We start from the raw sequence: 245,245 nt of genomic DNA on the forward strand, positions 1-245,245 counted from the left end.
AATGCATTCCTAACGTGTGCAACCATCACCACTATCTACATCCAAATTTTTTTTTATCACTCCAGCCCTTGAAACAGTCTCCAATCCTCTACCCCAGCCCCTGGGAGTCTCGCTTCTACTGTCTGTCTCTAGGAATTTGGCTATTCCCTGTGGCTCCTATAAGTGCAATCAAGCAATATTTGTCCTCCTCTGCCTTACTGAAATGTGGCTTTTAAATAATCACATGTCTATGAGCAGAACATCAAATTAACCACCAAGGCTGGTGTCCCTGGATCTGGATCCCACAGCCCAAAGCCCCACTGAACAGACAGACCCCACTGACCTGAGCCTGGGGGTCCCCTCCCCACCTGCCCTGGATGGGGCTGGGGCCTGGGGCCTGTTTCCCACAAATGAGACAGTTCCTGGGCCACCCCAGTCTCCCTGCCGAGAAGCCCCCCACCTGCTGGGGTCCCAGCCCACATTCCTGCCTTTTTGGTTAATTGGACTTGATTGGGTTCCAGGGAGTTCTGGAAGTCCCCCTCAGTGATGGCAGAGACCCCTGATGTGCTTGGGAGGATTAGCTCAGCGACCCACTGACCCCAGGCAATTAGGAGCATTGGCTGGGACTCTGAGCTCTCCCTAGGAGGACCCCATAATCATCCTGGGGTGCCCCTACTGCAGATCCACATGGGATTTGGCTGTGCCTGGTGTGTCCTGGCATCCAGCTGGTTCCCAGCACCAGGGACCCGGGCCAGCACTCCTCTCTTCTCGTCCTCTGTGGTTCTTTTTCCTCCTCTCTGTGCTGATGTGGAAAGTTCTGGTTCACATTAGTGTGAAAATTAGTTTCAGTTTTCCTTTGGCTGCTAACCTTACCTAATTATCTCTCTAATAATGACCTTAACTCCAAATACAGTCACATTCTGAGGGACTGTGTTATAACCTCCACATATGAATTTTGGGGAGACACGGTTCAGCCCATAATCTTCCCCACTTACAGAGGAGATGATGGAGGCTGAGAGAGGGGAAGTCATTTACCCAGGTCGCACAGCAAAAGGGAGTAGGAGAAATGTCGAACACTTACCAGGTGCCAGGCTCAATCTCAAGGCTGTGTTTGCCTCACTTGTTCATTTTGCCAATGTCTGTTGTGCCAGATGCAAACTGAAGTGAAATACACTTGATGGGACTGGGCATGGTGGCTCATGCCTGTAATCCCAGCACTTTAGGAAGCAGAGGCAGGCGGATCACTTGAGGTCAGGAGTTCGAGACCAGCCTGGCCAACATGGTGAAACTCCATCTCTACTAAAAAATACAAAAATTAGCCGGGTGTGGTGGCATACATCTGTAGTCCCAGCTACTCGGGAGGCTGAGGCAGGAGAATTGCTCGAACCCGGGAGGTGGAGGTTGCAGTGAGCTGAGATCACACCATCATACCACTGCACTCTCCAGCTGGGTGACAGAGTGAGACTCCATCTCAAAAAAAAAAAAAAAAAAAAAAAAAAAAAAAACTGGGTCTCACTCTGTCACCCAGACTGGAGCGCAGTGGTGCAAACATGGCTCACTGCAGCCTCGACTTCCTGGGCTCAAGCGATCCCCTCACCTTAGCTTCCCAAAGTGCTGGGATTACAGGTGAGAGCCACCACACCCAGTCTCATCCTTCCTTTCTATATTGCCCGTGGTTGCTTTTGTGCACCAAGGTCGATCCAAAAAAAAATTGAGTCAGTGAGACACAGACCATCTTGCTTTACTTCCTTGTAGTCACACCTCTGGGGATTCTAAGTCTGGCCATCCTAGCCCCATGGCCAGGGATGTCAGGAGATGATGGTGGTCATTGAGAGCAGTAGCTTCCCTTGCCAGCCATGGGAGGACACAGGCTGTGTCCAGGACACATCCCCTGGAGGCGTGGTTGTGGAGACCATGAGCCAAATTCATTCATTATCTAAAATCAAACTCAATTCTCATGAAGTAAGGACATCAGCCTTACAGGGTCGGGCGTGTGCCGCCCATTTCCACCTGTGGGTTGAATCCACCATTCCTGCTGACTCTCAGCGGCGCCCAGCTTAGATGGTAGATTCTAGGGTCTCCGCTGTTGGAGGTCAAGACTGTGATGTAATAAAGTATTTTTTTCAATGTGTGTCCTGTGGCAGTGCCCAATTCAGAAAGAGCAGGATTTTAGTTCCAAATGAGTCAAGTTTTATATGTTAAGACATCGCTTGTTAATCTTGCACATAACATCTATCATATTCATATGCTGCCTAGTCTTGGGTTTTTTTTTTTTTTTTTTTTGAATCAGAATCTCACTCTGTCACCCAGGCTGGAGTGGCAGTGGTGTGATCTTGGCTCACTACAATCTCTGCTTCTTGTGATCAAGTGATTCTCCTGCCTCAGCCTCCAGAGTAGCTGGCACTACAGGCACGCATCACCACTCCCAGCTAATTTTTGTATTTTTATTAGACAGAGGGTTTCACCATGTTGGTCAGGCTGTTCTCAAACTCCAAACCTCAAATGATCTGCCCGCCTTGGCCTCTCAAAGTGCTGGGATTACAGGCATGAGCCACCATGCCTGGCCCAAAGACATCCTCTTTTATCTGCTCATGTGGATTTAATGATATCCCCTTGGGGTATAATAAAAACTTCTTTGGTCTTTGTCCACAGTTCCTGGCACATAATTCCTAAATCCCTAGAATGGATATTCATTCATAGGATGAATGAAGGTGTTAAGACAGCACTATGGGCCGGGCACGGTGGCTCACCAACACTTTAGGAGGCTGAGGTAGGCAGGTCAGTTGAGGCCAGGAGTTGGAGAGCAGCCTGGCCAATATGGTGAAACCCCATCTCTACTAAAAATACAAAAATTAGTTGGGTGCAGTGGTGCACACCTGTAGTCCCAGCTACTTGGGAGGCTGAGGCAGGAGAATTGCTCGAACCCAGGAGGCAGCGGAGGCTGTGGTGAGCCGAGATCACGTCACTGCACTCCAGCCTGGGCGACAGAGCAAGATTCTGTCTCAAAATTAAAAAAAAAAAAAAAAGCATTATGGAAGCGTTGGCCGAACTGAAGCGACTGCCTGGGGTCCCTCAATATTAAAGGGCTCCAGACAAGTCTGCTGTATTTGCCCCAGTTTGCAGAAATTTTAAAAGCTGGAAGGCAGACACTACAACATGAAACCCAACCTGGACTCACTGGGGACAACCAGGCAGATTCGTCGCACTCCAGCCCAGAAGACAGAGCAAGCCCTATCTAAAACCAAACAAAGACAAACCAGGCAGCAAAATGTGACCTGGGGATCAGTAAGTTCCCAAAGCCCACACCGCGTGGGGTGGAAGCTGGAGAGCTGGTTGGAGGAAAATGTTCTGGGCCAAAGTCCCAGTGGAGCACAGATGGGGTTTATGGCAAGAGCCTGAGCATCTCCCGGCGACAGCTACTGAGACCTGGAACTGAAATATGTCCACTCTAGCCGAGGTGCGGGATGCTGGGACCCAGCGGTGGAGGTCCTGGAGGGCGGGACCCAGGGTTCCCTGGTGGAGGTGTGGGAGGACGAGACCCAGCAGTCTCTCAAGCTGCCAGCAAGACGGGGACCCAGTGACCTCCCGAAGCTGCCAGCAAGGCAGGGACCCAGCAGTTTCTCGAGGCTGCCTGGGACCCAGTTACCAGATTACGAAGGTATCTCAGGCCCCGGAGCCAGAGCCAGTCAGGGGTTAAAGTGGAAGCTCCCTACTTCAGCCCCAGAAGCTGGGGCCAGGGGAAGGATGATGTGGATTGTTTTTGTTTTACCCCTTCTGTTGAATGTTTACAAATGCAAACTTGAGTTCTAATAAAGAATTGCATTTCCCTAAAAAAAAAATAAATAAAGTATGTCCACTCGAGGGCCAATTCTTCACTTGCTGTCCCAAAACCACGCCTGTGACTGAAGGACATGAAATAATCTTGAAAGTGGGATACTGGGCATGTCGTGGAGGCCTGGAATTTCAGGACCAGTCATCCAGAAGAACTTGAGAAAACACAGGTCTTCCAACTGGCCCCTTCATAGAAAACGGAGGCTTCAACTGCAAAACAGGTTTACTGTTTTATCAAACAAGATTATCACATAAAAAATAGCTACAGTGCTACGGTAGTATATAAAGTGCTCAAGTATCCTGAATGTAAGCATGAGTCATGACAAGTCCCTCCCTGAACGAGAGACAGAGGGCGGGACTTCTCCCTGGCTGCTTGAAGAAAAATCTTCGCTTGGGCTGATGAACATGGCCTGAGTGGGGGCTGACGAGGCACCTGGGTTGTCTTCCTCAGACAGGGGCGTGTTCTTGGGTGCTCCCCCAAATTCTCTGCAGGCACTGTCTTGATTGAAATACCACCGGCTGGGGGGCGCCATGCCCTGGGTCTCTTCCCAGACTTCCTGGTTTGCCAAGACTGCCTCTTTGCTTGCCTCTGCGGAGAGTTCCAGCACCTGGGCAAAGCTCCTGTTGAGGATGGGAGAAAGAATAACGGCTTTCACCCTCTGAGGCGACGCGCATGCGTGTGGTGAACGAAGGGCTGCCACGCGGGGAGGCGGATTTTCACATGCCCCATGTGCTCAGTGGGAAAGGGCCAGCAAACAAGATCTTCTGAAAAGACTCAATCAGGGAAACCCCCCAAGAACAGCACCAGGCATGAAAGGAAAGATTCATCCAAGAAATGTTCATGGAGCTCAGTGCTGTGCTGCTGCTGTGGTGGGAGTATCTGTCCCCTCCCAAACTCCCATTAAAAATTAATCCCCTGGCCAGGTAAAGTGGGATTAAAGTGCTGTAATCCCAGAACTTTGGGAGGCCGAGGCAGACAGATGGCTTGAGGCCAGGAGTTCGAGACCAGCCTGGGCAACATGGCAAAACCACGTTTGTACAAAAAATTTTTTTAAAAAACTGGGCGTGATGGCTCACATCTGTAATCCCAGCACTTTGGGAGGCCGAGGCGGGCAGATCGCCTGAGGTCAGGAGTTCAAGACCAGCCTGGCCAACATGGTGAAAGCCCATCTCTACTAAAAATACAAAAATTAGCCGGGCGTGGTGGAACACACCTGTAATCCCAGCTACTGGGGAGGCTGAGGCAGGAGAATCGCTTGAACCCAGGAGACAGGGGCTGTAGTGAGCCGAGGATCGCGCCACTGGCACTCCAACCTGGGCAACAAACTGAGACTCCGTCTCAAAAAAAAAAAATTAGCCGGGTGCAGTGGTGCACGCCTGTAGTCCCAGCTACTTGGGAGACTGGGGTGGTCGATGATCGCTTGAGCCTCGGAGGCAGAGGTTGCAGTGAACCGAGATCGCACCACTGCACTCCAGCCTAAGCAATGAAAATGAAACCCTGTCTCAATAATAATAATCCCCAATGTGGCAGCAGAGAGAGGTGGGGCCTTTAAGAGGTGACTGGGTTCATGAGGGTTCCGCTGTTCATGGATGAATGAGTCATCCTGGGAGGGGGACTGTGGCTTTATAACCCTTTGATGTCTCCTGAATTGATCCATGGCCACCCACAGGAGAAAGAAATGCCACAGTGGGTGGCTAGCTGTTTTGCCTAAGTCCTTTTCCAATATTTTAAGCACCTCAGGAAAAAGACTTAGCATTGTAAAAAAGAGAAAAGATACTCTACTGAAGAGGTGGAGAAAAGCGCATGGTTAGAAATCTCCTGGGGGAGGTTAAAAAAAAAAAAGTGGGGGGAGGTCTTGATGGGTTTTGGGGGTCTGGACGCACAAGGATATGTGCTCTGTGCAAACCACTGCACAGTCCTTTAAGATCTGGGCCATTTCTATCAATCAGAAGTTCAAAAAACATCCTCCTGGGACCTTACCCTGGAAGGCATTGAAAACACCAATAGGGCTGATGTGAAGGCGCCTGTGCTGCTGGGTTACTCTGAGGATGTGAATGGTAGGTGACACCCCTTCTCTTCCAGCTGCTTGAGAACTTCCATGGATATATATATATATATATATATATATATTTTTTTTTTTGTCCTGAGACAGGGTCTCACTCTACTGCTCAGGTTGTAGTGCAGTGGCATGACCGCAGCTCATTACAGCCTTGACCTCCCCAGGCTCAGATGATTCTCCCACCTCTGCTTCCTGAGTAGCTGGGACCACAGGCATGCACCACTGTGCCTGGCTAATTTTTGTATTTTTTAAACAGAGAGGCCTGGCGTGGTGGCTCACGCTTGTAATCCCAGCACTCTGGGGGGCCGAGGTGGGCAGATCACTTGAAGTCAGGAGTTCAAGACCAGCCTGACCAACAAGGTGAAACCCTGTCTCTACTAAAAATACAAAATTAGCCAGGCGTGGTGGTGTGCACCTGTAATCCCAGTTAGTTCGGAGGCTGAGGCAGGAGAACTGCTTGAACCCGGGAGGTGGAGGTTGCAGTGAGCCAAAATCATGACATTGCACTTCAGCCTGGGCAACTCTGTCTCAAAATAAATAAATAATAAATAGAAACAAGGTTTCACCATGTTGCCCAGGCTGGTCTTGAACTCTTGGCCTAAAGTGATTCTCCCACCTCGGCCTCCCAAAGTGCTGGGATGACAGGCGTGAGCCACTGCGCCCCGCCCTTCCACGGATTTTTCTGAGCTCTTTTGTTCTCTCTTCCCCCTGCTCTGCTTGAGTCTTATGCTCTGTGAATCTAGGACATGTCTTACAGCATATTTGATCCTCACTTCACCTAGAATCCCCAGTAGCTCAAAAATGACTGAGAAGTGGGCTAGAAAAGGGCAATTAGCTGGGCGTGGTGGCGCACACCTGCAGTCCCAGCTACTGAAGAGGCTGAGGTGGGAGGATCACTTGAGCCCAGGAATTTGAGGCTGCAGTGAGCTGAGATCTGCCACTGCACTCCAGCCTGGGCGACAGAGTGAGAACCTGTCTCAAAAAAAAAAAAAAAAAAAAGGAAAGGCAAGGCAGGTGCTCTTGGTTGGAGATTTTGTTATCCACAATACGGATGACAATGACACCTGCTGGCCATTCTCATATCGTGCAGCGTCTGGGAAAAGAGCAGCTCGCTCAGGGGACTGAACCTCCTTTGAACTCCAAGAGGAACTTGGCACCACCCCAACAGTGCAGCTACCAACAGCCCTGAGCAAACAGGGTGCCACCTCTTTCTTAAAGCATTTTCCGAGGTACCTTCGGAGCTCAAGGTCCTTTTTTGCCGTCACGTCCTTGAGTTCGCTCAGTAAGTCCAGCACCTGCACATTTTCTTCCGAATCACCAACATCAAGTTCTCCCAGGAGGCGCTGAGTGGTCACCAGTTCATGCTGCAGGGCGTCTGGAGGGGAAGAGGGATGGTGGGCGATAGATGGCAAGGTGCCCCACGCAAGGCACACATAAGTGGAGCGGCCGACAGACTTCTGTCATGATGCTCGGCTATCGCGCTGGAACCGTGGAGAGCGCACAGGGAAGAAGTGGAAGCCAAGGAAGACATTCGTGCTTTCTCCAACCCGTGCTCTGAGATTGTGGGACAGGCACATCCATATATCCAGGAGGGCATTGGACCAGAACTGAAATGTCACTCTGGTGTCCTCAACAGAAACCAATGCAAATGTGAAAAGGGCTGTGCTGTGCCAGGGAGAATGCCTGAGGCCTCCCAGCCAGACCATGAGCAACTGAAAAACAGTCCTTGTTCCCTGTACCGCTGAGCAAAGGGATGCCTGCAACTGCGGGACCTGTGTCACCTGCACTAGGACAACACGCCTCTCTACCCTGACACACGTCACATCAAGGCCAATCGTACATGAGAGTCACATTTTGGGAGCCTTTTAAGCGCCATATCAGCCAGCCTCTTCTCCCTCCGGCTGTGGACCGAATTATGCCCTCCCCAATACGTACGTTTCACTCCAATCCTCCACTCCTAGTGAACGTGAGCTTACCTGGAAACAGGGTCTTTGTGGATGGGGTGGAGTTAAGATGGGTGGGGCCTAAACCAGTGACTTGTGCCTTCATTGGATGTGGGAAATTTCTTTTCTTTTTTTTTTTTTTTTTGAGACAGAGTGTTGCTCTGTCGCCCAGGCTGGAGTGCAGTGGCACGATCTTGGTTCACTGCAACGTCTGCCTCCCGGGTTCAAGCAATTCTCCTGCCTCAGAATCCTGAGTAGCTGGGATTACTGGCACCTGCCACCACACCTGGCTAATTTTTTTTGTATTTTTAGTAGAGACAGGGTTTCACCATCTTGGCCAGGATGATACTGAACTCCTGACCTCGTGATGCACCTGCTTCAGCCTCCCAAAGTGCTGGGATAACAAGCATGAGCCACCGTGCTGAGCCTGATGCAGGAAATTTCAATAACGAGACAGCCAGGGAGGAGGCCACGTGAGGACGGACAGAGCATGGAGGGACATGGCCACGAGCCAAGGAACACCAAGGGCCACCAGCAGCCACCAGCAGGTGGGGGAGACACAGGATGAGCTCACCTGACAGCCCCTGGAGGGAGCCAATCCCATCAACGCCTTGATTTCAGACTTCTGGCTGAAATCAAGACTCCCAGAACTGGGAAGGAATATCTTTCCGTTGTTTCAAACCACCCATTCTGTGGCCGCTCGGTATGGCAGCCCCGGAAAACTCAACACGATCCCTAGGCCGCTCCCAGCAACTACCTAAGGAACTGAGCAGAGACTGAGTGTTTTCTAAGAGTTACAGATGTGGAGGTGACCGCAGTCATAAAATCAGAAACCCGGCCGGGCAGGGGGCTCACGCCTATTCAGGAACCCAGTGCTTTGGGAGGCCAAGGTGGGAGACCACTTGAACCTAGCAGTTCTAGATCAGCCTGGGCAACATAGCCAGACCTCATCTCTACAAAAAAATAAACAATAATTAGCCAGGTGCGCCAGGCACAATGGCTCATGCCTGTAATCCCAGCACTTTAGGAGGCCAAGGCGGGCGGATCACCTGGGGTCGGGAGTTTAAGACCAGCCTGACCAACATGGAGAAACCCCGTCTCTACTAAAAATACAAAATTAGCTGGGCATAGTGGCGCATGCCTGTAATCCCAGCTACTCAGGAAGCTGAGGTGGGAGGATCTGAGCAGAGGCTGAGAAGTTCAAGGCTGCAGTGAGCTGTAATTGCACTACTGCACTCCAGCCTGGGCGACTACGCTAGAAGATTCCACCTCCAAAAACAAAAAGAACAATGACAGGGCACGGTGACTCATGCCTATAATCCCAGCACTTTGGGAGGCCAAGCTGGGAGGACTGCTTGAACTCAAGAGTTCAAGTCCAGCCCTGGCAACATAGTGAAACCCCGTCTCTACAGGAAAAAAAAAAAAAAAAAAAAAAAATATATATATATATATATATATATATTAGCCAGGTGTGGTGGTGCACACGTGTACTCCTAGCTACTCAGGAGGCTGAGGTGGGAGGATCACTTAAACCCAGGAAGCAGAGGTTGCAGTGAGCTGAGATTGTGTCACTGCACTCCAACCTGGGCAACAGAGCGAGATGCTGTCTCAAAAAAAAAAAAAAAAAAGAACCAAATTCCAGGGCAGCCAAAAACTTGCTATTTGGGAAGATACCTGTTCTGAAGAGAATTTAAGATGCAGCGTGGCAGTTTTTTCACACTTGCCAAAGTCTTCAAAAGTTAGGGATTAGGTGGGAACCCTATGCCTGAAAAGGGACCTCACTGCTCTGCTGAGGGGGAAAGCCAGGGTGGGGCTGCTGGTCTTGTCACCGCCCCCCACAACCACTAAGGCATATTTGTTGGGCCCAGGACTCAGGAGACTACAGGCCATCCCTACAAAACGCCTTAGGCAGGACAGGTCTCTGTGAATCCCAATGCCTGAGGTTCAAATCCCAGTGTGGTTACTTACTCAGGGCGAGACCCGGGAGGAACCACAGCCTGGCCAGTCCTCCCCATCCTCTGCCTTACTTGGGGAAGAGGGCACTTGTGGCGATGACAAGGGGCCCATGGGAAGCACCCACACACACTCCTCGCCCCGCCTGCTGCACACACGCTGGGACGCCCCGTTTCCTACCTAAGAGCTGCTGCCCGTCTCCCTCCAGGTGGATGGACCTCACGGGAAGCTCGTGCCTAGTAGTGTCCAGGGCCGTGGCGAATGTCCTGTATTGCTCCTTGAAGCGTGTGGCCACTGCCTCAAAGGGGCTGAGCATCTCGATCTGTAAGCAGAAGGGATAATCGGGGGAGACCCTGGAGTCCCCTCTCTGGAAGCTTAACGGCTTGTGCAGGGTTAAGATACAGCGCTGTTCTTCACCATCCCCCAGGGGATCAGAGTTCAGGAAGTTTCCGAGGGTGTGGTGAGCTCTCCCCAAGAGAGCCAAGTGGATGGCAAGGCGGCCCAGGCCCCTTACTGAGAACGTGTGTCTGCCAGGGGTTCTAGGCTTGGGCCCTCAGCTGAGCCCACCTGCTTTAGAGCACTGCGCCTAAACGCCTGCCTTCCATAAGGCCATCTCCGGCATGGCCCACTCCTACCCCAGACATGCTGTCTGGGTCTTCATGGGGGTTTGAAATGATATACGATTGACCCTTGAGCAACACGGGAGTTTGGGGCATCAACCCCTGTGTAGTCAAAAATCTGTATTTAACTTTTGACTTCCCTCAAATTTACTGATAGCTACTGCTGACTGAAACCTTACTGATAGCAAACATTCAATAAACATGTAAATAGATTAGCATCTATACAAACACACACATACACACATACACACACACACACACACACACACATATATTTTTAGATGGAGTCTTGCTCTGTCTCCCAGGCTGGAGTGCAGTGGCGCAATCTCGGCTCACTGCAACCTCCGCCTCCCGGATTCCAGCAATTCTTGTGCCTCAGTCTCCCAAGTAGCTGGGTTACAGGCACGCATCACCATGCCCAGCTAATTTTTTGTACTTTTAGTAGAGACGGGGTTTCACCATGTTGGCCAGGCTGGTCTCAAACTCCTGACCTCAAGTAATCCGCCCACCTCAGCCTCCCAAAGTGCTGGGATCACAGGCGTGAGCCACTGCACATATATATTTTTTATAGAAAGATCTTACTGTGTTGCCCAGGCTGGAGTGCTGTAGAGTGATCACAGTTCACTGCAGCCTCCACCTCCCAGGGTCAAGCAAACCTCTTGCCTCAGCTTCCCAAGTAGCTGGGACTATAGGCATATGCCACCACACTTGGCTAATTTTTAATTTTTATAGAAATTGGCCAGATGCGGTGGCTCACACCTATAATCCCAGCACTTTCAGAGGCTAAGGAGGGCAGATCACTTGAGGTCAGGAGTTCGAGACCAGCCTGGCCAACATGGCAAAACCCTGTCTGTACTAAAAATACAAAATTTAGCCGGGCGTAGTGATGCATGCCTGTAGTCCCAGCTACTCAGGAAGCTCAGGTATGAGAGTCGCCTGAACCTGGGAGGCAGACGTTGCAGTGAGCTGAGAGAGCGCCACTGCACTACAGCCTGGGTGACACAGCAAGACTCCCATCTCAAAAAAAAAAAAAAATTTTCTTTGTAGAGATTGGGTGTCACTATGTTGCCCATGCTGGGACAAGTATGTATGCATTCATGACATGCCTAACTTTTTCTTAATTTTTTCAGTATTTCTAGGCTATAAGGTTCATCTATGAGTTTCTTCAAATTGTCACAAATCTCTAGAACTTTTTCCAATATACTTACTGAAAAAAATCTGCAGGTAAGTGGAACCTCACACTTCAAATTCGTGTTGTTTGAGGGTCAACTGGGTTTGTCTCTTTTTCTTCCATTTTGAGCTCCCTAAGGTCAGAGACCTTGTACTCAAGCCCAGGGTCTAGCTGCAGGGGTGCTCACATGAAAATTTTGGATGTTAGGGGTTGAGCTGTATCCCCCCAAATTCATACCTGACGATCCAACTCCCAGTACCTTGGAATGTGCTCTTATTTGAAAACAGGGACTTTATCAGGGTCATCAAGTTAACATGACGTGACAGGGGGGTTGTGGGGGGGATGCTAATCCAACACGACTGGTGTCTTGTGGGGAAAGGGGGACACAGACACACACAGTGGGGAGGACATGTGAACACAGAGAAGACAACCATTCACAGGCCAAAGACAGGGCCAGGAGAGATTCTCCCTCACGGCCCTCAGACAGAGCCAACCACCAACACCTCAGTCTTGGACTTTCAGCTTCCTGAACCATAAGAGAATGAATTCCAGTTGTTTTGCCCACCCAGGTTGTGGGACTCTGTCCCACAGGAACCACAGGAAACTCACCCACTGGGTGGGGGGTCCGCCCCTGCCGACCAGCCCTTTCTGGGTTCCAGGGGTTCGTTCCTGTCCTTCTCCCACGTGGACACTGCTGACCACACAGCACTAGGAGTGATGTGCCTCCCACCAGTACCCTGACCCTGCAGGGAGTCCCAGAGCATGTCATCCTGTTGCTGCTCACAATCATCAGGCACTCAGGAAGTCTCTGCACAAGTGCATAGAAGGTGCATGCCTCCCTTATTCGTTCACACTTTACTTTGTAACCTCATCCTCTAAAAGTGCCATCATAGACCAACACCAGGACCAGAGCAAGTGTGGCATTAAAAGCCCAACACAGAGTTAGAAGCCAGTGAGCAATGATACCCTAGCACGAATGCTACCCGAAACAGTGGAGATGGGACAGATTCATAGGGAACACTCACTGGTCACAGAGTGTCACTTACAACTGACCTGGGCATCCAGGACATCTGCCAGCTCCTGCTTCCTCTGAGAGAGGAGAAGCCTGCGCTTCAGCTCGTAAGCCTTTTTCTGTAGCTTCTCCTTCTCCTTACACATTATTAATAAATTCTTTTCTGCCCTTCTTTCAAACTCAGCAAGATTGTTCTCCATCTGTTAAATGTAAAAGAAAAGTTCAAGCAGGTGGGGACTCCCTCCCCATGGTGAATGGAGGCCACCCTTCCATCCATGGCAGACGTGAACAAGGAACTGTTTTCACCTTTACGGATAGTAGCGTCAGCAGTAGTGTCTGAGACTCCATCATTTCCATTGCTTCAGATAAATCCTTAAGAAAAGAAAAAGACCCTCTCAATTCCTGATGAAGTGGTATAAATCCAGCTCTTTTCCCAGCAGGGGCAGAACTCTGGCTTGTGTGGATTTTCTGTATTCAGTTTGATATTTGGTAGTTCTCTACTGTAGTGGGTCTATTGCTTGTATTTTCTTTTATTTGGTTTTCTCCGGCACTCTGAGATGAAAGAGGGAGGTCCACAACCTTTCTTCCCCTGGCACCTGGCAGGTGGAGAGACAGCTGCACCTGGGTAGTCAAGGACAAGCTGAGAATACCCACCAATTTGGTGCTGCACCAGGACCAGAATGCAGTCTCCCCACCTGCTGGTCCCCCACCCACCAGTCTTGTCCTCACCCCAGTGAGACCACAGCCTAGCCGTCCTCCCACCAAGGGACAGGGCCTGGCATTGTGCCTTTCCCAGTACAGCGTGGGCACAGAGAAGTTCCCTGTCTCATTTTTTACATGGCTCCATATTGGTATCCACTACTGAATGTGTACTCGGGGAAATGTAAACTCTACAAATGATCTAAGAACATTTGTGGTCTTGATTTTTGTCCTAAAGGGCATGGGTGTCTTATATGTTCTTGGATCCGTGGGCACTCGGCATCTGGTTCAGAGTGGACTCTAAATCAGATCTATGCAACCCATCTGTGGCTGCCCTCTTGTTTCAGACACTTACTGGGCTCTTTTTCCGAGGGGCAGAAAACGATGTTGACTCAGGTTTCTTTGATATGGTTTTTGCTAACTGTGGCGTCTTTTTGACGATGCTTTTGTCTAAGATAAAGCACAGCATTTTTAATGGTGAATAGCATATTTAGACTGGTCCCTGGTTGCCATTTTTTTTCTAATGATGGGTTAATTGGGATGTAACCCCATCATAAATTGAGGAGTATATGGACTTATAACAGTCCAGCTTAAAGTTGTTCAGCTTTGCAAGGGGCAAAAGGCAAGTTTAATACCCTTTACCAAGGTATTAAGTATATTTTTGATGTACAATATTTTCAACTTACAATGGGTTTGGTGGATGTGACCCCACTGTGGGCCAACTGTACTTTGGAAGCCCACTGAGACCTACTGCAACCCCCAGTGACTGACAGAAGGGGTGAAACAAATGATTTACCATTAATAGCAGAGAGATCCAGGTCAGGTGGAGCTGTGCCATGCCCTTCCAGCAACGTGGACTGCAGGTCACCCTTTCCGACCCCACTGCTATCTGCTGTTAAGAAAAGAATCCCCAAAAGTCAGCACAGTCAAGAGACACTCTCCATTCAAGCCAGGAAACGCAGGCTGTGTTTCTGAACAATACCACTTGCTTCTAAAAGCCCAATTTCGTCCAAGGTGGAAAGGCTTAAAAAAAAAAAAACCTGTGGAAATTCCCAGCCATCACCTTGACTCTATTTTTAAAGTATCACTAGAAGAGAGAGACATTCTGTATAACCAAAGAGACGCAAATAGGCCTTTCTGCTAGTTCACAAGATGCTAAGGGTGGGATACGATGCCATAATCCCATTCTGCCCTCTACTCTCTTTCCATCTTTTTTGTTTTTGAGATGGAGTTTCACTCTTGTCACCCAGGCTGGAGTGCGATGGAGCAATCTCGGCTCACTGCAACCTCCACCTCCCGGGTTCAAGGGATTCTCCTGCCTCAGCCTCCCGAGTAGCTGGGATTACAGGCACCCGCCACCATGCTCAGCTAATTTCTGTATTTTAGTAGAGATGGGGTTTCACCATGTTGGCCAGGCTGGTCTCAAACTCCTGACTTCAGGTGATCCATCCACCTCGGCCTCCCAAAGTGTTGGGATTACAGGCATGAGTCACCGCACTCAGCCAAGTAATCTTTCCATCTTTTTTCTGCAGCTTCTGGACTGTTCACCCTCCCTGGGAGTACCCTTCATCTTTTAACATATATTCTAAACTGTAAAATTAAGCCTTACACTGTCTAAGATGGGCACTAGCATATAGCATGCTACCACTACACAAGAGCCCAGGAGTGCTACAAACGCCAACAGATGGCACATATGATATGTTGTGTTAGGAACTAAGCATGAGACTATTTAATGAACAACTATGCAGCTGAGGAAATGAATGACCTGGAAATGAAAAGAGGAAGGTCACCGCAATGTGTAGGGTACAATATAACAACGATTTGTGTTGAAATTCTTAAAAAAATCTGGAAAGATCAGCAAAAATCTATTGAGAGCACATGCCCTCAGGGCACAGACTGGGAGCCTGGGGTGAGGAGGTGGAAATTTTTTTTTTTTTTTTTTTTTTTTTGAGACAGGGTCTTGCTCTGTCACCCAGGCTGGAGTGCAGTGGCACAATCTAGGCTTACCGCAACCTCTGCCTCCCAGGCTCAAGCAATCCTCCCACTTCAGCCTCCTGGGTAACTGAGAATACAGGTGAGTGCCACCATGCCCAGACAATTTTTTATTTTTTTATTTTTAGTAGAGACAGGGTTTCACCATGTTGCCAGGTAGGTCTGGAACTCCTGGGCTCAAGGGATCTACCCGCCTCGTCCTTCCAAAGTGCTGGGATTACAGGCGTGAGCCACCACACCCAGCTAGAGGTGGTAACTTTTTATTGCTACTGCTTTTGCCCTGGAATATTTTATCATCAGCATGTATAGCATTTGCACTAAGAAAATTAATTTTCTACAAAGCCATACAATGGAACTCAAACAAGCAGTCCTTTGAAATCATTATGGTGTGGTTTAAATTAAGGTTTCTTAGCCATGGCACTGCGAGCACATGGGGCTGGATCCTTCCTTGCAGTGGTGGGGGTGTCCCGTGCATTCAGGATGTTAAGCGGCCTCCCTGGCCTCCACCCACCAGATGAACCCCTTCCCCCAGACATGACAACCAAACACATCTCCAGACACTGCCAAAGAGTCCCCTGGGGGTCGGAATCACCCTTGAGTAAGAACTGGTTTTAAGGTGTGGCAGGCCCAGTCTGATCCCCTGGCCACACCAGCATTCCCAGCTTCATGCATGGCCTTCAACCCAATTAGATGGGGAAAGACTAGCAGGCTGGCTCTAGTGTGCTTGCTTCTCAGCCACGCCTGAGAAGGGCATAGCGCGAATTCTCATAAACATCTACACCAGGAGTGGCAAATTGTAGCTCATAGGCCAAATCCAGCCCACTTCCTTTGCTTGTAAACAGTTTTATTGGCACACAGCTATACCTGTTCCTCTATGTCTGGTCTGGGGTTGTTTTTAATGTTACAAACAGCAGAGCTGAGTCTTTTTGTTGATGTTGTTGAGACGGTGTCTCGCTCGGTTGCCCAGGCTGGAATGCAATGGCACAATCTCGGCTCACTGCAACCTCCGCCTCCCAGGTTCAAGCGATTCACCTGCCTCAGCCCCGCACCCGCACCCCAAGTAGCTGGGATTATAGGCGTGTGCCACCATGGCCAGCTAATTTTTGTATTTTTAGTAGAAATGGGGTTTCACTATGTTGGCCAGGTTGGTCTCGAACTCCCAACCTCAGGATGAGTCCTAATAGCCTCTCTAAGAGTCTTGCTCTCAGAGCACCAGTGGGAAAACAGTCACGTAGACAAGAAACTGATGTCACAAAGCAGTACCATGATGGCAATGTGCCTTTTCTGTGGGGCCACACAGGGAAGAAGTGATCTCCCCTTTTCTCCGCATCCCCGCTCACCTCCCCACATCCACCCAGTCTGTCCTTATGCTCCAACTCTCTCTGCTCACTGCTTCTGACCTTTCCCAGAAAGGAAAGAGGGAACTTTAACTTAGCACCCATGCAGACAAAATTTACTGCCGCGCTCATCACTGCCCGAGGACCAGGGCTGTCTCGCACCTTTGCTTTTCTGGAGCAGGCTGGATTTCCTTCCACCTTCAGACATCTTTCCTCGGGCCTGTGACCCATCTCCTGCAGGAGCCTGTTATGGGAACACAAGACACTCAGAGGACAAGACATCCTCCTTTCATAACAACGGGCCCTGATGCGGTCTGCACTGTTTCGTAACTGCTCTTACTTTGAGGCAGGGGAGACATTTAAAGAGGTTTGAAATTTTACCTCATATATACAGGACAAACAAATTTTGTCAAAATGTAGATGCTCACTTGCAGAGAACACAGGAAACTACCAAAATGTTTGCTGGTGATTATTGACATGGTAGATTACAGGTGACTGATTTTTTTCTAGACTCATTTAAGTATTTGCTAGTTTTCTAGAGAGAACATATAACACTGGTCATCAGGAGAAACAGTTTTTACACATACATTGTCAAAAATATTTTTTTAAAGAAACACAAGGAGCACTGGCCTTCTAATTACCAAAAGCAAAACGAAAATCTTATAAAGAGCAAGGGCCAGGTGCAGTGGCTCCCGCCTGTGGTCCCAGCTACTCAGGAGGCTGAGTTGGGAGGATCGCTCAGGCCCAGGGGTTTGAGGCTGCAGTGAGCTGTGATCACACCACTGCACCCCAGCCTGGGAGACAAAGCGAGACCAGAGCAACGACATGACGCACACACACCACTCTCATTCAATATCACAGTGGAGGTCCTCAGATAAGAAGTAAAAGGCAAACAGGTTGAAAAGGAAAAGTAAAACTCTGTTCTTACAGACGTAATTTTTCATGTAGGAAATCCCCGAACATCTTCAAAACTGCTACTAAAATTAGTAAGTTTAACAAGAGTTTTCTTTCAATTTTGTGGGTGAACTTGACTAGATATGAGGTGCCCCAGACTGAACATTTCTGGGTGTGTCTGTGAGGGTGTTTACTAATGAGATCAGCATTTGAATTGGTGGATGCAATAAACTGCCCTCCCCTGTGTGTATGGGCACCATCCAATCCCTTGAGGGCCTGAATACAACAAAACGGTGGAAGGAGGAGAAATTCACGCCTTTTGCTTCCTGCTTGCCTGGCTGAGCTATCTTACCCCATCTCCTCCTGTCCTCAAACTGGGACTTACACCTTTGGCTCCCCTGGTCTCAGGCCTTCAGACTCACACTGAACTAAACCACCAACCTTCCTGGCTCTCCAGCTTGCAGACAGCAGATCCTGGGATTTCTCAGCCTCCATAATCACATGAGCCAATCCCGCGTAAATAAATCTCCTTTTATATATTCACATCCTTTTATAAGCCTCTCTTATTGGTTCTGTTTCTCTGGAGAACTCTAATACAGCAAGGGTGCAGGACACAGGGTCAACATGTAAAAATTCACATTTCTAGCAATGAAGTAGCAATGAACAAGTTTGGAGATTGAAATTAAAAGACAGTACCACATACAATGGCACTAAACACCAAATGCTTAGTTATAAACCAAATAAAATATGTGTAAGATCAACAATGTTGAAAGAAATACAGGAAGATCTAAATAAATGGAGAAGCGTACCGTGTTCATGTATTGAAAGACTCGATGTTATTAAGAAGGCATTCTCCCTGATTTATGAATTCAATATATTCAAAATCCAGCAGATATTTTGCCAGAAAATGACAATTCTAAAATCTCTATGGAAAGCCAAAGGAACTAGAAGAGACTAAAGTCTTGGAAAAACACAGTGGGAGGTCTCACTTTACCTGTTCTCAGGACTTAGTGAAAAGCTACAGTAACCTCAGCAGTGTGGAACTAGCATAAGGATGCATACACAGAACAATGGAAAAGAACAGAGCCCAGACATGATGCACACATATATGGTCAACTGATATTTGACAGAGATGATGAGAGAATACAATGGGAAAAAGGAAAATCATTTCAATGAATGGGATTGCAACAACTGAACACCCATACATGAAAAAACGAACTTTGATTTAAACATCACACCATACACAAAAACTAACTCACAGCCTTAAAAGTAAAACCTAAACTACAAAATTCGTACAAGAAACCAGGAGAAAATCTGTGATCCTGGATTAGGTGGAGATATCTTGGATAAGACTCCAAAAGCACAATCCACAAATGGGGAAAGTGATCAACTGGGCTTCATCGAAATCGACAACTACTGCCTCTTAAATTAAAACACTTAACAGCATGAAAAGACAAGCCAGACTAGAAGAAAATATTTGCAAAGCACCACAAAGAGCTGGTATCCAGAATACAGAAAGCACCCTCAAAACTCAGTAATAAGAAAACAACCCAATTTAAAACTGGACAAAAGATCTCAACAGACACATCAGCAAAGATACAGGAATGGCAAATAAGCACATGAAAAGATGCTCAATATCATCGGCTATTATGAAAACGCAAATGAAAACCACAGTGAAGTATCACTTCACACCCACAAGACTGGCTAGAATGTGAAAGTAACAACTTGTACTCTTCATCTATGTGCCTAGTGGGAACATAAAGATGGTGCAGCCACTGTGGATAACAGGTAGTTTCTTGTTACCATTATATATAGAGAGATGTTTACATCTACAACTTATGGCTTGTAACTCCTATAAGCCCTTTTTACAGTAAGCAGGATCTCTCTGACCTCCCACACTCCTTTCACCTGCCAGAGAGGGTCCTGCCTCACACCCCAGAGGAAAAAAATGCAACAGAGGCCAAGAAGAATGTGAACAGACAGGCCTTGCTGGGTTTAGAGCATACCCTCTTTGACCAATCACATTTCCACAGGGCTGTCCGTGCTTCGATCATGCCTAAGTCATGAAGACTCCATAAAAACCCAAAAGGAGCTGGGCATGGTGGCTCACGCCTGTAATCCCAGCACTTTGGGAGGCCGAGGTGGGCGGATCACGAGGTCCGGAGTTCGAGACCAGCCTGACCAACATGGAGAAACCCCGTCTCTACTAAAAATACAAAATTAGCTGGACATGGTGGCGTGCGCCTGTAATCCCAGCTACTCCAGAGGCTGAGGCAGAATAGCTTGAACCCGGGAGGCGGAGGTTGCAGTGAGCCAAGATCGCACCACTGCATTCCAGACTCGGCAACAGAGCGAGGCTCCATCTCAAAAAAAAAAAAAAAAAAGGACAGAGCTTGGAGAGATTTCAGATCAGATAGCTAACACGTGGAGATTCCCAAAGAGTGGTATGCCCAAACAGGACATGGAAGCTCTGTGCGCCTTCTCCCATATCTCACCCTACACGTCTCTTATTTTCTAAAACAAAAAAAAGAGACAGGATCTCGCTGTCACTCAAGATGGAGTGCAGTGGCTCACTGCAGACTCAACCTCCTTTGCTCAAATGATCTTCCTGCCTCAGCCTCCCGAGTAGCTGGGACTATAAGCACCCACCACTACACACAGCTATTTTTATTTTTTTGTAGAGGTAGGGTCTTGCTATGTTGCCCAGGCTGGCCTCAAACTCAGGCTCAAGCAATCTTCCCACCTTCACCTCCCAAAGTGCTGGGATTAGAGGCCTAAGTCACCATGTCCGGCCACTTGGCTAATGAAAAAAAAAAAATTCAGAGACAGGGTCTCGCCCATGCTAGTTTGGAACTCCTGGCCTCAAGCAATCCTCCCATTTCGACCTCCCAAATTGCTGGGATTTCAGGCATGAGCCACCACACTCGGCTCCATCCGTATCCTTTGTAATATCATTTATAATAAACTGGTAAACCTAAGTGTTTCCTTGAGTTCTGTGAGTCACTCCTGCAAATTAACTGAACCCAAAGACGGGGGGTCATGGGAATCCCAACTTGAACTTGGTTGGTCAGAAGTTCTAGAGGCAGAAGAGGGGCAGTCTTGGAGACTGAGCCCTCACCGTATAGGTTCTGATGCTATTTCCAGGTAGAGTGTGTCAGAATTGAATTGGAAGATACCCAGCTGGTGGCTGCTGCTTGCTGGTGGGGGAACCCTCAGAAGTCCTGTGTTGACTGTTGTTGAGTGGGAGAATAGGAAACACAGTTTGAGTTTTTCTGCGAGCCAGCAATCCTCCTCTTGGGAGAAATAAAACCACGTCTACACAGAAAAACACACAAGAATGTTTATGGAGGCTTTATTCATAATCACCAAGACAGGAAACCAACTGACTGCCTGTCAATCAATGAACAGATGAACACACTGTGGTCTACCCACTTGATGGAATACTATTCGGCCATAAGAAGGAACCAGGCCGGGCATGGCGGCTCATGCCTGTAATCCCAGCATTTTGGGAGGCTGAGGCAGGTGGATCATTTGAGGCCAGGAGTTCAAGATCAGCCTGGCCAACATGCTGAAACCCTGTGTCTACTAAAAATACAAAAATTAGCCAGGTGGGGTGGCACACACCGGTAATCCCAGCTACTCGGGAGGCTGAGGAAGGAGAATGGCTTGAATCCAGAAGGCGGAGGTTGCAGTGAGCTGAGATCGCACCACTGCACTCCAGCCTGGGCAACAGAGTGAGACCCCATCTCAAAAAAAAAGGAAGGAAGCACCTACATGTAATACATGCAACACAGAGGAACTTGAAAGGCACTCTGCTAAGTGTTAGGAGTCAGAGGCAAGGGCTACAAACTGTGATGCCACAGATATGACCTTCTAAAAAAGGCAAAAATGCAGATTCAGAAAGCCAATCTGTGGTTGCCTGGAGGTGGGAGAGGGGCTGGTCCTATCAGAGCACAAGGGGATTTAGGGAGGACTGGTTCTGTAGCTTGATTCTAGAGGCGGTTCCATGACTGTCTATGTCTGTCAAAACAGGCAGGACCCTATGCTGAAAAGGGGGATGCTGACTCCATGTAAATGACACCTTGATTTTTAAAATGGGGGGAAAAAACAGAAAAGATCTAAAGGCCTAAAATGTTACAGCACGCAGACACACGGGGGCGCTGTAACCAAGTCTTGGCGACAACATGAAAATTTGGAGCGTGGAAGACTGTGACTCTTTGTTGAAAATTGCTCTGAGAAGAGTATCTGTTTGTGCAAAGGTATCCTCTTTTCTCAAGCCGAATCTTAAGTCACAGGGTCGAGAACCCACCAGCCACCCAGAGTGAAAGACAGGCAATGGGAATTTGACTTAATTTTATCATAAACCAAGATTTGGAAAGCAGAGGGAAGAATCCGACCTTGACTTCACTGAAAGAAAATATACAATTGTATAATCTACTGATTGCTCCCACGAACTCACACAAAGCACGTTCTCACGTGGTTAAATATCTTTCATGCCATTACTTTCAATGGTTTCATGATATTTCATGGTGTGCCTACACAATAGTTCACTAAACTCTTACTCCAATTTGGAGTGATCGAAGGATGTCATTTTTCCCATAGTTTTTCTCTAAAAACCTATTTTTTTATTTTAGTCTTTTTTTTTTTTTTTTTTGAAGACACAGGACAGGGTCTCGCTCTGTCGCCAAGGCTGGAGTGCAGTGGTGCAATCTTGGTTCACTGCAACCTCCGCCTCCCAGGTTCAAGCGATTCTCCTGCCTCAGCCTCCTGAGTAGCTGGGATTACAGGTGCACGCCACTGCATCTGGCTAATTTTTGTATTTTTAGTTGAGACGGGGTTTTGCCATGTTGGCCAGGCTGGTCTCGAACTCCTGGCCTCAAGTGATCCGCCCACCTCGGCCTCCCAAAGTAGCTGTTTTTTAAATACCAGCCAGACACCAAGAACTGTGCGCTGGGCACTGGATAAGACAGCTTCAGAATCCAGAAAGTGAATTAACTGGGTTGAAAGGCAAGAACAGGCTGGGCGGGAGGGCTCACACTTGTAATCCCAATATTTTGGGAGGCCAAGACGGGAGGATCACTTGAGCTCAGGAGCTCAAGACCAGCCTGGGCACCATAGGGAGACCCCGTCTCTACAAAAATGTTTAAAAATTTGCTGGTGTGGTAGCACACACCTTTGGTCCCAGTTACTCAGAAGGCTCAGGTGGGAAGATGGCTTGAGCCTGGGAGGCTGAGGCTGCAGTGAGCTGTGATCACGCCACTGCACTCCAGCCTGGGCGATAGACAGAGACCTTGCCTCAAAAACAAAAAAAAAGGTAAGAACGATATTATGTTTCAATGGAGATCACAGCTTCGTAAAAGAGATGCTTATAGCCATGAGCTGTCGATGACAGAGACTCACAGCTGGCAGCATGAAGGGCTGATGGTCTCAAAAGCACCCGGGTGAAGATCCCAAAATGCTTCCTTCAGGACCAGGTTGTGACCGCCTCCCATGGCTAGTTTCGGAATTCCAGTTACTCAGAACCATGCTCAGAACTGCTGCAAATGGAAGCTGGGTGCGGCCTTACCTTTTGGGTTGTCTTCTTTTCATACTGCAAATACCGGGACTCAATCACTCTTCCACCTGTGGGAACACACTGTTGGTGCACGACAAAACTACAAAGGACCGAAGACCCCACACACCCAGACCCCACGCCCCAGAGACCCAGATGCCAGGGGCCCTCTCCACTCAGTGACCAGAACAGAGGAAATCACCACTCCTCCTGCTCGCCTCTGATCACGTCCTTCGGCAGCCTCGAGCATGCATGGGACGCCTACTGTATGCAAGTCCCAAGCCATGTGTGGAGTCACAGAGTTCCTGAGGAAGTAAGATCAAGGAACACCCTCCAAGGTCAAAGCTGCAAGTGCACTCAGACAAGGGGGAGGGAAAGAAGAAAGAGCTTTCACTGAAGGCCTCCAGGTGGCTTACTCCTTCCTCCCATCTCGTGTAACCCCAACGGCCCCTTCCCCCGCCTGCGTGTGTCTAGGACTCACTCCTGGTACTACCTTTTACTCCCCCCACCCCTTACTCAGTTTGGGACCCCCTGCCCTGAGACATGTCCAACACCCAGGCCCTCTTCAGACAGAGCCAAATCCCTGGTGACAGCCCGACCCCAGGTCCCCTTCCAGGGCTAATCCTGGGAGCGTGACTGTGGATGGAATAAATGCCACCTGTCACCCCAGCTTCTGGAGGTAGGGGTCTGAACTGGATCCGGTTAGTCCCGTTCTGTCCCCCAGCCCTCTCCCGGACCCCTCCCTCAAACTTGTTCCTCCCACCTCCTACGCCAGGCCCAACCCTCGGTCTCAGCAGGTGACCTGTTTCCTCCTTCACTGGGAAGACAGAAGTGGCCCCAGGAGACCCTTCCGCCACCACATCCAGCCACCTCCAGTCCCGATGGCTGCATTCCCCCGGCCCTGTGAATGGACCTCTGTGCTCCCAGATAAAGCGCCCCCCATTCTAGGTGCTAAAGCCCAGCCCTCACTTCCAAAAGGAAATGCCCCGCAACTCCCACCTCCCTGCCTGAATCCCCACAGCTCCTCTCTCCACCAGATGCTGGAGGTCATTCTTCCTCCTACCTGCACTCTCTGCCTCCCCCCATTTCTCCCATCCCCTTGATAGCAAACACCCCAGAGTTCTTTACTCACCAGCTCCTCTTCCTCTCCTTTCTCCTTCCCTTGAATCCCGCCCCCGACAATCCAGCTTGCAGACACACCACTGCACCAGAACACCTCTGGACAAGACCACTGTGACCTCCCTTGCTCCTGAGCCCAGCAGTCCATTCTCAGTCCTGGTCATCTGAGCCACCAGGCACAACCACTGCTCGTTCCCTCCTTCCTGAAACGTTCCATCAGCCTCCAACTGCCCTTCAGGGCTGAGACAGGCTGGCGTGCTAGGTCCATGGGCTCAGGAAGCCTAAGTGCCTCCGGGAACCTTCTGGGCCCTGTGCCACCAGCAACTTGCCTCTAACCTTATCACTCTGTCACCTCTCACTTGCTCTATTCAGCCGCTCTGCTGCATGGACCCCCTTGCTGTGCATCCCCCTGCAGGCACCTCCCTCTCTCAAGGCTCTGCTCAGTTCAGACCACAGCACACTTGTCTCTGCCTGCCATTTCGTCACAGCATCTGTCATCATCTAGCGCCCCCCATCGCCTCCTTACGGTTCTCATGTAATGCCCACCTCCTCCCTAGAGCCCCAGGGGCCCAGGATTTTTGTCTCCTTCGCTCGCTGCTATGTTCCACCACCTGGCACGGGGTAGGCACTCAATAATATGTCAAATGAATGATTCTAGGCCAGGCGCAGTGGCTCACGCCTGTAATCCCAGCACTTTGGGAGGCCAAGGCAGGTGGGTCACCTGAGGTCAGGAGTTCGAGACCAGCCTGGCCAACATGGAGAAACCCCGTCTCTACTAAAACTACAAAAATTAGCCAGGCGTGGTGGCACGTGCCTGTAATCCCAGCTACTTGGGAGGCTGAGGCAGGAGAATCACTGGAATCCAGGAGGCAGAGGCTGCAGTGGGCCGAGATCGTGCCATTGCACTCCAGCCTGGCGACAGTGTTAGACTTTGTCTCATAAAAAAAAAAAAAAAAAAAAGAATGGTTCTGTATTGTATCGGTGCCATAGAGCCTAGAGGTTTGCCTTTGTACTGAAGAGGCCCGGGGAGAGTGACATGCTCAATGTCACACAGCTTGAGAGTTCAGCCAAGTGAGATTGTGACTTCGACCATATCTTTGTTCCAGTTGATTCTTCTGTTGGGGACTGGGGTTGCAGCTGCTACCCTGAGAGAAAAGGAGGTGCCCTCAGAGTTAACAAGGATCCTTCAGTCAGCCAAAGGGCTGGGCTGTCAATCTGGGCAGCCCCAGGGCAGGAATGCGCCATGCCTGCAGAGCGAGTGTGGGTGCCCGGCAGATGTGGACAATCGGGAGGCCACTCTCATGGTGCAGGTCTCTAAGGGCTGAGGCCAGGACCAGGTGGGGTCCCAGGGACAACCAGGTCACAAAAAGAGTCTCCCCTGGATGGTGATCGAACAGCTAAGAGAAAGGACATCCCCAGCTCCCAGCAGAAAGACCATCCAGCCCAGGTCTTTCTAGTAGCATCAGCAAACAGTTTTGCTCAACAAGGAGGATCTCAGGCTTGGGCTGCCTTGGATGGTGGGGAAACAAAAGCACTTTCAAGTTTCCTGAAAACTAGGATACAACTGTTTGTTTTAAACAGCCTGGCCAGGCGCGGTGGCTCACGCCTGTAATCCCAGCACTTTGGGAGGCCGAGGTGGACGGATCACTTGAGGTCAGAAGTCTGAGACCAGCCTGGCCAACATGGTGAAACCCTGTCTTTACTAAAAATACAAAAATGAGCCAGGATGGTGGCATGCTCCCAGCTACTTGGGAGGCTGAGGCAGAGAATCGCTTGAACCTGGGAGGCGGGAGCTGCAGTGAGCCGAGATCACGCCACTGCACTCCAGCCTGGGTGACAGAGCGAGACTCCATCTCAAAAACATAAATAGACAAATAAACAAACAGGCTGAATTTTCCACAGAAGCAATATTATGAAGAAGGATACAATTCTTGTCCAAGAACGAGGTAGCTCATAAATATTATAGCTGTTATATGCGAGATTAACATGCGATGTTTAGAACTTGGGAATAAGTGGTCAGGAAATAGACAACTCACCCAGCGACGCTGAAACATACAAACCTTGCCTCGCTTGGAAATAAAATCCTGCTCTAAGCTCACTGAATTGGGCCCTGCAACACTGCACACACTGAGAAAATACCTCATTGTATCATAGTCTCGGCCTCCAACGATGGACTCTAGAATCTACCATGCAAGCAAGCCAAGCATTTCCTTTTTTTTTTTTTTTTTGAGATGGAGTTTCGCTTGTCACCCAGGTTGGAGTACAGTGGTGCGATCTCAGCTCACAGCAACCTCCGCTTCCCAGGTTCAAGCTATTCTCCAGCCTCAGCCTCCTGAGTAGCTGGGATTACAGGCACCTACCACCATGCCCGGCTAATTTTTGTATTTTTAGTAGAACGGGGTTTCACCATGTTGGTCAGGCTGGTCTTGAACTCTTGACCTCATGATCCACCCGCCTTGGCCTCTCAAACTGCTGGGATTACAGGTGTGAGCCACCGTGTCCGGCCACATTTCCTTTTTTTTTTTGTTTTGAGACAGAGTCTCACTCTGTCGCCCAGGCTGGAGTGCAGTGGTGCGATCTTGGCTCATGGAGGAGGCCGTTAATGGTGACCCCAGACTGATAGGTGGAAATCAGATGTACAGGCACCCCTCATGAGACTGACAGGCTTACGCAGTGGGAATTGAGAGTCTGATTTTAGGCCAGGGTCAGTGGTTAATGCCTGTAATCCCACCACTTTGGGAGGCGGAGGCAGGAGGATCACTTGAGGTTAGGAGTTCGAGACCAGCCTGGGTAACATAGTGAGACCCTGTCTCAAAAAAAAAAAAAAAAAAGACAGAGTTTGATTTTAGATAATGATCTCCATGGTCTCCACACCCATGCTTCCAGGGGACATGTCCTGGACACAGCCCATGACCCCCATGGCCACCAAGGGAAGCCACTGCTCAAAATGACCACCACCATTCCTGACACAGCCCTCGCCACAGGGCTGGGATGGCCAGACCCAGAATCCCCAGAGGTGTGACTACAAGGAGGTAAAGCCATAGGCCCCCTTCTCTGGCCTGTTTTTTTCTTCCTCCAAAAGCACGTAATGAAAGAAGAAAACCATGTTCCTTCAAGAGATCCTGACACTGCTCACCTTGAACTCTTTTCTCCTTCTTCTTGGCGCTGCTAGAATTTGTGGGGCCGGTTGCATGCTTCCTGCAAGAGAAGAGAGAGAGGTCTTGTTCATCTCACTGCCCAAGAAGCACAGGGAAGCCGGCGAGGTGTCTCTGCTAGTTGAAGCTCAGACAGCCCAGTCCGAGGGCTGCCCGAGGACAATTTCAGTGAGGCTGGGCCACCTCAACAGGAAGAGGGACACAAGGAGCAGCCAGCCCTGGTCACCTGGGCAAGAAGGCATAGGTGAACACCCAAACTGAGAAGAGAGGAGGGTAATGAGAGCTCTGTGGAAGAGATCACAGCAGATCTCAAGTTATCCCTGGGTTCATTCATTCACCAGACATTGATGCACCTACTGTATACCAGTAGAGACGCAGTGGTAACAAAACACAGAGCTCCTGCCCAGAAAGGGAAGAACAACATCTTGACAGGCAGGTACGAGGAATGGTCCCAGCAGGTACCTCACTTTGGGAGGCTGAGGCGGGCGGATCACGAGGTCAGGAGATCGAGACCATCCTGGCTAACATGGTGAAACCCCATCTCTACTAAAAATACAAAAATGAGCCGGGGTGGTGGCATGTGCCTGTAGTCCCACCTAGTTGGGAGACTGACACGGGAGAATCGCTTTAACCCAGGAGGCAGAGGTTGCAGTGAGCCGAGATCATGCCATTGCACTCCAGCCAGGGCGACAGAGTGAGACTCCATCTCAATAAATAAATAAATAAAAATAAAAATAGAATGAAGCCTGATGTAATAGGAAAGAAGGGACCCTGAGATAGGAATCGCTGACTCATCAGCTGTGGGAGTGCAGGAGAGGGAGAATCTGGGATGACTAGGGGTTTCAGGGTTTCAGCCTGAGCTGGTGAGAAGAGAAGGGACCCAAGAACAGACACCAGTAACATAGGAGGGACAAGTGGGTGGGCAAGTGGAGGGGCAGGGCCAAGGCCAGGGCACTGTAACTCCTGCTCCCATCACCAAGGGCGGCTCCACTGGTCCCTGCGGCCACCTCCTCTGAAGCAGGCTCCCAGGACCTCAAAGTGAGACCCAGACAATGTTGGGGACACTTCCAGGCCACCGTGGGGAGAGGCAACTTAGCAATTTAGCAAATGTTCGCCAGGTGCCAGCAGCTGCGCTCGCCCATAGGCTCCTAACCTGACAGCTTCCTAACTGTTCACACCTGCTTTTTCCTCGCTGCAAAACAAAGACGCACAGGTTTTACATAGGTCACCCCCGGGGCAGTCTCAGAGCCAGAAAGAGACAAGAGCACAGACTCCCTCTGGGGACTGAGCTAGGGCTGTGGCCTCAAACCGAATGGGCTCCTGGGTGAACCTGCTGCGACCTGAGGGGGGTCCCTACAACCTGTGCGAGCCTCAGGTACTGTACCTGTTCCTGGGAGGTGCTACTGTCAATTTATCGGTTACGGCAAGTAACCGATAGATTGGCAAGGGGCGGTGGAGTGATTCCTCTTGCTGGCCAATTTCACTTCAGTTTGCACCCGGCACAATCAACACTGGCAGAATTAACAAAACTAGACAAATATAGCCTCAGGATCATTCATGCCTAGCTCTCGGTCAGTATTCAACTTCTTTCTTGTTCATGGTGTGTTACCCTAGGCAAGTCACTTCCCCTCCCTGGGTCTCCATCATCTCCTCAGTAAACTGGGAGCACAGAATAAAGCGCGTGGGAGGATTAAAGGGGACACTGTGGTTGCCCACCACTTGTTCACTGCATAACGATAATTCCAAGAGCAACATCACAGTAAAGACCCAGGCGCCGATCTAAGCGCGTTTCAGCCTCACGCGACGCCTACGAGGTTGAGCTGCGTCATCGGCCCCATTTCGTAGCGGAGGAAAGCGAGGCACTGGGAGGTCAGGCCGCTTGCCGGAGGTCGCCCAGCGTCCCAGCCGAGGACGCGGAACCTAGGGCCGGTCGGGTGTCAGCGCTCCGGAGCATGCGCAGAGGCAGCACGCCATCGGGGTCTTCAGGGGCCCGCGCAGTTCCTGGCGGGGTCGAACCCGAACTCACCCCGAGGGTCCTCACTCCCTAACTCCGCTGCCCATCCTCTCCAGCCCTATGGCGTGTACAAATCCAGACCTGCGGACGCCCCAACTCACCCAGCACCGCGCCCCGAGGAATCCGCCATTTTCCCGCCTTAAACCTCAAGGCCCGACTCGCCGGCTTTTCAAAGCCGGACCCGCCCCCTTGCTTGCGGGTCTGACCATTTGTGGAGTCGCAAGAGGGGTGGCTGCGAGGCGTGAGGCAGCGCCGGCTAAGTGCGGAGAGCGCGGCCCCAGACGCGTGCTCCGCCTGTCCTCCCCTCGCGCTTGGTCTCGCCCACCATCGGAGGTAGGGGGTGGGGACGGTGGGTGGGGCCTGATCTGTCGGAAAGTAGGGGCGGGGCTTTTCGCGATGTCCCGCCCCTAGGCGCGCTGGCGTCACGCCTCCGTCCCCGCCCCTCCGGAACCCGGAAGCGGGAGCGCGCGGGGGAGCGGCGGGCGCGGCGGGGCGGAGCGGCCCGAGCAGCGGCGGGCGGGCAGGCGGTCGTCCGGCCGGGGACCCGGTCCGGGACCGGCGGCGCGCGGCGGCCGAGGCCAGGTGAGTTCCAGGTGGCCTCGGGTTGGCGACTCGAGCTCGAAGCCTGCCTTTGGGGGCTGCGCAGAAAAGGGACGGAGCTGAGGGCTGATGGGGGACGCGACGGCAGGGGTCGAGGGGGCGGGAACGAGCCTGGGGGTCTTGGAGAGGTTGCTGGGGATGAGGTGGAAGCGAGACGGTGAAGGAGAAAGTGGATGGGGATGGAGCTGGTGAGGGAGTTCGCGGGCGTGGGGGGGGTGAGTCTTGTGGTTTTGAGCAGCTTCTCTGAAGAGGACGTGGCTTAAGTGGTAATTGGAGGGTCGCAGGAAACGGCGTTGTGGGGAGGCACGGAGGCGGGAACGAGAGGCCCAGGCTGAGGGAGTGGGCAAGGCCAGTGGCGGGACAGCCGGGGTGCGGTTGGGGGGAAGGGGTGCGAGACGGATCTGGGGACGTCTGCCCGCGCGATTGAAGGAAGGGTGTCTGAGAAGAGGGCGGCGCCTGGCCCCCAGTGGGCGCTCAGTAAATGCGGGGGGTTCTGAACTAACTGATGCGGCAGCCGGCTATTGGGAAGCGGGGAAATGGGAGCTGGAAGGGAAGTAAACGAAGTAGAAGTCATGGTAAGAACTGAGGGTAGGCTTAGGGAGGGAGGGCCCGGAGAGGAGGGAAGAGAAGGAAAGGGTTAGAGTGGCCCCGTGCAGATAGATGTTGAGGTGCAGCCCCTGGAGAGTCCCCCCACCCTCCCCTCTTGATTCATGTCCCTCCTGACTTCACACTTAACAGCTGGGTGACCTGGGACGAGTCCCAACACTCTCTGTGCCAGTGTCCTCGTCTTGGAAACTTCACCACCCTCCCCTTAAGACAGGACTAGCGGGATTCTGGGATTCCCTGGATCCAAGGAACGGACCTCAGGGCCGGTTGTGGGGCCGGAACTGTGTTTCAGAAGGGAGTGTGCATGCACCCTCATGTACAGGACTGTCGCCACCTCCGCAGAGCTGCATCCTTGGACTTAAATGGGTAAAACGACATACAGGAAATCTGTCCCCCGGTTGCTCTGAGCTCAGCCCTGGAGAGGCACGACATCCACGAGCCCTCCTTTCTTTCCTGGGCACCTGGAGACCAGGGGTCTTTAAGGGATGGCTTCTCTGCCTCTTTGTCTGAGGTGGGAGCTGGTGGGGACACTTTCCAGCCAGAGGGTCCCAACTCGGTTTGTTTTTTGGTGTTGGAGTCTTCAGAATCTTAAGGTGTCCAGGAGCAGCCAGAGGTGACCTGGGCGACAGGAAAGTTATTCACATCTGACAGGCCTGGCTCTTGTGGCCCTGGCAGGGCCAGGCAGGGACTTTGTGCAGGGTGCTTTTGATTGGCATTCATTTCTCCCCTTTCCCAACTGTAGGGATCTTTATCTGGGATCTGCCAGAAGGGCTGGGGAACCCCAGCTTATATTTAGTTTATAGCTCATTCAGGAGATGAACCTGGATAGTTTGAATATAAAGAGGGCCACAGAAAGATAAGCACCCCCTTCACTTCCAGAATATCCTGGCCTTTAGGAAAGGTGGCTTTGGCCTGGCTTGCTCCAGGACATGCAGTGACAGCCTACAGTCATGCCTCCTGCAAACATTGAACTGTAGGCTTGCCCTGGCCTACAGAACAGGACCAGGATCTTCTGATCCCACAGCCCTGCAGTTGCTTCTTCCCTGCTGCTAGAGAATGGCCAAGCAGGGTCTTGTGGAGGGAGCACTGTGTTGGAGATCCTGGCTTTTGGTCAAGTCTCTGTGCCTGTTTCTGACCTCTCACCTGCAAAATGAATGAATTGACCTCCATCAGCGTTTTTCAACCTTGAAACCCAACTCTTCTCATCACCGTCTTGTCTCCAGTCCATGTCCCCCAACTCCCGGCCTTGAACTCCTCACAGCACCCCCACTCTCCATTCCTGGCTGCGATGATCCTACTTTTATTCCGTTTTCCATTCTACAGTTTGTATCCAAAAATGATTTTTTTTTTTAACCGCTTCTTCATCGTCCAAAAAGAAAATTGTGGTGTCGAAGGTGCTTTTGCACATTGCACCTATTCCCAAAGCTTTGGAAACTGCAAATTTCTGGAAATCCCGAGGCAGTACTGTCCCTCGGGTCCAGTCTGGTGACTCAGTGGAGCAGGTAGAGACGTGGGAATCTCCCCTTTCTGTTTGGCTGTAGGATTCATTATTCTCTCCCCACAGGGACTTGTTAACTTGCTGCTTCCCATTCCTCGTCTCTTCCAAATGGTGTGTCTTGGGTGGGCCTGGATTTCAGTTAGGCAAGGGTTGATTGTGCCAGGCACTTGGTAGATTCCTGGGGACAGAGGTGAATCCTTATGACCCAGAGGAGGGACACACTAATGCCCGCCCCGCAACTTTGCACTTCTTCTTCAGAGAGAATGGAGTTCAGGCTGGGCCGCAGTGGCTCAGGCCTGTAATCCTTTTGGGAGGCCGAGGCGGGTGGATCACAAGGTCAAGAGTTCAAGACTAGCCTGACCAATACGGAGAAACCCTGTCTCCACTAAAAATACAAAAATTAGCCGGGCGTGGTGGTGTGCGCCTGTAGTCCCAGCTACTCTGGAGGCTGAGACAGGAGAATTGCTTGAACCCAGGAGGCGGAGTTTGCAGCCAGCCAAGATTGCGCCATTGCACTCCAGTCTGGGTGACAGAGTGAGACACCCTCAAAAATAATAATAATAAAAAAAGAATGGAATTCAGATCAGGTCATCAGTACGGTGACAGAGGGGCCACAAGATATTATGGGGGGAGAATTAGGGACAACCAATGCAAGCTTTAGGACCAGGGGGATTTCAGCAAGTTTCCTCAGAAGTAGTGGCTGGCCCCAGGTCAAACCTGGAAAGATACCACGTGTTAAACCACGCCGGGTGGAAGGGATTGCGCAAGCAGATAACTTTGAAGCCCGGCCGGTACAGGGCATCCCAGCTCTCTCATTCTGCCAACCGGCAGCGCGAGGGTCCTTGTTCTTATCTTCCTGATACAGAAACAGGCCCAGGCAGGTGATGACTTCAGAGATGGTTCCTTGAGCTTTCTAGAAACATGCAGGATCCTTAGTAACCTTTAACTGGGGAAGCCCAAATCTCCAGGGCAGTTTCTCACCTGCATTACCATTGACACTTGGGGCTGTGCACTGTAGAATGTGGAATAGTGTCCCTGGCTGTCCCCCGTGAGATGCCAGTAGTATTCCATCCCCTGCAAGGGGTAACAACTGAAAATGACTCCAGCCATGGCCACGTGTCCCCTGGGGGCAGAATCACCTCCCCCGCCAGGTGAAATGTGATGCTCATTAGTAAAACCTGGTTCCCCTCTAGGGCCCATTGTTGCCTCGGTGGGTCCTTGGTGTTTGTGGAGCCCCTGAGAAACTGCCACTAAGAGTGGGAACAGGGGCAGAGACCAAGAACTGAATCCTGCCTTCCAGTCAGTTCTTAATCAGGAGGGAGCGGGTCTTGATAAAAAGGAGGAACCGTTAGGAACGGACTGTGGGAGGGTAGGCAACACGCCCGAGGATGGACAGCGGATGCCCTTGTCTTTTCTTTGTCTTGTGACTGACCTGGATTTCTGGAGGAACTGTCCTCATCTTAGAATGATCTGTTGCTTTTCTTTTGAGATTAGAGGTATTAGATTCTCTCCCAAGAGCTACTTTGGAGGTTGCCCCGGATAAACGTCCCTTTTGTAAGCTGCATTATCTCTTCCATGGGCCCTTTCGCCCGCCCGTTCCTAAGCACACACTGCTGAATTTTTGTTCTTGGTCCATCTTGCTGTCCCCTTCCCTGGTTGGCCCCCTCCTTGACCGTGACTTTGCTGCTTTACCTTGATTGGAGGAGACGCTCTGGGGCCACAGGACTGACGGTCCCTTCTGGGTGCTGCCCCCGCACCCCACCCACCAGTCCTTTGTGTGCCCAGCATCCCCAGCCCAGCTGTGCCAGGCTGCCCCTGCTCGGCCGGCCATTCAGAGGGCCCCAGGCGGCCTCTCGGCAGAGCAAGACAAGCCCTTCTCTTCTGCCCTCGTGGTCCCTGGAGTGGCAGAACAAAGGGCTCTGTCTCCACACCAGCCCACCGCCGCAGCCCAGAGCCCCGTTCCCTTTCAGTTTCTATCATGGCTGGGAAAGAGCCTCAGAGATTAGGCATGTTTCAGAAATGCAGCTCACGAGTTTGGGTTCTACTCATTTCCTCAGCGAGACTTTCTGAGCCCGAGCCCGATGATAAATAAAGTAGTGACTCAAGGGTTCAGCCCGTGGGTTCATCGGAGTGATGAATAAGATATCCTTGTCTGACTCACTTGTTTAAAACCCATCTCTGCCCTCCTGCACAGGGCTGTATGTGCAAGAGAAGGAGCCCCGCTAGGGGTATTTCACGACTGTTGTTGCTGGGTGCCTGAGTTTGCTAGGGCTGCTGTAACAGAACCGCATGCTGGGTGGCCAAAACGACGGAAATATATTGGCTTGCAGTTCTAGAGGCCAGACGTTTAAGATCACATTCAAGATCAAGGTGTTGGCAGGGTTCGTGCCTTTGGAGGGCTGTGAGAATCTGTTCCAAGCCTCTCTCTGTTGGCTCATACATAGCCGTCTTCCCCTGGGTCTTCACATCGTCCTCCCTCTGTGCCTGCCTCTGTGTCCAAATTTCCTCTTAACGAGGACAGCAGTCATATGGAAGGGGGCCCACCCTAATGACATCATTTTAACTGAATCATCCCCATAAAGACCCTGTCTCTAGGTGAGGCTTGGTGGCACACGCCTGTAATCTGAGCCCTTTGGAAGGCTGAGGCAGGAGGATCACCTGAGGCCAGGAGTTTAAGACCAGCCTGGACAACATAGCAAGATCCCATCTCTACAAAAAATACTAAAATTAGCTAGACATGACGGTGAATGCCTGTGGTCCCAGCACTTTGAGAAGCTGAGACAGAAGGATCGCTTGAGCCTGGGAGTTTGAGGCTACAGTGAGCTATGATCATGGCACTGCATTCCAGCCTGGGTGGCAGAACAACACCCCCATCTCTTAAAAAAAAAAAAAAAAATCCCAAATATACTCATACTCTGAAGTTCTGAGGTTTAGGATTTCAATATGTGAATATTCGTTTGTGGAGGGGGGTGGTGGACACAGCTCAGCTCATAATACTGAGAAAAGGACAAATTCAAATTACATTTTTATTTATTTGTTTATTTATTTTGGGGGCGGGGGCAGAGTCTCGCTCTGTCACCCAGGCTGGGGTGCAGTGACTCAATTTCAGCTCACTGCAACCTCTGTCTCCCAGGTTCAAGTGATTCTCCTGCCTCAGCCTCCCGAGTAGCTGGGACTACAGGCGTGCGCCACCACGCCCAGCTACTTTTTGTATTTTTAGTAGAGATGGGCTTTCATTGTGTTGACCAGGTTGGTCTTAAACTCCTGACATCAGGTGATCTGCCCGCTCGGACTCCCAAAGTGCTGGGATAACAGACGTGAGCCACAGTGCCCGGCCTCAACTTACATTTTTAGATAATATAGGAATCTGGGGGGAAATGATCGTGTCAATAGAGAATAGGTCCATTTTGTCTTTTCTCACTCCTTTAAATAAACACTTTAAGGGTGAGCAGGTTGGTTGGCCACATCAATTTTGGACTCTCCCTGTTTTCCAGATCTCATGCTCATACATTCAGGGGTGACTAAAGAGAGGTGAGAGGCCTGGTGCAGTGGCCCACGCCTGTAATCCCAGCACTTTGGGAGGCCGAGGTGGGAGGATCACCTAAGGTCAGGAGTTCGAGACCAGCTTGGCCAACATGATAAAACACAGTCTCTACTAAAAATACAAAAATTAGCCAGGTGTAGTGGCACGCACCTGTAATCCCAGCTACTTGGGTGGCTGAGGCAGAAGAATTGCTCGAACCCAGGAGGCAGAGGTTGCAGTGAGCTGTGATCTCATGCCACTGTACTCCAGCCTGGGCAAGAGGGTAAGAGCCCATCTCAAAAAAAAAAAAAAAAAGAGAGAGAGGCGAGGACCCAGCCCAGGGAGGAGTGGATCCCATGGGATTTTACAGGGGATGTGTTGAGGGCCAGGTCCACAAGGCTGTGTGTGCCTGGTGGGGAAGCAGGATGAAGTTTACAAACAAGGCATGGGGCAGGGGTGTCTCTCTTCTCAGTATTGCCAGGGTCAGGGGCAAGGAATATCCAAAAGTAACTCCACTCGTGGACCCAAGTGATCTTAGGACCAACTGCTGTCACAAGTGATTGAACAAAAGAAGTTTCTGGAAAGTCTTAAAATCCTTCAGCAAAAAGGAAGTATTGGCTGGGAGCCAGGCTCAGAGCTGGCCCTTGGGGAGACTGAGGAGAACAGAAATAGCCCTCGCCTCTGTTCAGATGTTCAGCCAGGAGTCACGAGCATGGAAGTCAAATTCACAGCCCAGGGTCTGTGAAGGTGCCAGCAGCGGGCGAGCCTGTGACGGGAGCCTGCCTGGCCTGGGGACTCGCTTATGGGGGAAGTGGGAGACCTGAGAGCTTCCCCAGTCAGCCGTGCCCTGGGTCATCTGCCTGCGAGGTGGGCACTGCTGCTTCCTCATGAGTGAAGTCACAGCAGCACAGCAGCAGTGGGTGGCTCAAGGCTTTGCTGTGGATCTTCCTGGGCTCACTGCTCAGAGCATCTCCATGAGGAGACGTCTGCCACCTCCTGCATCCCATTCCAGGGCAGACGAGATCGGGGGCAGGAGGGTGACGTTTGAGATTTTGATTCCCAGGGTACGGGGACTCACGTGGGGCTTTAATTTCCTGGTGAATGTGCCGTGGGGGGCAAGGAGTAGCTTGGCCACTGCTTGGGAAGACCCCTGGGGTCCTCGTCTTGTCACGTGGAGATGCTGTTTATTGGGTGGGTACAAGAACAAGAGAGGCGGAGAAAGTGCAGTCGTACTTATTTGGCCCATAGGCGCCGTGGAAACTGGTTCCTTTCCCCTGGGTGGTCCCTCAGGAGTCAGCCCCGTGATTTAGCAGGGAAGGGAGAAGGTAAGGGTTGGGGTGTCCTGCAGTGCAGAAAGTGGCCTGAACCGGGGCAGGTGCCTCCACAAGGCTGGCTCCCTCTTGCACCCCACACTCTCAATATTCTGCAGCCAAGTGAGCGTGGGGTTGGAACCATGCTAACATGTCAAGTGCCCGTGGGTCCTTGAGGAGGCTGAAAGTGTGAGAATCTTGCTTTTTTTTTTTTTGAGACAGGGTCTCACTCTGTCACCTAGTCTAAAGTGCAGAGGCATGATCTTGGCTCACTGCAGGCTTGACAACCTCCCTGGGCTGAAGTGATCCTCCTACCTCATTCTCCTTAGTAGCTTGGGACTACAGGCAGTCACCACCACGCCAGGCTAATTTTTGTATTGTTTATAGAGGTAGGCTTTCACCATGTTGCCTGGTCTTGAACTCCTGGGCTCAAGCGATCACCCGCCTCAGCCTCCCAAAGTGCTGGGATTACAGGCGTGAGCCACCACGCCCAGCCACTTTTGTAATTTTGTATTTTTAGTAGAGATGGGATTTCACCATGTTGGCCAGGCTGGTGTCGAACTCGTGACCTCAGGTGATCCACCCACCTCAGCCTCCCAAAGTGCTGGGATTGCAGACATGAGCCACCGTGCCCAGCCCACACATTTAAATACACAAAGTGAATGGGGAAGGAGAGAGGAGAGAAAGCAGAGAGGCTAGGTGGATTCTCCTGGTTAATAACCCTTTGGGTTAATAACCCTTTGGGGGCCAAGTGATTACATGCCTGTAATCCCAGCACTTTGGGAGGCAGAGGTGGGAGGATCCCTTGGGCCCAGGACTTCCAGACCAGCCTTGGCAACATAGTGAATCCCCATCTCTATAAAAAAGATACAAAAATTAGCCAGGTGTGTTGACACATGCCTGTGGTCCCAGCTACTCAGGAGGCTGAGGCCGGAGGATCACTTGAGCCTGAGAGGTCGAGGCTACAGTGAGCCAAGATGGTGCCACTTCACTCCAGCCTGGGTGACAGAGTGAGACTCATCCCAAAAAAAAAAAAAAAATTATTAGGAATGTATTCTGTGCGTTCTGGTATTTAGTATGAGGAAAGAATCAATTTTTTTCCAAATAATTAATGTAGGGTCTCTAACCCTCAGCACTGCTGATATTTGTGGCTGGGTCCCTCTCTGTGGTGGGACCCTGAGCACCACGGGGTATGGAGCAGCATTTCCAGCCTCAACCTTCTTCATGTTGGTAGCATCCTCCCTGTCCCAACAACCCTTAATATGTCTCTGGGCCAGGCGCAGTGGCTCACACCTGTAATCCCAACACTTTGGGAGGCTGAGGCAGGCAGATCACTTGAAGCTAGAAGTTTGAGACCAGCCTGGCCAACATGGTGAAATCCTGTCTCTACTAAAAATACAGAAAGAGAAAAAGACACACACACAGAAAATTAGCCAGGCATGGTGTTGTGCACCTGTAATCCCAGCTACTTGGGAAGCTGAGGCAAAACAATCTCTTGAACCCGGGAGGTGGAGGTTGCAGTGAGCCAAGATCATGCCACTCCACTCCAGCCTGGGCAACAGAGCAAGACTCTGTCTCAAAGGGAAAAAACATATCTCAGGACAGAGGTTGCCAAGTGTCCCTTGAGGGCAGAGTCAGCTCCAGGGGAGAAACAATGATATAGAAGAACACCAAGCTTTTGAGGGGCAAGCAGAGCCTGTTGAGACTGCAGGTCAAGCCCGTGACTGGCCTGAGGTGACTCCTTTCTCCCCTGCCTTTGTGGTGTGATCACCAGGGTCCCTGGCACAGGGATGAGCTTCAAGGGGAGCTGGGGAGTGGCTGTTTCACCAAAGACACTGGTGGCAGCAAATCGTGGGACCATTGTCCCCCACCATCCAGTTCTGCTCTCAGGTGATCAGAAAATGGAACGAGCTCCTTATGTCCTCTGTAGAAACCAGGCAGAGGGTGGGTTTCGTGGCCAGGAGGAGGAGCATCTGTCTGAAGGCCACAAGGGCTAGGTGACAGATGGGCGGCATGGGGAGATCCTGGCAGGCAGAGAGCACTCCACATGGAAACTAGAAGCGTGAGGCAGATGAGGGGCCAGGTAGCGAGCCACCTAGGCAGCTCAGCAGATGTGTAGAATGGGAATAAACTTGGGGGTCTTTTGGGGGATCAATGGGAAAGGTGATAGCTAAAAGGTACAGGGTTTCTTTTTAAGGTGATGTAAATGTTCTAGCCAGGGGCAGTGGCTCATGCCTGTAATTCCAACTCTTTGGGAGGCCGAGGCAGGAGAATGAATCACTTGAGTCCAGAAGTTTGAGACTGGCCTGGGCAACATAGGGAGATCATGTCTTTAATAAAAAAAAAAATTGAAAAATTAGCCGAGTGTGGACTTGCACCTGTAGTCCCAGCTACTCCAGAAGCTGAGGTGGGAGGATTACTTGAACCCAGGAGTTCGAGACCGGCCTGGGCAACATAGGGAGACCCCGTTCTTACCCTCAAGATGGCTTTCCCCTGGGCGTGACGACGGATGAGCTGTGTGATTGCAGAGGGGGATACAAGGGTTTTTCCTCTGCCCTTCCAGACCCACGTCCCTGGCTGCCCTCCCCATCTTCGTTACAAGCTCACAGGTCACCCGAGAAGGACCTGCAGCCCAGCCACCACCCAGTGGCTCTGCCTTCTACCTGTGACCAGAACCCACCTGTGTCTCATGGGCCTGACCCAGGCCACTGTCAGCTCCCCCCAAGGCACCCACAGAATGTGCTTCCACCCAGGCCTCCCAGAGTCCATCTGCCACAGATAATGACATTTTCTTAATGTCACTCTGGTCCTGGTGCCCCTGCATCAAACCACACGGGGCTCCCCTGTCGGACTTGCATGAAAATCTAACCACATTTGCAGGGCCCTGGAGGATCTGACCTTCCCCATCTCGGTTTCTCTCTCCCCGCCTCCAGCCTTGGACCCACCGGCCACACTGGGCTCCTTGTTCTCAGACCCACTCTGACCCCGCCTGCCCGCTCCCCGCCCTCGCCTGGGCTGCTGTCCTCAAGCTCTGGGCACGTCTAGCTCGTTTGCACTGTACAGGCCTCAGCAACCATTTGCCCTGAGCGCTGCCCCACGGGTTCCTATCCCCAGCTTCCCCACCTTGGCCCGGCTCATTTTGGGGCCGAGTATTTTTTGCTGTGGGGGCCGTGCTGTGCACTGTGGGACACTGAGCAGCATCCTTGGCCTCCACCAACTAGTTGCAGTATCCCCTCGCCGCAAGTGGTAACATCCAAAATGTCTCCATGACCAGGCGCAGTGGCTCACGCCTGTAATTCCAACACTTTGGGAGGCTGAGGCGGGCAGATCACTTGAGGCCAGGAGTTCAAGACCAGCCTGGCCAACATGGAGAAACCCCGTCTCTACTAAAAATACAAAAATTAGCTTGGTGTGGTGGCACACGCCTGTTGTCCCAGCTACTCGGGAGGCTGAGGCACGAGAATCACTTGAACCTGGGAGGCAGAGGTAACAGCGAGCTGAGATAGTGCTACTGCACTTCACCCTGGGAAACAGAGCAAGACTTCATCTCAAAAAAAAAAAAAAAAAAAGAAGGTCTCCAGACATTGCCAGATGTCTGTCCCAGCAGGGACAGACTCACTCCTGGCTGAGAACTGCAGTGCTAGCACGGTTATGCTGGATTTTTCCTCCCCAAAGCACTTATCACTGTTGCTAATACCTCCTTGCTTTGTGGTGAGTGTGTTATCCGTCTCCTTCACCTCCCGGTTCTCTCTCCTGTGACCAGCATCAGCCTGGCCCGGGGTGAGCACTGGAGGAACATTTGTTAACCATATGTTGAAGGCAGCCTCCTCTGAAACATCAGCACAGATCCCAGGGAGGGAGACCCCAGGGCCTGGAGGGGTGGGCATATAGCACAGGTCAGAGAGCACTTGGGCTGCGGGGAGGCGGGTGGCCAGAACGTGCTGAAAGAACACATACCTGGGAAGGGACCTTTCTCCAGGGCGTGGGGCTCAGAACAGTCAGTCCAGATGGAAGGTCTGGGGGAATGTCTTGGGGAAGACAAGCGACAAACTGAACACGTTCAGAAGAACATATTCAACTCCCCATGAGTGAGCGTGGAATTGGCAGAAGTCACGAGAGAGCATTTGGGATGAGCTTCTTGGGAATATCCAGTTAAAGCAGAAAAAAGGCTGGAGCAACCGAAGGGCTCACCCAGCTACCTTCTGGCCTGAGTGTTCCACTCAAGGTGTTCTGCACTGGGCAACTGGATTCATGTCCTGGGGCTTCCATAACTAAGTACCTATCCTGGGTGGCTGAGGAGTCCACAAGTCTGAAATGAAGGTGTTCGCCAGGCATGGTGGCTCACACCTGTAATCACAATACTTTGGGAGGCCGAGGCGGGTGGATCACCTGAAGTCAGGAGTTCACGACCAGCCTGACTAACATGGTGAGACCCTGTCTCTACTAAATACAAAAAAATTAACCAGGCATGGTGGTGCATGCCTGTAATCTGAGCTACTTGGGAGGCGGAGACAGGAGAATTGCTTGTACTTGGGAGGCAGAGGTTGCAGTGAGCCGAGATCACGCCATTGCACTCCAGCCTGGGCAACAAGAGTGAAACTCTGTCTCAAAAAAAAAAACAAAAGAAAAAAAACAATGAAAATTAGCCGGGTGTGGTGGTGGGTACCTGTCATCCCAGCTACTTGGGAGGCTGAGGCAGGAGAATCGCTTGAACCCGGAAGGCGGAGGTTGTGGTGAGCCAAGATCGCACCACTGCCCTCCAGCCTGGGCAACAGAGCAAGACTCCATCTCAAAAAAAAAAAGGTGTCAGCAGGAACACGCTCCCTCTGGAGGCTCTAGGGGAGGACCCTTCCTGCCTGTTCTAGCTTCTGGGGCTCCAGGCGTTCCCTGGCCTGTGGTCACATCACTCCAATCCCCACCTCCATCTTTATTCACGTGCCACCTTCCCTCTGTGTGCACATATGTCTCTTTTCCTTTTATAAGGACACCAGTCTTTGGACTTGGGGCCCACCCTTGTCCAGTACAACCTGATCTTAACTGACTACATCCCCAAAGACCTTATTTCCAAACAAGGTCACATTCTGAGGTTCGGGGTAAGCATGAGTTTTGGGGAGCACGAATGAACTCCCCACTGGAAATGCCTCTTTGTGATTTTGCCCTGCGGATGCTGTTTCTTGGCCCTGCTGGCTCCCCCAGCTGCTCCCCGAGGAGTTTCCCATCCCTGCTCTGTCCCACCCCTAGGACCTGGCCCCTCAGCAGGGCCTGGGCCACCAATGATGCCCACCAGTTCCCTCATACCAGACCGTGGTATGAGCCCATTGACCTCTGCAGTGGATTCTTGGAAGCAGCCCCACTTACTTTGTTTATTTACTTATTTGTGTGTATGAGAGAGAGAGAGAAACAGGATCTGTCTCTGTTGCCCAGGCTGGAGTGCAGTGGCGCCATCACAGCTCACTGCAGCCTCGACCTTCCAGGCTTAAGTGATCCTCCCACCTCAGCCTCCTGAGTACCTGGGACCACAGGTGCACGCCACTATGGCCGGCTCATTTTTTATTTTTTGTAGAATTGGGGGGTCTTTCTTTGTTGCCCAGGCTGGTCTCAAACTCCTAGGCTCAAGTAGCCTCCCAAAGTGCTAGGATTACAGGAATAAGCCACCACGCCTGGCCATATCCCCAATTTCTGAAATGCCCCAAAAGAGCTTAGTTTCTCCCTCCTGTCACCTGCAGCGGGCCATCCCTTGAAGTTTTCTTAACAATTTCTTCTCTTGAGTGTCCTCTTCCTCCCGACTGGCACATGAGCGTGGCCATCTTATGGTTAGGTTGCGGGTGTAGAAAAATGAGGACAAAGGTCTCTAAGTCATCCTCCCACTCTGAGCCACCCTGACCGATAGGCTGACTTTGTGGTCATTCCTTCGTGTGTGTGTGTCCATCTTTCCCATACTGCCCATGAGCGTTTCTTCTAGAAAAAAAAAAAAAAAAAAAAAAAAAAATCCTCAACAGGATCAGGGAAATGTACACGAAACGTGAAATGCGCTGAATGCTGCACGATGCATCCTAAACGAGTCTGCTGTAATGCTAGTTAGCCTTCCCTTAGCTTGAGAATGATTTCATCCTATAAACATGTGGCTTCAAATTATGGCCTTATATAAACGAAACGGCTACGCCACACTTTCTGGAGGCCCTGTCCGGAGGCCTTTATTCTCCAGTAAATTCCGAATCCTCCGCCAAACTGGTAGGCAGAACCCTACTTTCTGTGCAGCCGGCCTTGAGAGCGGCTAATTCACATCCGGCCACTGACCCCCACCCCCAGGGCCTGTTTTTTTCGTTTTCATGCCTTTCCTTGCACCTCCTTTCTATGAGAACACAAGGAAAAGGCCCTGAATTGAGATTGGCGTTTTTTCAGAGTGCAGAAAGCATATACTGGCCTGGCTTTTACAAAGCCATTTCTTTTTGCACCGCTCCGTTTTTTTAAAAGGAGTGTTCATTTTTATTGTAGTGAAATGCACATAACGTGTAATTTATCATGAGTAACATTCAGTGCATTCATGGTGTTGTGCAAACACCAGCTCTATCTGATTCCAGAACGCTTTCATTCCCCAAAAGGAAACCCCGTCCCCATTAGCCATCACTCCCCACTCCTCGTCCCCTAGCTCCTGACAACGACTCATCACTTTCTGTGTCTGTGGATTTGTCTGTTCTGGCATTCTGGACATTTCTATAAATGGAGTCACACCCCATATGGTCTTTCGTGTCTGACTGCTCTCACTCAGCATCATGTTTTTTAGTTTCATCCACGTTATAGCATGAATCGGTGCTTCCTTCCTTTTTTTTTTTTTTTGAGACAAGGTCTGGCTCTGTTGGCCAAGTTGGAGTGCAGTGGCACAATCTCGGTTCACTGCAGCCTCTGCCTCCCAGGCCCAAGCCATCTTCCCACCTCAGCCTCCCGAGTAGCTGGGATTACAGGCACACACCACCACGCCTGGCTAATTTTTGTGTTGTTTTTTTTCTGTAGAGAAGAGGTTTTGCCATGTTCCCGAGGCTGGTCTAAAACTCATGAGCTCAAGCGATCTGCCGGCCTTGGCCTCGCAAAGTGCTGAGATTACAGGCATGAGCCGCCTCACTCAGCCTTCATTCCTTTTTATGGCCAAATAATATTCTGTTGGATGAATGGGCCACGTTGTATTTTTCCATTCATCAGTTGACAGGCACTTTGTTACCACTTTTTGGCATTTCTTCGAGGATCTTTATAGTCTGACAGTTTGATTTTCATTTGGTAACAAGGGGATCGTTCTTACACAAGGCCTTGGTCGTACTGGTGCTGTCAGCTGGAGGATGTATTTTGCTTCCCGTTCACATTGTCTGTGCGTGGGATAGGCATGAGTCAGGGGGTACAGCGGGTGTGTTAGCCTTGGGGTATTTTGGTGAGACAATTCGGTTTAAGGAAGGAAACACGTTTTCAGGACCCGGACCCCAAAACACAACCACAACCCAAGGTCGCCACTTGGCTGAGCTGTCCCCCACAGGGACTTCAGGTCCCTGGTTCCTCCGTCCCCAATCTGCTTCCTTCCATTCCCGCCAGAACCAGGGGATTTTCCAAGGGCAGGTTTCACATCCACTTGGGGCAGGGATCTTAAGCCACAGCAAGACTAATTTCCAGGTCTGAGGTCTCCTGGGAAACTACAAAAGACTGAGCCCTGCCGAGTGAGAACATTCTCTGAAGCTCTGATAATCAAAACAGCGTGGCACCTCACAAGCCTCAGCAGCCCAGAGGCGGACCACATGTATAAAATAACTCCATGTGTAGTATTTAACAAAGGAGGCTCCCCAATCCAGGGAGAGAAGGATTCTTTCACAAAAGACATGAAAACAGTTGCTTCCATGTTTGGAAGCAGTTTTGTTTTGTTTTTTGTTTGTTTTTTTGATACATGGTCTTGCTCAGTGGCCCAGGCTGGAGTGCAGTGGCATGATCACAGCTCACTGCAGCCTTGGCCTCATGGGCTCAAACAATCCCCCTGCCTCAGCCTCTCGAGTAGCTGGAATTATAGATGTACACCACCACGCCCAGCTAATTTTTTAATTTTTTATAGAGATGGGGTCTTGTGGCCAGGCACGGTGGCTCACACCTGTAATCCCAGCACTTTGGGAGGCCAAGGTAGGAGGGTCACTTGAGGTCAGGAGTTTGAGACCAGCCTGGCCAACATGGTGAAACCCCATCTCTACTAAAAATACAAAAATTAGCTGGGTATGGTAGTGTTTGGGCCCAGGTAGAGGGGGTCAGCCCAGAGCTGTGGGTGAAAGGACAGGCCCATGGTCCCACCTGGGGGAGCAGGAGACGACCAGGCTGATGAGCCTTGCAGGGGACACTCCAGCTTGTGGTCCCAGCTAGTTTCTGCTCCCACCACCCCCATCCCACTCCCAGGGAGGGACGTCCCTTCTCGGGCTACCCCCTTTCCTGCAGCCCTGGCTGCTCAGCAGCCGCCTTGAGCAAGCCTTATCCACTTCCTCCTGGCCTGGGGGCAGGGCACACATCTGCCAGTCCTGTGACCGTCCCCTTCAGCCCCATCTCTGAGAGCGGGATTTCCTGAGAGTCTGCCCTTCTGCCCCACACACCAGGGGCCCAGAGCTGCAGAAGCCCCCCCAAGCTTTGTTCCCAGCAGGGCTCAGAGGGCTCCTGGTACTCCATCAACAGTCCCTGGAGGACGCGGAGCAGTCTCAAGTGCAGCCGTCCATGTGGCCTTCAGCCCTTGTGATTCCATGAGCTAGCATCAGCCCTCCCCTCAGTGGGTGGCAGAGGCTGCAGGGAGCAGGAGAAAGAGCCCATCCTTGGGTTCTCCTGGCTTCTCGCTCAGAGCTGCTCTCTGCTGTGAAGGAGGAAGTAGGCATATCCCAGTGAGCTTTGCACCGCCTACATCCAGGCAGCTCAGCCATAAGTCAGCCCAAAGCCCGCCAGCTGGGAGCTGCACTGAGCCCCTGGTCACAAAAGTGAACGTCACAGGACGGGCCAACTCTGCCCAGGCCTTGCTCTGTGCACATACACAGGTGCACGCATGTATGTAGGCATGAACATGTGGGTGGGCATGTCCATGCAAATGTTTTGTGTACAAGCATGTGCGTGTGGCTGTGCACATGTGTGTGCATGAGTGTTCATATGGAAGTATATGCTGGGCAAGGCGGCTGGATCACTTGAGGCTAGAAGTTGGAGACCAGCCTGGCCAACATGGCAAAGCCCCGTCTCTACTAAAAATACAAAAATTAGCCAGATGTGGTGATGCACGCCTGTATCCCAGCTACTTGGGAGGCTGAAGCATGAGAATCTCTTGAACCCGGAAGGCAGAGGTTGCAGTGAGCTGAGATCGCACCGCTGCATTCCAGCCTGGGTGACAGAGCAAGGCTCTGTCAAAAAAAAAAAAAAAAAAAAAAAAGCGCTTGCACATATGTTCCTTCATACCTGTGTCCTTGTATGCACGTGCATGCGTGTGAGTGTGTATACAAGCATATAAATATGTGTACAAGCGTGTGTGCATAGTGTGTCCGTGTGTGCTGTGTTTATATGTGCATGGGTGTGTCCTATGTTGTGTTCACAGGTGTGTTCATGTTTGTGTACTGTGTGCACAGAAGTGTGTGTATTCACATGTGTTTCCTCTGTGTACATGCAAGCACATGGAAGTACATATGCCAGCACACACACACATTCACGCAGGTGTGATTAAGACACGTATCTTGGCCAGGCACGGTGGCTCACACCTGTAATCCCGGCACTTTGGGAGGCTGAGGCGGGTGGATCACGTGAGGTCAGGAGTTGAAGACCAGCCTGACCAACATGGTGAAACCCTGTCTCAACCAAAAATACAAAAAATTAGCTGGGTGTGGTGGTGCATGCCTGTAATCCCAACTACTTGGGAGGCTGAGGCAGGAAAATGGCTTGAACCTGGAGGCAAAGGTGCAGTGAGCCAAGATCGTGCCACTGCACTCCAGCCTGGGCAACAAGAGTGAAACTCCTGTTTCCAAAAAAAAAAAAGAAAAAGACATATATCTTCAATTTGGGCTCCTGTATTCCTCACCTGGCTTAGAAGTGCATAAACCTCTGTCCATCTTCCTTGGCCCTATGGAGCTGCCTGGGAACATTCCGTGATTAACTCTTGTGGTGTCCTGGGACGACCAGGTGAGCGATACCACGTGGCACCTGGGAACCTGACATACCTTTAGATTTCCAACCATCTCCCTGCTGTGGTGTCTGAGGAGCTGTGCCTGGGCTCAAGGGCTGAACTTTTGAATACAGAGTAAGAAGTTTTAAAAAGATAAACTCCTGGGGAAATGGGATCTTTTAAATCCATGTAATTTTTAAAGCAGTTTTTTTTGGGGGGGTGGTTTGAGATAGGTTCTTGCCCTGTGGCCCAGGCTGCGGTGCAGTAGTGCAATCCCTGCTCACTGCAGCCTCCACCCGCTGGGCTCAAGTAGTCCTCCCACCTCAGCCTCCCAAGTAGCTGGGACTACAGTATGTGCCACTATGCCCAGCTAATTTATTTATTTATTTATTTATTTACTTTGTAGAGATACCTAGTTGTGTGGCCCAGGCTGGTTTCGAATTCCTTGGCTCAAGCAATCTGCCCTCCTCAGCCTCCCAAAGTGCTAGGATTGTAGGCATGAGCCACTGCACCTGGCTTTGTTGTTGTTGTTCTTGTTGTTAAGATGGAGTTTCGCTCTGTTCCCCAGGCTGGAGTGCAATGGCGCAATCTCGGCTCACTGCAATCTCCACCTCCCGACTTCAAGCGATTCTCCTGCCTCAGCCTCCCGAGTAGCTGGGATTACAGGCATGCGCCACCATGCCCGGCTAATTTTGTATTTTTAGTAGAGACGGGATTTCTCCACGTTGGTCAGGCTGGTCTCGAACTCCCAACCTCAGGTGATCCGCCCACCTTGGCCTCTCAAAGTACTGGAATTACAGGCGTGAGCCACCACGCTCGGCCAAGCACCTGGCCTTTCTAAGCAGTTTTATCCAGGTGAAATTGTTGCATAATAGGCTGCACTTACTAAGTGTGCCAATAGTCGTGAGCCCACCACCACGACCAACGTCATAAACATAAACATCCATCATCTGAAAAGTGTCCTCAGGCCTCTTGTCATCCCTCCCCACCCCACATCCCCAAGCAGCCACCAATCAGCTTTCTGTCTTCATAGGTCAATTTGCATTTTCTAGAATGTTATATACATGGAATCATACAGTATAGGCTCTTTTTAAAACTTAATTAAGGAAAAGTCACAAAACGTAAAATTCACCATCTAAAGTGTGTAATTTGGCTGGGTGTGGTAGCTTAAACCTGTAATCCCAGCACTTTGGGAGGCTGATACAGGCAGAATGCTTGAGCCCAGGAGTTTGAGACCAGCCTGGGCAACATGGTGAAACCCAGTCTCTACTAAAAATACAAAAATTAGGCAGGCATGGTGGCATGTGCCTGTAGTCCCAGCTGCTCAGGAGGCTGAAGTGAGAGGATTGCTTGAGCCAGGGGAGGTTGAGACTGCAGTGAGCCACAATTGCACCACTGGACTCCAGCCTGGGCAACAGAATGAGATCCTGTCTCAAAAATAAAAATTTGGCCAGGCGCGGTGGCTCATGCCTGTAATTCCAGCACTTTGGGAGGCTGAGGCGGGCAGATCACTTGAGGTCAGGAGTTCCAGACCAGCTTGGCCAACATGGCGAAACCCTGTGTCTACTAAAAATAGAAAAATTAGCTCGGTGTGGTGGCGGATGCCTGTAATCCCCTGAGATTGGAAGGGAGGCTGAGGCAGGAGAATCACTTGAACCCAAGACGTGGAGGTTACAGTGAGCCAGGGTCACAGCACTGCAATGGAGTGCAAGACTGTGTCTCAAAAAAGAAAACTAAGTGTGCTAGTCAGTGCATTCACCGTGTTGTGCAACGACCAGCTCTATCTGATTCCAGAACATTTTCATCCCTTAAAAAGAAACCCGGTCCCCATGAGCAGTCACTCCCTATTCCCCCTCCCCCAGTTCCTGGCAACCGCCAGTCTGCTTCCTGTCTCTATGGATTTGCCTGTTCTGGACATTTCATATCAATGGAATCATACACCATGTGGCCTTTTGCATCTGGCTTCTCTCAGCCTCATGTTTTTGGGGTTCGTCCATGTTGTAGCATGGAGCAGTGGTTCATTCCTTTTTATGGCCGAATCATACTCCGTTGTGTGGATGGACCATGTTTTGTGTATGCGTTCATCTGCCGATGGACATGGGGTTGTTTCCACCTTTCAGCTATTGTGAATAGAGCTGCAGTGGACATTGGTGTACAAGGAATTGAGTTGCTGCTTTCTATTCTTTTGGGTCTATACCTGGGAGCAGAATTGCTACGTCTGTATGTAGTTATGTAGTCTCTTTTGTCAGGCTGCTTCTTCTTTTCGAGACGGAGTCTCGCTCTTTCACCCAGGCTGGAGTGCAGTGGCGCGATCTAGGCTCACTGCAAGCTCCGCCTTCTGGATTCACACCATTCTCCTGCCTCAGCCTCCTGAGTAGCTGGGACTACGCGCGCCACCCCCCACCACGCCCAGCGAATTTTTTTTTGGTTTTGTATTTTTAGTAGAGAAGGGGTTTCACCGTGTTAGCCAGGATGGTCTCGATCTCCTGACCTCGTGATCTGCCCACCTCGGCCTCCCAAAATGCTGGGATTACAGGCATAAGCCACCGCACTGGCCTTGTCAGGCTTCTTTCACTCAGCCCAACAATTCTGAATTGGTTTCCTATCACTGTGAGCATCAGGAACCAGCCATCCTGAATTTGTTGGTTCCTTCTCATTGTTGAGCCATATTCCATGGTGTGGTCAGTTGGTTCATTCGGTTGGTGGACATTTGGGTTCTCAGTTTGGGGCTCTCAGAAGTTACATGTCTCTGTCTCGACATCTGCTTCATTTCTCCTGAGTAACTCCTGAGAGGGGAATTGCTGGGTCACGTGCTAGGTATGTGTTTTAACATTGAAAGAAACTGCTAAAGTGTTTTCTAAAGCAGATGAGGGCCAGGCACAGTGGCTGATGCCTGTAATCCCAGGACTTTGGGAGGTCAAGGCAGGTGGAGATCCAGACCATCCTGGGCAACATGGCAAAACCCCCTCTCTGCAAAAAGAATACAAAAATTAGCTGGGCATGGTGGTGCCATCAGAGGATCACTTGAGCCCGGGAGGTCGAGGCTGCAGTGAGCTGAGATCATGCCACTGCATTCCAGACTGAGTGACAGAGTGAGGCCCTGTCTCAAAAAATAAAAAAGCAGATGAGCTGCCTCGTTCAGGTAGTTTGTTGTTGTTGTTGCTGTTTTTAAGAAATAGAGTCTCTGCCAGGTGTGGTGGCTGACGCTTGTAAATCCCAGCACTTTGGGAGGCCAAGGCGGGTGGATCACTTGAGGTCAGGAGTTCGAGACCAGCCTGGTCAACATGGTGAAACACTGTCTCTACTAAAAATACAAAATTAGCCGGGCATGGTGGCCGGCCCCTGTAATCCCAGCTACTCAGGAGGCTGAGGCAGTAGAGTTGGTTCAGCCCGACAGGCGGAGGTTGCAGTGAGCCAAGATCACGCCACTGTGCTCTATCCTGGGTGATAAAGCAAGACTCCATTTCAAAAAAAAAAAAATAAACAGCATCTCGCCCTGTTGCTCAAGCTGTATCTTAAATAATAAAAATAAAAAACAAACAAACAAAAAAAAAAAACCAGTCTCTCAAAGCTTTATCTCATGACCTGGAGGAACATACAAATGCACTGACATATCAAGGAAAGAATTAGGTTTTACAGCGAAATGGATAAGACAATCCAAATTTCATTAAACTATATACAGTATATATCTATTTCCCTGGAAGAAAACATGACAGTTACTTACTAACCTGGGGGAAAGTTTTAAGAGTTAAATCTTGCGTGTCCCCCAGCCTTCTTCCCTGTCGCCACTCCCTATCCCTGTATGAACTGTTGCCTCGGCCTCATAAGTTATCGTTTCTTTCAGCCTCAGCCCTTCTAACACTTCTGCAGGAATTCTCAGAGCCTCTAGTGGCCCTGACCCCGCTCAGTCACAGTGCTGAGTCATGCTTCACTTTAGGGCAGAGGTCAGCAAACCTTTGCTTTGAAGGGCTGGATAGTAAATATTTTAGGCTTTCCAGGCTGTAATATTACAGTCTGTGCCTGAACTATTTCACTCTGCTCTTGTAGCAAAAGCAGCCACAGACAATAAGGAAAGGAGTGGGCAAGGCTGCCTTCCAATAAAACTTTATTTATAAAAACAGGTGGTGGGCCTATCATACCATCCTTTATTCTTCTACTCACCTCGTGAACGAACTCCTCTTCATCCTTCAGAACCTCCCCCCTTTTTTTTTTCACGATGGAGTCTCACTCTGTCGCCCAGGCCAGAATGCAGTGGCATGATTGCAGCTCGCTGCAACCTCCACCTCCCAGATTCAAGCGATTCTCCTGCCTCAGCCTTCCAAGTAGCTGGGGCTACAGGCGCCTGCCACCGTGCCTGGCTAATTTTTGTATTTTTAGTAGAGGCAGGGTTTCACCATGTTGGTCAGGCTGGTCTTGAACTCCTGACCTCAAGCAATCCACCCGCCTTGGCCTCCCAAAGTGCTCAGATTACAAGCGTGAGCGACCACACCTGGTCTCAGAACCCCTCTTAGATATTCCTACTCCCCTAATGTCTTCTCTTGTCCTTTAGGATAATCACTCCTGCTGTGTGTCTTTTAACTGTTGTGCTGGATTCACGTCTACACTCACGTCTGTTTGCATACCAGTCTCTCCTGCCTGTCTTTGGGCCTCATCTTAACACCCTCAGCCATTCTTGGTTGACTCATGCTGCATTTATGGCTCTTGATCCAAGCCCCTAGGTGGGCTGGCACCAGCATTTCTTTTTCTTGCAACCTTCAGAAGCAAATGCATTTTTTAGGAATAAACTTGGCCGGGCACAGTCACTCATCCCTATAATCTCAGCACTCTAGGGGGCCTAGGCAGGTGAATCATTTGAGCCCGGGAGTTTGACACCAACCTGGGCAATATAGTGAGACCCCCATCTCTACAGAAAATACAGAAACATTAGCCAGCATGCATGGTGGTGTGCACCTATAGTCCCAGCTACTTGGAAGGCAGAGGTGAGAGGATCACATGAGCTCAGGGAGATCAAGTCTGCAGTGAGCCGTGATCATGCCAGTGCACCCTAGCCTGGGAAGTAGAGCAAGACCCTGACAAAAAAAAAAAAGAAGAAACTGAGCGACCCTGTCTCTTAGGAAAAAAAAAACAGGGCTAGGTGCGGTGGCTCACACCTGTAATCCCAGCACTTTGGGAGGCCGACGTGGGTGGATCACGAGGTCAAGAGATTGAGACCATCCTGGCCAACATGGTGAAACCCCGTCTCTACTAAAAATACAAAAATTAGTTGGGCATGGTGGTGGGCACCTGTAGTCCCAGCTACTCGGGAGGCCGAGGCAGGAGAATCACTTGAACCCGGGAGGCGGAGGTTGCAGTGAGCTGAGATCCGCCACTGGACTCCAGCATGGTGATAGAGCGAGACTCCATCTCAAAAAAAAAAAAATGAAGAGGGTGAATTTTGGGGAGCTAAACAATCTATATACGTGGACATAACAGAGGAGAATAGATATTGGGGACTGCAGAAGGTGATGGGGGGAGGAGAGGGAGGGTGAACAAATTTCCCATTGAGTACGATGTTCACTATTCAGGCAATGTGTATCCTAAAAGCCCAGATTGGCGTGGCGCAGTGGCTCACTCCTGTAATCCTAGCACTTTGGGAGGCCAAGGCGGGAGGATCATTTGAGCTTAGGAGTTCAAGGCTACCTGGCCAACATAATGAGAGCACTTTGGAAGCCCGAGGCGGGCAGATCACGAGGTCAGGAGATCGAGACCATTCTGGCTAACATGGTGAAACTCCACCTCTATTAAAAGTACAAAAAAAAAAATTAGCCAGGCGCGGTGGCCGGCTCCTGTTTTCTCAGCTACTCGAGAGGCTGAGGCAGGAGAATGGCGTGAACCCGGAAGGCCGAGCTTGCGGTGAGCTGAGATAGCGTCACTGCATTCTGGCCTGGGCGAAAGAGCGAGACTCTGTCTCAAAAAAAAAAAAAAAAAGGCCGGGTGCGGTAGCTCATGTCTGTAATCCCAGCACTTTGGGAGGCCGAGGAGGATGGATCACCTGAGGTCAGGAGTTCAAGACCAGCCTGGCCAACATAGTGAAGCCCTGTCTCTACTAAAAATACAAAAAAAATTAGCCGGGCGTGGTGGCAGGGTGCCTGTAATCCCAGCTACTCGGGAGGCTGAGACAGGAGAATCGCTTGAACCCAGGAGGCGGAGGTTGCAGTGAGCCGACATCATGCCACTGCACTAGAGCCTGGGCAACAAAGAGCGAAACTCCATCTCAAAAAAAAAAAAAAAAAAAACCCAGACTTCACCACTACACGATATATATATATAAGAAACCTGCACTTGTAGGCCAGGTGTGGTGGCTCACCCCTCTAATCCCAGCACTTAGGAAGTCGAGGTTGGCAGATCACCTGAGGTCAGGAGTTTGAGACCAGCCTGGCCAACATGGCAAAACCCCATCTCTACTTAAAGAATACAAAAATTAGCCGGGTGTGGTGGCGCATGCCTATAGTCCCAGCTACTCGGGAGGCTGAGGCAGAAGGATTGCTTGAACCCAGGCAGCAGAGGTTGCAGTGAGCCGAGATCACACCACTGCACTCTAGCCTGGGTGACAGTGCAAGACTCTTGTCTCAAAAACAAAAAAAGAAAAAGAAAAGAAATTGGTATTGGCAGACTGCTACTTACCACCTTCCTGGTGTGCTTCTGGTGTCACTAGCTCTTTCATTCAAGCCCTCTCTCTGGTAGAGGATCCTTTCCGGGGAGTCCTATCGCATTGTGAATCTCCTGTGGTCTTGGACAGCTAGCTCCTCAGTCTTTCCTTGTTGCCCGTGACCTTGGCAGTCTTGGGACCACCAGCCATATTCCTGCAGGATGCCCCCAGCCTGGGCCTGCCTGATGTTCTTCTCCCCCGTAGACCGGAGTTGTGGCTTCAGAAGCAACCATACTCTAAGCCATTCCCATGAGTGCGTTTTTTGTGGGTCTTCTGGACTTCGTCTACCTAGGTTGAGTTTCAAGGACCCTGGAGTTTCAGGAATCCCAAATTTCAGGACAGGTTCAGTCTTGCTCATCCCCACATGCCTCTCGCTGTTACTGGTGTATGGCCAAGGCCTGTGGGGCTGAGTCTTCATCTGCTTGGGGAGCTGCTGGGGAGGTTTATTCAGAGATGAGGTCAGGAAGGATGTGGGCTGGGAAGGGCATAGCAGAAAGAGGGTCATGGCTGTTGGGCTTCAGAATTGAGAGGCTGCCTCTGGATGGGGTGGGATGGGGGCTGGGATGGAGCAAACTCAGGGGAAGGGTCAGGTCTTGGGGTTCTCTGATGATGTCACTTGTAAAAGCCATTGTATTTTTTTTTAAGTGACAGGGTCTCTCTCTGTCACCCAGGCTGGAGCACAGCTGGTATAATCATGGCTCACTGCAGCCTCGATCTCCTGGGTTCAAGTGATCCTCCCACCTCAGCCTCCTGAGGAGCTGGGACCACAGGCGAGCACCACTATGCCTTTATTTTTTGTAGAGACGAGGTCTCGCTGTGTTGCCCAGGCTGGTCTCAAACTCCTGGCCTCAAGCGATCCTCCCACCTTGGCCTCCTAAAGTGTGGGATTATAAGCATGAGCCACTGCATGAGCCTGAGGTCACATTGAAGGACAGACAGACCGTCACGGGATGTTGTGACTGGTTGCCTCTGGCTTTTTGGGTGAGCCTAGTCGGGTGGGGAACTCCAGCATCAGGTCAGGTGCTATCTGCCCAGGAGTGGGACTCCACATGCCCCTTAAACTTCCCCCCACCATTCTGATCGTGCCTGGCTCTGACCTCCCTTCTAGCTCCAGGACACGCGCACCCCGAGCCCGGGAGGCATGCTGAAGCCAGGCGGCCGGCAGGATGAGTGTGAAAGAGGCAGGCAGCTCGGGCTGCCGGGAGCAGGCGGCCTACCACCTGCACATCTACCCCCAGCTGTCCACCACCGAGAGCCAGGCCTCGTGCCGCGTGACCGCCACCAAGGACAGCACCACCTCGGACGTCATCAAGGACGCCATCGCCAGACTGCGGCTGGACGGCACCAAATGTTATGTGCTGGTGGAGGTCAAAGAGTCAGGAGGCGAGGAATGGGTGCTGGACGCCAACGACTCGCCTGTGCACCGGGTGCTGCTATGGCCCCGGCGGGCACAGGACGAGCACCCGCAGGAGGATGGCTACTACTTCCTGCTGCAGGAGCGCAACGCGGATGGGACCATCAAGTACGTGCACATGCAGCTGGTGGCGCAGGCCACAGCCACCCGGCGCCTAGTGGAGCGTGGCCTCCTGCCACGGCAGCAGGCGGACTTTGATGACCTGTGTAACCTCCCCGAGCTAACTGAGGGCAACCTCCTGAAGAACCTCAAGCACCGCTTCCTGCAACAAAAGATCTACACGTACGCGGGGAGCATCCTGGTGGCCATCAACCCCTTTAAGTTCCTACCCATCTACAACCCCAAGTACGTGAAGATGTATGAGAACCAGCAGCTGGGCAAGCTGGAGCCACACGTCTTCGCGCTGGCCGACGTGGCCTACTACACCATGCTCAGGAAGCGCGTGAACCAGTGCATCGTGATCTCGGGTGAGAGCGGCTCCGGCAAGACCCAGAGCACCAACTTCCTCATCCACTGCCTCACTGCCCTCAGCCAGAAGGGCTATGCCAGCGGCGTCGAGAGGACCATCCTGGGTGCTGGCCCTGTGCTGGAGGTGAGCGGGGAAGCTGGTCTGTCTGTGGGAGGGGGCATTTGTTTGGAAAATGCGGGTTTCAAGCCAAGCTCGGTGGCTCACGTCTATAATCCCAATGCTTTGGGAGGCTGAGTCGGGAGGATTGTTGAGCCCAGGAGTTCAAGATCAGTCTGGGCAACATAGCAAGACCTTTTCTCTATAAAAAAAAAAAAAAAAGATTAGCCAGGCAGGCATAGTAGTGCTCACCTGTAGTCCCAGCTGCTCAGGAGGCTGAGGCAGGGGGATCACTTGAGCCCAGGAGTTCGAGGCTGCAGTGAGCTATGATCATGCCACTGCACTCCAGCCTGGGTGACAGAGAGAGACTCCATCTCAAAAAAAAAAAAAAAAAAGAAAGAAAGAAATTTCAGGCTGGGTGTGGTGGCTCATGTCTATAACCCCAGTGGTTTTTGAGAGGCTGAGGCAAGAGGATCACTTGAGCCCAGGAATTCAACATCAGCCTGGGCAACAAAGCAAGGCCCCCTCTCTACCAAAAAAAAAAAAAAAAAAAAAAAAAATACCCAAGCACGGTGGCACACATTTGTTGTCCCAGCTATTGGAGAGGCTAAGGCAGGAGGATCGTTTGAGCCCACGAGTTGGAGCTATGATCGCACTGCTGCACTCCAGCCTGGGCAACAGAGACAGACCCTGCCTCTAAAGAGAGAAAAAGTGGAGGTTTTCTGATTGTTGTTATTCAGGTACTGCGAGGCCAACTGGTCAGGATGCAACCGCGTCTTGGAAAGAGAATTTGTTACTCACAGTTCCCGAAAGAAGAGGATGCAATGCCATGGAAGGCCACAGGGGGAAGCACTGGGACTCGTCAGGAGGCTGAGGGAGAGAGGGAAAAAGGGAGCGGGGAGAGGCTGGAGACTTTATTGTGATTTTCATGCATCGGAATGTTCTAGGCAGAGTAAGCTGGCTTAGGATTGGCTTGTTTGAATTATTTCAGTGGGCTCTGGGGCATAGGGGCTGCCCCTTATCGTCAGGTGCCAGGGTCTGGGGTGATGAGGGCAGGGGATAGTGGGCTGGAGTGTGAGAGCCCCAGAGAGGAGGTGGCTGGGGTGTAGGCTCTGGACTGGTTGGTTTGCATTTGGAAGGCAAGTCCCGAACCATCTCTAGGAATTGGTTAGAATCAATCTAGGAATTGGGAAGGGCCGTCTCCCTGGGGTCAGCCAGGCCCCAGATGTCAGAGCATCAAAAATACAGAAAATAAGTCACTGGGCGCGATGGCTCACGCCTGTAATCCCAACACTTTGGGAGGCCGAGGCAGGTGGATCACGGGAGGTCAGGACTTTGAGACCAGCCTGGCCAACATGATGAAACCTCGTTTCTACTAAAAATATAAAAATTAGCCAGGCATAATGGTGTGCACCTGTAATCCCAGCTACTCGGGAGGCTGAGGCAGGAGAATCGCTTGAACCTGGTAGGTGGAGGTTGCAGTGAGCCAAGATCACTTCACTGCACTCCAGCCTGGGTGACAGAGCGAAACTCCGTCTCAAAAAAAAAAAAAAAAAGTCACAGTTAATACACATTTGGCTTCCAGAACATGGCCATTCATTCTCAAGGTGCCTGAAAGAAAAGGCTGGTGCATTCAAACCAGTTTGAGGAGTGCTTCACAACGGGACATTTCTAGGGGGACCAGCAGGGTGGAAGGAAGCCAGCAAGGCATACGGCAGGCCTGGGGGTTAAGGGGATGGCGAGGCATTGTCACAGAGTGGGCAAGGGGAGGGGGCCGCCTAGTTTCACTGTAGAGGCAGCAGAGAAGGGACCAACCCAGGCTCTTATGCCTCATGCCCTCTGCCCACTGTTCATTGCCCTGATCAGCCAAACCCCACGGGAGCCCTCGATGTGCCACTGTGGGTGAGTCTTGTGGCCACAGGGCTACAGAAGTGACCACACAGCACCCATCATTGCAGGGGTTTTAGGACGAGGTGCATCCACATGTCTCAGAACAACACAACTATCGTCACCTGGTGAGTACCAGGGGCAGCGTGTGGCCTCAGGGGTCTGCACCTCTGGGTGTGGGATCTGCCTTTTTTTCATTTTTATTTTATTTTTTGTAGAGATGGGGGTCTCACTGTATTGCCCAGGCTGGTCTCGAACTCCTGGATGCCAATGATCCTCCCACCTTAGCCTCCCAAAATGCTGGGATTATAGGCATGAACCACTGTACCCAGCCCCGCTTGGGGAAAAAAAAAAAAAAAAAAAAAAAAAAAACCGATTGGTTGTTTTAGAGCAGTTTTAGTTTATAAAAATACCGAGCAGATAGTGCAGAGAGTTCCCATGTGCCCCTTCCATGCCCAGGTTCTCACGTTATTTATATTTTGCATTCATGTGGTATGTTGGTTGCAACTGACTCAAGTCCACGTTGATACTGTTACTGACTAACAGCCATAGTTTCCATTAGGGTTCTTGGTGTTGCACATTCTTTGAGTCTGGACAAAAGTATAATGAATGTATCCACCGTTGGAGTGTCACAGAGTGGTGTCACTGCCCTAAAATTCCTCCATGCTCCCCCTGTTCATCCCTCCGTGACCTTTGGCAGCCACGGCTCTTCTCACTGCCTCCACAGTTCTGTCTTTTCCAGGCTGTCTGTAGTTGGAGTCCCAGTGTTGCAGGCTTTTCAGACTGACTTCTTCCACTTCACAACCAGCATTTAAGGTTCCTGCATGTCGGTTGGGCACAGTGGCTTACGTAATCCCAGTGCACTGGGAGGCCGAGGCAGGAGGATCATTTGAGCCCAGGAGTTCCAGATCAACCTGGGCAACATAACAAGACCCTGTCTCTACAAAAAAAAAAAAAAAAAAGCCAGGTGTGGTGGTGTATGCCTGTGGTCCCACCTACGTGGGAGTCTGAGGCAGGAGAATCGCTTGAGCCCGGTAGGTTGAGGCTGCAGTGAGCCAACGTCAGGCCACTGCACTCCAGCCTAGGTGACAGAGCGAGACCCTGTCCCCCCAAAAAAAGGGGAGGGGAGATTCCTCCATGTCTTTTTGTGGCTTGAGAGCTCATTTCTTTTGCTGAATTGTAGCCCATTGTATGAATGTGTCAGTTTCTTCACACGTAGGATCCTGAGAGGCTCCTCAGTGGAGGGAGGGAGTTGGGGACAGGGTCAGACCCCACCCTTCCTGGAGCCTTGACCTCTCACCTCTTGTTAGTCCCCACAAGCTGAGGGCTGCCATGCAAATTCACTGAAATCACATCTAAGCAGTGCCTAGGAATACATTTCAGTTCCTCTTCCTCTCTGAGGTCATCAGTACGACATTAATTGGGGTCGTACAACTTAGCCCTGGTCCGACATATGTAGCCTATTCCTGTTTTCTCCTGTGCAAGTAACACAGAGATTCATTGTCATTGTTTACATCGGCTTTTAATAAAACTACTGAGCAATTTCACCATAGAATGTCCATTTTCTTTCCTTTCCCGTCCCCTCCTCTCCCCTCCTCTCCCCTCCCCTCCCCTCCCCTCCCCTCCCCTCCCCTCCCCTCTCTTCCCCTCTCCTCTATTCTTTTCTTGTCAGGGTCTCTCTCCATTACCTAGGATGGAGTGCAGTGGCACGATCATAACTCACCGCAGCCTCGAACTTCTGGGCTCAAGCGATCCTCCCACCCAAGTAGCTGGAATTCCAGGTGTGCACCACCATGCCCAGCTAATTTTTAAATTTTCTGTAGAGACACAGTCTTACTATGTTCTCCAGGCTGGTCTCGAACTCCTGGCTTCCAGTGATCTTCCCACCTCAGCTGTTTTTAATATGGCTTGTCTTGTGTGCATTACATTATATACCCAGACCACCTGTTCATTGCTGTGTGAGCATTTGCTGTGTGGCAGGCTGTGATATAGGTACTGGGCTATGTGGTGACCAAAGTCAACACAAAATTCTCCCCAGGTAGAACTCGAGGAAGACTCTGGGTGACACAGGAGCTATAGAGGTTCTGAGCAGAGGTAGATGCAACCCAGCACTGGTCTCCTGAGGCCATCCTGGCGTCATCCCAGCTCTGAGACTCAGCCACAGTCAAACTGCCAGTGGCCCCAGTGTCCTCCCAGCAGGTGACCAGGGGGCTCAATGGCTCTCCAGGCCAAAACATCAGTGCCTGGCATCCACACCCGAGATAAAACAGTGATCTTGAAAATTCAGCATGTGTGGCACACACCTGTAATCCCAGAGTCAGGAGGCTGAGTCCTGAGTCAGGAGGATTGCGTGAGCCTAGGAGTTCCAGACCAGCCTAGGTAACATTGCAAGACCCCATCTCTACCAAAAAGTTTAAAAACTAGGCTGGGTGCAGTGGCTTATGCCTGTAATCCCAGCACTTTGGGAGGCCAAGGCAGGTGGATCACCTGAGGTCAAGAGTTCGAGACCAGCCTGGCCAACATGGTGAAACCCTGTCTCTACTAAAAATACAAAAATTAGCCAGGTGTGGTGGTGAGCGCCTATAATCCCAGCTACTTGGGAGGCTGAGGCAGGAGAATGGCTTGAACTTGGGAGGCGGAGGTTGCAGTGAGCCAAGATCGCACCATTGCACTCCAGCCTGGGCAACAAGAGCGAAACTCCCTCTCAAAATTAAAAATGAAAATAAAAGATTAGCCAGGCATGGCGGTGCATGCCAGTGGTCCCAGCTACTCAGGAGGTTGAAGTGGGAGGATTGCTTGAGCCCAGAAGTTGAAGACTGCAGTGAGCTGTGATCACACACTGCACTCCAGCCTGGGTGACAGAGCAAGACCCTGTCTCAAAAAAATAACAAAAAAAATTTAGTAGGTGAATGAATGAGAGGGTAGATCCAACGTTTACCATGTCAGACATTTTGCCAAATGGGACCAGGCAGGTGGGTAAACGCCTGAGCCCTGCAGAAATGACACACCCAGCCCAGGGTCTCAAAGTGGCACGGCCAGGAGGCAGGATTGCCACCTAGGTCTCAGTTCAGGGTCCATGTCCTCCCTACCACGTTGCTGCCTCCACAGCGCCATCTCCCTAGGACCCTCCAGGACTTGGAGGAGTTTCCTGTTGCTAAGCGTTAGAGGCAAGGGAGTCTCCAACAACAGGGAATAAGGCTCTCATGGTCCTTGAGGCCAGAAGTCTGAAATCAAGGTGTCAACGGGGCCGCACTCCCTCCTGGCTCTGGGAGAGGATGCTTCAGGCCTCTTTAGCTTCTCTGGTGGCTGCAGATGTGCCCTGGCCTGTGGCCACATCGCATCAGTCTCTGCCTCTGTCGTCAGGGGTGTTCTTCCTGTGTGTCCGTGTCTTCACGTGGCTTTCTTATAACAAGGACACCACTCATGGGATGTAGGGCCCATCCTACTCCGGCATGACCTCATCCTACCTAATTGCATTTGCAAAGACCCTATTTCCAAATAAGGTCACATACACAGTTTCCAGGGGTGAGGATATGGGTATAATTTTGGGGGCGGGGGGCTCAAGTCAGCCCACAGCATCCCCTGTAGAGTCCCGCCTGGTCTGCTTCAAGTCCCACCTGGCCCCTGGCAAGTCCCACTTGGTGACATCTTGTGCCTGGGTCCTTGAGGGCTGCCCCAGATCCACGATTGTCCTGGGGACTGGTAATTCCTCCCCGGATGCCAGCAAAGCGCTCTCCAGCCTCCACGCCTGCACAGTCTCCAGTATGCCTTCGACAGCCATTAGTCACCCTCCATGAGTCAGACCCCTGGTCCTGCCAGGCCGACCTGCTTGGGGCCTCAGCAGTGGGGGGCTGGCAAGGCCAGTTTTCTCCAGCGGTTCTAAGCCGCTCGAGGGTGGTGCCCACACCGGCTTCCAAAACAGGCTTGAGCCAAATCCACGTCATGGCAATAAACGTGCTTCCTGGGGCGACTGTTTGCAAAGGGATGTGATTGTCTTCACTGAGAGTTGGATTTCTCAACCTTGGCTCTGCTGACATTCAAGGCCAGATCGTTCTCTGGGGAGGGAGTCATCCTGTGCATTGAAGGACATTGAGCAGCATCCCTGGCCTCCACCCACCAGATGCCAGGAGCACTCTTCACCCTGCAGGTGTGACAACCAGAAGTGTCCCCAGACATTTCATTGATTAGAGAGGTATTAACAAAATAGCTTCCCGTTATCCCCTGGGGACAGAATCACCCCCTGGGAATAGAACAGCTGTCTTTGAGTTCTTCCCATAAGACCCAATCACTGTTCATTGCAGCCACTGAGCTTTTAGAAATTATCTGTGAGTTCTATCTATTCTGTGCTAACTTAAGAGTCATTTTCTTTTTTTCTTTTTTTGAGATAGAGTCTTGCTCTATCACCCAGGCTGGAGTGCAGTGGCACGATGTCGGCTCACTGGAACCTGCGCCTCCTGGGTTTGATTCTCCTGCCTCAGCCTTCCCGAGTAGCTGGGACTACAGGTGCCCACCACCGTGCCTGGCTAATTTTTTTTTTTTTTTTTTTTTTGAGACAGAGTTTTGCTCTTGTTGCCCAGGCTAGAGTGCAATAGCATGATCTCGGCTCACTGCAACATCCGCCTCCTGGGTTCAAGTGATTCTCCTGCCTTAGCCTCCCGAGTAGCTGAGATTACAGGCGCCCACCACAACGCCTGGCTAATTTTTTGTATTTTTAGTAGAGATGGGGTTTCACCGTGTCGGCCAGGCTGGTCTCGAACTCCTGACCTCAGGTGATCCACCCGCCTCAGCCTCCCAAAGTGCTGGGATTACAGGCGTGAGCCACGGCGCCTGGCCAACCTGGCTAATTTTTGTATTTTTAGTAGAGACGGGTTTCACCATAGTGGCCAGGCTGGTCTCAAACTCCTGACCTCAAGTAATCCGCCCTCCTCAGCCTCCCAAAGTGCTGGGATTATAGGCGTGAGCCACCATGCCTGGCCCCAAGAATCATTTTATTTTATTTTATTTTATTTATTTATTTATTTTGAGACGGAGTTTCTCTCTGTCTCCAGGCTGGAGTACAGTGGCGCGATCTCGGCTCACTGCAAGCTCCGCCTCCCGGGTTCACGCCATTCTCCTGCCTCAGCCTCTTGAGTAGCTGGGACTACAGGCGCCCGCCACCACGCCCGGCTAATTTTTTGTATTTTTAGTAGAGATGGGCTTTCACCGTGTTAGCCAGAATGGTCTCGATCTCCTGACCTCGTGGTCTGCCCACCTCGGCCTCCCAAAGTGCTGGGATTACAAGCATGAGCCACCGTGCCCGGCCATCATTTTCTAATAAGAGGAATAAGACCTCAGGCCCACTGAGTATCAGGGTTTGGGCTTCGTGATTTTCCTCCATCATCTCTAAGCCCTCACGGCAGCTCTGCCCATTTTAAAGATGAGGAAACCGAGCCCCAGAGAGACACGTGGATGTGTGAGTTTCCTGAGGTGTCTATAACAAAGTATTACGGGCTGGGAGCCCTCAAACAGCAGGGGTTGATTCTCACAGTTCTGGAGGTCGGAAGTTGAAAATCAAGGTGTGGGCAGGGCTGGGTCCCTCTGGAGGCTCTGAGGGAGAATCTGTCCCAGGCCTCTCTCCTGGGTTCTGGTGGCTTCAGCCGTCCTTGGAGCTCTGGGCTTGTGGCCGCATTGCTCTGCCCTCTCCCTCCGTCGTCACCTGGTCTTCTCCCCTGTGTGCGTCCAATCTCCCTCGCCTTTCTCTCATGGGATCACCTCATCTCAAAATACTTATCTTCATGACGTCTGCCAAGACCCCGTTTCCAAATAAGGCCACAGTCACAGGTTCTGGGGGTAAGGACTTAGACATGTCTTTTTGGGAAGCCACAAGTCAACCCACTACAGGTAGATTCCCCAGGCCACACCGCAGACAGCCACAGCCTAACCCGGGGTTTGAACCCGGCCTGAGCCCCAGCCCCCCGTTCAGGCTGCCTCTCTGCTCTCCCCTCTCTTGCCCGGGCTGCAGAAAGCCGGAGATCAGCACAACTCGCAGCATCGATTGGGGATTTTTTTCTCAGCTCCCCGAAAGGAGAAGTTGAGCTGTTTTGAGGTTTGAGTGCCGCTGGGTGCACCCCCCCCACCCCCGCCCCCCGTGAGGGTTGCAGCCTCGCTGTGCAATGCTGACCAAAAAACAGGAAGGGAGCACTGTGGAAAGCCGGTTCCAATCAGCTGATCTGCCCGCCACTGCAGTTAACTGTTGCCATCACTTTTCACCAAGTCTAGGGGCTGCAGAAGCCATGAGTCTCCCCATCCTCCACATGGCCTCTAGCCTCCCAGTGCAGGCGCTCGTCGACAGCCCAGGGGCTGTGGATAGAGCAGCTCACAGCATCAGCCACAGGGTCTCGCCGCAAAGCACACCCAGAACACACTCCTCTCCCTTCGCCCACAGCCTCAGATCCACCAGGCACTCGCCTTGGTGCCCTTCTGAGAGCAGGCTGAGTCTAGGGGGCCAAAGGCTGGGGTTCCCTTCATCTGTCCTGAACTGTAGCAAGTGCAGCTGTCAGCGTGCATGGGGTTTTCATTCTGAAAGCAGAAATAAAATAAGGATCCTTGCTTGTCAGGCTGTTGTCCCAAGGGTCCCCGGACTCCATGGAGTCTCTGTGGCCCGGCCCACAGTGGGACACAGTGACAGTGATGGGCTGCGGGGCGCAGAGGGACGCCCCCAACTGGTGGAGCCAAGCTCACCTGAAGTCGTGCCAATGCCCAGGACATTCCAGTGAGGGACTGAGGAAGGGTCCTGAACTTGCCACTGCCCCAGACCCCCCTCTTGGGGCAAAGGAACCTAGGGCTCGTACCCACCTGGACCGAGTCCTGAGCTCCTCCTTAGGGGCCCTACAAACCCAGTCTCATGTTTCCCCCGACTCCCCCAGCCCCTCCGCCATCAGCCAGGCCACTAGCTCTGTTCCCCCACCCACAGTAAGCACTGGGGCAGGTCACCTAGACCACAGTGCCATTATCCACCTCGAACTCTGCCCTCAAGGACACCTGCCTGGGCCACGTCCTTTCCCCCTGAGTCTGTCGGGCGAGACACAGATGGATGCCAGCCTCCACCCAGCGTTGGGGGCATCATCTCATACGTCCTCACCACATCCTGATGTGGGCAGACTGACCACCCCCACCTGACATGTGAGGAAACTGAGGCACAAGAGCCACTCAGCAAGGGTGGCAGAGATAGAAGGTTCTGGACCCAGGTGTGTGTCAACTCTATGCCTCTGAAGTTGAGGTTTCTGTTTAAGAGCTTATCGAGATATAATTTACCTATTTACTTATTTATAAATAGATACCTTATATTTATATCTGCAGTTTATAAATATATAGATTAAATTGTATCTGCATTTTATAAATATATAAATTATATCTGCAGTTTATAAATCTGTAAATTAAATTATATCTGCAGCCTCAAATTCCTGGCCTCAAGTGATCCTCCCACCTCAGCCTCTCAAGCAGCTGGGAATACAGGTGCACGCCACTACACCTGGCTAATTTTTTTTATTTTTTGTAGAGACAAGGTTTTGTTATGTCACCAAGGCTGGTCTCCAACTCCTGGCCTCAGGCAAAAGTGTGCAATTCAGTGGCATTTAGTACACTCTCAGTGGTATGCAACCGTTGCCTCTATCCAGTTCCAGAACATTTCCATCCCCCTGAAAGGAGACCCCGTCCCCATCAGCATTCACTCCCCACTTCCCTCTCCCAGGCCCTGGCAGCCACTAATCTGCTTTCTGTCTCTGTGGAGCTGCCTGTTCTGGACATTTCAGATCAATGGAATCTCTCACACTCTGTGGCCTTTTGTGTCTGGCTTCTCTCACTTGGTATCATGTTGTTGAGATTCATCCACGTCGTAGCATGGATCAGTGCTTCCTTCCTTTTCATGTCTGCATCGTATTCCACAGTACGGATGGAGGATGGACCATAATTTGTTTCTCTGCCCACCAGTTGTATCAGCATTTCATTCCTTTGTATGGCTGGTATGTGGTTGGGGTTTTCCTGGACCCCTGCCCCAGCCAGGCCAACCTCCCCCATCAGTGTCCCTCACAAGAACAATGTTGGGTAGTAGGGGGATTGACACTCACACAGAGGATCCCCTGGAGACTGTCATGAGCCCTGGGAAGGAGGAGAGCAGTCCTCTCCAGCAGGCTGCTTCGGGCGTGCTAATGGCTGGAGCCACCGAGGGACACTATGTGGGACCAGGAGCGGGGGTGGGAGGAACCAAGAAGGGGGCAGGTGTGCCCAGGTACAGCAGGGACGTCCAGGTACAGCAGGGACATCCATCTGCACGTCCCTCCCAGCCTGCTGAGAAGCCAGTGGCCAGAGGGAGGCTGGCTTCAGGGAGCAAGGCGGACGGGCCGGCTGGCAGGGGCCCTGGACTCGGGCAGGAGCGTTTGCACGTGGCTTCCCAAGTACGACAGAGAGGGAGTCCTGGGAGCAACCCCAGCCGCAGGGATGTGCCACATCTGAGGCTGACAGCCAAGGACGGACAGGTCCCAAGGGAGGAGGAGAGGGGGTCAGAGATGGCTGCAGGGGAACTGCCTGGAGGCCAGTCCTGGTGAATTTGGTTTGGGGTGCTTCGTTCAAGCAGCTGATGGGGCATCCAAGGGAAAACTGTGCACCAGCCACACAAAGAACCCCACAGCCCCAGCGCTCATCAGGCCTCAGAGGCCATCCTGTTGCATGACCCAGTCAGAGAGGGGTCGGGCAGACAGCAAGCTGGGGTATCTCCCAGCCAGGCACTCACCCAGCCCTTGGCTGTTAGCCATACGGGGAGGTGAGTTTGTCAGGAGAAGTAAGTGTTGAGAGGGGGCGTGTGGCTCCCCTGTCATGGCGGGGCATTTCAGGGATGAGATTCAGGACATAGGCCACAGACCGGAGGAGGCTCAGGGTCAGGACGGGGCCAAGGCCTCAGAAGGCAGAAGTCACCCATGTCACGAGCAGCAAAGGGAAGTCAGCATTTGTTTGAGGAAGAGCAATACCTGCAGTCAGCGCCCATCTGTCTGTCGAAGGGTCCAGGAGCCCCCAATGGCTTGAGTTGTGTCTGTGTTACGTGAATGCAGAGGTATTTGAGGCTGAGGGTCTCTGAGACCACTTGTCACTTCTCTGGGCTGAGGGAGAAGGAAGGTGAGGCGTCAGTGGGCAGCAGGGTGGGCAGCGAGCTTGGGCTCAGGAGGGTCTGGGGCAGCAGCCTGGTGCACTTCAAAGGGAGATTGGAAGGCCAGCGTGTCCAGGGCCGGGTTGGGGGAGCAGGGCCAGGGTCACTGGGTGCCCGTCCTCCTCTCGGGTGGGCGCACTGCTGTGGTGGGGAAAAGGAGGCAGAATTAGGGCTCTCAGGAGTTCCCCCACCTTGCCCTGCCAGCGGTCAAGACTCAGGCTAGCCCAGGCCATCCGAAAGGCTAAGCAGCGGGATGGTTATCCACGCAAACATCCAGGTCACCCATCCACACAGGCAGGCATGTGTGGAAGACAGGGTGGTGCAAGGACAGAAGGAGGAGGTACAACGTGGCCCTGACCGCGAGCTACCGAAGGTCCCTGAGGGGGGTGAGGTTGGCACCCCGGGCACCACAGGAAGCGAAGATAGAATCAATCTCTGGCTGCCTCTCCTGTGTGGCCTCCCTGGGATGTTTGCACAAAGGTGGGGGGAAGCAGTTTTTGGGGGCCCTGGGTCTGCAGAACAGCCCAGAGGAGGGAATAGGAGCTGGGGCCCGAATGCAGGGCAGGCAGGAGACGGGGCAGGGCAAACCCCACAGGCAATGAGAAAGCGGAATAAGCCGTCATATGGGGTCAGTTTCAGACCTCACAGTCAGAAACCCTTGGGGACAAAGGCCAGGCTTCCTGGTACAACCCAAGTTCCCAACCCCTGCCTTGTTGATATGTGGGCTGGATCATGCTGTTATGGCCAGGCCATCCTGTGCATCGTGGGGGACTGAGCAGCATCCTGGTCCCTGCCCGCTAGTTGCCCATAGCACCCCCGCCCCTAGTCCCGACAACCAGAAACGTCTCCAGATGTTGAGAGGTGTTCCCTGAGGAGCAGAACCACCCCAGTTGAGAACTGCTGTTTTAGGCCAACTGGATGACAAGATAGATTTCACTGTAACAGATGTTCTCTGCCTAAATATTTGTAGATTCTTTGTTTCTTGGTAACATCGTGCCATTGGAGTTACACATCAACCCGACCATATTCGGCACCATTGTGGAGTGGCTGTTGGGGGTGGCGGGAAGCAGTTTCTCCCTCATCCCTTGGGGGAGGTGACTGGTGTGCCTCCTCACCTCTCACCCGTTGCCCACCCAGAGCCCAGGGGACGGTCACTGCCCGCCCACGATCAGGCAAGTCCTTGTGTCACTGATGATGAAGCGGCCCTAGGTGCGTGAGGATCTGGCTTTCCAAGAGCTTGCTCTTCCAGGTGCACTGAGTGACGTCTTACAATGTTGTTTTTAAGACTTGCTCCCCATGACAAAAACCGCAGTCTCTGATTTTAGGACTTCCGCCTGCACTGAGAAGTGACATGCTCCCTGCTGGGGTCTTTTGCAAAGGAATGTAATCAAAGAGTTTTGCCCGTTTTCTGATCCAGGCGAGTGCTGGTTTGTGCGCCCTGGATTCTGTGGTCCTCCCTGATCTCCTGGGGTGACTTCTTGAAACCTGTGCCAGGTGCCGGCTGTGGCTCAGGTCTCCCTCCTTTAAGCATCTCCCCAGCAGGAAACAAGTCAAGAACCACTGCCAGGAAACAGGATCAGCGGCCAGAGATTCCCCACTTTGGCAGAACCATGACACATTTCATTATCGCTTTTGGTTCCCCCAGCTGCTTTTCCGCTTTTTTTTTTTTTTTTTTTAAATACTTCGTCTTTTTAGTGTCTTTTCATTTTTTTTAACTTAAAAAAAAATTTTTTTAGAGACAGGGTCTAGCCCTGTTGCCCAAGCTTAGGTGCAGTGGTCCAGTCATAGTTCACTGCAGCCTCAACCTCCTAGGCTCAAGTGAGCCTCCTGCCTCAGCCTCTGAATTAGCTGGGACTACAGCCACGTGCCACCATGCCAGCAAGGTTTCATTTCCTTTGGTATCTACCAGGGGTTGGCAGACTATAGCCCATGAGTTAATCTGCCAGTGCCTATCTCTACAAATAAAGTTTTATTGGTGCATAACCATGCCCATGCATTTACATATCATCCCTGGCATCTTTGGCACCATGAGTGCAGAGCCGAGTAATTGTACCCGAGACACTGCATGGCCCACAAAGCTGAAAATATTTACTACTTGGCCCTTTATAGGAATTTTTTTTTCCTTTGTCTACCCCAGTACATCCACTGCTTCGTAGAATGTTCCAGAACCCCATAAAGGTGACCATTTCACAGATGTCTTTTTTTTTTTTTTTTTTGAAATGGAGTCTTGCTTGGTTGCCCAGACTGGAGTTCAGTGGTGCGATCTCAGCTCACTGCAACCTCCACCTCCCGGGTTCAAGCAATTTTCCTGCTTCAGCCTCCCGAGTAGTTGGTATTACCGGCGCCCACCACAACACCTGGCTAATTTTTGTATTTTTAGTAGAAATGGGGTTTCACCATGTTGGCCTGGCTGGTCTCAAACTCCTGACCTCAAGTGATCCACCCACCTCGTCCCCCGCAAAGTGCTGGGATTACAGGTGTGAGCCACCGCACCCGGCCCCCAGGTGTCTTCTTATCTTCTGCTCAGCTCCCCCTTCCCAAATGTAATGAAAGCAGCTTTCCATCCTAGATCCAGACAGCCCAGATCACCAGCTGGAATCTCTGCATTTGTATCTGTGCCATAGACATACATACGTATTCATAAATGTCCGTTTCCCCACACAGAGTCATAAAGCAGTTTGGGGAGTCAGGAAAGGAGGACACAGATAGAGACGTCCCACAGGGTTCAGCAGAGCTTAACTCACTCTGTCTCTCTGCCCCACAGACAGCTGGGAGTGGTGGTACAGCCCATGCATTTGGGACCTGGCTGAGGCTGGCAGGAGCTGTGCGGGGTTCCCTCCTTGCCTTGAACCCCCTCACAGAGCTGAACATCAGCAGGCCCCATCTCTCGGAGGGTTTCCAGCTGCCTCCTGGGCTCTGAGATCGCGTGCATCCTGCCTGCAGGGCGCACAGTCTGCCAGGGACTCAGTGGGAAGAGGATCACGGAACCTGTGGGCCCAGAGTCACCGAGCAGGACCCTGTCATCCTCCTGGGCTCTCACACCAGCCCCCTTCCTCACTGTAGCTGACAGGGCCTGACCAGAGGTGCATGTCCAAGGCCACAAACCCCCTAGGAGGAAGCTGACATCTGGGGTGTCAGAAGTGTGACTAGGAGCTCAGAGGGTGTACTGGAGCTTGCAGTTGGGGGATAATTAAGCCAAAGGGCCACCTCTTTAAAGGAGAGTGAATTACGGCACGAGGACAGGCGTCCCGGAGTCAGGCGGCTGGGAACAAGGCAGTGGTCAATGTGACCCGGCAGCATTCCCAGCCCTGGTGCCTTTTCCTAAGCTCTGGAGACAAACCAGCAAGCCTGGGTGTTCCCCCCACAGAGCACAGAGAGCAGCGGGCGCTGTGAGGGGCAGCCTGGGTGGGAAAGAGGGAACGGAGGGCGGGGTGCAGACCGCAGAGAGGCTGCTCCAAGCTGAAAAGTGAGGCACATCAGAGCCAAAGGTGTCTTTGGTGGGTATGGAGAAGATGGGGGTGCCCTATAGCTGAGTGCTGAGGCTGGAGGCTGCATTGACCCCCAGGTAGAAGGGGCACCCCACCCCCACCCCTAAATCCCCAGGTACTCCCTCAGCCTCCTTTCTGTGCCCTGCCACATAAAACAACACAGCCCTGACGTTTGGAATGATCTAAGGCTATTTTAGACAAAAGGGGAAGTTATATTTTGGGGAATGCTGCATCTAAGAGAAGAGTGAAATTATGGGGTATATTTTAAGCACCATAAAAAGGTCTCCTTGGAATTTGAAGAAGGTTGATTAAAAGCTGAAGTGTAAGGTCTGGGACACCCCTGCCACAGCCCTGCCCTCCCCGAATGTTCTGGGGGTTTTACTGCTCCAGGGTTATGGAGACAGGGGACCCATCTGTCTATCCACGATGTCTGCCTCAATGTTTGGGGCGGGAGTGTGGGCAGGCATCAATCAGCCACAGGGCCTGGCTGCCCATTTGTTTCCTAGTGATTATCCAGATAGATCCGATTTCTGCAGGCCCCACCCTGGGCAGCTCAGTCCCCAATGTCACAGTGCAGTTGCCACCTAAGGTTTCCTTCTGTGTGACTTGGCCACAGCAAGCCAGAACCAGCTCCTGAAACCAGCCCCCTCGAGAACCCCATTCCCGGGAGTGCCCAGAGGCAGCTTGGCATCTTCTGCCCAGCTGCTGACTGGCCCTGTGACCCCGACACGTGGTTCCTCCTGGTAAAAGAGAGAAAGGGATGACTTAGCAGTGGTCAGGCACCAGCACCCAACACCTTCCCTAGAGGGGGTTCTCTGTAAATCCCAGACAGTATCATCACCTCTTTAAGGGAGAGTGAATTACGGCCACATCTGCCTTTGTCAGTGTCATTACAATATTCTCGGCCCGGTGCGGTGGCTCACGCCTGTAATCCCAACACTTTTAGAGGCCAAGGCAGGCTGATCACTTGAGGTCAGGAGTTGGAGACCAGCCTGGCCAACATGGTGAAACCCCATCTCTACTAAAAAAAATACAAAAATTAGCCAAGCGTGGTGGCAGGCGCCTGTAATCCCAGCTACTGAGGAAGCTGAGGCAGGAGAATGGCTTGAACCCGGGAGTCGGAAGTTGCAGTGAGCCAAGACTGCCACTGTACTCCAGCCTGGGTGACAGAGCGAGACTCTGCCTCAAAAAAAAAAAAAAGAAAAAAGAAAAGACATATACAGGATTCTAGTTAGTGGGTATGTGAACTGAGGTTCTTGCCTGGGGCTGATTCTGCCATCAGGTGATGTTTGGCAACTGCTGGAGACATTTTTGGTTATCATAGCTGGGGAGGGAGAGATGCTACTGGCTTCTGGTGGGTAGTGGCCAAGAAGCTGCTAAACACCCCACAGTGCACAGGACGGCCCCCCTCTTTAAAGAATGACCTGGCCACAAATGTCAGTAGTGCTGAGGCAGAGAGACCTGCTTTAGTTTAGAGACCTTTAGAGAGTGCTATTGAAAATCTGGTCTGGCGCTCTGGACAGAATCTGCAGGGAGCAGTGATAATTCAGAAGCCACTGGATGGAGGTCGGGCGCCATGGCTCACGCCTGTAATCCTAGCACTTTGGCAGGCTGAGGCAGGAGGATTGCTTGAGCCTAGGAGTTCGAGACCAGCATGACAACATAGCGAGAGCCTGTCTCTGTATTTTTTAGAATGTTTAAAAATGAATTTATTTATTTATTTATTTTTATTTTTTTGAGACAGAGTTTCACTCTGTCACCCAGGCTGGAGTGTAGTGGTGCGATCTTGGCTCACTGCAACCTCCGCCTCCCGGGTTCAAGTGATTCTCCTGCCTCAGCCTCCCAAACAGCTGGGACTACAGGCGTGCGCCATCACGCCCACCTGATTTTTGTATTTTTTGCTAGAGACATGGTTTCGCCATGTTGGCCAGGCTGGTCTTAAACTCCTGACCTCAAGTGATCCGCCTGCCTTGGCCTCCCAGAATGCTGGGATCACAGGCGTGAGCCACCACGCCGGGCCTGTTTTTTTAATTTAAATTTTCTTTTAAATGAAGCCACCACCTGTGTGGAGGGAGCTGTTTGTGGAAGGTGTAATTGTTAATAAGATTGTCTTCCAAGGAGGATGAGAAGACGACAAGGGCAGGCAGCCCCTGGAGAGGCCCTCAGTGCAGGCCGGCCTGAGGGGACATCTCCAGTCCTGCCAAAGTGCCTGGACCGGTTCTCGGCACCTCTCACCTCTCCCCTATAAACCAGAATTTACCAGCTCCAGGAGTTCAGAGGAATGGCCAGGAAGCCAGATGTAGGGGTTTGAGTGCAGGCTTGGCTGCCTGCATGCTGTGTGACCTGCAGCAAGTCACTTGACCTCTCTGTTCTGCCTCCTGATCTCTCACGCCCCAGGGCCTTTGCATGTGCTGTGCCCTCGATCTGGAATACTCTTGCCACCATCATCCTTTAAGTCCCACCCCAAGGCCTCCATGTCCCTTCAGTGCCAGCGCACAGCACCACTGGCAGATTCAGAGCACAGATCCAGGATGACGGGCAAGCATGGGGTGTGGCTCCCACTGCCCTGCACCCTGAGGCTCTGAGCAGGCTCTGTTCAGCGACCCTGTGTTTCTTACAGCCGGCTTCCGGTGTTGGCTGAGGAAGAGCCAGGAATGAGCAAGTGCTGAGATGGAGTCACAGGACACCAAGGCAGCAGGGAGGCCAAGGAGGGGAGCCTGGGCAGTCCTCCTATGCCTGAGTGCACTCCCATCCTTACTCTGGAACTGCCACATAAAGAAAAGCAGAGATGCCCAGTGGTTCACACCTGTAATCCCAGCACTTCAGGAGGCTGAGGCAGGAGGATCACTTGAGCTCAGGAGTTTTTTGTTTGTTTGTTTGTTTGTTTTTTGTTTTTTGTTTTTGACACAGAGTCTTGTTCTGTCACCCAGGCTGGAGTGCAGTGGCGCAATCTCAGCTCACTGCAGGCTCCGCCTCCCAGGTTCATGCCATTCTCCTGCCTCAGCCTCCCAAGTAGCTGGGACTACAGGCACCACCACCACGCCTGGCTAATTTTTTGTATTTTTAGTAGAGATGGGGTTTCACCGTGTTAGCCAGGATGGTCTCGATCTCCTAACCTCATGATCCACCCGCCTCGGCCTCCCAAAGTGCAGGGATTACAGGTGTGAGCCATTGCGCCCGGCCAAGCTCGGGAGTTTGAGGTCATCCTGGACAACGTGGCGAAACCCCGTTGCTACAAAAAATACAAAAATCAGCCAGGCGTGCTGGCGCATTCCTGTAGTCCCAGCTACTCAGGAGGCTGAGGTGGGAGGATTGCAGGCCCATGACATGTCAAAGGCGGGATGTGTAAACCAAGATGGAAGTGATGAGGAGCAGCTTGTGCCCAACTGTCAGGAGCATCAAGGGGCTTTGTATCACATGATCCCTCTGGGCTCAGGGCAGTGCCTGCTGTGGCTTCCCCAGACCCAAGGAGGATGCCACACAATATACCGGTCAGCGTTGGAGTGAGCGCCCAAGACAGGCTGGGCAGCCACTGCTACTGCTCCTTTTCAGAGCAGAGTGGATTCAAAGGAGATTATTTAGCCATAAAAAGGAATGAAGGGCCAGTCAGTCAGGCTCATGTCTGTAATCCCAGTGCTTTGGGAAGCCAAGACGGGAAGATTGCTTGAGGCCAGGAGTTTGAAACCACCTTGGGCAACATAGTGAGACCCCATCTCTACAAAAAATAAAAATATTAGCCAGGCATGTGCCTGTAACCCCAGCTACTCAGGAGGCTGAGGCAGGAGGATCGTTTGAGCCTGGGAGGCAGAGGTTATAGTTAGTGAGCCATGATCATGCCATTGCATTCCAGCCTCGGCAACAGAGCAAGACTCTGTCTCAAAAAAAAAAAAAAAAAAAGATAGATAGATATCTAAATGTATATCTCCTTTATGCTAATTGGTAACAGTCCTCATGGTGAGTGTTGAAGAAATTGGCTGGAGTGGGTTTATGGCGGCAGCTCTTGGAGTATATGTTCTGGAGAGAGAGAGAGCGAGATATAACAGCAGATAAGAGCAGCTTAATCCTGACATGGTAGCACATGCCTGTAGTCCCAGATAACTCAGGAGACTGAAGCAGGAGGATTGCAAAGCCCTGGGATTTACAGGCATGAGCCCTCACACCCGGTATGGGGTTTCTTGTTGTTGTTTTTCAAGAAGGAGTCTGGCTCTATCGCCCAGGCTGGAGTGCAGTGGTGTGATCTCAACTCACTGCAACCTCCACCTCCCAGACTCAAGCGATCCTCGCACCTTAGCCTCCCAAGTAGCTGGGACTACAGGCGTGCACCACCACACCCAGCTAATTTTTGTATTTTTAGTAGAGATGGGGTTTTGCCATGTTGTCCAGGCTGATCTCGAACTCCTGGACTCAAGCCATCCACCCGTCTTGGCCTCCCAAAATGCTGGGATTCCAGGCGTCAGCCACGGCACCTGGCCTGTTATTTTTAACACATCCGCTTACTTGTACTTGGATTGTCAACTTTTTCTCTTCCTCACCACAGCCCACTGAAGGGACACAGTGGTCCCACACTGGGGTTCGGGAGATGAGGGCAAACTGAAATCTTGGTGATTCAGACTTTCTTTCCCCACTACCATAAGTGAGGGAACTCACACTTACAGCAGATATATATTCCAAATATATATATATATATCCAAGAGCTGCCGCCACAGGATGACGGGTTGCTGACCACAGCTCTGGAGAGTGGGTCCAAGGGGAGCCTGGGGGCCCCAAGAGGCATCTCCCACCCCAAGTTTACAGAGAGAGGCAGTGGCACCTGCAGGGAGGGCAGAGAGGTGCTGTGGTAGCTACAGACCCTCCTTCCAGCCCTCCCTAAGGAGGTTACCTTTCTTTACATGTGCAAATGTTCACTTTTGCCGCATTAAAAGTACTGGAAGGGCGTGGTGGCTCACGCCTATAATTCCAGCACTATGGGAGGCTGAGGCGGTTGGATTGCTTGGGGTGAGGAGTTTGAGACCAGCCTGGGAAACGTGGTAAAACCCCGTCTCTACTAAAAATATGAAAATTGGCCAGGCACAGTGCTGCGTGCCTGTAGTTCAGGTACTCTGGAGGCTGAGTCAGGAGAATCACTTGAGCCCGGGAGTTGGAGGTTGTGTTGAGCCAGGATCGTGCCACTGCACTCCAGCCTGGGCGACATGAATGAAACCCGTCTCAAAAAAAAAAAAAGTACTGGAAGTCCTTGCTGTTCAAGTCCCTGTGGTTTGGGGATTGTGTGGGGAAGCAAACGTCATCTCAAGATGAAACCTTTCCTAATGAGCTGAATGCTTGCAGAATGAGCCTCCACTCAGACTCCCCTCTCAGCTTAGCCTAAGGCTGGCTCCTCCCATAATGCAAATACGGTGCAAGCTGGTTGCAAAGTGGGGTTGAGAATCTTTCTTGCAAAAGATGCATGATTTCAGGAAGCCATCAAAAGTTGCCTGGAGGCTAGGCGCAGTGGCTCTTGTAATCCCAGCACTTTGGGAGGCAGAGGGGGGCAGATCACCTGAGGTCAGGAGTTCGAGACCAGCCTGGTTAACATGGTGAAACCTCGTCTCTACTAAAAATACAAAAATTAGCTGGGTGTGGTGGCATGCACCTGTAATCCCAGCTACTCAGGAGGCTGAGGCAGGAGAATTGCTTGAACCCGGGAGATCGCACCTCTGCACTCCAGCCTGGGCAACAGAGTGAGACTCTGCCTCAAAAAAACAAGTAATCTGGAGAATCACTCCCCTCATACCTCCTTAAGTCTACATAGAACAGTCTCAAAAATCATTCCTACATCACAGCCAGGTGTGGTGGCACATGCCTGTAATCCAAGATGCTCAGGAGGCTGAGACGGGATGATCACTTGAGCCCAGGAGTTTGGGACATAGACACAGACAGCCAGTGACAGGCAGGTATCAGTTAGCAGGCAGAAAAGAGGTTCAACCATGGTGGACAGAGCCTTAGGAGCTAATGAGGCCATGATGCTGCTAACTTTAAATGACATCATTCAGGGCCAGTTGCAGTGGCTCATGCCTGTAATCCCAACACTTTGGGAAGCCAAGGCAGAAGCTCACTTGAAGCCAGGAGTTCAAGACCAGCCTATACAACAAAGCAAAACCCCGTCTCTACAATAATTAAAAAATTAAACAGGCGTGGTAGTGCGAGGTGGTGCTACTCAAGAGGTTGAGGTGGGAGGACTGCAGGACCCCAGGAATTGGAGGCTGAAGTGAGCTATGATCACGCCACTGCTCTCCAGCCTGGGGGACAGAGCAAGATCCTGTCTCAGTAAATAAATGTTAAATAAGTAAATAAAATGAAAGGATTTTCAGCTTGGCTTGCAAGTATATAAAGCAAGTTCAGTTCCTTGCTTTATACACAAGATACACGTAAATCAAAGAGCTTCAGGAAGTTAAAAACAAAGGGAAAAGCAAGCACAGGTGTACCAGGCAGTGAGAAACAGGAGATAGCAGAGCTGCAATTCGGACGTAGTTCAGGCCTCTGCACATTACATGTGGTAAAGATTGGTTATGATGCCAAAAGCCTCACTTTGCAATAAAGGTATAACACTTGTGAATATCTATGTACCAAACAGTATAGCCACTGCCTTTATACAGTAGAAATTTGTGTGTGTGTGTGTGTGTGTGATGGAGTTTCACTCTTGTCACCCAGGCTAGAGTGCGGTGGCATGATCTCAGCTCACTGCAACTTCCACCTCCCTGGTTCAAGCAATTCTCCTGCCTCAACCTCTGAAATAGCTAGGATTACAGGTGCACGCCATCACACCTGGCTAATTTTTGTATTTTTAGTAGAGATGGGGTTTCAACATGTTGGCCAGGTTGGTCTTGAACTCAGGCGATCCGTCTGTCATGGCCTCCCAAAGTACTGGGATTACAGGCATGAGCCACTACACCTGGCCACAAAGTAGAAATTCTAAAAGATACAAGGAGAAACACACACACAGCTTGGCTGAGTAGACAGAAAATAGGCAAGGATGTTAAGACGCCCAAACCACATACTTAAGGCAGACATTGTGGCCATATCGTGAACTCTTAAGAGAATAAACCTCCTTACACATACATGGAACATTCTCAAAAATCATTTTTCTTCTTTGAGACAGGGTCTCACTTTGTCACCCAGGCTGGAGTTCAGTGGTGCAATCTTGGCTCACTGCAGCCTCAATCTCCTGGGCTCAAGTGATCCTCCCACCTCAGCCTCCCAAGCAGCTAGGATTACAGGCACTTACTACCATCACATCTGGCTAATTTTTGTATTGTTTGTAGAGACAGGGGTCTCACTGTGTTGCCCAGGGTGGTCTCCAATTCGTGGCCTCAAGCAATCCTTCCACCTTGGCCTCCCAAAGTGCTAGGATTACTGGTGTGAGCCACCACACCTGGACTCAAAAATCATTTCTATATCAGAGTCAGGTGTGGTGGTACACACTTGTAATCCCAGCTGTTCAGGAGGCTGAGGTAGGAGGATCACTTGAGCCCAAGAGTTCAGGACCAGCCTGGGCAACATAACAGGACCCCATCTCTACAAATAAAAATCATTCCTATGTCAGGTAAAGAGAAAGCATTTAGAACTTCCCAGAGTAGAACAATTACAAGTGACACTCTAACAATGCAATAAAACTATGTGGAATTTTTTTTTAAAGTAAACTTCTATTGAGCAACTTTTAGATGAAGAGATACAAACACAGCTGGGCGTGGGGGCTCATGCCTGTAATCCCAGCACTTTGGGAGGCCAAGGTGGGCAGATCACCTGAGGTCAGGAGTTCGAGCTCAGCCTGGCCAACATGGCAAAACCCCGTCTCTACTAAAAATACAAAAATTAGCCGGGCACCTGTAATCCCAGCTACTTAGGAGGTTGAGGCAAGAGAATTGCTCAAATCTGGGAGGTAGAAGTTGCAGTGAGCCAAGATCGCGCCACTGCACTCCAGCCTGGGCAACAGAGTGAGACTCTGTCTCAAAAAAAAAAAAAAAAAAAAAGGTACAAACAGACCAAAATTGCAGGTTTTCTAAAAATCAGTGACAAACACCCGTATGTTATCAGAATCCATGGGCTATATTTAAAGTGATGGTAGGAGGACACCGCATAGCTGAACACACATTAGATCCACAAATAAGAAAGAATGGAAGTAAATGAATTCATGTCCTATCTCAAGCTGAGAAAAAAGAACAAAGTAACCCCCAAAGACAATGATTTGGGCATCAAATGGGCAAGATGAGGCCAGGCGCAGTGGCTCACACCTGTAATCCCAGCACTTTGGGAGGCCGAGGTGGGCAGATCACTTGAGCTTAGGAGTTCGAGACCAGCCTGGGCAACATAATGAAACCCCATCTCTACCAAAAATACAAAAACTGAGCCGGGCGTGGTGGCACATGCCTGTGGTCCCAGCTACTCGGAGGGCTGAGGGTGGAGAATCGCTTGAGCCTGGAAGGCAGAGGTTGCAGTGAGCCAAGATCATGCCACTGCACACTAGCCTGGGCAACAGAGTAAAACTCCATCCCCCCGCCCCCCCCCAAAAAAGAAGGGTAAGATGAGCCCTAGGGGAAATATGATAAATTCTTCAGATGTTTTCACAGCCTTGAGAACCAAACAGGACCTTCCCCCATCAAAGCCTGGTTTGTTCTGTATTCTTTCTGTGACCTAGTACTTGGTTTCGTGATAACCTAAACCCAAATTTAGTGACATATGTAAGATTTCAGTAACTTGTTTCACACTTGGGTTTTTGTTGTTATTTAAGGCTTCCCCTACCACACCCCTGTAGGGTTTGCTGTGAGACTTTAGCGCATGGTAGGAGTCTGTCCTTAAAGGGCCGCGTCCTAGCCCTGGGAGTCCTTGCTGCGTTTCAGTGTTTGCTGTGATGCCATCTGCGTCTGTGGCTGACAGTTGGTGTCTCTTGTGAACTGGGGCATATGGAGTTGGGAGCACTCAGCTCTCTGTACATCCCTGCCGTCCGTCCATCTGACCAGCAACCAGCTATCGAGAGCCTGCCGGGGTGCCCCAAACCCCTTGAGCAACCAGAAAAGAACAGAACTCAGCAGCGGCTAGGCTAGGGGCCCTGGAGAGCCTCCACTTCCTCCTCTGCGAATAGGGGAGCCATGAGGTTGGGGTGACTCTTCCACTTCCTGCCCCCACATCCGCAGGCCAACTGAGCCTGCAGCTGCCTCCTGTGCAGGCTTGGGCTTGGGGGTGTGGGGAGTCCTGTCTTCCACCCCATAGCTGCCTCCTCACCTCCATGACACCTGCCCCCTTCCCGGGGTCTTCCTTGTGCCTGGCTGGCATCATCCCCGACACGGCCCCCACTAACCTCCTCATTCCCTCGGCCCCGCCTTCACCACAGCTCTGAGCTCTGTTGAAAACATCAGCTAAACTCACTTCCTCGCCTCCAGTCCTGCCTGCTGGCCTCCGCCCCCTCTGCTCCCAGCTCCCAGGGAGTCTCTTCTCACCCAGCTCTTCTTGGGCACGTGACCCTGTGGACCCATTTTGTCCTGGGTGCTTCCCAGGCCTGCTCCTCCACGTCCCCACCATGGCCTGGGGAGACCAGTCACCCAGGGTGACACTCACCTCCTGCCGACCCATCCTGTTGGAGCCATGTCAGGGATCCCCGGAAAACCCCATTTAACAGAGGATCCAGAACAGCGGCCCCCAGCCACTCTTTTCTCACAAAAACCAGACAGTCTGTATTTCACACAGATCCTAGGGGCCACCCAGTCTCTGTCAGAATGGCTTGACTCTGCTATTGTAACTCAAATGCAGCCTTAAGCCAGACCCAGACCGATGTGGCTGCGTGCCAGGAAAACGTCATTTGCTGCTGCTGAAAATTGAATTTCACATCAGTTTCAGCCATCAAGGGATCTTTTGACTTATTTTTTTTTTTTTTTTTTTTTTTTTTGAGACAGAGTCTTGCCCTGTTGCCCAGGCTGGAATGCAGTGGTGCAATCTCAGCTCACTGCAGCCTCCTCCTCCTGGGTTCAAGCGATTTCCTGCCTCAGCCTCCTGAGTAGCTGGGACTACAGGCGCCCGCCACCATGCCCAGCTAATTTTTGTGTTTTTAATAGAGACGGGGGTTTCACCAGATTGGCCAGGCTGGTCTCGAACTCCTGACCTTGTGATCCACGCCCCCCTCCACCCCCACCCCTCCCCCGGCCTTCCAAAGTGCTGGAATTACAGGCATGAGCCACCACACCCACCCGATTTTTTGACATTTTTTCTCCCCTAAGCATTTTTTTTTTTTTTTTTCAGATGGAGTCTTACTCTGTCGCCCAGGCTGGAGTGCAGTGGCACAATCTTGGATCACTGCAACCTTTGCCTCCCAGGTTCAAGCGATTCTCTTGCCTCAGCTTCCCAAGTAACTGGGACTACAGGTGCACGCCACCACACCTGGCTAATTTCATTTGTAGTTTGGTAGAGATGGGGTTTCACCATGTTGGCCAGGCTGGTCTCAAACTCCTGACCTTGTGACCCACCCCCTCGGCCTTCCAAAGTGCTGGAATTACAGGCATGATCCACCATGCCCGGCCAATTTTTTGACTTTTTTTCTCCCCTAAGCATTTTTTTTTTCCAGTTGGAATCTTGCTCTGTCGCCCAGGCTGGAGTGCAGTGGCGCAATCTTGGCTCACTGCAACCTTCGCCTCCCAGGTTCAAGCAATTCTCCTGCCTCAGCCTCCCGAGTAGCTAGGACTACAGGTGCCCACCACCACACTCGGCTAATTTCTTTTGTATTTTGATAGAGACGGGGTTTCACCATGTTGGCCAGGCCGGTCATGAACTCCTGACCTCAAGTGATCCGCCCTCCTTGGCCTCCCAAAGTGCTGGGATTATATGTGTGAGCCCCCTAAGCATTTTTAAAATGTGAAAACTGTCCCTAGAACGTAGGCTGTACAGTAATAGGTGGCTGGCCACACTTTGCAGACCCCCGGTAGAGATCACTGGTACCAGGAGGGTGTCCTCCATGTGGCCACACCCATGCCCCTACCTGTTTGTCTGTGACCGCTTTCCTGCCACATCAGCAGAGCTGAGCGGTGACAGCAGACGGAGCCAAAAATATTCACCACCTGCCCCTTCGCAGAACAAGTTTACTGGCCTCTGATTCACACAGAAAACCCCGCTTAATCCTCCATCTGCTAAGGCAGGGATTTTTCCAAAACCTTACCTTACAGGAGAGAAATCTGAAATCCAAGAGCCATGAACTAATTTGTCCAAATTGCCCAGCAGTAGCCTTGAGCCTCCAACCCTCCTCCTGGCCACCGGGATCCACTGAATCTTGCAAAGTGTCTCAGCAGAAGTAGCCTGCAACCTGGCTAGTCATGGTAGCTCAAGCCTGTAATCCCAGCTTTTTGGGAGGCCAAGGCAGGAGAATCACTTGAGCCCAGGAGTTCAAGGCCACCCTGGGCAACATAGCAAGACCCTGTCTATACTGAAAAAAAATTTTTTTTTTTTTTTTAATTAGCAAGGCACAGTGGTATGCGCCGGTGGTCCCAGCTACTTGAGAGTCTGAGGCGGGAGGATCGCTTAAGCCCAGGAGTTTGAGGCTGCAGTGAGCTAGGATCACACCACTGTACTCTAGCCTGAGTGACAAAGCAAGACCTTGTCTCGCTAAAAGAAATAGCCTGCAACCCCATGTCGACCTGGGGGTTTATTTCCCTGGCATTTCCATGAAGCACAGCCCTAGCTCCCAGTGGCTGCCCCATGGCTGTTTGCTTGGCAGACCTAGCAGAACAGAACCCCCTGGCCCCTCGGGCCTCCTGGGACAGGGCACTGCCCATAGGGCTCCTGTGTCCGTGAGGGCCTGGCACAGCCTTGGGATGTGGCCTCCGCCTGCCGGCTTGAGCCACCGGCGCTCAGGGTCACAGCTCTCGTCTGGGTCTGACTGCTGTCAGTGTCCCCAGGCGGGCGTCACCTACTCCATGGCCTCGGGCTGAGTGCTGTTTCAGGTAGAAAGTTCTGCTAGGAACTTGGAGAATACAGGAAAGGAATAACAGGAGGTCCAAGCTGGCTGCCAGGCCCTGGCCAGTGTCATGTGGTGGTCTCCACCTTACCCAGCTAGAAGGAGAGAGGACTTTTGCAAACCAAAAAGCAAGGAGACAGTCTCCCTCTTTCAGCCCCTTTCTTTAGGCTCTGTGGTGGCTCGACATTTGCAGATGTTCTTTCTCCAGCTGCAGCCTCTCTTGGCCATACCGGTCACTCCTTCATCTCAGTGCCAGCATGGCCTTGACCGGAGAGGGGCGATCAGAAGTTCTGCATGGCTCATGGTCTAAGCAGGGGGGCAGAGGCTTCACCCAGAGGCGGTGTTGCAGAGGGAGGAAGAAACAGCATCAAGGGGCCGGGCACGGTGGCTCACACCTGCGATCCCAGCACTTTGGGAGGCTGAGGCAGGCGGATTGCCTGAGCTCAGGAGTTCAAGACCAACCTGGCCAACGAGGTGAAACCCCGTCTCTACTAAAAATACAATAAAATTAGCCGGGCGTGGTGGCGGGCTCCTGTAGTTGCAGCTACTCTGAAGGCTGAGACAGGAGAATCACTTGAGCCCGGGAGGTGGAGGCTGCAGTGAGCCAAGATCATGCCACTGCACTCCAGCTTGGGCGACAGAGCGAGACAGAGTTTCAACAACAATAACAACAAAAAGAAACAGCATCAAGGCTCCGGGAAGTGGGCAGCCCACTCTGTCCAGGCAGGTCCAGGGAGGCTCCCAGAGGCCGAGACACCTGAGCTGTGGCTAAACGTAACCAAACGTGACAGGGCAGGTGGGCAGGGCACAGGCCAGGAGGAGAGCCACGGACGCGTCGGCCTCCTGCTCTTGGACTTCAGGGAGGGCGGCAGACCTTTCAGCGCTTCTGTTTCCTCGTCTGAAATGGGGATGGCAGGTCTGCCTCTTAAAGGAATGCGAGTTAAAGAGGGAGTCTCGAATCCCACAGCGTATGCCCCTAGTGGGCTACTCCTCACCACAGGTCATGTTATGTCATAGTCACTGTTCTCCCTAAAATGTTTTAGGGAGAATGGTTTTTTTGGTTTTTTGGTTGGTTGGTTTGTTTTTAGATGGGTTCTAACTCTGTTGTCCAGGCTGGACTGCAGTGGTGCAATCATAGCTCACTGTAGCCTCGACCTCCTGGACTCAAGCAATCCCTCTCCCTCAGCCTCCTAAGTAGCTGGGACTACAAGTGTGTACCACCAGACCTGGTGAACTTTTCAATTATTTTTCTTTAAGAGACAGAGTCTTGCTATGGCTGCCCAGCTGGTCCTGAATCCATGGCCTCAGGCGATCCTCCTGCCTTGGCCTCCCAAAGTGCTTGGATCATAGGTGTGAGCCACCTGCCTGGCCTCTCTAAAATGTTACCAGGCATTCCAACCAAGAGGAGAGCCATCCTTTAGATAGAAGATCTAGAATTTTTGGCCAGGCACAGTGGCTCACACCTGTAATCCCAGCACTTTGGGAGGCTGAGGCAGGTGAATCACTTGAGGACAGGAGTTCGAGACCAGCCTGGCCAACATAGCAAGACCCCGTCTCTACTACCAGTACAAAAATTAGCCGGGCATTGGCTGGGCATGGTGGCTCACGCCTGTAATCCCAGCACTTTGGGAGGCCGAGGCAGGCGGATCACGAGGTCAGGAGATTGTAGACCATCCTGGCTAACACAGTGAAACCCTGTCTCTACTAAAAAAAATACAACAAATTAGCCGGGCATGGTGGTGGGCGCCTGTAGTCCCAGCTACTCGGGAGGCTGAGGCAGGAGAATGGTGTGAACCCAGGAGGCGGAGCTTGCAGTGAGCCGAGATCGCGCTACTGCACTCCAGCCTGGGTGACAGAGCAAGACTCCATCTCAAAAAAAAAAAAAAAAAAAAAGAAAAGAAAAAAATTAACCAGGCATGGTGGTGCACACCTGTACTCCCCACTACTCAGGAGGCTGAGGCAGGAGGATCGCTTGAACCTGGGAAGTGGAGGTTGCAGTGAGCCACTGCATTCTGGCCTGGGTGACAGAGCAAGACTTGGTCTCAAAAAAAAAAAAAAAATCTGGAATTTTTGCCTACATAGGACGTTCAACCCTGGATGTCTCTTTTCGAAGATTCTCTGCTTGACTGAACATTAGACTCCTGAACCTTGTCCCAGTCCCATCTGTGCACTTCTTTATAAAATCCAGTTTCAGCTGAGACCCTGCTAAGTCAGTTTAACACGAACCCTCTGCCCTTGAGAGCTGATCACCCTTGATGTCTGATTGGGCTCCGTATCTTCCCCCATACCCCAGCTACTATCTGATCACCCTGGCCTGTCTTCAGCAAGAATCCTGTTAGGTCGGTTTAGCTAGCTAGAAACTGCTGTATGCTCAATGTTTCCTCTTAGTAATTTTCCATCCACTGACCCCCACCCTGCTCCTTGGTTATAAAGTCCCACTTGCCCAAGCCATATTCAGATTTGAGCCCAATCATTCTCCCCCACTGGAAGGCCCCATCACAGCAGTGGGAATAAAGGCATCCTGCCCATGTGTTAATGAGTACCATTGAATAATCCTTTTTTGAGACGGAGTCTCGCTCTGTCACCCAGGCTGGAGTGCAGTGGCATGATCTTGGCTCACTGCAACCTCCACCTCCCGCATTCAAGCGATTCTTCTGTCTCAGCTTCCCAAGTAGCTGGGACTACAGGCGCACACCGCCATGCCCAGCTAATTTTTGTATTTTTCTTAGAGACGGGGTTTCACCATGTTGGCCAGGCTGGTCTTGAACTCCTGACCTCAGGTGATCTGCCCGCCTCAGCCTCCCAAAGTGCTGGGATTGCAGACATGAGCCTCTGTGCCTGGCCCCATTGAATAATTCTTCTCTAACTTTCTCAATTCAAGAAACCTTTTTAAATTGCCCAGAAGAAAAATCTCAAAGGCAGGGGCATTTGGAAGGCGGCCAGACTTCTTCCAGCCCTCAATGTCCCTGGTGGGCACATGGCATCCCCACTGGGCCCACGCCTAGGCCAGCCCTGTCAGAGGAAGAGGCAAGACTGCCTCTACATTAGTTTTACCTAGAAACCGTGACTGGGGGGAAGCTGAATTATGACCAATAAATTTATGGATTTCTTTCTTCTGTGATAAAAACTTTTCATGAGGTTTTTAAAATTTTTCTTCAATTTTTTTGGGGGGTGGGGCGGGGAACAGGGTCTCACTCTGTCGTCTAGGCTAGAGTGTAATGGCACAATCATGGCTCACTGCAGCCTCAACCTCCTGGGCTCAAGTGATCCTCCCATTTCAGCCCCCTGAGTAGCTGGGACTGACTACAGGCCTGCATCACCACACCTGGCTAATGTTTTCTTTTTTGTAGACACAGGATCTCACGACTGCTCTTGAACTTCCTGGGCTCAAGTGATCTCCTGCCTTGGCCTCCCAGAGTGCTGGGATTACAGGTGTGAGCCACTGCACCCAGCTTATTTTCTTTCTTTTTTTTTTTTTTGAGACAGAGTCTTGCTCTGTCACCCAGGCTGGAGTGCAGTGGCGCGATCTTGACTCACTGCAACCTCCACCTCCTGGGTTCAAGCAATTCTCTTGCCTCAGCCTCCCGAGTAGGAGGGACTACAGGCTCGTGCCACCACTCCCGGCTAATTTTTGTATTTGTAGTAGAGACAGGGTTCTACCATGTTGGCCAGGCTGGTCTCGAACTCCTGACCTCAAGTGATCCACCCGCCTTGGCTTCCAAAGTGGTGGAATTACAGGTGTGAGCCACAACGCCAGGCCTTATTTTATTTCCTTTTTATTTATTTATTTTTTTTTTTTTTTTTTTTGAGAAGGAGTCTCACTCTGTCACCAGGCTGGAGTGCAGGGGCGTGATCTTGGTTCACTGCAAGCTCCACCTCCCAGGTTCGTGCCATTCTCCTGCCTCAACCTCCCGAGTAGCTGGGACTACAGGCGCCCACCACCACGCCCGGCTAATTTTTTGTATTTTTAGTAGAGATGGGGTTTCACCATGTTAGCCAGGATGGTCTCGATGTCCTGACCTTGTGATCCGCCTGTCTTGGCCTCCCAAAGTGCTGGGATTACAGGCGTGAGCCACTGCGCCCGGCCTATTTTATTTCTAATTGATGAAAGTTGTATATATTCATGACGTACAACATGACATTTTGAAATACGTATACATTGTGGAATGGGTCAATGGAGCTAATTAACATATGTGTTACCTGACATACTCAACATGTTTTGTGATGAAAACACTTAAAATCTACTCTCTCAGGAATTTTCAAAATACAAAAATATTTACAGTCACCATGTTATACAATAGATTGCTTGAATTTATTCCTCCTCTCTAACTGAAATTTATATCCTTTGACCAGCAGCATCTCCCCAACCCTGCCCCCACCCCGGGTAACCAGTATTCTACTTTCTATTTCCGTTTTTTTGAGACAGGGTCTCGCTCTGTCACCCAGGCTGGAGTGCAGTGGTGCAATCATAGTTCACTGCAGCCTCGACTTCCTGGGCCTAAGCGATCCTTCTGCCTCAGCCTCCTGAGTAGCTGGGACAACAGGTGTGTCCCACCACACCTAGCTAATTTTTTATTTTTTGTAAAGATGAGGTGTCACTATGTTGCCCAGGCTGGTCTCAAACTCCTGGCCTCAAGCGATCCTCCCATCTCTGCCTCCCAAAGTGCTGGGGGATTACAGGCGTCAGCCACAGCACCAGCCCTACTTTCTACTTCTATGAGTTTTTTTTTTTTTTGGACGGGGGTACATGTGTAGTTTGTTACAGGGATATATTGGGTAATGGTTAGGGTTGGGCTTCTAATATACCCATCACTCAAATAGTGAACACTGTATCCAATAGGTAACTTTTCAACCCTCACTCCCTTCCCCCTTTCCCACTATGAGTTCAACTTTTTAAAATTCTACACGAGTGAGATCATGCAGTATTTACCTTTCTGTGTCTGGCTTATTAACAGAGTATCCAGCTGAGCGCCGTGGCTCACGCCTGTAATCCCAGCATTTTGGGAGGCTGAGGCGGGCGGATCACAAGGTCAGAAGATCGAGACCATCCTGGTCTAACTCGGTGAAACCCCATCTCTACTAAAAATACAAAAAATTAGCCGGGCGTGGTGGCGGGCGCCTGTGGTGCCAGCTACTGAGGGAGGCTGAGGCAGGAGAATGGTGTGAACCCGGGAGGCGGAGCTTGCAGTGAGCAGAGATTGCGCCACTGCACTCCAGCCTGGGCGACAGAGCCAGACTGCATCTCAAAAAAAAAAAAAAAAACATGGTATCCCTCAGCTTCATCCATGTTGTTGCAAATGACAGGATCTCTTTTTTTTTTTTGAGACAGACTCTCACTCTGTCACCCAGGCCAGAGTGCAGTGGCGCGATCTCAGCTCGGTGCAACCTCTGCCTCCCGGTTTCAAGCGATTTTCATGTCTCAGCCTCCCCTGTAGCTGGGATTACAGGAGCCCACCAACACGCCCAGCTGATTTTTCTGTTTTAGTAGAGATGAGATTTTACCACGTTAACCAGGTTGGTCTCGAACTGACCTCAAGTGATCTGCCCACCTTGGCCTCCCAAAGTGCTGGAATTATAGGTGTGAGCCACCATGCTCAGCCAGGATCTCCTTTTTTAAGGCCAAATATTATTCCATTGTGTATATAAACCAGTTTCTTTATCCATTCATCTGTGGGGTTTTTTGTTTTTTTTTTGAGACGGAGTCTTGCTTTGTTGCTCAGGTCAGAGTGCAGTGGCACGATCTCAGCTCACTGCAACCTCCACCTCCTGGATTCAGATGATTCTCCTGCCTCAGCCTCCCAGGTAGCTGGGATTACAGGCATGCGCCACCACACCTGGCTAATTTTTGTATTTTTAGTAGAGACAGGGTTTCGCCATGTTGGCCAGGCTGGTCTCGAACTCCTGACCTCAAGTGATCTGCCCGCCCCGGCCTCCCAAAGTGCTAGGATTACAGGAGTGAGCCACTGAACCCAGCCTATTCATTCATCTGTTGATGGACACATGTCTTGGCTATGTGATTAGTGCTGAAATGAACATGAGAATGCAAGCATTTCTTCCACGTACTGATGTCATTTCCTTTGGATATATACCCAGAAGTGGGATTGCTAGACCCAGTGAGATAATAATTTTTTTCCAAAGTTTACAACTTATATTAGAAACATGTTTTTTATATTATAAAAGAAAAAATGTGTGTTGCTGTTAAAGGAGAGGCCTTTTTTGGTTTTGAGCGAGTCCAGCGCTGTGGGTTTTGTAGCCTGGGGGGACCATGGCATCCGCCTTCCCGGTGCGTGTGCCAGATTATATCGCATAGTTGCTGACACCGGGGTCCCACTTCCTCCCTTGTGTCCACCCTGGACCCCACATGATACTCCAGGCACACCAGCCACCCTTGTGCTTTGAGACCGTGCGAGCCCCCGGCCAGCCCAGCCGAGCAGCAACACAATAGCAACCCCTCGCTGCGAGCGCCCGGCCGCACTTCCCCCTCGGATGTATAATAGCACCAACCGGATATTTTTAGATGGGCTTTGAAAAGTCGCAGTGTGCTGAGACCGCATACCAGACACGTGAGGTCACCGGGCCTGGGAGCAGCCTCCATGCATGGATAATTGGTGCACGGGGTAATCGCAGAACCAGAAAGCCAGCCCTTGGGCAGCCACGGTGGGGGGAGGGGCCCCTCATATCCCAAAGGCGTTCCCTGTGTTACGTTCCCAGGACACCAGGCCTGGCTGTGATATTAGAAGTCACTGCAGAGACTTGTCCCGTGGGTTTAAAGTGAGCACTGTGGCTCTTTAGGGTGTGAATGTACATTTCTGGGGCACCTCTGCCACAGACCAGGCTCTACACCAAGGTACTGCGGGACCCTGGCTCAGAGGGAGACCCGTTTCCTGCGCAGACACCCCGGGGCCACCAACAGGACTGTCCCCCCCACCCCACCCCCAGGGACAGGCATCCCTTCGCCATCTGCTCATAGTTAGGACAAGCAGGGAAAGCTTTCTGAGCCACTTCCTGGGACTTTATTTTAGGGTTTCCCTGACAGATCTCTTTGAATTGAGGTTGACTGGGGAGGAGAGTCTGGTTGTGGGACCACATAGGCGAGGCTGGGCTTCGTGCTGTCAGGCAGGGAGCAAGGAGGAGGGCCTAGGCCCAGGCACCGGGCCCCAGGCTGAAGCTCATTTCCTGCGGGAGCTCCAGACTATGGCCCTGCAGGGTCCCGTGAGCATCCAAGGAAACGAGTCGGTGCCTCGAGACTGGGGGTTTCATTCCAAACAACAACAAAAAACACAGTTCTCCAGCTACCCTCTGGAGAGCTGGAAATGAAACCTAGAAAGACCGCAGGGACCCCTCAGCACCTAGAATGTAGCGCACATGGGAACCTATGGAAGGGACAAAGGGACCAGTGAGCCCCGACTACCCAGCCCTGCAACCCCTTTTATTTCTGTTTGTGTACATCATTGCTCCCCAGCCAGGGTGATTTGGCGATCTCTGGGGACATTCTTTGGTTATCCCAGATGGCATCGGGTAGGTGGAGGCCAGGGATGCTGTTCAACACCGTGTAGTGCACAGGACGCCCCCATCACACAGGATGGTTCACCCCCCAAAAGTCCCATAGGCACCTAGGAAAGTCAACTTCACCAGCAGAGCCCCTGGTGGTTCCTGCCCACCGATGAGCCCCCCGGGTTTCATCAGACCCTCCAGAGACTGTTTCAAAGTTCAACAGGTCAGACCTGGCCCAGTGGCTCACACCTGTAATCTCAGCACTTTGGGAGGCTGAGATGGAAGGATTGCTTGAGTCCAGGAGCCCCAGACCAACCTGGGTAACATAGTGAGATTCATGTCGACAAAAATAATTTTTAAAATTAGGCTGGGCACAGTGGCTCATGCCTGTAATCCCAGCACTTTGGGAAGCCGAGGCAGGCAGATCACCAGAGGTCAGAAGTTCAAGACCAGCCTGACCAACATGGAGAAACCCCGTCTCTACTAAAAATACAAAATTAGCCGGGTGTGGTGGTGCATGCCTATAATCCCAGCTACTCGGGAGGCCGAGGCAGGAGAATTGCTTGAACCCAGGAGGCAGAAGTTGCAGTGAGCCAAGATTGTGCCATTGCACTCCAGCCTGGGCAACAAGAGCAAACTCTGTCTCAAAAAAAAAAAAAAAAAAAAAATTAGCCAGGTGCGGTGATGCATATCTGTGGTCTCAGCTCCTAAGGAGGCAGAAATGGGAGGCTTGCCTGAGCCTGGGGATTGAGGTTGAGGCTGCAGTGAGCTATGGTCACACCACTTAAACTCCAGTCTGGGCGACAGAGTGAGACCCTGTCTCCCTGTCTCAAAAAAAAAAAAAAAAAAAATCAACAGGTGAGCAAGGCTTATGTGGCAACCCAGTCCCCCCCACAAAAAGCACCTGGCTACTTCCTGGACCCCCCTCTCTATAGAGGGCCAGGCCATCTCTCTCTCTGGGGCCCCCTCCTTATCACCTTCCTGCTTGGCTCCGTGCCCCATGATCTTGAGCTCCTCCCTGTTTCCTTGTCCCATGACCCAAACAGCCAGCTCCTTGAGTAGTGTGATCCGCACATGGGTCCAGCCACAGCAACTGTCCGGGCTTCAAGCTCTGCCCGAGGCTTTGCAGCTGAATGGAGCCTTCTCCAAGGGAGTATCTGGGCCTCCCATGGTCAGATCCTTTTTTTTTTTGAAACAGAGTCTCGCTCTGTCGCCAAGGATGGAGTGCAGGGGCGCAAATGCAGCTGCAGCCTTAACCTTCTGGGCTGAAGCAGTCCTCCCACCTCAGCCTCCAAAGTAACTGGAACCACAGGCACCCACCACCATACCTGGCTTTTTTTTTTTTTAATACTTTAAGTTCTGGGATACATGTGCAGAACGTGCAGTTTTGTTACATAGGTATACACATGCCATGGTGGTTTGCTGCACCCATCAACCCATCACCTACATTAAATATTTCTCCTAATGTTATCCCTCTCCTAGCCCCCCACCCCCACAGGCCCCGGTGTGTGATGTTCCCCTCCCTGTGTCCATGTGTTCTCATTGTTCAACTCCCATTTATGAGTGAGAACATGTGGTGTTTGGTTTTCTGATCTTGTGATAGTTTGTTGAGAATGATGGTCTCCAGCTTCATCCATGTCCCTGCAAAGGACATGAACTCATCCATTTTTATGGGTGCATAGTATTCCATAGTGTATATGTGCCACATTTTCTTAATCCAGTCTATCATTGATGGACATTTGGGTTGGTTCTAAGTCTTTGCTATTGTAAATAGTGCCGCAGTAAACATACGTGTGCATGTATCTTTATTGCAGAATGATTTATAATCCTTTGGGTATATGCCCAGTAAAGGGATTGCTGCATACCTGGCTAATTTTAAATTTTTTCTAGATTCGGGGTTTTGCCATGTTGTCCAGGCTGGTCTCAAACTCCTGGCCTCAAGCCATCCTCCTTCCTCAGCCTCCCAAAGTGCTGAGATTACAGGTGTGACCACTGCGCCCAGCCAGTCAGTTGCATTTTTAATGGGACTTCCCCATTCAGGCTGCCCCACAAAAGCCTCCACTCAGTGGTCAGCCAGTGTCTTGATCTGTTCGGGCTACTGTCACAGAATATGGTTACGCATTGCTTAACTATGGGAGAAATACGTCATTGGGTGATTTTGTGGTCACACGAACATCCTAGAGTGAACTTACACAAACCTAGATGATATAATCTACTATACACTTCAGCTGTAGGTGTTTAGTAGGTTATATACTACTAATAGGTGTGTTAATACATAATCACTAATAGGCTATACCTATACAAATAGATGTAGCTGGCCGGGTGCAGTGGCTTACGCCTGTAATCCCAGCACTTTGGGAGGCCAAGGCAGGTGGATCATCTGAGGTCAGGAGTTCAAGACCAGCCTGGCCCCAAACTCTGGTGAAACCCTGTCTCTATTTAAAAATGCAAAAATTAGTCGGGCATGGTGGCTCACGCCTGTAGTCCCAGTTACTCTGGAGGCTGAGGCAGGAGGGTAGCCTGAACCTGGGAGACAGAGGTTGCAGTGAGCCGAGATTATGCCGCTGCACTCCAGCCTGGGCAACAGAGTGAGACTCGATCTCAAAAAAAAGCAAAAACAAATAGGTATAACCCATTGCTTCTAGGCTACAAACCTGTACAGCATGTTACTGTACTGAATACTGTGGGCAGCTGTAACACAATGGTAAATATTTGTGTATCTAAACATAGGCCAGACCTGGTGACTCATTCCTGTAATCCTAGCACTTTGCAAGGCCTAGGCAGGAGAATCGCTTGAACTCAGGAGGTCGAGGCCACAGTGAGCCAAGATCACACCACTGCACTCCAGCCTGGGCGACAGACCAAGATTCTGTCTCTGAATAGATAGATAGGCTGGTTACTTTGGCTCACACCTGTAATCCCAACACTTTGAGAGGCCAAAGTATGCAGATTGCTTGAGCCCAGGAGTTTGAGACTGGCCTGGGCAACACGGTGAAACCTCTTCTCTACAAGAAAGTAAGCTAGGTGTGCTGACATGTGCCTGTAGTCTCAGCTACCTGGGAGCTTGAGGTGGGAGGATCACCTTGAGCTCTGGAGGTTGAGGCTGCAGTGAGCCGTGATCATGCCACTGCACTCTAGCCTGGGCGACAGAGTGAGACCCTGTCTCAAAAAATAAGGTTGGATGGATGGGGCCGGGCACGATGGTTCACGCCTGTAATCCCATCACTTTGGGAGGCCGAGGCGGGTGGAGCACCTGAGGTTGGGAGTTCGAGACCAGCCTGACCAACATGGAGAAACCCCGTCTCTACTAAAAATACAAAATTAGCCAGGTGTGGTGGTGCACGTCTGTAATCCCAGCTATTCGGGATGCTGAGGCAGGGGAATCGCTTGAGCCCAGGAGGCGGAGGTTGTGGTTAGCTGAGATCGCACCATTGCACTCCAGCCTGGGCAACAAGAGTGAAACTCTGTCTCAAAAAAAAAAAAGAAAAAATGATTGGATGGATGGATGGATGGATGGAAACACAGAAACAGTACAGTAAGAGTACAGTATTGTAATCTTATGGGACCACCGTCATATATGTGGTCCATCGTTGACGGTCATTGCTGTGCAGTGCATGACTGTACCATGTAGACCAGGTGGCTGGAACAACAAATATATTCTCACAGTTCTGGAAGTGAGAAGTCCAAGGTTAAGGTTCTGGCAGATTTGGTGTCAGGTGAAGGCCCTCTTCTTGGTTCATCGATGGTGTTTCTTCCCATGTCCTCACACAGTGGAAGGAGTGAGGGAGCTCTCTGGGGTCCTCTTCTATAAGGGCGCTAATCCCATTCATGAGGGCCCCATGTAAGTGACCTCATCACCTCCCAAAGACCTCACCTCCTGAACCTATATCACCTTAGGGTTAGATATCAACATATAAAGTTTGTCGGGGGCCAGGCATGGTGACTCAAGCCTGTAACCCCAGCACTTTGGGAGGCCGAGGCAAGGAGATCACTTGGGGTCAGGAGTTCAAGACCAGCCTGGCCAACATGGTAAAACCCCGTCTCTACTAAAAATACCAAAAATTAGCCGAGCGCAGTGGCACACACCTGTAATCCCAGCTACTCAGGAGGCTGAAGCACGAGAATCACTTGAACCTGGGAGGTGGAGGTTGCAGTGAGCCGAGATCACACCATTGCACTCCAGCCTGGGCAACAGAGCAAGACCCTGTCTCAGAAAAAAAAAAAAAAAATTGTGTGAGGGACACAGACATGAAGTCCATAACAACCAGTATCCATCCCCCTGTGGAATGAGGCCTTCAGGAAGATCCTGTCTCTCTGTGTCATTGTGTCTCCGGTTTCCACCTCCCTGGTATGCTTGGCCACCACCTCCCCCACCCCCTACAATGGGACCTTGGCAATGGCCTTGCCACTTCCTTCACACTGTGGCCTCGCTCTCTCCTATCCTCCCTGGGCGGCCCAGCCTCTCACACGCGAGCATCACTGCTGCCAAACTTTCCATGTGTGACTCCAGGGTGTGCCCCCTGCCCCTGTGCCCTCCCCTTGCCATGTCACCTCTTCCCCAAACCTAGCGGTCACAAGGACTGGGACAGTGGAACACCAGGCCCCAAGACCAGCTCTGCCGCCTCTCTCTCATCTACCAGGCCTTACAGCCCGCATTCTGCTGGCCTCACCCCATCTTCTTTCTCCCTAAACGAAAGATCCCCCCACCTTCCCCCAGCCACCACCTCTTCTCAGCTTCTCTGTCCTGCCCCAGGCACCTTCCCTGCCTCAAGTTCCCCCAGGGCTCCGTCTTAACCACTCTGGAGCAGTAAGTCCCTCATGGGAAGGGGGCACCCCAGGAATCTGGACAGAGAGTGGGTGTCCCCCATCTTCATCCAGGTGATGGTTACATGGAAGGCCCCAGAGGGGACCCCTGCACACTCCCTGCACTGCACACACTTCCCTGTATGTGTAGATTCCTCAGTACAGAACAAAAAGATTGTCCTGTGAAAAAGGAATGAAACATTGATTACAGGTGAGCCACCGTGCCTGTCATCACAGCCGTTTGGGAGGCCGAGGTGGAAGGATCGCTTGAGGCCGGGAGTTCAAGACCTGCCTGGGCAACTTAAGAGAGATGCGGTCTCTACAAAAAATTTTAAAAATTAGCCAAGTATGGTGGCATGTACCTGTGGTCCCAGCTACTTGGGAGGCTGAGGCAGGAGGATTGCTTGAGCCCAGGAGGTCGAGGCTTGCAGTGAGCTATGATTGCACCACTGGGCGACAGCAAGACCCTGCCTCTTTTAAAAAAAAAAAAAAGAAAGAAAAAAAGAAAAGAAAAAAGAAGCGGCAACAAGACACAAAAGGCCATACAGTGTATGACTTTATTGACCTGAGATACCCAGAACAGGCAAATCCATAGAGACGGGAAGCAGATTGGTGGTTGTCAGGGACTAGGGGAGGGAAATGGGAAGGGACTGCTGATGGGGACAGTCTCCTTTTGGGGGGATCAGAATGTTCTGGAACCAGGTAAAGGCGATGGCTGCACAACATTGTGAATGTACTAAATGCCACTGAATTGTACACTTTAAGATGGTTAATTATATGTCATGTTAGTTTTCCTCCAATTTTTTTTTTATTGCTCTGTGAACCCACTTATCTTCCCACCCAAACTTTAGGGCTCCTCAAGGGAGCTTCCACATACCCTGCCTTGTGTCCAGCAGTGAGCCCAGAGTCCAGATCAGCCCAAAACTCCTGCAGCAAGGAGCCCGATAGGCAATATTTGCACCTTCGCAAACTAGATGGTGGTCTCTGTTGCAACACAATTGAATGAGCCTGGTGTGTACTGATAAAACTTCATTGATGGACGCTGAAATATGAAGAGGTTTTTCAAGTCAGGGAATATTCTTTGGGTTTTTGTTTGTTTGTTTGTTTCTTGTTTCGCCATTTACAAATGTGAAAACCCTTCTTGGCTTGCAGGCAATTAAAAAAAACAAGCATCAGACCAGATTTGACCCACAGGGTGTGGTTTACCCTATCAGATGAATGATTATAACTAAAAAGAATTCAGGCAATTGCCATTTTTAATGTCAGAGACTTAAAACTTGAACACCGGCCAGGCATGATGGCTCATGCCTGTAATCCCAGTATTTTGGGAGGCCAAGGCAGGCAGATCACCTGAGGTCAGGAGTTCGAGACCAGCCTGGACAACATGGGAAAACCCCGTCTCTACTAAAAATGCAAAAGTTAGCCAGGCGTGGTGGTACACACCTGTAATCCCAGCTACCCAGGAAGGTGAGGCACGAGAATCGCTTGAACCCGGGAGGTAGAGATTGCTGTGAGCTGAGATCGTGCCATTGTACCCCAGCCTGGCAACAGAACAAGACTCTGTTTCAAAAAAAAAAAAAAAAAAAAAAACTTGAGCACCACACACAATCTCAGACACAGAGAGATAAAGAGTGAAATGTTGGAATGGGCCTTGGCTATACATCTCTGTATTTTCCAGGTCTTATCTGGGCTTCTAAGTGACTTATAGCCTACTCTCTTAGGGACAAGTGAGTGTCCTCAAAGCCGAGAAGGAGGGAGGCCCAGGGCTCCAGGCTGAGGCCTATAGAAGCTCCATCCTCGCTGGAGCCCGTTATCCTTAGCAAACTAACACAGGAACAGAACACCTAATATTGCACGTTCTCACTTTCAAGTGGGAGCTAAATGGTGAGAACACATGGACACACAGCTGAACAGCAGACAGTGGGGCCTCCTGGAGGGTGGGAGGAGGGAGAGGTACAGAAAAAATACTATTGGGGCCAGGCGCGGTGGCTCACGCCTGTAAATCCCAACACTTTGAGAGGCCAGGGTGGGCGGATCACGAGGTCAAGAGATCAAGACCATCCTGGCCAACATGGTGAAACCCTGTCTCTACTACAAATACAAAAATTAGCTGGGCATGGTGGCACGTGCCTGTATTCCCAGCTACTTGGGAGGCTGAGGCAGGAGAATCGCTTGAACCTGGGAGGTGGAGGTTGCAGTGAGCCGAGATCGTGCCACTGCACCCCAGCCTGGGCAGCAGGGCAAGACTCTGTCTCAAAAAAAAAAAAGAAAAGAAAAAGAAAAAATAACTATTGGATACTAGGCTTAGTACCTGGGTGACAAAATAATCTGTACAGCAAATCCCTGTGATACAAGTTTACCTACTTAACAAACCTGCGTGTGTACCTTAAAAGTTAAGGCTGGGCATGGTGGTGCATGCCTGTGGTCGCAGCTACTTGGGAGGCTGAGGCAGAAGGATCCCTTGAGCCTGGGAGACAGAGGTTGCAGTGAGCCGAGATCGTGCCACTACACTCCAGCCTGGGCAACAGACCGAGACCCCATCTCAAAAATAATATTAAAAGGTTAAAAAATAAAGTTTATTTAGACAACAAATAAATAAAATGATGTTTTTGCAAATTATGTCACAATCTGGAAAATATTAATTAAATAAGCTGAGTCTGGGCATGATGGCTCATGCCTGTAATTCCAGCACTTTGGGAGACCGAGGCGGGTGGATCACTTAAGCTCGGGAGTTCCAGACCAGCCTGGGCAACACGGCAAAACCCCATCTCTACAAAAAATTAGCCAGGCGTGGTGGTGCATGCCTGTGGTCCCAGCTGCTCAGGAGGCTGAGACAGGCAGATTGCTTCAGCCTGGGAGGCAGAGGTTGCAGTGAGCCAAGATCGCAACACTGCACTCCAGCCTGGGTGACATTGTGTGACCCTGTCTCAAACAAAAAAAAAAAAAGAAAGAAAATGGGCTACTCTCTGCTTACTGGGTAGCCCTGTTTTGCAGGAACAGTTAAAGAAAAAATAAGAGACCGGGGGTGGTGGCTCACGCCTGTAATCCCAGCACTTTGGGAGGCCAAGGTGGGCGGATTGTCTGAGCTCAGGAGTTCGAGACCAGACTGGGCAACACAGTGAAACCCCGTCTGTACTAAAAATACAAAAAATTGGCCAGGCGTGGCAGCGTGCGCCTGTAATCCCAGCCACTCGGGAGGCTGAGCCAGGAGAATCGCTTGAACTCGGGAGACGGTGGTTGCAGTGAGCTGAGATCACGCCCCTGCACTCCAGTCAAGGCGACAGAGCGAGACTCCATCTCAAAAAAAAAGAAAAAAGAAAAAATAGAGACCAGGCACAGTGACTCATGCACTTTGGGAGGCTGAGGCGGGCAGATTGCCTGAACTCGTGAGTTCTAGGTCAGTCTGGACAACATGGTGAAACCCCGTCTCTACTAAAATACAAAAATTAGCTGGCATGGTAGCGTGCATCTGTAGTCCCAGCTACTCAGGAGGCTGAGGCATGAGAATTGCTTGAACCCGGGAGGCAGAGGTTGCAGTGAGCCAAGACTGTGCCACTTCACTCCAGCCCAGGTGACAGAGCGAGACTGTCTCCAAGAGAAAAAATAGATAAATTGAACAATACAAAATAAAAATAAAAGCACAGTGTAAAATGAGAGGAAAAAAAAAGAAAAAGAAATTCCACCCTCCTGGTCTGAAACCTGCTTTTGATTTCCTTGCAGGCTTTTGGAAACGCCAAGACAGCCCACAACAACAACTCCAGCCGGTTTGGGAAATTCATCCAAGTCAGCTACCTAGAGAGTGGCATCGTGAGAGGGTGAGGTGTCCCTGGGATCCCCACTGGTGGGAGCTGGCCCCACGCGCTGTTGCTTCCTGACACACACATGGGAGTGAGATGTGGAGATCATGGCTGTGTGGATGTTTATGCTTTGTACAGGACAGCAAGTGTGATTTTAAGTCTTTGAGGTGAAGGTCTGGAGCAGTAGGTTGAAGTAGGAAATGTGGGCAGGGCCTGGGGTACATGGCTAGAGGTAATGGGCTTTACCGAGAACAGGCAAGGACAGCCCAGCCCATTTCCTGTCTTGATAAAGTTTCTAATTTGGTAGGTCTTGGGGGTGTCACAGGCAGTGGGGATGCGGACTTTGGCCTTTGCTAAACATGTGCCCCTTTAGCCAGAAAATGACAGGTACAGAGCAGCAAAGTGAGGTGGTCGTGCATGGAAATACTGAAGAGTGGGTGGGTGGATGGACTCAGGAGGGGATGGATGGATGATGGATGGATGGTTGGTTAGACAGACAGATGGATTCATGGGTGAAAGGATTTGCAGGTAGATGGATGGACAGATTTATGGATGGATGGATGGATGGATGGATTCATGCATGGATGGCTGAATGGATGGATAGATGAATTCTTGGGTGAATGCATTCATGAGTGGATGGATGAATAGATTCATGAATGGGTGGGTGGGTGGCTGGCTGGATGGATGGATGGTTGGATGGATGGATTGATGGATTGATTCACGGGTGAGTGGATTCATGGGTGGATGGATGCATTCATGAGTGGATCTACCCATACACTCATGAATCCAGCCATCACAGGTGGATGGGTAGATTCATGGGTAGGAGAATGAATAAATGGGTAGATTCATATAATGAATGGGTGGATGGATAGATTCATGGATGGATAGATGGATGGATGGACGGATGGATGGATGGATTTATGGGTGAGTGGATTCACAGGTGGCTGGATAGATGGATTCTTGGGTGGATGGATTTGCAAGTGAATGGATAGAATCATAGGTAGGTGGATGAATAAATGGGTAGATTTGTGGGTGTGTGGATGGGTGTATGGATGGATAGATAGATGGATTCATGGGTGGATGGATTCATGGATGTATAAATACATGGATTATTCATAGATGGATGACTACTCATGGGTAGGTGGATGAATAAATGGGTAGATTTGTGGATGTCAATTAGCGAATGGATAGATTCATGGGTAAATTGGATGGATTTGGATGGGCTTGATCAGTGGATCCATGGATCCATTGATGGATGGATGAGTACTTAGATGGCATCTGAGAAGGTCCAAGGCCTGGATACTCACAGGGATCCCCCCCAACTATAGATTCTCATGTGAGGGGTTGCTGTGTCAATGGAATTTGTAAAGGTCCCAGGATTTTGTCTGTCTGAACCTGACTGATGATCATTTCAACTGATGGTTCATATTCAAGATACAAACAACCATATTGTTCTCCTGAACCTTCCGCCTCTAGCTTCATTCCTTTTTCCCACTATCCAGGGTCCAGTAGGCAGTGGTGTGGGTGAGTGGCCCTTGACAAATGTCAGGGGCTGCTCTGGCCCCTCGGCCTCAGCCCCCACAAGGCAGTCAGTGGCCCCCCAACTCCTACCACCTGCCCACATGGGTGTACCCGGTTCATCAGAGACACCTGGAACAGCCACTTGTCCCACCTGTCTTCCAGGCCCTGACCTCTCCATGAAGACCCCACCTTTTTCACTTCATATTTTGGGGGTTAAAATACACAACATAAGGCCAGGTGTGGTGGCTCACACCTGTAATCCCAGCACTTTGGGAGGCTGAGGTGGGTGGATCACCTGAAGTCGGGAGTTCAAGACCAGCCTGTCCAACGTGGTGAAACCCCCGTCTCTACTAAAAATACAAAAATTAGCCGGGCATGATGGCAGGCGCCTGTAATCCCAGCTACTCGGGAGGCTGAAGCAGGAGAATCGCTTGAACCCAGGAGGCGGAGGTTGCAGTGAGCCAAGATTAGGCCACTGCACTCCAGCCTGGGTGACGAGCGAAAGTCCATCTCAAAAAAAAAAAACAAAAAAAACCCAACAACCAACCAACCAAACAAACAAAAAAATTAACTGGGCATGGTGGTGCATGCCTGTGATCCAGAAATTACAAGTGTGAGCCACTGCGCCCAGACACTATGTTTAATTTTTTTTTTTTTTTTTTTTTTTGAGATGGAGTTTCGCTCTTATTGCCCAGGCTGGAGTGCAATGGCGCAATCTCGGCTCACCGCAACCTCTGCCTCCTGGGTTCAAGCGATTCTCCTGCCTCAGCTTCTCGAGTAGCTGGGATTACAGGCATGCGCCACCACACCCGGCTACTTTTGTATTTTTAGTAGAGATGGGGTTTCTCAATGTTGGTCAGGCTGGTCTCAGACTCCTGACCTCAGGTGATCTGCCCGCCTTGGCCTCCCGAAGTGTTGGGATTACAGGAGTGAGCCACTGCGCCTGGCTGTTTAATTTTTTAAGAAGCCACCATACTGTTTCCCACGGAAGCCACACCATTTTACCTTCCCACCAGCAGTGCACAAAGGTCCCCACCTCTTATCTTTGGTTTTATTTTTCTTCCCGTGAATCCATCTTTTGCACGATCCTATCTGCCACATTGCAGAGATTTTGACCCACAGGAAGCATTCAGGGTACCTTGTTGGGAAGATGACACAGATACTGTTGCTACAGTTCCATGCCTCCCTTGGGGAGAAGCTAAGCTGCCTCCTTGTCTTGTCTGGGTGTCCAGCTGGCTCTGGACAGACACTGCAGGCTTGACCTCCGCATGGGCACCGCCCCCTTTCCGACATTATCTCTGTATGCATTTCCTAGGAGGGACTGCCATAACAGTGTACGACAAACCGTATGGCTGAAGCAACAGGAATTATTCTCTTATCATCCCAGAGGCCAGAAGTCGGGTATCAAGGTGTCCACAGGGCTGGTTCCTTCTGGAGTCTCTAGGGAGAGATCCTGGCTACCTCCTCCAGCTTCTGGTGGCTCCCTTGGCTCGTGGCCACATTACTCCCATCTCTGCCTCTGTCTTCAGGTGGCATGTGTCTCTCCTCTTTTTATTTTTTTATTTTTTGGAGACGGAATCTCACCCTGTCGCCCAGGCTAGAGTGCAGTGGTGCTATCTCTGCTCACTGCAACCTCTACCTCCCAGGCTCAAGCAATTCTTGTGCCTCAGTCTCCCAAGTAGCTGGGATTATAGGAATATGCCACCACACCGAGCTAATTTTTGTGTTTTTAGTAAAGGCAGGGCCTCACTGTGTTGGCCAGGTTGGTCTCAAACTCCTGGCCTCAAGTGATCCGCCTGCCTCGGCCTCCCAAAGTGCTGGGATTACAGGCGTGAGCCACCACGCCCGACCCCCTCTTCTCTTATAAGGACATTTGTCATCGGATTTAGGGCCGTCCTGGATTATTGAGGATGATCCCGAGGTCTTTAACTTAATGGCCTCTGCAAAGAGCCTTTTTTATGTTTTGAGACAGGGTTTTACTTTGTTGCCCAGGCTGGAGTACAATGGCATGATTATGGCTCACTGCAGCCTTGAACTCCTGGAGTCAAGCGATCCTCCTGCCTCAGCCTCCTGAGTAGCTGGGACTACAGGTGCACACCACCACACCTGGCTAATTTTTTATTTTTATTCTGTAGAGACGGGGTCCCACTATGTTGTCCAGGCTGGTCTTGAACTCCTGACCTCAAGCGATCCTTCCACCTTGGCCCCCCAAAGCTCTGGGGATTACAGGCATGAGCCACTGTGCCCAGCTCCCTTTTTCCAGATAAAGTCACATCCCCAGGTTCCAGGAGACATAACTTCCAGGGCCCACCATTGGACCAGACACCAGAAGGGCTGGCCTGGCCCAGCCCATAGCTAAATGGTTCAGCCTCCCCGACCTTCCCCAGGATCCCATCATATTCAGGACCAGTGGCCCTCCGTGGCCAGGTCTCCCAGACCAGCTTTGGAAAGTCGTATCTGTGGCCTTGGATTCAGGAAGGGGAGTCCTGCCTCCACCCACAACCTCAGGACTGTGGCCATCCTCGCCCCAGGGAGGGAGGCGCACTTCCTATCCCAAGAATGGCCACAGCGATCACACAAGGAGCCGGCTCGGACCGGTTCTGCTTTTGCCCTCTTTCAGGCAGGTGACACTTCTCCATGCCATTCCCACCAAGGCCAAGGGTCAGGTGCAGTCCAAGCCTCCCCGCCCAGTTCCCCAATTTATGAGGCTGCAGCTTCCTGTGTGTTCAAGGACTCAGTGCCGGAGGAGCCCTGGGTCCCTATAAGACCCCTTTTTTAGGCCCAGGACTTGAAAATGATTGGGGAAGGGAAGGGGCCATCATCGGTCAAGTGACATTTTGATGCCAGACACCCAGTGTGCTGGCCCTGCCATCCTGCCACCATGGGGCCACGTCCTCTGCCAGACCTGCAGATGCAGCACAGGGAATCGGCCACAGGCTGAGATTGAAACATGAGTTTCCTTCTAGAAATGGACACAGCCTCCCTCCCCAGGAATGCAGGAAGATGCTGAAACTGGTTACTAGCCCGGCAAAGGAATAGAAGGAAACATTTTTTTCTCTTACTTGAAAGAAGAGAGGACCCAGGCTGGGCCATCAAAAGCCACCTGTGCATCGTGTGTGTCCCTATGTGAGCCTGCAGACAAAAGACTGCTGTCTTGGGCTGGGCGCAGTGGCTCACGCCTGTAATCCCAGCACTTTGGGGGACTGACGCGGTGGATCACCTGAGGCTAGGAGTTCAAGACCAGCCTGGCCAACATGGTGAAACCCCGTCTCTACTAAAAATACAAAATTAGCCGGGTGTGGTGGCTCATGCCTATAATTCCAGCTACTCGGGAAGCTGAGGCAGGAGAATCACTTGAACATGGGAGGCAGAGGTTGCAGTGAGCCGAGATCATGCCACTGCACTCCAGCCTGGGTGGCAAAGTGAGACTCCGTCTCAAAAAAAAAAAGACTGCTTTCCTGGAGAGACAGGCGTTCAGCAGACTGGTGTTCAGCAGGCGGCGTTCAGCAGACCCTGAATTGGGAACCTTGTGCTGTCCCCTGGCCCTGCCACTCCTTGGGCACCAGCTGTGTCTCCCACATAACAGGATGGGCTCAGATGAGGGTGATCTGGAGGCCCCAGTGAGCTCACACATCTGGTGATGACAGACCCCGTGATAGACCGGCCCCACCAGCCTGAGCCAGCCCCAGCTGGTGCGAAAGGATCCCACCAGGCCACCCTCTTCCCACAGGGGCCCTGGGCAGCACATAGTCTCACCAAGCCTTGGCTCCTTGTCCACTCCTCAGGAGCTACCGTGCCTACCCCAGCATGGAAGAGGAGTCCCTGAGAAATACATCAAATGATGCCTAGAACGTATTTTTCCTCAAAAAATCATTCACTGCCACTACTTTTAGCATTGAGAGATATTTGGAGCTGCAGAGACACCCCAGTCCCTGTGCTGGCACCCTCAGACTCAAGGTCCCACATGATGCCAGGTGCCTCCTGAGGGACCTCTGAGAACTTAATTTGGAGGAAGCACTTTAACTGCTTGGCACAGAGAAAATGATTGGTAAGGCCGGGCGCAGTGGCTCATGCCTCTAATCCCAGCACTTTGGGAGGCCGAGGCGGGTGGATCACCTGAGGTCAGGAGTTCAAGACCAGCCTTGCCAATATGGTGAAACCTGTCTCTACTAAAAATACAAAAATTAACTGAGTGTGGTGGTGGGCGCCTGTAATCCCAGCTACTGGAAGGCTGAGGCAGGAGAATTGTTTGAACCCAGGAGGCGGAGGTTGCAGTGAGCCGAGATCACGCCATTGCACTCCAGCCTCGGCAACGAGAGCAAAACTCCATCTCAAAAAAAAAAAAAAAGAAAATGATCAATAAACGGCAGAACACCAGACCATATGGATACAACCAAGTATTGATGGGTATCACAGACCCCTGTGCTTCCAAGGACACTGTGACAAAATTGGAAAGGAATCCCCAGACCCAGAGAAGGTACCTGCAAATCAGAACCAGCAAAGGATTTGCATCTAGAATATAGAAAGAGCATTTACAGCTCAATAATGGGACCAACACCCCAATAAGAAAACCACAAAAGACGTCAATGGATACTTCATCAGAGAAGAGCTATGAATGCCCAGCAAGCACATGAGAAGATGTTCAGCATCATTGGTTGTCAGGGAAATGCAAATCCAAACCACAGTGACAGGCTAGATGCATGGATCACACCTGTAATCCCAACACTTCAGGAGGCTGAGACATGTAGATCACTTGAGGCCAGGAGTTATAGACCAGCCTGGACAACATGACGAAACCCCATCTCTACAAAAACTACAAAAACTAGCCTGTAGTCCCAGCTACTCGGGAGGTTGAGGTGGGAAGATCACTTGAGCCCAGGAGGACAAGGCTGCACTGAGCCATTATCATGCTACTGCACTCCAGCCTGTACAACAGAGCAAGATCCTGCCTCAAAATGAATGCTGGGTGCAGTGGCTCATGCCTGTAATTCCAGCACACTGGGAGGCTGAGGCAGGTGGATCACCTGAGGTCAGGAGTTCGAGACCAGCCTGACCAACATGGAGAAACCCCATCTCTACTAAAAATACAAAATTAGCCAGGCAAGGCATGGTGGCACATGCCTGTAATCCCAGCTACTCAGGAGGCTGAGGCACGAGAATCGCTTGAACTCAGGAGGTGGAGGTTGCAGTGAGTAGAAATCGCATCATTGCACTCCAGCCTGGGCAACAGAGTGAGACTCCATTGCAAAAAAAAGCCCACAAGGACATACCACTGCTCACCCACTAGGGTGGCTAGAATAAAAAAGACAGTGAATAACAAATACTGGCCAGGCGCAGTGGCTCATGCCTGTAATCCCGCACTTTGGGAGGCCAAGGCGTGCAGATCACTTGACATAGGTCAAGAGTTCGAGATCAGCCTGGCCAACATGGCAAAACCCTGCCTCTACTAAAAATACAAAAATTAGCCGGGCGTGGTGGCACACGCCTGTAGTTCCAACCAACCACTCTGGGGGCCAAGGCAAGAGAATCACTTGAACCCGGGAGGCAGAGGTTGCAGTGAGCCGAGATTGTGCCGTTGTACTCCAGCCTGAACAACAGAGCGAGACTCCATCTCAAAAAAAAAAACAAAAAACTCAATATTAACACAATACTAAAATGTAATGTTTTCTTCTTTCTCTTTTTCTCTTAATGACAGAGCTGTCGTCGAGAAATATCTGCTTGAAAAGTCTCGCCTGGTGTCTCAGGAGAAGGATGAGAGGTAGGAGAACGTTTTCCCAGGAATCTCTGAATGCCACGCCATGTCTACGTTTCCTCCTACAGAGAGAAGCAAAGCAAATGTCCTGAGGTCGGAGGAATTCTGGGGGAGGCCGTGGAGGCTCTCACAGGAGCAGGGCCTGCCCATCCATCTTCTCCCCAGACCTGCTCCTGTGGCCTCACACTTTGTCCTCATACCTCCCAAGCCACCTTTGTGTGCCTCCCTGGAGGTCTTATCCCCAGTATGTGCTCAGATGTCTGCGCAAAATATACTTAGATTGGAAACATTTCTCAAGCATGGTAGCATGTGCCTGTAGTCCCAACTATTCAGGAGGCCTCGGTGGGAGGATCGCCTGAGCCCAGGAGGTTGAGGCTGCAGTGAGCTAGACACCACACTTCAGCCTGGGCAATGGAGCAAGTCCTTGTCTCTGTTTTTGTTTGGTTGGTTGGGTTTTTTGTTTGTTTGTTTGTTTTTGTTTGTTTGTTTGAGTCAGAGTCTTGCTCTGTCACCCAGGCTAGAGTGCAGTGGTGTGATCCCAGCTCACCGCAACCTCCGCCTCCTGGATTCAAGCGATTCTCATGCCTGAGGCGACTCTCATGCCTCAGCCTCCTGAGTAGCTGGAATTACAGGCATGCACCACCACGCCCGGCTAGAGTCCTTGTCTCTTTAAAAAAAAAAAAAAAAAAAGGCCTGGAGCAGTGGCTCTTGCCTGTAATCCCAGCAGTTTGGGAGGCTTAAGCGGCAGGATCACATGAACCCAGTTCGAGACCAGCCTGGGCAACATGGCGAAATCCCGTCTCTACAAAAAAGACCAAAAAAAAAATTAGCTGGGCATGGTGACACACACCTGTAGTCCCAGCTACTCAGGAGGCTGAGCTGGGAGGATCACTTGAACCCAGGAGGTCAAGGCTGCAGTGAGCTGCAATTGTACCACTGCACTCTAGCCTGAGCAACAGAGCAAGACCCTATCTCAAAAAAAAAAAAAAAAAAACCATTTCTGATTGACAAATAAGTGAGATGTACACCCACCCACCTCCAATCCTCCGGAAATCTACTCGCTCAAGATGCTCATTTGTTTTGTTTTGTTTTTTTAAGACTTAGTAAGAACTGACTTACTGTTTTAAATTTGTACATATTTGAGGTGTGCTCTCCAAGGCCACGTTAGTAGTGCTTTGCAGAGTAGCTATTGCTCGGCCTCCAAAAACAACTGTTTTCCTCCCAATTTTGACCTGTAGGAACTACCATGTGTTTTATTATTTGTTACTCGGGGTCAGCAAGGAAGAGCGCCGAGAATTTCAGCTCAAGCAGCCTGAAGATTATTTCTACCTCAACCAGGTAAACAGCCTCAAGCCCGAGCCACAAACACCACCTCTGTTCCCGGCCCCAAGCTGTTTATGTACAGCCGGGAAGTCAGAGGCAGCCTGCCCTGGCCCCCAAACCCGCTCCCAGAAGGCAGCATTAAAAGAACCCATTCATTCCCCTGGTCCTGGGGCCCTGCCCCACCAGCTCCAGCCAAAATCACTCTGGCACGCCACCCTTGCCGGCCCAGGAACGCCCAGAGTACCCACGCCTTTGTTTTCCAGCATAACTTGAAGATTGAAGATGGGGAGGACCTGAAGCATGACTTTGAGAGGCTCAAGCAGGCCATGGAGATGGTGGGCTTCCTCCCCGCCACCAAGAAGCAGTAAGTGTGCGGGCTCCCGGGGCCTGTCCCCCAGAACCTACAATGGGCACGCATGGCCCTTACCAGTCACTCTGAGGTCTAACCTGCAACCCAGTGAAAACAGGCAGGCAGTGTCCTGAACAGTGCCGCCATAGGGAGTGTGGCCCAATAGCGGCGAGCACATGGGAAGGGGCTCAAGCCATTGGTCATTAGGCAACGCCAATGAAAGGTAACATGAACATACTTAACACTGCTGAACTGTACCCTTAAAAATGGTTTGGCCAGGCTCCACGTGGTTCACTCACGCCTGTAATCCCAGCACTTTGGGAGGCCAAGGTGGAGGATTGCATGGGCCCAGGAGTTCAAGACCAGCCTGGGCAGCATAGTGAGACCTCATCTCTACAAAAAATAAATAAAATTAGCCAGGCGTGGTAGTACACACCTGTGGTCCCAGCTACTTGTGGGCTGAGGTGGGAGGATCACTTGGGCCTGGGAGGACGAGGCTGCAGTGGGCCACCATGATCACGCCACTGAACTAATCACGCCACTCTGGGTGACAGAGCAAGACCCAGTCTCAAAAAAAAAGAATGCTGGGTACGGTTGTTGACACATGTAATCACAGTGCTTTGGAAGGCCAAGGCAACAGGACCACTTAAAGCCAGGAGTTCAAGGCTGTAAGTGAGCTAGGATTATACCACTTCATTTCAGCCCAGGCAACAGAGTAAGACCCTGTCTCTAAAAGAAGTTAAGGTAGTGAATTTTATATTATGCTTATGTTACTACAATTTAATTATTATTTTTTTTAGGTGGGGTCTCGCCCTTTCACCTAAGCTGGAGTGAAGTGGTGAGATCATGGCTCACTGCAGCCTCGACCTCCCCTGGTTCAGGTGATCCTCCCACCTCAGCCTCCCAAGTAGCTGGGACTATAGGCGCGTGCCACCACACCTGGACAATTTTTTATAGAGATGGGGTTTCCTCATGTTGCCCAGGCTAATTTTGAATTCCTGGGCTAAAGCCATCCACCTGCGTAAGCCTTCCAGCATGCTGGAATTACAAGCACAAGCCACCACGCCCAGCAATTTAAATTTTTTTAAACCAGGCATGGTGGCTCACGCCTGTTATCCCAGCTACTTGGGAGGCCAAGGCAGGAAGATCACTTGAGACCAGGAGTTCGGGACCAGCCTGGGTAACATAGCAAGACCCCATCAATTCTTTTTTAAATTATCCAGGCATGGTGGTACACACTTGTAGTCCCAGCTACTTGAGAGGCTGAGGTGGGAGGATCACTTGAGCCCAAGAGTTCACAGCTACAATGAGCTAAGATGGCACCTCTGGCCCGGGCGCAGTGGCTCACGCCTGTAATCCCAGCACTTTGGGAGGTTGAGTCAGGTGGATTGCCTGAGCTCAGGAGTTCAAGGCCAGCCTGGGCAACATGGCGAAACCCCGTCTCTACAAAAAATATGAAAAATTAGCCATGCATGATGGTGCACACCTGTAATCCCAGCTACTCAGGAGGCTGAGGCACGAGAATCACTTAAACACAGAAGGAAGAGGCTGCCGTGAGCCGAGATTGTGCCACTGCACTCCAGCCTGGGCAACAGAGCAAGGCTCTGTCTCAAAAAAAAAAAAAAAAAAGATGGCACCTCTGAATAGCCAGTGGACTCCATCCTGGACAACATAGCCAGTGACTGGCCAAACACAAGTACCATCCCATCAAGTTCACAGACAGCATTAGACGTCAGGACAGTGGTTCCTCTGGTGTTGGGGGGTTCCAGGATCCAGGACTTGGAATGTTCTATTTCTTGGTCTGGGGGCTAGTTAGAGGGATCCGTACACTCTTTTTTTCTTTTGTGAGACAGTTTCACTAGCCAGGCATGGTGGTACAAACCTGTAGTCCCAGCCACCCGAGAGGCTGAGGTAGGAGGCTCACCTGAGCCCGGGGAGGTTGAGGCTGCAGTGAGCCGTGATCGCGCCACTGCACTCCAGCCTGGGCGACAGAGTGAGACCCTGTTTCCAAAAAAAAGAAAACAGCTGTCTAGCCAGGTGCGGTGGCTCATGCCAATAATCCCAGCTATTCAGGAGGCCAAGACAGGAGGATCACTTGAGGCCAGGAGTTTGAGACCAGCCTGGGCAACATAGCAAGACCCCATCCCTTTAAAAATATGTTTTAAAATTAGCCAAATGTGGTGGCCTGTAGTACCAGCTACTCAGGAGGCTGAGGCGGTAGAATCACTTGAGCCCAGGAGTTGGAGGTTACAGTGAGCTATGATGGTGTCACTGCACTCCAACCTAGGCGACAGAGCCAGATCAAATCTCCGGAAAAAGATAACTGTCTGCAAAGTCACATACATTCCACAGAGGCAGTCCTCAACAGAGGCTTTAAACATTTTTCAAATTTCATGCGTTCTGACCAGAATTTGCTGGTTTTATGGATTCAGCCCAGTTTCCTGGGAAGTATCTGCTGTCTTAGGAACGTAGAAACTGCCCAAACGTGCGTGCCTTTTCTTTCCCAGGATTTTTGCCGTCCTCTCGGCCATCCTGTACCTGGGCAACGTCACTTACAAGAAGAGAGCTACAGGCCGAGAGGAAGGGTTGGAGGTCGGGCCACCCGAGGTGCTGGACACCCTGTCGCAGCTTCTGAAGGTACTGATTGCCACCTCTGTCCCTCCTCAGGCCTGGCTCAGGGCCGCTGGCTATCTCTCAGTACGAGGGACCATACCCACAACTTCCTACATCAGCTGAGGTTTCATCAACCAGGACCTCAGGTCTTCTGCTATCATCTCTACAGTATTCCTTCCTCATTTCTGATGAGCTCTGTGGACAGGGGCACCTCCTCCTCCCACCCTCAAGTGAAAGCCTCTTTGAAACTACAGCTCGGGGGCCGGGTGCGGTGGCTCACACCTTTAACCCCAGTACTTTGGGAGGCCGAGGTGGGCGGATCACCTGAGGTCAGGAGTTCAAGATCAGATTGGCTAACATGACAAAACCCCATCTCTACTAAAAATACAAAAAGAAATTAGCCAGGTGTGGTGGTATATGCCTATAGTCCAAGTAACTCGGGAGGCAGAGGCACGAGAATCACTTGAACCTGGGAGGCAGAGGCTGCAGTGAGCCAAGATTGTGCCACTGCGCTCCAGTCTGGGCAACAGAGCGAGACTCTGTCTCAAAAAAAAAAAAACAAAACAAACAAAAAAAAAACTACAGCTTGGGGCTGGGTGCGGTGGCTCATACCTGTAATCTCAACTACTTGGGAGACCGAGGCAGGAGGATCACTTGAGGCCAGGAGTTCCAGACTAGCCTGGACAGCATAGCATCTGTCGATCTCTACAAAAAATACAAAAATTAGCCAGGTATTGGTGGTGTGCTCCTGTAATCCCAGCTACCCAGGGGGCCAAGACAGGAAGATTGCTTGAGCCTAGGAGTTCATTGCCACAGTGAGCTGTGATCATGCCACTGTACTCCAGCCTGGGTGAGTGACAGAGTAAGGCCCTGTCTCTTAAAAAACAAAAAATTCTTGTTTGATCAAGTCATTTTCTCATTGGACCTGCCATCCCCTCCTCCTCCACCGGTTCTCAGCCAGGGGCATTTCTGCCCCCAGGACACACTGGGCAATGTCTGGAGAACTTTCTGGTTGCCATACTCTGGGTTGCTCCTGGCATCTGCTAGGTAGAGGCCATGGATGTTGCCCAACACCCTGCAGGGCACAGGACAGCCCCCCATGGCAGAGAATTATCCAACCCCAAGTGCAAATGGCAGTGAAGCTGAGGAGCCCTACCCCAGTCTTTTGTTTTTTAATCCATTTATGCTTTGCATTCCATTATTGGTACAGGAGCCCCATTATTGGTACAGGAGCCCCAGCTTCTGTTGAGTTCTTGGGGATATGTGAGCATCTGCTGGGATATTTAGAGAAAGCCCCTGCCGGCCGGGCGCAGTGGCTCATGCCTGTAATCCCAGCACTTTGGGAGGCTGAGGCAGGTGGATCATCTGAGGTCAGGAGTTCGAGACCAGTTCGAGAACTTCAGGCCCCAAAGCCTGACCAATATGGAGAAACCCCATCTCTACTAAAAATACAAAAATTAACTGGGCATGGTGGCGGGCGCCTGTAGTCCCAGCTATTCGGGAGGCTGAGACAGGAGACTCACTTGAACCCAGGAGGCAGAGGTTGCAGTGAGCCAGGATTGCACCACTGCACTCCAGCCTGAGTGACAGAGCAAGACTCCATCTAAAAAAAAAAAAAAAGGAGAAAGCCACCACTTATTCCCCACTCTTGCTGCTGGTGGGCAGAGACCACCAGCTCTGAAAGGGAGCTTGGCATTTGGGGGAGGGATGAGCGTGTCGGCTGTCTGGGTAAGGTCTAAGCCCAGGCCCCGTGCAATGGATGGGAACCACCAGCTCCAACAGGCAAGGCGGCCACCTGGACCCGTGGCTCGCACTCACATAAGGCCTGTACATGCACATACCCGGGCCATGGAGCATGAGCATCTGGCAAGCCCGTGCTATGTGGGAATTCTGAAACCTGCCAAGTGTAAAACAGCACATCGCAGGCCAGGTGTGGCGGCTCACGCCTATAATCCCAGCACTTTGGGAGGCCCAGGCAGGCAGATCACCCAAGGTCAGGAGTTCGAGACCAGCCTAGCCAACATGGAGAAACCCCATCTCTACTAAAAATACAAAAATTAGCTGGGTGTGGTGGCGGGTGCCTGTAATCCCAATTACTGGGGAGGCTGAGGCAGGAGAATTGCTTGAACCCAGGAGGCAGAGGTTGCAGTGAGCCAGGATTGTGCCACTGCACTCTAGCCTGGGTGATAGAGTGAGACTCTGTCTCAAACAAACAAACAAACAAAAAACCAAAAAACCAGCACATCGCGGGTGGGTGGGCGGGCTTCAGGGCCCACTTCCAGGCCTGGCTGCTGGGGGTCCATCTCCCAGCTGCCTCAGGCTCCGGGCGTTTCCTCAGTGATACCAGGACATGCCTGATAAGCCTTCTATCTCCCTTTTCCTTCTTCCTCTCCTTGACCTCCAAACAGGTGAAGCGAGAAATCTTGGTGGAGGTTCTGACCAAAAGAAAAACGGTGACCGTCAACGACAAGCTTATCCTTCCCTACAGCCTCAGCGAGGTGAGCGCTGCCCAGGCACTTACAGGGTGCCAGACCTCCAAACCCAGGTGGGAATGGTCTTTGGAAAGAGCCGGCGTGGGCGGGCTGTTCCTGTCCCTGAACGCTAGAATGGAACCTAGGCAGTGCCTCTGATTGTCATGCAAGCTCAGGTGTGGCACAAGCCAGCCTGGGAGGCAAACCATGGCCCTCAGGCCAGAACTTGAGCCACATGCATTCATCTCTGTGTTTCTAGATGTTCCGTGTGCATGCTGGTTCTCACTAGCAATGGTTGGCCAGATCCAGCCCTCCACCTGGTTTTGCTAATAAAGTTTTATTGGCACATGGCCATACCCATTCATTTACATACCACTTAAGACTGCTTTGGGGCCATAGCAACTAAGTAGAGCAGTTGCAACAGAGAACATCAGGCCCCAAAGCCAAAAATAATGACTCCCTTGTCCCTTCCAGAAAAAAATTTGCCCATCCCTAGACTCTGGAACATGACACTGACTACCCTTATGTAACTCCCAGCCTGTGAGTCTCAAGCCTGTGACTCTAAACCTTGATAAGGTGCCTCCCTCTGGTCTTTGCCCCAGCCTGGATGTTTTCACTGTGCTGTATTTCTCTTGCATTTTTACATCTCAAGAGCAGGATCACTTGCAGCTTGTTTAACAATAGGAAAGTACCTAGTCACGGCGGGGATTTTTAGCCCCTCACCCGATGGGAAGCTGCTGTGGCATTTCAAACAGGCACCGGGGACATTCTGAGCCCACATGGGTCCAGGGCACCACGTGATGTTGCTAGGAAGTTGCTGCACATCACCCAAGACCTGAGCAGCACTGGTGTCCCCAGAGGCTCCATGCAGAGCCAAAGGCGCCAGGCAGGGGCTGCATTCTGTGTGGCTCCATTTCCTTGACACCCAAGAAATGCATAACGAGGGGGACACATTCTATATCTTGTCTGCAGCTGAATACATCTGTCAGAGCTGAGACCTGAATATGTGGGAAAAAAAGCCGATTTATTCTGTATAGATTAGACCTTAAGAGCTTTTTTTTTTCTTTTTTTTTTTTTTTTTTTGAGATAGCGTCTCACTCTTGCGCAGGCTGGAGTGCAGTGGCACAATCTCAGTTCACTGCAACCTCCGCCTCCTGGGTTCAAGTGATTCTCATGCCTCAGTCTCCTGAGTAGCTGGGATTACAGGTGTGCGCCACTAGGCCTGGCTAATTTTTTTGCATTTTTATTTATTTATTTATTTATTTTTATTTTTGAGACAGAGTTTTGCTCCTGTTGCCCAGGCTGGAATGCAATGGCACGATCTCGGCTCACTGCAACTTCCGCCTCCTGGGTTCAAGCAATTCTCCTGCCTCAGCCTCCTGAGCAGCTGGGATTACAGGAATGTGCCACCACACCCGGCTAATTTTGTATTTTTAGTAGAGACAGGGTTTCACCATGCTGGTCAGGCTGGTCTTGAACTCCTGACCTCAGGTGATCAACCCGCCTCCTCGGCCTCCCAAAATGCTGGGATTACAGGCTTGAGCCACTGTGCCCAGATTTTTTTTTTTTTTTTTTTTTTTTTTTTGCATTTTTAGTAGAGACGGGGGATCCACCCACCTTGGCTCCCAAAGTACTGGGATTACAGGCATGAGCCACCACGCCCGGCCACAAAAGAGCTTTGATGGACACGGTGACAGCCACATGGTGCCCCCCAAAGAACAAGGGGCCTGAAGTTAGTTAGACCCTCCTTGCTGGTTCTACCACAATTGCACGCCCCACCCCCTCCCCGAGCCCAGGTTCCTCACTCAGCAGCAATTTTGTTTGCCCTGAGGAGCGCATGGAAAGGCCTCAGCGGCTGTTTGGGTCTATTAACACCTCAGTGTGCAGGCACGTCCTCCAGGACAGGGTGAAAGATGGGTGTTGGATGAGTCGAGTGTTGACAGAGACCACCTTGGCTGGTTGCAGTGGCTCACGCCTGTAATCCCAACACTTAGGGAGGCCGGGGCAGAAGGATTGCTTGAGCCCAGGAGTTCGAGTCCAGCCTTGGCAACATAGTGAGACCCCCGTCTCCACAATAAAATTAAAAATTAAGGCCAGGCACGGTGGCTCACGCCTGTAATCCCAGCACTTTGGGAGGCCAAGGCAGGCAGATCACTTGAGGCCATGAGTTCGAGACCAGCCTGGCCAACATGGCAAAACCCCGTTTCTACTAAAAATACAAAAATTAGCCAGGCATGGTGGTGCATGCCTGTAATCCCAGCTACTCAGAAGGCTGAGGCTGGAGAATCGCTTGAACCCAGGAGGGAGAGGTTGCAGTGAGCCAAGACTGTGTCACTGTACTTCAGCCTGAGCGATAGAACAAGACTCCACCTCAAAAATATGTATATATATTAAAAATTAACCAGGTGTGGTGGTGTGCACCGTAGCCCCAGCTACACAAGAGGCTGAGGCAGGAGGATTGCTTGAGCCCAGGAAGTGGAGTTTGCAGTGAGCCAAGATTGCGCTAGTGCACTTCAGCCTGGACAACAGAGTGAGACCCTATGTCAAAAAAAAAAAAAAAAAAAATACAAAGGGCCATCTTGGCCTGTAATCCCAGGACTTTGGGAGGTCAAGGCAGGCAGATCACCTGAGGTCAGAGTTTGAGACCAGCCTGGCCAACATGGTGAAACTCCATCTCTAGTAAAAATACAAAAATTAGCCAGGTATAGTGGCGCTCGCCTATAATCTCAGGTACTTGGGAGGCTGAGACAGGAGAATCTCTTGAATCCAGGAGGTGGAGGTTGCAATGAGCCGAGATCGTGCCACTGCACTCCAGCCTGGGTGACAGAGCAAGACTCCAGCGCAGGGCCTGCCATGCCGGAGGTGAGTCACCCCCTCTGTGTCCACAGGCCATCACTGCCCGCGACTCCATGGCCAAGTCTCTGTACAGCGCCCTGTTCGACTGGATTGTGCTGCGGATCAACCACGCACTCCTCAACAAGAAGGATGTGGAAGAGGCAGTCTCGGTGAGTGCCCCCATTTGCTTCCTCAAGCCAGGCCAGGGGAGGCCATATCCTCACTACCAACATCCTTGGTGGGCGACCTGGAACATCCGGAGCCGAGGCATCTGCAGTTGAGAGGCTATTTCCCCACAAGGACAGGCCCAGGAAACAGGACAGGCTACGAAATTCAACAGGCCCAGGGCAGAATGAAAACATAGGGCCCCTTATTCAAAAACGACAGATTCTGGCATGCGCCTATGGTCCCAGCTACTCAGGAGGCTGAGGCAGAAGGATTGCTTGAGCCCAGGAGGTCAAGGCTGCAGTGAGCTGTGGTGGTGCCACTGCACTCCAACCTGGGCAACAGAGCAAGACCCCGTCTCAAAAAAAAATTATGGATTCCATGCTGGTAATGGCAAAGTGTTCTGCCGAGCAGCAGGGACTGGGGACCTAACAGGTCACAGCCTGTAGAGCCAACCCCTCTCATGAAGGCTGGCTCCCTCGGGGGGCACCTGCGGGCAGTGACCATTTTCTCTGTCTCTCCCAGTGCCTGTCCATCGGGGTCCTGGACATCTTCGGGTTTGAAGACTTCGAGAGGAACAGCTTTGAGCAGTTCTGTATCAACTATGCCAATGAGCAGCTACAGTATTACTTCAACCAGCACATCTTCAAGCTGGAGCAGGTGCGGAAAGGGCTTTTTGGTCAATTTTTTGAACTTGGTAAATCAGACATCACGTGAAATTTACCATCTTAACCGTTTGTAAATATTCAGTTCAGCGGTGGTAAGTACATTCACATATTCGCATTGTTATGCAAACACCACCAGCGTACATCTCCAGAACTCTTTCATTTTGCCAAACTGAGACTCTGTCCCCATGAAACACTCACTCCCCATTCCCCCTCCTGCAAGCCCTGAACTCACCCCATTCCACTTTTTTTTTTTTTTTTGAGACAGGGTCTTGCTTTGTCACCCAGCTAGAGTGGTACAATCATAGCTTACTGCAGCCTCAAACTCCTAGGCTCAAGTGATCCTCCTTCCTCAGCCTCCCGAGTAGCTGAAACCACAGGTGCACACTACCATGCCTGGCTAATTTTTGTATTTTTTGTAGAGACAAGGTTTTGCCATGTTGCCCAGGCTAGTCTCGAACTCCTGAGCTCAGGCAATCTGCCCACCTCGGTCTCCCAAAGTGCTGGAATTGCAGGTGTAAGCCACCATGCCTGGCCCATTCTACTTTCTGTCTCTATCATTTTTGACTAAGTGTCTCATATAAGTGAAATTAGACATTATTTGTCTTTTTGTGCCTGGCTTATTTCACATAGTATAAAGTCCTCATGGTTCATCCACATGGTAGCATGTGTCAGAATTTCCTTCCTTTTCAAGGCTGAGTAATATTCCATTTTCTGGATGTACCACATTTTGTTTATCCATCCATCCTTCAGTAGACACTTGGGTTGCTTCCAGCTTTTGGCTATTGGGCATAATGCTTCTTTGAACATGGGTGTGCAAATATTTCTTCGAGACGCTGCTTTCAATTCTTTCGGGTATATACCCAGAAGTGGACTTGCTGGATCATACGGTAATTCTGTTTTTAACTTTTTTGAAGAATCACCATATTGTTTTCCATAACAGCTGCAGCATTTTATAAGGAAATATCATGTTGTTGCACACCCAGCCCAAAGGGAAAATAGAATGAGCTAGAACCGGAATCTCCCTAGAGGCCCAGATCATTGGTGAACTTGCCCCAGAATTTTTCTCAGTCAAAAGGAAAATTTAAGAAAACCTACCCAGCCCAGGATGAGGCAAATGTCAGGAATGTTTTGAGCCACAGTTCATTTGGGGGCTTCTGTGTCCAAACAGAAAATCTTTTTGTTAGGTGAGAAACAGGGTTGCCTTTTAAGGATTTGCTTAGCTCAAGGACATTGATAACCTATCTGACGTGTCTTTTTTTTTTTTTTTTGAGATGGAGTCTGGCTCTGTTGCCCAGGCTGGAGTGCAGTGGCACAATCTCGGCTCACTGCAACCTCTGCCTCCCTGGTTCAAGCGATTCTTCTGCCTCAGCCTCCCGAGTAGCTGGGACTACAGGTGCATGCCACCACGCCCAGCTAATTTTTTGTATTTTTAGTAGAGATGGGGTTTCACCATGCTGGCCAGGCTTGTCTCAAACTCCTGATCTCAAGCAATCTGCCCACCTTGGCCTCCCAAAGTGCTGGGATTACAGGCGTGAGCCACCGCGCCTGGCCCTGACGTGTCTTTTTGCAGCTAAATAGTCAACCATCCTTATTCATGTCTTCTCCTTCACACTGATGATTCTGATGGGAAAATGAAACTGACAGGCTTATGTAAATATCCAGCTGATTTTCCTATTAAGCTTTTTGGCAGTGAAGCATTGGGAGTGTAGCTGGTCAGAATTAAGTTGTGCAGGAGGGGTGTGACATACACACTAAATTGCGAAGACTTAGCGCATGAGAAAAAAGAACATACATGGTCTCAGTAGCTTACTGCAGCCTCAAACGCTGAGGTTTAGGCTATCCTACCACCACAGCCCCCCGAGTAGCTGAGACTGTAGTTGCACGCCACCACACCCAGCTAGTTTTTTGGTTTTATTTTTTGTAGAGACAGGGTCTTGCTATGTTGCCCAGGCTGGTCCTGAACTCCTGGCCTCAAGTGATCCTCCCACGTTGGCCTCTCAGTCATTTTTTATGTCAGTTACACATTAACGTGCTCACAGTTTAGATATACAGGGTTAAATTAAGTGTATTATTAAAGTTAATTTTGAGCCACACACAGAGGCACACGTCTGTAGTCCCAGCAACTGAGGAGGCTGAGGTGGGCGGATCACTTGAGCCCAAGAGGTTGAGGCTGCAATGAGCTAAAATTGTGCCACTGTACTCCAGCCTGGGTGACAGAATGAGACCCTGTCTCCAAAAAAAAAAAAAAATTAATTAATTTCACCTGTTTTTTTACTTTTTACATGTGATTATTAGAAAATTTGAGGCTGGGCATGGTGGCTCATGCTATACCAGTGGTTTAGGAAGCCAAGGTAAGAGGATTGCTTTAGGTCAGGAGTTCAAGGCTGCAGTGACCTATGATCACAACACTGTACTCCATCCTGGGCAACAGAGCAAGACCCCGTCTCTAAAAAAAAAAAAAAAATTTGAGACGGAGTTTCTGCGAAAAAAATTTTTTTATTAACCAGGCATAGTGGCACATGCCTGTAGTCCTAGCTACTGGGGAGGTTGAGGCAGGTGGATCACTCGAGCCCAGGAGTTTGAGTCTACAGTGAGCTGTGATCGCACCACTGCACTCCAATGTAGGCAAAAGTGTGAGACCCTGTCTCTTAAAAGAAAAAAAGAAAATGTGAAGATTCCTGTTGGACAACATACCTCTGGAGCAGGGGCCAGCAAGCCACAGCCTGTGGGTCAAATCCAGTCCCACAAATTGTTTTTATAAATAAAGCTTTATTGGCACACAGCCATTGGTTTACATTATCGTCTGTGGCTGTTTTCACATCATGACTGTTAGTTGCAACAGACATCATCTGGTTCATAAGGTGCTATCTGGCCCATTACAGAGAAAGTTTGCCAACCTCTAGATGATTTTAAGTGTGATTTTTTTTTTTCTTGAGGCAGAGTCTTGCCCTGTCACCCAGGCCGGAGTGCAATGATGCAGTCTCGGTTCACTGCGACCTCTACCTCCCAGGTTCTAGCGATTCTCCTGCCCCAGCCTCCCCAGTAGCTGGGATCACAGGTGTGTGCCACCAGGCCCGGCTAATTTTTTGTATTTTTAGTAGAGACGGGGTTTCATTCACCATGTTGGCCAGGTTGATCTTGAACTCCTGACCTCAGGTGATCTGCCCACCTCAGCCTCTCAAAGTGCTGGGATTACAGGCGTGAGCCACCACGCCCAGCCCTTAAGTGTGATATTTAAAGTGCCATGCTGTGATCAGTATTTGAGAGTGTGCATTCGTGTTTCCTGTTTACAATCATTCATTTATCTAGCAAGTTTATATAACTATTAATGTATTCATATTGATTTACTCATATGCATTTTGTTATTGATATATTTATGTATTTTTTTTTTCACTTTGAAGTTCAGGGGTACATGTGCAGGTTTGTTACGTAGGTAAACTCGTGTCTTGGGGGTTTGTTGTACAGATTATTTCATCACCCAGGTATTAAACCTAGTACCCATTAGTTATTTTTCCTGATCATCTCCCTCCTCCCCCCTCCACCCTCCAGTAGGCCCCAGTGTGTGTTGTTCCCCTCTATGTGTCCATGTGTTCTCATCATTTGGCTCCCTTTTATAAATGAGAACATGCAATATTTGGTTTTCTGTTCCTGCATTAGTGTGCTAAGGATAATGGCCTCCAGCTCGATCCATGTTCCTGCAAAGGACATGACCTCCTTCCTTTTTTATGGCTGGGTAGTATTCCTTGATGTATATGCACCACATTTTCTTTATCCATTAGTGGGCATTTAGGTTACTTCCATTTCTTTGCTATTGTGAATAGTGCTGCAAAGAACACCCACATGCAGATACATTTATATGTAAACATGCCTATTGATACATAAATATGTATCAATAATACATATTTAATAATACATATCAATGTATTTAATAATACATATCAATAATACATATAAGTGGGGATCCCTTATCCAAACTGCTTGGGACCAGAAGTGTCTCCAGTTTGGGATTTTTTTCAGATTTTTCAATATTTATATTATACTTACTGGTTGAACATCTCAAATCTGAAAATCCAAAATCTGAAATGCTTCAATGAGCATTGTCTTTGAGCATCACATAATATTGGCAGTCCAAAAGTTTTGGATTTTTTTTTTTTTTTTTGAAATGGAGTCTTGCCGTATTGCCCAGGCTGGTCTCAAACTCCTGGGCTCAAGCCATCCTCCCGCCTCAGCCTCCCAAGTACCTAGGACTGCTGGTACGTGCCACTACACCTGGCTAGTTTTTTTATTTTTTACTTTTTATTTTTTGCACAGACAGGATCTTGCTATGTTGTCCAGGCTGGTCTTGAATTCCTGGCCTCAAGCAATCCTCCCACCTCGGCCTCTCAGTTACTTTTTATGTCAGTTACATGTTAACATGATCACATTTTGGATATATGGTGTTAAATTAAGTGTATTATTAGAGCTTTTTTTTTTTTTTTTTTTTTTTTGAGATGGAGTTTCGCTCTTGTTGCCCAGGCTGGAGTAGGACCAATGGCACAATCTTGGCTCACTGCAACCTCCACTTCCCGGGTTCAAGCGATTCTCCTGCCTCAGCCTCCCAAGTAGCTGGGATTACAGGCTTGTGCCACCACGCCTGGCTAATTTTGTATCTTTAGTAGAGATGGGATTTTGCTATGTTGGTCAGGCTGGTCTCAAACTCCTGACCTCAGGTGATCCGCCTGCCTTGGCCTCCCAAAGTGCTGGGATTACAGGCATGAGCCACTGTGCCCAGCCCTATTAGAGTTAATTTTAAGCCACGCATCAGTTTAAAAAGTTTCCTATTTTGAAGCATTTCAGATTTTCAGATTAAGGATACTCGACCTGTATGCAATACATGTTATGTAGATATTACACATCTGGGAGATAAGAAACTTACTGACCCCGTGCCATCCCTACAGGAGGAGTATCAGGGCGAGGGGATCACATGGCACAACATCGGCTACACAGACAATGTCGGCTGCATCCATCTCATCAGCAAGAAGCCCACGGGCCTCTTCTACCTGCTGGACGAGGAGAGCAAGTAAGTGTCCACAGCCCATCCATCCCGGCACATCTACACATGGGCACTGGGTCAGGTTCTGCAGCCCCCAGAGCCTTACCCCAAATCCAGACTTTCCCAAGAGCTCTTTTTTATTTTTGAGACAGGGTCTCACTCTGTCACCCAGGCTAGAGTGTAGTGGTGCAATCAAAGCTCACTGCAGCCTCGACCTCCTGGGCTCAAGTGATCCCCTGACGTGAGCCTCTGGAGTAGCTGGGACTACAGGGTCACACCACCACACCTGGCTAATTTTTGTATTTCTTTGTAGCAACAGGGTTTCGTCATGTTGTCCACGCTGGCCTCAAACTCCTGAGCTCAAGGGATCCTCCCACCCCGGCCTCCGAGAGTACTGGGATTACAGGCGTGTGCCACCATGCCAGACCTTGTCCTGAGAACTTGTGTCTGTTCATTTCACTTGACCACAAAACCCAAGCTCGTGTGTGCAAAATGCACAAACACCTCACTGTGAAAACATCAACACATGTGATTAATTTGTGCACTTGAGGCACATTGGCCAGGAGTTTTCAGCAAAGGATTATGGGCCTATGCCTAGAAACTAGAGATGGGGGCCAGGCGTGGTGGGGCATACCTGTGGCCCCAGCTACTCAGGAGGCTGAGGCAGGAGGATCGCTTGAGCCTGGGAGGTTGAGGCTGCAGGGAGCTATGATCATGTCACTGCACTCCAACCTGGGCAATGGAGCAAGAGACAGGATTGGCGAGTTGTTGCAAAGGGCAGTGCAGTGTGTGGAATTGGGACCCAGATGCTGCCAGGCTCTGGTCTCACTTCTGAGCCTTCCTCCCTCATCCCCGCAGTCCACAGGGCACCGTGAAGGCAGACAGGGAGGTCAATAAGGCACCTCATTCTGGGTCACCCGTTGTAGTCACTGAAATCACGTGACACATACCGAACTACTTTTCTGTGGCTCCCCTAAGGAACCACTACAAGCCAGGTGGGCTCTTGAGCCCAGGAGATCAAGACCAGCCTGGGCAACATAGAAAGATTCCATCTCGGCCAGGCGCAGTGGCTCACGCCTGTAATCCCAGCACTTTGGGAGGCCAAGGCAGGCGGATCACCTGAGGTCAGGAGTTGGAGACCAGTCTGGCCAACATAGTGAAACCCTGTCTCTACTGAAAATACAAAAATTAGCCGGGCATGGTGGCAGGCGCCTGTAATCCCAGCTACTCAGGAGGCTGAGGCAGGAGAATCGCTTGAATCTGGGAGGCGGAGGTTGCAGTGAGTGGAGATCGCGCCATTGCACTCCAGCCTGGGTGACAGACCAAGACTCTGTCTCAAAAAAAAAAAAAAAAGATTCCATCTCTACAAAAAAATTTTTAACCAGCCTGGCCAACATGGCAAAACCCCATCTCTACTAAAAATACAAAAATTAGCCAGGCATGGTGGTGGGTGCCTATAATTCCAGCTACTTGGGAGGCTGAGGCTGGAGAATCATTTGAACCCGGGAGGTGGAGTTCTTAAAACCACAGTAATCTATTCTCTTATGGTTCTGGAAGCTGGAAGTCTAAAGTCAAAGTGTCAGCAGAGCTGTGCTGCCTCCAGAGGCTCCAAGGGAGGACCCTTCCTTTCCTCCTCCAGCTTCTACGGGTCCAAGCTTTCCTTGGCTTTTGGCCGCATTGCTCCAGTCCCTGCCTCCCTCTTCCTCTTCACATGGACTTCTTCCATCTGTGTCTACATCACTCATCTCTCAGTCCTCTCTCCTCCTCTTCTTTTTTTTTTTTTTTTTTTTGAGACAGGCTCTTGCTCTGTTGCCCAAGCTGGAGTGCAGTGGCACAACCTCGGTTCACTGCAGCCTCAACCTCTCAGACTTAAGCCATCTTCCTGCCTCACCCTCTCAAATGCCTGAGACTATAGGTGTGCACCACCACACCCAGCTAAGTTTAAAAAAAATTTTTTTTTTTTGAGAAGGAGTCTCGCTCTGTCACCCAGGCTAGAGGGTAGTGGCGCCATCTTGGCTCAAGTTAATTGGCTTCATCTCAGCTCACTGTAACCCCCACCTCCCAGGATCAAGCGATTTTCGTGTCTCAGCCTCCCGAGTAGCTGGGATTACAGGTGCCTTGCCACCATGCCCAGCTAATTTTTGTATTTTTAGTAGAGATGGGGTTTTTTCACCATGTTGGCCAGGCTGGTTAAAAATTTTTTTTGTAGAGATGGAATCTCCCTATGTTGCCTGGGCTAGTCTTGAACTCCTGGGCTCGAGCAATCTTCTCACCTTGACCTCCCAAAGTGCTGGGACCATAGGTGTGAGCCACTACACCTGACCCTGTCTTCTCTTTTTAGAAGGACACCATCCATATGGAACTGGGTCCCACGCTAATGACCTCATCTTAACTAATTACACCTGCAAAGACCCTATTTTCCAAATAAGGTCACATTCAAAAGTCGGTGGTGTGGGGTTAAGATATGGACATATTGTCTTATCAGCAACTCTATCAGACCCATCCCTTGCCAGTAACATCTCCAAGGGGCTGGCCAGAGTCTCAAATGAATCAGGCACATCCCCTGCCTCAAACCTAGTCCCTGTCCAGGTCAGGGAGACAGACACATCCCTCTGAGGCTGGGGTCCAGGTAGAGAATGTTCAGATAAGAGCAGAGCATTTGTGCCAGGTGCGGTGGCTCCCACCTGTAATTCCAACACTTCGGGAGGCCGAGGTGGAGGATCATTTGAGAGCAGGAGTTAAAGACCAGCCTGGGTACCATAGTGAGACCCCATCTCTACAAAAACAAACAAAAAAAAAACTAGCTGGGCACAGTGGCATGCACCTATAGTCCCAGCTACTCAGGAGGCTGAGGCAGGAGGATCACTTGAGCCCAGAGAGTCAAGGCTACAGTGAGTTGTGATTGTACCATTGCATTCTAGCCTGGGCAACAGAGCAAGACCCCAACTCTAAAAATTAAAAAAAAAAAAAAAGTAGAGACGGCAGTAGGAGGAGCTACATCATCACAACCAGGAAACTCCCAGGGTCAGATCAGGGGAAGCCCGTGAGGCAGGGCCTGGCCCAGCAGGCTCGAGTCTCTTTAAAATCTTGCTATTTTTGCTCATCATGGAATTTTTTTTTTCTTTTTGCACATTGATTTAGATTTTCTGAAATACTGTGCTAAAATATTACCTATCTCAATGACTGAGGGTTTTGGGGGACACTCAAGGCAGATGCCTCACACTCCATACCCTCTTTACAGTCCTGGAAATGATATGTTTCATAGCTATAGACTCTCCCCTCCTTGGCCCCGTTAACACGGAGCCCCCGATGTTGGGATCTGGGCATGCGTTCCGCTGCCTGTATTTTCAAAAGTGGGGCCGGGCTCAGGCAGCGTTTGCCAAACCAACAACATCATTTCCCTCCTGGGAGGCAGACTCAGTCAGGTACAAGGAGTCCCTTATTCTGCCCCCACAATCTTCTCGTCCCCGGAGCACAACAGAGCCCTGCTTCATCCTCCTCTCCTAGCCTCTTCTTCCAACTGTGGAGCAGGAGAAGGACCCCCTGTCCAAGGTATGGCATTCAGGTACAAATGGCTCCAAGACCAGAAGTCACCCAGGCCCAGGATTATTCTTAGGAGCTGCCTATGATGGGTAACAGATCCAGACCTCCCAGGGGACAGACTTTGCAGACGCCACCAAGCCTGGTCAACAACCTCTCTCCAAGCCCCCTAGAAAACAGCCATGTGGGGTCGAAGAGAGTGAGCCACCCAGACTCAGGCACTGGGCTACTCAATGTTAATTCTGCAGCCCTGGCTGGGCGCAGTGGCTCACGCCTGTAATCCTAGTTGTTTGGGAGGCTGAGGCAGGAGGATCACTTGAGGCCAGGAGTTCAAGACCAGCCTGAGTAACATAGCAAGTCCCCTTCTCTTAAAAAAAAGAAAAACATCGTACTATAGTCCCAGCTACTCAGGAAGCTGAGGCAGGAAGATCCCTGGAGCCCAGGAGGTCAAGGCCACAGTGAGCTGTGATCGTACCACTACACTCCAGCCTGGGCAACAGAGTGAGACCCTGTCTCCAAAGAAAAAAATATTTTTTGTTTTAAAAATCCTGAAGCTTTGAGAGCGTCACTTCACCCTCAGCCTCCTTGTACCAGGCTGCAGCTGTGCCAGCTGATGCAGAAAGCAGAGTCCCAGCCCTCCGCCAGCATGTTCAGCATGAGGCAGGCAGGCGCACGCAGATAGCAGCGTCCCAGCCCTCCGCCGGCATGTTCGGCATGAGGCAGGCAGGCGCACTGTCATTCCTTCCTTTCTTCGCTCCTTCACCCACCCCTCTGCTCACAGAGCCCTGTGCCACTTCACTGCTCTGCCCACCCCATGCACCCACCCACCTCGTGCACAAGGGGTCTGCAAGGTAAAATACACAGCAGGTAAATCAGCCGCTGTTCATGCCTGCAAAGGTTCCGTGTTCTGTTCCCAGCTTCCCCCACGCCACGAGCCAGACCCTGCTGGCCAAGTTCAAACAGCAGCATGAGGACAATAAGTACTTCCTGGGCACCCCGGTCATGGAGCCAGCCTTCATCATCCAGCACTTCGCAGGGAAGGTGAAATATCAGATCAAGGTAGGTGTCTGCCCATCACCATTGGTGGAAGCCTGAGGGAAGCCACAGTCAGCCTAGAAGCCCACGTGGGAGGATCCTCCTGTGGGCGAGGTTCCAGGGTGCTCAGAACCCACCACGAATCCCCAGCTGCAATGTCCAAGGCTCCATAGCTCAAGAACTGCCATTTGCACTTAGGATGGGCCCCACCCCACTGCCAGCCCTTCCTGCGCCAGCCCGGGGTCTTTGGTAGGCACCGGTGAGTGACTATCCCCGAGTGACCGCCCACATCCATCCCCCACTAGGACTTCCGGGAGAAGAACATGGACTACATGCGGCCAGACATCGTGGCCCTGCTGCGGGGCAGTGACAGCTCCTATGTGCGGGAGCTCATCGGCATGGACCCCGTGGCCGTGTTCCGCTGGGCCGTGCTCCGGGCCGCTATCCGGGCCATGGCAGTGCTTCGGGAGGCCGGACGCCTGCGGGCCGAGAGGGCCGAAAAGGCTGCAGGTGGGAGCCGGGGCGTGAACCCACACAAGCGTCACTGTCGAGAGAGGGGCACATCCTGAGTTCATCTTAAAGTGAACAGTTCAGTGGCATTTAGTACATTCATTATGTTGTGCAAACACCACCTGTCTACCTGAAGTGTTCCTGTCACCCTGAACAGAAACTCGACCTGCGTGTGTAATTTAACCTCAGGGCATGCTATCAGCAACTCCATCAGGCCTCTCATTTGCTAATGATGCCCCCGATCCCACTGGCCCTGGGAGTTTGCTGATTGTGATAATGTAGCTCTTCCTAGTGCTCTGCCTCTTCTTTCTCTCTCTCTGTCTTGCTCTTTTTTTTTTTTTTTAAGAGACAGGGTCTCTCTCTCTCGCCCAGGCTCTAGTGTAATGACGCAATCTCGGCTCACTGCAACCTCCGCCTCTTGGGTTCAAGCGATTCTCCTGCTTCAGCCTCCCAAGTAGCTGGGACTACAGGAGACCGCCACCACACCAGGCTAATTTTTGTATTTTTAGTAGAGATGGGGTTTCGCCGTATTGGCCAGGCTGGTCTCGAATTCCTGACCTCAAGTGATCCACCCGCCTCTGACTCATGAAATGCTGGGATTGCAGGTGTGAGCCACCACGCCCAGCCCCAGCCTCTTCTCTTAACTGAACATTCTCTACCGGGAACCCAGCCTCAAAGGGACATTTCTGTCCCCCCATCCTAGACAGAGATGGTTTGAGGCAGGGGGTGTGCCTGATCCACTCAAGACTTGGGCCAGCCTTATAGAGTTGCTGATAGAAGGATGGCAGAAAGCTATGTCCTCATTTTTCCTGGAGGCAACCTGAGGCCTGCATGGTTGAGTGGCTCACCCGGGTCTAAGGGCTCCTACCTTCCGTCCTCAGCTTCAGTTTCAGTTATCAGCTGTGGCTTCTGTCTCCGGAAGGGGCTTGATGAAAAGGAGGAAGGATGAAGCTTTCATGAGAAATAGGAAATAGTGCTCTGTTTTGGGGATCCAAAACTTCACAGTTACCCAATTTTGCCCAAACTTGAGTGATGAGCTGCTTTTTTTTTTTTTTTTGAGACGGGAGTCTTGCTCTGTCGCCCAGGCTGGAGTGCAGTGGCATGATCTCGGCTACTGCAGGCCCCGCCTCCCGGGTTCACGCCATTCTTCTGCCTCAGCCTCCAGAGTAGCTGGGACTACAGGCACCCGCCACCATGCCTGGCTAATTGTTTTGTATTTTTTAGTAGAGATAGGGTTTCACCGTGTTAGCCAGGATGGTCTCGATCTCCTGACCTCATGATCCGTCTGTCTCAGCCTTCCAGAGTGCTGGGATTACAGGCGTGAGCCACCGTGCCTGGCCGATGAGTTGTTTTTTAAGATCAGTCTGCCAGGCGCCGTGGCTCACATCTGAAATCCCAGCACTTTGGGAGGCTGACGCAGACAATCGCTTGAGGTCAGGGGTTCAAGAGCAGCCTGACCAACATGGTGAAAGCCCATCTCTACTAAAAATGCAAATATTAGCCAGGCATGGTGGTGCATGCCTGTGGTCCCAGCTACCACAGGGAGGCTGAGGTAGGAGAATCGCTTGAACCCGGGAGGCAGAGGTTGCGGTGAGCCAAGATCATGCCAGTGCACTCCAGCCTGGATGACAGAGCAAGACTCCGTCTCAAAAAATAAATAAATAGGCTGGACACGGTGGCTCACGTCTGTAATCCCAGCACTTCGGGAGACCGAGGTGGGTGGACCACGAGGTCAGGCTGTTGAGACCAGCCTGGCAAACATAGTGAAACCCCGTCTCTAGTAAAAATACAAAAAAATTAGCCAGGTGCGGTGGCAGGCGCCTGTAGACCCAGCTACTCAGGAGGCTGAGGCAGGAGAATCACTTAAACCTGGGAGGCAGAGGTTGCAGTGAGCCAAGATCGCATCACTGCACTCCAGCCCAGGTGACAGTGCAAGACTCTGTCTCAAAAAATAAATAAATAAATAAATAAATAAAAAGATGGGTCAAAGTGTCTGGGTACAATGGTGCACACCGGTAGTCCTAGCACTTTAAGAGGCCAAAGCAGCTCTCTTGAGGCCAGCTATTTGAGACCAGCCTGGGCCACATAGTGAGACCCCATCTCTCCAGAAAAGTTGAAACTTAGTCATGTGTGTCAGCATGTGCCTGTAGCCCCAGCTACTTGGGAGGCTGAAGCAGGAGGATTGCTTGAGCCCAGGAGTTGGAGGTTACATGAACTATGATCGCACCACTGCACTCGGCCTAGGCAATGCAGCAAGACCCTGTTGGTAAAAAATTAAAAAAAAAAAAAAAAAAAAGGTTGGGGGGTGTTGCAGAGACTCATGCCTATAATCCCAGGATTTTGGGAGGCCAAGGTGGGCAGATCACCTGAGGTCAGGAGTTCAAGAGCAGCCTGGCCAATATGGCAAAACCCCATCTCTACTAAAAATACAAAAATTAGCTGGGCACAGTGGCCTGTAGTCCTAGCTACTCAGGAGGCGGAGGTAGGAGAATCCCTTGAACTCGGGAGGCAGAAGTTGCAGTGGGCCGAGATCGCGCTACTGTGCTCCAGCCTGGGTGACAGAGCAAGACTCCATCTCAAATAAATAAATTAAAATGGGTTAAAATAATTGCAGCCTCCATAGGAGGCCGTCCCCACCACCGTCCACTCTGTGTCTCCAGCAGGTATTAGCAGCCCTGGTGCCCAAAGTCACCCGGAAGAGCTGCCAAGAGGAGCCAGCACCCCTTCGGAAAAACTTTACCGGTGAGCAAGACCCTGATTTGCCCAAACTGAAATCATTAGGTGGCAGCAGCATTGTTTCAAACAACTTAGGGAATGCTACAATCTTTTTTTTTTTTTTTTTTTTTTTTTTTTTTGAGACGGAGTTTCGCTCTTGTTGCCCAGGCTGGAGTGCAGTGGCGCGATCTCGGCTCACTGCAACTTCTGACTCCCGGGTTCAAGCGATTCTCCTGCCTCAGCCTCCTGAGTAGCTGGAATTACAGGCATGCGCCACGATGCCCAGCTAATTTTGTTTTTTTGTTGTTGTTGTTTTTTGTTCGTTTGTTGTTTGTTTTTAGACAGAGTCTTGCTCTGTTGCCCAGGCAGTGGCGTGATCTCGGCTCACTGCAAGCTCCGCCTCCCAGGTTCATGCCATTCTCCTGCCTCAGCCTCCGGAGTAGCTGGGACTACAGGCACCCGCCACCACACCCGGCTAATTTTTTTTTGTATTTTTTTTTTTACTAGAGACGAGGTTTCACCGTGTTGGCCAGGATGGTCTCGATCTCCTGACCTCGTGATCCACCCGCCTCAGCCTCCCAAAGTGCTGGGATTACAGGTGTGAGCCACCATGCCTGGCCTAATTTTGTATTTTTAGTAGAGACGGAGTTTCTCCATCTTGGTCAGGCTGGTTTTGAACTCCTGACCTCGGGTGATCCACCCGCCTCGGCCTCCCAAAGTGCTGGGATTACAGGCGTGAGCCACTGGGGAATGCCACATTCTAAACCCAGGTCGAGGTTGCTCTGAATAAGTCACCGAGCTGCCGTTTGAAACAGAAAGACCCAGAACCAAGCAGCATTTGGTGACTGCTTTTCTGGACACAGAATAGCAGGCCTCGGTGCATCACGTGCTTTAGGGAGATGGGAGGAGGCTCAGTTTACAAAGGATCCATTTTATGGCCTAGGGTGGGCACTGGGAGGTAGAGCCCAAGCATCGATGGTGGTGCGGAGAGACGGGCCTGATTGATTGGAGAGTTCTTCCCCCATCCTGCCTGGAGTGGCCCGAAAGTAGTTCTGCCAAGTTACTTCATTCACAGTCAGAAACACATACACTTTGATGTTGCAAATGAGATGACACGGGGTCTTTTGTGGACCCTAGCAATGACCAAGAGCCCTGCACGCACCCAAGCATGTGCCAGCACCAGGGTAGAAAAGTGAGCAGGCTGGCCAGACGTGATGGTGCACGCCTGTAATCCCAGCACTTTGGGAGGCGAAGGTGGGCTGATCACTTGAGGTCGGGCGTTCGATACCAGCCTGGCCAACATGGTGAAACCTCCTCTCTACTAAAAATAGAAAAATTAGCCAGGCGTGGTGGCGAGTACCTGTAGTCCCAGCTACTCGAGAGGCTGAGGCAGGAGAATTGCTTGAACCTGGGAGATGGAGGTTGCAGTGAGCCAAGATCGCACCACTGCACTCTAGCCTGGGTGACAGAGCAAGACTGTGTCTCAAAAAAAAAAAAAAAAAAGTTTTTGGAATCACCTTTTTCACCCAAAATGGGACACAAGAAAGGAGAATACATTCCCCTGTTGTTTTTGTTTGTTTGTTTGTTTTTTTCCTCCCAAGTTCCCAACAGCTAGAAAGCTCCCTTCTATTTTGTTGCGTGGGTTGCATTTTTGTTTTGTTTTGTTTTGTTTTGCTTGAGACCAGGCTGGAGTGCAGTGGTGTAATCACAGCTCACTGCAGCCTCAACCTCCTGGGCTCAAGCAATCCCCCTACCTCAGCCTCCCAAGTAGCTGGGACAACAGGCACACGCCACCACACCTGACTTATTTTTTCTTTTATAAAGACAGGGTCTGATTATGTTGCCCAGGCTAATCTCAAACTCCTGGCCTCAAGCCATCTTCCCACTTCAGCCTCCCAAAGTCATGGGATTACAGGCATGAGCCACCACACCCAGTCCTCTTTTTTTTTTTCTTGACTCCCTTACCCCAAAGACAAAGTGACTTCTGACCTGCGGTAGCAGAAGCAGCATCCATCTCCCCAGGGCCTGGCCACAAGGCTGCGGGTCTCGCCCCGGGAGCATGTTAAGTTTATACAGATTCTCCCTTTCAGCTGCTCAATGCTAGATTTCTCATTTGACGGCTCTGAGGAGTTCGATATTAACGCTTTTGAGGACATCATTGCTTTCTATGAAAGCAAGAAGTGCAGAAAGGGCCTTTGATCCTGAGGCCAGCAAGGCACCGAGGGGAGCCATCTTCCCCAGGTGCTCAGTGCTGCGTCCAGGACACAGACAGAGAGGACTGGCTGTTCAGGGAATGCCAGGGCCTGCAGGGGCCGCTCCTGCCAGATTTGCAGATTTAGCCGGGTCGGCAGGGCTGGGGGTGGGCCAAAGTCATGGGCCTCATTCCAAGCCGTGGCCGCTGCACTGACCACCCTGGGTGTGAAGGCCACTCGCATATAGAGGTGACAGACGACCCCTCTGTTGCCTTTGCTCTGCCTCCCTGGAGGGCTGGGGAGAGCAGGTAAGTGGGGCCATGGGGGCACTTGGCATGATGCATGGAGCACAGGGGCTGGGGTCGGGTCCTTCCAGGCCACCTGCCCAGAGCTAAAACGTGCTTTGAACGACTGCCAGCAGGACGCAGTAGCACGCACCTGTAATCCCAGCACTTTGGGAGGCCAAGGCGGGAGGATCACTTGAGGCCAGGAGTTTGAAACCAGCCTGGGCAACATAGCAAGACCCCACCTCTACAAGAAAAATAAATAAAATGTCTGAAATGAGGAATTCAAAAAAAAAAAAAACAGGAAAAACCAGATCCTCATTTCTAGAAGTTCTGTCAAAAACATTTGTCATTTAGACATTCCTCACTAATATTTAGTTTGAAAGCATCCAGTTTTCATCTCTAAGGCATCCTAATTCACACGCGGTATCAGTGCCAAAGTTTGTACCTCCAGCGTGAATGCTCAAGCTTAAGCCCACAGCCATCAAACAAAATGAAGCGAGTAAGGTTGAGTGCTTTGAGGGTAATTATCCCCTTAAACTAGGGTTTCTCTGGCCGGGCGCGGTGGCTCACCCCTGTAATCCCAGCACTTGGGGGAGGCCTACGTGGGCAGGTCACTTGAGTTCGGGAGTTCAAGACCAGCCTGGCCAACACGGTGAAACCCTGTGTCTACTAAAAATACAAAAATTAGCCAGGTGTGGTGTGCGCCTGTAATCCTAGCTACTGGGGAGGCTGAGGCAGGAGAATCACTTGAACCTGGGAGGCAGGGTTTGCAGTGAGCCGAGATCACACCACTGCACTCCAGCCTGGGCAACAGAGCAAGACTCTGTAAAAACAAAACAAAACAAAACAAAAAACTAGGGTTTCTCAACCTCAGCACTGTGCCAGATCATTCTCTGGGGTGGGCACCCATCCTGTAGACTGTAGGGTGTTGAGCAGCATCCCTGGCCTCCACCCACCAGATGCCTGGAGAGCACTCCCACCCCCAAGTCATGACAACCACAAATGTCTGCAGACATTGGCAAATGTCCCCTGATGGGGATGGTACCGCCCCAGTTGAGAACTACTGTGTTCAACCTGTGGCTCTTGTATTGAAATTAATTCCTCCAAAGGCCTTAATGAAGCCAACAAGGAGATTGACATCTGGCCACAAAATCATGGAGAGAGACTAATTTGCTCCTCCCACAGAGACCCTCCCTAGGGTCTTTTTTCTGAGTCGCCCCAACTGCCTTTTTTTTTTTTTTTTTTTTTTTGGAGTGCAGTGGTGCGATCTCGGCTCACTGCAACCTCTGCCTCCCAGGTTCAAGCGATTGTCATGCCTCAGCCTCCAAAGTGACTGGGACTACAGGCATGTACCACCATGCCCGGCTAATTTTTGTGTTTTTAGTAGAGACAGGGTTTCACCATGTTGGCCAGGCTGGTCTTGAACTCCCTACCTCAGGTGATCTGCCCTGCTCAGCCTCCAAAAGTGCAGGGATTACAGGCATGTGCCACCGCGCCCAGCCTGTCATGGAATTTAAAAAATAAATAGGCTGGGCAGGGTGATGCATGTCTGTAATCCCAGCTACTCAGGAGGCTGAGGTAGGAGAATCGCTTGAACCTGGAAAGTGGAGGTTGCAGTGAGCTGAGATCGCACCACTGCACTCCAGCCTGGGCGACAGAGCGAGACTCTGTTTCAAAAAAATAAAATTAAAATAAAAATAAATTTAAAACTAAATAAATATCCCCAGCCAGGTGTGGTGGTTCACACCTGTAATTCCAGCACTTTGGAAGGCTGAGGTGGGCGGATCACAAGGTCAGGAGTTCAAGACCTCCCTGACCAACATGATGAAACCCCATCTCTAATAAAAATACAAAAATTAGCCGGGCATGGTGGTGCATGACTGTAATCCTAACTATTTAGGAGGCTGAGGCAGGAGAATCGCTTGAACCAGGAGGCAGAGGTTGCAGTGAGCCGAGATTGCGCCATTGCACTCCAGCCTGGGCGACAGAGCGAGACTCCGTCTCAATAAATAAATAAATAAATATTCCCAAAGGCTCTTAAATATGAGAACTTTTTCAGTGATCCAACTGAAAATCCACTTTTTCAGTGATCGAATGAAGTGGAATGATCAGATGGAAATAATCTTTTTTTTTTTTTTTGAGACAGAGTCTCTCTCTGTCTCCCAGGCTAGAGTGCAGTGGCACTATCTCATCTCACTGCAACCTCTGCCTCCCGGGTTCAAGCAATTCTCCTGCCTCGGCCTCCCACGTAGCTGGGATTACAGGTGCCCTCCACCATGCCCAGCTAACTTTTTGTATTTTTAGCAGAGATCAGGTTTCGCCATGTTGGCCAGGCTGGTCTCGAACTCCTGACCTCAGGTGATCCACCCACCTCGGCCTCACAAAGTGCTGGGAGTACAGGTGTGAGCCACCACGCCCAGCTGGAAATGATATATTGAAAAGGATCAGTGATCCGTGTTGCCAAGTCCAATTCGCCTCAAAGCCCCGCCCCGCTCCAGGGCTTGGGGAGGCTGGCCCAGTCCCCATTTTTGGCAAAAGAGAGAGGGGCAGCATTGAGCACAGTGTCTTTCCCCAGCTGCATGTTTTGTCTTCAGTGGCCTGGGGATGGTCCCAATAGCTCTGGGAACCCTGAGGTGGCAGGCCTGCTTCTAACTCCATCTTCTTTCTGTCACTGCGCCCCCTCCACCCCTCCCCTCAGCGATTTGCATAACCAAATGATCAAGAGCATCAAAGGATTGCCCTGGCAGGGCGAGGACCCCCGTAGCCTTCTGCAGTCCCTCAGTCGGCTCCAGAAACCCCGCGCCTTCATCCTGTGAGTCCCCCACCAAGGCCCTGCTTACAAGTGCGACAACCGCCTCCCCCTACTCCCGCAACCCGGGCAGGGCCTGCAGTCTTCCTAATTTGCATCGGCCACTAAAACCACAGTGCTGTCTCATGGCCCACCCCCAGCCATCACTAAATGCCAATCAATAACACCTCTGGCCTCTGTCTGTGCTGTGGCCCAGGCACGGCCGTCTTCCCAGCACACGGGGCAGCTTCCCAGGAGCACTCCTTCTTCGAGGCATCTAATTTTCCACCTGCAAACGTGCCATCCTCTGTCTCCTCCCCGTGCCTGTCTGGCTTGCAGAGCAAAGCTTGCTCCCGCCTTTGCCACTGTGAGTTTGCAGAGAAGCCATCTGCAGCAGGGCATGCGATTTTCCCGAGAGGGTGGCCCTGCTCTCTGCAGGTGGCCACATAAGCCAGTCAGGAGAGCCCAGAAGGTGCATAAACCGGTTTGGGATCCCGACTGTTAGCACACTGTGGGATCGAGTATTCTCCGCTTTTGGCCTGCAAATGGGGTAATGGACTCTCATGCTTCCATTATGCTGACCCAGCACCAGGCAGGCAGCAGCCTCAGCTGACAGGACATCCACCTGCGGTCACCACATCCCGCCTTTTAGCGGCCATTGGGGTGTAGGCTGGCTGAGAGCAAAGCTTGCACCTGCATGGGAGCCAATGGGAGCCAGTTTCTTTCTTGCTTTCTTTCTTTTTTTGAGACGGAGTTTCACTCTTGTTGCCCAGGCTGGAGTGCAATGGTACGATCTCAGCTCACTGCAACCTCTGCCTCCCAGGTTCAAGCGATTCTCCCGCCTCAGCCTCCTGAGTAGCTGGGATTACTGACACCTGCCACCACCCCCAGCTAATTTTTTGTATTTTTGGTAGAGATGGGGTTTCACCATGTTGGCCAGGCTGGTCTTGAACTCTTGACCTCAGGTGATCCGTCTGTCTCGGCCTCCCAAAGTGCTGGGATTACAGGCATGATTCACCGCGCCCGGCCCTTTTTTTTCTTTCTTTTTTAAGAGATGGGGGTTTCATTCTGTTGCCCAGGCTAGAGTGCAGCAGTGAGACAATCACCGCTCACGGCAGCTTCGACCTCCTGGGCTCAAGCAATCCTCCTGCCTCAACCTCCAGAGTAGCTGGAACTACAGGTGTACATTACCACACCTGTCTAATTTTATTGTTTGTAGAGGTGGAATCTTGCTATGTTATAGCCCAGGGTGTCAGGCTGGTCTCAAACTCCTGGGCTCAAGCGATCCTCCTGCCTCAGCCCCTCAAAGCACTGGGATTACAGGCATGAGCCACCGTACCCAATGGGAGCCTGTTTCAAACTGCTGTTCCTTTTTGTGTTTTTTTTTTTTTGAGGCAGAGTCTCATTCTGTCGCCAGGCTGGAGTGCAGTGGCTCAATCTTGGCTCACTGCAACCTCTGCCTCCCGGGTTCAAGTGATTCTCCTGCCTCAGCCTCCCAAGTAGCTGGGATTACAGGTGTGCACCACCACACCCGGCTAATTTTTTTGTGTTTTTAGTAGAGATGGGGTTTCGCCATGTTGGCCAGGCTGGTCTTGAACTCCTGACCTCAAATGATCCGCCCACCTAGGCCTCAAACTTTTGTTCTTGTTATGCCTTATTTTACCCCACAGGGATTCAGGTGAAACTGTATGCAACCGCGGACGGCTAAGCATCTCACAGATCTGCAAGTTACCGTCTCCTTAGCCGGTCTTCAAAAGGCACCAGGCCTTTTGAATAAATAAATAAATTTACTTATTTATTTATTTTCCCCCTTGGTCTGCAAGATTCCATAAGGTGTCTGAGAACACAGGAGCTATCCCCTTCCTTACCTCAGCCAAAAGAGCAGCTTTGGGTTTTGGGGGGGTTTTTGAGACAGAGTCTCGCTCTGTCACCTAGGCTGGAGTACAGTGGCATGATCTCGGCTCACTGCAACCTCCGCCTCCTGGGTTCAAGCAGTTCTCCTGCCTCAGTCTCTTGAGTAGCTGGGATTACAGGTGCCCGCCACTACACCTGGCTAATTTTTGTATTTTTAGTAGAAACAGGGTTTCACCATGTTGGCCAGGCTGGCCTTGAACTCCTGACCTCAGGTGATCCACTCACCTCAGCCTCCCAAAGTGCTGGGATTATAGGCGTGAGCCACTGAGCCTGGCCAGCTTTGGTTTTCTTCTTTCCCACCAGCATGATCCTGAAAAGAGCTCCCACCCAGGCCCCATTTTGGTTATTTTGCAAGGCAAGTCCCTGCCCTGCCAGCAGAGGGTTCCAGAAGGGCCTCTGTGGGCCTGCTTGGCGTCTACCAGCACATGGCAAAGACAGCCTGGTCACCTGGTCACCACCAGGACTGCTCAAGCTCCCTCCGCCCCACTCACGGCATCCTGCTGAGATTTGGGGGATATGTCAGTTCCTCCATAGCAAGCCCCGTTGGATGCACATCCCACCCTGTAGATTCCTAGCCAGCCCCTCCTACTTCTCAGACATCTGAATGGCCCCAAGACTAAATGCTTTTCTCAGCTTTGGGGCAGCCACCAGCAGAGTCCGGCTGCTGCCATCCCAGGGAAACTGGTGTCCACAGACAGTGGCTAAGGCACGCCACGGTGTGTAGCGTGGAGAGGTGGCGGCGGCGTTGTTGCACTTGCGCCTTCTCACTCTCTCCCCTCTCTCTCTGTCTCTCAGTCTAACCCGCCAGGCGTGGCTTGCTGAACTAACCCAAATCCTGACACTGTGTTCCTTTTGTTCACAAAACCATTTTTAATATTTTGACAGGAAAAGTAAAGGTATCAAACAAAAGCAGATCATTCCAAAGGTAAAAAAAAAAACACACCCCGCGCGACACATTCCAAGATATCTTGCTTCTCTGCCCGTCTTGAGAGCTTTCACTTCTGCAGCTTCATTTCCTCCTCCTTCCCACTATCTCCCCCTCCCTCCAAGAAAAAAAAATCTTCTCATGTTGAGATGATTTGGAGCTGTCTCTTTATGGGTTTCCCAGAAGCAGGGTCTGAGATGGGGTATTTGCACACACAGCGGCTTATGGAGGGGGGCTTACGTGAGAAGACAGAGAGAAGGGGTGAGGGAGGAAGCCAGGGGCGTAAGCGCAGCTGAAGTCTGGCCTCAGCCTGGTCCCACGGGGAACTCTAGTGCGTTCATAGCATCACAGAGCTCATCCTGCCCCAACATAATGGGACCCTTCCGTTTAACACCCCCATCTTCAGTCCCTGGCTACTGGGCCGCTTCCAGACGGGACAAAGAACCAAAGAACCTCCCAAGCGCTCTGTCTTGTTTCCACATACAAGTGCAGCAATTTAGGAAATTTGCAAGAAGAGTAAGAATAGCCTTGCAGTCTAGTTAGCAGGTGGGAGAGGGCTAATTCCTCTTGTCAGCTGATAGAACTGGCTGACACATGACGGTGTCCTGTCCGATGAGCTCATGCGGATGGCACAGAAAGGACCTGGCCCTTTTTGACTCAAGTAATGTAAACTGTAGGAGCTATGCAGAGGAGAGGGACGGCTAGGTTCAGTAGCACTGGCTTCCTCTCCAACCCAGAGGAAGAGGAAATGGGGCAGCCACTCAGGCTGTGAAAGAGGCTGTCATCAGCCCTCCCGGAACCAGCGCTGTGTGCAAGGTGCAAACCCACCTCATTCCACTGGGCCCGCATCAATAGTGTGGTCCTGAGACCAAACCTAAGAGCTGCTGCCTGGGCACTCGCTGCGGGGACGCCTGTGATGCCTCCCCGTGCCCATGTGGGCTGTGGGAGGGCAGGCCGGACCCCATGTGTCTGTCCTAGAACCTACTGGACTCCAAGTCCCTGAAACTCATCATCAGCATGACCCTGCACGACCGCACCACCAAGTCCCTACTGCACCTGCACAAGAAGAAAAAGCCACCAAGCATCAGCGCCCAGTTCCAGGTAGGTGGAGCAGAAGAGGCGGGAGGTGGCGGTCAGCTCAGCCTCACGCTTGTGTAGCTTCACCCGACACCGAGCATAGCCCGTCTCTACTAAAAATACAAAAATTGGCCGGGCGTGGTGGCTCAAGCCTGTAATCCCAGCACTTTGGGAGGCCGAGGCAGGCGGATCACGAGGTCAGGAGATCGAGACCATCCTCACTAACACGGTGAAACCCCATCTCTACTAAAAATACAAAAATTAGCCGGGCGTAGTGGCGGGCACCTGTAGTTCCAGTTACTCGGGAGGCTGAGACAGGAGAATGGCGTGAACCCAAGAGGCGGAGCTTGCAGTGAGCCGAGATGGCGCCACTGCACTCCAGCCTGGGCGACAGAGCCAGACTCCATCTCAAAAAAAAAAAAAATACAAAAATTAGCTGGGCATGGTGGGCACCTGTAATCTCAGCTCCTTGGGAGGCTGAGGCAGGAGAATTGGTTGAACCTGGGAGGCAGAGGTTGTAGTGAGCCAAGATCACGCCATTGCACTCCAGCTTGGGCAACAAGAGCAAGCCTGCGTCTCAAAAAAAAAAAAACACTACATCCATGGTCCCTTCTGAGGCTGATACGTGTTTCAAATCTCCAGAAAGCGTTTTTCTGGTCCTCCCCAGCCTTCCACCTGAGGCAAAAACAAGCACTGGTGGCCCTGGGACCATGGGGACCACATAGCTCCCTCGAGGGTTTCCAGGGATAGCGCAGGCTTGGGTCAGAACGTCCAGCTGGAACCTCTTGTGTCCCACCACCAGGGACCCACATCTGTGCAGACCCCATCCACCCCACACTGATGCTAGAGCGTCCCAGGTCTCCTCCCACAGAACAGCAGCTGCCAGGGTCCCTGATTTAACCCAAATGCTTTCTGTTTCCCTTAACAGACATCCCTTAACAAGCTCTTGGAGGCGCTGGGGAAGGCGGAGCCCTTCTTTATCCGCTGCATCCGTTCCAATGCTGAAAAGGTGAGTTTCTCTAAGGTGTTTGGGAGGAGAAGGCCCATGCGGGACTCTTAGGGGTGTCGGTGTCCCTGCATCCAGCCCCAGCCTCCACCCAGTATGGGGGACGGTGCAGCAGTCCATCCAGAGGCAGCCGGGGATGGAGAATTAGCAGTGAGGATGGCCCAAGTCGCCATTTAAGAGCAGGGACATCATCTGGAACATGGAGAGGCCCAGAGAAGGTTTGATTAGGGAGCGACAGGTCAGGGGTGCTCTTCAGATACATCCCAAAGAGTAGCCGGTGCAAGGAGTGTACTGGAAGGCAGGGGCTGAGATTACATAGCAGAGTCTCAGAGGCACACACAGCCTGCTGCTCACATTACAAGTTTCTAGAGAGACCCTTGGAGCCCCCATGGGACCACCAGTGGGGGCTCCAGGCTCAGCACTGGCACAGGCTTCCTTTACCCCAGAGGTCTACTCCGTCCCTGGGAGGACAGCTCGGGGACTTTGCCAGGGACTGAGCAGGGGTGTGGGCTCCCCGACAAATGTGAGCACACAGCCAGGCAGGAACCTCCCACCAACTGTACCTGGGGAGATGCTCCATAGTGCACCTTCTCTGCTCGTGGGCTGTGCCAGCAGATGATTCTCTGTGATAAGACCCATTTTGTGCACTGGAAGGTGGCAGCATCCCTGGCCTCCACATCCACCCCCAGTCATGACAACCCTCCCCATTCTTTCCCGTTTGCCTTTTTTTGTTTGTTTTTGTTTGTTTGTTTGTTTTTGAGACAGAATCTCCCTCTGTCTGTCACCCAGGCTGGAGTACAGTGGTGTGATCTCGGCTCACTGCAGCCTCGACCTCCCAGGTTCAAGCCATCCTCCTGGCTTACCCTCCCAAATAGCTGGGATTACAGGTGCCCACCACGCCCAGCTAATTTTTGTATTTTTAGTAGAGACGGGGTTTCACCATGTTGGCCAGGCTGGTCTTGAACTCCTGACTTCAAGTGATCCACCCATCTCAGCCTCCCAAAGTGCTGGGATTACAAGCATAAGCCACCACGCCCAGCACCGTTTGTCTTTATAGCAACACCTTGCCTTATCCCTTACTGCCCACCAGAGTGAAGTCCAGACCCCTGAGCTCCAGGCTTAAAGCCCACTGAGGCAGCCGCATTTCCAGCCTCTTCTCTCCCCTGGCAGGAAGCATCTCCCTGTGTCCCCATCAGCCCCTTGGCTTCTTCCTTCTCCTCTGGGCCTCCACCCAGCTGTTCTCTGCCTGTTCCCTCCTCAGGACACAGCCCAGCATCTCCTCTCTCCTGGGACACCTCCCATGGGGTGCTGGGCTTTGTCCGCCCCATCACCTGTGTGTGGCTCCTGCCCCCAGACCAAGCTCTCCTCTCCACCGAATCCCCAGCACTTACCCCAGTGCCTGGCAGAGAACAGGCCCAGAACACTGGGCTTTGTCCGCCCCCATCACCTGTGTGTGGCTCCTGCCCCCAGACCAAGCTCTCCTCTCCACCGAATTCCCAGCACTTACCCCGGTGCCTGCCATGGAGAACAAGCCCAGAACAGATTTGCATTTGGGTTCTTTTTTTTTTCTTTTTTCTTTTTTTTTTTTTTTAATAAATTTAAATGACTAGAGATGGGGTCTCACTATGTTGCCCAGGCTGGTCTCGAACTCCTGGCCTCAACTGATCCTCCCATCTTGGCCTCATTCCAGAAAGAGTGTCTGGAGCAAGGACGGACCCCTTGTCCAGGTGCTCCTGGCTGCCGTGCCGTAGAACACTCCCAGGTCGGCTAGCCAGCACCCACATGTGCACCCTGACCATGTCTGTGTTTGGGATCCCAAGAGGCAGTGGTCGCATGGGAAAGTGCCCTCATCTCACAGTTCCCAGGCCTGAGCCGCCGACAGACTTGGGCATCCTGTCAGGTCAAGGCCACCTGCCTGATCTCTCGCATTCCCATTTCAGAAAGAGCTGTGCTTTGACGACGAGCTGGTCCTGCAGCAGCTGCGCTACACCGGCATGCTGGAGACCGTGCGCATCCGGAGGTCAGGATACAGCGCCAAGTACACGTTCCAGGTAGGCCACAAGCACACGTACCTGGACACACCTGTTTCATGGCAAAGGCAATCACCCTCTTCCAAAGAGAGCTCCTTGCTGGAGTGTAAACCCAGCAGGTTGGCCAGGTGCAGTGAGTGGCTCACGCCTGTAATCCCAGCACCTTGGGAGGCCGACGTGGGTGGATCACCTGAGGTCAAGAGTTCAAGACCAGCCTGACCAACATGGTGAAACCCCATCTCTACTAAAAATACAAAAATTAGCCGGGTGTGGCAGCAGCTGCCTGTACTCCTAGCTACTGAGGAGGCTGAGGCAGGAGGATCCCTTGAATCCAGGAGGCGGAGGTTGCAGTGAGCCGAGATCGAGCCACTGCACTCCAGCCTGGGCAACAGAGCAAGACTCCATCTCAGAAAAAAAGAAAAAAGAAACCCCTGCCTCATGCCAAGAGCTGGTACTGCCTCATGCCAAGAGCTGGCACCTGTGTCACCCTGAGCCCAAAGCCAGAGATGACAGCACCTGATTCCTTTTCACGCTTTCCCTTCATAGCCCCAGGGACTAGAATGTAATGTGCCTTTTTTCTCATCCACTGAATAGAAATAATGTCTTTCTAATCCTATGCGGATAAGAAAAGCAAAATTATAAAAAATGCAGAAATGCTGGTGTGTTTTACCGATGCTTGGCCCTTAAATATTTGAAATAATAATTTACTAAAAAGAAATGTTCCGGGCAGGTGTAGTGGCACACGCCTATAATCCCAACACTTTGGGAGGCCAAGGCAGGAGGATCACTTGAGCCTAGGAGTTTGAGACCAGCCTGGACAACATAGTGAGACCCCGTCTCTGCAAAAAATTTAAAAATCAGCTGGGCACAGTGGCTCATGCCTGTAATTCCAGCATTTTGGGAGGCCAAGGCAGGTGGATCACTTGAGATCAGGAGTTCGTTACCAGCCCGACCAACATGGTGAAACCGCGTCTCTACTAAAAATACAAAAAAAAAAAAAATTAGCCAGGCATGGTGGGGCACACCTGTAATCTCAGCTACTTGGGAGGCTGAGGCAGGAGAATCGCTTGAACCCGGGAGATGGAGGTTGCAATAAGCCGAGATCACGCCATTGCACTGCAGCCTGGCCAACAAGAGCAAAACTCCGCCTCAAAAAAAAAAATTAGCCAGACAAGGTGGTGTGCACCTCTGGTCCCAGCTACTCAGGAGGCTGAGGTGAGAAGATCACTTGAACCCAAGTAGTTTGAGGCTACAGTGAGTTACGACTGAGCCACTGCACTCCAGCCTGGATGGCAGAGCAAGACCCTGTCTCAAAAAAAAAAAAAAACTAGAGGCCCAGTGTGGTGGCTCATGCCTGTAATTAGCACTTTGGGAGGGCAAGGCAGGCAGATTGCTTGAGCTCAGGAGCTTAAAATCAGTCCAGGCAACATGGTAAAACCCCGTCTCCACACAAAAATACAAAAGCCAGGCGTGCTGGCATGCAATATACTTCCAGCTACTTGTGGGACTGAGGCAGGAGGATTGCTTGAGTCTGGGAGGTTGAAGGTGCAGTGAGCCATGTTTGTACCACTGCACTCCAGCCTGGGCAACAGAGCGAGACTCTGTCTCAAAAAAAAAAAAAAAAAAAAAAAAAAACCATGTTCCTCCAGCTACAATCTAACTAACTCCCCCACAAGTCCTAGACTGTAAGCCCCGTTGCAAGGGTGGCTGTGGTTCCCAGCCACCTTGACCATCTAAAAGATCTAGGACCTTGTATCTGCAGTGGTCTTTCTTAAGATTACAGACTGTTGGTCGGGTGCGGTGGCTCATGCCTGTAATCCCAGCACTTTGGGAGGCCAAGGCAGGCGGATCACGAGGTCAGGAGATCGAAACCATCCTGGCTACCATGGTGAAACCCTGTCTCTACTAAAAAAAATAAAAATTAGCCGGGTGAGGTGGCGGGTGCCTGTAGTCCCAGCTACTCGGGAGGCTGAGGCAGGAGAATGGTGTGAACCCAGGAGGAGGAGCTTGCAGTGAGCCGAGATTGTGCCACTGCAATCCAGCCTGGGCGGCAAAGTGAGACTCCGTCTCAAAAAAAAAAAAAGATTACAGACTGTTTACCTGGCATGGTGGCTCACGCCTGCAATCATAACACTTTGGGTCACGTGACCCATCTACCACTGCACCCAGCTGAGAACCCATTTCTTTCTTTATTTTTTTTGGGGGGGGGGGTGCAGAGCCTTGCTCTGTCGCCCAGGCTGGAGTACAGTGGCGTGATCTCGGCTCACTCCAACCTCCACCTCCTGGGTTCAAGTGATTCTCCTTCCTCAGCCTCTCCAGTACATGGGGTTACAGGTGCCTGCCACCATTCCTGGCTAATTTTGGTAGAGACGGGGTTTTGCCATGTTGGCCAGGCTGGTCTCATTGGTTGAGCTCAGGAGTTCAAGACCAGCTTTGGCAACATGGCAAAACCCTGTCCCTACAAAAAATTTTTTTTAATTAGCCGGGCATGGTAGCTACAGGACTATGTGCCGTAGTCCCAGCTTCCAGGGAGACTGAGGCAGGAGAATCGCTTGAGCCCAGGAGGTCAAGGCTGCAGTGAGCTGAGATCACACCACTGCACTCCAGCCTGGGTAACAAAGTGAGACCCTGTCTCAAAAAAAAAAAAAAAAAAATCAGACCATTTCTTTTTTTTTTCTCTTAAGACGGAGTCTCTCTCTGTCACCCAGGCTGGATTGCAATGGCGCAGTCTTGGCTCACTGCAACCTCTGCCTCCCAGGTTCAAGTGATTATCCTGCCTCAGCCTCCCAAGTAGCTGGGACTACAGATGTCTGCCACCATGCCCGGCTAAGTAGAGATGGGGGTTTCACCATGTTGGCCAAGCTGGTCTCGAACTCCTGACCTCAGGTGATCCACCCGCCTCGGCCTCCCAAAGTGCTGGGATTACAGGCGTGAGCCACCACGCCCGGCCCAGACTGTTTCTGAAAGCCTGAAATTTTAGATTTGTCATTACCATTCCCGTCAAACCCAACTTCACCTTAACCAGGGTCACCAGATCCCCATCTCCTCATTGCTGGCCGGAACACTCACCTAGATGCTCCTTTCTCCACCCAAATAACCTAGGATTTCACCGAGCAGTTCCAGGTCCTCCTGCCCAAGGATGCCCAGCCCTGCAGGGAGGTCATCTCCACCCTCCTGGAGAAAATGAAGATAGACAAGAGGAACTACCAGATCGGGAAGACCAAGGTCAGCGCTCCTGCCCCTCGGGGCACTGCAAACCCACACCCTGCCTTCCGCCGCACACCGTGTCTCCCCAGGCCCCCAGGGCCACTCTCTGAAACATACAGGGTTCTGTCTAGGAAATGCATTTCTCAGGACCCAGCAGAGCACTGCACCTAAGGGATAGGGGCCGCCCTGGCTGAGCCCCCACCTGCTGTTCTTCAGCGGGGCTCAGCGACTCCCTCCACGTCACCTGTTTATTGCTGCCTCACAGGTAGGAAAGGGACGATCGTGCTAACTGGCAGGATTTAGGAGATGGTCATTCCCCTTTACAGTATCAGGCAGGAGGTGGCCTGCACTTGTCCTCCCTTTCAGAGGTTGTCTCCCATCTCTGGGCATGTGTTTGCCTCTTGCTGTGAGAGCATTACTCACACCCTTGTTTAACAAGTGCCAAGGTTAGTCCCCCTGAAGGCCTCACCTGGTGTAAAAAATTCCCTTCCAGCCAAGCGAGGTGGCATGCACCCAGAGTCCCAGCTACTTGAAAGGCTGAGGTGGGAGGATCCCTTGAGCCCAGGAGTTTGAGACCAGCCTGGGAAACATAGCGGGACCCCATCTCTATACAATATTTAAAAATTAGCCAAGCGTGGTGGCATGCACCTGTGGTCTCAACTGCTTGGCAGGCTAAGGCAGGAGTTTGAGACTGCAGTGAGCCATGATTGCACCACTGCACTTCAGCCTGGGTGACCGAGCGAGATCTCATTTCTTTTTCTTTTTTGTTTTTATTTTTGAGACAGAGTCTCGCTCTGTCGCCCAGACAGGTGGTGTGATCTCAGCTCACTGCAACCTCCACTTCCCAGGTTCAACTGGTTCTCCTGCCTCAGCCTCCAAGCAGCTGGGATTACAGGTGCCCGCCACCACACCTGACTAATTTTTGTATTTTTACTAGAGACAGGGTTTTATTACAGGCACACACCTGTAGTCCCAGCTACTCGGGAGGCTGAGGCAGAAGAATCGCTTGAACCCGGGAGGCGGAGGTTGCAGTGAGCTGAGATCGGGCCACTGCACTCCAGCCTGGTGAGACTCCATCTCAAAAAAAAGCCACAGCCAGGTGCAGTGGCTCAGGCCTGTAATCCCAGCATTTTGGGAGGCCAAGGAGGGTGGATCACTTGAGGTTGGGAGTTCGAGACCAGCCTGGCCAACATGGTGAAACCCTGTCTCTACTAAAAATACAAAAATTAGCCAGGCCTGGTGATGGGCACCTGTAGTCCCAGCTACTCGGGAGGCTGAGGCAGGAGAATCACTTGAACCCGGTAGGCGGAGGTTGCAGTGAGCTGAGATCATGCCACTGCACTCCAGCCTGGGCAACAGAGTGAGACTCCATCTCAAAAAAATAATAAATAAATAAATAAATAAATAAAGCCCTGGTTGGTCAGCACACCAGAGTGGGCTACGCAGACCTCCCAGGCACAGAGATGGTGTCGGGGCAGCGCGGCTGACCCTACCCGACCCCGTGCCCACCAGGTCTTCCTGAAGGAGACGGAGCGGCAAGCCCTGCAAGAGACTCTGCACCGGGAGGTGGTGCGGAAAATCCTGCTGCTGCAGAGCTGGTTCCGGATGGTGCTGGAGCGTCGGCACTTCCTGCAGATGAAGCGGGCTGCCGTCACCATCCAGGCCTGCTGGCGATCCTACCGGGTCCGGAGGGCGCTGGAGAGGACGCAGGCCGCCGTGTACCTCCAGGCCACATGGAGGGGCTACTGGCAGCGGAAGCTCTACCAGCGCCAGAAACAGAGCATCATCCGCCTGCAGAGCCTGTGCCGGGGGCACCTGCAGCGCAAGAGGTGAGCAGAGCCGGGCCACGCTCCTCGGAATATTCCAGAAGCCAAAAGGGTCACTCACCAAATTGCTGCCCATGATATACCATCTGGCCTGTGGCACTAAGGGGATGTCATTCTGGACACAGGGAAAGGTTGGTGGGAAACCAGACGCCTGGGCACTCATGGGCTGCAGAGAGGTGCTCCAAGGCTGGCAGGCAGCACTCAGGGACAAAGCCTTGCTTTGCCATTGGCTGCACCCATTCTCTGCCCAGGGACTCCCCTGTATCTGGATCGGTCAGGGAACACCTGGATTCAGGGTTGGAGGGGCTGCCTGGACCAGCCCAACACTCACATGGAGCTGGGGCATCCACCAGACACAGAGAAGCCCCCAGGAGGATATCAGCAGCTCCCGTCCCAGCACCCACAGCTCTGAGCCTAGCCCCTCCCCGACCCAGGCACCCTGTGCACCTCTCCCCTGCCCACACAGACCCAGCTCTGCCACAAGTCAGGTCCCAGCTCCCGGAGCAGGCCCTACCCACACATGCAAAAGCCTCTTAGGCCAGGTGCAATGGCTCATGCCTATAATCCCAACACTTTGGGAGGCCTAGGTAGGAGGATCGCTTGAGCACAGGAGTTTGAGACCATCCTGGCCAATATAGCAAGATGCCATCTCTACACAAAATTAAAGACTTAGCCAGGTGTGGTGGTACACACCTGTAGTCCCAGCTATTCAGGAAGCTGAGGTGGGAGGATCACCTGGGCCTGGGATGTCGAGGCTGCAGTGAGCTATGATTACGCCACTGCACTCCTGCCTGAGTGACAGAGCCAGACACTGTCTCTAAAAACAAAACAGGCTGGGCATAGTGGCTCACACCTGTAAGGCCAGCACTTTGGGAGGCCAAGGCAGGCAGATCGCATGAGGCCAGGAGTTCGAGACCAGCCTGGCCAACATGGCAAAACCCCATCTCTACTAAAAATACAAAAATTTGCCGGGCTTGGTGGTGCATGTCTATAATCTCAGTTACTAGGGAGGCTGAGACACAAGAATCACTTGAACCCGGGAGGCAGAGGTCTCAGCAAGCCAAGATCGTGCCACTGCATTCCAGCCTGGACAACAGAGCGAGGCTCTGTCTCAAAAATAAAATAAAATAAATAAAAATAAAAACAAAACAAAAAGCCTCCTAGAAAAAGACCCAAGGGAAAGCCCACAGTGGACCCCAAAGGAGTTTGAGGCTTCTTAACAGAACTCGCCCACCACAGCCCCAACAAGGGTCCTCTCCCCTAACAAGGCAGCCAGGCAGACGCAGGGCAGGGGTTATCTGTGACATCGAGGGGGCACCACCCTCAGCCTCCTTTCCTGATCGAGGAGATTCCTGCTTTCCAGAAGTATCTCTCAGGGCCACTGGGCACAGGCGAAGCCCCGTCTGCAGCCCGCAGGCTGGGGGTCCCATCAGAACTCAGTGGGAGGTGGAGGGAGTGTTTGTTTCTGAACCAGCTGTCTGCTTTTTCCTCACTCCAGCTTCAGCCAGATGATCTCAGAGAAGCAGAAGGCAGAAGAGAAGGAGAGGGAAGCCCTGGAAGCCGCAAGAGCAGGCGCTGAGGAGGGCGGGCCGAGTCAGGTGGCCGGCGGGCAGCAGGTAGCTGAGCAGGGGCTGGAGCCGGCGGAGGATGGCGAGCACCCGGCATCGGAGCCTGAGGTGCAGCCAAGTGACAGGTCCCCCCTAGAGCACTCCTCACCTGAGAAGGAGGCCCCAAGCCCAGAGAAGACTCTCCCGCCCCAGAAAACCGTGGCGGCTGAAAGTCACGAGAAAGTCCCCAGCAGCCGGGAGAAGCGTGAGTCGCGTCGGCAAAGAGGGCTGGAGCACGTCAAGTACCAGAACAAACACATCCAGTCCTGCAAGGAGGAGAGTGCCCTCAGAGAACCTTCCAGAAGGGTCACCCAGGAGCAAGGGGTGAGTCTCCTGGAAGACAAAAAGGAGAGCAGAGAAGATGAAACCCTTCTAGTCATAGAGACGGAGGCTGAGAACACATCTCAAAAGCAGCCCACAGGGCAACCCCAGGCCATGGCAGTTGGCAAGGTCTCTGAAGAAACCGAGAAGACACTGCCCAGTGGGAGCCCCAGGCCTGGCCAGTTGGAGCGGCCGACCAGCCTGGCCTTGGACAGCAGCGTCAGCCCACCGGCCCCTGGCAGCGCCCCTGAGACCCCCGAGGACAAGAGCAAACCATGTGGCAGCCCAAGGGTTCAGGAAAAGCCCGACAGCCCTGGAGGCTCCACACAGATCCAGCGGTACCTGGATGCCGAGCGGCTGGCCAGCGCCGTGGAGCTGTGGCGGGGCAAGAAGCTGGTGGCCACCGCCAGCCCTAGTGCCATGCTCAGCCAGTCCCTGGACCTCAGCGACAGACACCGGGCCACAGGGGCCGCCCTCACGCCCACAGAGTAAGCCCCACACCCTCTTTTGTCTGAGCACCAGGGTCCAGGCCAGGTGGGTGAGGCCAGGGGCAGTGCCACACATCCTGGAAACACATGTGTGATCATGCCCAGTGGGTGTGCAGGAGCCCTGAGGGAGGATGACGAGCAGGACATGCCAAAGACCAAGTGAAGACAAGGCAGCCAGCCAGGGCCCAGGCTGGGACCCAGAGCTTTGAGGGGTCCCCAGAAGGAGCTGTGCTCACACAGAAAGGCCCCGGCCTTGAGAGAGGTGGCTCCTCAGGTCAAGGTCCCTGCTGCCCAGAAATCTTGGGCCTTGGTTTCTAATTGGTGAACAGGACTAACTGCACTCCTCAGGGTTAAAGGAGCAGGGGCTTGCTCTGCCTGAGCCTTAGTAAGCCAAGTGTCGGTGACTTGGAATCTCCAGCTCCCTCTTCTAGAGGGCCTGCAGGACCAAAGGAAAGAAATCAGGGAGGAGACAGGCCTTCCCTGCAGCAGGCCTGCTCAGCCTCCCACTGCTTGTATTGGGGGCCAGATCATTCTCTGTGGTGAGGGCTGTCCTGTGTATCATAGGTTGTTGAGCAGCATCCCTGGTCTCCACTTACCACATGCCAGGAGTATTATAGATAGATGACGGATGGAGGGAGGGAAGGAGAGAGAGAGGGAAGGATGTGTGGGTGGGTGGATGGATGGATGGATGGAAGATAGAGATGATGGAGGGATGGACAGAAGGAAGATAGAGATGATGGAGGGATGGATGGGTAGAAAATGGATAGAGGTGATGGATGGAAGACAGATACAGATGATGGATGGATGGAAGATACACATGATGGATGAAGGGATGTATAGATAGAAGACAGGTAGTAATGATGGATAGAGGCACGGATGGATGGATGATACAGATGATGGGGAGATGGATGGATAGAAGATGGGTAGAAATTAGGCTGGGCGCGATGGCTCATGCCTGTAATCCCAGCACTTTGGGAGGCCAAGAGTTTGAGAGGAGTTCAAGACCAGCCTGGCCAACATGGTGAAACCCTGTCTCTACTAAAAATACAAAAATTAGCTGGGCCTGGTGGTGCGTGCCTGTAATCCCAGCTACTGGGGAGGCTGAGACAGGAGAATCGCTTGAACCTGGGAGGCGGAGGTTGCAGTGAGCCGAGATCAAGCCACTGCACTCCAGCCTGGATGACAGAGATGAGACTCTGTCTCAAAAAAAAAAAAAAAAAAAAAAGGTAGAGATTATGGATGGAAGGAAGATAGATGCCGATGATAGATGGATGGAAGGAAGATAGGTAAATAGAGACAATGAATGGAGGGACAGAAAATAGGTAGAGATGATGGGTGGGTGGGTGGATGGATGGATGGATGGACAGACAGAAGGATGGGTGCATGGCTGGAAGACAGAAATGGAGAGATGGAAGGAACATAGAGTTGATGGATGGAGGGATGGATAGATGATAGGTAGAGATTATGGATGGGAGGAAGATAGAGATGATGGAGGGATGGATGGGTAGAAGATAGGTAGAGCCAGGTGCAGGGGCTCACACCTATAATCACAACACTTTGAGAGGCCGAGGTGGGTGGATCACCTGAGGTCAGGAGTTTGAGACCAGCCTGGCCAACGTGGCAAAACCCTGTCTCTACTAAAAATACCAAAAATTAGCCGGACGTGTTGGTGCATGCCTCTAATCCCAGCTACTTGGGAGGCTGAGGGAGGAGAATCACTTGAACCTGGGAGGCGGAGGTTGCAGTGAGCCGAGATCACACCATTGCACTCCAGCCTGGGCAACAAGAGCAAAACTCCGTCTAAAAAAGCAAAAAAAGATAGGTAGAGATGACAGATGAAGAGATGGATGGAAGACAGATAAAGAGGATGGATGGGTTGAAGATACAGACAATGAGTCAATGAGTAGAAGGATGGATGGACAGATAGACAGACAGACAGGCAGACAGGCAGGCAGGCAGGCAGGCAGGCAGGGTCTCTTGGGCTAAGGCAGGGTTTCCTACCCTCCACACTCAACATCTGGGGCTGGCTCACTCTCTGGGGTGGAGACCATTCTCTGTAGGGTATTGAGTAGCATCCCTGCCCTCCACTCACCAGAGGCCAGAAGTACCCACCCACTCCATTCCCCCTACCCCAGTGGTGACAACCAAAACTGTCTCTAGACATTGCCAAGTGTCCCCTGGCGGGGGCAGAACTGCCCAAGTGAGAACCCAAGAACCACTAAGACGAGAATGCCACTGACTCACTCTAGTCAGTAAAAGCCATGTTTCTGTGATCTCGCAGGGAGAGGCGCACCTCCTTCTCCACGAGCGATGTCTCCAAGCTCCTCCCGTCCCCGGTCAAGGCTCAGGTAACAACAACATGGCGAAACCCCGTCTCTACTAAAAATACAAAAATCAGCCAGGCGTGGTGGCGCATGCCTGTAACCCCCGCTACTCAGGAGGCTGAGGCAAGAGAATCACTTGAACCTGGTGGCGGGGTAGAGGTTGTAGTGAGCCGAGACCAGGCCACTGCACTCCAGCCTGGGCAACTAGAGTGAGACTCCATCTCAAAAAAAAAAAAAAAAAAAAAAGCAGGAAGTGAGGTCGGTGGATGGAGTGTAAACGCCTGCAGGGGCTTCCCCATCTAGCACAGGCCTGCCAGCCTTTCCTTAGCAGCCCCTCCCTGCACCGTCTTGCAGCCTGCAGCAGAAACCACGGACACAGAGCGAAGTGTGAAGAAGCCAGCTGTCCAGAAGAAGAAGTCTGGCGACGCATCCTCCCTCCCAGACGCAGGGCTGTCCCCGGGCTCTCAGGTCGACTCTAAGTAAGTATTGGGCTTGGGGGAAACTCAGGCCACCACAGGATGCCCGGGGTCCCTGCCAGGGCCTCGCAGCAGTGTGGCCTCCTAAACCAATCACATTTACAAAGCACGTTCACAAAGGCATTTGCTCAGTAGAAACTGAATGAGGAGGCCAGCCCGGCACGGTGGCTCACGCCTATAATCCCAGCACTTTGGGAGGCCGAGATGGGTGGATCACTTGAGGTCAGGAGTTGGAGACCAACCAGGCCAACATTGTGAAACCCCATCTCTACTAAAAATACAAAAATTAGTTGGGCTTGATGGCGCGCACCTATAAACCCAGCCACTCGGGAGGCTAAGGCAGGAGAATCGCTTGAACTCGGGAGGTGGAGGTTGCAGTGAGCTGAGATCATGCCACTGCACTCCAGCCTGAGTGACGGAGACTCCGTCTCAAAAAAAAAAGCCTCTAGGGCAGGATCCTTCCTGCCTCTTCTGGCTTTTGGGGGCTCCAGGTGTTCCTTGCCTTGTGGCTACATCACTCTAATCTCTGTCTCTATCGGCACTTGGCCTTCCCCTCAGTGTCTGTGTCTTCTGTTCTCTGTCCCTTAAAAGGACACGTGGCTGAATGGATGCAGTGGGTCACACCTGTAATCCCGACACTTTGGGAGGCCAAGGTGGGATGATCACTTGAAGCCAGGAGTTCAAGACCAGCCTGGGCAGCGTGGCAAAAGCTTGTCTCTACAAAAAAATTTGAAACATTAGCCAGGCAGGGCGGTACATGCCTGTAGTCCCAGCTACTCAGGAGGCTGAAACAGGAGGATCCCTTGAGGCCAAGAGTTCAAGGCTGCAGTGAACTGTGATCATACCACTGCACTCCAGCCTGGGCAACAGAATGAGACTCTTGTCTCTAAAAAAACTTTTTTTAACTTAAAAAGATAATGAGCTAGGCACATGGCTTGTACCTATAATCCCAACAACTCAGGAGGCTGAGGTGGGAGGATCGTGCTTGTGAGGCCAGGAGTTTGAGGCTGTAGTGAGCTATGATCACACCACTGCAGTCCAGACTGTGTGACAGAGTCACACCCCAACTGGAACAAAAAAGAAAAGAAAATGGAGTCCCCCTGTGGCTTCTGTTTGGTATCCTTCTTTCTTCACGTAACTCCCCTGCCAGTACAAAGAAAGGGCTATTGCTCTTTATAAGATGATCCTTTTTTTTTTTTTTTTTTTTTGAGACGGAATCTCACTCTGTTGCCCAGTCTGGCAGTCTGGAGTGCAATGACGCAATCTCGGCTCACTGCAGCCTCCACCTCTCAGGTTCAAGCGATTCTCCTGACTCAGCCTCCCAAGTAGCTGGGACTACAGGTGTACACCACCATGCCCGGCTAATTTTTTTTTTCTTTTTTTCTTTTTTTTTTAATATTTTTGGTACAGAAGGGGTTTCGCTATGTTGCCCAGCCTGGTCTCAAACTCCTGGGCTCAGCTGATCCACCCACCTCAGCCTGCCAAAGTGCTGAGATTACACAGGCGTGAGCTACCATACCCAGCCAGATCTTCTTCTTCTTGTTGTTGTTGTTGGGTTTTTTTTTTTTTTTTTTTTCAAGACAGAGTCTCACTCTGTCACCCAGGCTGGAGTGCAATGGCGCGATCTCAGCTCACTGCAACCTGCAACCTCCACCTCCTGGGTTCAAGCAATTCTCCTGCCTCAACCTTTCAAGTAGCTGGGACTACAGGAACCCACCATCACGTCCTGCTATTTTTTTGTATTTGTAATAGAGACAGGGTTTTGCCATGTTGGCCAGGCTGGTCTCGAACTCCTGACCTCAGATGATCCACCCGCCTGGATCTCCCAAAGTGCTGGGATTACAGGCATGAGCCACCATGCCAGGCCAGATCCTTTTTTAAGTCAGGCAATGATAGAGCATTTGCCATGTGTCCAGTCACAGGGAGGCTGGGCCTCACGTCCATTTTCATTTCAGACTTAAAAGAAGCCACGTACTTTCTCCTGCAGATCCACGTTTAAGAGGCTTTTTCTGCATAAAACCAAGGATAAAAAATACAGCCTGGAGAGCGCGGAGGAGCTGGAGAATGCAATGTCCGGGCAGGTGGTGCTGGAAGCCACCAGCATGAAGAAGGGCCTGGAAGGTTGGTCGCCTGCAGCCTCAGGGACAGACAGCAGAGCCACCAGTGCCCCTGGGGACATTCACTGTCCCCAAATGGGGCCTTGAGTTGGCTGTGGGCCAAGCCCTAGGCACAGAGCCAGGGGTTTCTGGCCCTGGATAAAGGCGTGCTGTAGGAGGTCCCCTGCATCCTCACCCTGAACTCACCCTCACCGGCTGCTTCCTGTCCCCCCTCAGCCCCCTCCGGACAGCAGCACCGCCACGCCGCAGGTGAGAAGCGCACCAAGGAACCAGGAGGCAAAGGGAAGAAGAACCGAAACGTCAAGATTGGGAAGATCACGGTGTCGGAGAAGTGGCGGGAATCGGTGTTCCGCCAGATCACCAACGCCAACGAGCTCAAGTACCTGGACGAGTTCCTGCTTAACAAGGTGGGACCACTAGGCGAGAGCCAGGGGCATGAGGTCTGGTCCCCAGGGGAACCACCACAGCCAGGCAGTGTTTTCTGAAACACACACCACAGGGTTTAGCAGGTCAAGAATACAAAGTCCAGGCTCAGGCCAGGGACAGTGGTTCATGTTTGTCGTCCCAGCACTGGGAGGCTGAGGCAGGAGAATCACTTGGGCCCAGCAGTTCAAAACCAGCCTGAGTAACAGAGAGACCCCATCTCTACAAAAGGTTTAAATATTAGCTGGAGTGGTGGTGCACACCTGTAGTCCCAGCTCCTGGGGGGCTGAGGCAGGAAGATTGCTTGAGCCCAAGAGGTGGAGGCACCACGAGCCATGATCGCAGCACTGCACTCCAGCCTGGGTGACAGAGCAAGACCCTGGCTCAAAAAAAAAAAATAATGCATATTTGGTCTCAAAGCAAAGATTGATGAAGCACTGTGTGCAACAGAAGTGGAGGCGAACAAGCTGTGGCTGCCCTCAGGAGGGTTATACCCCATGGGGGTGGGGGTTGGGCAATCCTGCAGCAGATAGAGCTACATTTGGGAGCTGCTACATCTGGGCCGATGGGGACACAGAAGGATCAGGAAACCCTGCTAGGAGTAGAGGCATCTTGAAATGACCAGGCCATTCCAGGCATCCCCATCCTAAGGTACGGCTGGGTGTTGAGCCCCTGTGTGGGGCAGCAGGAAGGGCCTGAACTGACCTGTAGCTCTCATCTAGCGGGGATTCTGTCCTCCAGGGAACACTGGCAATGTCTGGGGACATTGGGGTTATCACAGCCTCGGGGAAGGGCGCTGTTGGCATCTGGTGGGTGGAGGCCAGGGATACTGCTTAACCTGCTGTGGTGCACAGGGCAGGCCCCAATGTGGAGAGTAGTCCTGCCCTAAATGTCAGTGGCCTTAACTCTGGGTTGACAAGATGAGAGACCAGGCTTGGCCAGAGGGACTGGATTTTATCCCAAGAGCCTAGGGGATGACTTAAGAGAGGACAGAAGTGATCCCTTGGGCACCTCCTTGGGTACGCAGGTCCCCAGGCCTGGCGCACGCAGGGTCAGCTCCTCTCCCCTTCCAGATAAATGACCTCCGTTCCCAGAAGACGCCCATCGAGAGCTTGTTTATCGAAGCCACGGAGAAGTTCAGGAGCAACATCAAAACGATGTACTCCGTCCCGGTATGTGGCGGCCCGGCCTTCAGCCTTTCCCATACCCTGCTCAGACCCGTCATTCCCAGGCCTGCAGGGTGATGCCTAGCATTCCCACAGAACGGGAAGATCCACGTGGGCTACAAGGATCTGATGGAGAACTACCAGATCGTCGTCAGCAACCTGGCCACTGAGCGTGGCCAGAAGGACACCAACCTGGTCCTCAACCTCTTCCAGTCACTGCTAGATGAGTTCACCCGTGGCTACACCAAGAACGACTTCGAGCCAGTGAAGGTGAGCAGCCCAGCACGCCACGCCCACCTGTGACATGCCACGCCTACCATGCCTTGCCATGATCACTTACACCAAGCCCACCTGACATGCCACACCCACCCATGCCTCGCCATCCTTATGCCATGCCTACCCATGCCTCACCATGCTTATGCCACACCCACCCATGCCCTGCCCATACCACGCCCACCGTGCCATGACTTGATCCACTTCCACCATGCTTACCTGTGCCTCGCCATGATCACTTATGCCACACCCACCTGACATGCCACACTCACCCATGCCATGCCATGCCCATTTGTGCCACACCTACCTCCTGGTGGGGAGCCCTGCACCTTCCCCAACAGAGCCTCACTTCTGGGTCTGGGGTGTCTGAATGGGGGGCGTTAGGGATAATGATGCCACTCCAGGTGAGGGAGGGTTCAGGGTACCCACACGCCTGAGTTATGGGGTGCCAGGGGTGGGTTGGGGCTCTTCCCAGGGGGGCCCCCGCCAACCTCCTCCTTGTGTTCCTCACAGCAGAGCAAAGCTCAGAAGAAGAAGCGGAAGCAGGAGCGCGCTGTGAGTAGGCTGCACGTAGATGAGAGTCCGAGCAGGCGAACATTGGCAGGAGCATGCACGTGTGTGTCAGTGTCAATGTGCGCATGGGCCCGTCTGCACGCGTATGTGTGCATGGACACGTGTGAGTGTGTTTTTCCCCCAGCATATACGGAGCCGTAGTCTTGAATAAGCAGACCCACCGCTGAGATCCCGTGGGCCGTCATCCACCAGTGGCTGGGGAGGGCTGCCTTCCCCTTTCCCCACCCAGCGCCCTCCTCTGGCCTCACAGGTCCAGGAGCACAACGGGCACGTGTTCGCCAGCTACCAGGTTAGCATCCCACAGTCGTGTGAGCAGTGCCTCTCCTATATCTGGCTCATGGACAAGGCCCTGCTCTGCAGCGGTGAGTGGCTCCCCCACCAGGCCCCAAAACCCTCCACATCCCCCACCACCCCTCACTGCTCAAGAGGTCTTCAGGGCCAGGCAGGGTGGCTCACACCTGTAATCCCAGCACTTTGGGAGGCCGAGGCAGGTGGATAACGAGGTCAGGAGTTTGAGACCAGCCTAGCCAAGATGGTGAAACCTCATCTCTACTAAAAATACAAAAATTATCTGGGCACAGTAGTGGGCACCTGTAATCCCAGCTACTCGGGAGGCTGAGGCAGGAGAATCACTTGAACCTGGGAGGCGAAGGTTGCAGTGAGTCGAGATCGTGCCACTGCACTCTAGCCTGGGCAACAGAGCAAGACTCCATCTCAAAAAAAAAAGTCTTCACCCCAGCCCAGCCACCAGGTCAGATCTTTCTGGACCATTGTCCCAGCCATATCCTACCCCCTCAAACCGTCCACCATCACCCGAGGGGCAGAGCCCAATTCTCAGCTGGCCCCAAGGCCCCCAGTAGCCAGCGCCCACCCACATCTGCAGCGTCCTCTCCTCGTGGGCCCTGCCTCTCTGTCTCTGTACATGCTGCTCCACTGCCTGAACCATCGGCCCCTCCTTCCCCAGGCTCCTCACGGTCCCTTCCCTGTAGGCCAGACTCAGCCCCAGGGGACCCTAAGAGACAGGGCCCAGGAATGACCCAGCCGATCCATGGTCACACAGCTTTGATGTGGCCAAGCCAGTACCCAAGCCCAGGCAGCCTCCAGAGGCCCAGCAGGGTCAAGAGGGCCTCTCCCACATGTGTTTTTCTGCCAGAACCAGTCAGGCCAGGGTCTTTTCAGCCCAGAAAGCAGCCCCACCACCCCACATCTGTCCAACAGTCAGTTGTCATGGTCCTGAGATAAGGATGCAGGACCCAGGCCCGTCCCCTCACCCGATTCCATCCTTGCCGGGTGCCAGACACTTTCTTTAGCATAACCAGTGTACCCTCTCCAAGGCTTCAGGTGGGTGGCCTGGGATTCAGTGTGGTTGGAAGAAGGAAAAGCATTATCTTTGCCCCATGACATCCTCGTCCCAAGTCCCCAAGACCACCTCCTGGCAGGACCTTTAGACCTTTAGTTCTGCCAGTAGGTGGCCTTGGGGACTTGGGGCAAGGATGTCACAGGTCCCCACAAACACCTGCTCATGGTTCTGCTAGCCAGGCTGGGTCTGAGGCCACGAATGGCCACCTTGGAGCTATGAAGTTTGTCCACACGGCCTCCTCTCTCGGGAGTCAGGGCACAGGTGCCTGCAGTGTGGGTTTAGAAGTCAGCAGGCCAGGCACAGTGGCTCACACCTGTAATCTGAGCACTTTGGCAGGCTGGGGCGGGAGAGTCGCTTGAACTCAGGAGTTCTAAATCAACCTGGGCAACATGGCAAGACCCCATCTATACAAAAAAAATACAGAAATTAGCCAGGCACGGTGGTGCATGCCTGTAGTCCCAGCTACTTGGGAGGATCACCTGGGCCTGGGAGGTCAAGGCTCCAGTGAGCTATGATAGTGCCACTGCACTCTAGCCTGGATGACAGAGTGAGACCTTGTCTCAAAAAGAAAAAAATGAAACCAAAAAGAAGGCAATCCAGGCCGGGTGCGGTGGCTCATGCCTGTAATCCCAACACTTTGGGAGGCTGAGGTGGGCAGATCATCTGAGGTCGGTAGTTCGAGACCAGCCTGACCAACATGGAGAAACCCTGTCACTACTAAAAATACAAAATTAGCCAGGCGTGGTGGCGCTTGCCTGTAATCCTAGCTACTCGGGAGGCTAAGGCAGGAGGAATCACTTGAACCCGGGAGGCGGAGGTTGCAGTGAGCCGAGATCACACCATTGCACTCTAGCCTGAGAACAAGAGTGAGACTCCGTCTCAAAAAAAGAAAAGAAGAAAGCAGTTGGTGGCCCCCGGCCAGCTGGGTGGGTGGCTGCAGGAATCTGGCGTCCCCAGCACCCTCTGTGACTCCCACCCTGTGGACCTCCTAGTGTGCAAGATGACCTGCCACAAGAAGTGCGTGCACAAGATTCAGAGCCACTGCTCCTACATCTACGGGAGGAAGGTGAGTGTACAAGGCCTGGAACTTTGTAGAATGACACTCCACTCAGGGCCAGGTGTACCGGGAGGTGGTGCTTGATGTGAGGGCCAAGCGAAGCATTGAGCAGCCAGCAGGGGGCGGCTGTGACCTCTGGTTCTGCAGAACACACCATGGTCCCTGGTTCTGTCCAAACCCCTTGAGGCCCCCAGGCAGGGCCCAGGCCTGTGTGTGTGTCTCAGCTCCCCCAGCCCTGCTCATCCTTGCTCCTGAGAGAGTCCTGAGCCATGCAGAGGGAGACCCCCCAACTCTGTGCATAAGTTTGGGGTCCTGGGTGCTGGGGGTGCAGCAAGAGTCAGGGTCTACTTCTGTGAGGTGGCTGTGGGGGCCAGGTTATAGCTCTCTCCCCACGAAGGACCACCCGTGCCTTGGGTGGCCTACAAAGGAAGCCCCTGCCCAGTGGCTGCCATGCTGGCCTTGACCTCTGCAGCCCCACACCCCCAACAACCATGCAGAAGGAGACAGGGAGGGACAGAACAGCAGAGGAAGCCCTGAGGGCCTTGTGCGGGACCAGGAGGGAGAGGCCCCCAGAGACAGCTGGAGAGGAAGACAGCCAGGCCCAGACCTGACCCCCCGACCCTGGCACTGTAGGGCGAGCCAGGCGCTGAGCCAGGCCACTTCGGCGTGTGCGTGGACAGCCTGACCAGCGACAAGGCCTCAGTGCCCATCGTGCTGGAGAAGCTCCTGGAACACGTGGAGATGCACGGCCTGTACACCGAGGGCCTCTACCGCAAGTCGGGCGCTGCCAACCGCACTCGGGAGCTCCGGCAGGCGCTGCAGACAGGTGGGCGCTGCGGGCAGGTGGGCGCGGTGCCAGGCCCCAGGCGCAGCCGTCCTGCCAGTGCGCCGCTCACCAGTCCCACCCCACCCACCCCACAGACCCCACAGCAGTCAAGCTGGAGAACTTCCCCATCCACGCCATCACAGGGGTGCTGAAGCAGTGGCTGCGGGAGCTGCCCGAGCCCCTCATGACCTTCGCACAGTATGGTGACTTCCTCCGAGCCGTCGGTGAGCCCCATGGCGGTGTAGGTGGTAGCAGGCGGCCACAGCCAGGATACAGCGCTCGCTGTGACCAGCCCAGGAGGCAGGACCACCTGGTTCACAAACTGAGAAACTGAGGCCCAAAGCAGTTGGCCCAGCCAAACCGGGTCCCCAGTTTGGGGTGGGGCCAGGACACCTCTGTAGCCATCCATTCTTGCCTGGGCACCACAGGGTGGATGGCACCACAGGGTGGAGGGCACCACAGGGTGGAGGGCACCACAGGGTGGATGGCACCACAGGGTGGATGGCACCCGTGCATCTCAGGTCATGTTGGTGGGGACAACAGGCACCTTGGGGACCCTTGGGAGCTGACGCCCTCAAACCCCACTGCCTGCAGAGCTGCCGGAGAAGCAGGAGCAGCTGGCTGCCATCTATGCCGTCCTGGAGCACCTTCCAGAAGCCAACCACAACTCCCTGGAGAGACTCATCTTCCACCTCGTCAAGCAAGTGCCTCCCCACCTGCCCTCTGTGGGGTTAGGGTCGCATTAGGAACCCCCGAGGCAACATTTCCCAGGAGGACCCGAGCTGGCGTTCTGTGGTGGTTTCAGACCAGGATGCAGACTGCTGTTGGGGGTTCTGGGAGGGGGCCAGGCTGTTGGGCCGCCCGGGTCCCTTGAGGTACCTCTCTGTGCTGCAGAAGCATCTCCCGGTGCTGGGCTGTGGTGCTGCTTTCCCAACAGCCACCCCAGAGCTCAGAAGTTCAGTCTCGGGGCTCCCTGGGACCTCCCTCCCTCGGCCGTAGCCATCCTCTAACTGCCAGTGGCTGTGCAGGGTGGCCCTGCTCGAGGATGTCAACCGCATGTCGCCCGGGGCGCTTGCCATTATCTTCGCACCCTGCCTCCTGCGCTGCCCCGACAACTCGGACCCGCTGATCAGCATGAAGGACGTCCTCAAGATCACCACGTGAGTGCCCACCCTGTCCTGGAGGCATGCTCAGGGCAGCCCTACCCGGGACCCTGCGACAGCTCCATCCATCTCTGCGTAAATAAATGTGTAAGAAAACTCCAGAGCCGAGTGCAGCGGTTCAGCAGTTCACACCTGTAATCCCAGCTTCTTTGGGAGGCCAAGGCAAGAGGATCACTTGAGGCCAAGAGTTCGAGACCAGCCCGGGCAACATAGCAAGACCCTACAAAAAATTTGAGATTTTAAATTTGTATTTAAATATAAAAATTTAAATTTTCAAATTTAAATTTCCAAATTCAAATTTTTATTTAAATATAAAAATTAAATTTTTGTCTCTACAAAAAATTTAAAAATTAGGCCAGGCGTGATGGCTCACCCCCATAATCCCAGCACTTTGGGAGGGCGAGGTGGGTGGATCACTTGAAGCCAGGAGTTTGAGACCAGGCTGGCCAACATGGTGAAACCCCATCTCTATTAAAAATACAAAAATTAGGCTGGGCGAGGTGGCTCATGCCTGTAATCCAGCACTTTGGGAGACCGAGACGGGCAGATCACCTGAGGTCGGGAGTTCAAGACCAGCCTGACCAACATGGAGAAATCCTGTCTCTACTAAAAATACAAAATTAGCGGGGCGTGGTGGCACATGCCTGTAATCCCAGCTACTTGGGAGGCTGAGGCAGGAGAATCACTTGAATCCGGGAGGCGGAGGTTGCAGTGAGCCGAGATCACGCCATTGCACTCTAGCCTGGGCAACAAAAGCGAAACTCCATCTCAAAAAAAAAAAAAAAAAAGAAAGAAAAAATACAAAAATTAGCCGGGCCTGGTGGCATGTGCCTATAATGCCAGCTACTGGGAGGTGGAGGCTACATTGAGCTGAGATCGCACCACTGCACTCCAGCTGGGCAATAGAGTGAGACTCCGTCTCAAAAAGAAAATTTTAAAAAATAAAAAATATATATAAACTAGCCAGGTGTGGTGGCAGGCACCTGTAATCGCAGCTACTCAGGAGGCTGAGGCAGGATAATTGCTTGAACCCAGGAGGTGGAGGTTGCAGTGAGCTGAGATCACGCCACTGCACTCCAGCCTGGGCAACAAAGCGAGACTCCATCTCAAAAAAAAAAAAAAAAGAGCAACTATACAGATGGCAGTGGCCCCAGCAGTTGTGTCTTTTTGAATGTGCTTTAATGAGCACACCCCGTTGTACTAAAACAGAACTTTTTTTTTTTTTTTGAGACGGAGTCTTGCTCTGTCGCCCAGGCTGGAGTGCAGTGGCACGATCTCGGCTCACTGCAAGCTCCGCCTCCCGGGTTCATGCCATTCTCCTGCCTCAGCCTCCCAAGTAGCTGGGACTACAGGCACCCACCACCACGCCCGGCTAATTTTTTGTATTTTTAGTAGAGACGAGGTTTCACTATGTTAGCCAGGATGGTCTCGATCTCCTGACCTCGTGATCCGCCTGGCTCGGCCTCCCAAAGTGCTGGGATTACAGGTGTGAGCCACCGCGTCCAGCCTAAAACAGAACTTTTAACAAAGGCTGGATGATAGGCGAATGGTAGTGGATTCCTCTCTCTGCTACAAAGCGTCCTGTCACAGGAGGATAAGGAACAAGCAGCCCCTGCAGGTCGCACCACGGAGCTCACCCAACCTGAGTCCCTCTGGCACTGAACACTCCAGGCTGAGTCCCTCTGGTACTGACCACTCCGGCCTGAGTCCCTCTGGTACTGACCACTCCAAGCTGAGTCCCTCTGGTTCTGACCACTCCAAGCTGAGTCCCCTCGTACTAACCACTCCAGGCTGAGTTCCTCCCGATACTGACCACTCCAAGCTGAGTCCCTCTGATACTGACCACTCCAAGCTGAGACCCTCTGATACCAACAACACCAGGCTGGCCTTGACCACCAAGTGGGCATACTGTGGGTCAGCACATGTCTGGAGCCCCTAGGGCCATCTGCCTGCTGCCCCTGGGACAAACTGCCCAGCAGCTTGGACTTCTCTGTGAGGCAGGATAATTCCCACCCGGCTGGTGACTAAGGGGTTCAGTTCACTCTGACCCTCCTTCACACAAGGAGGCGGGCAGAGACAGGAGACTCAGGCTCAGGGAGGTAGAGTGAGCTGCCGAAGGTCACACTGCATGGGAGCCGGCACAGCCGTGTCCCGGGCACTGCTTGGTCTCTGAGCCTCAGCCACTGCCCCCCAGGCACCAGCTAGCATCTCCCTGGACCTCAGAAGTCCCTGGGGCGGTAACTGAGTCACTTCCTCCCGTGGGCCTTCTCTGTAGGTGCGTGGAGATGCTGATCAAGGAGCAGATGAGGAAATACAAAGTGAAGATGGAGGAGATCAGCCAACTGGAGGCTGCAGAGAGCATCGCCTTCCGTAGGCTTTCCCTCCTGCGACAAAATGCTGTGAGTACCGGTGATCGTGGGGGCGGGGCCTCTTTGGTGGGGCGGAGTCTGGTGCTGGGCAGGGCCTTGGGCGAGGCTTTGTTGCTGGGAAGGTTGGTGGGCGGGGCCTTGGGAGGGCAGGACCTCCCATGCCAAGGATGGGACTGGGTAGTGGGTGTGGTCTCGGGTAGCAGGGCGGGGCCTCCCTTCCCGGTTCCCCGCCCACTCCTACCGCACCCTTGGCCACAACCAGCCTGGCTGGGGCCACCGGGCCCTGCAGGTAGGGGCAGACTTACTGCCTTGAACAAAAGACGATGGTCCTCGCTCAGCCTCACTCCAATTATGTTCCTCTAGGTGGGGCAGGTAGGGGGACCAGTTTCCCACTTGCTGGCGGTTCAGGTCATCAGTCCAGCCTTGTCCCTTCTGACCTGGGCCCTACCCACGGGGAAATGTCCCCATAGCAGAAGAATCAGCCCCACAGTGCAGGGGTGCATTAGTGGGGAACGGGCTCTGGGCTCCTGTGGGAACCAGGGACTCCCTATCTTGGTACCAGTCATTGGATGTATCCCCAGCTCATGCCTGTGTCTGTCTTGGCCCGTGTGGTCACCCTGTGTTCATCTCTCTCCCAGCCATGGCCTCTCAAACTGGGGTTTTCGTCTCCCTATGAGGGGGTCCTGGTATGTACGCGTTCGGTGGGCCCGCGGTGCATGTCTCCCGGTGCAGTGCATGCTGGGGTTCCCTGGGGCCCCGGGCCCCTCGTAGGATAGACGGAGCCTGTCCTAATCTTTCGGAAGTGCATGCTGGGGAGGCCCCTTGCCTGCTGACCTTCTGTGCTCAGGACGACTAATCGGCCACACGACCACCACCCTGTCCCGTGGGATTCCTAGAGAAGTCTCACCAAGAGCCCAGCACACTCACATCAGAACTAACCTCCTGGGATCTGCTCACACCTCCGGCACTAACCTCGCCCACTCGGAGATGTCAGTGGGACCCCTTGCTTCTTTGTTTCAGAACAAGAGCCCCAAGGCCCGGGACAGCCAGGGGGAGGAGCTGGAGGTGCTCCTGGAGGAGGAGGCAGCCGGCGGCGATGAGGACCGGGAAAAGGAGATTCTCATTGAACGGATCCAGTCCATCAAGGAGGAGAAGCAAGTGGCCCGGTCCCCTCCCTCAGTCCTTCATGTTTAGGGCAAGCTGGAGTGCAGGTTCCATCCCTGGTGGTCCGCTTGACCTTGCCAGGTTTGGTCCTGTGGTCTTGTCATCCCTAACACTGGGCAAACAACACTTTTTTTTTTTTTTTTTTTTGAGACAGAGTCTCGCTCTGTCGCCCAGCTGGAGTGCAGTGGTGCTATCTCAGCTCACTGCAACCTCCGCCTCCCGGGTTCAAGCGATTCTCTGCCTCAGCCTCCGAGTAGCTGGGATTACAGGCGCTCGCCACCATGCCCTGCTAATTTTGTGTTTTTAATAGAGACAGGGTTTCACCACATTGGCCGGGCTGGTCTTGAACTCCTGACCTCAAGTGATCCACCCACCTTGGCCTCCCAAAGTGTTGGGATTACAGGCGTGAGCCACCGCACTCGGCCTTTATTTCTGAGACAGGGTCTTTCTCTGTCACTCAGGCTGGATTGCAGTGGTGTGATCACGGTTCACTGCAGCCACAATCCCCTAGGCTCAAGGGGTCCTCCCGCCTCAGCCTCCCCAGTAGCTGGAACCACAGGTGCACACCACCACGCCTGGCTAATTTTTTTACTTTTTGTAGAACAGGGTCCACCTATGTTGCCCAGGCTGGGTTCAAACTCCTGGGCTCAAACAATCCTCCTGCTTGGGGTGGGGGGAGGTTGGGGACATGGAGTTATATCTAGGAGCAGGACAGCCTGCTCTGTTCCACACTGGTCCGGCACTTCCGGTGGGGTGGCCTTGGACATCACTACCCTTTTTCCTCCAGGGAAGACATCACCTACCGGCTGCCAGAGCTGGACCCAAGGGGCTCGGACGAGGAGAACCTGGACTCGGAGACGTCGGCCAGCACCGAGAGCCTGCTGGAGGAGCGGGCCGGGCGGGGGGCCTCGGAAGGTCAGTATTAAGGTAGCGTCTGCTTTTCTCCTTCCCATCCATCCCAGCAGGCCCCAGGGCGAGGGTCCTCCGGCTGCCGGCCCTGAAGCTGCAGTAACCCTGCCATCTGTCTCTCAAAAGGGCCCCCTGCGCCTGCTCTCCCTTGCCCCGGCGCGCCCGCCCCGAGCCCCCTCCCCACCGTGACCGCCCCTCCACGACGAAGGCCGTCGTCCTTCGTAACGGTCAGAGTGAAGACCCCCCGGCGGACCCCCATCATGCCCACAGCCAACATCAAGCTCCCACCAGGCCTGCCCTCCCACCTGCCTCGCTGGGCGCCGGGTGCCCGGGAGGCGGCTGCCCCAGTGCGGCGCCGGGAGCCACCTGCCCGCCGCCCGGACCAGATACATTCCGTGTACATCACGCCCGGGGCAGACTTGCCAATGCAGGGCGCCCTGGAGCCCCTAGAAGAGGATGGCCAGCCACCTGGGGCCAAGCGGAGGTACTCGGATCCCCCAACGTACTGCCTGCCCCCCACCTCGGGCCAGGCCAATGGCTGAGGGCCATAGCTGACAAAGTCTGCATGTCCGAGGACGGCCCCTGCACTGGAGCTGGGCGCCAGAGCTGCAGAGCTAGTGTTCGGCCCTCAGAGAAGGATCCAGAATCAAAAGCTCAAGAGTGACGTGGGTGGGCATCAGCCCCAAGTGCAGAGTCAAGGCAGGGAGAGGCCGGCTGGAGCCAGGCCCCCTCATGCGCCGCCCCCAAATCACGGACGCGCCTGTGGGGAGCGCCACATCTCCACCTGCGGCCTCACATCTCCCCACTCCCCTTTTGTACGTTTAACTGTTTCTTTGTACGTGGTTTACATAACTTTAAACTGTAACAGCCTTAATGGAAGACCAAATGGTTTTTTATATGTGTATGTACAAAGTTTTCTATTAACGTTGCCCGTCTCCCTTATAACCTGGACGTGAGCTGTCAGAGCAGAGGCCACTAGGCTACTGCGCGTCTTGAGGCTCAGACCCCCGCTGTGGTTGGCTTGGGGTGGCCAATGGGCTGGGACCCTCCATGAGAGTTTTGGACACTGCAGCCACCTGACCCATGCCTCTCTGACACGTGTCTCCGGGGGGCAGCCACCTGGCCAATGTGCATTTGAGGACGTGCTGGAACCTTCCATGGGGGTCTAGGCTATTGGCTGGAGCCAGGACATGAGTCAGGGGCACCATGGACCTCACGTGCCAGGGAGACTTGAATGTGGCTGTCACTCTTCTGGACGCCAAGGGCTGCAGGAGGCTGCTTTTGGCACTACCCACCCTGTGTGACAGAACAGGAGCCGGCGACTCAGGACTGCTCACGGGCCAGGAGGGCAACGCCTGAAGTCAGACCTCCCTATAGGTCAACAGGGACAACCTGGGGATCTCTGGAGCAGGGCCCTCCTCTCTCAGGCTTGGCCCACTCCCCCAGACACCTGGACACATGGCCACAAATCTGGGACAAGGGGCCCCCGCACAGCGTGAAATAAAAAGTGCCTGAGAAGTATGTGCATGGGACGCCTGCTCATGTGGGATCGGGCTTGGAAGAACAGGGCCGGTGGGTGGGGGTCCACCCTGTGGCCTCAGCCAAGAAGGGTGCAAAATATGGGTGGAACACTGTCCTCAAAGATCTGTCTTGATCCTCCAGCAAACAGGGAGCTCCCAGCAGAGCCTCGCTTGGCCAGGAGCGCCTGCTGTCCTGGGAGCCCTCTCTGGCCTCCCCGATTCAGTGCCCAGCGTCTGGAGCCTAAATGTCAGCTGCAGCAGCCACCCATCCAGCAGAGGTGGCCAGTTCCCAGTGGGCCCAGCAGGACAGGAACAGATGGGCTCCCAGGCTGCCATCGGATGGGAGTCGTGGGAACTGGCTGGCTGGTATTGGTTGGGGCGCCGTGAAGAACCCAAGTTCAGACTGCACATGCCAGAGGTTGAGGGGCTTGTCCAAGGCCACACAGCTGGGAGGGGCATGGCTGGGATTTAGACTCTGCCCTGTCAGCCTCTAGAGGCCCCTTTGATGGGCCCTGGGTTTGGTCTCCATGGTTTGTTGTGGGTTTTTTTCTCGAAACACAGTCTCGCTCTGTCACCCAGGCTGGAGTGCAGTGGCGCAATCTCGGCCCACTACAGCCTCCACCTCTCGGGTTCAAGCGATTCTCCTGCCTCAGCCTCCCGAGTAGCTGGGATTACAGGCACGCACAACCAAGCCCAGCTAATTTTTGTATTTTTTGATAGAGACAGGGTTTCACCATGTTGGCCAGGCTGCCCTCCAAACTCCTGACCTCCAGTGATCCACCCACCTCACCCTCCCAAAGTGCTGGGATTACAGGCATGAGCCACCGCACCTGACCCTTCATGATATTTTTCTTTTTTTCTTTTTTCTTTTTTTTTTTTGAGATGGAGTGTTGCTCTGTTGCCCAAGCTGGAGTGCAGTGGCACAATCTCGGCTCACTGCAACGTCCACCTCCTGGGTTCAAGCGATTCTCCTGCCTCAGCCTCCCAAGTAGCTGGGATTACAGACACCCACCATCACACCCGGCTAATTTTTGCATTTTTAGTGGAGACGGGGTTTCACCATGTTGGCCAAGCTGGTCTCAAACTCCTGACCTCAGGTGAACCATCTGCCTCAGCCTTCCTAAGTGCTAGGATTACAGGCGTGAGCCACCGCACCCAGCCGTCTATGGTATTTTTCAAGGACAGCAGGCCCTCTGGTGTAACCAAGGTGCAGATGACCTAAGGTGTGGGAAAACATGCAGGCTGCATGCCAGGCCCTGGTTCCTGTGAAGACCCCACCCTCATCCTGTCACTCCAGAAGAATGGCACTGCAGGCACAGGGGTACTCAGCTTCCAGGTACTGAGGTGGGCTGGGAAGGGGTTCTCTCCATGGGGGTCTGAGCATTAGGGGGTACCCAGCCCCACCTTGCTCACTCTTAGGCAGAGCTGCCTCATGTCCCCCTTGAGGCAGGTACTGTCACACTGTCCATTTCCAGGGGAAAGAAACGGATCCAGAAAAGTTAAACTCTCCCAGGGCCGGGGATGGAATCAGAGCTGGAGCTGTGACCTGGAAGCTCATAACTACAATACAGATGAGCCCCGCTGAGGTGGGGGAAGCCTTGGATTCCTGAATCCCAGGCTACAGAAATCGGGAAGGGTGTGTGGAGGCAAAATAGCTCCGACTGGGAAGAATCCAGGTAGGAGTGGGGTGCTGGGAGGTACTCTGAGCAGGCAAAACAGAACAAGAGGTCACACTGCACGCGGGTCTGACACCAGAAGACCCTGGTCGTCCTATCATTCCCGAAGGGTTAACATGCTCTCGAGGAAAAGCAAGTGATTCGCCTAAGAATAGGGTGGCGCCTCTCCTATTTTTTTAAAATAGAGATACAGTCGCGCTATGTTGCCCGGGCTGCCCTCAAGCAATCCTTTCCCACCTCTGCCTCCTAAAATGCTGGCATTACAGCCCTGAGCCACCGCGCCCGGCCCAGCGCCCCGCCTCAAATCAAGATATTACTTCCGCTCCAAACAAAGATGGGCCAGCGAACGAGAGCGGGGGAACATCCGCCCGGAAGGCCACGTGAAGGCACTTCCGCCCTCTCTTAACATGGCGCCGGCGGAAGGGGCTGGGTAGGGCCGGGCGGTAATGGCGGCGTCGAGGGTGGAGCTGAACCTGGTGCGGCTGCTATCCCGCTGCGAGGCGATGGCAGCAGAGAAACGGGACCCGGACGAGTGGCGCCTGGAGAAGGTGAGGGGATCTCGCACTGCCGCGAAGAGCCCGACTCCCGGGGGGTGATTCCTAGGGTTGGAAGCCACCTGGCCCGACTCCCCGTCCCCAGTAGCCTCTCGGGCAGCGCCCTTTCCGGTCAGTCCCGCCACGTCTACCTGTAGCTTCCGCCCCCGTCCCTGGGACTCCGCCCCTCCCCCACTGGCCCCGCCTCCTTTACGCTTGACCCCTCCCATTTGTCGGCCTCACCGCCCCCCCCCCCCCCGACTCCCGTGATCAGGACATGGGAAGGACCCCCGGGTGACAATCCACTTTTCCTCCCCAGTACGTGGGAGCCCTGGAGGACATGTTGCAGGCCCTGAAGGTCCACGCGAGGTGAGTGCAGGCAGCCTCAGGGCTTTCACCAGCACGTGGCTGTTCTACTGGGACATCCCAGTACCCCTGTCCCAGCTGGGACCCTTCCCTGAGCTGGGGACCGTGGACAGGTTTTGTTTTTCTTCTTCCTGCCTTCCAGCAAACCGGCCTCTGAGGTGATCAATGAATATTCCTGGAAGGTGGATTTTCTGAAGGGGATGCTGCAAGCCGAGAAGCTGGTGAGAAGGGGTGCCCCTGCCCCCTCAGCCCCCATCACCGCTCACTTTGGTCCCCAGGACCTGCCCCTCCAGTGACTTATCTTCCCACATTTCTGCAGACCTCCTCCTCAGAGAAAGCACTAGCCAACCAGTTCCTGGCCCCTGGCCGTGTGCCAACCACAGCCAGAGAGCGAGTGCCCGCCACAAAGACGGTGCATCTGCAGTCACGGGCGCGGTACACCAGCGAGATGCGGAGTGAGCTACTAGGCACGGTAGGATTCTTTTCCTGGCCCCTGGGAATCCCTGGGACAGGAACAGGGGTTCTATGCTTGCAGGCAGCCAGAACCACAATACTGTCAGATACAGGAATCCTAAGGGGGTCCAGCAATCTCTTCCCTGGGTCATCACACAAGGCTGCCCCACAGAGGGGCATTGTGGCTAAGGCTTTGCTAGATGAATAGGAATTTGGTACCAGGCAAAAATGGAATGTGTCTGGTTAAGCCCCAGAGTTGGCCCAAGAGCTGGGTTTGAGTCCTGGCTTGCAACTTACAAGACACGTAAGTTTCTTCAGCCATAAAAGAGGATGACAAGTTCCTTTCTGAGCACTTTATGTGGATCAGCTCAATCTTTTAAAATATGAGTTGCTGTGGCCGGGCACGGCAGCTCACGCCTGTAATCCCAGCACTTTGGGAGACCGAGGCGGGCGGATCATTTGAGGTCGGGAGTTAAGACCAGCCTGACCAACATGGAGAAACCCCGTCTTTACTAAAAATACAAAATTAGCTGGGCATGGTGGCTCACGCCTGTAATCCCAGCTACTCGGGAGGCTGAGGCAGGAGAATTGCTTGAACCCGGGAGGCAGAGGTTGCAGTGAACCGAGATCGAGCCATTGCACTCCAGACTGGGCAATAAGAGCGAAACTCCGTCTCAAAAAAAAAAAATATGAGTTATCGTTACCAGTTTAACGTTGAGGAAACTGAGGCTCAGAGTTTATGGGATTTCCCCATGTCCTGACTGAAGGTGAGGAGGTTGAGGTCAGAAGGGACAGGTTTGGGAACAAGACAAGGGGGGTGACTTCATGGCATTTACTTTTTTTTTTTTTGAGATGGAGATTCGCTCTTGCTTCCCAGGCTGGAGTGCGGTGGCGCGATCTCGGCTCACTGCAACCTCCACCTCCCAGGTTCAAGTGATTCTCCTGCCTCAGCCTCCCAAGTCACTAGGATCACAGGCGCCCACCACCACACCTGGCTAATTTTTTGTATTTTTAGTAGAGATGGAGTTTCATTATGTTGGCCAGGCTGGTCTCGAACTCCTGACCTCAGGTGATCTGCCCACCTTGGCCTCCCAAAGTGCTGGGAGTGAGCCACTGCGCCCAGCCTCATGCCACTTACTTCTTTCCACAGGACTCTGCAGGTGAGTCACCACGAACACAACAGGACTTGAGGGCCAGCTGACTAGGACAAGACATGTATCCTTGCTGCCCCGGGGCCTCCATGCCAAGCCTGACTCCAACAGGAGCATCATCAAATTACGCCTGGAGGAAGAGCCAGGACAGAGGAAATGGCCCCGAGAGGAAACAAAGCTAGGCACAGTGGCTCACATCTTTAATTTCAGAGGCTGAGGCAGGTGGATCACCTGAGGTCAGGAGTTTGAGACCAACCTGGCCAATGTGACAAAACCTTGTCTCTACTAAAAATACAAAACTTAGCCGGATGCAGTGCCACGTGTCTGTAGTCCCAGCTACTCAGGAGGCTGAGGCAGGAGAATTGCTTGAACCCAGGAGGTGGAGGTTGCAATGAGCTGAGATCACACCACTGCACTCCAGCCGGGGCGACAGAGCAAGACTCCATCTCAAAAAAAAAAAAAAGCAAAAAAATTAGCCAGGTGTGGTGACGCACACCTGTAGTCCCAGCATACTGGGGAGGCTGAGGCAGGAGGATTGCTTGAGCCTGGGAGGTGGAGGTTGCAGTGAGCTGAGATTGCGCCAGTGCACTCCAGCCTAGTTGACAGAGAGACACTCTGTCTCAAAGATAAGCAAACAAATAAATTTTTTAAAGCTAGGCACTCCCAGCCTATGGGACCAAGGCTAGGCTGGAGGGAGGGACCTGGGGTCTGAGGGAACCGAGACAGGAGTAAGGAGACCCTCCTAGAAGAGGGGGTATTCAAACATGGTCAGAAGCCAACGGGGCAGCAGACAAGATGAGGAAACAGCATTCCAAGCAATAGACCCAGCACAGGCAATGGTCAGGATGCCGGAAACGGGAAACCAACACTCGCCTTTTTGCTTGGCCTGTTTTGCTTTCAGAGCCTGAGATGGACGTAAGGAAGAGAACGTGAGTGTCTGTGGCCCTGGGGCAGTAGTGGCAATTGGGTGGTGCGGCAGGGACAGGGTAGCAGTGGCCAAACCCTGGACCACTGAGGCACTACCACAAGAATCTAAACCAACCAGAAGCCACTTCTGTGGATGCTCTTCCCAGAAGTCAAAGGCCAGGCGCAGTGGCTCACACCTGTAATCCCAACACTTTGAGAGGCTGAGGCAGGCAGATCACCTGAGGCCAGGAGTTCAAGACCAGCCTAGCCAACATGGCAAAACCCTGTCTCTACTAAAAATACAAAAAATTAGCCAGGCATGGTGGCACGCGCCTGTAGTCCCAGCTACTCAGGAGGCTGAGGCAGGAGAACTGCTTGAACCTGGGAGGTGGAGGTTGCAGTGAGCAGAGATCACGCCATTGCACTCTAGCCTGGGTGACAGAGCGAGATGCTGTCTCAAAAAAAAAAAAAAAAAAAAAAAACAGGCCGGGCGCGGTGGCTCACGCCTGTAATCTCAGCACTTTGGGAGGCCAAGGCAGGTGGATCACGAGGTCAGGGGTTCGAGACCAGCCTGACCAACATGGTGAAACCCCGTCTCTACTAAAAATACAAAAATTAGCTGTGCATGATGGCGGGTGCCTGTAATCCCAGCTACTCAGGAGACTGAGGCAGGAGAATTGCTTGAACCTGGGAGGCAGAGGTTGCAGTGAGCCCAGTGAGCCGAGATCGCGCCACTGCACTCCAGCCTGGGCGACAGAGCAAGACTCTGTATCAAAAAAAAAAAAAGAAAAAGAAAATGTGTTGGTCTTCTCCCCTTTCCCACTCCATCTCTCATGCCCTCCTCCCCCCGTGTGTGAGATCAGTGGAGTGGCAGGGTCCCAGCCAGTGAGTGAGAAGCAGTCGGCAGCTGAGCTAGACCTCGTCCTGCAGCGACATCAGAACCTCCAGGAAAAGCTGGCGGAAGAGATGCTAGGACTGGCCCGGAGCCTCAAGACCAATACGCTGGCCGCCCAGAGTGTCATCAAGAAGGACAACCAGGTGTGGGGACTGGGGGAGCTCTCCAGCCTCTGCCCTGGGGTATCAGAGAAGGCTTCCCAACACAGGAGCATTGTGGCTGGGGCTTTGCGGGATGAATAGGAGTTTCGTAGAAGGCAAAAATGGCATTCCCAGCAGAGGTCACAGCACCAGCAAGCGACAAGAGGTGCAGGCCAGCCCCAGGGAAGTAGAGAGAGGCCATTCTTGGCCCCAGTCCTGTTGACACCTTTTCCACCTCCCCCACAGACCCTGTCACACTCACTGAAAATGGCAGACCAGAACCTGGAGAAGCTGAAGACGGAGTCAGAGCGGCTGGAGCAGCACACGCAAAAGTCAGTCAACTGGCTGCTCTGGGCCATGCTCATTATCGTCTGCTTCATCTTCATTAGCATGATCCTCTTCATTCGAATCATGCCCAAACTCAAATAAAGACCCCCGCCCACCTTGTCTGTCTTCCGTCTGTCCCCTTCCCCCATCTAGCAGTGCCTTTCAGGCTGGCCAATGAGATGGGAGGGTTTTTGGAGGTCCCTGAAGAGCCACAGACAGTGCATGAGCAGGGGAAGAAGAACCTCAGGGCTAGATGCGGGGGCTCATGCCTGGAATCCCAGCACTTTGGGAGGCCAAGGCAGGTGGATCACTTGAGGCCAGGAGTTCAAGACCAGCCTGGCCAACATGGTGAAACCCCGTCTCTACCAAAAAATACAAAAATCAGGCAGGCATGGTGGTGCACACCTGTAGTCCCAGCTACTTGGGAGGCTTAGGCACGAGAATCGCTTGAACCCAGGAGGTGGAGGTTGCAGTGAGCCGAGATCCCAGTACTGCACTCCAACCTGAGTGACAGAGCAAAACTCCGTCGCAAAAAAAAAAGATTCTAAAAAGAAAAAGTCAGGCTTGGCAGGTGGTGACTCATCAAACGCTCCCTCCGCCCATGTTCCTCTGGAGCCTACCCCACAATGGACGAGGCCCAGCCCCAGGAGGCCCTAGGAGCGGGGCCGTGACAGGAGCTCAGCCTGGAGGAGGGGGCATCAACACGAGGTCTTCCCTGGAATTGAAGGCAATAATTCAAGGACACAGCTCAGCCACACTGCAGCCTCAGCTCTCAGGACACTACAGATCCCTCAGAGTCACTCGACAAACACACATGGGTCTTGCCCGGCGCTCACTGGAGACCCTGTCCTCAGGTCACAATCTGATCATTTCAAAGGAGAACTGGGTGGGTACTAGGGTAGGGGACCTGAAAAGGGTTGTGGAGTAGGAATTCTGGGGTCCTGAGCCCTGCTCACACCAGCTCCAGACGGCACAGCCTGTAAGAGCAACTGAGGGGGCTCAGTGACGAGGGCTTGGGGTGTCTGCCCCATGCCAGCATGACGGCATTGTGGGGACACTTGGAGGTGCCCAATGGACCCCCATCCACGTGGGTGTAAAATCATGAGGTAGGGATTTTTTTTTTTTTTTTTTTTTTTTTGGAGACAGAGTCTTGCTCTGTGGCCCAGGCTAGAGTGCGGTAGTGCAATTATAGCTCACTGCAGCCTCGACCTCCTGGCCTCAAGCAGTCCTCCTGCCTTGGCCTCACAAAGTGCTGGGATTACAGGCGTGAGCCACTGTGCTCAGCCCAAGTAGAGATTTTTAAAAGTGCTACTGGCAGCTTTTAAAAAGTAGAACATAGAGCCGGGAGCGGTGGCTCACGCCTATAGTCCCAGCACTTCAGGAGGCTGAGGCGGGTGGATCACGAGGTGAGGAATTCGAGACCAGCCTGGCCAACATGGTGAAAACCCATCTCTACTAAAAGTACAAAAAATTAGCCGGGCATGGTGGTGGGCACCTGTAATACCAGCTACTTGGGAGGCTGAAGCAGGAGAATTGCTTGAATCCAGGAGGCGGAGGTTACAGTGAGCCAAGATCACACCACTGCACTATAGCCTGGGCGACAAGAGCGATACTCCATCTCAAAAAAAAAAAAGATCATAAGAAGGAGACAGCCAGGCATGGTGACTCATACCTGTAATCCTAGCTACTGGGGAGTGTGAGGCAGGAGGATCCCTTGAGCCCAGGAATTGGAGGCTACAATGAGCAGTGATCATGCCACTGCACTCCAGCCTGGGTGACAGTAAGACCCCTACTCAAAAAAAAAAAAAAAAGGAAGTTTATGCCTGAGACACAGGGATGATTCCTTATTAGAAAGCCACGTTGGCCAGGGCACCCTGGCTCACACCTTGTAATGCCAGCACTGTGGGAGGCCGAGGTGGGAGGACCACTTGAGCTCAGGAGTTTGAGGCCAGTCTGGGCAACATGGTAAAACCCCGTCTCTACAAAAAATACTCCCAGCTACTTGGGAGGCTGAGACAGGAGAATGGCTTGAGCCCAGGAGTTCGAGGATGCAGTGAGCTGTGATCACACCACTACACTCCTGCCTGGGCGACAGAGCGAGACCCTGTCTCAAACAACAACAACAACAAAAGCCAGCTACATTAATGCCTCAGAAAACAAAATCACAGATGCTGAAATGACAAATTGTACTGTTTAGCCTCCATTACCCAAAGTCTCCTAATTTAAAAAGAAAGGAAATAGATGGACATGTTCCTCACTTCACTGAAAAATCTCAAGCCAAAGGGAGCATCGACTTTAATGGGCAAATACTCAAAACTTCTGCCATCAAAATGAGGAATAGGCCAGGTGCAGTGGCTAAAGCCACCTGTAACCCCAGCACTTTGGGAGGCCGAGATAGGCAGATCACTTGAGCTCAGAAGTTCGACACCGGCGTGACCAACGTGGTGAAACCTGGTCTCTACAAAAATACAAAAATTAGCCAGGCATGGTGGCACGCACCCGTAATCCCAGCTACTCGGGAAGCTGAGGCAGGAGAATCACTTGAACCTGGGAGGCAGAAGTTGCAGTGAGCCAAGATCGCACCACTGCACTCCACCCTGGCTAACAGAATGAGACTCCATCTGAAAAAACAAAAACAAAAAAACAGGGGGAATGGAATGGGGAAGGATGCTCACAGTCACCCTGCCTCCATAGTGTAACATAGTCTTGAGGTGGTAGTCAGCACAACTAGACGAAAAAATGAAGTGGGGCCAAATATGGTGGTGCATGCCTGTGGTCCCAGATACTCCAAAGGCTGAGGCAGGAGGACTGCTTGAGGCCAGAAGATAGAGACTAGCCTGGGCAACATAGCAAGACCCTGTAAATAGAATAAATAAAATGCCAGACATGGTGGCTCATGTCTTTAGTCCCAACTACTTGGGAGGCTGAAGCAGGAGGACTGCTTGAGCCTAAGAGTTTAAGACCTGACTGGGCAACATAGCGAGACCCCATCTCTACCAATAAAAATTTAAAAATTTAAAAATTTAAAAATTTGAAAATTATCCAGGTGTAGGCCACCTGGTGTGGCTCACCAGGCCACACTGGCCAAGATGGTAGAACCCTGTCTCTACTAAAAGTACAAAAATTAGCCAGGCATGGTGGCGGGCACCTGTAATCCCAGCTACTCAAGAGGCTGAGCCAGGAGAATTGCTTGGCCCAGGAGGCGGAGGTAGCAGTGAGCCGAGATCACACCACTGCACTCCAGCCTGGGAGACAGAGCAAGACTCCGTGTAAAAAAAAAAAAAAATTATCCAGGTGTGGTGGTGCGCGCCTATAGTTCCAATTATTCAGGAGGCTGAGGCAAATGATCACTTGAGCCCAGGAGTTCAATGCTGCAGTGCGCTATGATCGTGCCACTGCACTCCAGCCTGCGCAGCAGAGTGAGACCCCGTCTCTAAAACAAACAAGAAGAAAGAAAGAAATGAGAATGAAAAATAAGAAAAAAAAGAAAAAGAAGAAATGAGAAGGCAAAATTATTTGCAGATGATATGACCGTATATATAATAGGCCCAAGCAATGTGACTAAAGATATTTCAATAAAAGAATTCCTTAAGCTAGCAAGAGACTTACAGATATTTAAAAATTCATTTCTTGTATACTATATATGTATATAGCTTTAAAATGTATTAAAGCATCCCATTTATAGCAGCAATAAAAAAAGATACACTGCCTGGTTAAACGAATTTTCTTGACATTTGAAGAACTTTTTTTGGAGTCGCCCAGGCTGGAGTGGTACAGCAGCACAATCATGGCTCACTGCAACCTCCGCCTCCTGGTTTCAAGTGATCTCCTGCCTCAGCCTCATGAGTAGCTGGGATTACAGGTGTGTGCTACCATGCCTGGCTAATTTTTGTATTTTTAGTAGAGACGGGGGTTTCACCATGTTGGCCAGGCTGGTCTCGAACTCCTGACCTCAAGTGATCCACCCACCTCGGCCTCCCAGAGTGCTGGGATTACAGGCATAAGCCACCTTGTCCGGCTGACATTTGAAGAACTTCTAAAAATCAACAAGAAAAAACATTTGCAGGATATAACAGAAAAAGAATTATGAAATAGTCTCTAAATTTTTTCACTCATATAGTAGGCAATATTTCCTTTTTTTTTTTTTTTTTTTGAGACAGTCTCTCAACTGTCACCCAGGCTGGAGTGCACTGGCACAATCTTGGCTCACTGCAACCTCTGCCTCCCGAGTTCAAGCGATTCTCCTGCCTCAGCCTCCCAAGTAGCTGGGATTACAGGCGCCCGCCATCACACTTGGCTAATGTTTTATATTTTTAGTAGAGACAGGGTTTCACTATGTTGGCCAGGCTGGTCTCGAACTCCTGACCTCGTGATCCGCCCGCCTCGGCCTCTCAAAGTGCTAGGATTACAGGCGTGAGCCACCGTGCCTGGCCTTAGTGGGCAATATTTTCAACTTTGAAAGTACAGGTGAGGGGCCGGGCCCGGTGGCTCACGCCTGTAATCCCAGCACTCTGGGAGGCCGAGGCGGGTGGATCACGAGGTCAGGAGATCGAGACCATCCTGGCTAACACGGTGAAACCCCGTCTCTACTAAAAAATACAAAAAATTAGCCGGGCGTGGTGGCGGGCGCCTGTAGTCCCAGCTACTCGGGAGGCTGAGGCAGGAGAATGGTGTGAACCCGGGAGGTGGAGCTTGCAGTGAGCCGAGATCGCGCCACTGCACTCCAACCTGGGAGACAGAGCGAGACTCCGTCTCAAAAAAAAAAAAAAAAGAAGAAAAGAAAGTACAGGTGAGGGAATCCGTTATAATGCCAGTGCCGCCAAGGTTGTGGGAAAACCCCTGTATCTCCTGGAGCAAAAGTGGTACAATCTCACTAAGGAGTAACTTGGCAGTATGTTCCAAATGTAAAATACACACATCCCAGACAGGAGGCTGAGGCAGGAGGATCACTTGAGTCCAGGAGTTGGAAAACAGCCTGGACCCATAAGGACATTTCTTCTCAAAAAAAAAAAAAAAAAAAAAAATGCCAAGCACTATTATGGGATCACACCTGTAATCCCAGCACTGTGGGAGGCTGAGGCAGGTGGATTGCTGGAACTCGGGAGTTCAAGATCAGCCTGGGCAACACAGCGAGATCCCGTCTCTACAAAAAATACAAAAATTAGGGGGGCGTTGTGTCACCTGTGGTTCCAGCTACTTGGGAGGCTGAGGTGGGAGGATCAATTGAGGCTAGGAAGGAGGTCGAGGCCACAGTGAGCCATGATCATGACCTCCAGCCTGGGCAACACAGCCTGACTCTATATATATTAAAAAAAAAAAAAAAAAAAAAAGCCGATTTTGGGCACACTGTCTATGAGTTAGCTCTGCTCTGCCAGGAACAGTACTGTTCAGTAAAGATGCTATCTAACACCACCTGCTCGCCCTTAAAAGAAATAAAAGAAAAAGAAAGAATGGGGCGGGTGCGGCGGCTCACGCCTGTAACCCAGCACTTTGGGATGCCGAGGCAAGCGGATTGCTGGAGTCCAGGAAGGTGTTCAAGACCAGCCTGGCTAAAATGACGAAACCCCGGGCGGGCGCGGTGGCTCACACCTGTAATCCCAGCACTTTGGGAGGCCAAGGCGGACGGATCACTTGACGTCAGGAGTTTGAGACCAGCCTGGCCAATGTGGCGAAACCCCGTCTCTACTAAAAATACAAACAACAACAACAGCAAAAAATTAGCTGGGAGTGGAGGTGTGCGCATGCAGTCCCAGCTACTCGGGAGCCTGAGGCAGGAGAACCGCTTGAACCCGAGAGGCGGAGGCTGCAGTGAACCGAGATCACGCCACTGCATTCCAGCCTGGGCAAGCGAGACTCTTGTTAAAAAATTTTTTTCATATAATTGCTGAAAAAATAAATAAGTTTAAATTTGCAAAACCATCCCGTTTTTTCAGACAAACTTAAGGGTCGAGGTCGGAGTCGACCATGTTTCCAAGGTGTGTGGCCACGCCCAGCCAGGTCAGCCCCGCCCCCTGGCCGTCAGGCCCAGCCCCCTTTTGTCAGACCCCGCCCCCAGCCCTGCTGAGCGACCCCGCCAGTCGGGTCCGTCCTGCGGTAAATGCACAACCCGGACGGAAGTGTCTCTCCGACAGCAGATCCGGGCTCGGAGCTCCAGACGCTGGGACAGGTGACTCGGGGGGTTAGCGAGCCGGACGGCCTTGCAGGTGGGGCGGAGGTCCTGAGGAGCTCCTCGAGCGCGGTCGTCCGTGGGCTCCGCGCGCCCCAGAGGGCGAGGCTTCGGCAGCGCGGGGGTTAACTCGAACCGGTCCCAGGCTGCGCGGCGACGTCAGAGTCATTTACATAGCGCTCTTTTGGGTTACGCAGTCGTGGGCGGGGTCTGGAGGTCGCTGCGGACCAATTGCGTGCGTCTATGCAAATAGCGGTCGTGCTGGGGAACTCTGCTCCCGCGGGGTGAGAGTTGGCCGCTCTTCCGCCGAGCTCCCCGCGCATCTTTTCTCCGTGCGCGTCGTCAGGCGTATCGTCTCCGCGTGTCCACCCACAGGCCGCCCGCAGACCACCCCCGCCGCGCGCGGGACACGACGCCCCCCGCAGGACCCGCCCATCAGCCCGGAAACCCCCGAGCTGCTTCTCCCGGAGGCTGATGCCCACCCGGGAGCCCCCAAAGACTCGCGGCTCCCGGGGGCACCTGCAGACTCACCCGCCTGGGCCTGGACCCCCGGTGAGCCTGACCGGGAGGGGGTCCCCAGGCCGGGCCTCTAGGCAAAAGATTTAGTCCCCCCAGTTTGAGGGACTCCGGTTTCCCGGCACCCCGATTTAACTCCAAACCATAATTCCTGTGGCAGCTGCAGGGACTGGCGCCCCGAGGCCTCAAAACCAGCGCCCCCCGCCCTCCGTGCCAGCCCCAGCCGGGACCCCACAAGGCAAAGACCAAGAAGATTGTGTTTGAGGATGAGTTGCTCTCCCAGGCCCTCCTGGGCGCCAAGAAGCCTATTGGAGCCATCCCTAAGGGGCATAAGCCTAGGCCCCACCCAGTGCCCGACTATGAGCTGTGAGTGTCCCCCATGTGATTCTTCATGCCTGGGATCAGGAGAGGGGCACTGAGGCTGGGGCTTTGATAGTTGAATAAGAGTTTACCAAAGAGTAGAAAGAAAAGGATCTCTTGCTGATCAGTAGTGGGATAGCCCCTGTGAATAAGCCACTGCACTCCAGCCTGGGCAACACAGTGAGATCCCGTCTCTGAAAATAAATAAATAAATAGGCCAGGCGCAGTGGCTCATGCCTATAACGCCAGCACTTTGGGAGGCTGAGGCCGGTGGATCACCTGAGGTCAGGAGTTCGAGACCAGCCCGGCCAACATAGTGAAACCCCGTCTCTACTAAAAATACAAAAATTAGCTGGATATGGTGGCGCATGCCTGTAATCCCAGCTACTGAAGAGGCTGAGGTGGGAGAATTGCTTGAACCCGGGAGGTGGAGGTTGCAGTGAGCTGAGATCGCTACACTGCACTCCAGCCTGGACAACAGAGCAAGACTCTATCTCAAAAAATAATGCTAAATAAATTAAAAGAGGGAGAGAAAAGGAACGTTTCTAGTAGGGGCCCAGCAAGGACAAAGAAAAGCAAATTAAACTGACTGGGGGAAAGAGTGGGGTTCTTTACACTCACACTCTGACCCTCTTCAACCTGGTAGTAAGTACCCACCGGTGAGCAGTGAGAGGGAACGGAGCTGCTATGCTGCAGTGTTCCAGGACCAGTACGGAGAGTTCTTGGAGCTCCAGCACGAGGTGGGGTGTGCACAGGCAAAGCTCAGGCAGCTGGAAGCCCTGCTGAGCTCCCTGCCCCCACCCCAAAGCCAGGTCAGCACTAGGAAGAAAGCCCTGCCCCGCAGCCCGTCTGAGTGGCCCGACCCAAGCCTCTGGGACACCCACTGGGTCCAGATTTCCAGGACTCTTTCTCCTCTAGGTTGGCTGGGCGCCGCGACACATGTCTAAGGTCAGCCCTTGAAGTCCCCACTAGATGGGAATTTAGTCTGAGCCTCAGTTTCTCCATCCCTTCTTGAATTCAGCTCTCCCTAAACCCCCTTTCTACTCCTCCCCTTGCAGAAGGAGGCCCAAGTTGCAGCCCGGGTTTGGAGGGAGTTTGAGACGAAGCGAAGGGTGAGTCTTGCATCCCACAGCTTGGTCTTGCACCCCTGAGACTTCTGTGAGGCTAGGGTTCCTGTGCCCAGTTTCTTTTTTTTTTTTCGAAAGAGACAGAATCTCGCTCTGTCACCCAGGCTGGAGTGCAGTGGTATGATCTCAGCTCACTGCAACCTCAGCCTCCCGGGTTCAAGCAGTTCTCCTGCCTCAGCTGGGATCACAGGCACCCACCACCATGCCTGGCAAATTTTTGTATTTGTAGTAGAGACGGGGTTGCACCATGTTGGCCAGGCTGGTCTCGAACTCCTTACCTCAAGTGATCTGCCCACCTCAGCCTCCCAGACTGCTGGGATTACAGGCATGAGCCACCTCGCCCGGCTCACCCGGTTGCCTGTGCCCAGTTTCAAGGAGAGAAAATTGAGGCTCGGAAAATGAAAGGCAGAGAGTTGAGTAGCTTGAAGGCCGCAGGGCAGACTGCTGCAAAGACTTCCGGGTCTCGCCCTGCCTAGGATCCTGGCTTCCTGGATAAGCAGGCTCGCTGCCACTACCTGAAGGGTAAACTGAGGCATCTCAAGACTCAGATCCAGAAATTCGATGACCGAGGAGACAGCGAGGGCTCCGTGTACTTCTAAGTGCCCCTGCAGATGGGCAGAGGGATGCATGCGGATGCAGGTCCCTTGCATTTCTTGGTATCTCTCAGCCTTTCCTCTTGCAGCTCCCCCTACCAGGGGTCGCTTTCTCCTGGATTGCAAATGCCTCTTCAGTTTGGACTCAGCTCTGACAGCCCCTCCTCCAGGAAGGCCTTCCAGGACTTCCTCCTCTGGGTCCTCTAGCTCTGACCCTATAGGGACTCCAGATCTCAACCTGTTCCCTGGAAGTAGGGCCTGCTCTCCATCCCAGTGAAATAAACATGTATTAGACACCTACTGAGTATAATTACTTAACACTTCTGATTTCACTCAGTTGTCACACACAAAAAGTTTTTTGTTTTTGTTTTTGTTTGAGACTGTGTCTCACTCTGTCGCCCAGGCTGGAGTGCAGTGGCACAATCTCGGGTCACTGCAACCTCCGCCTCCCCAGTTCAAGTGATTCTCCTGCCTCAGCCTCCCGAGTAGCTGGGATTACAGACACCTGCCACCACGCCCAACTAATTTTCATATTTTTAGTAGAGACGGAGTTTTACCATGTTGGCCAGGCTGGACTGGAACTCCTGACCTCAAGTGATCCACCCACCTCAGCCCCCAAAAGTGCTGGGATTACAGGTGTGAGCCACCATGCCTGGCTGGGACCAAGAGTTTCTGTGGGTCTAGTAATGGGGACAAGATCGCTAGTGGATGCCAGTCTTGGTAGGGCAGCCTTCTGGAAGATCCAAGGGATGCCATGCTGGGGTCCACCTAAAGGGAGTGGGCTCAGCCTGGGAGCCCTGCAAGAGGCCATGAACGCACCCCAGACAAATGGATTCCTTTTTTTTTTGAGTCAGAGTCTTACTCTGTCGCCCAGGCTGGGGTGCAGTGGTACCATCTCGGCTCACAGCAACCTCTGCCTCCCAGGTTCAAATGATTCTGCTGCTTCAGCCTCCCGAGTAGCTGAGATTACAGGCACCTCCCACTGCGCCCAGCTAATTTTTGTATTTTTAGTAGAGACAGGGTTTCACCATGTTGGCCAGGCTGGTGTCGAACTCGTGACCTTAAGTGATCCGCCCACCACCTCCTCCCAAAGTGCTGGGGTTACAGGCATGAGCCACCACATCCAGCTGGATTCTTCCACTCTCTGTGTCTCCCTGGGCACTTCAGGACAGCAGCTGACCGCAGTGTGTGGGCACAGTCCATATGCATGGCCTGGGGGGGAGGGTCTTCCAGTGTCCGACCCATCCCAGGCCCTGGCTGTGATAGGTGGGGCCAGTCTCCAGTCTCCCTGTGGGAGCCATGTAACAGCAGACCAGAAACTGTCCTCAGAGTCTCAGTCTCCCAAGGGAGCCCCAGGGGAAAGAAGCAACCAGGAACACCAACTACATGCAGGAGAGACAGTGTCAACCACCGGGCCACCACTATTGTCCTTAAGAAGGCCCTAGTCTGGGGAAGATAGCCCTGAGTCCAGTAAAAGAAGGCTGCACAGCAGAGTCTTAATAGCCAGGGAGGCTCAAGATCTCTTCTTGCAGGAAGGGCCATGTGGGTAGGGTTTTGTAGGAAAAGTAGGAGTTCAGCAGTCAGGCCTTGGACAGACATCCAGATCTGTGGCCTGGGGCCAAACAGCAGGACAGACACCATGGTCTCACTCAACCCTCAGATGTCCTGTGCATTGGATAAATGAGACCTTGCTGTCCAGTTTGACTGGGGTAGACATGGACCCACTAGCTCACAGGACACCATGGAGAGACCCTGACCTAATGCAAAACCCAGTGCAGCCTTCAACGAGAACCTGGTGTCCTCTCCATCCCGCCCCTGCCTCAGTTCTCTTCTGGGAACGTGCCCATGACAGACCCTCACTGACTCCACAGGAGGGGCCTAATCTCTCGTCTTCCAAGGCTTGCTTCAAGATGAACATGGGGAGACTAGGGAGCATTTTGACAAACTGGGGCTGCTTAAGAGCTGAGCACTGGCCCAGCATGCAGCGTGACAGACTTGACTTCTTCCCTTGCTGTTTTCAGGAGGGCACCTTTTTTTCTTTCTTTTTTTTTTTTTTTTTTTTTTGAGACAGTCTCCCTCTGTTGCCCAGACTGGAGTGTAGTGGTGCGATCTCAGCTCACTGCAACCTCCGCCTTCCGGGTTCAAGTGATTCTTGTGCCTCAGCCTCCCGAGTAGCTGGGATTACAGGCTCCTGCCACCACACCTGGCTACAGAAGGGCATCTTTGATGGAGGGCTTGCCTCTGCTTGGCAGGACATCAGAGAGAGGTGCCACCCCCACCACCATTCGGGCCCTTTCTCTCTGCCCCCCTACAGCTCTGGTGCTAAATTCCACAGGTGCCTTTCCCACCACAGAGCTGTGCGTCAGACTCCCGAGGCTGGGACGGGAGAGTCCCTGGTACCCCACATGATTCCGTTTATCAACCCAGTGAAGCCCACATTTCAAAGTCTTGGCCTTGTAGGTCCCTACCTCCCAAACGTCAATCTCTGAAACAGATTTTTAGCTCCATGTGAGAAAAAAAGTTGAAGAAGTCAGATTGACTCAGGCACAAAAGGGGGAAGACTGAGTTCATAGAATTTAAAACACCCAAGGGTTTCAGGTGTGGCTTGATCCAGGGGCTCCAAAGGCATCTTGGGAAATTCATCTTCCATCCTTGGCTCTGCTTTAATTAGATTCTCCCAGTTCCAAATCCCACCGTGGAATCTCACTGGCTAGTTTGGCATCCCAGGCCCTCCATAAACCAGTCGCTGTGGCCCAGGGAATGGTGGTCTCTGACTGGCTCGCCTTACATCATGTGACAGGACTGGCCCCAGAAGTTTCTCCCAAGGACATTAGAGCCCAAACAAGATTAAGGGCCCGGCGGCTTATGCCTATAATCACACCACTTTGGGAGGCCAAGGCAGGTGGATCACCTGTCAGGAGTTCGAGACCAGCCTGGCCAACATAGCAAAACCCCATCTCTAGTTAAAGTACAAAAATCAGCTGAACGTGGTGGTGCACACCTGTAATCCCAACTACTCAGGAGGCTGAGGCAGGAGAATTGCTCGAACTCGGGAGGCAGAGGTCGCAGTGAGCCAAGATTGCACCACTGCACTCCAGCCCAGGTGAAAGAGCGAAATTCCATCTCAAAAAAAAAAAAAAAAAAAAAAAGATTAAGAGTTGACCAAAAGAAAATAAGTGAGGCTAGGCGCGGTGGCTCACGCTTGTAATCCAACTTTTGGAGGCCTCAGGTGCATCACCTGAGGTCAGGAGTTCGAGACCAACCTGGTCAACATGGTGAAACCCCGTCTCTACCAAAAATAAAATTAGCTGGGCATCGTGGTGGGTGCCTGTAGTTCCAGGTACTGGGGAGGCTGAGGCAGGAGAATCGCTTGAACCTGTGAGGCGGAGGTTACAGTGAGCCAAGATCGCGCCACTGCACTCCAGCCTGGGTGACGAAGTAGGACTCCGTCTCAAAAATAAAAAATAAAGACCAGGGAGGCTGTGCAGGTAGGAAATGTCTTTATTATTGGCGTTGAGTCATCATGTAGTGTCTGACATAGGTTACGTGTCCAGAGGATCTGCCTGGCACACGCTAGCTACCCCTGCCCACTGGAGCAGCCCCTCTGGCCGACGCCAGGCCTTTGTCCATCATGCCAGGGAAGCCAACCCCACCATCCCACAAGTTCATGCTTGGGGTACTGAGGGACAAGGCTGTCCTAGGATTGGACCCTCCATCCCGGCCAGGGGTCCTGGGGAGGACGAGGCTGAGGCCTGGATGATCAGTCTCTTTTTGGTTTCATGATCATTTAAAAAACAGAAAAGACAAACATTTCACAGTCTTTAAAAAATAGAAGTCTGAGGAGAGAAGCCAGAGTCCTGGGCCCCGGGAGGCCCCTCGAGGCCTCAGCATTCCCTGTCCCTTGAGGTCTGTCTGCAGGCCTGGCCACAGCACACATGGCCCCGTCATGGTCACTGGCCCGAGCCGTAGGGCCAGTTGAAGGTACTCCCCGACAGCAGCATGTCTCTGATCAGTGTCTCAATGGGTGTCTTCCCCACCAGGCGCATGAAGAACAGCTGGGAGATGAGGGAGGCAGGGACCGCACGCAGGGCAGGGAGCCGCAGCAGCAGGCGCCCAAAGCGCTGGGGCTGGGACGGGTACTGCGCCCGCACATACTCGGTGAGGGCCACCTGCGCCTTCTCCTGCAGGCTCTCCACGTGGGCCGGGTCCGAGAGGCCACAGGCGTCTAGGGGAACAAAGGCAAGTCAGACAGGGTGGGAGGCAGCCAGAGAACACAGAGCCCACAGGGGTGACTAGGGGACGCCACTCGCCACTGTCGGTAAGAACAGGGGGCCGGGCGTGATGGCTCACGGCCACAGTCCCAGCACTTTGGGAGGCCAAGGCAGGAGCATCATTTAAGGCCAGGATCTGAGACCAGCCAGGGCAACATAGTATGATCCCTTCTCTACAAAAACAAATTAGCTGGGGCTGGGCACAGTATCACGCCTGTAATCCCAGCACTTTGGGAGGCTGAGGCAGGTGGATCACTTGAGGTCAGGAGTTCAAGACCAGCCTGGCCAACATGATGAAACTCCGTCTCTACTAAAAGTAAGAATAATTAGCTGGGCATGGTAGTGCGTGCCTGTAGTTCCAGCTACTCGGAAGGCTAATGGGAGGATCGCTTGAGCCTGGGAGGCGGAGGTTGCAGTGAGCCGACTGCACTCCAGCCTGGGCAACAGAGAGAGACCCTGTCTCGAAATAAATAAAAAATAAAAATTAGTCCAGTGTGATGGCACATGCCTGTAGTCCCAGCTCCTCAGGGGGAGGCTGAGGTGGGAGGATCTCTTGAGCCCAGAGTTTGAGGCTACAGTGACCCATGATCATAGCACAGCCTGGGCGACAGAGTAAGACCCTGTCTCAAAAACAACAAAACAAAACAAAACAGGAGACAGGAAGGGGGTGATGGGACCCTGGGATGCAAATGGGACTATCTAAGACCGTGTCGATCCTCCAGAGATAGTGAGGTGTTCTCATCTAACCAGTAACACAGGGGTGCAGGCAGTGATGTTTCAAGGGTGGCTGACACCCAACTCATGCCTTTGGCAGGGAGACAGGTTCTATTTTTTTTCTTTAAGATGGAGTCTCACACTGTCGCCCAGGCTGAAGTGCAGTGGCACGATCTCACTGCAACCTCCGTCTCCGGGTTCAAGTGATTCTCCTGCCTCAGCCTCACAAGTAGCTGGCATTACAGGCACACTCCACCACGCCTAGCTAATTTTTGTATTTTTAGTAGAGACAGGTTTTGCTATGTTGGCCAGGCTGGTCTTGAACTCCTGACCTCAAGCAATCTCCCCACCTCGGCCTCCCAAAGTGCTGGGATTACAGGGCCACCGGCCTGCCCAAGGAGATAGGTTCTAAGGAAGCTCGCAGGGAAGGTGGGGCTGGGAAGGGAATTTGACGAGGGAGACAGAGCCCAGAAGGGCCTGTGGTGTGAGAGAACGTGGCAGCCTCTAGAGAGAGACCCAAGAAGATGGGAAGCCAAGAAGAAATCTTCTGGGAAGGCCAGGCGCGGTGGCTCATGCCTGTAATCCCAGCACTTTGGGAGGCTGAGGCAGGCGGATCACGAGGTCAGGAGTTCGAGATCAGCCTGACCAACATGATGAAACCCCGTCTCTACTAAAAACACAAAAATTAGCCGAGCGTGGTAACACGTGCCTGTAATCCCAGCTAGGAGGCTGAGGCAGGAGAATAGCTTGAACCAGGGAGGTGGAGGTTGCAGTGAGCCAAGATCGTGCTACTGCACTCCAGCCTGGGCGACAGAGTGAGACTCTGTCTCAAAAAAAAAAAAAAAAAAAAAAAAGAAATCTTCTGGGAAAACAATAAATAAAGCCATATTTATTGATTTTTGAGACGCGGTCTCACTCTGTTGCGCAGGCTCGAGTGCAGTGGGAAAATCAGAGCTCACTGGAGCCTCGAACTCCTGGGCTCAAGTGGTTCTCCCAACTCTGCTTCCCCAAGTGCGGTGATTACAGGCCTGAGCCACCTTGCAGGCCCAAAATCACATATATCAAATGAAAGCCACCTCCCAGAGTAGCCTGGAGCTGGTTCCTAGCCCCAAAGGTACCTCTGATGGGATCTAGAGGCTTCCAGTAGGTTACATAACTCCCAGGAGACAGGCTGGAGAGATCTTTGTCTAAAGGCATGGTGGCTTATGCCTGTAATCCTAGCACTTTGGGTGGCTGAGGCAGGACTGGTTGCGCCCAGGAGCTCAAGACCAGCCTAGGCAACATGGTGAGACCACGTCTCTACAGAAAACTTTTTTAAAAAAATTAGCCGGGAATGGTGGTGCACGCCTGTGGTCCCAGCTACTCAAGAGGCTGAGGTTGGAGGGAGGATTGCTTGAGCCCTGGAGATCAAGGCTGCAGTGAACCATGTTCAGACAACTGCACTCCAGCCTGGGTGACAGGGTGAGACCCAGTCTCAAAAAATAGAAATACAAATAAAAAAATAAAAGTGGAAAAAAAAAAGGCTGGCTGTACCGCCAGTCGCTGGAATAAGATGGGCTACCACTGCTAGACAGTTGATGGTTAAGAAGGTTCTGGGGTTGCCCCGCCCCTCAATGGGAGGGGCCTCCGGGCCACGCCCCTACCCAGATCCCTACAACCCTGGCTACCTGGAGGTTGCCCTGGGAGCCCAGTGGGGGCCTGAGGGGGCCAGAACCAGGGGGTCAGGTCCTTCCCTCCCACGTCCCCCCAACCTTGTGCTATCAGTGCTCACTGAGCGTGAAGAGCCCTCTGGTGAGGGAGTAGGGGTCTCAGGGAGCCTGGGAACAGGAAGAGGGGTCTGGGGTCTGGGCCCTGGTCCTGGCCCAGCCTTGGGTCTGGGGTCCGGGGTTCAGAGTTCTCCGAGAGTCTTGGGATCACGGAGTGGGGGTGTCACAGTGTCACACTGCTTACATCACCCCTCTATAGCCACCCATGAGCGTTCACTCACGGCGCGTGCAGGGCGCCAGGCCTAGGGGGCGAGCGGGGCGCTATGGGGGCCGGAGTCTGGGTCCAGGCCACCCTCCTCCTAACCTCCCTTGGGTCCCCCCATCCCGCGGCCCCCTTCGGAGCGTGGCTCACCGGGCGTGAAGAGCGCGATGGCCTTGAGGCAGCCGTACTCGGCCGAGTCGACCTGCAGGCGACCCAGCTTGTCCACCTGCTCCTGGAAGGCGCGCACCTGGTCCATGAAGGCCACGGCGCGCTCGGCGGCCATAGGAGCGGCGTGGAGGCCGGCGGCGGCCAGTAGCGGCGCCGTGTGCAGGGGCAGCGCCGCCTGCGCCGCGTTCAACACGAAGAGCTCGCTCCAGCTCAGGCGCAGCAGCGCCACCTGGTCGGCCACCGGCAGCTCGGGGAAGAAGGGTGCGTGGCGCGCCCACTCCACGGTGCTGAAGAGCAGCCGCGCTGCCAGCTCGCACACGTTGTCGATGCCCAGCACCGCGCCCGCCGCGCCGCCCCCTGCGCCGAAGCGTCCGGCCGCCGCAGGGTAGGGCTCAGCGCGCAGCAGCTGCGCGATCAGTTCGGACACCGGCTGCCCCGGGAAGAGGTCTCCGCCGCTCGCCACCGCCGCCAGCGCCGAGCCCGGGGGGCTGCCCGAGGAGGCGGCCACGGCGCCAGGCAGCGAGTGTGGGATGCGGCCGCGCTGCACCGCTGCGGGAGGCGGGGACAGGAGGGACATGGGGGCGGGAGGGGAGGCGGGGGGGGGGGCGGCCAGCAGGAAACGGGGGAGGGACAGCAGATGGGGGAGGGGAGGGTGGGGCACAGAAGGCCGGGAGGAGTGGAGATTGGAGAGACAGAAAGGGGAGCGAGGGGTATAGAGAGAGGAGAGGGCCGGAAGAGGGGGGAAGGAATGAGGGGCCAAGTAGGTGCCCATAGAGACATGGGGCAGGGAGCAGGTAGGGAAGGACAAGGCAGGAAAAGTAGGGAGAATAACGGGGAAGGGAGACAAAAGTCATCAAGGGGTCACTCAGGCCCTCCCCTCCAAAGCTCCCAGGCCCAGCCTTTCCCAGAATGCCCAACCCCACCCCATGAGCACCAGGCTGGTTAGAAAGTCAGAGTCCAGGAGTCCCTGTCCAGGTCCAGCCACCACCTCCCATCCCCAGCTCCTGGGGACAAGGAGGAGCATCTAATAAACCTTTTGGAGCCTCCTAACAGATAGTCATGGGGTTCCCAGAGCTGAGGATGGGCCATGGAGGACTTGGGGACCCTGGCCAGCTTGGTCCCCAAAGCAAGAAATCAATACCCACCCAGCACTGGCTCTCTCCTATGGAACAGGGATCATTTCTCTACCTTCCATCCCGCTACCCACCAGATGGTGACCCCTGAGGGCCGGTCTGGGTCCCTGCAGAGGCTACAGTGCAGGGAAGGGTTGGGGGGGGACCTACAGTAGGGAGGGGTCCCGGGGGGGGGCCATCACAGGTCCTCAGTAAACATTAGCCGCCATCAGTAGCCTTGCTTATGAAGCAGGGAGGCCCTGCTGCTGGCTTGGGCACGTCTGCAGTGACCAGGTGGGTGAGAAAAGGGAAACTGAGGCATGAAGAGGAAGAGAGTTGGCCGTGTGCCTGCCTGGCTTGTGCCGGGGTGGGCGGGATGGCAGGGCTGACTGGGCTGGTTGCCAGCAGACTAATTAATGAGCTTTAATGAGCTGGCATGCCCCATCTCATCACCTCCGTGAACTCCAGGTCAACTCTGTAGAGCAAACACCGGAGGGGAACGCGGGCAGAAGCTGGGGGCGAACAGAGCTGAGCAGAGAAGCCAGGGCATGGGTTGAAGCCCGCTCCAAGGGGTCCCTGAGTCTGAGTCAACTGTCAAATGGGGACAGGTGGACGGGGCCCAAAAGTGGTTCCCCGGTCCTCCAGGAAGCTTCTTCCCCCTTTGTTCACTGGGTTGTGAGCAACCACCACTCCCTCACATGGCCACATTCCCACCCCAGGGCCTTTGAACTTTTTATTTTTCTTTTTTCCCTCCCTCCCTTCCTTCTTTCCTTTCCATTCTTCCTCTCTCTCTCTCTCCCTCTCTCTCTTTCTCTCTCTCTTTTTGAGATGGAGTTCTGCTCTGTCACCAGGCTAGAGTGCAGTGGCACGATCTCAGCTCACTGCAGCCTCCGACTCCGGGGTTCGAGTGATTCTCCTGCCTCAGCCTCCCAAGTAGCTGGAATTAGAGGCACCTGCCACCACACCCGGCTAATTTTTGTATTTTTAGTAGAGACGGGGTTTCACCATGTTGGCCAGGATGGTCTCAATCTCCTGACCTCGTGATCCGCCCGCCTCGGCCCCCCAAAGTGCTGGGATTATAGGCGTGAGCCTCCGCGCCCGGCCGGCCTTTGCACTTTCTGTTCACTCTTCCCCAAACCCTTCCCCAGCTCTTCAGCCCAGACTGTGGAAGTTCAAATCCCAATCACAACTCTGTTGCTCTCTGAAAAATGGCCTCACCAATCTGCTGTGTGCCTCAGTTTCCTCATGTGTAAAATGCAGACAGTCGCTCCCATTTGCAAGCCCAGCACTTTGGGAGGCTGAGGCAGGAAGATCGCTTGAGCCCAGGAGTTCGAGACCAGCCTGGGCAACATAGCGAGACCCCGTCTCTACAAAAAATTAAGAAATTAGCCCAGCATGGTAGCGAATGCCTGTAATCTCAGCTACTCAGGAGGCTGAGGTGGGAGAATCACTTCAACCCAGGAGTTTAAGGCTGCAGTGAGCTATGATCGCACCACTGCACTCCAGCCTGGGTGACAGAGTGAGACCCCGTCTCAAAAAATGATGATGTCACCAATCACTGAATTAAATGAGAATCTATATAACTTAAAATAATGCCTGCCATATAGGAAAGGTAATTACATGGTAATTCAAGCCAAGGACCATTTATTGAACACCTACTGTCTACCAAGCCCTGGTCTACGCGCTGGGGAACAAGACAGACAAAAATACCTGCCCACAGGGAATGGACATTCTGGGTGTAGGCAAATTACAGAACAAGGCAGGTGGCGTCAAATACAGGGGAATCAGGAGGGCTTCCCTGAGGAGGTGATGTTTGGGCAAACCTTGAAGGCAAGGTTAGGGAGGGAGCCATGTACAGACCTGGAAAAAGTGCACTCCAGGCAGAGGGAACAGCCCGTGCAAAGGCCCCGAGGCAGGACTGTGCTTAAAGCATGAGCTGTCATCATAAATATTTCCACCCAAGGCTTTTGGAGACTTCCGGCGAGGCTGTTTGCTCTGAGGCCATGACTTGAGATATATGAGGATTTTAGGTAAAATAGACAAGTAGAGGCAAAATCCATGTTATGGGGGCAGGGACAAGAAAGTTACCCCCAAACTTAAAAGGGCCACAGGGAGTGATCAGTTTTAAAAGAAAGCCCCTCAGCTGCCTCTCTCAGCTTCTCCCACCAAGGCCTAGACCAAAAAACAATAGCTTTAGGCCAAGTATGGTGGCTCATTCCTGTAATCCCAGTAGTTTGGGAGGCCAAGGTGGGAGGACCGCTTAAAGCTAGGAGTTCGAGACCAGCCTGGGCAACATAGTGGGACACTGTCTCTAGAAAATAAAAAAAGCAGCCGGGTGGGGTGGCTCATGCCTATAATCCGAGCACTTTGGGAGGCTGAGGCGAGCGGATCACCTGGGGTCAGGAGTTGGAGACTCCAGCCTGGCCAACATGGTGAAACACCATCTCTATTAAAAATACAAAAATTAGGCCAGGCGTGGTGACTCATGCCTGTAATCCCAACACTTTGGGAGGCCGAGGCGGGCAGATCACGAGATCAGGAGATCGAGACCATCCTGGCCAACATAGTGAAACTCCATCTCTATTAAAAATACAAAAATTAGCTGGGCGTGGTGGCGTGTGCCTGCAATCCCAGCTACTCAGGAGGCTGAGGCAGGAGAATCGCTTGAATCAGGGAGTCAGGAGGTTGCAGTGAGCCGAGATTGCGCCACAGCACTCCAGCCTGACAACAGAGCGAGACTCTGTCTCAAAAATAAAACAAAACAAAATACAAAAATTAGCTGGGCGTGCCGGTCGCGGTGGCTCACGCCTGTAATCCCAGCACTTTGGGATGCTGAGGCGGGCACATCACGAGGTCAGGAGATCGAGACCATCCTGGCTAACATGGTGAAACCCCGTCTCTACTAAAAATACAAAAAATTATCCGGGCGAGATGGCAGGCGCCTGTAGTCCCAGCTACTGGGGAGGCTGAGGCAGGAGAATGGCATGAACCCATGGGGCGGAGCCTGCAGTGAGCCGAGATCATGCCACTGCACTCCAGCCTGGGCAACAGAGCAAGGCTCCGTCTCAAAAAAAAAAAAAATTAGCTGGCCCGTATCTGTAGTCCCAGCTACTTGGGAGGCAGAGGCAGGACAATCACTTGAACCCGGGAGGCGGAGGCTGCAGTGAGCTGAGATCACACCACTGCACTCCAGCCAGGAAGATGGAGCCGGACTCCATCTCAAAAAAAATAATAATAATAAAAATAAATAAAGAAAATAAGGAAAAAAAACTTCAAAGCAGGAGAGGCTCAGGTTAGACACTAGAAAGAACTGCTGGCCTTGACCACGACACAGTCCCTAGAGGAACCTGAAACCCAGCACAGGAGATCTCATCCAACAGGCTAGATTCTATTCCTGAACCCCAGAAATCCATGCGGAAATCTCTGGGTTCTACTTGAATTCTAAGGGGGTTTGGCAGAGTTCTAGGCCCAGCGGCCCAGAATACGCCCGTCCACCCGGGTCCCCTGAGCAGAGACAGCTGGGCCTCGCTCTTGCTCCCAGCGCCTGGGGTCAGGAGAAAGGGTAAGCTGCCCTTTGCCTTAATCGGGCAGAGTTCCTGCCTTGGGCAAACAAAAAGCATGGGTGACGGGTGGAGGAGAAGCAAATCAAATAAAAAAAAAAAAAAAAATCCTTGTTCAGAAAGTGGTGGCCGCGCTAGCAGACAAGAGGTCACCAAGGTGTCAGGGCCAGGGAACTGGCCTCTGAGGCTGGAGTCGGGGGTAATTGGGGAAGGCAGCTCCTGCAAGAGAATGGGGCTGGGGAAAGTCCCTTGTGGGGGCATCCCTGGCCTCTTCAGCTCCACGGCAGCAACCAGGGGGCCACGGATCCTAATTGGATTCCTCCAGCCTAGGGCCAGACTGCAGCCCACGGGATCAAGGGATCAGTGGTAATGAGGTTAGCAGGCGCCAGCCCCCACCCCGTGAGGCACCCAGACCCCTGTGAAAGGGAGGGGAAAAAGGGAGGAAGAAGCTGTTTGTTCACCCCGGCTCCAGCTGCTGTGATCGTCCCCAGTGTGTCCCCAGCATGTACTCACCCTCCTTCCTCATGCCTACCCGGAAGCACTTCTTGAGACGGCAGTACTGGCACTGGTTCCGGTGGTGCTGGTCGATCTGACAGTCACGGTTGGACCTGGGGGCACACAGAAGCCAGGGCTCCCTGAGACCCCCATATCCTCCTCCCCGAAGCAGCCTATGAGCCGCCTTTGGAGGCTGCCCCTCAGAAATACTAGTAGGGGCCCTCTAGACTGGGGAAGTAGCCCCAAAGGGATACAGGAGCTCAGCTTGCAGGTCTGCAAACCAGACAGGATAACCCGGATGAGTGGTGATGGATGAAGAGGAATCTGTGGAAAAGCAGATGAGCACCCCAGGGAGGGCACATTGGCATGGGTTTTGAAGGATGAATAGGAATTCTCCAGGTGAATGGAGGGGTGATCCCAGAGAGAGGGTACAGCCAGAGCAAAAGGGTTGAAATACACAAATATGGAGGCCTAAAGGGTTTCATTTGATTTGGTCACTGTCAGGCTGAGCAGGGTCATTGTCCCCAAAATGATGTGAAGGCAGAGAGGACATGGTCAGAGAGCTGGACTTCGTGAATTAACTAGGGGTCAGGCCAGGGGCTAGTGGTCTATGGGGTCATAGCATTGTGCGGCTCCAGCATTATCACCCGTACAATGCCCACACCAAGGAATGAGTAAGTAAACAAAGTCACTCTGGTCCTCTGCCCTGAAGGCCCCACACCTACGCTCTTCTGAGAGGACCACCCAACCCCTACGCAAGCCAGAGATTTTCCTGGTCAGCCCTCAGTGAATGCCGTTGCCTCTTGCAGGGATGAGACAGGTGGCCCCACCCTGAGAGGTGGTGAGCTCCCCGTCCTGGGTCAGCCCCAAGCAGGAAGGTCCAGGCCTTATTCTTCAAATGTCCCCAGAGCCTTCTCCCCCTGGCCCCTGCCCTTGGACTCCCCTGGTCTCTTGCCACCAGGAGCTGGGGTCTCTCCAAGGCCTGGGCCTGGAGCAACAACCCGTGGGGTTCCAGCTGGACACCCAGGGGACACACAGAGACAGTCACAGAGTAGAACCATCAGTTAAGGGATTTAAACAGATGCATTTCTGCGGTGGCTCACGCCTGTGATCCCAGCACTTCGGGAGGCGGGGGAGGGCGGATCACCTGAGGTCAGTTCAAGACCAGCCTGGCCAACATGGTGAAACCCCGTCTCTACTGAAAATACAAAAATGAGCTGGGCGTGGTGGTGCATGCCTGTAATCCCAGCTACTTGGGAGGCTGAGGAAGGAGAATCGTTTGAACTGGGGAGATGGAGGTTGCAGTGAGCCAAAATTGACCCACTGCATTCCAGCCAGGGCGACAGAGTGAGACTCTGTCTAAAAAAAAAAAGGCTGGGTGCAGTGGCTCATGCCTGTAATCCCAGCACTTTGGGAGGCCGAGGCGGGCAGATCACCTGAGGTTGGGAGTTTGAGACCAGCCTGAACAACATAGAGAAAACCCGTCTCTACTAAAAATACAAAATTAGCCAGGCGTGGTGGCGCATGCCTGTAATCCCAGCTATTTGGGAGGCTGAGGCAGGAGAATTGCTTGAACCCGGGAGGCAGAGGTTGCAGTGAGTCGAGATCACGCCATAGCACTCCAGCCTGGGCAACAAGAGTGAAACTCCGTCTCAAAAACAAAACAAAACAAAACATATGAATCTCAGCTGCAGACACCCAGCCCTGCCCCTCAGGTGGTGACTGCCCCACTGAGCCTCGGTTTCCTCATCTGAAAATGGGAGGCCAGATAATGCCCTATATGGGATGGACTGGGTCAGAGGGGTTCATGGGGGACAGTGTCAAGACCCAGACCCCAGCCAGAGAACCCAACTTAGGAAAGCTGAGGATCCGCGCCCACTCCCCTCCAACCCCCCCTCCGCCACTGCCTGGGTCCTGCAGCACCAGCCGCTGAGCCCCTGGGAAGAGGCCCCACTAGGGCAGAGGGAGCTCAGGCAGAACCAGAACAAAGCCCAGTGGCTGGGTGGTGGGAGGATCCAGGGCAGCCGGGTGGAAACGGCCTGGCCTGGGGCGGCCCTGCAGGCAGGCAGAGGCCCAGCTCAGGGGCCCCTGACCTCAGGGGAGGCCCTGAACCTTCAGTCTCAACTTCCCCAGCTGTGGAATTGGGACAGATCCATCCCTCCAAGGAGGGAAACAGGTAAGTTCTTCCTGTTATCCCACCTAAAGAGTGCAAGCTTTTTTGCCCAACCCCATGGCCCAACTCAGCGTCCTCCCTGGGCTTCTGGCCTCCAGTCCAATTTGATCAGAGCCCTCCCCTGCTCACACACCCTCTATGGCTCCCCATTACCCTCAGCCAGCATTTCAGGCCTACCTAGCTCTGACTTCTCCCATGGCTGCACAGTCCCCTCTTATAGCACAGCTCCCCCAGTCTGCCACTAAATGTTTTGTCTGGACCACACTCTGGCATGCCCCTGTGGCCTTTCTTCCATCTGCCAACTCCATGCTTCAAGGCTCATGTCCCCTAGCCTCCTCCAGGCAGCCCTCTCTGACCTCCAGGCAGAGTCTCTGCTCTCTCCCTGGGACCCCAGATCCCACAGGCTTGGGGCATCTGTCTCACTGTGTCTCCTCCAGACTGGGGGCTTCTCAGGAGCTAGACTTGGAGCTGAGGTCTCTCTGGAGGGGCTGGCATCAAATCACCCAGGCTGGGCCCCAGCGAGACCCTGCTAAATCCATTTGAAGCTCAGAATGGAATGGTGATTTCACCAGGTCACACAACTCACACAGCACAAACCTGCCAGCTCCAAGCAAGGCCCCCCCGACCCGAAATTGGTGCTCCCTGACCCCACCCTCAGGAAGCTCCTGGGACCCCAAAACTGCCTGAGCCCCCCTCCCTTACCCTCCCTAAAGACATGACCAGAGAGCAGGCGGTTTTCCAGCAGCAAGAATGAGGCCAAAGTCTAGTGGCCCACTTTGTGCTGGAGGAGGGAGCAAGGCAGCTCTGCCACACATGGCCACACCAGGCCAGCCCTCACCCGGGACCTGGGGCCAAACTCCACCCTCGGGTACCTGGGGCCCTATTTGGTGGCCTCAGCCAACAAGCCTTCCATCAGCCGTTCTCCCTAGGGACACCCCGATCCGAACTCAGCGATCCCCACCCTAGCCCCACAGTTCCCCCACAGTGCCCCCAACTCGGGCAGGGTCCCTCCATGTCCAACGCAAAGCAGACACCAGGACCTCTCTCTGGGCCTTTGGGCCTCTGTTTTGTGCAGCTGGGAAATGAGACTGTCTAGACTGGCTCTACAGAGACCCTGCATGTTCCTGGGACGCAGAGTAGGGGCTTATAAACGGACAGATCAGATGCTCGCCCGGGAACGCTGAGAAAAGAACTCCCGGGCTGTACAACCCCGATCGCTTTCCCTGGGGACCTTCCGCCAGAACAGCTAGCAAGGCCACGCCCTGCCAGAGAGGTCTCCGACCTGGGACAGCCCAGGGCTCCTGCTCGGAAAGTTTCACTCCCTGCCCGTCTCAGAGACACCCAAAGTTTAAGGGATTTTTCCAGGAGCCCCGGGTCTGCACCCATCCCTGGGGGAGGGGACGTTTCAGTCAATTCCGGTGGCCCTGCCGGCCTTCCAGTGGCGATTTCCGGTGACCCAAGGCCCAGACTGAGCCCAGAGGGGTTCCCCGAGATAGGCAAGCCCAGCTCCCACCCCCACCCCCACCGCTGGGCCCCTCATGCGAAGGAGGCCGCCCCGTGCCACCCCAGCCTCCCTCCGTCTGCCGCCTCCGCAGCCACAGCGACTTTGGAAGTGATATTTGACCCCAAGGGCGCGCCGTATCGATCCGCGCGGCCGCAGACAATGGCCCCTGGACGCTGCGAGCTCCACGGTCCAAGTTCCACGTTGATTCCCTCGAGGGCATCCCGCGCGCCGGGATCCCCGAGAACGGGTGCCCTAGGGTTGGGTTACCACCCCTGACAGCACCCCTACCCCCACCCCAGCGCGGAGATGACCCCTCCCCAGAAAAAAGCGGGGGGAAGGAGAAGCAAGTAACTGGGGCAAAAGCCTCCAGGGACCACCTGATGGGGGGGAACCTGCAACGATGTAGTGCCGACTGTATACACAATCCCAGCCATGGAATGCGGGAGGAGGGTGCTGTGCCCCTATCTCAGAGTGGGCAGTGGAGGCCCAGGGAAGGTCAGCGCCAGGCCCAAGGTGACCGAGCAGGTCAGAGACCCGCCCCAGGTCGGGGCGGGGTGCACGGCGGCGGCGCGCGGATGGGGGGCTCACCGGCAGGTGTAGCTGAGGTTGCGGCGGATGCTCCGCTTGAAAAAGCTCTTGCAGCCCTCGCAGGTGAAGACACCGTAATGCTTGCCGCTCGATTTGTCCCCGCACACCACGCAGTCCACCTGCAGCCCCGGCCGCTCCTCGTCGCCCGGCTCGGCGTCGCTGGCGGCACCGGGGGGCGAGGCCGAGTCGTCCTCGGCCGCGCGCGGGTAGCCGCCCGCCTTGTCCACGCCGTTCGTGTCGCCGCCGGGGCCGCCCCAGCCGCCGGTCACCATGGCCATAGCCCCAGGGCAGCGGGGCCGGGGCGCCCCCACCGCGCTTTTCCCTCCGGGCACCCCTCTCGGCCCGGGGGACCCTACGCGGCGCGCATTCGGCCCCGGCGCGCGGGGGGCACGGGCTGCACCCCGCAAAAAAGTTTTGCAGCAACTTCCTGCGGCCGGTCCGCGCGCCCGGGCGGAACTGGTCGGGCCGGTTCCAGGCCAACTTTCCCACGCGTGCGCGGGGCCGGGCCCGGGGCCGGGAGGGGCGCGCTAGAGGCGCGGGCCGGGGACCCCGAGGACTCGCGTCCCGCCGCCCTGGGGCCCCGGCGGGGGCGCGCGGGCCATGGCCCGGCCCGAGCCGCGCAGGGGGCGTCCTCTGGCCTGGCCGCCGCTGGCCCGGGGGCTGCGGCCAACTCAGCGGGCCGCCATCCGAGCGCGGGAGGCCGGGGGGAAAGTTTGGCCGCAAGTTGCGCGGCCGCCCGTGGCGGGGGGGGAGGGGCGGCGGGTGCGCGCCCGGGCTGATCGCCGCGCCCCCTGGGTCCCCCGGCGCCCGCGGCTGCCGCTCCGGGCCTGCAGGGCCGCTGGGCCGGCGCCTCTGGAGCTGCCGCCCCCGCTGCGGCCGCTCCTGCCTGGTCTGGGCCTGCGCCTGGGCCCAAGCCTCGCTCTCGCCGCCGCCACCGCCACCGACCCCGCGCGCCGGCCTCGCGCTGCGGCCGGTTTGACACACAGCGTTCCATTCGCGGGGCGGGCGGGGGGCGGGGGCGGGGGCAGGGGCGCGCGCCGCGGGCTGGGGGCGGGCGCTCGTTGCCCCGGCGACGGCCGCCCTTATAAGGGCATGGGTGGCCGCGCGCGGCGCCGGGCGAACGGGCCGGCGGGAGGGACGGGGGCCGAGCGCGGGGCCGCGGGGCCTGACCCTCCCCCGCCTCCCTCTGCCCCTCCCCCTCGCACCCCCGCCCTCGCCCTGGCCCGGCTCCAGCCTTAACCCCTGCCGGGCCGCGGCGGGAGCCTCAGCCGCGCCTGCCCTCTGCCCTTCCTTGAGCCTCGCCAAGATGTCTCTCCAAGGCCCTCCCCTCCACCTTTAGCCTTGGACGTTGGGTCGCTCGATCACCCTCGAGGCGCCCCTCGGAACCTCCCCCCACCCCACTGTTCCCGGCAAAGCAATGATGGGGGACCAGTGGCACCCGGCGGGGGTACGCCCCTGCGCAAGACACACGCGCGCGCGAGACACACACACACACACACACACACACACACACACACACACACACACACACATCCTAGATTGTGTTTGCTTCCTCTTCCAGAAAGTCGCCGCGTCTGACCCCCACCCCACCCTTTCTCTGCTCGGGTTAACACCTGGTGCCCGGAATCTCCAGGGGGAAGGGATGTTGTGGTCTGAGACCGGCTGGCCGGGGCCGCGAGGTCAGGGGGCCCCTCTGCAGAATTTCTGGCCTCCGGGGGCAGGGCGCCCACCCGCCCCGCGCGGCTGGAGGCGACAGGCATGCCCTGTCTGGGGGCCTGCCCCTTTTCCCTTTTAATTTCCTTTTCTTTCTGTGCTTTGCAGAAAGGGCTTGGCCTGGCGGCCGGCTGGACTGCAGATGTCTCTTCCAGGCGCCCTGGAGCCTCGCAGCTGCCGCCACCTCCAGCTCACCCCATCCCCCAGTACCGGGGCTGGGGCCCGCCCGACCAGCATTTATTAAGCACCCTTTGTATGCGAGGCCCGGGCTGGCGAGCTGGGGAAGCTTGAGCCTCTGGCTCTGGGCAGGTTAACCTTTAACCGGCTGGACAAGCCCTTCCAGGAGTGACCTTTCACCTCGGAGTCTTGCAGCCCCAGCCACCCAGACTGTGGTCCCACCCCGCCCTGAGCCCAGAGCTGGACACCAGAGCATGCAGCTGGGCCTCTGAGAGCTCTGGCCAGGACAGTGCCTTCTGCGCACCCCCTCCTCTATCTCCCAGAGCCCTGATGAGACTTGAAGAATTGCCTTCCCTGGAGTAGGGGGAAAGATGCTTAGAGATCTTGCAACACTTAAAAAGAAACTGAGGTTCTGGGAGAGCCAGGCACACCCAGCCCTGGGCCTCTCAACCTGCTCCAGGGACGTTCTGGCTGCCTGGGAGGTGGAGGAGGAGGCGTTAGTAAACACAAAAAGCAGGAAGGACTAGGATTAGACATGAGCAAGGACTTCCCGAGGTCTAGAGTCGGGTTCTGCCCACAGCCTGAAGTAATCCCTGCTGGGAGAGAGGAAGGTGTGGGTGGGCAGAGAAGACCCTTTGGTTCTGAGGCTGCATGGGAATGTGACTGGTAATTTGGGGTAAGGACAGGGATCCTAGGCCCCTTGCCTGGACCTGCTAGGATCTTTGATGGGGAGCACTGGGGTGGAGGTCTCAGAGAAGGGATTGAAAAGAGATTTAGATGAGAGACAGGCGCTGTGGCTCACGCCTGTAATCCCAGCACTTTGGGAGGCCGAGTCAGGGGGATCTCTTGAGGCCAGGAGTTCAAGACCAGCCGGGACAATAAAGTGAGACCTATCTTGAGCCCAGGTGTTCAAGGCTGCAGTGGGTTATAATCAGGTCACTCCACTCCAGCCTAGCAAGACCCTGTCTCAAAAAAAAAAAGAAGAGGGAGAGAAGACTCAAGGAATCCGGGGATTGTGAAGGGGAGGGAGCAGAGAACTAGGTTTGAGGGAGACAAGTCTTGAGAGGGGACTGAGAGCTGGGTGGGAGATGGGGGAAGAAAGACCATCGCAGATCCCAGAAACTCCAGTAGTTCCAGTCCCGAAGGCTGCCCCACCCCCTCCCAGTAGCCTGGCCACCCCTGTGCCCCCTGGGGCCCGCCTGGGGGTGGATCGAGGCTCTACCCCGCCTCCCTGACCCCTGCCCGCAGCCCCACAGTAACATTTGACCTTGCAGCGGCCGCAAACCGGGGACAAAGGGGCCTAGGCCCATCTGCCGAGGGGGCACCCGTGGGAATGGCCAGATCCTGCTGGGGCAGCCTGGGAACCTGTCTCCGCCCCCCTACATGTGACCTTGGCTCCCTTTGCCCTTCCACGGGCAACCTGGTGGGACCGGGAACTCAGTTAGGTCTTAGACTCTGGGGCTCAGCGGGGTACAGGGAAGAAATTCAGCTTCTCTGCCCCACCCCAACACGAGCAAGGTGGTCTGCCTCCGTTTCCCCGCTTTCTTCAAAGTTGGCCCAAGTCCAGGGACAGCGTGTGGGTCGGAAGGTCACTAGCTCCAGCCCTCGCTGGAGGGGACTGTGCTCCCCACCATACTTCTTGTTCTGTTTCTGGGGTCAGGTTGACTGGCGCTGACCTCAGGCTGGCGTGGTCCTGCCCTGGGAGAAGCAGTGAACACACCTGCACAGGTGGGGCCTGGAGCACCCGCCCCCAAGGCTGGGAATGAAAGAAAGCCTTTCTAATCCCCGTCTCGGGTTTCAGCTGCCACCCTGAAGGGGCACAGCTGGCCACTAATCCAAGCCTGGCTGGGTCGTTCCAAGCTCCCCTTTCCCGGACTCAGCCAGTCCTGGTGTGGAGGGGCAGGGAGATGTGACTTATGCAAATGACATGCTAATCAATTGCCTGCTATTAACCTGACACTTCCCACAGCTCCTGGGCCCCCAGGAGAAAGCTGTAACTGGCCACCATTGGCATTCATTCTGAGTTTCTCTTGAAGTATAACGCCCCCTGAGTCCCAGACTGTTACCTTTGCTATGCCTGTCCCCCACCCAGAAACCCTTCACCTTATTTTATTTATTTTTGAGACAGACTCTCCTATTTTGCCTAGGCTGGTCTTAAACCCCTGGGCTCAAGCAGTCCTCCTTCCTCGGCCTCCTGAGACACTGGGATTACAGCCAAACTTGACCACATGGAGTCGAGAAACCCTTGACCTTAGCTTTGAGTTAGTAGCAACTCCTCATCCACACCCTGAATCTGAACCGTTCCAGCTTCAGTCTCCCTTCTGGAATATAGGCATCTTCCTTTTTGTTTTGTTTTGTTTTGTGTTTTATTTATTTATTTATTTAGAGACAGAGTTTTGCTCTTGTTGCCCGAGCACGATCTTGTTGTTGGCGCGATCTCGGTTCACTGCAACCCCTGCCTCTTAGGTTCAAGCAATTATCCTGCCTCAGCCTCCCGAGTAGCTGGGATTACAGGCATGCGCCACCACACCCAGCTAATTTTTGTATTTTTAGTAGAGACGGGGGTTTTACCATGTTGGCCAAGCTGGTCTCAAGCTCCTGACCTCAGGTGATCCTCCCCGCCTCGGCCTCCCAAAGTGCTGGGATTACAGGCATGAGCCACCACACCCGGCCTGTTTATTGTTGTTGTTGTCGTTGTTGTTTTTTGAGACGGAGTCTCGCTCTGTCACCAGGCTGGAGTACAGTGGCACAACCTCGGCTCACTGCAACCTCCAACTCCCTGGTTCAAGCGATTCTCCTGCCCCAGCCTCCCGAGTAGCTGGGATTACAGGCACGCACCACCACGCCCAGCTAATTTTTGTATTTTTAGTACAGATGGGGTTTCACCATGTTGGCCTCTATCTTCTGACCTTATGATCTGCCCGCCTTGGCCTCCCAAAATGCTGGGATTATAGGCGTGAGCCACCGTGCCCGGCCCTGTTTTGTTTTTTTGAGACAAGGTATTATTCTGTCACCCAAACTGGAGTGCCATGGCTTGATCTCAGCTCACTGCAACATCTGCCTCCCAGGTTCAAGCAATTATCCTGCCTCAGCCTCCTGAGTAGCTGGGACTACAGGCACACACCACCACACCCAGCTAATTTTTGTATTTTTAGTAGAGACAGGGGTTTCACCATGTTGGCCAAGCTTGTCTCAAAATCCTGACCTCAGGTGATCCTCCCTGCCTCAGCCTCCCAAAGTGCTGGGATTACAGGCATGAGTCACCACGCCTGGCCTGTTTTTTTTTTTGAGACAGGGTCTTACTCTGTCACCCAGACTGGAGTGCAGTGGTGTGATCTCAGCTCACTGCAACCTCTGCTTCCCAAGCTCAAGTTTCCCTCCCACTTTAGCCTCCTAAATAGCTTTATAGCACATGCCACCGCGCCTGGCTAATTTTTGTATTTTTTTGTAGAAATGCGTTTTTGCCATGTTGCCCAGGCTGGTCTTGAACTCCTGGGCTCAAGTGATCTACCCACCTTGGCCTCCCAAAGTGCTGGGATTACAGACGTGCACCACTGAGCCCGGCCCCCTTCAGGAAAATCTGCCAGCCAAACCCAGCATCTCCCTGGGAAGGGGCTGCCAGGAGAAGCTCTGTCCAGTCCCCATGAATCCCTCCCTGGGCTTCGGGAGACAGGCCAGTTGGAACTTCAGCTGTGGCTATGCAACCTCACGGACCCCCAAAATGCGTCAGTCCCAGGGACATGGTCCCACAGCCCAGGTTGCTTCTGGCCTGACCCCACTGATGTGAAGTTCACATTCCACTTGGTGCCAGGCCAAAGACAGCTGAGTCTTTCTGCATTGCCTGGCCACACCCCATCAGGCCCTGGACACCCATGTGCACCAGCTTCCCTCACGCCAAATGTGTCCCAACATGCCAAATCATGCAAAATGACATGATGTCACTCCAGGACAGTTTATGACATGCCACAGCTGTCTGGCATGTCCAGACATGGCTGGGTAAGGGGCCTACAGAAAGGTATCCCCAAGCTGGGGAGGCGGGAGGGGAGGCCTGGGCTTCCCCAGGGCCCTTGCAGTGGCTTCGAGCACCGCCACCTCCTCGGCCTGCTGAGCCTCCATGAGTGCCATCTGCTGCTCCAACTTCCGGCGTTGCTCTTCCTGCTTCCGGTGGGCTCCTCGGAAGGCCAGGACCAGGGCGCTGGAAGGGGTGGATGGCTGGGTCAGGAAACAGCCCCCGACTCCACCCAAGGCAAGGGCCGTGTACTCCCACTCCCAGAATAGGGGCTCTTTCACATTGGGTCTCCAAGGGTCCCAGCTAGCTGGTCTTTTTGTTGTTGTTGTTGTTTGAGACGGAATTTCGCGCTTGTCGCCCAGGCTGGAGTGCAATGGTAAGATCTCCCCTCACTACAACCTCTGCCTCCCAGGTTCAAGTGATTCTCCTGCCTCAGCCTCCCAAGTAGCTGGGATTACAGGTGCCCACCACCACGCCTAGCTAATTTTTTTGTATTTTTTAATAGAGATGGGGTTTCACCATGTTGCCCAGGCTGGTCTTGAACTCCTGACCTCAGGTGATCCGCCTGCCTCAGCCTCCCAAAGTGCTGGGATTACAGGTGTGAGTCTCCATGCCCATCCTGTTTTTTCTTGTTGTTGTTTTTTGAGACAGGGTTTCGCTCTTGTTGCCCAGGCAATGGCACAATCTCGGCTCACTGCAACCTCTGCCTCCCGGGTTCAAGCGATTCTCCTGCCTCAGCCTCCCGAGTAGCTGGGATTACAGACATGCGCCACCACACCTGGCTAATTTTCTATTTTTAGTAGAGACAGGGTTTCTCCATGTTGGTCAGGCTGGTCTCGAACTCCCGACCTCAGGTGATCTGCCTGCCTTGGCCTCCCAAAGTGCTGGGATTTCAGGCGTGAACCACCGCGCCTGGCCCAGCCTGTTGTTTTTTTTTTTGAGACAGAGTCTCGCTCTGTCGCCCAAGCTGGAGTGCAGTGGTGTGATCTCTGCTCACCACAACCTCCACCTCCTGGGTTTAAGCAATTCTCCTGTCTCCCAGGTAGCTGGAATTACAGGCACGTGCCAAGACGCCCAGCTAATTTTTGTATTTTTAGTAGAGATGGAGTTTCACCACGTTGGCCAGGCTGGTCTCAAACTCCTGACCTCAAGTGATCTGCCGGCCTCAGCCTCCCAACATGCTGGGATTACAGGTGTGAGCCACCACACCTGGCCTTTACTGCCTATCTTGGGGCAGCGGGGAATGCTAAGGCCCAGAGAGAGCCAGGGATACTTCTGAGATCCTGGTGGGGGATGGTGCCAGGGGATTGGGGCAGTGCAGAACAGGGGTCCTACCTGTGGGCTTTGCATAAATCCCTGTTCAGCTTGGCACTCTGAGACCGTCTGGCTCGCCCCTTCTGAGCCACCCGTTCCAACTCCCTGCGCAGAGACTGCAGCTGCTCCCGCAGGTCCAGCGTCCTGTTGCCAAGGGGAAGAGAGGGGGCTCACAGCCCCAGCCGATCCTATTTCCCACGTCTCCTCCTCCCCACCTGCCCACAGTATTGTCATGTAAACACACCTGTACACAGGGGCACACCTTAGCTTCTACTGCAGACGACACCCCCGGGGACTGTCATATAGGCTGCCCACCCCCCGCCCAGCCCAGGACCCAGGCACACACCTGGTGAGCGATGCTGCCAGTTCCTGGGCTAACTTCTCTGGGTCCCAGGCTCTGCCCACCTGGCCACCATCAATGCCACTGGTGCCACCAGGGACAGCAGGAAGGCCCTAAGGGAGGGAGAAGACAAGAAAGTGACACTAGCCTAGTCCAAGTCCATGTTTGGCCCACACTGGACATTGAAGCTGCCCAGACAGTGGCAGCTGCTGCACTTTCAGAGACCCCCATCTGGTTCGATACACCAATAAGAGCAAAATTATACTCTGATAAGGGAAATATCTTATTTAATTAAAAAAATTTTTTTCTGAGACAGAGTCTCACTCTGTCACCCAGGCTGGAGTACAGTGGCATGATCTTGGCTGACAGCAACCTCTGCCTCCCAGGTTCAAGCAATTCTCCTGCGTCAGCCTCCCAAGTAGTTGGGATTACAGACACATGCCACCAGACCCGGCTACTTTTCGTATTTTTAGTAGAGACGGAGTTTCACCATGTTGGCCAGGCTGGTCTCGAACCTCATCTCTAAAAATAAAATTTAGGGGCCAGGTGTGGTAGCTCATGCCTGTAATCCCAGCACTTTGGGAGGCCAAGACAGGTGGATCACTTGAGGTCAGAAGTTCAAGACCAGCCTGGCCAACATGGTGAAACCCTGTCTCTACTAAAAATACAAAAATTAGTCTGGCATGGTGGCAGACCCCTGTAATCCCAGCTACTTGGGAGGCTAAGGCAGGAGAATCGCTTGAACTTGGGAGGCGGAGGTTGCAGCGAGCCAAGATCATGCCACTGCACTCCAGCCTGGGCAACAGAGTAAGACTCGGTCGGTGGTGGGTACCTGTAGTCCCAACTAACTGGGCGGCTGAGGCAGGAGAATCACTTGAAGCTGGGAGGCAGAGGTTGGAGTGAGCTGGCATCGCAGCACTGCACTCTAGTCTGAGCGACACAGTGAGATTCTGTCTCAAAAAAAAAAAAAAAAAAACTAGAGATCCATGGGAAGTCCTTGCTCCTGTCTAATCCTTGTTTGAAATAATAATAATAATAATTATTATTATTATTTTTGACGGAGTCTCGCTCTGTCGCCCAGGCTAGAGTGCACTGGCATGATCTCGGCTCACTGCCAGCTCCGCCTCCCGGGTTCACGCCATTCTCCTGCCTCAGCCTCCCGTGTAGCTGGGACTACAGGCGCCCACCATCCCCAGCTAATTTTTTGTATTTTTAGTAGAGACGGGGTTTCACCATGTTAGCCAGGATGGTCTCGATCTCCTGACCTCGTGATCCGCCTACCTCAGCCTCCCAAAGTGCTGGGATTACAGGCTAGGATTACAGGCATGAGCCACCGCGCCCAGCCAATAATAATAATTTTTTTTTCTTTTTTTTTTTGAGACGGAGTCTTGCTCTGTTGCCCAGGCTGGACTGCAGTGGCGCAATCTTGGCTCACTGCAACCTCCGCCCCTCCAGGTTTAAGCAATTCTCTGTCTCAGCCTCTGGAGTAGCTGGGATTACAGGCACGTGCCACCACGCCCAGCTAATTTTTTTGTATTTTTAGTAGAGACAGGGTTTCACCATCTTGGCCAGGCTGGTCTTGAACTCCTGACCTCGTGATCCACCCGCCTCGGCCTCCCAAAGTGCTGGGATTACAGGCATGAGCCACCACGCCTGGCCAATAATAATTTTTTAAAAATTAGGCTGGGTGTGGTGGCTCACGCCTGTAATCCCAGCACTTTGGGAGGCCGAGGCGGGCGGATCACCTGAGGTCAGGAGTTCGAGACCAGCCTGGCCAACATGGTGAAACCCTGTCACTACTAAAAATACAAAAATTAGCCAGGTGTGGTGGTGCACGCCTGTAATTCCAGCTACTTGGGAAGCCAAAGCAGGAGAATCGCTTGAACCTGGGACGCAGAGATTGCAGTGAGCCAAGATTGCACCACTGCACTCCAGCCTGGGTGACAGAGCAAGATCCGATTCCAAAAAAAAAAAAAAAAAAAAAAAATTAAAGGCCGGGTGCTGTGGCTCATGGCTATAATCCCAGTACTTTGGGAGGCTGAGGCGGGCAGATCACCTGAGGTCAGGAGTTCTACGCCAGCCTGGCCAACATGGTGAAACCCCATCTCTACTAAAAAATACAAAAATTGGCCAGGCACGGTGGCTCACGCCTGTAATCCCAACACTTTGGGAGGCAGGTGGATCACAAGGTCAGGAGATCGCGACCATCTTGGCTAACACAGTAAAACCCCGTCTCTACTAAAAAAAAAACCAAAAAAATACAAAAAAAATTAGCCGGGTGTGGTGGCGGGTGCCTGTAGTCCCAGCTACTCGGCAGGCTGAGGAAGGAGAGTGGCGTGAACCCGGGAGGCGGAGCTTGCAGTGAGCTGAGATTGTGCCACTGCACTCCAGCCTGGGCAACAGAGCGACACTCTGTCTCAAAAAAAATAAAAAAAAATAATAAATAAGCCGGGTGCAGTGGCTCACGCCTGTAATCCCAGCACTTTGGGAGGCTGAGGCGGGCGCATCAACTGAGGTTCAGAGTTCGAGATCAGCCTTAGTAACATGGAGAAACCCCATCTACACTAAAAATACAAAAATTAGCCGGGCGTGGTGGCGCATGCCTGTAGTCCCAGCTACTCAGGAGGCTGAGGCAGGAGAATCACTTGAACCCAGGAGGCGGAGGTTGTGGTGAGCCAAGATCGGGCCATTGCACTCCAGCCTGGGCAACAAGAGCGAAACTCTGTCTCAAAAAAAAAAAAAAAAAAAAGAGATGAGGTCTCGCTCTGTGGCCCAGGCTGGAGTGAAATGACATAATCGTGGCTCGCTGAAGCCTCCAACTCCTGGGTTCAAGTGATCCTCCCACCTCAGCCTCCCGAGTAGCTGGGACCACCGTGATAAGGGAAATAAATAACAGGAAACCTCATCTGAAGTCACTCCAGGAGGGCTTCCTTGAGGAGGTGATGTCTAAACTGAGATCTACAGGAGGTCGAGGACTTTATGACACAAAGAGGGAAGTGACCGTGTTCCTGGCAGGGACACAGAATGTACAAAGGCTTGGAGGTAGGAGAGATGATTCAAAGAGCTGCATTAAGGACAGGTGCGGCGACTCATGCCTGTAATCTCAGCACTTTGGGATGTGGAGGCGGGCGAAACATTTGAGGTCAGGAGTTCGAGACCAGCCTGGCCAACATGGTGAAACTGCAACTCTACAAAACTGCATCTCTACAAAACATACAAAAAATAGCTAGATGTGGTGGTGCGTGTCTGTAATCCCAGCTACTCAGGAGGCTGAGACAGGAAAATCGCTTGAACCTGGGAGGCAGAGGTTGTGGTGAGCTGAGATTGCAACATTGCATTCCAGCCTGGGCAACAAGAGCGAAACTCCGTCTCAAAAAAAAAAAAAGGGGGCTGTGATTGACAAGGGCTATGTTCTCATTAGTAAGCCACTACCCCTACCAGGTTCAGGCAGGGCGGCTCACCTGATACCATTCTTCCTCGTCCCCGCTGCTGCCACCTCCGCTGCTATGTCCGCCACTGCTGTTTGCCCCACCAGCCCGGAGCTCCGCCTGTTCCCACCGCAGCTGCTCCAGCAGGAGCACGTGAGCTGGACCCAGGGCTCGGAGGGCAGCCTCCCGCAGCTCTACGCCCCGCTTCTCACGCCGCACCAGCTGCAGCCGAAGCATCAGGTCCGCCAGGGCCTCCTGTGGGACCAAGGAGAGGGGAGAGAATTTATGCTTCTACGGTCAACTGCAGGGAAACTGAGGCCCCAAGAGGCACACACTGAGGACTGTTCAGATAAAAACTGTGACCTTTGGCCGGGCGCGGTGGCTCATGCCTCTAATCCCAGCACTTTGGGAGGCTGAAGTGGGTGAATTACCTGAGGTCAGGAGTTCGAGATGAGCCTGGCCAACATGGTGAAACCCTGTCTCCATTAAAAATACAAAAATTAGCCGGGTCTGGTGGTGCACGCCTGTAATCCCAGCTACTCGGGAGGCTGAGGCAGGAGAATCACTTGTACCCGGCAGTGAGGCAGAGGCTGCAGTGAGCCAAGATAGCGCCACAGCACTCCAGCCTGGATGACAGCAAGACTCCGTCTCAAAAAACAAACAAACAAACAAACAAACTAGGACCTTCACCATTCACCATGTTCTTATGAGGTGAAAATATCTTCCTCCCACAAAAGCTACAGCTGTAGAAATGGCATTTCCTAGAGGGCAAGTAGCTTACATAGGTCAAATAGCAGTTCTGTGAAAACTTCTGGAGTTTCTCCAACTCTAGAACCTCAAGTTTTTCATGCCAAGCTACAAACCCAAGATTGTGTTCTTTGCTCCCATCTCTTCCCATAGGAAGGGCATTTTGGAGAGCCAGATTTGTAGTCTAATGAGAAACTGAACCCCAGAAAACAAACTCCTATTAATCCCTCAAAACCCCAGCTCCAATTCTCCCTTCACAATGCCTGCACTCAGCCCAGCAGAATTCTCCTTTGCTCCTTGGTCCCCCAACCTCAGTAAAGGATTTTGTCCCACCAAGAAAGACTGACACAGTGGCCACAGCCCATTTGTACCCTTGTGGCCACCAGGTCCTGCTGAATTTGTGTCTTCTCCAGTCGGGGAAGAGCTGGGCCAGGCTGGGCCCCCAGAATGGCCTGCACCATGGCTTCTGCACGGGGCACAGTGGGCATGGGTGCCAAGGTGGGGCCAGGCTCTGAGAGAATCTTCACTAGAGAACGGCGCTCCTGGAGACGCTGGACATAGCTTCGGAGCTGGAAAGCCACTTCCTGTGGGGTGGGCTTATCCACACTGCTGCCTTCAGGGCTACAGAAAACAGAAGAGGTGCCTTTGTCAACACTGGCAGACATAGGTGGGTTAACTTCATGCCAGTCCTGGTAGGGTCCATCACCTTCCATCTCACTGGCCACGATGGAGTCTACGCCATCTTTGGTGGTCCCTGTCACACCAACATACCCCACTAGGCACCACCTTCCATCAAGACCACGTGGTGTCCGGGTGCGGTGATGCATGTCTGTAACCCCAGCACTTTGGGAGGCTGAGGTGGGAGGATTGCTTGAAGCCAGAAGTTTGAGACCAGCATAGGCAACAGAGTGAGAATCCGTCTTTTTGTTTTTGTTTTTGTTTTTGTTTTTGTTTTGAGACGGAGTCTTGCTCTGTCACCCAGGCTGGAGTGCAGTGGTGTGACCTCGGCTCACTGCAAGCTCCACCTCCCGGGTTCACGCCATTCTCCTGTCTCAGCCTTCCGAGTAGCTGGGACTACAGGCGCTTGCCACCACGCCCGGCTAATTTTTTTTTTTTTTTTTTTTTTGGTATTTTTAGTAGAGACGAGGTTTCACTGTGTTAGCCAGGATGGTCTCGATCTCCTGACCTTGTGATCCGCCCACCTCGGCCTCCCAAAGTGCTGGGATTACAGGCGTGAGCCACTGCGCCTGGCCAAGAATCCGTCTTCATAAAAAATTAGCTGCGGCCGGGCGCAGTGCCTAACGCCTGTAATCCCAGCACTTTGGGAGGCAGAGGCAAGTAGATCACCTGAGGTCAGGAGTTCGAGACCAGCCTGACCAATATGGAGAAACCCCATCTCTACTAAAAATCAAAATTAGCCAGGTGTGGTAGTGGGAGCCTGTAATCCCAGTTACTCAGGAGGCTGAGGCAGGAGAATCACTTGAACCCAGGAGGCAGAGGTTGCAGTGAGCTGAGATTGGACCATTGGACTCCAGCCTGGGTGACAAGAGTGAAACTCCATCTCAAAAAAAAAAAAAAAAAAAGACAGGGTCTCACTCTGTCACCCAGGCTGGAGTGGTGCACCAGGCTGGAGTGCAGTGGTGCAATCTCAGCTCACTGCAGCCTCCACCTCCCAGACTCAAGGCATCCTCCCACCTCAGCCTCCCAAATAGCTGGTACTACACGAGCACACCACCATGCCCAGCTAATTTGTTTGTAGTTTTGGTAGAGAAGGACTTTCACCACGTTACAAGGGCTGGTCTTGAACTACTGAGCTCAAACAATCTGCCTGCCTGCCTCGGCCTCCCAAAGTGCTGGGATTACAAGCTTGAGCCACTGTGCCCGGCTGTGGGTGCCAGTTTTAACCAGTAGGCATCGTCATTCATCTTCATGCCAACTGCAATGTCTGTCAACCACCATGCCAACTTTGTCAAGTAGCAACAGGCCAACTGCAGCTGAGCCTCATGTCAACCAACCACAGTGAGCTCCACACCGACCTTGCTGGACACAGCCACACCAAGCCCCCAAATGTGGTAAGCTCTGGGAGCCCCATTCCCCAGTCAAGACCCCACTCTTCAACCAGGCCAGTTCCCAGGGTTCCAGGGGGGTACCTTGGCTGTGGATTCTGCAGTGCTCCTGCATCCGTGGCAGCCTCCTCTTGTGCCAGCAGCCTCCATGCTTCCTTTTCAGCTGCTTGCAGGTCACCCATGGGGGCTTCGTCTCCTGCTCCTGAGTCGGCCTCCCGCAGAGCAAGCAGAACCCTGTATGCCTCTTCACAGTGCTCACTATGGGACACTGGTTCTGAGTGCTTCAGGACACTCAGCTCGGCTGGGTGCAATGGCCCTCACCTGTGGTCCCAGCACTTTGGGAGGCTGAGGCGGGAGGATTACCTGAGGTCAGGAGTTCAAGACCAGCCTGACCAACATGGTGAAACCCTGTCTCTACTAAAAAGACAAAGATTAGCAAGGTGTGGTGGTATGCACCTGTAGTTCCAGCTACTCAGGAGGCTGAGGCAGGAGAATCACTTGAACTGGGGAGGCGGAGGTTGCAGTGAGCCAAGATGGCACCACTGCACTCCAGCCTGGGTGACAGAGCAAGACTCTGTCTCAAAAAAAAAAAAAAAAGAAAAAAGAAAAAAAAACCACTTAGCTACATCTCGCTCTATAGGTGCCAGTCCCCACTTGCTCCTGAACCCTTTTTCTCCCCACTGCCCTCAGCTCTGGAAGCATGCAGACTCCCTTAGCAACCCTGAACTAAAATTGCCCTAAGTTAATTTCTGGGCCGGGCGAGGTGGCTCACACCTGTAATCCCAGCACTTTAGGAGGCCCAGTGGGGCGGATCATGAGGTCAGGAATTTGAGACTAGCCTGGCCAACATGGTGAAACCCGTCTCTACTAAAAATACAAAAATTAGCTGGGTATGGTGGCATAGGCCTGTAATCCCAGCTACGCAGGAGGCTGAGACATGAGTATCATTTGAACCCAGGAGGCAGAAGTTGCAGTGAGCTGAGATCTCGCCACTGCACTCCAGCCTGGGTGACACAGCAAGATTCTGTCTCAAAAAAAAAAAAAAATTAATTTCTGAAGTGGGGAAGGTGCTCTCCAGTGAGGGTTCTGTGGAATGGGGCCATCCTCAGAAAGCCCATTCCCTCCCCAGCTGGTGACATCACTGGCAGGGTACACTGACCTGTACTGCAAGGCCAGATGCAATGCTGTGGCCTCAGCCTCCCGCTGGCCTAGCTGCATGCTGAGGCCTTCACAGCAGCCCTTGTATCCCAGGAGCACAGCTGATAGCAGACGGTTAAAGCATTTGAGCTTCTCAATGCTCCTGTCCCCGAAGGTGGGGAAGAGGGAAAGTCAGAGGCCTTCTAAGGCAGTCAGGCCTCAATTTCCACCCTTTCCCTCCCTCCTGTTGCAGTTTCAGACTCCTGGCTTTATAACTCAGTTGGAGGAGGTGCCTGTGCCCTTATGAGCTCAGCATTTGAGTCTCTTACCCCCGGAGTTGCTCCATCTGGGCTTCCATGATGTGCATCTCAGGACTGAGGGGCTGGGTGGGAAGAGACCCAAGGATCTGGGTGCTGGAATGGCTGTGGAGGCGCCGAAGCATGGGGTGAGCCAGGGAGAAGGAGTCCGGCTAAGAAGAAGTGATAAAATTGACCCCAATTGTCACCAAGAGCCTGGGATTGTAGGCATTTTGCAACCCCAGAAGCTGTTGGATCCCATGACAAAGATTTGAGTCTCATTCCCCTGAAGGCTAAGGACATCAAGACCATGGGATTGAACTTCTCGCACTCACCTGAGTCTCCCAGGGTTCCCCGTCTGCCTCAGAGCTGCTAGAACCACTGCCTGAGCCACCTGCTTGGCTGTGGGAAAGACGTGGGCAGGGCTCCAGCCTCAAGAGGGAATCCTGCAGCTCCTGAACCTGGGAAAGATGAGGGGGATGTCAGGCTTAGGGGCTCAAACCAACCACCAGCCCTCCCTCCCCAAGGCCTGTTCTTGGGGAAGTGGCAAGAACCCTAGCTGGAAGATAGGAGGCTTGGATACTTAGCCTGCCAAAAATCTCACTATCTGACCTTGGGAATGTTTCTCAGCTGCTGAGGATTTTATTTTTCCCAGCAGAAAAATGGGCCCCACTCTGGGGGAAAATGAATCTCTGGACTGGACTCCCACAGCCCCAGGTTTTTCTACCAGCCTGAGATGAGGGCTTCCCTCTCAATATCTCATTCAGTCACATGGCTTTTTTATTTTTATTTTTATTTTTGAGATGGAGTCTTGCTCTGTTACCTAGGCTGGAGTGCAGTGGCACAGTCTCAGCTCACTGCAACCTCTGCCTCCCAGGTTCAAGTGATTCTCCTGCCTCAGCCTCCTGAGTAGCTGGGATTACAGGCATCTGCCACCATGCCTGACAAATACTTGTATTTTCAGTAGAGATGGGGTTTCACCATGTTGACCAGGCTGGTCTTGAACTCCTGACCTCAAGTGATCTTCCTGACTCAGCCTCCCAAAGTGCTGGGATTACAGGCATGAGCCACTGCACCTGGCAGTCACATGGCTTTAAATGCCACCTGTGTGCTAAGGATGCTCAAGTGTCTCCCTTCTGCCCTGCTGTCTCCTCTGAGCCCTGGACTCAGACATGTAGCTGCTCCCTTGAGGACCCCACGTGGATGTCTCATGGACACTTGAGCTTATCAAGGGCTAAAGAGATCTGGTCACCCCCAGCCAAACCTGCCCACCCTGTAGCTCCTCCATCTCTCCCTTCTAGTCCAGCAGGTCCCAAAGCCTGAAGTTGTCCTTGACTTCTCTCTAGCCTTCACGCTCACACGTCAGTTCCATCTGCCACATCACCCAGAATCCGTCCGCATCTCTCCACTTCTACAACCTCCACCATCGTGCATGTCTGGACCAATGAAGTCACCTCCTGGCTCTCCAGGAGTCCACCCTCACCTCCGCAGACTGTTCCTACCTCCGCCACCAGAGGGCGCCTGTGAACACCTGCGTCGAGCATGCCCCTCCTGTGCTCAAAACCCTCCAGGGCTCTCACCTTAATCAGAGCAAAGCCCAAGCGTCTCCTTGCCGCCCACGAGGCCCTACGCGATCGGCATTTGTTCTCCCTCTGTTCTGTTCTGGCTCCCCACACTCTCCCTGTTGCCCCCTGTGTTCCAGCCACACTGGCCTCCTTCGGGTTTCTTGAAGAGGCCAGTCATGCTGCCACTCCAGGGCCTGTTCCCACCACCCTCAGTTTTCTTTCTTTCTTTCTTTTCTTTTTTTTTTTTGAGAAAGAGTTTTCTTCTGTCGCCCAGGCTGGAGTGCAATGGCGAGATCTCGGCTCACTGCAAGCTCCGCCCCCTGGGTTCACGCCATTCTCCTGCCTCAGCCTCCCGAGTAGCTGGGACTACAGGCACCTGCCACCACGCCCGGCTAATTTTTTGTATTTTTAGTAGAGACGGGGTTTCACCGTGTTAGCCAGGATGGTCTCGATCTCCTGACCTCGTGATCTGTGCCTCGGCCTCCCAACGTGTTGGGATTACAGGCGTGAGCCACCGTGCCCAGCATTTTTTTTTTTTTTGAGACAGAGTCTCACTCCGTCACCCAGGCTGGAGTGGAGTGGTGCGATCTCGGCTCACTGCAACCTCCACCTCCTAGGATCAGGCGATTCTCGCTCCTTAGTCTCCCTGGTAGCTGCAGAATTGTGTCAAGCAATTCTCCTGCAATTCCCCTGCCTCAGCCTCCCGAGTAGCTGGGATTGCAGGCACGTGCCACCACACCTGGCTAATTTTTGTATTTTTAGTAAAGACAAGGTTTCACCATGTTGGCCAGGCTGGCCTCTAACTCCTGGCCTCAAGGGAGCCACCCACCTCGGCCTCCCAAAGTGCTGGTGTAGATTACAGGCATAAGCCACTGCACCCAGCCAACCTGGCTGGTTTTTTTTTTTTTTTTTTTTTGTGACAGAGTCTCACTCTGTCCCCCAGGCTGGAGTGCATTGGCACGATCTCAGCTGACGGCCATCTCCATCACCCAGGTTCAAGCGATTCTCCTGCTTCAGCCTCCTGAGTAGCTGGGATTACAGGCCTATGCCACCACACCTGGCTAATTTTTTTTTTTTTTTTGTATTTTTAGTAGAGATGGAGTTTGACCATGTTGGCCAAGCTGGTCTTGAACTCCTGACTTTGTGATCCACCCACCTCAGCCTCTCAAAGTGCTGGGATTACAGGTGTGAGCCACCGTGCCTGGCCAACCTGGCTGACTTTTAATTTTTTTGCAGAGGTGGCAGTCTTGCTGTGTTGCCCAGGCTGGTCTTGAACTCCTGGCCTCAAAGAATCCTTCTGCCTCCACCTCCCAAAGTGCTGGGATTATAGGTGTGAGCCACCACACCCAGCCTTAAAAGGTTTTTTGAATGAACGAATGAATGAATATTGCCTACATCAGGCCCACCTCCTCCCTCAGACAGAGAGCCACATGGGACTCAGGATGGCCCCACTCACCTCTTTCTGCAGCATCTCCTTCTCAGCTCGGATGGCCTCCAGGGAGGCCTGCGTGTGGACCAGCTCATCCTCTCGGCTACTCAGGGCCAGCCGGAGCCAGGCATTCCTCTCGGCCAGGCGAGCTGCCTCTCGCTGGCAGCTCCCTGCCCCTTCCTGCTTCCCAAGGGGACCTGGTCCCCCTTCGCTTGTGCCTTCCAACTCCATAGGCCCGGGATGGCTGGGGGGCCGGTGGCGCCAGGCTGCAGCTGCTGCCTCCAGGGAGCTCAGAGCGTGCTGGAGGGTCTGAAACACATCGGGGGCCCCATTCCCAGGGGGCACAGTCTCCTTGTACTGTAGGGCTGCTTCTGGGGCCTGGTGGGCTTCCACTGCAGGTTTGTGGGGCACTTCGGGGGCTGAGGCCAGTCCCCTGCCAGAGCCCCCATCCGCCTTCTTGTCAGTCCTGTGGACACCAACTCAGGCACTTGAGTCACTCCATGCTGGGCAGGGAATTCTTTTTTATTTTTTGAGATGGAGTCTCACTCTGTTGCCCAGGCTGGAGTGCAATGGTGCGATCTCGGCTCACTGAAACCTCCACCTCCTGGTTTCAAGTGATTCTCCTGCCTCAGTCCCCCAAGTAGCTGGGATTACAGGCTCCCACCACCACGCCTGGCTAATTTTTGTATTTTTATTAGAGACAGGGTTTCACCATGTTGGCCAGGCTGGTGTCAAACTCCTGACCTCAGGTGATCCGCCCAACTCGGCCTCCCAAAGTGCTGGGATTACAGGCATGAGCCACCACGCTCGGCCCTGGGCAGGAAATTCTGAGGGCTTAAACTTTATGGTCTTGGGGAGGTGTGAGTGGAGCAGGAAGTTGGCAAGAGCTGCGTGTTCTGGGACTGGCATCCCAGGGTGAGACTGGGAGGCTGGGAATTCAAGGAAGAGGCTAGACAGAGGTGGTGAAGAAGTTGGAGGGGAGACCTGGCGCTGAGAAACAGAGTGAAGAGTAAGTTGGACTGTGACGGGCACTGGGAAAGGCCTGAAGGTGAGAGACAGAAGGTTCTGGAAATAGGGTCTTCTGGGGCAGCGGCTTACACTTGTAATCCCAGCATTTTCGGAGGCTGAAGTGGAGGGATCACTTAAGGTCAGGAGTTCAAGACCAGCCTGGCTAATGTGGCAAGACCCTGTCTCACTAAAAATACAAAAATTAGCCGGGTGTGGTGGCGCACACCTGTAATCCCAGCTACTCGGAAAGCTGAGGCTCCCACTTGAACCTGGGAGGCAGAGGTTGCTGTGAGTGGAGATTGTGCCACTGCACTGCACTGCAGCCTGGGTGACAGAGCAAGACTCAAAAAAAAAAAAAGAAAGTCAGGCTGAAGGCAATAGGGAGCTATGGTAGGTGAGTGAGTACAGCGGGCACATCAGCAGATCTGTGGATGGCAAAGATGCGTCTGGACTGAAGGGCACAGACCAAGCGGGTCTTACCTGCTTCCTTGGCCTTGGCCACTGACCTCCTCTATGGGGCCCAGCTGCTCCAGCCCGGAGCTCACTGGAGGTGGGGCAAAGCTAGGTTTGGAGCTCCCACTGGCTGCCTCGACCTCCTCTGAACTCTCAGCCACGGGATCCAGTTCACCCTGCAAATGACCCCCGGGGCCCTGCTCTGAGCCAGGCAGGACAGGACCTTGGGGTCCCCAGGAGCTGGGTGTGGAGGGGAGAGGGTGACACTTACGGGTGGAGCATGCCTCCCTCGCCGGCTTCGGGGCCGCGTGGCCCGGGAACTCATTGCTGTCCAGAAGCCAGTGCCCTCTGAATGCTTCTCCTTCGTCAACCCCTAAAACCACAGCCTGCCATGAGCTCTTGCACTTGTTGTCCTGGACAAAGGACAACCTCAATTTCCTCTGCTGTGAAATGGAGCATTGACTACCCTTCAGGAAAGGATTTTGTTATCAATGTTGATTGGGCAGATTTGAATGCCTCCCTGGACAGGGAGCTCACTATCTAACAAGGTTGTCCTGATCTCCCCCTTCTTCTCTACCTTCTTTACCTTCACGACGTCTTTGTCCACTTCCCTCCTCTATTTGAGCCTGGGAATGCGATCTCAAGAATTCTGTCTCCTCCCCGGCCCTCCTAAATGAGAGGTTCAGCTCTCTCTACCTCTCTGATCCTCTGGGGGTAACTTGATCAGAGGCCTGAGTCCCTAGACACTCTGTTGGGGTCACTCTGGCCACTGCCTGCTCAGGCCTGGGCTGGCCAAGCCTGGCCTGGGAGGGGCCGGGAAACAGGAAACCCCCTCCCCTGGTCACGTGATTTGTTATTGTGTTGTTTCCTTCTTGGGGACAGCAGCTTCCTGCAGCCCTAGCGGGGCACACATACCTGACTCCCAAGGTTTCGGCCCCTCCTCATCTCAGCCTCCAAGCTCATGGCCCTTCTAGCTCTGAGTCTTGGATTTTATTTCTCAAGAGCTAGAATGGGCCGAGCACCATTGCTCACGCCTGTAATCCGAGCACTCTGGGAAGCTGAGGAAGACAGATCGCTTGAGTCCAAGAGTTTAAGACAAGCCTGGGCAACATGGCGAGACCCCCGTCTTTACAAAAAATATAAAAATTAGCCAGGAGTAGTGGCGTACGCCTGTAGTCCCAGCTACTCAGGAGGCTGAGGTGAGAGGATTGCTTAACACCTGGAAGTTGAGGCTGCAGTGAGCTGTGGTCACGCCACTGCACTCCATTCTGGGTAACAAGGCAAGACCCTGTCTCAAAAAGAAAGAAAAAAAAAGAGCTAGAATGTTCCCCTGAGCTGATGGTTTTTATGTGGCTCCCCTGTGAACTTTTCTTCTCTGCCCGTCTCTTCATTGTGGGCTGACAGTTCTCTCTCTTTTTTTTTTTTTTTTTTGAGATGGAGTCTCGCTCTGTCGCCCAGGCTAGAGTGCAGTGGTGCAATCTTGGCTCATTGCAACCTCCACCTCCTGAGTTCAAGAAATTCTCCTGCCTCAGCCTCCCGAGTAGCTGGGATTACAAGTGCCCACCACAATGCCCAGCTAATTTTTGTATTTTTAGTAGAGACAGGGTTTCACCATGCTGACCAGGCTGGTCTCGAACTCCTGACCTCAAGTAATCCGCCAGCCTCGGCCTCCCAAAGTGCTGGGATTACAGGCGTGAGCCACCGCACCCGGCTAGGGATGGGTTTTTACCATGTTGGCCAGGCTGGTCTTAAACTCCTGACCTCAGGTGGTCCACCCACCTCAGCCTCCCAAAGTGTTGGGATTACACGCATGAGCCACCAACCCCACCAGCCCCAGAAACATTTAAGAGCCACTTGAAGCCTCAGTTTATTTATTTATTTTATTTTATTAGATGGAATCTTGTTCTGTCACCCAGGCTGGAGTGCAGTGGCGCGATCTCGGCTCACTGCAACCTCCACCTCCTGGGTTCAAGCGATTCTTCTGCCTCAGCCTTCTGAGTAGCTGTGATTATAGGTGCGCGCCACCACACCCAGCTAATTTTTTGTATTTTTAGTAGAGACGGGGTTTCACCATATCGGCCAGGCTGATCTCGAACTCCTGACCTTGTGATCCACCCACCTCAGCCTCCCAAAATGCTGGGATTATAGGTGTGAGCCACTGCCCCCAACCCCTCAGTTTTTTTTTTTTAAGGGTCAAAGAAGCCGGCCGCATTGGCCAGGCTCTAATTCGAGAATAGCCGGAGGGGCTGTGTAAGGTGAGCTTTGAAGGATAAAGAACTTGCCAGAAAAGCAACAGGAGGAACAGCATTCCAGGCAGAAGGAACTGCCTGGGCAAAGGCTTAGAGCCTTCAAAGAGCCGCTCTAGGTGACACAGCGAGACTCCATCTCAAAAAAACAAAAACAAAAACGGAAAAAAAAAAAAAAACCCAGCTCTACTAAAAATACTATATATATATATCTCAGCCGGGCCTGGTGGTGCATGCCTGTAATCCCAGCTACTTGGGAGGCTGAGGCAGGAGAATTGCTTGAACCCTGGAGGTGGAGGTTGCAGTGAGCCGAGATTGAGCCACTGCACTCCAGCCTGGGCGACAGAGCAAGACTCTGTCTCAAAAAAATAAAAATAAATAAATACTTCTGGGGCTAAGGGGGAAAGTGTGCACTAAGAAGACAACGGCAGCCTGGGCGACAGAGTGAGACTCTGTCTTAAAAAAAAAAAAAAAATGGAAGGAAGACTGGTTTAGCCTGATGCGGTGGTCCTCACCTGTACTCCCAGCTACTTGAGAGATCGTTTGGCTGTAGTGACTAGCCATGATCGCGTGACTGCAGTGTAGTTTGGGCGACAGAGCGATACCCTGTCTCTAAAAATAAGAAAAAAAAAAGCCATGGAAAAAGAGGCAGGCTTGAAATAGGCCCGACTTAGCTTCGCTCCACCTACAGTGACCCAATAAGACCAGAGTAAGTATTTTTTGATTCATGCAAATATATGTAAAATAAGGAACAAGAATTAAGTAATTGGGAAGGGCCCTGGATGCTCAGGCCACACCCACATGGGAATACCTACCCCACACGGAGGCTCAGGCCAGCTCCACCAATCACCAATCAGCTCCTCCTCTTTCCCTAAATCGGCCTTCTCCGTCTCTCTTAGCCTATCACATTGCAAGCTCCACCTCTATTCCACGTTTCAGCCCATCACGGTAGAAGCACTGACCATTGTAGTCTGATTCGGCCAAAAACAAAAATTTACTAATTTTTTTAATCCAATCACATTTCATACTTTGCTCCAGTGTAGCCAATCACATTCCAGGTTCCCCCCCCCCCCCCACCCCGCATCCAGCTCCAGGCAGCTCTCACTCCAAGCCCCACCCCCTAGCCCAGTTTCAGCCTATCAGCTTCCAAGTTCTCCCTAGCCTCAACCAATTTCTGTCTCCGATTGTTCTGCAGCCCGCTGAACTACATTTCCCAGGAGGCGTCGGGGCTGCGCCGTACAACTTCCGGCTGTAAAGATGGCGGCTTCCTAGAGAGTCGGCGGCTGATTTAGAAGGAGGTTCAGGCTACGGTGAGCCGAAGTTGGGTGGTGAAAGCGTGCGGGGCCCGTTCTTAGGGGCCCAGCTCCCTTTGCCCCAAGAGATCCAGCTCCTCGCCTTTCCTGGGGCTTCCGCCTTTACTTCTGGTTTCTCCTGCAGTGTAGCCTCCATCCTTCTTGCTGCCGCTAAAGCTTTGTTTTCCTTAGAGGTGTGGGGACTGCAAGGCGCTCAAAGACCATCCTGGGAAGCCCGTGCCTATTGCCCAGATAGACAAACTGCTCCATTCGCGTCCTGTTTCTCTCCAAGGGGAACCACAGTACTAATATTTTGCTTCTCCCTCATGCAGACACCCGCTAGGCACGAGGGTGTCGTAGAGGTTATTATTCCCTTATTCACCAAGACATTTTCGGTTTTAGGTAACAGGAAACCCTACTCAAAATGGCTTAAGGAAAAAAAGGAAGTTAGTGGCTTATAGATTGGGTCTAATAGGAGCTGGGTCCAGGTGGTCAGAATTCGATCTGCAGTTTTCTGGGTGGAGACCATTTCGCTTTTTACCTTAGAGGCAAAAGGGGCCCCTCGCAGCTCTCAACTTTATTCTACCAGCTCTGCAACTCTAATGAGAGTCTCTTTTCCTTGATGACACTGTTAAAAGTTGCAGAGCTGCCACTCAATGGCCTGATTTGGGTCATGTGCCCATCCCTGAGCCATTTTCAGTGGCCAGAGAGCTGGGATGTGCTCACTGGCCGAGTAGGGGCGTGGGGCTAGCACTACGTTAAAAAAAAAAAAAGAGGAAAAAAGAGGGGGGACTGTTACCTTATGTCGGAGTGGCTGCTCGGCTGATAGGTGTAAAAGGCACCCATTCTACAGCTGAGGAAACCGACTCCCTAAGAGGAGTGACGCATCATCAGTAAGCGGCTCATCGCCCCTCTTCCTTCTTAGTGACCAAATTTTTTTTTTTTTTTTTTTTTGAGACGGAGTTTCGCTCTTTTTGCCCAGGATGGAGTGCAATGGCGGGATCTCGGCTCACCGCAGCCTCCCCTCCCGGGTTGAAGCGATTCTCCTGCCTCAGCCTCCTGAGTAGCTGGGATTATCCGCATGCGCCACCACGCCCGGCTAATTTTGTATTTTTAGTAGAGACGGGGTTTCTCCGTGTTGGTCAGGCTGGTCTCGAACTTCCAACCTCAGGTGATCCGCCTGCCTCGGCCTCCCAGAGTGCTGGTATTACAGGCATGAGCCACCGTGCCCGACCGTAACCAGATGTTTTTAAAACTCCCAAGGGGAGGATTCTGGCTTCCCCTGTCCGTGTTCCGTCTAGCCACACAGGAGCCATGGAAGTGCCAGAGCCCAGCAGCCCCACTGAAGAGGAGGAGGAGGAAGAGGAGCACTCGGCAGAGCCTCGGCCCCGCACTCGCTCCAATCCTGAAGGGGCTGAGGACCGGGCAGTGGGGGCACAGGCCAGCGTGGGCAGCCGCAGCGAGGGTGAGGGTGAGGCCGCCAGTGCTGATGATGGGAGCCCCAACACTTCAGGAGCCGGCCCTAAGTCCTGGCAGGTGCCTCCGCCAGCCCCTGAGGTCCAAATTCGGACACCAAGGGTCAACTGTCCAGAGAAAGTGGTAAGTAGAGGGGGTGGTCTGGGGCTCTGAGATGCTAGGGAACCTAGCATCTTGTCTTTTGGGATTCACTCTGCAAACATTCCCTTTGTAATAGTTACCTGTGGCTGCCACAAGTCACCATGGACTTGGTAGCTTTCAACAAGAGAAATTTATTCTCTCACAGTTCTTGGGGCCAGAAGTCAGGTGTTGGCAGGGCCACGGCCCCTATGGAGGCTCTAAGGGAGGATTCTTTCTTGCCTCTTCATTTTTGTCTGTCTTTTTTTTTTGAGATGGAGTTTCGCTCTTGTTGCCCAGGCTGGAGTGCAATGGCACGATCTTGGCTCATTGCAACCTCTGCCTCCCAGGTTCAAGCAATTCTCCTGCCTCAGCCTCCCAAGTAGCTGGGATTACAAGTACCCACCACAACGCCCGGCTAATTTTGTATTTTTAGTAGAGACAGGGTTTCACCACATTGGCCAGGCTGGTCTCGAACTCCTGACCTTAGGTGATCCGCCGGCCTTGGCCTCCCAAAATGCTGGGATTATAGGCATGAGCCACCCTGCCTGACCCTTTCTTGCCTCTTCTAGCCTCTCGTGGCTCCTGGCATTCCTTGGATTGTGGCTACATCACTCTAGTCTTTGCCCAATTTTTTTTTTTTTTTTTTTTTTTGAGACGGAGTCTTGCTCTGTCACCCAGGCTGGAGTGCAGTGGTGTGATCTCGGCTCACTGCAACCTCCACCTCCCGGGTTCATGCCATTCTCCCGCCTCAGCCTCCCGAGTAGCTACAGGCGCCCTCCACCATGCCCGGCTAATTTTTTGTATTTTTAGTAGAGACGGGTTTCTTTCTTTTTTTTTTTTTTTTTTGAGAAGGAGTCTTGCTCTGTTGCCTAGGCTGGAGTGCAGTGGCACTATCTTGGCTCACTGCGAGCTCCGCCTCCCGGGTTCACCCCATTCTCCTGCCTCAGCCTCCCGAGTAGCTGGGACTACAGGCGCCCGCTACTACACCTGGCTAATTTTTTGTATTTTTTAGTAGAGACAGGGTTTCACCGTGTTAGCCAGGATGGTCTCGATCTGTTGACCTGGTGATCCACCCGCCTCGGCCTCCCAGAGTGCTGGGATTACAGGCGTGAGCCACCACACCCAGCCACTGAGACGGGGTTTCACCGTGTTAGCCAGGATGGTCTTGATCTCCTGACCTTGTGTTCCACCCCCCTTGGCCTCCCAAAGTGCTGGGATTACACGTGTTAGCCACCGCGCCCGGCCGTCTTTGCCTAATTCTATCCAGTCCTCATAAAGCCTTTCTCACTGTGTCTCTGTGTCTTCTCTGCTTCTGTCTCCTATAAGGACACTTGTCATCAAAACAGGATCTTATCTCAAGACCCTTACTTTAATTACATCTGCAGAGACCCTGATTCCAAATAAGATCACATTCTTTTTTTTTTTTTTTTTTTCTTTTGAGACGGAGTCCTGCCCTGTCACCAGGCTGGAGTGCAGTGGCGTGATCTCAGCTCACTGCAACCTCCGGCTCCCTGGTTCGAGTGATTCTCCTGCCTCAGCCTCCCAAGTAGCTGGGATTACAGGCACTCACCGCCACACCCAACTAATTTTTGTATTTTTTAGTAGAGACCAGGTTTTACCATGTTGGCCAGGATGGTCTCAATCTCCTGACCTCATGATCTGTCTGCCTCAGCCTCCCAGGGTGCTGGGATTACAGGCGTGAGCTACCGTGCCAAGTGTCTTTTTTTTTTTTTTTGAGACGGAGTCTCGCTCTGTCGCCCAGGCTGGAGTGCAGTGGCGCAACCTCGGCTCACTGCAAGCTCCGCCTCCCGGGTTCATGCCATTCTCCTGCCTCAGCCTCCCGCGTAGCTGGGACTACAAGCGCCCACCACCACGCCTGGCTAATTTTTTTGTATTTTTTAGTAGAGACGGGGTTTCACCCTGTTAGCCAGGATGGTCTCGATCTCCTGACCTCGTGATCCTCCCGTCTCGGCCTCCCAAAGTGCTGGGATTACAGGCGTGAGCAACCGTGCCTGGCCTCTTTTTTTTTTTTTTGAGACAGAGTTTCACTCTGTCACCCAGGCTGGAGTGCAGTGGCGCAATCAGGGCTCACTGCAACTTCCACCTCCTGGGTTCAAGCAATTCTCTTGGCTTAGCCTCCTGAGTAGCTGGGATTACAGGTAGGTGCCACCACACCTGGCCAATTTTTTGTATTTTTAGTAGAGATGGGGGTTTCGCCATGTTGGCCAGGCTAGTCTCAAACTCCTGACCTGAAGTGATCCACCCACCTTGGCCTCCCTAAGTGCTGGGATTACAGGTGTGAGCCACTGTGTCTGGCCAAATAAGGTCACATTCTCAGGTTCTGGGTGGACATGTCTTTTGGGAGCCACAGTTCGATCCACTATATCCTCATTTCTGTGTTTCTGTGTCACACATTCTCTGGCTCATTTATTTACTTACCTACTTAGACTCCCAGTTCAGTGCCCATTCTTCTAAGTTATTGCTTTTCAAAGTAGATGGCTTGGCTGAGGATTAGAAGTCACCATACTGCCTTTTCAGACAAGGCAGCTTGAAGAGGGCCAGTGAGTGGTGTGGGGGCCAACATTAAGGTCAGAGGACGCTCACCAGCCTCCAACTACCTTGCAGATTATCTGCCTGGACCTGTCAGAGGAAATGTCACTGCCAAAGCTGGAGTCGTTCAACGGGTAAGAGGGACATTTTAGGGCTTGAACATGCGGCCATGGCTGGGAGGGTCCAGCCCAAAAGATACAGGGCTCTCACTCTGAAACTCACACCAGCTTGGTCTGGCTTCAGGCTTGGCAGTATCAGAGAGTAGCAAGAACCAGGTGCAGTGGCTCATGCCTGTAATCGCAGTGACTCGGGAGGCTGAGATAGGAGGATCACTTGAGGCTAGGGGTTCGAGACTAGTCTGGGCAACATGGACCCCATCTCTAAAAATATATATATATATGTATGTGTATGTATGTATGTATGTATGTATTTTTGAGACAGGGTGTCACTCTCTTGCCCAGGCTGGAGTGCAATGGCGTGAGCTCAGCTCACTGCAACCCCTGCCTCCTGGGTTCAAGCCATTCTTGTGCCTCAGCCTCCCTAGTACCTGAGATTACAGGCGTGCACCACCATGCCCGTTTAATTTTTGTATTTTTAGTAGAGACAGAATTTTGCCATGTTGGCCAGGCTGGTCTCAAAACTCCTGATCTGAAGTCATCTGCCTGCCTTGGCCTCCGAAAGTGCTGGGTTTACAGGCATGAGCACCCGGCCTCTAAACATATTTTTAAAAAATTAGCGGGCATGGTGGCATGCTCCTAGAGTCCCAGCTACTTGGGAGGGCAAGCTGGGAGGATCACTTAATCTCAAGAGTTTGAGGCTGCAGTGAGCTATGATTTGCCGCCACACTCCAGCTTGGGCGACAGAGCGAGACCCTGTCTCTTTTTTTTTTTTTGAGACAGAGTCTTGCTCTGTCGCCCAAGCTGGAGTGCAGTGGTGCGATCTCCGCTCACTGCAAGCTCTGCCTCCCGGGTTCACACCATTCTCCTGCCTCAGCCTCCCGAGTGGCTGGGACTACAGGTGCCCGCCACCACACCCAGCTAATTTTTTTGTATTTTTAGTAGAGACGGGGTTTCACCGTGTTAACGAGGATGGTCTCAATCTCCTGACCTCATGATCTGCCTGCCTCGGCCTCCCAAAGTGCTGGGATTACAGGTGTGAGCCACTGCACCCAGCCAACCCCGTCTCTTTAAAAAAAGAAAAAAAGAGGCCGGGCTTGGTGGCTCATACCTGTAATCCCATTACTTTGGGAGGCCGAGGTGGGCGGATCACGAGGTCCAGCGTTCGAGACCAGCCTGGCCGACATAGTGAAACCCCCACCTCTACTAAAAATACAAAAATTAGCTGGGCACGGTGGCACATGCTTGTAATCCCAGCTACTCGGGAGGCTGAGGCAGGAGAATCGCTTGAATCCGGGAGGTGGAGGTTGCCGTGAGCCAAGATCGTGCCATTGCACTCCAGCCTGGGCAACAAGAACGAAACTCCGTCTCAAAAAAAGTAAAATAAAATAAAAAAATAAAAAAAGAGTAGCAAGGACAACTGGTAATGTTAAGGCTATGGCCCATTGAGGCTCCATTCATAGCAATGAGTTGGAGATGCCAAGAAGTAAAGTGACTTGCTCAAGGGCTCAGAGTAATGGGGCAGAGCCAGGATTTGGACCCAGGCCTGGCTGGCCCTGAAGCCCTTGTCTAGAATCATGTGCTGCCTGCAGCTGTATCTGGGGTGGGGGGCAGTTTGGGTTGCAGGGCCTGGATGGGGCTTGAGGACCTCCTTGGAGATGTTGAAGGTGACACCTTCTTCTCCTCAGTGGCATTCACAACTGCCCATGGCTGAGCAAAGTTCCTGCAATGACTCTAGGGGAACCTTGAGCCCCATGCTGCGCAGAGGGACCCATTTGGGGAGGGCAGGAGCTCCGATGTCAGCCGTCAGCCAGACTGGGTTTGTGGCTGAGCTCCGCCACGCCCCTGCAGTGTGATCTATACCTCCAGGGCTTTATCATGCAGGGTTTTCAGAGGAGGGTGGCTGAAGGAACATTTTTTTTTTTTTTTTTTTTTTTTTTGAGACAGAGTCTCACTCTGTCGCCCAGGCTGGACTACAGTGGCGCGATCTCAGCTCACTGCAACCTCCGCCTTCCGGGTTCAAGCAATTCTCTGGCTCAGCCTCCTGAGTAGCTGGGATTACAGGCACTCGCCACCACGCCTGGCTAATTTTTTTGTATTTTTAGTAGAGACAGGGTTTCACCATCTTGGCCAGGCTGGTCTTGAACTCCTGACCTCGTGATCCACCTGCCTCAGCCTCCCAAAGTACTGGAATTACAGGCGTGAGCCACCGCGCCCGGCCCTGAGGGAACCTTAATTCTCCTGTACTCTCTGCCTCCCCAGCTCTAAAACCAATGCCCTCAATGTCTCCCAGAAGATGATTGAGATGTTCGTGCGGACAAAACACAAGATCGACAAAAGCCATGAGTTTGCACTGGTGGTGGTGAACGATGACACGGCCTGGGTGAGGCTGTGGCAGGCGCTGGGTGCCCTGGGGTCCCCTGGGGCCCAGGGAGCACCGCACTGAGGCTTCTGCTTTCCTGCAGCTATCTGGCCTGACCTCCGACCCCCGCGAGCTCTGTAGCTGCCTCTATGATCTGGAGACGGCCTCCTGTTCCACCTTTAGTATCCTTCCTGGCAGAGATGTCCCCATGAAGGGGGCTGTCTCCTTCTGTCATCCTTGGGGCCCAGGAAAGTCTGAGTCATGACTCTGGCTGGCTGAGGTTCAGATCTCAGCTCTGCCAAGGCTGGGAAAGTCACCCCTCTGAGCCTCAGTTTCCCCATCTGTACTGTGGAAGGCACAAAGCTGCCTACCCCATGGAGATGCTGTAATAATACAGAAGCAAAAGTACGTAATTTGGTCCGGGCATGGTGGTCCATGCCTGTAATCCCAGCGACTTGCGAGGCTGAGGCACAAGAATCACTTGAGTCCGGGAGGCGGAGGTTGCAGTGAGCTGAGATCTCGCCACTGTACTCCAGCCTGGGAGACAGAGTGAGACTCCGTCTTTAAAAAAAAAAAAAAAAAAAAGTACCTGATTTGTACTCAGGAGGTCCAAAATTCACCCACAAGGGGATCACCTCACACAGGACTGGGCATACAGTCAGTGCTCAATAAATGGCAGTGTGTGACGGAAATGTCACCATTGCTCCTACAGCCGCTTGAACCTGGGCGCAGGACATTTTATGGTAATTTGGATGTAAAAGGCTCATGTATGGCCCAAAACTGAAATAGAATAGGACTCTCGTAAGTTAAAAAAGGAATAAATGGTGAGAGTTTTTTCCAGGAGGACAAGAACACCCCTGGCTCTTTTGTTTTGAGGAGAGTGGCCCCAGCCATGCAGGAAAGGGGACCTTTTTTTATTTTTGCTCTTGTTGCTCTTGTTGCCCTGGCTGAGTGCAATGGTGAGATCTTGGCTCATTGCAACTTCCACCTCCCAGGTTCAAGCGATTCTCCTGCCTCAGCCTCCCAAGTAGCTGGGATTACAGGTGTGCACCACCACACCTGGCTTATTTTGTATGTTTTGTAGAGATGGGGTCTTGCTATGTTGCCCAGGCTGGTCTTGAATTCCTGGGCTCAAGTGATCAGCCCACCCCAGCCTCCCAAAGTGCTGAGATTACAGGCATGAGCCACCATGCCCGGCCCCATTCTGTTTTAAAACATAAATTAGATTCCATCCCATCCCATCTCTGCTCCAAAACCTCCCATGGCTCCCTGTGGATCTTATTTATTATTATTATGTTTTTTGAGATGGAGTCTCACTCTTGTTGCCCAGGCTGGAGCAGTGGCACGATCTTGGCTCACCGCAATCTCCACCTCCTGAATTCAAGCAATTTTCCTGTCTTAGCCTTCCAAGTAGCTGGGATTACAGACATGTGCCATCAGGCCCAGCTAATTTTGTATTTTTAGTAGAGACAGGGTTTCACTGTGTTGGCCAGGCTGGCCTCGAACTCCTGACCTCAGGTGGTCCACCCGCCTTGGCCTCCCAAAGTGCTAGGATTGCAGGCGTGTGCCACCGTGCCTGGCATACCAAGAGTCTTAAAGTCATCCGGTGCCAGCACCCTATTTTGTGATCCATGCTGAGGGGAATTCAAGTGTCAGAGAGGGCAAGTGACTTGGCCAGGGTCACAAGGTGCGTCTCTAAGGGTGCTGGGTCTCCTCTGGCATCAGGATCGGGGAAGCCACCTGTTCCTGCTCACTCGCGCTCTTCCAGCCTTCTCCTTAGCATCCCCACCAGATCTGGAAGGACTTTTCAGCCTCATGTAAGTCCCCTGTGGGGAAATTCTTATTCACCTTCAAAGAGAAGGGTCACTTCTGGGAAGAAGCTCCAAACAGCACAGAAATAATCTAGGGAGCCTTAAAGCCTCCTCCCTTCCTACCTCGCCCTGAGCAATTCCTCATTTATGTGTCTTGGGAGCATGGGGGCTGGTGGAGATGCATATGCTGCTAGGCAGCTCCAGCTACGGCAGTGATGGGGGATGCTCAGGACACTGAGGGTGGCCGGGCCCAGTGGCTCAGGCCTGTAATCTCAGCACTTTGGGAGGCCGAGGCGGACAGATCAGCTGAGGTCACGAATTTGAGACCAGCCTGCCCAACATGGTGAAACCGCGTCTCTACTAAAAATACAAAAATTAGCTGGGCACCTGTAATCCCAGCTACTTGAGAGGCCGAGGCAGGAGAATCGCTTGAACCTGGGAGGTAGAGGTTGCAGTGAGCCAAGATCTCACCATTGCACTCAGAGGGGTGGGGCTGGGAACGTGCTCAGGTCAGAGGGAACTGCTTATGGGATGCCTCACAGGCAGCAGTGAACTTGGGAGACATCAGTGGGGCCTCACCTGCCCGGTGAGCAACTGGGGTCTCTCTGAGGGTAATGAGAGGGGCAGACCCCCACAGGCTGCTCTGACTGCTCCCTCCTCCCGGGTATGCAGCCAGCAGAAAACTGAGCTTCCGGTCACAGAGAACGTGCAGACGATTCCCCCGCCATATGTGGTCCGCACCATCCTTGTCTACAGCCGTCCACCCTGCCAGCCCCAGTTCTCCTTGACGGAGCCCATGAAGGTGGGTGAGGCCTGGGAGAGGGAGGGGTGCCTGCAGCCATGAGGATGGTGGTTAGACACCAGGAGGGACTTCCCAACCACAGTGGCTGGGGTGCCTAGAGGTAAGTTCCCAGAGTCTGAGGCAGAAATGGGGGAGTTATAGTCATGGGGCATAGGGTGACCCAAGCCCCAGAGGCTGGTGTTCTTTACTTCCCCCGCAGAAAATGTTCCAGTGCCCATATTTCTTCTTTGACGTTGTTTACATCCACAATGGCACCGAGGAGAAGGAGGAGGAGATGAGCTGGAAGGTGAGAGGCTGCAGCAGGTGTGAGTGGCAGGCGGGTGTGGACAGGATGTCTTGGAACACAGCTGCGCTGGGTCTGGGGGTCTCTACCTCCATTTGATACCCCTGGAACCCTGGCCGGGGTAGGTCATGGCATTGGTCATTGAACAGCCGTTTCCCAGTTGTCTGCTGTGACTGATGGGGTGGCAGCCATTGGGACAATGGTCCAGGCAACATGTTGCGTCCTGCCTCCCCCATCTCCAATGTTCCCTGCATTCCTTTCTTTCCTGCTTGCTTTCTTGCTTTATTTTCTTTCTTTCTTTTTTTTTTTGAGACAGAGTCTCCCTCTGTCTCCCAGGCTGGAGTGCAGTGGCGTGATCTCGGCTCACTGCAACCTCTGCCTCCCGGGTTCAAGCAATTCTCCTGCGTCAGCCTCCCCAGTAGCTGGGATTACAGGTACCTGCCATCATACCAGGTTAATTTTTGTATTTTTAGTAGAGACGGGGTTTCACCATGTTGGCCAGGCTGGTCTTGAACTCCTGACCTCAGGTGATCTGCCTGCCTCAGCCTCCCAAAGCGCTGGGATTACAGGTGTGAGCCACCACGACCAGCTCCCTCTTCCCTTTCTTCCTGCCTTTGACCTTGCTGCGCCCTCAGCCTGGAGCATCCATCCCTCTTGGGTTGGATGCCCTGCTGGGCCTTCACATCCCAGACCTGAATTAGCTGTGGGACCTTGAGTGGACTACTTACTTCTCTGAGCCTCAGTTTACCCAACTATGAACCCGGAATTGAGACCAGCTCCTCCTTATATCTCAATACGCAAATCAAAAGTCCCCCCTGTAGCCAGGCGTGGTGGTGTACGCCTGTGGTCCCAGCTGCTCGGGAGGCTGAGACAGGAGGCTCGCTTGAGCCCGAAAGGTGGAGATTGCAGTGAGCTGTGATGAAGCCGCTGCACTCCAGCCTGGGTGACAGGGTGGAGACCCTGTGTCAAAAAATAAAAATATGGCCAGGTGTGGTGGCTCACACCTGTAATCCCAGCACTTTGGGAGGCCAAGGCGGGTGAATCACCTGAGTTGGGAGTTCAGACCAGCCTGACCAACATGGAGAAACCCTGTCTCTACTAAAAATACAAAATTAACCAGGTGTGGTGGCACATGCCTGTAATCCCATCTACTCAGGAGGCTGAGGCACGAGAATCGCTTGAACCTGGGAGGCAGAGGTTGCGGTGAGCCGAGATCGTGCCGTTGCACTCCAGCCTGGGAACAACAGCGAAACCCTGTCTCAAAAAAAAAATAAAATAAGTAAAATAAAAAGTCCCTCCTCTGAGAAGCCCTCCCTGTTTTTCAAGAAGTATCAAAGTGGGGGCCAGGAGAATGTGTCTGTATCTGACTGTGTCCCTCCACACTGGGGACTCTTCTTTTTCTTTTTTTTTTTTTTTTGAGGCGGAGTCTTGCTCTGTCACCCAGGCTGGAGTGCAGTGGTGTGATCTTGGCTCACTGCCAGCTCTGCCTCCCAGGTTCTCGCCATTCTCCTGCCTCAGCCTCCCGAGTAGCTGGGACTACAGGCGCCCGCCACCACGCCCGGCTAATTTTTTGTATTTTTTAGTAGAGACGGGGTTTCACCGTGTTAGCCAGGATGGTCTTGATCTCCTGACCTCGTGATCTGCCCGCCTCAGCCTCCCAAAGTACTGGGATTACAGGCGTGAGCCACTGCGCCCGGCCCACACTGGGGACTCTTTGGGGGCCATGACTGGGACCTCTTCGGATCCTTAATGCTGGGTCCATGGCGGGGAATGTTTGCTGAATGTGTGAATGGTTTCTGCTTGGCAAACTCCTCTTCACCCTTTAGAACCCACCCCTGATGTCCCCTCTTCTGAGAAGCCCTCCAGGGATATGAAGGGCCTGTTGGGGTAACCTCTGCCTGAGCAGCCCTTCACTGACCCCCGCCTCCCCCGCAGGACATGTTTGCCTTCATGGGCAGCCTGGATACCAAGGGTACCAGCTACAAGTATGAGGTGGCGCTGGCTGGGCCAGCCCTGGAGTTGCACAACTGCATGGCGAAACTGTTGGCCCACCCCCTGCAGCGGCCCTGCCAGAGCCATGCTTCCTACAGCCTGCTGGAGGAGGAGGATGAAGCCACTGAGGTTGAGGCCACTGTCTGAACCATCCCTGTACATCTGCACCTTCTTGTGCAAGGAAGTCCTTGGCCTAAAGCCTTGGTTCTCAAACTGGGTTCCTTGAGACCTCCGGGGTGCGGGGGGTTCCTGGAGGCACCTAGGGTACCTTGCAGGGTCCTAGGAAGGACCTGCAATCCAGGAAACCCAGGATTCCAGGAGGGATTCCAGGAACTGTGGGCACCCATTTTCTGTGTCTCCTGGCCCATTTCCACTCCTAGTTTGTCGTGGATAATTTTTGTTCTTCCCTGTGTGATTTTTGCCATCAAAATAAAAATTTGAGACTCGTTAACTGAAGTCCACGCCAATCACTTTGTGTTAATTGGGATCATCTTCATTGCAAGTGACGGAAAACTTAGCCACTGAGCAAAGGTGAGTGGCTGCTTTCTTGTGGATGAAAAAGCCCCCGGGATGCGGAGGTTGCAGCGAGTTGAGATCGCACCAGTGTACTCCAGCCTGGTGACAGAGCGAGAGCTTTTCTCAAATAAAAAAGAAAAATTCAAAAATAAAAAAGATGAAAAAGCCAAGATAACGCTTCAGGCTTGGCTGTATCCAGGTGCTAGGACAACATTGCCATTGGGGAGGGTACTACATGGTTGCTAGTCAATGTGCCCTGCTTACCCCCCAACCAATGGAAAGGTGTGTGATGGCTCCAACCACTCCCCAGACCCCAACCCAGGTCAAGGCAGAGTTCTCTCAGCACCTGGATATGATTGGACTCCCCCCGGGGGATAGATGACCTTCAGTTAAGAGCTAGTCATGTACCAGAGTTGTGTGATGTTCTGATCAGCCAGGCCTGGATCATACGTCCCTAAGGGGGAGGTTTAACAGCTCCATCAGCAGTACTGAGGCCATGATAGGAGGGTTGCTTGAGGCCAGGAGTTCAAGACCACCCTGGACAACATAGCAACATTTCCTGTCTCTACAGGAAATGCAAAAATTAAGCCAGGCTTGGTGGCTCACGCCTGTGATTCCCAGCTACTTGAGAGGCTGAAGTGGGAGGATCACTTGAGCCTAGGAGATCGAGGCTGCAGTGAGCTGTCATTGTGCCACTGCACTCCAGCCTGGGCAACAGAGCAAGACCCTATCTCAAAAATAAACAGCTTTATTGAGTGACTGCTTTTCCTCCCTATGAGCATTTTTTGGAAACCTATTGTGTGTCAGGCCCTTGTGCCCAAGCCCCTGTTCAATCCCCACATCAACCTCGTTAGGATTCTCACATTTTGCAGATGGGACACTAAGACTCTCAGAGGTCCAGCCCTCCAAAATACTGAAGTCCTAGTTCCGCTGGATTGAAAATGGGCAACGCAGAATGGGGACTGGAAATTTTTTAAAAATTGTTTTTAAAGATGGGGTCTTGGCCAGGCGCAGTGGCTCACGGCTGTAATCTCAGCACTTTGGGAGGCCAAGGTGGGTGGATCACAAGGTCAGGAGTTCAAGACCAGCCTGACCAACATGGTGAAACCCCGTCTTTACTAAAAGTAAAAAATTAGGCGTGATGGTGCATGCCTGTAATCCCGGCTACTGGGGAGGCTGAGGCAGGAGAAGTCTTGAACCCTGGAGGAGGAGGTTGCAGTGAGCTGAGATCACACCACTGCACTCCAGCCTGGGCAACAAGAGCAAAACTCCGTCTCAAAAATAAATAAATAAAAAAATAAAGACAAGGTCTCCGCCTGTAATCCTAGCACTTTGGGAGGCCGAGGCGGGCAGATTACCTGAGGTCAGGAGCTCAAGACCAGCCTGGACAACATGGTGAAACCCCATCTCTACTAAAAATACAAAAATTAGCCGAGTGTGGTGGCACATGCCTGTAATCCCAGCTACTTGGGAGGCCGAGGCAGGAGAATAGCTTGAACCTGGGAGGCAAATGTTGCAGTGAGCCCAGATTGCGCCACTGCACTCCAGCCTGGGAGACAGGGTAAGATCTGGCTCAAAAAAAAAAAAAAAAAAAAAAAAAAAAAAATTGGGCCTCACTCTGTTGCCCAGGCTAGTCTCAAACTCCTGCACTTGCTAAAAAAAAAGAAAAGCAACAACAAACTAGTAGGCTCAAGCGATCTTCTCGCCTCAGCCTCCCAAAGCACTGTGATTAAAGCCGTGAGCCGGGCCCTCGGCCTGGGGGTTGGAAATTGAAGCCTCTATTTTACGTATTTATTTATTTTCTGAGACAGAGCTTTGCTCTGTTGCCCAGGCTGGAGTGCAGTGGTGTGATCATGGCTCACTGCATCCTCGAACTTCTGGGCTCAAGAGATTCTACCAACTCAGCCTCCCAAGTAGCTGGGACCACAGGCGCAAGCCACCCACGCCCGGCTAGTTTTTTGTATTTTTTTGTAGGGACAGGGTTTATCCAAGTTGCCCAGGCTGGTCTCGAACCCCAGAGCTCAAGCAACCCTCCTGCCTGGGCCTCCCGAAGTGCTGGGATTACAGGTGTGAGCCACCGTGCCCGGCCTAAGCCTCTCATAAGGCCGTGCGCCCTCCCAGAGGCCACCCTTGCAGAAGATTCCCTGAGACTTAATGACCTGGGGCACCCCGGACTTTCTTAATCGCAGCTCCACCCACTCGAGCTGGGCGCCTTCGCGTTTCCCGTTTTTAAATGAGATAGTGGCACACCCGGTGGCATCCTCCCGCTCGGGCTCTTATCGGCGGTCCCAGCCCCTGCTTGAGAGCCTCCGGGTGTCACGGGCCCCTGAGGACACTAAAGCTCTCGAACCCCGATGTGGACCCCGGTGCGGCGCGGGGCAGTCTGGCTGGGAACCCTGCTCGGCCCCGGAGAGGGGCCCCCCGAGCCGAGGGGAGGAGCAGCGCATGCCCACAAGCCCCCCGCGGGAAGTAGGAAATCGACCGGCCAGGCGGTGCGCTTCGGATCCAGCCAGGGCATGTGCTCGGATGCCCGCCTGGCTCGCAGGTTGCGGGATGCGCTGCGGGAGGAGGAGCCGTGGTGAGGGTGGGGCCGGGGGCGGGCCAGGAGTGGGGGTCTTTGGCCGGGGTCCACTCTGACCCCGGTGTTTGCAGGGCGGTAGAGGAGCTGCTGCGCTGCGGCGCGGACCCTAATTTGGTGCTGGAGGACGGCGCAGCGGCTGTGCACTTGGCGGCCGGAGCCCGGCACCCACGCGGCCTGCGTTGCCTCGGGGCCCTACTGCGCCAAGGCGGGGACCCCAACGCTCGGTAAGGTAGAGCCTGGGTCCGGGGCGGGGTCTCCCCAAGCCGAAGTCTGGGAATCTGGGAAGAGGCGCCCCATCATCCCGGGCCAGGGCCTCGGGGTCCGAGGGTGGGGTTTGGGGGATCTTGGGGAGGGAACTTGGGGGTCCAAGGGCAGGGGCTAGGGCTCGAGGGAGGCGCTGGGGTCCCAGACCGAGGGCGTGGAATGGGGCTGCGCTAGGACCAAAGTGGGGATCAAGGGTTCAGATCTTGGAGTGGAGGCACCAGGGTCAGACGGCAGAGGTTTGGGTCCTGGCCTGAGGTCATAGCATCTAGGTTCCAAGGGCAGTGTACCAGGGTGGACGGTGGAGATCCGGGAGGCCGAGAACGAAGGTTCCGGGTCCCCAGAGCGGAGATTGGGGTTCCTGCCGGGAGGCTGAGTCCGCAATGACCCCTCTTGCGCTGCCGCCCCAGATCTGTCGAGGCACTGACGCCGCTGCATGTGGCCGCCGCCTGGGGCTGCCGCCGCGGCCTGGAGCTGCTGCTGAGCCAAGGAGCGGACCCGGCGCTGCGCGACCAGGTTGGGAGGCACTGCGCGGGCAAAGAAAGGCTGGGTGAGCGCAGAGGGAGGGAAGGAAGGTAAGAGGGCCTCGGGCGCCCCCTGCTGACCGAGCCCCTGTAGGACGGACTCCGGCCGCTGGACCTGGCCCTGCAGCAGGGACACCTGGAGTGCGTGCAAGTCCTGCAGGATCTCGACACGCGGACCGGGACCCGGACCCAGATCGGGGCAGAGACCCAGGAGCCCGAGCCTGCACCTGGCAGTGAGTAGGGCCTGCAGGGCTGCTGGGGCTTGACTTCTGGACCAGTCCCTGGCATCCAGGGTCTTCCCCACCCCGCCCATTGGTTCCGACCGTCTCACATCCATTATCTGTGGCCAGCTCTTTCGGTCTCAGACACTCCGATCTCCTTTTTCTGTCTGATCCTATTCCCATCGCTGTCTCATCCCTCCTTCTCTCCTCTCTGGCCCCCACTCTCACCTGCAGCTGCAGGCCTCTCTGGACCTCCCGATAAGACGCTGGACTCCATAGCACTCCAAAAGCAGCCATGCAGAGGTGACAACAGGGACATTGGCTTGGAGGCTGACCCAGGACCCCCCAGCCTCCCTGTTCCCCTTGAAATTGTGGACAAAGATGGGAGCTCGGCGCCCCCTCCAGGGCACTGGGATTACAGCTCAGACGCTTCTTTCGTCACAGCGGTTGAGGTCTCTGGAGCTGAGGACCCAGCCTGGGACACTCCCCCCTGGGCTGGGTCATTGCCACCGACCAGGCAGGGACTTCTGCATGTTGTCCATGCCAACCAGAGGGTACCTAGGTCTCAGGGCACGGAGGCAGAACTGAATGCCCGTCTGCAGGCCCTGACTCTGACCCCACCAAATGCTGCTGGCTTCCAGTCCTCTCCTTCCTCCATGCCTCTCCTGGACAGGAGTCCAGCTCATAGCCCCCCACAGACACCACCCCCTGGAGCTTCTGACTGCCACTGCCTGTGGGAGCACCAGACATCCATTGATAGTGACATGGCCAAGCTCTGGCTGACAGAGGATGAGGCAAGCTCTACAGGTGGCAGAGACCCTGACGGCCCTTGCCGGCACCTGCCAGTCTCCACTGTGTCTGACTTGGAGTTGCTGAAGGGACTCCGAGTGCTTGGTGAGAATCCTGGCCCCATCACACCCTTCACTGGGCGGTTCTACCTCCAGCGGCTGGAAGAAGCCCAGATTGCTCCTGGTTAGTCTCCCCAGGGCACGTGGAGTCCAGGGAGCCTCCAGGAATCTCCCGGAGAACCCCAGCTCTCAGCCCCACTTTCCTCCCCATCTCAGAATCATCCCTTCCTCCATCTCCCTTGAATTCCAGGCCCAGAGTTTTCAGGGCACAGCCTAGAACTGGCTGCAGCCCTGCGGACGGGCCGTATTCCAGACGTCCAGGCAGATGAAGACGCGCTGGCCCAGCAGTTTGAGCGGCCAGATCCTGCCAGGAGGTGGCGGGAGGGGGTCGTGAAGTCTAGCTTCACGTATCTGCTGCTGGACCCCAGGTACTCAGGGCAGGAAAGCCCCAGAAATAGAAACTAGAAAATTTGGGGATTGGTTTTTATTTGCTGTGTGCCCTTAAGAAAGGGACTGGCCCTAGAATCATCAGCTTCTTCTTCTTCTTCTTCTTTTTTTTTTTTAAGACAGAGTTTCACTCTTGTTGCCAAGGCAGGAGTACAATGGTGCCGTCTCGGCTCACTGCAACCTCCACCTCCCAGGTTCAAACAATCCTCTTGTCTCAGCCTCTCAAATAGCTGGGATTACAGGCACCTGCCACCACGCCCGACTAATTTTTGTATTTTTAGTAGAGACGAGGTTTCACCATGTTGGCCAGGCTGGTCTCAAACTCCTGACCTCAGGTAATCCACCCACCCTGACCTCCCAAAATGCTGGGACTACAAGCGTGAGCCACCGCACTGGCCTCTTTTTTTTTTTTTTTTTTTGAGGTGGAGTCTCACTGTTTCGCCCAGGCTGGAATGTAGTGGTGCGATCTTGGCTCACTGCAACCTCTGCCTCCTGGGTTCAAGCGATTCTTGTGCCTCAGCTTCCCAAGTAGTTGGGATTACAGGCATGTGCCACCATGCCTGGCTAATTTTTTTTGTAATTTTAGTAGATATGGGGTTTCACCATGTTGGCCAGGCTGGTCTTGAACTCCCAGCCTCAAGTCATCCTCCTGCCTTGGCCTCCCAAAGTGTTGGAATTACAGGCGTGAGCCCCAGCTGGCCATGGTGGCTCACACCTGTAATACCAGCACTTTGGGAGGCTGAGGTGGGCGGATCACCTGAGGTCAGCAGTTAGAGACCAGCGTGATCAACGTGGAGAAACCCCATTTCTACTAAAAATACAAAATTAGCCAGGCGTGTTGGTGCATGCTTGTAATCCCAGCTATTCGGGAGGCTGAGGCAGGAGAATCACTTGAACCCGGGAGGTGGAGGTTGTAGTGAACTGAGATTGTGCCATTGCACTCCAGCCTGGGGAACAAGAGTGAAACTCTGTCTCAAAAAAAAAAAAAAAAAAAGAAAAAAGAAAAAAAAAGAAAGCTGCTGAATGTCTCTGGGGAGCCGCTGACTCTCTCTGATCCTGTAACCAGGAGTCACTAGATATGGGTTCAAGATATGTTGTGACTTTAAGGACTGCCTCTGGGGACCACTCTATCCACTTTTCCCTGTCTGAGCAGTCCCCTTCATCCAGGGAGACTCAGGACCTGCCAGCCCGAGCCTTCTCCCTGACCCCGGCTGAGCGCCTTCAGACTTTCGTCCGTGCCATCTTCTACGTGGGCAAAGGGATGAGGGCCCGGCCATATGTCCACCTCTGGGAGGCCCTTGGTCACCAAGGGCGGTCAAGAAAACAGGTGTGAGGACAGGGATCAGGGTTCAGCGAGGACAGTCGGGCCATGGGCCGGGGAGGGGATTGGGGGTGCTGACTCCTGACTCTGCCCTAGCCCCGCCTGGCCTGCCCCAAGGTGCGTCAGATCTTGGACATCTGGGCCAGTGGTTGCGGCGTTGTGTCCCTACATTGCTTCCAGCACGTGGTCGCTGTGGAGGCTTATACGCGGGAGGCATGTATTGTGGAAGCCCTAGGTGGGTGCCTGGTACCTAGAATGGGGGTCATATGAAAGGCATTTGGCTTCCTATTTCCCTCATTTTTTTCCTTCTGAGGGGGTGTTCATTTGTTGACTGAGCAATTATTGAGCACCAACTTTGAACCTGCACATGCGTGTATTTTGCTCCATTGGTTTATCCCCACTCAAGGGCAATACACATTGGGTTTGCTGTCACATACTTTTTTGTGTGTGTGTGAGACTCTGTTGCCCAGGCTGGAGTGTGGTGGCATGATCCCGACTCACAGCAGCCTCTGCCTCCCAGGTTCAAGTGATTCTTGTGCCTCAGCCTCTCAAGTAGCTGAGATTACAGGCACATATCACCATACTGTGCCAAGCTAATTTTTGTATTTTTAGTAAAGACAGGATTTCACCATGTTGGCCAGGCTGGTCTCGAACTCCTGGCTTCATGTGATCTACCCAAAGTGTTGGGATTACAGGCGTGAGCCACCGTACCCAGCAGCCTGCTGTCACACACTTCTGCTGGATGGGGAGGTGTCCCCATGGCTGCCTCTGTGACCCCACATCCAATTTCTCCAGGGATCCAGACGCTCACCAACCAGAAACAAGGGCACTGCTATGGAGTGGTGGCAGGCTGGCCACCTGCTCGTCGCCGGCGCTTGGGGGTGCACCTGCTGCACCGTGCCCTCCTTGTCTTCCTGGCTGAAGGCGAGCGACAGCTTCGTCCCCAGGACATCCAGGCCCGGGGCTGAGTGCTGGGGAGTTGGCCATCCAGCCTGGGGAGAAATGTTTGAATGTTCCAGCTGCCCCGTGCTGATAGCAGCCCCCATCTCTGGTTTCAGAAGGGTGTGTGTGTGTGTGTGTGTGTGTGTGTGTGTGTGTGTGTGTGTGTGTGTGTGTGTGTGTGTGTGTGTGTGTGTGTGTGTGTGTGTGTGTGTGTGTGTGTGTGTGTGTGTGTAGGGAGCACCCGGGCAGATCTCCCCCAGGCTGAGGGAGGACTTTGTTACAGATGGTACTGCTGGAGAGGTAGTAAGTAGTGAGCTCCCCATCGTGGGAGGAGGACAAGAAGGGAAGCAGAAGGTGCTTTGGAACAGTCCGGTGCTTCTGTAAGAGGCGTTTGAACCTGGGCAACTCCACCTTGAGTAGGAGCTGGGTAAAACGAGGCTGAAACCTACTGCGCTGCATTCCCAGATGGTTAAAGCATTCTAAGTCACAGGATCAGGTAGGAGGTCAGCACAAGATACGGGTCATAAAGACCTTGCTGATAAAACAGGTTGCAGTAAAGAAGCCGGCCAAAATCTACCAATACCAAGATGGCGACAAGAGTGACCTCTGGTCATCCTCATTGCTACACTCCCATCAGCGCCATGACAGTTTACAAATGCCATGGCTGGCCAGGTGCGGTGGCTCACGCCTGTAATCCTAGCACTTTGGGAGGACAAGGCGGGCAGATCACCTGAGGTCAGGAGTTCAAGACCAGCGTGGCCAACGTGGCGAAACCCCATCTCTAGTAAAAATACCAAAATTAGCTGGGCATGGTGGCGCGTGCCTGTAATCCCAGCTACTGGGGGGGCTGAGGCAGGAGGATCGCTTGAACCCAGGAGGTGGAGGTTGCAGTGAGCTGAGATTGTACCACTGCACTCCAGCCTGGGCAACAGAGCGAGAGTCTGTCTCAAACAAACAAACAAAAAAAACAAATGCCACGTCAACATCAGGATGTTAACCTTTAGACCCCATATGGTCTAAAAAGGGGAGGCATGAGTAATCCACCTCTTGTTTAGCATATCATCAAGAAATAACCATAAAAATGGGCAACCAGCAGCCCTGCCCTGTCTAAGGAGTAGCCATTCTTTTATTCCTTTAGTTTCTTAATAAATTTGCTTTCACTCTACTCTATGAACTCGCCCTGGATTCTTTCTAGCATGAGATTGGAGAACCCTCTCTTGGGGTCTGGATCGGGCCTTTCTGGTAACACTTTGGCAGCTTGGTCCTGTCAAAATGGATAGAGCCTGCCAGGCGTGGTGGCTCATGCCTATAATCCCAGCACTTTGGGAGGCTGAGGCGGGCGGATCACGAGGTCAGGAGATTGAGACTGTCCTGGCTAACATGGTGAAACCCCGTCTCTGTTAAAAATACAAAAAATTAGCCGGGCGTGGTGGCAGGCGGCTGTAGTCCCAGTTACTCGGGAGGCTGAGGCAGGAGAATGGCGTGAACCTGGGAGGCAGAGCTTGCAGTGAGCCGAGATTGTGCCACTGCACTCCAGCCTGGGCAATAGAGCGAGACTCTGTCTCAAAAAATAAATAAATAAAATAAAATGGATAGAGCCTGCTTTTACCTCCCAGACATGGGACATCCACATGGCGGGATGGACTGGGGGATCCTCCGCTGCACTCAGGGTAGCTACCCAGCTCAAGAGCCAAGTTCACTGCTAGGCAGCCATGAGACCTCGGACCAGTATTTTATCTGTCTGAGCATCAGTTTCCTAGGTTGTACGGTGGAGGCAGTAAAGAGGTCCTACTCCAGGGGATCATTGTAAGGATGAAATATGGTCATGTCGGGGCTGGGCGTCACGCTTGTAATCCCAGCACTTTGGGAGGCTGAAGCGGGAGCATAGCATGAGCCCAGAAGTTTGAGACCAGCCTGGGCAACATAGCAAGACTCTATCTCTACAAAAAGTAAAAACATTAGGCGGATGTGGTGGGTGGGCCTGTGGTCCTAGCTGCTTGGGAGCCTGAGGTGGGAAGATTGCTTGAGCCTGGGAGTTGGAGGCTGCAAGGAGCTACCATCACAGCACTGCACTCCAGCCTGGGCGATATCAAGATCCTGTCTCTTAAAAAAACTATAAAAATTTAAAAATAAGGTCATGTGAGCAAAGTGTGTGGCAGTGCAGCCCAAGCGAAAACTTTCTGGAGGAAGGGGAGGTGTGGGGGCCCTCAAGGGGCTGCCTGTGTGATGAAGAGTAAGCCAGGCTGGGACCCTCCTCAGGATCACTGTGCAACCCCAGCCTCTCCTGTTGCTTCTGGGAACCTGTTTATTCCACTATAAAACAGGATTATTGGCCGGGCTCGGTGGCTCACGCCTGTAATCCCAGCACTTTGGGAGGCCGAGGCAGGCAGATCACCTGAGTTCGAGAGTTCGAGACCAGCCTGACCAACATGGAGAAACCCCATCTCTATTAAAAATACAAAAATTAGCTGGGGGTGGTGGCGCATGCCTGTAACCTCAGCTACTTGGGAGGCTGAGGCAGGAGAATTGCTTGAACCCAGGAGGCGGAGGTTGCAGTGAGCCAAGATCACACCATTGCGCTCCAGCCTGGGCAACAAGAGCAAAACTCTGTCTCAAAAAAAAGGGGGGGATTATTAATAATAACCCGGCAGGGCGTGGTGGCTTAGGCCTGTAATCCCGGCACTTTGGGAGGCTGAGGCGGGTGGATCACCTGAGGTCAGGAGTTCAAGACCAGCCCGACCAACATGGTGAAACCCTGTCTCTACTACATACAAAACATGAGCCGGGTGTGGTGGTGAGCACCTGTGAATTCCAGCTACTCGGGAGGCTGAGGCAGGAGAATCACTTGAACCCGGGAGGCGAAGGTTGCAGTAAACCGAGATCGCGCCACTGTACCCCAGCCTGGGCGACAGTGAGACTCCGTCTCAAATAATAATAATAATAATAATAATAAATAAATAAATAAATAATAATAACCCGACTTCCAGCGATGCTATGCGACTTCAGACCATTCATGTGCAAAGGTCTTAAGTAAATACCAAGCCGCCATCCTGGTGAGACGTCAGCGGTCTGGTTTCGGGCGGGCGGGGGTGGAGGGGTCGAGGGCGTTTAAGCTTCTGGAAGTCACTTCTGCAAAGGGCCCGGTGGATTGAGGGACTTGGGAGAGATCCGCCGTCTCATTGGCTTCAGGACCTGCCGGTCATCACGGCGGTTTAGCCAACCAGGTCCCTCAGGGGGCGGGCTGTGACCTGGGCCGAGTTTCCACCCGCCTCGCCACAACTTAGCCACCGGCTGCTCCTGGGGGAATGGCCGGTATTGTGATTAGGGGTCCAGTCTCTGGAGTGGGTTTGGGCTCGACCACTTGTAATCGAGCTGAAGAAACCGCTCTCTGAGCTTCACTTTCCTCCAGTGTAAAACAGGGGCCAGGCACCGTGGCTCACGCCTGTACTCCCAGAACTTTGGGAGGCCGAGGAGAGTAGATCATCTGAGGTCAGGAGTTCAAGATCAGCCTGGCCAACACGGTGAAACCCTGTGTCTACTAAAAATACAAAAATTAGCCGGGCGTGGTGGCGGGTGTCTGTAATCTCAGCTACTCGGGAGGCTGAGGAGGAGAATCGCTTGAACCCAGGAGGCTGAGGCTGCAGTGAACCGAGATTGTGCCACTGCACTCCATCCTGGGCAACAGAACAAGACGCTGTCTCAAAAAAAAAAAAAAAGTGTGAAACAAGGATGCCTCCCAGGTGCCGAATCTAATAATAAAGCCACAGGAGTTATGACACTGTGCCATCGCCCCGGAATACACAAACAGGACACTGGTAAAGAATCTAGAGCCCCCAGAAGAGATGGGATTTGTCTAACACAGGGTTTCCCAGTCTTGGCCCTAATGACATTTGGGGTTGGCTTATTCTTTGCTGTGGGGTCTGTCCCTTGCATTTCAGGGTGATGAGCAGCATTCCTGGCATCCATCCACTAGAAGCCAGCAACACCCATGCACCCCCAAACATGGCGATCAAAAATGTCTCCAGAAGTTGCCAATGGACACAATTGCCCACCTGGTCTAAACTAAGGATGGAGCTCACAAACCGGTGGGGAAAGGACAGAATCGAAGGAAAGATTTCCTCCCTCCTCCTGTAATACACAGGAACCACAGATAGGACTAGATATACATGGATCAGAATAAAATGTAGGCGAGGTGCAGGGGATCACGCCTGTAATCCCAGCACTTTGGGAGGCCAAGGCGGGTGGATCACGAGGTCAGGAGTTCAAGACCAGCCTGGCCAAGATCGTGAAACCCCGTCTCTACTAAAAATACAAAAATTAGCTGGGCGTAGTGGCAGGAGCCTGTAATCCCAGCTACTCGGGAGGCTGAGGCAGGAAAATTGCTTGAACCCGGGAGGCGGAGGTTGCAGTGAGCCGAGATCGCCCCACTACACTCCAGCCTGGGCGACGGAGTGAGACTCCGTCTCAAAAAACAAACAAACAAAAAACAAAAACAAAAAACCCAAAAAACTAAAAGACAGATTTGGTGGTTTCAACAGAAAAGTCTTCTTGACAAAGGTGACCCTAAACCAAGCTGAAAGATACAGCATGGGGATAGTAAAGGGTCCTAACTTGCTGGGTGGGGTCGGATGAGTCGAATTCAATGAACCAGTGGGTGGCTGGCATTCAACACACAGCCTGGAAAACAGTGGGCACTCAATTATGGCAGCTCTAATTCCATGCAGCACCCACTGATGTTCACCTAAACCTCGGTTGGATCTCTTCCGGCCAGGGAAGGGCTCATCTCGTTTTTTTTGAGGAGTATCGCCTTGTTGCCCAGGCTGGAGTGCAGTGGTACGATCTCAGCGGACCGCAACCTCCATTTCTTGGGTTCAAGC

At 52.8% G+C, this 245,245-nt stretch overlaps 8 protein-coding genes across 39 annotated transcripts; 5 read left to right on the top strand and 3 right to left on the bottom strand.

Annotated features, from left to right (window-relative positions):
• Positions 1-4,015: 4,015 nt before the first annotated feature.
• HAUS8 (HAUS augmin like complex subunit 8) lies at positions 4,016-29,781 on the bottom strand. Of its 6 annotated transcripts, none has more exons than XM_054465914.2 (11): positions 29,432-29,781; positions 27,298-27,359; positions 23,058-23,113; positions 16,760-16,841; positions 14,065-14,160; positions 13,624-13,718; positions 12,876-12,941; positions 12,611-12,769; positions 9,947-10,088; positions 7,104-7,245; positions 4,016-4,431 (listed from the first exon to the last, which is right to left on the bottom strand). In XM_054465914.2, the coding sequence occupies exons 1-11, from the start codon at positions 29,458-29,460 to the stop codon at positions 4,128-4,130; spliced, it is 1,233 nt and encodes a 410-aa protein (XP_054321889.2). In that variant the 5' UTR covers positions 29,461-29,781; the 3' UTR covers positions 4,016-4,127. The 6 variants fall into 6 exon arrangements, with proteins under 6 accessions (XP_054321889.2, XP_054321890.2, XP_054321892.2 ...); XM_054465915.2 differs by having other exon boundaries at positions 14,065-14,157; positions 29,432-29,615; XM_054465917.2 differs by lacking the exon at positions 13,624-13,718 and having other exon boundaries at positions 29,432-29,462.
• On the top strand, positions 29,773-166,214 carry MYO9B (myosin IXB). Of its 13 annotated transcripts, none has more exons than XM_054465920.2 (40): positions 29,773-29,912; positions 54,808-55,705; positions 98,220-98,314; positions 105,513-105,575; positions 106,808-106,907; positions 107,156-107,256; positions 109,749-109,878; positions 112,263-112,352; positions 115,214-115,330; positions 115,851-115,985; positions 120,931-121,052; positions 125,483-125,624; positions 125,906-126,110; positions 128,771-128,852; positions 134,003-134,116; positions 136,892-136,931; positions 137,910-138,032; positions 138,937-139,017; positions 140,955-141,065; positions 144,147-144,269; positions 145,764-146,080; positions 147,576-148,493; positions 150,775-150,841; positions 151,172-151,296; positions 153,281-153,414; positions 153,627-153,817; positions 154,907-155,005; positions 155,096-155,269; positions 155,786-155,827; positions 156,096-156,207; positions 158,198-158,271; positions 158,896-159,088; positions 159,184-159,312; positions 159,683-159,788; positions 160,117-160,248; positions 162,527-162,650; positions 163,259-163,306; positions 163,641-163,778; positions 164,572-164,711; positions 164,820-166,214. In XM_054465920.2, the coding sequence occupies exons 2-40, from the start codon at positions 54,866-54,868 to the stop codon at positions 165,355-165,357; spliced, it is 6,615 nt and encodes a 2,204-aa protein (XP_054321895.2). In that variant the 5' UTR covers positions 29,773-29,912; positions 54,808-54,865; the 3' UTR covers positions 165,358-166,214. The 13 variants fall into 13 exon arrangements, 11 of the variants coding, with proteins under 11 accessions (XP_054321895.2, XP_054321898.2, XP_054321897.2 ...); XM_054465923.2 differs by having other exon boundaries at positions 164,572-164,699; XM_054465922.2 differs by having other exon boundaries at positions 155,789-155,827; positions 164,820-166,211.
• A 1,033-nt stretch (positions 166,215-167,247) lies between these two features.
• On the top strand, positions 167,248-172,779 carry USE1 (unconventional SNARE in the ER 1). The gene is made up of 9 exons (XM_063658765.1): positions 167,248-167,549; positions 167,689-168,437; positions 168,742-168,791; positions 168,931-169,009; positions 169,108-169,260; positions 170,392-170,401; positions 171,294-171,321; positions 172,162-172,336; positions 172,580-172,779. Exons 2-9 carry the CDS (start codon positions 168,336-168,338, stop codon positions 172,760-172,762), a joined length of 780 nt encoding a protein of 259 aa, XP_063514835.1. The 5' UTR covers positions 167,248-167,549; positions 167,689-168,335; the 3' UTR covers positions 172,763-172,779.
• A 5,918-nt stretch (positions 172,780-178,697) lies between these two features.
• Positions 178,698-181,720, top strand: OCEL1 (occludin/ELL domain containing 1). Of its 4 annotated transcripts, none has more exons than XM_054465931.2 (7): positions 178,713-178,826; positions 179,202-179,378; positions 179,503-179,708; positions 180,349-180,514; positions 180,621-180,650; positions 180,761-180,814; positions 181,306-181,720. In XM_054465931.2, exons 1-7 carry the CDS (start codon positions 178,758-178,760, stop codon positions 181,426-181,428), a joined length of 825 nt encoding a protein of 274 aa, XP_054321906.2. In that variant the 5' UTR covers positions 178,713-178,757; the 3' UTR covers positions 181,429-181,720. The 4 variants fall into 4 exon arrangements, with proteins under 4 accessions (XP_054321907.2, XP_054321906.2, XP_054321908.2 ...); XM_054465933.2 differs by having other exon boundaries at positions 181,512-181,720; XM_054465932.2 differs by lacking the exon at positions 180,621-180,650 and having other exon boundaries at positions 178,698-178,826.
• A 3,183-nt stretch (positions 181,721-184,903) lies between these two features.
• Positions 184,904-198,266, bottom strand: NR2F6 (nuclear receptor subfamily 2 group F member 6). Its single transcript, XM_054465934.2, has 4 exons — positions 197,976-198,266; positions 193,729-193,823; positions 188,526-189,092; positions 184,904-185,647 (listed from the first exon to the last, which is right to left on the bottom strand). Exons 1-4 carry the CDS (start codon positions 198,251-198,253, stop codon positions 185,373-185,375), a joined length of 1,215 nt encoding a protein of 404 aa, XP_054321909.1. The 5' UTR covers positions 198,254-198,266; the 3' UTR covers positions 184,904-185,372.
• Positions 198,267-202,234: 3,968 nt separating this feature from the next.
• USHBP1 (USH1 protein network component harmonin binding protein 1) lies at positions 202,235-218,412 on the bottom strand. Its single transcript, XM_054465935.2, has 13 exons — positions 218,244-218,412; positions 217,929-218,030; positions 217,685-217,833; positions 216,224-216,662; positions 213,538-213,663; positions 213,236-213,375; positions 212,929-213,069; positions 211,854-212,027; positions 210,075-210,324; positions 208,990-209,211; positions 205,535-205,641; positions 205,210-205,332; positions 202,235-204,060 (listed from the first exon to the last, which is right to left on the bottom strand). Exons 2-13 carry the CDS (start codon positions 217,980-217,982, stop codon positions 203,871-203,873), a joined length of 2,115 nt encoding a protein of 704 aa, XP_054321910.2. The 5' UTR covers positions 217,983-218,030; positions 218,244-218,412; the 3' UTR covers positions 202,235-203,870.
• Positions 218,413-221,082: 2,670 nt separating this feature from the next.
• BABAM1 (BRISC and BRCA1 A complex member 1) lies at positions 221,083-233,158 on the top strand. Of its 7 annotated transcripts, none has more exons than XM_054465936.2 (9): positions 221,083-221,213; positions 222,497-222,794; positions 225,417-225,475; positions 227,720-227,840; positions 227,923-228,001; positions 229,588-229,636; positions 230,303-230,432; positions 230,632-230,718; positions 232,651-233,158. In XM_054465936.2, exons 2-9 carry the CDS (start codon positions 222,510-222,512, stop codon positions 232,852-232,854), a joined length of 1,014 nt encoding a protein of 337 aa, XP_054321911.1. In that variant the 5' UTR covers positions 221,083-221,213; positions 222,497-222,509; the 3' UTR covers positions 232,855-233,158. The 7 variants fall into 7 exon arrangements, with proteins under 7 accessions (XP_054321911.1, XP_054321915.1, XP_063514246.1 ...); XM_054465940.2 differs by having other exon boundaries at positions 221,093-221,213; positions 229,612-229,636; XM_054465938.2 differs by having other exon boundaries at positions 221,100-221,213; positions 222,459-222,794.
• A 2,324-nt stretch (positions 233,159-235,482) lies between these two features.
• ANKLE1 (ankyrin repeat and LEM domain containing 1) lies at positions 235,483-241,547 on the top strand. 6 transcript variants are annotated; one of them, XM_054465944.2, is made up of 9 exons: positions 235,483-235,801; positions 235,876-236,028; positions 236,476-236,581; positions 236,684-236,822; positions 237,045-237,704; positions 237,909-238,086; positions 239,273-239,432; positions 239,523-239,661; positions 240,222-241,547. In XM_054465944.2, the coding sequence occupies exons 1-9, from the start codon at positions 235,578-235,580 to the stop codon at positions 240,392-240,394; spliced, it is 1,932 nt and encodes a 643-aa protein (XP_054321919.2). In that variant the 5' UTR covers positions 235,483-235,577; the 3' UTR covers positions 240,395-241,547. The 6 variants fall into 6 exon arrangements, with proteins under 6 accessions (XP_054321919.2, XP_054321918.2, XP_063514838.1 ...); XM_054465943.2 differs by having other exon boundaries at positions 237,045-237,782; positions 240,222-240,483; XM_063658768.1 differs by having other exon boundaries at positions 235,483-235,768; positions 240,222-240,483.
• The last annotated feature ends 3,698 nt before the right edge of the window (positions 241,548-245,245 follow it).

The sequence above is a fragment of the Pongo pygmaeus genome, chromosome 20 (assembly GCF_028885625.2).
Source record: "Pongo pygmaeus isolate AG05252 chromosome 20, NHGRI_mPonPyg2-v2.0_pri, whole genome shotgun sequence".
NCBI classification, from domain to species: domain Eukaryota; kingdom Metazoa; phylum Chordata; class Mammalia; order Primates; family Hominidae; genus Pongo; species Pongo pygmaeus.

Excerpts from the sequence above, each read along its gene's own strand:
- ANKLE1 (XM_054465941.2), top strand. The coding sequence starts at position 235,578 with ATGTGGACCCCGGTGCGGCGCGGGGCAGTCTGGCTGGGAACCCTGCTC. Across the intron at positions 236,582-236,683 it reads ACCCGGCGCTGCGCGACCAG|GACGGACTCCGGCCGCTGGA; the intron begins GTTGGGAGGCAC and ends GAGCCCCTGTAG. Across the intron at positions 236,823-237,044 it reads GCCCGAGCCTGCACCTGGCA|CTGCAGGCCTCTCTGGACCT; the intron begins GTGAGTAGGGCC and ends TCTCACCTGCAG.
- USHBP1 (XM_054465935.2), bottom strand. The coding sequence starts at position 217,982 with ATGAGTTCCCGGGCCACGCGGCCCCGAAGCCGGCGAGGGAGGCATGCT. Across the intron at positions 213,664-216,223 it reads AGGAGATGCTGCAGAAAGAG|GTTCAGGAGCTGCAGGATTC; the intron begins GTGAGTGGGGCC and ends CATCTTTCCCAG. Across the intron at positions 213,070-213,235 it reads CAGATGGAGCAACTCCGGGG|GAGCATTGAGAAGCTCAAAT; the intron begins GTAAGAGACTCA and ends CTTCGGGGACAG.
- NR2F6 (XM_054465934.2), bottom strand. The coding sequence starts at position 198,253 with ATGGCCATGGTGACCGGCGGCTGGGGCGGCCCCGGCGGCGACACGAAC. Across the intron at positions 189,093-193,728 it reads GGTAGGCATGAGGAAGGAGG|CGGTGCAGCGCGGCCGCATC; the intron begins GTGAGTACATGC and ends CGCCTCCCGCAG. Across the intron at positions 185,648-188,525 it reads CATCGCGCTCTTCACGCCCG|ACGCCTGTGGCCTCTCGGAC; the intron begins GTGAGCCACGCT and ends TTGTTCCCCTAG.
- BABAM1 (XM_054465936.2), top strand. The coding sequence starts at position 222,510 with ATGGAAGTGCCAGAGCCCAGCAGCCCCACTGAAGAGGAGGAGGAGGAA. Across the intron at positions 222,795-225,416 it reads TCAACTGTCCAGAGAAAGTG|ATTATCTGCCTGGACCTGTC; the intron begins GTAAGTAGAGGG and ends ACTACCTTGCAG. Across the intron at positions 230,719-232,650 it reads AGGAGGAGATGAGCTGGAAG|GACATGTTTGCCTTCATGGG; the intron begins GTGAGAGGCTGC and ends CCTCCCCCGCAG.
- OCEL1 (XM_054465931.2), top strand. The coding sequence starts at position 178,758 with ATGCACAACCCGGACGGAAGTGTCTCTCCGACAGCAGATCCGGGCTCG. Across the intron at positions 178,827-179,201 it reads AGCTCCAGACGCTGGGACAG|GCCGCCCGCAGACCACCCCC; the intron begins GTGACTCGGGGG and ends GTCCACCCACAG. Across the intron at positions 179,709-180,348 it reads CCAGTGCCCGACTATGAGCT|TAAGTACCCACCGGTGAGCA; the intron begins GTGAGTGTCCCC and ends TCAACCTGGTAG.
- USE1 (XM_063658765.1), top strand. The coding sequence starts at position 168,336 with ATGGCGGCGTCGAGGGTGGAGCTGAACCTGGTGCGGCTGCTATCCCGC. Across the intron at positions 169,010-169,107 it reads TGCTGCAAGCCGAGAAGCTG|ACCTCCTCCTCAGAGAAAGC; the intron begins GTGAGAAGGGGT and ends ACATTTCTGCAG. Across the intron at positions 171,322-172,161 it reads ATGGACGTAAGGAAGAGAAC|TGGAGTGGCAGGGTCCCAGC; the intron begins GTGAGTGTCTGT and ends GTGTGAGATCAG.
- MYO9B (XM_054465920.2), top strand. The coding sequence starts at position 54,866 with ATGAGTGTGAAAGAGGCAGGCAGCTCGGGCTGCCGGGAGCAGGCGGCC. Across the intron at positions 112,353-115,213 it reads TTCCCTACAGCCTCAGCGAG|GCCATCACTGCCCGCGACTC; the intron begins GTGAGCGCTGCC and ends CTGTGTCCACAG. Across the intron at positions 125,625-125,905 it reads AGGTGAAATATCAGATCAAG|GACTTCCGGGAGAAGAACAT; the intron begins GTAGGTGTCTGC and ends ATCCCCCACTAG.
- HAUS8 (XM_054465914.2), bottom strand. The coding sequence starts at position 29,460 with ATGGCGGATTCCTCGGGGCGCGGTGCTGG. Across the intron at positions 23,114-27,297 it reads GAAGGAGAAAAGAGTTCAAG|GTGGAAGAGTGATTGAGTCC; the intron begins GTGAGCAGTGTC and ends GTGTTCCCACAG. Across the intron at positions 12,942-13,623 it reads CCCCTCGGAAAAAGAGCCCA|GATTTATCTGAAGCAATGGA; the intron begins GTAAGTGTCTGA and ends TCTTTTCTTAAG.